Here is a 288,358-nt window from a genome sequence, read left to right on the forward strand (position 1 = left end):
AGGCGGTTTTGGTGTCGTGTTCGATGGCACCGCGCAGGCAATTTCCGGATGAATCTTCTTGAAAAATAAGGATGAGGCACGTGATAAAATTAGGTAACTACTATAAACAGACAATGTAAGCTACTGTTATTGCTTGAAAATTCCGAGGGCACGCTGAAAATAGGCGTTTTCGACGGGATATGACGTGTTTACGCCATTCACTATCCCCTAAGCTCCGCCATGATAGACTCTGCCACTAAAGGGGTCACTGGGGTGACCAGTTCGAATGAACCGGCGAAAGTCAGTCTTAGGATTGAAATAACGAAAATTTGGGTGCATGGGTGCTGGCCGAGACCTCCGGCCGGGATCGAATTAACCGGAACCAAATTAACGGAGGTCTACTAGCTGAACACTAAAAACCTCACTAACAGTGCTGCCGCTTTGAAGATCACGGGAAGATGGTGTGTGTCTACGAATGAAGTAGCATAGTTGAGCAACAAGTGTCTGCCGGACGACAACTCTATGTGGCAGCACTGCTGCCAAAGCTGCGTGCACGCGTTCGCACGTGCGGGCACTCTGCTCTTGTGTTACTGCGCCAAATAGTGCCGACGTTTTGCTGGCGGCGCAGAGTTTATCACTACGACACCTAGAGGGAAATCTGGCACCACCGTCTACGGGAGTCCCCGAAGGGGCGTTGTGCCGTCATGGGAATGACGGTATATGTGCCTGCAAGGTTTGTATTGGCTGGTGTTGTAAGCGGCGTCGTCTAAAACGTGGATATGGCTACGCGATCGAATAATGCATTCTTAAAGTAAAATCTTCACGAAAGGTTTTCATTCACCCATATTCCATCTTCCATTAAAGTTTACTCACCTACAGTGCATAACCAAATCAAGCAAAGCAAGAACAGACGACAAACTGCTCCAAAGCGAGTGTCAGTCTCGTCTCCGGTCCTCCAACTTCTGCGGCCCGCTGATACTTTTTACGTTTCATATAATTGCACATGCAATGACATGTTCTCATAGCTAAACAAAACATGTTTTTGTGTAATAATAAAGCTAAAACAGCTTTTTACCTGAGGTTTTAGTAGAAAATTATTCGTTGTGGCGTACGGAACTGTTTGCCAGGCACGTCTTCAAAATATCCTGGCTCTCTGACAACGATGCCAATCCTAAGTCACAATTTACTGGCAATCCCATGCATACCACAGCGCAGCAGCACCAGATTTCTTTCTAGGTAACATAGTGAGGTACTCTATGACTGGTGGTTTACGAGACCAGGAAAACCGTACATGGACACCAGAAAACTAGGAACAGCAAAAATAGAAATACCTATTCCTATTACGAAATAAATATTGAAAAAAGAAAATTTAAAATAACAATTGGTACATCTTGATTTAGCTATGTAGCTTCCAGTTGCCTGCATTCGTGGGCTACATGCAGACGTGCAGTAAAAAAAATGCGTGCTTTAGCTCTGTAGCGTTGGCTGCGCTGCCATTGAAAGTTGTCGCTGGGTACAGGCAATGCCTGGGTGGAAAGCCCAAGAAAAGGTGGCCAACCTGAACCAAGAAGTGTCATCCTTTTCTTTCGGTTTCACTCCGGAGTGAAAACAAATGGCAGTTTTCTGGTTCGAGTTCTATTTTCAGCAAAAATAACATTTTTGTTTTTCGTATTCGGTTTAGTTCCGATTCATACTATGGCCTCAACACATGCAAAGCATTGCCACAACAAATCAAACATGTGCTCCCACCACCTGGCAATACACAGGCACCGAGAGCCAAACAACCTTGCTGCCCTGCACACTTTGTTTTTCACATCTTTGCAGTAAAACACTCTGCTTATATTACCCACATTTGTTTACCAGAGGTCCAGTGAAAAGCATACGGCTGGGTGTGTGCGACACATTTCAACAATATTTTTTCGTCAATGTTTTTGCTGCTGATCCTGGCATGCACACTGGTGCAGACAGCGCATGCAGGCGATCAAATGTGACACAAGACAAACCGTGATTTCATACGAAAGCATCTACAAAGAAAACGTGCACCATCTGGCAATGTTATGCAGACATGCACATGGTTGTCTGCAATTTTTGCATTCAGATCTAGCTTTCTGAAAACTTCTAATATCTTCAAATATATAGTCTACTTACATTTGATCATTAATTTATACTGTCATATGTGAAAGCTTGTTATCCACCCGAACGCAAACTTCTCTCTTCGTGAACTTTCCTCCACCTCGTGGGCTTTCGCAGAACTGATTTGCCATAATGTCAAGTTATGCCTCTTAGCCCGATTATAATAATTTTTCAGGCTTGGTTTAATTAAATAGCGTGCTACCAACCTGCGCTGCTGCAGAGTGACCTCTTCACAGTGTCTCACCTGGGTATACTTCGCATTACCCAGTAACGCTGCAACCGACAGACTCATGAGTCTAGGGGTGCACAACACAAGGGAAGAAATCGCGGAGGCCCAACAGCTAGCGCAACACGAAAGATTGACAAAATCACGAGCTGGCAGGAACATATTACAGGCAATAGGTGCAGAACTGAATACATCAAGGAGCCCAATAGAGGCTGAAGTAGAATTAAGGACTGATGTTAGGAACAAGATCAGAACCAACCCTCTCCCCAGAAACATGCATCCAGAATATAATGTCGAAAGGAGAAAGGCAAGAGCTAAAGCACTCTTGCAGGAAATAGAACAGCAGAACCAATTGGCAGCTGTAGTTGATGCAGCCTAGGTGAAAGGTAAACAAACATATACGGCCATTGTCTCAAATTGCTAACCGTGACAGTCACAACCGAGCCGTTCACCATCAAGCCAGGGAATCTAGAGATCATTTAATAACATACAATGACATTACCAAACACTACTATTTAGGACGCAGACAATTCCCATTGCCACATTCAAAACTGAACAGTGCTCAGGCAGTCTCACTGCGCTTATTGCAGACAGGTACATATCCCACACCGTACACCATTAATAAAATATATCCAGAGAGGGAGATTAGGATGGACTGCAACGATTGTAATGGCATAATTGGAATCAGGCATATGCTGGCGGGGTGCCCCGCGGCTCTCCCCAACCTCGTTGAAGAATGGACACAGTGGGAGAAAAGGATTCAAAGCCCATTATTTCAGGACCAACTAAGGGCCGTCGAGAGGGCCCATGATGTCGCTGAAAGGCTTGGCCTGACAGTGCCAACGTGGGAGCGGCCCGCCTTGACTTAAGAAGTCGAGCCTCCGGACCTCATTCGAATAAATGTTTTCACACACACACACACAAACGACTCTGGTCGGCCACTGTAAATACACATGTGCAAGAAAAGAGATGCTACATAGGAATGCATGCCAAGCTGAAGCACCCACTCTAAACTGAAACAATGCTTTTTTATTCAAAGGGTCACATGGCCTGCGCATGTTTGCACACAGATCTAAGTGACCAGGTTACAATGTACTAGCCCGACAGTTTCCTGTAAAATACCAGAAATTGATAAACACAGTGCCTCGTTTGTGACCCTGCAATGTTACCGAGTTACATACCAAAATATTCTGACTTAAGTGGAAGCTATAGCTCGGGGCCAACTCCGATTTTCCTGTTGAAATACTTGTAAAGCGCAGAACTGTTTTTACGAGGCAACCAGTATACTTATTTGAATTACATTTATTGCATTTCAGAAAGAAGGTTAAGCTCTGGAAACTCTAGAAAGCAAAACTTTCATTTAAAGATACTGAATTGTTTATAAAAATGACGAAAAAGTGTAAGTAAAAAAAACAATGAAGAAGCGAGAAGTTTACAAATTTAGAGCACTTCAAGTGGACAAATTTTATGCGTTAATGTACAGCTTATGTGAAATCTTTATAATGCTGGTGAGGGGTTTATATATTACTGACAAATTAACGATATACTTCAGTGTTGTATATAGTGCACTAGCTTTGCTCGGTCAGATGTATTATGTGTAGTTTGCAAGATGGTAACATCATTTTTTATCGATAAGTTACAGTTGTAAACATGATACTAGAAGTTTTCTGCAATTTGCATAAAATTTTCTAAAATATATACGGTACAAACTGTAAGTACACTTTCTACAGTTTCCAGAGTTTAACTTGTACTTTTAGATGCGACAAACCTCATCAAAAGTGGAGCAGTGATTGCTGGGAAAAACAATTTCTGCATTCCCAGATATTTAGATAGTATTTACCAACCTAAAGTTTCTTATTGAGCAGAGAAAACGACGTATACTCTAGTAGCATGTTTAATACTCCGAAGTGAGTTCTCAGTAGTGGATAGGTTCAGCGAAAAAATTAATCATAAATCAGTTTTTATTTTTTTTTTAATTTGTAAAATACCTTACAAGGCCCCTTCTTGGGGATTGAGTAAGGGGGGCATACAATCAAGTACATACAATTAACAACAATAACAAGTGAAAACAGCAGCCAAGTGCACAGCCTAAAAGTCATGAAACATATTAGCTACATAAAGCTGCATATGATTACAATAAGAAGGAACAATATAAGTTAGTAACAACGTATAACACTGCAAGAAAAAGGCAAAGAAATAATACAGAGCAGTGAGTGTGATATTAATGGTTAACATGGGTTAAGCGAGTTCAGTGAGCTCTTGAATTTATCACGGTCAGTTTCCAAAACTATGTTGTCGGGGAGGTTGTTCCAGAGCCGAATGGCACGTGGAATTGCAGACGAGTTAAATGCTTCTGTTTTACCATAGATGCGCGTGAAGCTATGATGATTGTATAATCTGTGCGACGTGTGCGATGGCGTTTCTAGGTGTAAGGAATGTTTGTTAGTGTGGTGGGCGTATTTATGAAATAAATAAAGTTTCTTTAATAGTTCCTTTATAACAGAAATATTTCATTTATATTGTATAAATGTACTCTTCCAAGGCTAGAAATAGAGACGAAGAAATCATTCTAGTTTTCCTTGATGTCAGACTGATGGTGCATTACAGGATTAACAACTACTAATTTTCCATGCAAGAAAATACTACAGTGAAACACTCAAGTGTTGCCACAGACAAAATGACACACATACTGCTAGGACACCGAGTAAAGCAGCAAACACAGGACAGCCTAAATTATGTCCACATGCTACACGATTTACCATACCATGTCTCCGAGCAGTTGCTAATGGAAATGTCTTCCAGTTGCTAACAAAGCTCACTCAGCTGCATTCTGGTTACAGCAGCATTTGACCAATGTTCACAAAGAGGCGTTCTACAACTGTGGACAACATCTGGCAATGCTGTTTGTGGTAATAATGTATCACAGCATGTGCACAAGTGCACACATCTATTATCAATGAGTTACTGACATACCCAGGTACTGTACCTGCACATCACTGGGCAGTGTAAGCATGACATTGTTGTCCCCATCATATATTGATGACAGTAAACATTGTAATATATGATGTAATAAGGCCTCCAGGAGTTAAGTGGTTTTCAATTAGGTGCCCTTGCCTTGCGTCATTCAATCCAACCCAACCGCTGCAGCTTCCAGTCTTGCCATGCCGTCTTCCAGTCCCCTGTGCTGCCCTTGAATGTCTTTCGTTTCTCTTCGCAACTGCTTCTTCACCACCTGCTCTGCGTGATTATATGACTTGCTCAATTGCACTATACTGTGCCGAGGGTATTGTATTGTACTATGCTATACCACAGCGACTACACTGACCTGGTAAACTGTACTGTATGTGTTTCAATGGCAATAAACTTTCAGTCGTGAGCCACACTCTTGTGATATCCTTTCCATGTACTGCCTATTTTGTTCATGCTGAAGCTAAAAATGCAACTGTACCGACTCGCCCAACCAGCAACAAATCTCAACTGCAACATTGGCTCTCTAATCCATGCTGTTGTCTCCTCTTATGGGTTGGAATATACTATAGGATGTTTTTTTTAGCTGCATCAAATTCGTTAAAATTGCCTGTGGCAAATAGCATAGTTCTAATCCTTAATGTGAATTGCTCGATGAGGTGGTCATTACTTCAATGAGAAATCAAAATGAACGGAATAATGAACATAATTACACTAATTAATGACATAATTAATTACTTTACAGCACATATTTCAATGTACAAATTGTAGCTGGTGGGTTTGCAAGACATATCGACTTGGAACAAATTCTGAGGACGGCATTGGTTTCGAGATATGCGGCATCAAACTCGCGGTAAAAATGCTGCTGTTCCAGTCACTTTTTAAAGGCAACACCGGTTTATGCCCTGAAGCACAACAGTAACTGAACTGCCAATGCATTTCGTCGAATACTTTCAAAATTAATATCTCGAAATTGGTGGAGTCCCGAGAATTCGTTCTAGATGGATATGTGTCGCAAACTCACCGGCTACAATTTATAGATTTAAATATGTGCCTTAAACTAATTATTAAAACAGTTAATTAGCATACTTACGTTACTGATTCAATTAAGCATTTTGATTTCTCATAGAAGTAATGGTCGACCTATCGAGTAATTTAGATCAAGGGTTAGAATTGTGCTAACTGCAACAGGCATAAAAAAAAAAAATTGGTGCAGCTAAAACAAAATACACTGTACAAACCACACATAAGAGACGAAATAACACTCATTTCAAACACAGGTTCATTAGCTTTGAAAACTGATATCACAGCCAACAGCGCTATATTAACACAACATCTAGCTGCATACCCAAGGAGGATATTATGCCATCCACACATGACTGCAACTGTGAGTAAGAGTATGGAGCAAGGCACTTCACTACCAGGTGTCACTTGACAATCTGCCGCAGCACTTACTTAAGGAGTCAATCATATAGAGGGATGCTAGGGTATCGCCCACTAGCAGGTCACAGGAGCAGTTTGCTGGCTATATATTTGAAGCACTTGCAAGAAGCCAACTCTTTTCTAAATGCAAGCCAGAAAGCGTAGTCAGCTAGAACTTCTATTTGAGAGTGTAACACCAGCTGGTCAGATGTCCTCACATTCTGCGGAAGTTTCCTACAGAGGGCCCTAGCATCTATGGGAGCTCCAAGTATGGCGGTTTGACAAATGGGAACGATGGTTCGTAGTTCATTGATTTGCCTTTTATGCATGTGCATGTGTGCAGAGACCTTTTGCCTTCATGCATATTTAGAAATCTGATAGCTTGGATATCAGGAAAGAAAACTCAGTGCCCTTCCACTCCGTGAAGTGGGATGACCAGCGAAGCTGTGCGCATGTGGGCTCCTCAATGGCGAAGTGCACTCATAGCGCCGAGGGGTGCCAACAAGCCAGCCGTGGAAGAAGACGATGGTGCTGGAGGCAATACTGATGATGATAGTTTTGTGTTAACACGATCTTGGGGGAAGGGGCTCTGAACAGCTTCAAAAACGTTACAAGTAACACCCTCAAGAACGTTCAAAGCCAGGAGCACAAAGGATAGACAAATCAATGAACTAGTTATCAGTAGAGCGGCAAGTTGGGCTAGTCGGTGGAAGTTCATCTTGTGATAAGGGAGTTACTGTGCTATAAACACAGGAAAATTCACTTGCGAGTCTGCGCGCATCTTGTCCACTTCTTCTGTTGTCCGTGTGTTTACAGTGCAGTAACTCCCTTATTATGAGATGTACTAGTTATCATTCTCATGGTAGCTGTGTGATAACAGTGACAGAGTTCGCTCTGGGAATTCTAGCAGGGTGATCTATGCACTGGCGTCTACAATGCAGAGCTCAGTGTGGCCAGACAATTTTGCAGTACTAAAGCTTCCAGCAACTCAGAAAATCCCTGCTATATGGTGCAGCCTGTAGAGTTCTTTGGGCTAGCTAGTGTGCCACTTCAAAAGCATTCAGGACATGGTGCAACTAACGCAGTGGCACCATATCCACCAAGAATGGGGCAAATACACCATGCTGTGTGTCCTGTTCTTCCTCTCTGTTTACGTACTATACCCGAGGACGACATTTTGCAGCTGTCAACCCCACATTGTGGGGCCCCAGCTACCACACTTGTATCACTGTGCAAGTAGACCACACTAGATGTCGCTCTGTGGCACCTTCTTTTTCCTTGGAGTGGTGCAGTCTGCACTCGAGCAGAGCGCACCTGAGGGGTGCTTGCCGTAGGAGGAGTGAAGTTTACTGTCATGTTAGAATAAGGATGCCATTCTATTACTCACTGGAAAATGAGTGTATAGTTTATTTAATGCTTAACGCTCTTCAAGGTTTCAAGTTATAATGTCCTGACTTATTTATTTAAACATGGGACTGTATCTTGCAGTGGCTGCCACGCGTGTGATCCGGCTCTGTAGCCTTGTCTGCTAGCCACAAAATGTTGTCCAAGACCATAGTTGTGCTACATTGAATGCCTTCAGGATAGCAGCAGGAATGTGCCATTCTTACCCAAGCAAGCCTGTTCATTCCCTGCCTAGCATGAACTAAGTCATATTCGTCATCATCATCAGCCTTACGTCAACTGCAGGATCAGAGGCCCGTTCTACAGATTTGAAATGACCAATTTAATTAGTGCCAAGCGAGTCTTACCCCTTTTCTGCAAATTACCTCTCTCATCACAAGCACATCTACCACAGTGTTAGTATTAGGTTGCCTTAATATTTATTTTGAGAAGCGAGAGGGGGGTGAGGAGTGAATATACATATCTGTTAAAGATCCCTTGTAACAGCTCAGTTCCACCACAACAGCAATAATAATACGTGGTGAGGTTTGCTACTTGCATTACAAGTTGCAGTGTTAGTGAGCTAATTATCAAAGTTATTTAATTTTATAAATTAGTTTAGAGCAACTTGCTAAAACTATGAAACTGCGGCCCAGCAGCAGCGAAATCAGGTCAATTTATTTAAAAAATCCTTAGAATAGTACCAGTCTTGAGATAACTATTGCCGTCATATAATAATATACATTGGTTCTCCGTCTGGTTTTGTAATACGGTGCTCATGAAGAGGTCACTGTGAATAAACAATAAAATAGAAATTTTAGATTATCGAGTTTACCATTTTAAAGCAACCGACCTACTAAGGTAGATGCCCTAGTGTGTGGCTGTGGATTAATTTTGACCACCAAAGGTCCTTTAACATGCATACACGCATATAAATCCAATTAATGAGCATTTTAGCATTCTGCCCATGCATGTACGTACACATTATGAAAAAGAAAGTAACAAACTACAATTACAATGACTTTATTTAAAAATGTAACTGATTACAGTGACCAATTACTGGCCCACACAGCTAATTAAAGAATTACTAATATTTAATCAATTACGTCTATGTTAGTTTCCGCCTGAGCTTTGTTAACGATGCACAAATGCAGTAAATAAATTAGCCAGCCCTGTGAAGGACTGCAAAGGGTTGTGCATCCACGAGGCTGCCGTAGGCCATGACTTTTGGTGTTCTGCTCCGGTTCCCGGCAAATTCAAGTGCTCAAAGCTGCGTCATCTGTTACAGCTTGTCTCGACAATGGCTACCTGCAATTGGTTACTGAAACTAGTACAGTGAGCGTTACAGAAGAAGAAGAAAGTAATCAATAAATTATAATCAAACTACCAAAAATGTAACTGATTACAAGCAAATAATTTAATGTAGTTAATTACGTACAAGTCCGATCCTGCACTTATCAGAACCATGGCTGACAGTTGAACATGCGACCTCATTCACAGCAGCTGAGTGCCATAAAATGTCAGAGGCTGTATGTAGTACTTACTGTCCCCACATTTGCTTCGTTCCCGTGCATCTGATGGCACCTGTGCTGGATACAACAGCAGGTGTGACGTGCTCCAGGGTAAGTGCAAAGGTGTTACGGTTCCAGGACTTACATTTGCAAACGTGGTGCTTTGCTTGAAGTCAGGGGTACAATCAGGACTCGATGTGAACCGAAGATTAGTGGGTCGCCTCGCATTGGGCGCTCACGGGCAGACTACAAATGAAGCTGTGCAGGGTGATATGGGCTGGACAAGTTCTGAAGTGAGGGAAGCTCACAGTAAAATTGATTTTGAAGAACGACTGAGGAATATGAAACAAAGTAAATGGGTTGCCAGACCATTTAAGTATTTGTACTGGAAAACTACTGACCCACAGTGGAGCAAAAGAGCTAGGAAGCTTGCCAGCGAGTATGTGACCGACAAAGTAAGCAACATGGCAACAAAGAAAGTTAAATGCAATGTCAGAGAGGCCGAGACAACCTCCTGGGTGGTGGAAATGAAAAAAAAAACCTGTTAAGAGTAAAAGATACCGAAGAGAAAAAAAACTACGTAAGAGTATAAATGAGATCAGGAAAGAAACAATTTATGATAATTGAAAGCAAGATCAGGATGCCTTAGAGCGCATAGCTATAAAGCATGGTACACCAAGGAAGAAGAAGCATTTGTTTGTTGTGTTGAAGCTAGGGAAACAATGGAACATGTCTTATTAGAATGTGAAGATATCTACCGAGCTGTCGTTTTAGGCTCCTCTGGCCTCCTTGAAGCTCTTGGGTTTAGGAATAGCAGGGTAAAGTGGGACTCGAAAGCTTTCACCATGTATCGTTTGCGTCTGTTGTCTCCGGAAAAACGGATGCACCTAACCCCTTGGTTACCACGACGTGAACAGACCACGTTGTACCGTCTGTGGTTCGGTGTTGCATTTACGAACTCGCATGCTTTCCTTATTGGAATGGCCAACAGCCCCACATGCGCCACATGCAACATCGATGAGACGCTCGCACATGTTATCTGTGTCTGCCCGCCGCGATATAGAGCTCAGAGACAAGTGCTGTGCAGAGTACTGGACCAGTTGGACAATCGTCCACTATCAGAACTGAAAGCTTTAGGCCAGTACTCCAACAGAACATCCCCGCTAAAGGCCTTACTTGCATTATGAAGGTTCCTGCGGTCTGCGGGGCTTCATGATAGACTGTAAGAACACCGTCCCCTACCACTCTGTAGTGTACGCGGTTATAAAAAAAAATTAAATTATGGGGTTTTATGTGCCAAAACCACTTTCTGATTATGAGGCACGCTGTAGTGGAGGACTCCGGAAATTTCGGCCACCTGGGGTTCTTTAATGTGCACCTAAATCTAAGTACACGGGTGTTTTTGTATTTCGCCCCCATCGAAATGCGGTCGCCATGGCAGGGATTCCATCCCGCGACCTCGTGCTCAGCAGCCCAACACCATAGCCACTGAGCAACCACGGTGGGTTGTACTCAGTTTGGTCGTGCTCGTCTCTATTCCTTTCTATCCCCCCCTTCCGCTCTCTTTCTCTTTTTATCCCCCTGAACCCTTCCTCTCGTGCAGGGTAGCCAACCGGAACTGCCTCTGGTTAACCTCCCTGCCTTTCTATGCATCCTTTTCTCTCTCACAGCTGCACAAAGTGCAACTGCCATCTTCTTTGTGCCCTTTAGAGCATTGGAGCTAGCAACTCTGCATACGGTATCCCATCATTGCCAAGACCTCGTCCATTGTCGCAATCCCAAGACAGACCACCAGAGTGAATCGGTAATGCAAAGCCAGACAATTTCAGAAAGAAACATGGCGGCCTTCTTGACTAGACGAACTCTCAGTGCAGCATGAAGGGACAAGCGCATAGGACACGCAAGCACCCCAGGTCAAGCCAAGGCAACTGGGACCGAGCAAACTGAGAAAATATGACTACACAAACTGAAATTGTGCAGTGCAGTTTATCGCACACACACGTACAACAGCACGAACACAGGGTGCACAGTGCAACAAATTTTAGAAGTCTCTTTTGAGAATGCACACTCACATTTCATTCCCAGTTTTATTTTTCTTCGGCAAACTTTACCCTGCACATCTCGCAATCTAGCACAGGCTGTATAGGCTTAGCAGTTGTCTCCATAAGCACCCTCTCGCAGTGTCAATGTCAGGGACACACGTGACAGTCACGACGTATATCGAGTGGGCATTTCCATTTTATTGGCAATGTGCCGTCACAGCTTACGAGGCCGTTGCACAGCTGGTCACTTCCGACCACTCTGAGCCGCTGCTGCAGCAGCCTGCTGGGCTGCTTTCTTGGTCTTCACGAGTTCCACAAGGTCCTGCGCAGGTGACAAAGAAAGAGGTTTTTTTTTTTTAAAGTATTACACGTCTTGGAGTAGCACGAAGCTACAAAGGAAACCAAACAAGCTTCTGAAAAATTTGTTCTAATAAAGGGATAAAACCTGGGCCTAAGGCCTTGGTGGTGCAGTCTCTCTACCATATGATCTAACTAGGAGGCTAGCAGAATGTATGGCGAGGTCAAATCAATCGACAACACAATGAACAGAGCACTCTGCATTGTGTCGTGCAAAACTGGTTTTCAAAAATCAGTTTTGTCAAAATCTCCAATGGCTAGATCATATGGCAGAGACTGCCCCAGAAAGGTGCTGGTTCCAGGTATGATCGCTGGACCAGAGCAAATGTTAGGTATGTCCTTAGGTACGGTCCCTAGAAACTCTCAGGTATGGTCCCTAGAATATTGGCTAGTCCGCTGTCCGCTGATGGGAGCGAGGACTATTTTGAACGTTGCTGGTGGTGGCACGACTTTGTGGTTCTGATGCTACTGCATGGCGCTCGGCCACCTGGCTGCTTGTTGGCCAAGCATACGCATGGTCGGTGTAGTTTCGCCATTCCTTTTTTTAATGATTTTCCGCCGCCGCGTACTTGTGCTGCATTAGAGAAGTATTTGTTATGGGGGTGATGAGAGGTTTTAGCTGCGCAAAATGATATTTGTTCGTAAAGAACTTTTTTTGCTGAGCTGTATGAAGCATGCATGTGGAGTGGCGATGTTTTATCATGGCCTGAAATAGATTGTAAGTGTACCAACACGTGTCACGACAGCTATGCAGTCCACTCTTGACCTTGCGTATATAAAAAAATATTTTCGAAAATTACAAGGTTAGTATCACAGATGGTATTGCCAATCACAAGCTTGTACACATCAACCTTTGAATTGATAGCAAGGACCAGAAACATTCAGTTCAAACCTTTCATGATTTCACTAATGCATATGATGAATCTGTTGATGCCACGTGCATCTGTTTATGTGATGCAATTGCATAAACACAAGTAAACACAAATAAACACAGAACTACAGCAAAAACTTGTTGCATCAAAACGTTGCATGGCGAAAAGAGGCAGAGACTTCTGACTCTACACGATGAGCGAGTTCAATGCTTCTTACAAGGTCGAAACTTGCCAAGCCACCATCAGAGACACTGGCTGTAGTCATGGATACTGTGCACGTTAGGCGTGACTGCAGGGAAATGCGGATGGAACGTGCACGGTGTTGGAGGTAGCTCTGTCTCATAATTCAGTGCATTGCCTCGTTGGTGCTGCTACATAGGCCTCCAGCTAGTGAAGAAGCCCGGCGAACTTCGGGAGTCCGAACGATACAGAAGAACGCCCAGTGGTTGTAGCCATGGAAGGGGTCAGAGAAAGCAACGAAGTAGTGGCAACGGAGCTGAGAGCGATGGTGTTGTCAGGACTTGTATGGAGCAGTGGGTCTTGAATGATGGCTGCTTTTAGGCGGCCAACAGTCAGCAGAATCGTGGCGACTGCGCAAATCAAACATATAGAACTTGTCATTGTGCTTGATGATGATGTGATAAGGGCCATCGTATGGGCGCTGCAAAGGCTTGCAGACTGCATCGCGACGAACAAACACACATGTCGCCGTCTCCAAATCAGGAGAGATGTAGGGAAAATCAAGGTATTGAGGGCAAAGATGTGGGGCATAAAACTGCGAAGAGCGGAGCGCAACTGCACTACATACTCGGGCAGGTCGGGGCAAGGTGAGGTGAATGTAGGGTCGAACAGTTCTCTGGGAAGGCGGAGTGATGAACCATAGATTAGATCAGTAGCTGTAAACTTGATGTTTTGCTTTAAAGTTGCCCTAAGGTTAAGCAACACAGGAGGTAGGGAAACTGTCCAGCTGACCATGTTGGGTTGCGCCCTCAAGGATGCCTTCAGTGTCCGGTGGAAACGTTTCTACCATGCCATTTATGATGGGGTGGTATGCCGTGGTGCAAATCTGCGAACTTCCTAGCAAGGACATCAGCTTTTTGAAAAGGCAAGATTCGAACTGTCCACCTCGATCGGTGGTGATGGTAGATGGAATGCTGAAATGTGACACCCATCCCGAAAGGAAAGTTTTAGCGATGGTTTCACTTTTGATGTTGGGAATGGGAAACGCCTCTGGCCACCGAGTAAAGCGGTCAATGCTTGTCAGCAGGTAGTTCTTTCCATCTGATGGAGGCCATTGTACTAGAAATTCAACATGTACCTTGTCGAAATGCTCTGAAGGTGGTGAGAAGGAACTGTACGGAGACAAGGTGTGACAATGGACCTTAGATTGCTGGCAATGCAAGCAACTGCAAGTCCACCCACGGATGTCCTTGTTGATGCCCAGCCAGACAAAATGCCGGGTGATAAGGTGTTGCATGGTACAGATGCCAGGATGCGTGAGGCCGTGCAGAGAGTCGAAAACAGCACGATGGAAACCATTCAGAACAAGAGGTCTAGGACTACCAGCAGACATGTCGTGGACAATGGAAACAGTGGAGGACGGAAGGGTAATTTCACAAAACTCGATCGTTCCAGGGGCCAGGCAAAGCTGAGCGATCTCTGCATCTCATGCTTGCACTGCAGCCAGGGCAATAAAATTGACAGTTGTTGGGAAGTGGCATAAGATACGGACAGTGTTAGGCATGAGAGTGCATCGGCGGCAGCATTCGCAGATCCTTGCATGTGCTGGATATCAGTCGTGAATTCTGCAATATAAGCGAGGTGATGACTTTCACGGGGTGAAACTTGCTGCTGGCAGATCTGATGGCAAACGTCAACGGCTTGTGGTCCGTGGAGATGAATAAACTTTGAGCTTCTAGGAAATGCCTGAAGTGATGCACTGCCATGTAGCAGGAGTTCACAGCTGAAAGTGCTGTAATTGCTTTTGGTGCACCCCTCAAGAGAGCTTGCCTGAAAAGAACGTGAGCGGTTGCCATGATCCGTCAATGCATTGTTGTAAAGTGGCTCCAACTGCCACGTCTGACGCGTCTGTCATGAGACAAAGTGAGCCTCAGGTATTGGGTGAACAAAAAGGGTGACATCTGCAAGCTGTGTCTTAATAGCTTTGAAAGAGCTGGACATATTCTCAGACCATGTAATGGGAGTAGAGTCCTTGTTTCCATGGAGTAGACCAGCAAGTGCACAAATTAGGTGAAAACGGCGGGGGATGAAACATTGCTAGAAATTGATCAGTCCCAGAAACTCGTATATTTTAGGCATCGAAGTGGGCTGAGGAAAGTCGCGAATGACTTGCGCTTTGTTAGAGAAGCGGCCGGATGCCATGACGATCAACGTGTTGTCCAAGAAAGTCAAGATTAGGCATGCCGAACGTACACTTGGCTTTGTTGATGATTAGGCTGTACTTGGCAAGGCATTGGAAAAGCTGCCAAAGGTGTAAGAGGTGGTCGTCTGCATCGCAGCTAAAGATGAGGAGGTCATCTACGTAGGCAAAGCACAATGAAAGACCTCATGTGACTATGTCCACGAAACGCTGGAAAGTTTGAGGGGCATTGCGGAGACCAATGGGCATTCGCAGGTATTCAAAGAGGCCAAAAGGTGTTACGACGGCAGTCTTGGAAATGTCCGAGGGTTTGACAGGTATCTGATGATACGCCTTGATGAGGTCTATCTTTGAAAAGATGGTTGCTCCATGTAGTGGTGCTATAAAATCCACAATGTTAGGCTGAGGGTAGCGATCGGGAACAGTAACATTGTTCAATGCGCGGCAGTCACTGCAGGGCTGCCGATCACCTGACGGCTTCTTGGACACCATTTGTAGAGGAGATGCCCAAGGACTTGAGGATGGTTGCACAATGCCAAGCTTGAGCATATGGTCGAATTCGATCTGGCTATCTTGAGTCGAATCAGGTGTGATGCATCCTGAACGACTGTGCACAGCTGGCCCTGTGGTGATAATATGGTGGGTGATATTGTGCTTTGTAGGATGCATGAAACTGGACGAGCTAAGCAAATCTGGAAACTCGTCGAATAAGTGCTCACAGACTAATGAAGGTGACTTGTTGGCAACAGTGCTGACGCCGGCTGTTGACGCTATGCCTTGCACCGTTAGGTGCGTTGTAGCATCTACAAGATGCTTGTGGGCCATGTCCACAAGCAGGTAAAACCGACGAAGAAAGCCTGCACCAAGAATTGAGTAAGCCACTCCCGCTACGACAAAAACCCATCAAAAAAGATGCTGGAGTCCAATGTTCAGTGTAAGGGCGTGTTCACAATGTTAAGTTGCAATATCAGTCTTATTGACAACTTGCAGCATAACTGCAAATTGGCGATTATTTGGAAATGCAGGTGAGGGTGGAACAACGCTAACTTTGGCTCCCGTGTCCACTAGAAAACAGAGCCCAGACGCCTTGTAAACGAAGAATAAGCAGCTCCTTGCCGGACTGCCACCACTCGCCGCTTCTAGTGGTGAGCCGGAGAGTTTCCAGAGGAAGTGCAGGGAGACGTGCACTTTTGGGCGGCCATGCCGAGTGTGCACTGATACCAGCACTCGCTGGGACACAGCGATCAAGGTGAGGAGCGCCGGCGTGACGAGGAGCAATGCATGATAAGGAGCGGTGGCATGACGAGGAAAGAGAGGGTGCAGATAGGGTGGCAATCTGTGCAGATAGATGGTCTATCTGGCTGTGAAAGTCGTCGCGAAGTGCCTGCAGATCAGGTGGCGAGAGATGAAATGACTCATTTGCTGCAGAAGCCGTCACGATCGAAGAAATGGGCGGGAAGGCTATGTCCATCACAGTGTTAGTAAGCTGTGTGAGATTCGCCAGAGATAAACCAGTTTAGCAGCAGCGGCAAGCACCATGCGAACAGTGGAAGGCAGGTGCTGCAAGAAAAGTTCTTGGAGCAAGTCTTCATAGAAGGAGGCAGCTTTATTACCAAGGAGCTGCTGCAGACAGTGAAAAAGCTGCGAAGGCTTGCGGTCGCCTATTTCTTCAGCTGAGAAAATCTGCTTGAGTTGTTGCTGTTGCATCTTGCGTTTCAAAACGTGTTGACCGCTGATACCACTCCCTGCTTAACATTGTGTGCTGCGCTGTGTTCCCTGCTGAAACAATCTCAGTCTATGTTTGGTCCCTGTTGAAGGAAACACTCTCTTTTCTCGGTTACCAAAAGGTGAAACAGGAGGTAGAAAAGGAGTGCTTCCTCTGACGGGGACCAAATGTAGACTGAGTTTATTTTAGCAGGGGGAAAGGAAACACGGCGCAGCACACAATGTTGGACGCAAAGTGGCGCTAGCGGTCAACATGCTTCGAAACCGAAACACAAGATGTAACAGTTGCCTTTCCAACTACAACGCACGCTTAAGGAACTCCGCCGACAAAATGTGATAGGGGTTTGTCTCGGGCAGAGTAAGAATAAGGACTTGTATTTCCCCAGCAATCCTGAAGGAAGCGCAGACACGTGGTGAAATTTTGAAGTCTGTGATATCATTCGTGCCATCATGAACTGGCTGCTGACTTGTGCTAGCCAGAGGGAGGGAGCAGCTGGCCAGAATTTCGGAAGGTGGAATGAAAAACCGGAGACTGCTCGAGACACTGCGGGGTCAGAGGAGGCTTGTGTAGAGTCAACATTCTCACTGTAGTCAGCAAATAGTCGCAAGGTTTTGAAAGTCCATCGTCACCAATATTGTAGATGTCACATGCACGTGTTTAGTGATGCAATTGCGTGAACGCAAGTAAATGCAAATACAGTAGAACCTCGTTCAAGCTCTTTGGAAAAATACCATGACAAAAACGTACTAACCAGGAAACTTACGATCCTAAGTAGCTAAACAAATTTGACAGACTCGATTATTGTTGACGTCTACCTAATGCGAAGCATCGCGCAGATCGTTGTGGCATGAGACGCCAACGCGCATGGAGCTGGTGGTGCTCCGGCGGCCCGAGACGCATTTTGATGTTTTCTTATTGTGTGGTGTTTTAAGAGGGCGACGGGAAACCGAAACGAAATCGGGCTGACAAACGACGACACATGCCGCCAGGAACAGCGGCACGTTCGGATTATTGTCTATTAAAAGCGTGCAGTATGCTAGCAATGGCACTACACATCTTCTTGCTAAGTCCTCATCGGCATATTGGTGTCCAAACCCAAACACAGCCGCCGAGCTGGTACTCGACATAGTGTCGTCGAAGGTTGTAGTGTTGGCTGTCGGTCCTCTGCTGGTCCTTGATCCGCAGGTGGGCGAGCTGTCGGGCTTCTTCGGCCCGCTGGAGATAGGTGGCGACGTCAAGATTCTCTTTGTCGGTGACGTACAGCAGCGTGGCGTCGAGTGTCTTTGTCGGGTTCCTGCCGTACACCATCTTAAACAGCCTGATCTGTGTTGTTTCTTGCACCACTGTGTTGTAAGCGAACGTTATGTACGGCAGGATGGAATACCAGGTCTTGTGTTTGACGCCGACATACATTGCTAGCATGTCGGCAACGGTCTTATTCAGGCCCTCCATAAGACCATTCCTCTGCGGGTGTTAGGCAGTTGCCCTCCTGTGGCTTGTCTCGCTGCATTGCAGAATGGCTTGGTCGAGCTCTGCCGTAAAGGCCGTTCCTCTGTCAGTGATGAGGACTTCTGGGGCACCATGTTGCAGCAGGATGTTCTCGACGAAAAATTTCGCCACTTTGACTGCACTACCTTTCAGCAGAGCTTTTGTTTCAACGAAGCGGGTGAGGTAGTCCGTCCCCACGATGATCCACTTATTTGCGGATGTTGATGTTGGGAAGAGTCCCAATAAGTCCATACCGATCTGCTGAAATCGTCGGCAAGGAGGCTTGATCGGCTGTAGTAATCCTGCTGGCCTTGTCGGTGGTGTCTTGCTTTACTGACAGTCTCGGCATGTATTGACGTAACGGGCGGCGTCAGCGGTCAGGTGCAGCCAGCAGTACTTTTCCTGTATCTTTGATAGCGTCCGGGAGAATCCGAGGTGCCCAGCAGTCGGATCGTCATGTAAGGCGTGCAGTACTTCTGGACGCAGCGCAGAGGGAACAACAAAGTAGTTGGCGCAAACTGGTGAGAAGTTCTTAACGAGTAGGTTGTTTTGAAGCAAGAACGATTAAAATCCTTTCTTAAGTGCCCTAGGGACAACGTCGGTGTTCCCTTCCAAATACTTTACAAAACTTTTTAGCTCCAGGTCTGCGCGTTGCACTTCGACAAAGTCTTCTGCATTTATTATTGCAAGAAAGGCACCGCCATCCTCGTAATCTTGCAGCTGCGAGTCAATAAGGGCGCGTGATAGGTAGTCAGGCAGTCAGCATCAGAGTGTTTTCGTCCGGACTTGTAAATTACAGTGATGTCACATTCTTGCAGTATTAGGCTCCACCGCACCAGCCGTCCTGAAGGCTCCTTTAAATTCACTAGCCAACACAACGCGTGATGGTCACTGACGACGTTGAATGGCCTGCCATATAGGTGAGGGTGGAACTTTGCTGTAGCTCAAATGATGGTGAGGCATTCCTTTTCAGTCATAGAATAATTGCGTTCCACTTTTGACAGAGATCAGCTAGCATAAGATATCACCCGTTGAAGTCTGTCTTTCCCTGGACTAGGATGGCACCAAGACCTAGGCTACTGGTGTCAGGGTGAATTTTGGTATCAGCGTCATTTGAGTTCTTGAAATGCGTCGGCCTGCGGCGCTTCCCACTTGAACTTGATATCACATTTAGTTAGATGTGTCAGCGACTCAGCAATGCGTGAAAAGTCCTTGACAAAATGCCTGTAGTAGGCACACATGCCAAAGAATCTACGCACCGCTTTCTTGTTGATGGGCTGCGGGAACTTTGCGATGGCAGCTGTCTTCTGCGGGTCGGGGCGGACTCCAGATTTGCTGACGATGTGGCCTAGGTACGGCACCTCATCGTAGGTGAAACAGCACTTTTCTGGCTGGAGAGTAAGCCCTGATGACCTGATGGCCTCTAGTACTGTTGCAAGCCGCCTAAAGTGATCGTCAAAATTTCCGGCGAAGACGACGACGTCATCCAAGTAAGCAAGACAGGTTTGCGACTTCAATGCTGCCAAAACCATGTCCATTATGCGCTAGAATGTTGTAGGCGCTGAGAACAGTCCAAATGGCATGACCTTGAACTCATAGAGGCCGTCTGACATGATGAAGGCGGTCTTTTTGTGATCTCTCTCGTCGACTTCTATTTGCCAGTAGCCAGACTTGAGGTCCATTGACGAGAAGTATTTAGCATTGCACAGCCGGTACAATGCATCGTCTATCCATGAGAGGGGGTATATGTCCTTTGTGATCTTGTTCAGGCGACGATAACGCAGAAACGTAGCGTTCCGTCCTTTTGCTTGACCAAGACAACAGGGGATTTTCACGTGCTTTTCGACGGCAGGATGATGTCGTCGCACAGCATTTTGACGACTTGTTGTCTTATAGCTTCACGTTCTTGCATCGAAACTTGGTAAAGGCTGTGGCGAAGTGGTCGAGCGCACTCTTCAGTTATTATGCAATGCTTTGCAACTGGTTTTTGTCGAATCCTCAATGACGTCAAAAAGCAGTCTTTGTATCGTCGGAGAAGACCTCTGAGCTGTTGCTGCTTACTCAGGGGGAGACTTGGATTTATGTCGAAATCTGGTTCGAAAACTATGGTTGTCGGGGTAGATGCAGCAGAATCCGAGAGGACAAATGCATTGCTGCTTTCTACAATTTCCTCGATGTATGCGATCGTCGTGCTCTTGTTGATGTGCTTGAACCCCTGGCTAAAATTAGTCAGAATCACTTTCGCTTTCCCTCCATGCAGTTGAGCGATCCCTCTTGTGGCGCAAATGTCACGGTCGAGCAGTGGACATTGGTCGCCCTCGATGACGCCTTCTATGTCTGTGGGCGTTTCGCTGCCCACGAAAATGACGATGGTGGAGCGAGGCAGGATGCTGACTTGGTCCTCAAGTACACTTAAGGCACGCTGATTGGAAGGCCTCTCAGTCGATATCACCTGGCTTGTGAAGAGTGTTATCGACTTCGACCTCAGGCCAATGATGGCGCCTTGTTGGTTCAGGAAGTCCACGCCGAGAATTACGTCTCGCGAGCACTGTTATATGACAACGAGTGTTGCAGGGTAGGTCCGGTCATGAACTGTGATTTTTGCCATGTGGATTCCCGTCGGCGTTGTGAAGTGTCCTCCAGCTGTCCGAATTTGAGGGCTGTCCCATGCAATCTTGACTTTCTTCAGCTTGGCGGCGAACAATCCACTGATGACAGTGTAACAAGCATGTGATGCCCTCTCGGGCATAATCTTCGTTGGCCTGCCAGGCTCGGTAGGCAACATTGGTCACTGCACCAATAAACACGGGCAAGCACAGCTGCTCAGCGGTCAGTCATCGTTCATCACCACCATGCTGCGGAGCGTCTGTATGGCCTCTTGAGATGTTGCAGTGGGCATGCACAGTAAGCCATGGGTGATGCCAAATCTTACAAGACTACAAATTAAGACGTAGTAGTTCTGCGGAAACCCGCAAGGTGGAGAGAAGTAATGAATAAAGGGAAAATGAGACATCCACCCGTTCGTAGCAATTGCTACAAAGGAAACCCATACGGGTTCTTCGAAAGAAAAGCCTCATAGTTGAAGAAAAATTCGTCCTGGTCCGGGACTCGAACCCGGGACCACCACCTTTCCGGGGCAGCCGCTCTACCATCTGAGCTAACCAGGCGGCTAGCAGATGGCAGAGCGAAGTCGAATTTGTCGACAACACGAAGCAAATTCGACAAATTGTCGACAAATTCGACTTCGCTCTGCCATCTGCTAGCCGCCTGGTTAGCTCACATGGTAGAGCGGCTGCCCCGGAAATTTTTGCAATTTTTGCAATTTCACACTGTGAAAATTGCAAAAAAGATCGATTTTAGGAAACCAATTGTTCCTGCAACTGCAACGCCTAATATATACACTGTATCAAAATAATTTAGCTGAACATGCACTGTAAGTGCCTGAAAAAAAAATATTTTGTCAGTGAGGACAGTGATAAAGGAGCTCAATATAGCTCAAAGTTTGTGTAGTCGCCTGTCGTCTTTTCTGCCACCAAGCGCTGCCACCAAGCGCCTCTTTGCTTGCAATAACCACATAGGAGAAGGCATCAAAAGTCACAAGCCAGTCTAACAAAGTTCATGATTCACGCGACCCTCTATTGGGTCAGCATGCCAGCACGTTGAGAGGCCTTTACGATTGGGTGTTGCTATGGCAATGCGCACCAACACTACCAGCGAGTGCTCACATGCTAGGCCTGCTTCGAAAACATTGTTTATTCGCCGTTTCTTTGTTGATAACAGCAGATCGAACGGTGATCACGTATGGTGAATTGATGCTCGGTAATAAAATAGAAAGTTCTAAACCAGAGAGAGAGAGAGAGGTGCAAATGAGAGAAAGGCAAGAAGGCTAACCAGAGTTTAAACCTCCGGTTTGCTACCCTGCACTACAGGAAAGGAAAGGGGAAGTAAAGACGGAAAGAAGAGCGGTGACAAAAATAAAAGCGTGAAAAAATAAATAAAAAGGGACAGGATGGGATCATTACAGTCTTTCTAATAGGCCACTGCCACGTAAAAAGGTCAACAAAGCCTTGACCGACTTTCGGTGCAACGAGAGTTTATGTCGGCATTCCAAGACTAGCTGTTCTGAAAGTGGCCTGTCGTCAAGGCGTGCCAACACGGTCGCTAGTGACAGCCGGTGCGCGCTGTATTGAGGACAGTGGTAAAGTACATGTTCTATGGTCTCCTTACTGCCACAGTGACTGCAAGCCGCGCTCGCGTCTATATTGACTCGGAAGGCGAAATATCTTGCGTAACTGACACCAAGCCACAGTCGGCAAAGTACTGCTGTCTTGAGTCGAGAGAGTCCAGATGGGGGTCGAAGTCAAAGGGCCGGGTCCAGTCGGGGTAGACGTGTGTGCTTCAAGCTTGGTGTGTTCCATAAAGTTCTGATTGTTCATTTGCAAGCACATGAATTTTCATTGCAGCGTTTGTTCTTGAGAATGGAATTGAGTCTTGCAAGCCCTCCTCATGAGCAGATCATGCTGCTGTGTCGGCATGTTCATTGCCCATTATGCCACAGTGGCTTGGAATCCACTGTAACGTGATGTTGTGTCCTTGCTCGACAAGGTGGTGAAGCAGCAGTCTGATTTCTAGACCTAGTTGTTCGTGGGGTCCGTGACATAAGGCAGAAACCAAACAATGAAGAGCAGCCTTCGAGTCACTGAACAAGCTCCATTTATTGGGTAATACATCAGAAATTACACGAAGTGCACAGCAGATAGCAGTGAGCTCCGCGGCAGTCGATGTAGTCTGGTCATCATCATCATCATCATCATCATCATCATCATCAGCAGCAGCAGCAGCAGCAGCCTAGTTACGCCTACTGCAAGGCAAAGGCCTCTCCCATACTTCTCCAACAACCCCGGTCACGTACTAATCGTGGCCATGTCGTCCCTGCAAACTTCTTAATCTCATCCGCCCACCTAACTTTCCGCCGCCCCCTGCTACGCTTCCCTTCCCTTGGAATCCAGTCCGCAACCCTTAATGACCATCGGTTATCTTCCCTCCTCATTATATGTCCTGTCCATGCCCATTTCTTTTTCTTGATTTCAACTAAAACGTCATTAACCCGCGTTTGTAACCTCACCCAATCTGCTCTTTTCTTATCCCTTAACGTTACACCCATCATTCTTCTTTCCATAGCTCGTTGCGTCGTCCTCAATTTAAGTACAATCCTTTTCGTAAGCCTCCAGGTTTCTGCCCCATAGATGAGTACTGGTAAGACAAAGTTATTATATACTTTTCTCTTGAGGGATAATGGCAACTTGCTGGTCATGATCTGAGAATGCCTAAATGCACCCCAGCCCATTCTTATTCTTCTGATGATTTCAGTCTCGTGATCCGGATCCACCATCACTACCTGCCCTAAGTAGATGTATTGCCTTACCACTTCCAGTGCCTCGCTACCTATTGTAAATTGCTGTTCTCTTCCGAGACTGTTTAACACGACTTTAGTTTGCTGCAGATTAATTTTTAGACCCACCCTTCTGCTTTGCCTCTCCAGGTCAGTGAGCATGCATTGCAGTTGGTCCCCTGAGTTACTAAGCAAGGCAATATCATCAGGGAATCGCAAGTTACTAAGGTATTCTCCATTAACTCTTATCCCCAATTCTTCCCAATCCAGGTCTCTGAATATCTCCTGTAAACACGCTGTGAACAGCATTGGAGAGATCGTATCTCCCTGCCTGACGCCTTTCTTTATTGGGATTTTGTTGCCTTCTTTATGGAGGACTATGGTGGCTGTGCAGCCGCTATAGTTATCTTTCAGTATTTTTACATACAGCTCGTCTACACCCTGATTCCGTAATGCCTCCATGACTGCTGAGGTTTCGACAGAATCAAACGCTTTCTCGTAATCAATGAAAGCTATATATAAGGGTTGGTTATATTCCGCACATTTCTCTATCACCTGATTGATAGTGTGAATATGGTCTATTGTTTAGTAAGTAGCCTTTATGGAATCCCGCCTGGTCCTTTGCTTGACAGAAGTCTAAGGTGGAGGTGAAGTCTAAGATCTTATGGTGGAAGTTTTTGCAGGAAAGATCACCAATCCTGCAGACCCATTCACCGCCTACCCACAGTTTTAATTCCTACCCGCGGTTTCTAAGCGCAGGTGGGAACTGTGGAATCACGACCCAGGTTGGCCAATAAAATCAGGTCAGGGCCGGAACCCGGCTCCGCAACTTAGAGAGCCATCTAAACCAGAGCTGCCTACACAGATCAAAGTGCAACCATCCTCTCCTCATTATTTATTTACGTAATTATTCATACAGTCGAGTCCCGCTACAACGAAATTGATGGTGCACGAGAAAATTGTAGAAGCGAAAATTTCATTGTGAAATTCCCAAAAATATGGCTAACCTCAACTGGTAAACCACGAACTTTTATTTCCAAAAGTCAAGTAGTGTCGATTGCTTCCCTTTTCTTCCCAGGAGCATCATGAGGCGATGTTCACATTCGGCGAGTAGCTGCACCGTGAGGTCATCATGCACAGCCACGCAGTTGCTGACGACATCGAACACATCCAGTACGCGAGATGTGGCCAAGGGCTTTTGATGGCAGCATCTCATAAAACAGGCCTGTCTCGTCAGCGTTGTAAATGTCACACATGGCATAATCTTTCAACAACGCCGAAACGTTTGTGGAGATCCAGGCGGATGCGCTGCCTGTGTCTGCCAATGCCGACTTGCCAAAAAGCGACTTGCCGACAATGTCATGGCGGGCCTTGAATCTGCTGAGCCAGCCTGTGCTCGCCTTAAAATCGTCAATTCTCAGCAGGCAAGCATAATTCAGGGCCTTCTGCTGAACGGCGTTTCCACTGATGGGTATGTTTTTCGCCCTCGTCTCGACAAACCAAGTGTACATAGACTTGTCGAGGTCTTCGTGAGCCGACGGCGTCTGCTCTTCTGCTTGGCTGATGTCCCCAATGCAAGAGCTTACGCTATTGCCTCTTTGGACTTCAAAATGGTGGACAGCAAACTGGGAGAAATCCCAAACTTTTCCACAACGTCGCCTTTCTTCTGCCCACTTGCGACTTCGGCCAGGATCCGAGCTTTATACTCCAAGGATAAAAACTTTCGACATGGCGGCGCCATATCGAAAAGCACGCTTAAAACAGAATGGCTTCTCTGAGCAAATCGAACACCGCTACACGTGCACAATACGAAGTGCCAATTGCACTAGCACTAACTACGCACCGACGGCGCCGAGATGCAGCATGGACTGACGAGACGACTGAGCTTCGGCTTTCGATTGTCTGCGGCTAAAAAGTTTCAAGCCAATCCCAAAGGTAGGCCAGTCTCATCGCCGTCGCCATCGAGCAATGGCGGCACTGGCGGCCCCCATGCTTGGTCATCAGCGGCAGTTTCTTGTTGTGCCAACACGCGGTGATAACTTTGTAGACGCATTTTTATGTGCAAAACATTCGAAATTGCGTTTCCTGCACGGCAACTTAAATTTCGAGCCTGGAATTACTTTGTCAGATTTTGTTGAAGCGGAACGGCATAAGAAAAAATGTTCGTTGTGGTGACGATATTTATGCATTGACTCCTATGGGCAGCTGACGGGGAACCAAGAATTATTTGTTGTACCGGAAAGTTCGCCGAAGCGGCGTTCATTGTAGCGGGGTTCGACTGTGCCTCAAATACCCCATTTGGGGTTCTACGTGAGGGTGGGCATATTTAGCTCATGTTTTCAATGAATGCCTTAAACGATGAATGACTGGAGTGGTGCACCACTTCAGCAGGTAGATGATTCCAGTCTTTCGGTGTTTGAATGAAGAAAGAGTTAAGATGAGCGGTGGTGTGAGCTGGAGGGGGATAAACAGCCTTTGAATGGCTATGACAAGATTAAGTGTGATGCGCGGGCATGATGTCGGTCTGGTGAAGCAGCGAGTGATAAAATTTGTAAAAGACACACAGTCTTGCTGTTTTGCCGCGGTTCTCAAGGGTTGGAAGGTTCAGAGATGACTTAAGTTTGGGGGGACGCAGGTTTTATAGCGTGAAAAATGGCAAAAAAAAAGATTTTTTTTTTAAATCACATTTTCAGTTTCTATAACTCTTTTTCTATACGACTCCGAAACATCATCCATATAAAACACATAGAAGTGCTCTAAAAAATTTGTCTTATCAGCCAAGGTGGCGAAGAATTTCACAGAAATCAATAAAGAACAGCGTTTTTCACGCCACAATATCTCCGGAACAGCGCGCCCGAGCGCCGCCATCTTGGTCTCGTTGGAAAGCGCATTCCTCAGTCTTCGAATCTGCCGCTTCAGCGATCTCCTCCATACAGTAACAAGCGCACAAACAGCAAGCGATTGAAGGTCGTGCCGGAGTCTGCGATTGGCCGCGCCCGCCGCGTGACTCCAGCATGATTTGCCATTGGTCCGGCGCTCGCGTCGTCTGCTTGGCTATTTGTACCTCGCGAGTCTGAACGTCTCCACTCGCCGTTTACCTCGACGTGTCAATACGGGCGCTATGCGGACATCGCAGTAGTGTGGCCGATTCCTACGCTTGTGGATGTTTCAGACTCGCGGCTAAGCATTCCGAGCATCGGCGACGCGGACTTTGCGACCAAGATTCACGCGCGGAATCCTCGGATGTGCGGTTGAGCCTTTCACCACTCGGTGTTTCGGAATTTGTGATGAAGCACATCGCACACGCAGTCCTCGGACACCCGGCTAAACATTTTGCGCATAGGGAGTCTCCAACTCGGCGATCATGCACATTGCGTGCGGACTTTTCGGACCCTCACCTAATCATTTTGTGCATCGGCACCTCCGATTGCGTAAACAAGAGCATCGAGTGTCGACTCCTCGAGCCCGCGTCTAGGCATTTCACGCGTCTGCACCTCGGACTGCGCGGTTAGGCATCTGGCACGTCTGCACCAACAATATCTATCATACCCCCCCCCCCCCCCCCATAAAGAGAACCTCATCATGAGCTCTGTTCACTAGGTCCCTTGGGCTGGCACAACATCTGGCTGCAGAAGTGATCGAGGCATCATACAAAAGTACAATTCTGGAAAGCACCTAGCAGCTGCATATCTATAACTGGCCTTCTGATGCTAAGTTCCAAAGCCATTGTTAGGTGAAGGTGACTTGGAAGGCAGTTACTTACACTCAGAACCTTCATTCAGTAACATGGTCAATTCTACATAATAAAAAAAAAAAAATTGCCTCACTGATTGTTTTGGAGACTGCTATCAATCAGGCAGCCTGCAGGTACAACACTGGAACTATATTCATGCCCACACAGAGTTCTGCACCTCGGTATGAAACCCAGGCACCACGCTCTTGTAGAGAATGGTGCCTAATAAAGTTTCTTGTGCTAGTTCAGTGGCCAGTGTGCTATTATTTTGACAGTGTGCAGTCACACATTCAGTATGGCCATTCTAACAAAATATAGAGCTTCAAAACGGTGCCATTTGTATGGCTGTAGATTCACTTCAGCAAAAGCTACATATGTTTGAAACTTCAAATGCGTTTATTTCAGTTCGATGTTTTTGCACACCGTACTCAGCCTTACAGGTGTTTTTTCTGGGTTGTATTTGGCCAAAAATGACAAAGATGGTATCATCTTATTCGTAGTAAAATGATCTGGGGGGTGATGCTATTTTTATTACTTTTGCACTGTCATGAAAATTACATTTAAGTATATAGTACTCACTGCTAATTTGAAAAAAAAAATGTTCATGATAAATGCAAAATTGTTTTGTTGTCCGCAAAATGCTTCCAAATGAATAAAAATAGCATCACCTCCTACAGTAGGTTTTTAGCAATGGTATCATGCATTTAGTTTTTGGTTTAGCAAGACTGAATCATCAAAAAGCCCCGTAACGAGTTTGAAATTAGTTTGACTTCAGACCACAATATTTTTTGAACTGATACAGCCATCGAAAATCTAATTACAGATCTGAAATCAGCATGAAAAATTACCCCAGACAGTGGAGTTTGTTAAAGATTCACCCAAAAATAAGAAAAAAATTTTTAGGACCCATGTCCCCCCTTAAGTTTAGTGACGCTAGTGTGAGTAGTCAGAATGAATGAGCCTTGCTGCACGATTCTGTATGGATTCCAGTGCTGTTGCCAGGTTAGATTGGTGTGGGTCCCACACTGAGCATGCGTATTCCAGTTTGGGTTGAACGATTGTTAAATATGCGAGTAGTTTTAATGAGGGGGGAACAAGATGTAGATTCAGCACAGGTAGCATAGTACATGGTTGGCATCATTGCTAACGCTGCAAATGTGTGAGGACCAACCAACAGTGAGAAGAGGAGGAGGTTATTGCAAGGTTCAGATGGGCAAGGGAAAAGATTGCGCTGGGCCGACCAAACAAGTCGTCAGCGTGTTGTGCAATGCTGTACCGTGCCCATAATGAAGTGACAGCAAAGCAAACCCCTGGCCTCTAATGTCAAGCCAACTCGCGGGTGTAGTCTTACTTTGGAGACTGTACATGATGCACTGATGCCTGTACCCATGACTCTTTGCACAGAGATGGGTTCATGTTTGTTCGTGCATTCTAGATCCTATTTTAATACTACGTGCACTAATGTCACCCCTAGCAGAGACGGCGCACTCGTCCCTCTTAAACAAAAGCGAACAATGTAAAACAGTGTCTGCGGCATAGCTTGCTTGAAAGTGATATCGGTTACGACAAGAGCACAAAGTCAGTTTTGTGGTGTGAGTACAGTTTTCCCCATATGAATATTAATGCTATCATGTAAGCTGCTGCTACAGATGACCGCGAAGCTTTGCCAAACCAACACGATGCTATTAGGATGCCTGGCAACACATTTCAAATCCGCAAGAACATGATGCAACTGCCTAGCGTGTCCTATGTTGTCATATAGCCTTGTGCTTTTGCCCTTGGTAGAGCTGACCAAAAGCATCTGTATGAATTAGAAAGACACTAAAGCCCCACCAAATGAGAAACGGAGCCCCAAAAGTTCGCTCACTGGCACATACGGTGAGTATTATAATTCTGGTATACTTTTGTGTGAATGAACTGTTTCCAAAACTTTGTGGCCCAATTCTTGAAAAGTGCTTTTTGTGTTTGCTACCTTGCTTGCAGAAAGCATGGCATGGTAACGGCAGGACAAGTTTTTATTCCGTTTGTTTTATTGTAATAACCAAGATGCAGTGCTTCAGGGCAAGACCATTTCAGTTTCTTAATCTAGACTTTGTTTTTATTATTATTTCATTGTTTCGTAACCACATTGTGTTGCTACATTGCTGTATGAATGCGATGTTGAATATAAGAATTGTAAAGTCATTTAAAAAAATTATAGCACTGTCTTGCCCCAATGTCCTGGATTGCACATCTGTGCAAGCACTAAGACTGAATCAAACACTCTTGCTTGTTTCACTTCAATGCTAAACTTTTCAAAAGCAGGCAATATGTAATTTCTCATAAACAAAGTCTGCTTACATAATTTATTTGTATATTTGCATTTAGAGTGTTAATACAATTTTCAATGTGCTATATACAAAATTGCAGCGTTCTGCACCAAAAAATAACAATGTTGTTCTCAATCTCCTTACCCCCCTTCACTGTGTATTAAAAAAAAAAAAGCAAACTCTGTTCTGTAGGTGCGCTGTGAACAGGCACTCTGCTCATAGTAAAAGTGATCTGCACCAGAGACAAACGGATGCTAATGGAGATTTTTACAAAATGTTTGTGACGTGATGGCAAAAACTTCAGTTGCCACACATGTATCAAGAGGTATGTTTCCCGCCACACGTAATTCACACGCCCGTATACACACGTATTCGAACAAAGAGGACAAGAGAGGCCTCCTCTCCAGTTGTGCCCGCACCTTGTAGCGGCGCATACACTCCTTCTTGGAACGGGTGGGCACACACTCGGCGATGCGGTCCCAACGGTCGGGCGTGCTCGCCGGGTACGTCTTCAGGGCCTGTTCGAGGAGGCGCTGCTCTTCTGCCTGCCACACACTGCTGCCTGCACCGTCGCCTGCAGGACCACACCACAAATGCACAAAATCGTCATCACTCCATTCATGCTAACGGCAGGTTGAAGCTTAAGTGGTGACGGAAAAAGATGGCCACGCCACATAAGCCATGACAACCCGGGCACTACTGACCACCTTAATTTACCAAGAAAGGATGGCAGGGTTAGATAGTGTTTCGTAGAAAGCAATTGCAGTTGCACTTCAGCATAAGAAAATGTGGATGTAACAAATTATCAGATATAATGATGTAAATAGAAAATTTTTCTTGCTGGTATTCGTATTTAATGAATGCATGTTTATAACAAATACAGCATATATCACAGTTGTTTTAGTGTCGGTGGTGCCTTTGTTATGACGCTCAGCTGCATATACAACTGTTTACATGGTAGCCCATTGGCTATGGCAAGGCACTGTGGAGCTTGTGGTTGGAGGTTTGACCACGGTCGGGACGACCACATTTCGAAGAGGGCAAAATGAAAAAAAGAAAGCCACTCGTGTACTTAAATTTAGGTGCACATTAAAGAGCGCCAGGTGGACAAAATTAATCAGGAGTCCCCCACTGCGATGTGCTTTATAATCTTGTACAATAAAAAGCGGCATTCTTCAAAAATGGGAGGTGGTGCTTGGTTGGGTTGGAGCACTCACTCAGTGCTATAATAATAATAATATTTGGGGTTTTACGTGCCAAAACCACTTTCTGATTATGAGGCACGCCGTAGTGGAGGACTCCGGAAATTTTGACCACCTGGGGTTCTTTAACGTGCACCTAAATCTAAGCACACGGGTGTTTTCGCATTTCGCCCCCATCGAAATGCGGCCGCCGTGGCCGGGATTCGATCCCGCGACCTCGTGCTCAGCAGCCCAACACCATAGCCACTGAGCAACCACGGCGGGTACTCAGTGCTATATGATAGAAATGTGCGAATGATAAATTTTCAAATATTTGATTGAATATTATGCTATTCGATATTCGCTCTGGCTCAAATTTCAGTATTTGAAGTTTTTGAAGTATTTGAAACCAACAAATATACTTATCTTTCCACAAATAAGCACCACCCCCATCAATTACATTGTGGGAAGAAAAAAGAAAATTGCGCATATAACCCACAAACATAACTGCATACAATGCCTGAATCTTTGTAAAAACAGTTTTTATTCACGGGTACATAAATCGTCCACGTCATATTTTCAGCAAGCTGCTCTGTTCCCACCTCCTTAGCAACTTTGATGGTGGAAAACTGCCCCAAAAGGTGGCTTCACGGCGACAGGACCTGCACTGCCATGAAGCAGCACCTGTAGTCGAAATTTGCGTGTAACCCGCACCTCGACTTTACTGTTACACTTTAAAATCTTGTTCATCGTGCACGTGCTGAATGTAAAGGATGTAGATGATGTAGATGGATGATGTAGATGGAAAGCACCAAGGTGAATTTGCGCAACACAGCAAAAACTGCTGGTGTCGCAGAGCCAAGGTCACACTTCACAGCCTTGCAACAAAGCACGACAGGCAAACTTGAAAGCCTCCCAATGCCTCCAGCACCACAATATTTTAAGCAGGGCTGCGGGAATACTAAACAGACTTTCATCTAATTCAATTTCGGTTAATACGATCCCGACTGAAGGTTCCGAAGGGTACCCATACATTTCAATGGGACCAAACCTTCATTACTTCGATCAAAAACTTGGTTTTCGTTGGATCACTTGAATTTGTCTGGTCAGCATCGTCGCAATTATGCCATGTTGGCTGAAAAGGCGCCACTAGGAAAGGTACCACTGTCATGGGACAGTGGTACAGCCAATTATACAGGTGCACATGTGGCGTCTCCAGTCACAGACCTGGATAAGCATACTGGCAGCCGTTCAGAGCTGTTCCAGAGCTGTGGCAATTTCAGCCCTTGTTTCATCACCATGCATGTCTCGTAAAGGAAACCGTTAACGGGACCTAGTACACATTTCTTAATTATACACATACGCACGCGCCGTGTACCAAGAAGCAGGGACAAAACATGTGTTTTCAAAAGCTAGCGAAAAGGGAGGCGGTAAGATGAAAAAGCCAGCGGATCCCACGCACTGTGGGAATCAATGTTATGCGAAGTAGTGTTTAGGGAGCCTACCAAGTTAACGAAACGACCATGAGAGCACAAAGACGTAGGTGGCTGTTTCAAGACCTATATGACACGCATCTCAGGACATTCATGTCAGGACCTATCATTTATATTCGTCATGCACTCATCATACTATGCCAATTTCGGTAGATACCACGATGTAAGCGGCTGTTTCTGACCTCTATGACACACATGTCAGGACATTCATGTCATGACCTATCATTTATATTCGTCATGCACTCGTCATACTACACCAATTTAGGTACATACCAAGATGTTAAAAAAAATTAAATTATGGGGTTTTACGTGCCAAAACCACTTTTTGATTATGAGGCATGCCGTAGTGGGGGACTCCGGAAATTTCGACCACCTGGGGTTCTTTAACGTGCACTTAAATCTAAGTACACGCGTGTTTTCGCATTTCGCCCCCATCGAAATGTGGCCGCCGTGGCCGGGATTCGATCCCGCGACCTCGTGCTCAGCAGCCCAACACCATAGCCACTGAGCAACCACGGTGGGTAGGTAAATTAGAGTCCAGTACCTGATAAAATACAGAGCATCAGTGTTGGGCCGTTCGAATTGCCGCCGACTGCCATATAATAATAATAATAATAATAATAATAATAATAATAATAATAATAATAATAATAATAATAATAATAATAATAATAATAATAATAATAATAATAATAACAACAACATAGCCACTGAGCAACCAAGATGTAAGCGGCTGTTTCTGACCTCTATGACACACGTCAGGGCATTCATGTCATGACCTACCATTTATATTCGTCAGGCACTCACCATACTATGCCAATTTTGGTACATACCATGATGTAAGCGGCTGTTTCTGACCTACATGACATGCATGTCAGGACATTCATGTCATGACTTATCATTTATATTGGTCATACACTCTTGTCATACTATGCCAGTTTTGGTACATACCAAGTTAATGAAACGACCATGAGAGCACCAAGACGTAGGCGGCTGTTTCATAACCTACATGACACACGTCATGATATTCATGTCATGACCGATGATTTATGCTCGTCATACATTCTTGTCACACTATGCCAATTTTGGGCATACCAAAATGTAGGCGACTGTTTCATGACCTACATGACATGCAAGTCACAAAATTTTTATGTTATAACCTATCATTTATGTTCGTCATACACTCTTGTCATACTATGCTATTTGTGGTACACATCAAGTTAATGAAATGACCATGAGAGCACTGCTTCAATGCGCGTAATCTACTCACGAGAAGAAAAAAATTTCATTCAGCTTGCTCTGCCGGCCGCCATTTTTGTTTTGGTGTCCCGCACTGTTACAGCGGCTATGGCAGGTTCTGGCGTCTTTTCTGCTTTTTGTTTAATTTGCTCCATTGGATAGTTCGACCAGTTTTGTCTGTCCCATCAGGATCGAATTAACAGAAGTTGACTGCAGCAAATTTCCAATCAAGTATCGAACTGAACCAAGAAAAAAGTCAAATATCAAATCGAATATCAGATATCACAAAACGTTTCACAGAATTTTGGGCATGAAAATGCTTCACCTGTCTGAGACTCTGCTAGCATTGCATGTCGCAAGCTATCAGTATCATAGGCACATAAAAATCAAGATATACAATACGATCTACACTTAATAAAGGGGACACTAAATTAGTATGCCAGCAATGATTATAGCTAAGTTCTAGTATGCCAAGGTCTGCAAAATATTTTCTTTATCAATAGAATTTATGTTTAATAGAATCAAGTGCTTTTTCCCCTCTGAAAGTAATGAATTAGAGATGTTCTGTTGCACCGAATACTAACGAAGCTCTCAATTTATTAGTGGACCTGTGTTTTGTGGCAACCTGTTATTGCATAGCAAGTTTTGCTTTGCAGTTCTTCTCCAAAAAAAAAAAAGGGCTGGCTATCGCAACTGTGCAGCAGGTGGGTTTCGCAAGGCCAATCTGCGTGACAGACGAAAGGGCTGCACATCACGTGAATTGCATAGCCGGCGGAAACAATAAAGAGCAGGTGCTGTCCACACCTGCTCTTTACCACCGTTTCATTGTCAGGTTCAGCTTGATCTGCCACCTGTCAAAGATTCTAAAATCTCCAGGGTCACGCAAGTTAGTGCAACACTCCACCATACCCCAGCCTCTCGTTCATCTGCCATCCGTGTCAATGCAAGCAACCGTGTACTGACAATTTCACGCCTGCCATATAAATCCAAAGCTAGTCTTGTAGCGGGTCGCTTGAAGCTACAAAAAGACTGATATGTAAATATGAATCGCATCGGTAACGAGAGACTGCCGTAGGGTGTGTTGCAAACATGGCGGCTGTGAACACGTTGCCATCCCTTGTCGTTGTTGCTAACAACCTTAAGTTGCTAACAACCGATGAAGCAGTGCCAATTAGGCCTAATGGCCTAGGCAGTACATGTGGCCGTGACGAAAATTCACTGCTGGCCTATGTGGTATTGGGCCGCAAGCCCAGCTCCACAATACCATTGCAGCTAGTATGCTTCTACGGGTGGCTCACCACATGAGCCCAAATTCAAACGTGCAGGTTAGACTGACAGCTGTTCAAGCGGCATGAAGTTTGTTGCCACGTATCCAACACTATCTGCGTGCCTATCGGTGGCTAACTGGCCAGATCTTCACACTTTACGATACACGCTGCTATTGTTGCTGTTTCCCCTGTCCTTCTTCACCTACCTTGTACTGCTACCTACGCCTGTAAAGGATCCGGTCACAAGCTTTTTAACAAGCTTAAATTGCTTACTGTTAAACAACTTTTTAAGCTGAAGCTCGCCTTGTATATTCGCAAGAAAATTGGAAATGAATTGAGTAGTTATATGGCTCACTGCCACCCTACTAATGTGCCCTATGATCTCCGACACGAGCGATTTAGACTACAGTTATTCAGAACCATTTACGGTAATCAAACATTGCTCTACCTTATACCTAACCTTCTCCGCAACAATAGTTATATCCACGAACTTATTGAAAAATGTACTTCTATCCACACTTTAAAGAAAAATGTTACAATGTACTTACTATCTGATACTGTGTCCTAAATAAGTTCTTGAGTTTAAAGAAAAAAAAAACCTTTTTATTGTTCTATAACCTCTGTGTTCTGCTGCATTTTCTAACAGTTATGCATTGCTAGGAATGATTATGTTACATTTTGTATAACGCTTGCACAAAGTTTGTACTCTTTAATATGTTGCCATTTATGTACGCGTTTGTTCTTGTTATGGGTTACTGTTGTTGCATTATTGTGTGATTCCGTTAATCAACTTAAGATGCCTAATCGCGAAGTTACTTCTGTTCATGATAACTTTTTTTGTGGTGCTTTAATGTACAAAGCCATTGTTTTTCTTTTTTATTCTCACGGCTTCTGAGCAAATGTATGGGTGGAGGGACCTTAGTTAGGCAGAGTTCATCTGCCTTTAGTCCTTTCAACCCAGGCAATGTATGTCTGAATAAACAAACTGAAACATCCACGTCTTCCCTGCTTTATCTACACCCTAAGCATCTTGTGGACAAGGCATGTATGGCGCCCTTGATGCCCCCTTTTGTACTGAAAACGAAGTGAAACACGCGCTTGGACAGCAACGAGCACGAGGAGCTCTGTGGTGCATGCGACATGTGGCACTGTTCGGGGGACCTACACCAAATATGGTGAATATTTGAAAAACCAAATAGTAGATATTCAATTTACGAGTCAAATTATTTGAACGTTCTTTATTTATTTCGGTGCTATTCGATATTTGCACAGCCCTAATTTTACGTAGACTGAAGCACCGCAGTAAGCAAGAGCCTGTGAACAGATTTTCTGTGTAGCTGGAGTTGTAAGAAATATTGAACTTGCATTTTTGCATGAAAATACCTGAATAATGACACTTTAAATATAAACTGACTCCGGAGATGAGCTTGCTTCCTTTTTAACAAATATAGAACCAACCTTCTTGGATTTGTTAACATATGGCTCTTATGTCAAGTATTTATGAAAATTCTACAACCATTTGAGTTATTTGCTTTGAAATTGTTCGGCACTAATTACTATTCACTTCGACTTCAGTTTGAACCAAAAAATTGATATTCACACAAGCGTACTATGCATAAAACATGCCACTATGCAAACAAGCACTTCGCATACAACAAGTGCTGCTGAGTTTCCAGAAGGTTAATCTAACAGCCTAGATTGCATGGCTGCAGTTGTGTATTCTTCAAGCCCCTCGCCACCATTTTTTATGATTTCTTTTAGTAATGCTGTCCGGTTGTTCCTTAACGCTTCTACCAGACAGCAGTTTATCCTCAATGTGGGTCGGGCTTTGCCTGAGAAAGAGGCACCCACCGTCAAAGCGCTGTGACGGGGTGGGCTCATCCTTGAAAGCCACCTCGGCCTTGGCGCCCAAGGACTTCTGGTGCTGTTCATATGCTTTGCGGTTGGCCTCCTCCTTCAACTGGGGGTCTGAAACAAGTACAGACAGTGACAACAGGCGCATAGTTAAAATGTGCGACAATGCTTGCTGCACGCGTGTGCATGTGTGTGACAGTTCACGGTCATTCAGCAGGTTAATTGTGAATGAGGAAGAGGAAGTGTGTGCAACTAAGGAATAAAACCCAGTGTTCCCATTGGCGTTCCAGTTACTTTATTAAGAAAACATTGTTTTATGTATTGAAAGGCACACTAAGGCAAATACCAAGTCGACGTGCACTGTTTAAATACCATTCCAGAAACCTCACGATGCTTGTTTGGTGCCAAGAAAAGACTTCGTTTACAAAAAAATTGTATCTGAAAAGTCCGAATACCCTATTCGTAATTCATACCACCCGAATACCTGAATGCCATATTCTGGGGAGTGGTGAGGTTGCATAAGCCACCACCACCCTTTGTTGTCGTCGGTGAGTAAAACGGCATCCCACATATGGTGGTACCAAGCCAAGACAGAGTGGTGCATTCGCCGCTGAAGCTGCTTTTCAGTGAAGTGGCGTAGACCGCTCGCGCATCCCGGGACATCACATGAAGTTGAGTTCTCTGCTACTTGCAGTTTGTGCGAGTTTCACGAGCCAGCAAAACCAGCATAGCATTACGCGATAATGAAACTACTGAAACGCAATAGCGTGGGCGGCACGGAGGCGAGTGAAAACGAAACCTTTCGACCGCCCGTGTCATTGTCAAGGGTAATTTCAATGGGTTCCTTTTTCTAAATGTGACATAGAACTGGACAAACAGCATTTTGTTTCGTCTTATAATACAATACAAGGATGTTTTTGGAACGAGTGGTTTAGTACTAGTGACAGAATTTAACTGAGGAGTGCTTTCATCATTGGGCAAGTACTTGCAAGTACTGGGGAAGTATCCAATAATGTCCTGCATTTACCTCAATATCCTGATTACTAACGTTCTGTTTGCAATAATATTGATGCCTCAGAGATTCTCGAGCACTAAACTAACCTATCACTTTAGCTTGACTTACTATTTACCTTTAGTGTCCCTTGAAGCACAAAAGTAACTGGAACACCAATGCATGTGTCTGCGAAGTTTGGCAATGACTATCTTTAAACTGGTGTCATCCTGAGAAATCGCTCCAAGTGGATCTGCCTTGAGAACTCCACAGCTAGAATTAGTAAAATGCATAATTAGTTAAAAACTTAATTCGTGACTTTTTGTTAAACAGTAGATCATGCATTGGTCATTTTTTGTGCAAGTAACGTGCGCCTCTTCGAGTAGACTGGCTCTCGAACTAGAATCCGCCTTCTTCATTCTCCTGTGCTGCCCTCTGCCGCATGCCACTGGAAAGGTTTTGGAAGGGGCCCGGGGCTTTCGTCGCGCGATTTGTGTATACTTGCGCCCACGTTGAGTGTTTGTCAGTTGTGCTTTTCGTGGATCGTGAATCATTATTAATGGCTTCTCCGGGGCAGAATGTCGTTCCTGGAAGCCATGAAGCACTCAATGACTACTGGGTGAGCAGGCCTAAGTGCGTTGTCATGCAAGCAGTGCAGCCGATAAAGGCACGCTAAGTACCCTTTGCCGACACGGCTGCCTTGGAGATTGTTGTAGCCGTTTTCTGCACTTGGACCTCACTTTTTGTATTCTTTTTAAACATTATCTAGACATTTCAGCTTTTTAATTTTGGAATTCCATGCCACTTTGCATCAAGATTCAACATCCATATTTAAAAAACATCGGAAGAATTTTCTTCTAACAGAAAATATTTAACTTTAACTTTTTTCCTTTCAGCCCTATTACTTCAAATATTCTGCTGTTTTGGAACCTTTTCTTTTTTATTAGGGGTCATGTATTTTTTGAAGTTTTGTTGTAGTTTGTATTGTTAAACAATGGGTGAAATTTTTTGTATTATTTTTTTTCTGTCCGTTACTGTCAATTTTGTTTAGTTCATTTAGTTTTATTACACAAATTTGCTTCTTGCGATTGTATAATTTCCAGCATTAGATTTATTGTAACTCCCAAATGCACAAGTATATCATGTTTTGTATGCTCCACTACTTACTTTCTTCCATGTTTCCTTGTATATGATTTTAATGTGGTGCTCCTTGTTGCTTTAGAAAAAACATATTTATAAATAACAGTAGGTCCCGATACAGTCATCGACTATGGGACCTCCTTTTTTATGTTATTGTTCCTTATAACCTGTAATCTATTAGGAATAAATCAATTTAAATTTTGCATATTGACATGTGTACTTGTTTATCTTTATTGGGCGGCACGTTTCACTGCCTAACAAATGTTATCGCACAGCGCAGGATGCAGCTGCATGTATCGGAAGTTTCTGGAATGTTATCGATGGTTCCATCTGCTGTCTGTCACCGAACCTTGTGTAATCTGAGTGCATGTATGCGCAACGCGAATTGTGTAGGACTTTGTGGAAGGCACGTGGGCCCCAGCGATTAGTCTGGAACATTCGACGATTGATTTATAAAAGCCGACGCGCTTGCCCCGTTGATCAGATTTTCGACGATCGCCGACTGTGTTAGCCGCTGTCGCCGTTCTTTGAGCGTAGCCTGTTTTTGAGGGCACAAGTTCGCGCAATAAAACGCTAGTTTCGTCTTTCCCAGTTTGGCTGCTTTCTTCACCGTCACTGCTACGTGACAATATTCAAGAAGCCTTCGAGCGCAGCCTTCTGCACCAGACTTATCAAAGTGGTGCACTTGTTTACATCGATATCTACAGACACAGATCGTTGTTAGCGCTAAACATTGTGGAAAAGGTTCAGTGCTGATATGACATAATGTGAAACCGTAGCAAAACAGACATATCCACATATGTGCCATGTTGTTCCACCCTGAGATGAGTCAATATGAGCTACTGAACCACTTAAACAACGGCAACTGTGATCCAGATAACGTATTACGGGCTGCTACAGTTTGCGCATGCCATAAAACATTATTAGAGAAAACTGTGCTGGCATAACTTAGGTGCTCATTTGTAGGTCGTGTTGTTCTTTCGTGAAAACACGGATACCATCACTGATACCGTTGGTATAACTGAGCGAGACGGTTGTTCATGCTGCTGCATACCGAATGCACCGTGTCTTGTTTCCTGTTTGACGCAGAGGTAAACAGTACATCTCTGGAATTGAGAAATGTGTCAGGATAACGACACGTAAAGACCCACCCATCTACGTAGTGAATGCAACTGGTAGCCTACCGGTATGGCGACATACAGTTGTTAGCACAGCGTTGTGTCGCTGCTTGCCGCTTATTGTGTACATGCCGTGCGAAGTGAAGTGTAGTTGATTTCAAATCGCTAAAGACAGAACTGAACTGTAAAAACAGTTTCCTTCGTCCTAACTGCTTACATTTCAGTTCAAGTCCGTTGGTAGCGGGTGCACGAACACGATGGCACCAGGCTTAACCTTCGCCTCACACGATCAACATTGGCTTAAACTTCGTGTGCACGGCTTTAGAGGGTTGAAGCTTGTGCATTTCAATTTCGTAGGCATGTTCTGACTCACTTTGAGCGCGATTAATTATATATACAAGCGAAGGTACTACTGTTGCTATCGCGTTGTCACTTTGATGGTCGATCGCACAGGGTTCGGCCGAATGACGGTCAGCACACCGATTTTGTTGGTGCCGTTGACAAAAAAGCCCGCCGCATCGCACAAGTGCTTGTTGGCACAGTTGTACTGAATAGTCGGTCAATCGGAGACGTGAGTATGTGGTTGCTCACGTATCGACATAGTGTTATCACGCCTTAAGAGACTACCTTCGCATTGCATTTGGACGCGGAGTCATTTCGAGACTTTTGCCGCAGCAGGCACGTGCCTCATCACGTGGCACATAAAGTAAACCCTAGTTATAACGAAGCTGCTTTACTGAAATTATGCAGTTAAACCTCGACATAACGAAGTAGGTAAAATCGGCAATTTGCTTCGTTATATAGAAATTTCGTTGTATTAAATTTCAACCTTTTATTCAAATAAGTACAGTCGACGATCAATTTTTTTTCATCACATTTTTTTTACGTGGAAAGGGGCTGCAGAATAGACAATCGAAAAAAAAAAGCAAATTTGAATGAGAAAAAAAATTTATTTTGATGAATCTGTGAGTCGGCGACAAATGATACGGTTTCATGCCACGTTGGCGATATCTTCACATAGGTGGTATGAACTAAGCGAAGTCAGCCACATTTTGGCGTGCCCTCCGCCCCCATGGCTGATAGCATCGCCTGCCCTGGGCTATCATGAAAAGTACCCACAGCAGGGAGCGAATGCTTCATCTGCCTCTCGCTCCAATGGGTCACCAAAACTCGAGATTATGGAACCTTCAATACTAAATGCGCGGAAGACAGCTTACATGATGCCACGTTGTCCTGGCATGCCCACTCTTTGCACACGCGGCAGGTTACCTCTAAAGTAGGGTGCACGGCTGCATATGCGCTCAGCCGCGCTAACAGCCATGCGCAGCCACGGCCAATGTGCGCGCCAGGAATCAAGACGCCCGTCAACTTGCCCTCCCCGCCCCTCACGTGCACCTGATCGTGTTACCGCGAGCTCACTCCCCTCCCTCTCTCTGCCTTTGCTCGCGTGGGGAGGTGCAACTCATACATGAAGCCACAATCTTTCTGTTTCTCGCACACTTTCACTTGCATCTAAAACACAAAGTGCACAGGGTGCACTAGGATGTTATCGAACTTGAGCTTTATACTGAACATGATGCGGCTTCACTTCTGCAGTTGCCCTTGTCGTGCCGCTTGCGATTTGAGAGGTGCGTTTGCAAGCAGCCACTTGTAATTCAATCATTTGACCATCTGCATCCGCGGAAGTTTCCATTTATTGTCTCGGAATTCCTTTTCTGCAGAAGCAAAATTTCGTTATATTGAAATCGCATACAAGCACACTTTGTTATATCGAGGTTTAATTACATGGTGTTCTATGGAAAAGAGGGTATGGAAAGTTAAATACTTCATTATATTATAAAGGAGATTTATTGGGGTTCATAGCGACCACCGGTTCTAGGATGCACCGAGCAGCTCACGAGCTCGAGCCTCTCCTGCGCACTTGATGCTGCCGATGCTGCTGACTCTGTGCGCATGTTCATTATCTTCCTTACAATGGCCCCGCGGAAATAAAGGAGCCATCCTGGCGACTTAGTTTTCTGGAAGGACGGTAGAATGGTGGTGCGGCTTGAGGTAATTAACGGGTGATGTTCGCTCGAGAATGCGGTATGGGCCGTTGTACTTCGGAAGGAGTTTTGAAGCGAGCCCAGGCGTGCGGTGTGGCACTAACAACCAGACGAGAGTGCCCGGGAGAAAAGTGGTAGTCGAGTTCTGGGCATCGTGAACGGCTTTTTGACGGTTCTGATCATCCGAGGTGAATCGGCGGGCCAGCTGGCGACATTCCTCGGCGTGTCTGGCAGCTTCTGGGATCGGCAGGCATTCGGATGGGTCCGGCTGGTAGGGCAGAATGGCGCCAATTGTGTGCAAAGGATGACGGCCATAAAGAAGGCAAAAGGGTGAGAATCCGGTAGTGACCCGAGTCGCGATGTTGTAGGCGTAGGTGACAAACGGAAGAACTAGGTCCCAAATAGGGTGATCAGGTGAGACATACATAGTGAGCATGTCACCAAGGGTTCGATTAAAGCGTTCCATGGTACCGTTAGTCTGTGGGTGATAAGCAGTGCATTTACGATGAACAATAGCGCATTCAGCAAGCAGGTTTTCGATGACTTCAGATAAGAAGGCGCGGCCTCTGTCGCTTAAAAGTTCACGTGGACCTCCATGACGAAGGAGAAAATGGCAAAGTAAGAAAGTAGCGACCTCCTGCGCTGTAGCATTTGGTAGAGCAGCAGTCTCCGCATAACGGGTTAAGTGGTCTACCGCAACTATTATCCACCTGTTGCCGGCAGGAGTCAACGGAAGTGACCCGTAGAGATCTATACCCACGCGATCAAAGGGTCGGGATGGGCATCGTAAAGGCTGGAGTTCACCGGCGGAGTTGTGCGGTGGCACTTTGCGGCGTTGGCACTCATGACAAGAGCGGACAAACTTTCGAACGAAATTGCACATTCTCCGCTAGTAACAGCAGTGCCGAAGTCTTTCGTAGGTCTTGAAGACTCCCGCGTGGCCACAATGAAGGTCGACGTAGAACGAGGAGCAGAGCTCTGATCGCACGATTCTCGGAATAACGAGTAACCAGGTGCGTCCCTCTGGGGCATAGTTGCGTCGATATAGTAGCTGGTCTCGAATTGCAAAATGAGGAACTTGGCGCCGAAGTGTATGTGACGCCGGAACTTTCGACGTATCCGAGAGAAGGTCGAGAAGAGATGCAGTCCAGGGATCATTACGCTGTGCAGCAGCGATAGTGTCAATGTCCAGAGAGGATAATGTGCCCTCGCAGGAGGAGTCGTGACTGGCCTTTGGGGGAAGCAGCGATCGGGATAGCACGTCAGCGTCGGAGTGCTTTTGCCCGGAACGGTAAATCACACGGATGTCATATTCTTGGATTCGCAATGCCCAGCGGGCAAGGCAGCCCGATGGATCTTTGAGCGTCGACAGCCAACATAGTGCGTGGTGGTCGGTCACTACGTCAAACAATCGGCCGTATAAATATGGGCGAAACTTGCCAAGCACCCACACAATGGCCAAACACTCCTTTTCTGTAACGCTGTAATTGGTCTCTGCATTGGTTAACGTGCGACTCGCGTATGCGATGACGTATTCTGTGTGGCCAGGTTGACGCTGTGCCAACACAGCGCCAAGGCCAACACCGCTTGTATCGGTATGGATTTCGGTTGGCGCTTGAGGGTCAAAATGGCGAAAAATGGGTGGCGTCGCGAGAAGACGGCGCAAGGTTGTGAAGGCGTCATCACACTCTGGAGACCATGATGAGAGATCTCTAGCGCCACCAAGGAGCTGCGTGAGAGGCGATATAATTGACGCAAAGTTTTGAATGAATCGCCACAAGTAAGAGCAGAGGCCGATAAAACTGCGTAGCTCTTTCATAGTGGTAGGTTTTGGGAACGCAGTAACAGCACATAGTTTCTCGGGATCCGGGCAAATGCCCTCCTTTGACACAACATGGCCCAAAATTGTGAGCTGACGAACAGCAAATCGACACTTGTTCAGGTTAATTTGCAACCCGGTGTTGGTCAAGCAAGTGAGTACGTGCTGGAGGCGGAGCAGGTGCGTTGCGAAATCAGGGGTGAACACCACAATGTCGTCAAGATAGCAAAGACAGATTTTCCATTTGAGGCCACGCAGAACATTATCCATCATTCTTTCGAACGTAGCAGGTGCGCTGCAAAGTCCGAAAGGTATGATGGTGAATTCATACAAGCCATCTCGTGTAACAAAGGCAGTTTTTGGGCGATCGGCCTCTGCCATCAGAACCTGCCAATAGCCTGATCGCAAATCCAGTGAAGAAAAGAACTCGGCTCCCTGCAAACAGTCCAGAGCATTATCGATGCGTGATCTCGTTCAGCATGATCTCGTTCAACCGTCGAAAATCAACACAGAACTGGATGGAACCGTCCTTCTTTGTGACGAGGACCACGGGAGAGGCCCATGGGCTTTGGGAAGGTTGAATGACGCCTTGACGGAGCATGTCATCGACCTGGTCTGCAATGACGCAACATTCCGTAGTGGACACGCGATATGGTCTTTGTCGCAGCGGTGAGTGAGAGCCAATGTCGATGTAATGCTCTATCGTCGATGCACGGCCAAGAGATGTTTGCACAATGTCGAAAGAATGGCGGAAGTGCTGAAGGATTGTGAGATTTGAGATCGCTGTGAATGCGTCAGATCTTCGGCGATGAATGGGCTGAACACACCAGTCCATGTTGAGTCGGGTACAGAGAAGGCACTCAGTTCATGGATGGCAGTAGAAGGCACTTCGTCGAGGACGGAGACAATTCGTGTTGAATCGGCTGACTCGATGTAACCAAGGCATTCGCGGCGGAGCAGTGATAGCGGTGATGAGAGATGATTGTAAATGGGCATCGTGCTGACACTGGCGGCAAGGTCAAGACCTGCAAAAGGGCAAAGGAAGCGCTTTTCGGTTAACAAAGTGATGAGAGGGCATGAAGAAGACCGTCCCGTCGGATATGGTACTACAGAAGACTGGTAGGAATGCTGAAGAGCACGGGGGAATGCAGGCGTCTCCTTTCACGACAATTTTAGCGGCAGGATGAGCATCGACGGAGGCCAGGTCACTAAGGTGGAAAAGTTCAATCTCAGTCCGAGCGCAATTGATGATGGCATTGTGGCGTGAGAGAAAATCTCATCCGTGGGAGCACGATGAAAGAACTATGAATTCAATCGTGTACAAAACGTCCTGTATGGCTACGCGGGCAGTACAAGCAGCGGTAGGGCAAATGGGTTGAGCACTCACCGTTCGAAGCGACAATCCAGACAGAGACGTCACTTTACGAAGTGAACGGCAAAACCTGGCATCCATAACTGAAATAGCGGCACCGGTATTGACGAGGGCGACTGTAGCGACATCTTCGATAAACACATCAATGACATTGGAAGTAAAGGAGGAGGAGGCATGTCGACACTTGTGCAGTTCTTGCCTCAGGAACTGCATCGTCTAGTTTCCCTCTTTGTTAGAGACGGGTCATCAACGCATAGGGGAAAGCGATCGGCGACGTGGGGACGGTGATCGGAGGCGTTCGAAGCGAGGAAGGCGATCAGTCTGGGAGCGAGCTGTTGATGGGTCGAAGGGTCCGTAAGGCGCATTTGAATCAGGCGGCACATAAGGCACTCACCGATTGGCGACGGCAGAACCTTGCGACATGACCGGGATACCTACATGCGAACTATATAGGGTGACTGTCCGGCGTATGCCACAGGTTAGCGACGGCAGTGGTGGTCCAGGGGACCGGAGGGGGAGGGCGGTGCACAGGCTGCTGGAAGCGACGCACGGGCACAGCGCGAGGAGCCATTGCAGCAACTGTAGCATAAGTGACTGGTGTAGTCACAACATCCTGCTGGTGAACAGCCGGCAGCGCTTCCGCGACCTCTTCATGGATCACGTTACGGAGATGAGACGGCAAACTGCTGGCAAGACTCCTGAGTGACGGACACCAGAGATAGCTGTCGTGCGACTTCTTCGCGGACGAAATCCTTGATTTGGGTCATCAGGGAGGCTTGTTCTGGGCCGGTGGTCAGGCTGCAGAGTGACGCCGCATTTGGTGTGGGATGTCGCCTTGTCAGAGCTCGCTGCTTACGTAATTCATCATAGCTCTGGCTCAAGCTGATGACGTCGCCAACAGTGTGCGGGTCCTTGGCCAGAAGCATCTAGAATGCGTCATTATCAATTCCCTTCATGACGTGCTTGATCTTTTCCGCTTCCATCATGGCAGCGTTCACGTGCCTGCACAATACGAGAACGTCTTCTACATAGCTGGTGAATGTCTCCCCCGTGTCCTGTGCGCGCGTACGCAAACGCTGCTCGGCTCGGAGTTTCCTGACGGCGGGTTGGTCAAATACTATTGTAATCGATGTCTTGAACACCGACCACATTCGGATGTCCCTCTCGTGATTTCTGAACCAGAGACTGGGCACGCCGGTGAGGTAGAATGATACGTAAGCCAGTTTGTCCGAGTCATTCCATTTGTTGTGCACGCAAACCCATTCGTAGGACGACAGCCACTCTTCAACGTCATTGTCGTCGGTTCCGCTGAAGATGGGAGGCTCCCGCTGGCGAACGGTGCCAGCGCAAGGGACGGGAGGCAATAGAAGAGTCTGCTGGTCAGTGTCCGGCATGGCGGAGGGTAGCATCCGAGAACGGTGTTCCAGGATGGTAGAACGGAATGTTACCCCGTACCTCCCCCACTTATAAAGGAGATTTATTGGGGTTCGTAGCGACCGATGGTTCTAGGATGCACCGAGCAGTCACGAGCTCGAGCCTCTGCTGCATGCTTGATGCTGCCGATGCTGCTGACTCTGTGCGCATGTTCGTTATCTTCCTTACAATATCGAGAATTTTGTTATATTGAAGTTTGTTATATCGAGGTTTAACTGTAGTTTTATTCCAAATTTCTCCCAGTCCCGACACGAACGCATGCATTTTAAACAAAATTACTCGAGAGAGAGAGAGAGAGAGAGAGAGAGAGAGAGAGAGAGGCAAAGAAAAGATAGGGAGGTTAACCAGAGATTATCTCCGGTTGGCTACCCTGTACTGGACAAGGGGAAAGGGGATGATATAGGTGAGAGAGAAAACAATAAAAAATAATTAACACAAGGAACTATACTCACACAAACGCACACATGTACACATGAACTGTTTCTGTGAGCACTGTCACGCAGCCCGCAAAGGCATTCCTAGTGTTATGCAGTGTCACCGTACAATCCTACGTCACACAATGTATAGTAACAATTTGTCAGAAAGTCCCATGTCTTTTAAGTACTGCAGCAGCGCCTTCATAGAGCATCGCACTGATGTTCGTGTAGGCCAGTTTCCAAGGATGTTGTCTTCTGTTATTGGGCGCTTGTTCAGTTTGTCTAGGGTGGCTGAGAGGACTGCTCTTTACGGGTGGAAACGAGGGCACGCACAAAGAAGGTTCGTGATTGTTTCATTGCACCTGCAGAAGTCACAAAGTGGGCCGTTGACCATTCTGGTAAGAAAGGAGTACACATTTGAAAATGCGACTCCAAGCCATATATGACTAGAAGGGTGCAGTTACGTTGTGGAAGGTCGGGGCACAATACAGAGCTCTAAATTAGGGTCCAGGGTATGAAGGCGTGCACTTGTAAACTCAGATGAAATCCATTGAGCTAATGTTAGGTCACGCGCAAGCGCAGAAATTGTTTTCACTGCGTCGACTCTTGAAAGAGGAATGGTAATGCAGTTGATGCCGTCATGGGCAGATCAGGCAGCTGATCATTGCCACGCCACAGTTAGTAGGCAACCACTGATATATTATATGGCGCCCTTCGTCAACTATGCAATGGTGGACTTCCCTGATCTCTGCGACGAGCTGCTCATGTGATCCATGGCGCAGTGCTGAGAGTACACTCTGTAGCGCTGCTTTGGTATCACAGAAGATTGACCATGCATTGGGTGGTTCCTTCTTAATGAAATGAAGAGCCGCACGCCGGGTTACCAGTTCAGCAGCTGTCGTTGATGATACATGTGAGGTTTTTAGCTGTATTTTGACAGATCTTGTTGGTATCACCACAGCTGCATCTGAATTTGCAGGTGTGACTGAGCCATTGATGCAAACGTGTATGCAGCCACTGTGCACCTCATGCAAAATACCTAATATAGCCTGCTTCCGGGCAAACGACGGCATATTAGCTTTCTTCGTGATTCCTGGGATGGTGAGGCGTATTTCAGATTTGTGCAGGGACCATAAAGGTGAGGATGGTCTTGCTGCAGGCATGTAGTTCTATGGTAACGAGGTATTATTGGCAACAATTATACGACTGAAAGTTGTGTGTGGCCTTTCTGTGGGTAAAGCGGCGAGATGGTGAGAAGGTAGTCAGGCAACATGCCGAATATGCACCCTGAGAGCGTCGGTTACCAAGTACGTTGATATTGCGTGATCTCGAGCTATGAGATCTATGCCGCTATCTATGAACTATGCCGCTGTAGACAAACTTCGGAAGACACGTCCTTAAGGCTTGAGCTTGTAGTTCCTGGAGTACACGCAGGCTTGTTTTGCTGGTGTTACCAAGCGCAGGGAGGCTGCTGTATCTTGTGAAACCGAAGAACAAAGGCATTATAAAGCTGCAGCATTGACCGCACTGATCTGCTCCATGACTTTCCGCCAAGAAATTTGAGGAGATGTATTATTGTCATTAACCTCTTCTTTAGGTATGAAATGTGCGGGCTCCATAATAGGTTGTGGTCGATAATTACCCCTAAAAAGCGGTGTTTCCGTGCATTTGCAACTGCCTGCCCATTGACACATACAGGATAACGCTTCATTGCCTTCCGAGTGAATGTAATGAGGCAGCATTTCTCTGAAGACAGCTCTAAGTTCGGCTTTCACAAGTACATTGATGTTAAGGTAGCTGCCTTTTGTAACCGTGCTCGTACCTGCAGTCATGTTACAGCAGACGCCCAAATGCAGATGTCGTTGCCATAGATTGATACTTGAACTGTGTTGGGCAAGCATCGGACTAGGCCAATGAGCACCAGGTTGAATAGCGTCGGGCTCAACACTCCGCCTTGTGGTACTCCACGGCACGTTTGGTGTTGAGTCGTGGTGCCAACTTCGGTCATCACGAAGAAATGCCTGGCAGTCAAATAACTGCACAGCCACTGAAAAGTGTGACCAGCGATTTCGGCTTCAATCAGAACCTCTATAATGGCATAATGTGCTATATTATCACAGGCGCCTTTTATATCAAGGAATAATGCCACAGTGAGTCGTTTCAGACGTTTTTGATGTTGAAGAAACGTGATCAAATCAATGACATTATCTATGGATGAGCGCCCGCACCGGAAGCCAGCCATAGCATCTGGGTACACATTGTAATTTTCCAAGGACCATTCCAGGCGCGTCAAAATCATTCTTTCCATTATTTTCCCTATGCAACTGGCCAGTGCGATGGGGCAGTATGATGACAAATCTAACGGTGATTTACCAGGCTTGAGAAGTGGAACCGAGTGGCTGCATTTCCATTCACGTGGAAGCAAACCGTTACGTCAAGACACACTGTAATGGTTTAGCAGCATGAGTCTTGCTTTCTGCCCAAGATTGGCAAGCGATGTGTAGCTAACGCCATTCGGCCCAGGTGACGAAGAGCGCCTGCAAGTCGCCAGTGCGGCTTCAAGCTCCTCCACCGAAAACATTACATCCATGCGGAAATCCCGTGGCACAGGAGTGGCACATGGTGTAAGTGCGTGTTGGAGCTGCAAGCTGGCAAGTCTTGAGCGAAATTCTTCAGCAATGTCAATGTCTCTGCGACCTTGGTGTAAAGCGAGGGACTTGAAAGGAACACACTGCGGTGATACGCGAAGTCCACGCATGGTTCTCCATATCTGGGATAATTGCTGACGTGGATCCAACGACTCACAGAAACGTTTCTATCTTTGAGACTGTAGCGCATCAATGCGGAGTTGAATCTTCTTTTGAATCCGTATTGCCTCTCTGAGATCATGGATGGATTTAGCGCTTCTGTATCTTCTTTCAGCCCGCTGGCGAATTGCTCGTAGTCGCTGCAGTTCGGCTTCAAATTCTTGATATTTTGGGAAAGGCTGAAGACCGTGTGTAGCTTCTTGCATGGATTTTTGAATTTCGTGTTCCAGATTTGAATGGTTCCCTTGCAGACATACTTCCTCCATGCGCGACCGAAACGCGAACCAGTCAATTCGCCGGAGAGTCATGGTGGAGCATTTATATAGTCCCTTGATCTTTAGGTGATGGGGATATGGTTGCTTCCATGTGATTCGATGTCTGAAACCATTGTACGTTTCTTTTAAGATGCCGAGAAACCAGGGTCAAGTCTAGGCAGCTGCTGTATGTAAGCCCGTGTAAATATGTCAGACTACCATCGTTGAGGCAATAAAGGTCATGCTGTGTGGCAAAGGATGCTAGTCTCCTTCCCCTGGAGTCCATCTTCAATCTCCCCCAAAGCGGACGGTGAGCATTAAAATCTCCGGTGAAAATCGTAAGGCTGGGTGTCGCCGATAGCAAGTTGTGCAGTTGTTTAGAATCGAAGCCACTTGAAGGAGCAATGTAAACAGCGACGAGTGTGAACGTAAGCTTCTTCGTTTTTACAATTAAATAGACGTACTGGTTGTCATCGTGAGGTGGGACTGCGTGCAACACATATGTCAGATCACATCTAATATATATAATGACCTCACATCACCACAGGTAGAGGACATGAATGCCTTATAGCCAGAAATGCATATGACATTCTGCACGTTCGGTTCGCAAATTACCAGGATGGGAAAATCGTTTTCGAAGACAAAGTGTCTAAAATCTGAAATTCTCGATTTCAGACCACAGGCATTCCACTGCAGTAGAGATGCTTTCTTGACTTGTGGAAGGGCAGCGAGGGGCGGGCCATGGTGCTATGCGACGCTTCCAAGTACTGGAGTCAGCGCGTCCAGTACTTGCAGTGTGCTAGGAGCAGCCGGAGTGCCCATGTTTGTCAGTAGTGTGCGCATGACATTCGTGAGCGACTTGAGCATAGCAATCACTTGTGAATCCTTGTCTCACATGTGGTTTACTGAAGTGACATTTGACTTGTGGCGTGTCATGTGCTGTAGCTCTGGCGCGTGGCATGTCTTCGGCAGTGCTGGCCACACCTCACTTGATGAAGCATGAAGAGCCTGGCTGCTTGTTCCGTTGACATTCGTGCTCTCACTGGAGACAATAAGCTTTTCCGCTCAGAGCGAACCAGCAAGGGGTGTGTGAACAGTCACGGTGGTGACGAGCGCAAGCTTTCCATGCTGGGTGGACGAGCTACCCTGTCTGTCACCAGCTACATCACAGCACCTCCATGCTGCACCTGCATGTTATCAGCTGCGACCGTGTGCGCACTCCCGGTGACGCTTGGTGCCTTTCGTGCCGTTTGCACAAGTGACGCTTAGTTTCTTTGTCGCGCACCGTTTTTCTCAATGCTGGGCTCGTGCATTATCATTGGCAAGCGACGCTGCTGTGGCACCGCGGCCATAGCACTGTGGAAGTAATGCACAAAACCTACAACAGAATAGACAAGTGTTACTCCGTGCAGCCTTCTGTGTGCCCCGCGTGCCCATAGTGACCCGAACCAAGGTGCACTACTTCCTCTGTGATTGCATGCGTGCATGCATTGGCAGGTGCAGGCTTTGCGAATGTGTGGTTTCAATCAAAAATGTTTTATATCGACCTGGCTAGACTGCGATTGAAAATGTGCCGCGTGATGTGGGTATTAGACTTTCATGGAGTTGTGCTATTCCAGCTTTGCTTTCTTAGCTTTTAAGGGCACATTTCCATTCTGTCAACGGCACAGACATGCGAGAGCTGCACCACCTTGGCCCGATGCTAGTGCACGTGTGCGAGTTGGGAGAGAGAAATTTGGGGACTGCGCCTAGGTACAACGGAGGCATGCAAGCTTTGCTCGGTTTGTCCTAAGCCGATGGCAATGCACACTATGCGAGAACTGGTGCTTGACTTCCGTTCAAACAGGATCACAGTGGCCAATACAAAATCTGTAAAGGGGAAGTACACAAAACAACAAGTTCGCCGTATGAATGCATTGTTATTCATTGGTCTGCAGCCACTAAAGCGTCATGCCCCTAAGCTCCAACCCTGCAATTTGTGCCAGGTCCCTTCGCTCCTATTGGCAGGAACCATTCATGCCAGGCCTGGTAGTGAATCATAGGTAAAAAACAATTAGGGTACACTAGAAGTGAAAGCAGGAAATGATACAATACAGATTTTTTTTAAGAAAGGAGAGGGGGAAAAAAAAAAAAGAATGATAGAACAACAAATTCTGGCTACAGGCCTCCCAAACACCAGTGCATTGTTGTAACCACTACGCTATGAAAGACGAATGGAGGGAGAGCTTATTCCGGAGCATTTTTCTGCATCTGCGTAGTCCAGATCGGCTAGGGATAAACAGGTGAAAATGTGTTCATGTTCGTAGTACTTAGGTGCAGTCCCCATATTGTTCTCTTGCATGCAGGTCAGGAAAACATGCCGTATCTCTCGCATGTGTAAGCTGTTGAGAAAACCGAAACACACCTTTTAAGAAGTAGTTGCTTTTTATGAATTTACCGTTATATCCAATTTTTTTGCCACCCCATTTACTTCATTATAATGAGCGTTTACTGTATTTGTTGCAGTATGTTCTTGACCTTAAGCAGCCAGCTAGTGTCACAGCAAGGCATTGTCCTTTCCGTTATCATACAGGTTTTCCCTCCAGATTTCTTTGTATTTGTATTTATAAAACTGCATGTTTTTTTCTTTTGTTTCCATCCTTTGCATCCAGCAGGCAGATGCTTAGCATTACCTACTAGAAGGGGGATGCACTCTTGACATATCACAGCAAAAGAAAGGCAATGCAGATTTGCGACTACCGTTAACAAAGCATACAGAGCTATGCTTTTAACTGTGTTGGAAAAAACTAAAAGAAAGGCAGCACAAAAAAGACTTAGCATTACAATATGCACAACAAACCTACACTGTGTAGTCATTCAGCCATCAGGATGGACTGCAGCTTCTGGCAGTATAGCCTGGTTGAGGGATGGTACTGCTACTAAGTGGCACGTACGGTGGGATGCTTTTCACACACTGCAATTTTTGTGCCTCACTTCATTCATTACTTTTCCAGTTTTTCTGGTGCAAAGCCCATTTATACCTGTGCTAAGAAAAATAAATTTCAGTTGTTAGTTCAGCACTGTGTGTGTCCATTCTGCATGTCCAATATGCTGGGAAAACATCAATTACGCAGCACCAGCTAAACCAACGCTCAACCTTGATGAAAGCTTCTTGTTTGGAAGACGACTGATACTACAGTGAGGTTCAACCGCACTTGGGTAAGCCTCGTATCAATGCAGAAGCTTACCTAGCTTTTGCAAGCTCTTGGCTTTTGCGAGTACCTCCTTGGCTGTTCGATCAGAGGTGGCTCCATGCTGGTTCAGAAAGGCCGCCACCACTTCCCACCTGCTCCAACAAACAGCAAAGCAGGAAGTCAAAGCAGTGCCTGCTTTGCGTGGATGAACATTTCAACTCCTGGGCCCCTTGCTGCATGCAGCCATCTCCACAGGTGTCGCCACCATCACAATCATCCGCTTTTTGCGAAATAAAGGCTGTGTTCCAACACTGAAAGAAAGCAAACTAGACAGCAAAATGGGCAACGCACATGTTATGTCTTGTTCTCATTCTGGCAAAGAAGACAGATTTGCAAAGACAACATCGAAATCAGACTGATGCTGGCTACATTAATGCCCGAACAAAATGGCAGTTGAGCAGTGTGCCTGGTAGCTGACAGAAACATGTGCCTGCCAAAGCGGAAGCCGAGACAGGTTTTCTTTTGCACTTGAAGTAGGCCACGTTGTGTTTTCCTGTGTGCAAACCACACACAAAGTGTTAAAACATGGAGCTGACATTTGCTTTTCTCAGCCTTATTTATTTTTATTTATTTAATTTCTGTTGACACGAGGTGGTGTCAAGTCGCAGAAATATGTTCCAATTGCATTCTAATACCTGGATTTAAAGCTGCCAAAAATTCCAGCAGTTAATCACTGTTTGTGTAAATTTTTTCCTGCCTTCTACCAGTCCTCAGTTGTGCAGCATTCTGTGCAAATGAAGAGTGAAAATTTAGCTTTTTGACATTTCTTTGAGCTTCATGTAGTGTCACAGTAAATCAAAGCTCGCAAGACACTGTTGTTGGCAAATAGGTAGGTGCAGCCTTTGAGACGGTGAATAAATATTACAATGGTCAAATTCCTGCCTTGCAACTTTCCAACGCCCACCTTCTGTGAGAAATGTGCTGCAACATTATACAGCTGGTAGTTAAGAAAGGTGACTTGGGTCTACAGAATATTTCCCATCAGGAAGGTCACTTTTTGACGTCTTTATTCTGTAAAGAACTCGAGAACAACAAATACAAGTGTGTTATTAGTAAGCAATTCTGAGTAGTGAATAGATACTGCTATATATGCACTATATTATTATTCGGTGGCAATCCCTTTTCGTGACTTATGACATTTTATCCCTTTCACGCAAGACATACTTTAATTATTAGAAATTTAATGAACATTGTTGCCACTTCAATAATCTAATTTCAATTTTTAGTTTCAATTCAAGTTCAATTCTTCTTGATAACAAGGAGGGAGCAGCTGCATAAAGGCAACACCGAGCAGTTTGACGAAGGTGGCAGTCCCATTCTTTGGCAGCAATGTACAGCTTAACACCAAACATGCTTCAGACAGGCATCTAATAAACAAAAGACAGGCGAGATATATTACCTCACCAATTCGAGCATGCTGCCATTATCAAGTCAAAATCAGTCAATAATTGTGGCCTAATTTCATTTTATCCAACAGCCTTAGAAAGCATTGGTAAAAGAAATCAATGTAAAATTTCGATTCTAGACTGAAATATTATTGCTAATATTGAAGTAGTTATTATGCTCTAAAATACCTCGCACACATGATACATGTTACCTAACATGGAGGATGTACAACCAGTTTAATGTTTGGCCAGGTGAAGGCAAAAAGAACAAAGCAGGAAGCATGAAAATAAATGTGACACTACATAAGAATCCAATGCGACATGAGATAAACATTCTAATAAATCAATGCAGGAACAAATATAATAAAGCTGGCGCAAGGACTACAGGCAGTCATAAAAATATAATGTGCAAGTGTTTAAAACAAGTGCAAGCAATATAGTAATGGTTGGCAACAGTCATTGTTATGTGAGAATGGGACAGGTTTATCTAATCAGACTGTATGCATAAATCAACAAGGTATTACATTCTTGAATTTACTCAAGCATCACTGGCTGCCTAGGAATTTAAGGTGACATGCATGTTGATACTTAATGGACATAAAAAGAGTGCCATTCTATTCGGCAACTACTAACTATGTTAGCCAGTATCACTGTGACAGAGATGCTGCTTTGCTTTTTCTGGGCAACTTTACCACAAAACTGTTTGATATGTTTGATTTGTTTGAAATTTATAATCATAATCCCTACAGCCAGTGATCACCTTTCCACTTTTGCTATCTCATAATTATATCTATGTTGGTATCTTAAATTCTGAATTCTTTTTCTTTTCCAAATAGCCTTCAAGCAGTTTTCACAGGAGTGTGTGTGCGATTGCCAAGTGGACTTGAGGCAAAACAGGCCTCACTTTTCAACCAAATTGCGTATTAGTAGGTCAAACATATGGCCAGACAGAATAACCATACTACTGCCTAAAAGGTTTCAAAGATTCAAAGCTTAACAGGCTTAGCGCTGTTGCTACTTTACATTCTATTCAAAATTCCTATTAGTAAGCACATAATTACATATGAAAAACAAAATCTTGCTTTAGATTGGTGCAGTTGTGGTGAGCTACTAATCACCTTGCATCCCACGGTTTATCACGAACAGCTTAATCACGAGTATTACTTACACGACATAACTACATCACTTGCACAAACACTGGCTTAGCAGAAAATACACAAAGTGAGCAAAGCCGGAAATCAGTCGACACATACCTGTTGGCTGTGCCAGCAGGAAAGAGGTTGACAGCCTTGACGAGCAGCTGCACGTCATCTGGAGTCCAGGATGAACCGGAGGAGGCGGAGCCTTTATCCCCTCCCCCTTGGCTCCGCCCACTCTGAGTACCACCCAGCTGCTCTGCCTTCTCACGCTCCAGACGCTCTTCGAGGGCCTTGGCCTATCACACACGTACACACAGTGGGTGAGATGCAAAAGATGCAGTGCTTGCAATCACCAATCCATCTTCAACATCAGCCTACTTTTTGTTTCCGCTGCATGATGAAGGCCTCTCCCAGCGATCTCCAATTACCCCTTTTCTGCCCCAGCTGACCCCATCCTTAAGCCTGCAATTTCCCTAATTTCATCACACCACCTAGTTCTTTGCCATTCTCCGATTGCACTTTACTTCTGTTGGCATCCATTCTATAACTCTAATAGACCCCTGGGTATATATGCTACCCATAACCTAGCCAGCCAAGTTTCGCTTCTGCCCCTTAATGCCAGCTAGAGCACTGGCTAGCCGTTTTCTCTTTAATCCACACCGCTGCATGTCTTCATGTCTCTCAACATTAAGCCTAACGTTTTTGGTTATATTGCTCGTTGTGCAGCCCTTGACTTCTTCTCAAGCTTCGTTGTTAAACTCCCAAGTTTCTGCCGCATATATAAGCACCCCTAGAATGCGATGACTGTACACTTTTCAAAGATGACAGTAAGCTGCCAGTCATGATTTGGTAATGCCTGCCACATGATCGCCAATCTCAAAGGGACTTATACCCTAGTCAGACTGGCGAGCTTTAGTGTCATTCTGAATATGGCACATCAGTTCTGCAGAAGTCTGCAAGGTGGAGGAAAGGGCTTCGTGCTACAATTTGGGTGGATGCCAATTTTCCCATTTCATGTACGTGACTTATAATCACAACGCACTACATGATGCACACAAAGTTCCAGCAACTAAAAGTTTTCAATGCCAAATAACTCCTACAATCTCAATGTGGCACATGACCTGCAGATTTACAATATTTTATGGTGTTCCACCTGGAAAAGCCTTAAGACGTGCAGGGCCCTTAAATTCTAAAGCATCTGCAAAGTTTTTCTTTGTGGCATCAAAGGAGAACCTTTAGAAATAGAATAGAAAGGGCATACTTTTTCAAGAAACAATGTCTTCCTCTCAACCACGTTGGAGGCCGCTTCCAAAGCTTGATTGAGCTGCTGCAGCCTACATAGGAAGAGGGATTTCGTTGCAGTCCATTATACAGATGCATGCACATACAAACAACACTATTAATGGACAAGAAGTAAATGTAAGTGCCTGCCCGTGCCATGTATCGAGCCCAGTCTACAGTGGGGAGAATAAAATGCTGGGTTTCCATAGCTGTACACATGAGAACAGGTGCAGCAGACTTTTGTAGGGGAACGTTCTTATGAAACCTACGCTTTTGCTTAGTACAGCACCCTATTTCCTGGTACGTAGTACAGTCGAAACCCGTGATAACAAAATCCGGCAAAAAAAATTCTCGCGAGAACGAAAAATTTTCGTATCCCTGGCGAACGCTCATAGGATTCAATGCATTTCGTATCTCTCGGCAACAAAATGTCGCTGTATTGCAATCCCGCATCAATGAAATTTGCCTAACTCCGCATATTTCCATATTTACTCGATTCTAATGCGCCCTCGATTGTAACGTGCAATCGTTTTCCGTGACCAAAAAATGGAAAGTCCTTTACAGTACCGCGCACCTTAGTCTTTCATACAAAAATACAACTTTCTCTCATTTGGAAAAAAAGATTTACTCCCAATGCACTAAAGTTGTTATAAATAAAAAATAAGTTGCAGTTTCGCTCGAAAGGCGAAGCATTGATTACGACAGCAAATTAGTAGAAAGTAAGGATAGTAGTTTTATTGACTGTATAAACTTTTAAACATTCACTTACTCACTAAATTAGCAAGCATGGTGTCATGCATGCACAAGCAAACATGAACACGTCTCACTCAATGATGCAGAAACACTTTAAATGCTGGAGTGAGGAAGTGCGATAGCAGGAACGAGGGAATTGACTTTTGTGCAGCCTCTCGCTTCGACGCAAACGAAGCGATGAGAACACAGCATGGTGCGCCTAGATGCGTAGACTGTCGTCTCCGTCGCAGATCGCTTTCAACATAGGGACCGCATGGCCGTGCCGTACGTAGCAGCCGCCAGTGTAGAACGCCCTTCCTGTTTGAGCCAGTCTCGAATGCAAGTTTTGGGAACTCCGAATGCCCGTGATGCGGCCCAATTTCCGTCCATATCCACACACGTGATTGCTTTCCTTTTAATTGCGGCATCATGATGAACTCAGTATGTCTTTGCAGTTGGCACTTCCATGCTGATGGAGCAAACGCAGTACATGGGAAGACAGACGGTGCCCTAACCTAGACCAAAGGAAGCATTGCCTAAGCACACATACTACAACACATGGAGAAAGCTACGGCAACTAGGCTCGAAGTGCGTACGAGACGTCCATTTTGAAATACCGATGGCGATATGGTAACACAGATTTATGGTCGTACTCGATTCTAACACGCACACAATTTTAGGACCCATTTTATCGGAAGAAAGTGTGCGCTGGATTCATGTAAATATGGTACCTACTTGCGTAAGGTTAGCAGGCTCCAAAATGTGCTCAAATGTAATTGTTTTGCACTAAAATTGAGTAAAATAGTACTGCCATATTACACTTGTGTGGGCACCGCCATTTTTGTTCACAAAAACCAAGCGCCAAAAGCGATCAATGCGCTGGAAACATGTCATAGCCGCCATCTTGTTTGTTGATCGCCCGTTTGAAGCTGCACCATAAGCGGCACGCATGTTGCTACGAACATGTGATGACAGTTTTTGCAAGCCCACTGGCGATATCGTAGATTGCGGTTCGAAACGTGCGTTCAGCTTGCATTCCCCGCGGCTGACGACTTGGCGAGGCCTATAGACCAATCACGTGAGGCGAAACTGAACGCAAGCTGAAAGCGTGTTTCGAACAACAATTGCCAATTGTGGCAGTGGACAGCGCAATGTGCACCTCGGTGAGAAAAATGCAGCAAAAACAAGGAAATCCATGTCCCACCGACATGGAATTGTTTATGGTGCTTGAGATGGCGGTCGCAGCATATGGAGTGTTCCGCATCGGGTCATGATTGAACGATCGTCCAGGAATATGCATCCTTTTCTTCAAGAACGCTGGTTATGGTGCCACCCGACAGGCATTGCGTGTGGATTTGGCGCCAGATGCAGACTTGTGCAAAAGGACCATCTCGATTGTGTGCCTTTGGGTACACGAGACACGATCACTTTTGTGCTTGGCACCGGACGTGTTGGCACCTATGGGCAACCGCGTGCACTGGAGAAATGCTGCTGCATGCGCTGTTGCTCTGTGTCCAGTGCAGAGTTACACAACATCTTGCAAAAGCGATTGCATCTCCGAAAGCAATTGACCGAGAATACTGCGCCACGGAAGTACTGCCACTGCTGGTCGACACGCCACACTTTGTACTGTTGACAATGCGGTTCTATATCCTCGAGCAAAGCTTGCAAAGTAGGCTAACGGAATTGTGACAGTAAAGTTTTGTTCTGTGATGCATTACCTATCTGTGCTGTCTCTTTTGCAACAACAAAATTCTCGCGAAAGCAAATCTTTTCGCATTCCCCGCCGATTTCATTATTGCGAGGTTCAACTGCATCCTTAAATTTGCGGGAAGATTAAAGGGATTCAAGGGGCTCAATTTATTTGTTGGTCACAACCATTTGAAGACACAAACAATGAAGCCTGGAAAAGCATAAGGGAATTTTTTGTAAAAATGATAGGTTAAAAGGAAATGAAAGTCTACGAAAAGAACTTCTGTCAAAATTAGAAGCTTAACCCAAATCTTATGCATTACGCGTGCAGTGCTTTACCAGTTCATCTACCATCCTCTTGTGCACTTCCTCGGGCGTTTGTGCACATGTACAAGATTAGCCCTGGAATTGTTAGCTGGTCACAGCCCAGGCTTCATTGTCTGTTTCCGTCATATGTACACAGATAATTCCATAAATTCGAGCCACCGAGATTCGTGCTGCCAAAGAAAGAGGCACTCACTCTTCCAGGCTGAGCAGCTGGCAGAGCCGGTGAAGCTGCTCCAGACGCACGACGTGCTCCTCCGCATCGGCTGCGTAGTGCCCATCCTCCGTGCATACCGCCTCTAGGGCCTTGCGCTCTTTCTTGAGCTGCTTGCGAAGGTTCTCCTTCTCCCGACGCTCTTTCTCTCTCTGCACAGACAGATCACGGAAAAGACCGGCACACACACTTTGCAGCATCCGGTGGTCAAACACAAGGCAAGAGAGGCACTGCACAGGGTGCCGTCAAGTTCTTTTTCCACGTACAAAGGCATTTCCACATTGATTCACTCCTGCTATTCATATGAATATTCCCACATTAACTCTGTAACTCTGTATGCATGTCATATTTAGGATTGAAAAGCATGCAGGTCATGCAGGCTTGAGTTACTGAAACAAACTGCCACTAGCCAAGACCTTCATGGCAGATTGAATTAAGCAAAATATCAAGTTAACCAAAGTTAATTTGGTGGACGTTCAATCTATTTGGCCTCTCAATTTTAATGCAATACTTTACATTCCTTTTGTATTTTGGGGAGTAGACGTTTCACACCATGGATAATTATTCCTCACCAAACAGGCTTTTACTGAATGCTTGTCCTGAAGATGCCCATTTACTATACTTAATCTTCTTTCTCGTCAGCACTCATAAAATTTTTTTTTGTAAGTTCATGATATATTTGGGGCCAATTTGCTCAACAGTTTCGAAATGTTTCAGCCTGGAAAGGTGGTACTCAGCATGTGGTTGTTATCACGTGGTTCACGAGCTTCGCAAGTTCCTTTGTGGTTTCACTTTTGGATGGTTGCTTGTGCTCTCACTTCATCGAGCACTGTGAGACAAAGGATTTTTAATCTTTGGAGCTATCAACAATGTCCTGGCAAAGTCCAATGCAGGAGTGTCTGCTGTGGCTGTCTGCCAGAAGATTCCAAGTTGTTTAAAAGCAATCCTCACGAAAAACTATGATGAAAGCATTTCACAGAGAGCCCAGAACGATGTGGTCAGTGTGCACATATAAAAATTGGCTGAAGGCTTAGCTTGGTTAAGCCTGGAAGATTGTGAAAGCAATACCCTTGGCTGCGCCTTGGTTTGGCTGATGGTGTGAACATGGTTGCCCTTTGTTAAACTTATGGCTATACATCATCCGACATAGCGCAAGGCAGCGCGCCGACCACTGCGAGGAGCCGAGCTGCAGCCCCATTTATCCTCCTAGCATGACGTCACACCAGCGAGCGCCCTCTCTCGGTAGCGCCGCAGCAGCGGCGGGCAAGGCTTCGCCTCCACCATCGATGCCGCGAGCTGGGGCCCCGTCTCTCGGTCTGGCGTGACGTCACACGGTCATGTGACGCGCAGCTGTGTAAGGAGGCGCCACGACCCCCGATGGGCCGAAAGTGCGAGCAGTATTGCTTTCGCAATAAAAATGAGTGCCCAATACCAGCCAAGATGGCAACCAGTTGAAGCTCACCTGCTGTCTGGCATCCTCCTCCTGCCGTTCCCGCTCCAGACGTTGTGCTTCCTCACGTTCCTGCCGTTCCTGGAATTGTTACAACAATGCCACATCTCATATCACAGGTGCCAGATGCACAATTTGAATCAAATTGGACATCCTCATGATCTGTTGGTAATCAAGAGAAGCCTCAGGATGGTGCCAGAACATCAAGCAAGCGGGCTTGTCATCAGGGAATGCTTTCCTACACAGTGTTCATAAACCGCGTGTTGCGTAAGTAGGAGTACCTAAGTAGGAGTACCTAAGTAGGAGTGCCAGATGTGCTATATGACATTTCCAGTTAAACTGCTCTCTCATTCACTTAAATTTCTTATGAAGGTAACATCATCCAGTCTGTTTGGTTCAATACCACATTTTCATGCATTGCTTGCTAGTCTCACCACAATAATTTCGAAATGAATGTAATCTGCAGTGACACCTCTGAAAACGTCGATTCCACTGCAATGGAATGGTAGTGCCATCTATCACAACTATGGTGAACACCACGCTTTCACCGTAGCAATGACAGATGGTGCCACCCATTGTTCTGTCACAGCAAAACAGAACATCTTGGAGTGGCATCACTGCAAGCAACACATACTCCAGATTTAGTGCAGACAAAACTGGCAAACAATGCCTGAAAGCATGGTAGCACACCAAGCTCACTGCAAAATGCTAACGCTGTGTGAAATTTGAGACTGAACCTGCCAGTGGTTTAGCAGGATGACTCATGGATACCTGGCACTCCTAGCTGGCAAGAAAAGCAGCAGCTGCTTTGATGAAGACAAGTCCTACAGTCAATCTGTTGGATTCTGACTTGCTGTTGATCATATTAAGGAACAGAAGCCATCTCACAGCCTCCATAATCGATGCTAGCGGGTTCAAGGGTGTTGTTCCTGTTTGGTTCAGGCAATATTATTTTGTTGTATCTTGTATTATGTGAGCAGCTGCTGTATTTTTATACTTCGTATTTATCTTTTAGACGTAGGTGAATATCAGCTTTTTCTAATGTGAAGCAAATATGAAGAGTAAGTATGAAATATCGATTTGAAAGTCAAATGGTGAAATGCAGGCACGTGTATTTACTGCAGGAATAACTATTTTCGTATAATTAGGCACCACACCTGTACTGACTAGTGCAAAAAGAACAGCTATCAGGAACAAATGATTAGCTTTAAACACAAGATCACCTGGTGTCATTAGGAAAAAAAAAAGGAGAGCCAACAGCAGTTCACAGGACAGCTTCCCCAGTGCAATGGTATACCATGTGGTTTGTTGTTTAGACTGCACTAACCTTCGGGTCGGCCCACATTTTTTAATGAATGAATGAATCGACTTTATTTCTCGTCCGAGCGAGGGGAGACTGGGACTAAAGGCACGAAGGCTTGACAGATCTGTGAGGACTGTGAGGTCCCGGGCCCCCACAGTTACAACAGCGGTCACAATCAGTGCAAATGAATCCATATAAAATGTACACACATTTCGCACAAGAGAACAGAATTTCAGTAACGAAAATGATTACAACATTTGTTCATTGGAATGAGGAAGTCGCATAAACATCAGCACAAATGCTATCTTTATGCGCTCTTTGTTAGGTCATACAAGCATACATACAGATGCAATAAAAAGAAAATATAAATAATTTAAGTTAGCGAAAGCAAATGTTGTCGGCGTGTAATAATGCACTAACCTTTTTTTTGAAGGAGCCTTCTGAAACGCTAAAATTTAACAGTTCTCCTACCCTGTTTAATATTTGTATCAACCGATATATGAATGTTTGTTTTCCATAATTTGTTCTTTTTTTCGGTAAGTGTCTGGTATTCCGGGGTAGTGAATAACGAGATATTTCATCAATGTCTATTTTGGTGAATAATTTTCATTTACGTATGATCATCAGAAGCTTCTTATAATATATTCTGTCTGCTCGAAGAAGGGAGTGGTGTTAAAGTAATGGAACTGTTTCAAAGTCTACAAAACAGCCATGGCAATTGCCGTATATACGAAGGATTCGTTTCTGTAAAAGAATGACCTTTGTGTAGTTTGTTTTTGAAGTTGTTCGCCAAACCAGGACCCTGTAGAAGAGTTTAGTGTAAAGGAGAGCACCGTATAATTGTTGTTTGAGCCGAAGCGGAATGCACTGGGTTATCCTCTTAATGATACCGACAGATTAAGAAGGTAAGTGCATAGCATCCTTATATGCGATCCACAAAATAAATGTTCATCAAACCATATGGCTAAGAATTTCTGTTCCTGGACATGGTGAATTGCCATACCATTGAAATAAACGTTAACGTCATTGCGTATGTCCCTGTTACGAGCCCTGAATAAAATGTATGTTGTTTTTGCAGGATTTAATTCAAGACTATTTCTCTCAGCCAAACTGACAAGCAATTTAGATACGCATGAACGCCAACAGAAATTCAGAAGTGTCATTGGATGTAAAAAACGTGTTGGTATCATCAGCATACATTACCAAGTCAGGTGAGTCAGGTTTTCATACAATATAATTTACATAAATTAGGAACAACAGTGGGCCCAGTTTTGAGCCTTGAGGTACACCCTGTTTTACAGGCAAAATGTCAGAGGTAATAGAATTTATCTGAACAAATTGGTTTCGATTTGTTAAATAACTTAATAAATCATTAGCGACGACGCATATTCCATAGAGTTCTAGTTTATGTAACAATAGTTTATGATCGATCGAGTCAAAAGCCTTCCACAAATCTAAAAAAGGTTAAGTGTAGCCTTCTGTTTTTTGATGTTCTCAATTATTTTATCCTCGATACCTAGAAGGGCTTGCTCTGCTGACTTATTCTTTTGGAAACTATATTGGTACTTTGAGATTACATATTGTTTAGTCAAGGAAGACCACAGCCTGTCAACCACGACACTTTCGAAAAGCTTTGAAGATATATTTAAGACCGATATTGGCCTGTAATTTGAGAGTTTTGCACTACCTTTATGGGTTGGTATTACGCGAGCGGTTTTTAGTGCATCTGGAAAAATTCCTGATAATATTGACAAATTAACAATATAAGCTAGAACGGCACTTATTTCGCTTCAGACATATCTGATCGGCTCTGGTTGAATTCCGTCGGGTCCTGCCTAAGCTGTGCTCTTTATTTTGTCTATCAGATTCTGTATCTCAACGGCATCTGTGGGTTGCAGAAAAATGGAGCTGGTCACCAGTGGGATGTCGATTGCACGAACCACTCTTCTTTCGCCTCCTCTCGAGGTACATGAACCAGCATGAACAAAATGTTTGTTCATGTCCGTCATTTGACTTTTGTTCAATGAATTTTTAGAATGCACTACCTGCAGGATCGGCCCATATTTTTGTTTGAGTAAAGTCGCACTTCTAGTTCTGGTTTCAGGAGTGCGCAGTTTGAACAAGCGCATCTGGGTTTCATTTTGTCCTTTTTGGACTAATTATGCATTATTACTGCTTCTGTCATAATTCTAAGCTAACTTGGTACGTCTTTTTCCTTCCAAGCTTCATTGTAATGGCTTTTTGTTGTCCTAGAAGGCCACTAGAAGTTACTACTAAAAGTAATTACTAGAAGTCACAAGAACTGTTACTAGTTGTTACTAGAAGGCACCAAATTATCTAGTCTGATGAGATAGAAGTGGCCAGGTACATGTTTCTAACGAAACCCAAATCCATTTGAAGTCGCCAATGAAAACCTTTGTCTTCAAAACAGCCTCTTAACAACATAGACACTGGTTGCAAACAAACTCTCCAAGGGAGAATGGCTGCTGTATGACTGAATTTCCAAAATCCTTAAGCAAATGGTTGCTGAAAAAAAAATTAAAGGCTCCAGGATAAAAGGTGTTGAAGCACTTGGGCGCAGAAAGAAAGTTAATGTGGAAATGTTTCCTTCTCATGCTTTTTCATCAAGTGACTACAGCTGTGACATAAGAAGCCAACAAACACTGACAACAAGGACAACATAGGGGAAATTACTTGCACTTGCTAAATGAATTAAAGAAATCATAAATTAATCGAAATGAAAGTGAATGAAAAAAAAAAACTTGCTGCAGGTGGGGAGCGATCCCGCGTCTTCGCTTACGCGTGCGATGCTCCACCAACTGAGCTACCGTGGAGCCGTTTTTCCATCTACTTTCTTGGGTATTTATGTGTCCTAGTAAAACCCTGGGAGGGTTAGCCAGCGCCACCCCTCACAAACCTTGGCAGCGGATGTGGAACATCCTTTCTGCCACAGGTGTCATGAGTACGTGATCTTTTTGGGTGAAGGCAACTGGTCAATAAACCCACGCATGCTACCTGAAGGCATCTATGTTGCCGGATTCGAGACCCTCGGTATGTAATAAACGAGAAGAAAGGCGGTTAACCGAGGGGCCCGATTTTTACTAGTGGTATCATAAGAAGCCAACAAACACTGACACCAAGGACAACATAGGGGAAATTACTTGTACCTAATAAATGAACTAAAGAAATGATAAATTAATGGAAATGAAAGTAGATGAAAAAACAATCTGCCGCAGGTGGGGAACAATCCCATGTCTTCATATTACGCGTGCGATGCTCTACCAATTCCCCCCAAAAGATCACATACTCGTGACGTGTGCGGCAGAAAGGATGTTCCACATCCGCCACCAAGGTTTGTGAGTGATGGTGCTGGCTAACACTCCCAGAGTTCTAGTAGGAAACATAAATACCCAAGAAAGTGGATGGGAAAATGGGGCCACGGCAGCTCAATTGGTAAAGCATCGCATGCGTAACGTGTTCGAAAATGTGTTCAGAAAATGCCATTTTCTTTATTGCACATCTGACAAGAAATTTTTTGTAGATACGAAATATATATGACATGGGGGTGGTAAATTCACAACTCGTGTTTGAAAATGCACAAATTTAGGCGCTGGCATAGGGTTCCGTCAATCTTACTTCATTTATTATCAGGCCATATCAGAATGATCATTGTAGCTGGCGATATCAGAGTCACGGGATGTGTCTATAGCACAGAAAACACTGTCATCACTGCCAATGCTTTCATGTAGAAGCAAATAATCTTTTGAGCGTGATCACCCATTCAAATGAAAGTTACGTTTTCATGATGAGCACGGCAACAAGCCACTGGCAGATGCCATTTTTTAAATCTGTGCCAGAGCAACCTCGAAGAACAAAGCATGTAGGTCCCCTAGCTGGCAAGAATGAACTCGCCAGAATGTCAAAATGTATTGGACCAGCCCGGCCTGTCACTTCGAAAGAGTGCACAAACAGGTGGATGAGACAGACTCATCCTTAGCAGTGGTGGCAAGAACAATTATACCGGAGTAAGAATTGCCCACAGCACTTAGAGGGTTAATATTGTCTCTGTAACAAATCATAATTTGCTCTGGAAATTTTTGAGCCACATTGATGCGTCCACAGCTGATGCTGAGCATCCTCTGTGGACGTGGGGGCAGATCTAATATATTGAATCAATTAATAAATGTTGCTGGGGTAAGCCCACAGATCACTGCCTGATTCAACACACAATTATGAGAAAAGCACAAGTCTGCAGTGCCCCAGGTGTACCTTTTCTTCAAGTTCCTGTCGTGCCCTGGCAGCTTCCTGTCGGGCTCGCTTCTGAGCCAGCTTGCGCTCACGCTCTTCCTCTTTAAAGCGTTGCACTCGGGGGTCACAGGCATATGCCGTGTCTGCAAAACACAAAATGGATCTTGTCAAATGAGCCAGTGCATATTTACTGCCTTATTAAGTTCTTTAATTCAGCTCCCAGGGTCAAATTTTATCAAACATTAAAATTCTTCCGCATGACTTCAAGAAGAAGGTTAGGACTTTTTTTATGTGACATTAAAGCAACAAATATTTTATATGTACACAACATGCATAACTTATTAAATATCCCCTACAGTTACAGTGTACACATTTGTTCACACAGCTTCATTTTGCCAATTCTGTTTAGTGGTAGCAAGGAAAGAAAGCCACAGACATTAAAGACTAACTGCAACGAAATTTCACGTTTAGAGATGAGCAGTATGCACTACTGAGAATGAATCCTGGTAAAGTTGCAGGACAGGTAATTGTCTTACTTTGTTACCAGCAGCCTTTAAGTTGACCCTTAGCAGACAATGTGTGAACACTGTGGTTCGTGGTAGAGAACTGCACGGGCCCGAGCGGGTCAGGTAAGCTATCTTTATTGCTGGCCCGGGCCGGGCTTGGGCCAAGGAGCTTCGGGGTCATGCCCTGGCCTCAGACAGGCCCGTAATAGGTCCGGGTCTCCACGAGGCCTGTAATAGGCTGGGTATGCTATCGGTGACTTTTGAAAACTGCCTACTAGGAAAACCTTTATTTCATCAGCGTTAGGCGGGGTGATTAGGCGTGGCTTCTTCAGGCTGGCCAGATGGTCGTCAATCGATGTTTGATGGCGACCTCTTCAGCTCGTTCTATGGCCTGGAGTTGGATGTCCAGCCTAGTACTGCGCAGCATTGCCTCCCATGCTTCAGGTGAGAAAGAGGCCATCAGCTTAGGAGGAGGCTTGTCCTCCTCGCAGTCCCATATTATGTGATTCAGTGTTGCTAGTTCCTCACAGCACCTACGGTGGCTTCAGCTGTGTGAACAGCGATGTACAGCCTGTACTACGGCCAAGGAGGAGAAACGCGCTTACCTCTTTCCCCCCCGCCCTGCCACTCTAGCTATCTCTTGATCACGTGACCTCAACATCGGACATGTTGGTGGACGGCACAAATATTTGGCCAATGTAGCCCAGGCTTTGATGTCGCATGTTAACGCACGAGTATAATGGGTTTACTGGGTTTAAGAACTGCACCGAGACTCGCATTGCCGGCATCAGTATGAATTTCAGTGTGAGCGTCTTCGTCGAAATGAGCAAGTATTGGGGCCGCTTGTAAACGCTTGCACAATTCATTGAACGACTGCTGCTGCTTGTCCGCCCGAATTAAAGGCACATCATCACGTGTAAGCCGTGTCAGAGGCTTAGGAATTCTGGAGAATCCCTCAACGAAGCGCCTATAATATGCGCACAAACTAAGGAAGCATTGGACAGCCTTCTTGTCTGTGGGTGGTGGAAACTCGGTGATGGCAGCTAAGTTGTTGGGGTCTGGTCGGACGCCTATAGGACCAACGACATGGTCAAGAAATTTGAGCTCTTGCAACCCGAAGTAGCATTTTTCAGGCTTGATGGTGAGGCCGGCAATACGGATCACCGCGAGGACACTCTCAAGTTGTGCGAGATGTTCGTCAAATGTGCTCAAGAACACAACGACGTCGTCCAAGTATACGAGGCAGGTTTGCCATTTGAGTTCAGTAAGCACGGCATCCATCATCCGCTGAAAGGTGGCAGGTGCTGAACAGAGACCGAGGGGGAGAACTTAGAACTCATTAGCCCGTCAGATGTCACAAACGTCGTTTTTTTCACAATCCTGTTCATCAACTTCGATTTGCCAGTACCCTAATTTAAGATCCAATGAAGAAAGAAACTTGGAAGGTTGTAGATGATCCAATGCGTCGTCGATGCGTGGCAATGGATAAACATGGCACTTGGTGACACAGTTCAACTTTCTGTAATCTACACAGAATCGTAGTGTGTTGTCTTTCTTTCTGACTAACACTACAGGGGAAACCCACGGGCTTGTGGATGGCTGGATCATGTCGGCTTGGAGCATCTCTTTCACGCGATGCTTGATCGCTTCCCTTTCCACTGGAGATACTCTGTAAGGATACTGACAAACAGGACGTGCAGACTCGTCCATAATAATGCGGTGCTTTGTGATGGACGTGCACATACTTTGGATGACATTGAAAAACAGTCCGCACATTCATTCACGAGACTCAGTAGACGGTCTTTCTGATGGTCTGGCAGAGCAGCATTAATATGAATCCGTTCTTTTAGGCAGGGTAACTTGCTGAGACGATGCCATTTCCAATGTGGCAATGTCAGTAACACCAATGATTTTGCGAAGAAATGCGATTGTTGTTCCTCGCCGTACATGCCGGTACTCGTTGATAAAGTTCGTTAGCAAAACGGCTGAACATTTGTTTCGCACCTGAAGAAGACCTCTGGCTATGCAAATGTGGCGCTCAAGAAGCAGGGGGACGTTTGCCTCAGCAATTCCTTCGGCATCGTCCTCCATGTCACATCGGACAAGGGTAAGCACGCTGCTCTTGGGTGGAAACGTGACATGATCATCAGCTATGCGAAGCGCAATGTCACAGTCGTCATTACTGTTCGCTATGGCTTGCATAACAGTGAAGCTGACTCTAGACTCTTGCAGGTCGATGATGGCACCGTTCGCCTGAAGGAAATCCATGCCGAGTATAAGGTCCTTTGAACATTCAGAAAGAATGACGAAGTTGCCAATGTACGTGAAGCCCAGAATGTTGACTCGTGCTATGCGCAGGCCCAGTGTAGTTATGAGGTGGCCTCCTGCAGTACGAATCTGAGTCCTGGTCCATTGCGTCGAAACTTTGTTCAGTATACGCGCAAGATTCTGGCTCATAACAGACGTGTCCGCACCCGTGTCAATTAACACCGTGACTTCGTGGTCATCTATGGTAACTGGTATATCGCAGGATACTGACACCGAACTACACTGCTTTCTCTGCGTCTCAGTTACGTCATATCGCGGTCGTCGTAGTGGAGGATCTTCAGCTTTCGCCACGTCAGCGACCTCACCTACGCAGGTCGCTGGACTCAGTTTTCCTGGGAGGCAGGGCTGGGTGAGCGATGCCTTGTTGCGCATGGCGTGAAGAGGGGGCTGGAGAACCTGTTTCATATGGGTGATAATGACCAGGGGTCATGGAATCGTGCGGCAAACGATGTCCTGGCGTCTGTGAGGTAGGCTTCAATCACCAGGGGTCGTTCGCCATTGCATGGGCACGGCGCATTCAGTGAAAATCCACGAAGCGCAACTCGGCGGTAAGGTCATGCCCTGTAGAGGTGATCGGCTTCACTGCAATGAAAACACAGTCAGGTCTGCAGTGCGCCATACGTCGATCTTGCGGAGTGGTCGTGTTTCAGCCATGAATGGCATGCAGTGAGGCCTGAAGTCGCCAGTAGCTTGTTCAATGGCGCGCACACCATGAAAGTCTGGGATGTCGCTCACATCATGAAAAATCGGGGACGACGAACTTCGCGCAGCTTCCACATGCGACATGCGAGGTTGTGGCTGCTGTACCTCGTGCTGTGGTGTCTCGCTTCGCTCTGGGACTTGGACTGCCGGCCTGATCTCCTCCCGGACGACCTCAGCCAGAGCAAGTCACGGTACCGATACCGGAGCCACCTGAAGCTTTTGGAGCTCTTCTCGAACAACAAGCCTAATGAGCTCTCGCAAGGCGTCGGCATTGTCCAAGGGTATAGCGAGAGGGTCACACGATAGGGTCGACACGTCGCGGTTGTACTTCCTTGTTTGCTGCTGCAGTGGCTTTTCCATTGATATGGCTTCCGCGAGAAACTCTGCAATGGTCTTTGGTGGGTTGCGTATTAGGGGAACCAAATAACCCTTGCTTGACACCGCGCATCAAGTTCCTGAGCTTCTTTTCTTCCGGCATGGATGAATCTGCGCGTCAGAAAAGTTGGCACATATCTTCGACACACATTGCAATGCTTTCGTTCGGCCACTGTACTCTCGCCTGAATTGCAGATTCAGCTTGCTCCTTGCGATCGAGGCTGGCGTATGTGCTGATTAGCTGCTGGCGGAATTCGTCCCATGTCGATAGGGCTGCCTCACGGTTCTCAAAACATGTCCGCGCATAGTCCTCGAGGGCAAAGTGGGCGCTGCGTAGCTTGCGCTCTGGAGTCCAGCCGCTGAATTCTGCGACACACTCAAAGTGATCGAGCCAGGCCTCTACATCCTCGAAGGTGTCCCTATGGAAGGACGTGGGCATTCGTGGCTGGTTAAGGATGACCTTGGTCCGTGCAGTTAGGAAGAAGACAGAACCGATGTACTCATCCTTCTGACTCGATTGGGTAGAGCCTCGTGCTCAGGTAGCAGTCCTTGAAGTTGACAGCTTGTCCATATGTGAACAAGAGTCAGCTCGACCGGTCTTCGTATTGGGCTTGTAGACGGTGTTCGATCTGGGAGTGGTCGCATGTACCCCACATCTCCACCAGAAAAATGTAACATAGATTGAAGACGGGGTCTTGCAAAATAGACACGTTTAATTAATGTGGGCCAGAAGAAGAGCATGCAGCTTACGCGCTTCGTCGTCTTTCATGGTGCTGACCTTTGCGTGCGTCATCCCGCGGTGCAGGAGCCCTACATCATTGTGTCAATATGCTGTCTTTCCATTTTACCTGTTCATTTTTCAGCAACAACACCATACGAAGTCCTGAAACAGTCAAAACTATCTCTAAAAAACGTCATGTGCCGCGGATGGTATCTTCACAATTATTGAGAATTGCACCATGCTTCGGCTCAAAGGCTCACGGGCCAAAGCGGAATCTTTTGGGCCCAGGTCAGGTACAGGTCAGGTTTGAAACTACCGAGTCTGGCTCAGGCGGACCACCGCATAGCACTTTCGGGCTCAGGCTGGGCCCGGGCCAAAAAGAAACGGCCTGTGCAGTGCTCTAGTTGGCAGCTATAACGCAGGTCCCAGCAAGTCACATATCAGCAAATCAAAGATCAAGTTAAGGAGCCATGTTTTTCTTAATCCTGCATCACCCCTGGTGAGCAATAAAGTTTTCAAAACATGAAGTGCCAATGGTAACGGAACCCAATAAATGTGTTCAGTTTGGAAGGCTCGCCCGTGCACTCACTGGCCTAAACCCCTCATGGTTGTGACTCCTGATGAACTGTGTGTCACAACTCCGACTGTTAGGGCTCCGATAAAAGCAATAGCAAGCAAATGCTGTCGTACTGGCCCTGTGTGATCCAAAGAAGAGTGAAATCACAGAAGCAGATTTCAGTAAAACACCTATGCACACTGCTTAGGAGTTTCAGCAGCCCAATGTGTCCATGCTGCTTCAACCTGGCCATGCCATTTCTCTGTTGCAGCAGAGGCTGCCTCCTTTTTGGGCACGGCTGCCTTCTTGCGAGGGTGATGAATTCGCAACTTGACTGGAGCAGCCCAGAAAGTGAAAAGGATGATGCAGCACAGTCATGGAGCTGATGTAATCACTTGCCTCACATCCCCACCACTGACCCACTTTTTGTTGACTGATGACCTATTTTCGTCCTCTTCGCCTGCTAGTGCTTCCCACCCTTTCCCATATGTTGGCGATTCGCCTGCTAGTGCTTCCCACCCTTTCCCATATGTTGGCGATTACAACTAAGGTTGTGTGTTTTTGCAGTTTATCTAGAGGCAAAACGGGGGGTGCATTTCAGAGTTAGTCATTAACTAAAGCTTTCTTTTATGACAATAAAATTCTCGAGTTTTTAAAACCTTTTTAGGTTTATTCCCTACTGTATTGTACGCTAGTATTGTTACGAGTGGTTGTCATTTTTGATACGCTGACAATTCAGTGGTTGGCGCTTGGGCGATGACCACGAGACAGTGTGGCTATCTGCTGTGCATGGGCTAGCCCTACCGCTGCTGCAGCATTGTGTGCCTTGTCTTGCAAATACATCTGTAGATTATTATCTTTTCAGTCTATTATAATAATGGGCATTATTTACCCGCACCTTGAAAAGTGACTTTGATCACAAGAAAAAAAAATAATAAAATGCAGTATAACGCCAGTAAAAATTTTTTTTATTTACAGATTATACATACATACTTGCCAATGTTTAATAGGTCAGTGCAGTGTGCTGTTTTCAATTTAGATTCAAACATTGAAAACATCCTTTCAATGAATGCGCTGAATACAGGAAAAAGCTGTCCAGAGCAGCATGTGAAAGCACTGACCAGTCTGGCACATGCATCATTGTGATGTGTGGTGCGCGACACGGTGCGGTGATCGGGACGGTCAGGAGCAGACGACACTGAGTGCACGCGCGCCGAGGTGGAAGAAGGAAAACAACGACGCCGAAGAGCGTCCGGCACGAGAACGCGCGGCGCATGAAAAACAACAAAAACAAGAAAAGCAACCAATTAGAAAAGACCAATTAGAAGCAACCAATTAGAAAAGGCGCGGGCGCCGGGCCCGCGCCCGCGCGATTCTCGACCGCATCGACGCGGATCGTGAAGCCACCGCATTTGTGGACGCGGCCCAGTACGGCAGCACATCCTCTTTCGCTATAGCAGTCGTGGACGGCAACGGAACGCTACGATCATCCGCATCGGTTAAAACGAGCAACGGCGCTAAAGCAGAACAAATAGCCGTAGCCATCGCCATGGCAGACCCCACATTTACTTACGTCTTCACAGACTCGCGTGCCGCAATTCGGGCCTACGAATGCGGCAACGTATCTAAAGAAGCAGCGCGTATACTACTAGCGAGCTCAAAAGAGGGCAAACGATGCCTCTCCTGGTTCCCCGCTCACATGGGGAAAGACATTCACCCGCAAAAAGCTAACCTCAATGAAACGGCCCACGACCGTGCGCGAGAACTTGCCCGCCGCGACGGTCCCACGGCGTCTGAGGGGCTGGACATTCAGTTTAATGACCCGCTGCTCACTTACCAAGAAATCACTTCCCACTATCGGAAACGCAGAACCAAATTCCCGCTCCCACAGGCCAAACTCGAACGCGCGCAGGCGGCCGCGTTTCGAATGCTACAAACGGACTCGTATCCGTCACGAGGCCTACTAAGCCACTACAACTCAGAAATCCCGGCAAATTGCCCAGACTGCCCAGAACTTTATTGCTCACTCTCGCACATGCTATGGCACTGTACCGCGTTACCAAAGGGCCCTCTCTCCAGTGAGGCCGAATGGGAAGAAGCCCTCAAAAGCCCGGATCTCAAATGCCAACTCAAGGCCGTCCAGAGGGCCCAAGAACTGGCGGAGCGTCACCACGTTCCCGACTTGGGCGTCGCCTACGGTTTCGGCCGGAGGAGTTCCCCGCCTGGGATCTTCAACGGCTTGAAACTCCTCAGGACTTCAATAAAGTTCTTGACTGACTGACTGACTTAGAAAAGACCACGGGGCGTCAGGCAGCCAATCCAAGAATGCCAAATCGGCCAGACCAGAAGAAAAAGCGTGGTGCGCTGGCAGAAAGGGAGGACACGCAGGGAGACGCCGGGGAGACATCAGGAGAGTCCCAGGAAGCGACGGCAGGAGGAGGTCAACCACCGGAGCGGGCGTTGAAGACGGGCTGTCGGGTTACGGACCCGAGCCCACCAGGACTTCACCCGACCGGGGCCTCCTGCCAACCTGTTCCTGTGCGTCGCCCGTCTACCCGAGCGTGCCGCCAGCTGCCCGGCCAGAACGCCACCCCCGTCTGTCGTGCCGCCTGCTGCCGAGGCCGGCGTTCGAGCTTCTGCGCCCGTGGGCAGCACGAGAACAGTCGGGCTACGGGCCTGAGTTCTACGCCAGCTGTCCGGCCAGAATGCCGACACCGTCTACTCGCGCCACCAAGCCGCCTGCTTTTTCTCGCCAAGCCAGGGCGGGCGCACTCTGGTCGCCCGGTCGGTCAGCTTACACCGCGACCCATGGTGAGACCGGCACCACTCCTTTCGCCTGCTTGTCGCCGCGTCGCCACGTCGAGACTGTGACGCGTCCCCGCCCTCGTGGCAAGCCCGGACTCGCGCACCCGTTAACCTCATGCAAGCCCTATGTGTGTTTTTTTTGCCGCAATGTCTTCTTGAGTGTTTATTTTAGACATGCTTTCCATTTCCTTCTATTTGCTTTATGCCTCTTTTTAGTTTGATTAAAAGTCTTTGTGTGTGTGTTCAAACCAACGGCTTTGTCCTCAATTGGGTTCTCGGAGGCTCCGCCTAAGAGAACCAACCGAACCAATGAGTACACGAACCTTTGCCCCATATTAGGGTCATCACAATCATCCAGAAAACTAGGGGCTCCATGATTTTTTCAATGGCATAAATTTACACCTTATATTCAGAACTCTCTTGCCAGCCAGGTGGTGTTATGCTCTGATGGTAAAACGTCAGGAAACAACTGCTCCTATGTATCGAATACGACTGGCAGTTCCTTCTTCACGTTTGGATTCACAACTTGAGCACTGTACTAGAATGACTCGCTGGTGCAGCAGAAGTTGCAAGGGATGCTTTCCTGCATGGCATGGCTACATTTTTCTAGAAAGCTAGAGCACAAGTCTTGGAAGCTATAAATAATGACCTCACAATGATTCTCTATAGTCTATAACTTCAAGCATGTAGTCAATTTCCGCCCCAGTGATGTTGAAGATGCATCATACCATTGACTTAGAAGCAGATCCAGGCACACAGCAAAGACACAGTACACATGATGCAAAAGAGTAGATTCAGCTTCTAGTTCCTTAATAACTAAGAGCACCTCTGACTTTTTCACTGGGAACCTGAGCTTGAGCATTTTGCTGTCATGGTGAACACCTTCTGCTTCTCATACTTTTTCTGGAAATGTAGTCACAGCATAGTGACACTGAACACAACTGAGGGCCCCAACATTTGTAGGTTCTTGGATAACTCCAAATAGTAAATGTACTTACTGGTAAGTGTTTGTCGAATTAATTCGAAAATGCAGAACACTGATCATAATCCAGAATGCTAAGCTACGTCGAACGAATGCTAAATGCTATTACATGAAAAGCATTCCCAACATCAATGGAAAACAATATACAATGCTAAGCTCCCTTGATTATATGTTAAATGCTATTACAATAGGAAAATTGACAAAATCGGATTGAAAGAAAACACAATAGCAATGTGCATTAAAACCAAGTGAAGAACCCATAAAAACAGTATGGCAGATGAAAACATAAATACCACGCACCGACAAGCTGGCGGATGCGTTGCATCTCCTCCCGCTTGCGCTTCTGCCGCGCTGCCCGGTTCTGCTTCTCAATCCAGCGGCGCTCTTCACGGCTGAACAAAGGAAGTGCGTGCTCACACTATGCCGCTATTCTGGCATGAAATTTTTAAAAGTATTAGGAATAGATGCGAGACATTAATTACAACATGTTGAAAACCACATATCATATGTAGATTTACTTGCATTTAAATTAAGATGTGCTTCTAAGCTCCCTTTAGTTAAAATAAAGCACCACTCTATAACAAGGTGATGCGCAATGTACCTTTTTACATTGTTGTAAACTCTTCAGTGACATTTTATTCCTTAATTTTTTCTTTATAAATGGCTTAATGTATGGAGATCGAAGTGCCTCCCCCCGTGCCTCGTTCCCCAGCTCGCGCGTTGTGCTTAGCTCGATTTCCGGGAACCGCCGCCATAACGGCAACATGGCGGACATGGCTAGTGCACCGGAGCTAATTTCTCGCACAAACCATGCTTCTCTTTCCCCGGCTCGAATCACTGTGCAAGCGTCACCGGAATGCGCGCTGATTGGCCTCCCGAGTGGCAGCCCCCGGGTGCTCTCTCCACCCGAGCTCTCATTTGCTGAGCGCTTCATCGCCACGGCAGATGCTCACAGCATATGCTCAGGGGTAGCACACTCTCAAGTTCAACAAATGGCCACAGAGGATGAACAAATTTATTGCGCGCCACTGCTAATAAAACTTTCATAGTAGAAACCCTTAGGGATGCCTGCATTAGTTCCAATATCTCCCACTAGAGGTGCCGTAATAAGTGAAATTTCATCTTACAAACTTTGTCCCACAATTATCCAAGCATTCTTATGACAAAATATTAGATATTGTACTATTTATTAGTAAGTTTATTGTTTTTTGTCATTATAAACATAAATAGTGTTCAACATCATCAATCTTCCACATAACCTCTGGCCTGGATTTCAAATTTTGAGCGGCATTTTCGAGTGCGTAGTGGCACGGATGCATTCGTTTGTACATTCAGACTGGTTGCTTCTTTGTTGCTAAAACTATTTTATTGCACTTCAATGTCTTGCATTATTTAACTTGGGGTGAAGTGACTTGTTCGCAAGAGGACATGTAAGCCCGAAAGCTAGGTTTCGGTCATGAGCCATTCGGAACAAGTCTTCATCGAAACGGGAGCTAGATTCTGCTGCAGCTGACAACGGCAATAATGGTGAGTCGTTTAACATTGCTGCTTGAATCGTTATATAATATTTGTCTCATTAACTTACAGGAGGAGACAAGCTAACAAACTAGATTCCACATTACATATGGGCAGCCAGGACCGTCCGTTGCTGTTTCCTAAATAAACCTTTAGTTGCGAGGTCATCGTTTAACAAACACAATCAGGAAAGAAAGAGAGAGCGATATTGCAACGCGCATCAGATTTTTCACCTTATTGTAGCCGTGGTCACAGGTGACTGAGTAGCCCTATCAACATATATGTATAAAACTTTTCTTTGAGTGCGCTGGCAACTTCTTTCGTCCACAAAACCGAACAATCATTTTCTAAAATGAAGTGAAAGTGCATAATTTAATGTATTAAGCACTTGGCAAGCATTATAATTATTCACCCATAATTCGTATTTGTTGGTTCCAAATGTTCTTGCTGTTCAGTTTGGTTTACCTCAGGGCATTTATTCTTGCAGTAGTGAAGTGGTGCACCATGTTTGTGCAGAAAAATAATGCATCAGTTCTAATAGCTTCATGACTTTCATGCATTTGCTTGTGGAACCAGCAGTGTGATCTCTTCTAGTGTATAAATGAACGCACAAATGTTCTCATTTGTGATCTTAATAATACTTAAGCTGTTGACATGCATTGTAGTTAGGCAGACATCAATTTTATGGACAGTAGCAATATTTATTTAACATGCTGCTTAAGCACCCTAGAACAGGCAGTGTACATTTTCATGTATTCTGTAGTTGCAAACCATTGCAATATATATGTCACACCTTTTTGCAATGTCACACCTTCTTGCATTTCATATTGCAAAATTGTGCTTTTTCAATTTCTTCAAAATTTCTGTTCCAGACATGCAGCAATGAGGATGGCATCAGTACAAAGCAACGCACTCCACACACTAAACAGAAGCTGCTGCCTCCTACAACAAGGCCATTGTGTGGACTTTGGCTGCTACTACAAGGTAAACAACACCTGGTTCAGAAATAAATATGCTTGATATATGCTGCATTGGCTTGCTAGTCTTGAGATACATGTCATTTGTTTGCAGCAGATATGAATGTTTGTTCATATTTATGGTTCATTATAATTGGTTCAAACATAAAAGAAAACACTACATGAGTTTGGATAATCTCTGCTGTATCTCATGTGTCACCGTTCTGCCCCAACAGAGTCCATGCCAAGCATATCTTGGTCATCACAGGAGCTCCTATCCACACCAACAGAAAGGGGCTGGAGCCGAATTTGCAAGGATTTTACACAACAAACAAAGAAGCGCATGCATAAGAATTTTCATGAGATATCAAGTCTACGAACGACTGTTTCAAGAGTAAAAGAGCCTCCGCCATCATTCCACCAGTACGGATATTGGCCGAGTCATCCAGGTACCTCAACAACAAAAATTCTGTGTCTTCAGATGTACCTACAACCTCTGAACAAGCACAGACGACGCTGGCCAGAAGAGTTCTGTCAGCTTGCCCTTCCTTAATGAGCTTCCTGGCCTTGCCAAATTCCATTTGTGCCAAGTATAATTTTTTTTTCCAATGAATGCAAGCTTTTTCATCCCACATTCTTGTTAGAGATCATTCCTCTTTCTCATCCAAACATTAAAGGTCAACTGATTCCTTGCTCATACTTAATACCAGTCATTGTCTAGTAGCATAACATCCATAGCAGTATTTTCTAATGTACGTTGCCATGTGCAATTCCTCTCCTGAAATAGCTGACGTGGCATTCGTGCATGTCTTGCATTAACCTTTACACTGTGTGATATGTAGCATTTAACTTTTCTTAATGTTTTTGCTTTCAGTGCTTGCCAGGTATAGTGGGTTCCTTCTTGAATGCAAGCTTTCTCATTCCCATATTGAATTCCTAGTCTGGTTCAGAATTGCTATTCTTGCACGACAGCCTGTGTTCTTGGAAGGGGCAACCGGAAGGGGCTGAGCCGAATTTGCAAGGCTTTTACACCACGAACAAAGAAGCGGAAGAACAAGAATTTGGATGAGATATCAAGCCTGTAGAGGACTGTGTAAAGACTGGAAAGAGCTTAAGTTACTATTCCACCAGCATGGACATTTGGCCGAGTCATCCAGGAAACTCAAAAAGGACTTTCTAGAAATTCTTCGTGTTCAGATACACCTGCAACTTCTGACCAAGCACGGACGACGCTGGCCCAAAGAGTTGCATCAGTTTGCCCTTAATCAGCTTCTTGGCCATGTCAATTCCATTTGTGCCGAGTGTAATATTTTTTTCTACAAATGCAAGCTTTTTCATTGCCCATTCTCATTAGAGATCATTCATCCCCATCCAAACATAAAGGTCAACCAATTCTTCGCTCATACTTAATACCAGTCATTGTCTAGTAGTGTAACATATCTGTAGCAGTATCTTCTAGTGTATGTGGTCATGCACAATTACTCTCCTGAAATAGCTGATGCAGCATCGGCATGTGTCTTGCATTAACCTAAGCACCGTGTGCGATGCACCATTTTACTTTTTTTTACGTTTTTAGCCTTCAATGCTTGCAGAGCAGAGTGGCTTCTCTCTTGAATGCAAGCTTTCTCATTTTCCACATTCCTAGTCTCGTTGATGATTGCTCTTCTTCCTCAATAGCCTGGGTCTTTGCGCAAGCTACACTGAAGTGATTGATTGCAGAATCTGGTTTTGATGCCCCACTTGGTTGTGGTCGCCGTGTTGCACTGGAAAGCAGTCTCTCGAAGTAAGCATTTGCTCCTGCGGTTCGCACAGCGACATAGACTCCCAGTACTGTATACACGCACCGTAACTGGTGCTCCCCAGTCGTTCTTTCCTGCTGCAGTCATGGGCAAATTGTGCTTGTGGCCTTCGTCGGCCGTGATTTGCCGAGAACGGAGACCAGCGTATGTGCTTACATGGTTCGAAGTGTACGAAGTTGACAGCCACATGCATGAAAAGGCCTGCAAAAGTGGCTGCTAAAGGTGATGTCCATGGAACCGATTTGTCCATATTGAGACAAAATGGGGCAACAAGTGCAAGCCATACGTTAGTGGCCCCCCAAAGAAAAGAAACGTGCAGGTTGGAAAGGAGTTAATGCTGAAATACCGGGTGTCCATGTCGCTGTGTTGGTTGCGGCAGCAGATGCCTGCGTCACCTGATTGCTTCGCAATGGAAGTTTCTCATCTTCAACGGCAACTGTCAGTTCAAACAGGTATGACGCTCTGTCCAATCTGTTGGCACTGCTGGTTGTCGCTTGTTGCCAGACCACCACGTGCGACGAAGGCAAGCACTATGCCTGTAAGTCGGCGGCTGAATGTATCCTAAGAGACCCGTGTATGTGAATGCCCACTGCTGCCATATGGCTCAAAGTCAATGTATAATGTATTATGTGAACCTCATGCGGTGATTGATTGCTATTTAATTTCGCTATTATGTCACTTGGTTACGGTTGCCTTGTTATCTTTCTCGAATATGGCAGCCTGGTCAGTTGCATTGGGAAGCAGTCTCTCTAAGTAAGCATTTGCTCCTGCAGTCTGCATAGCAAGATAGACTCCGAATTTACACACACCATGATTCGTGCTCCCCGTTCACCCTTTCCTGCTGCAGCCATGGGCAAATTGTGCCTGTGGCCTTTCTCGGTCCCGATTAAGCATGCACGGAGACCAGCAAACGTGCTTACATGGTGCGATGTGTATGAAGTTGATAGCCCCATGGGTAGAAAGCCCCGCAAAAGTGGCTGAAGAAGGTTATTATGCCCACGGAAGCGACTTGTCCATATCGAGACAAAGTGGGACGCCAAGTGTGAGTCACATATTACCGGCAGGTACAACAACACACATCATGCTTTCCTTTTTCTTTTTGTACAAGGCTAAGGAATTTGTTGATGGGTAAACAACAGTCAAGGCTACATATGGACTATGAGAGACATTGTGCAGAGCAATGAACTAATTCCGGCCACCGTAGGCAAAACATTTGTGTATTTATGGTCAGATGCAAATCCTAGCTGGTCAAAAATAATGAGCCGCCACCCACAAAAGCATTTCCAATAATCTACCATGCAGCTCAAGGATCTCTCAGTTATTCACAGTATTCTTCAGAGAAATCACAAATATCAAGAGCCTAGAATGTCGAACCTCCACTATTGCCACCGAGACCTCTCCACATTCTAGGTGCAAATACTCTACCGTGATACTTTTGCAAGCCCCTCAGCATGCCGCTGTTAGAAGACTGTTGGCAAAGTCTCGTGCATCATGTGACAGTGCAGCACGTCTCTTGTGCATGCGCATGAGACAGCGCTCGGGCACTTAGTCTAATCGGAAGTCATAGTGTGTCTGCCGATCACTGGGACCATGAGAGAGGAGTCTTCAGTGAAGAGATGCTGTTGTCTGCAGAAGGATCTATTGAACTCCACTTGCCATTTGTGCAATACAGTGAAACCCCATTTATAATGAATGAATGTTTGATGTTTAAAGGTGCAAGGGCCAGGTACGGCCAAAGAGCACCATGCTAGTGTTAATGAGTTCGCAGTGGACTGATGGGTTCTGTGAAGTTATGTGGCGTGGCTGTAAAGGGACCAAAAAGAATTGGCGTAAATTGCATAAAATGTACATGTAATAAAATTATGGCAATCACTAATGACGTGTACTATGAACATTAAAATGCATTGTGAAGGAATGATGCAATATACAAAATATGAGATGCTAAAATTGGCTAGAGCACAATTGCCTCACCAGAGCCCTTGAAACACAAGGGCCTAGAGACATGTGCTATATGGTTCTTCACCAAGAAACATAGCCGGACGTAGAGGGATGCAATAGCGATATGCAAAAGGAAAATGTTTCCTCCTGTCTCTTTTGGCTTCCCGACACTCCACAAAGATGTGGAGGACGGTCAGCCTTTCACCACATCTATCACAGCTTGGAGGTTCGTTACCAGTCAAAAGAAAGTTATGTGTGCCAAATGTGTGGCAAATGTGTGTCCTATTTTTAGTCTGGTGAATAGGACATCTGTTCTTCATGTTTTCGCAGTCGGGTGCCAGAAACGTAACTTCGGCTTAACTATGTGAAGCTTACTACTAGTTTCAGCGTCTCACAAACGTTCCCAGTGGCTTCGCAGTTTGTTTCGTAGGAAAGGCTTCATGTCTGTGGCAGGGACAGCAGCAGAACGAATAACCTGTGATGCTACTGAATTGATGATCTCGTCAGCAAGCACATTACCCTCGATTCCTCTATGGTCAGCAACCCAGCATATTACTACATGTCTATGCAATAAATAGATGTTGCATAAGAGTGAGTAGAGTTCATTGAAGACAGGATTTGTGTGCTTTTACAAGACTTAACGAGTCTGAGAATATGATTGCTCTGTCAAGTTTTAATTTCTTTACATGTTTTACTGCAGACAGTACTGCATAGGCTTCTGCAGTGAAGATACTTGTTAGGGGGTTCAACACATTTTTGGCACCAACGTTCAGTACAGTGCCAAACTGTGACCGTATGATCAATTCCGGCAGCTAGATACCATGTAAACAAGAAAATTCACGAGACAGACACGATCGGCAACAGTATATAGATCTCTGCCGTGAAAGCTTCACCGCAATACTCGCCCGCCTGTCTCACGTGAAAACACCAGTGCGCACTCAGTTTCTCATTTCGGTACCAACAAATCTTCTCCGGGGTCGTCGCACGCGGTGTTCACAGGTATCACAGGCGCAGGTGCCGTTTTCGCACCATGAAAATGAATGCTGTGGCATACGAGCAAAGAATTGGCCAATATTTATATAAGAAAAGAAAACAAATGGAGGTGCCTTATGTTTCTCTGAACCGATCCCAATAAATTTGGTTTCATTGCGATAAACATCTTTGCCTATCTGTTTCACAGCGCATGGTGCCGTTGGAAGCGTAGCACATGCTTTTAACAGGCAATAACTGAAACACGACGCCGTTCCCTGCTTCAGACTGCGATCATATACATTTTCCGGCCGCTGGATCCCACGTGAATAAGAAAAAGTGCAAGGTGCAGGCGATCTAGAACAGTGTATAACTGCCCGTCTCATGCAAAAACGACGGTGCGCACAGTTTTTTATTTCGGTACTGGCAAATTTCCAGCTGGGTCGTTGCATGCCGCATTTACGGCTATCACAGCCAAACCTGTTGCGTATCGCTTTGGCGGCATCCAGCGTCACCCACCAGCTCGATTTCGTTTCACTTCCTCATCACCCTCTTAAAACACCATGCAATAGGAAAACAACAAAAGATGTCTCGGGCTGCCGCAGCACCACCAGCTCCACGTGCATTGGCATCTCGTGCCGCAATGATCTGCACGACGCTTCGCATTAGGTATATGTCGACAATAGTTGAGCCTGTCGAATTTTTTTTAGTTACTTCGGATCGTACGTTTTCCCGGTTAGTACGTCCTTTCTCGCGTTTTTTTCGAAGACGTATGGATGAGGTCCTACTGTACATAAAAGTGCAATTGTGAACTTGCTCTGCAGTCTGTTTCTAACGATGGAGTAGTCCAAGTGTACAATTTGAATCATGAATTAAGCCCCTTTTGAGAATGCAGTTGAACCTAGAAATGAAACAAGGCGGTGCAGTAATTCCAAAATTGTTCGCATTTAAGTTTCTGAACACTGTACAGAAACATGATGGCGATTTGCACGTTGTATCAACAATTTTCACCCGCCAATACAGGCAGTCAAGCGTTGCGCAATAGCGAGTGTGCGCACAGAATGCCTGTGGCATCCGTTTGGAGTGTACTCTAGTCCACCTTCGGCTTGCACCAGTGCTGCCATGCGTGCACTGTGGGCCCTATATGAAGCTCTACTATAGTGTTACACAGAAGTTTCATGACCAGATGAAAAGTATTGAAGGAACCTGTTTCCACCTTTTCATTCCTATCCTTCTCGCCTATGATGACCGCATAGAAACAGCAAAAACAAGTCAGACGATGCTCTGATGAAGTTCACGATGTAAGTGGCCCTGCTATTCGCTCAAAGTGCCAGCATGCTGAGGGGTGCCTTACAATGGGCTGTTGCTATGGCAATGGTGCACTGACACGGCAGGTGGCGTGCTTGCCTGCTATGCTTGCTTCAAAGTTGATTCGCCATTCTATTGGCGTGCTTGCCTGCTATGCTTGCTTCAAAGTTGATTCGCCATTCTATTGTTGATCCTACCGTTATCACAAGCAGTGGTTATGACACTTGTTTTAAGAAGATTAAAACTAGACTCGCATATGGAAAGCAAAGTGTAATCATTATCTGATGATGTGGCAAGAAAGGGGAAGTACTTGTTGCAATGATCAGAGCTGGCATGCGAGACGGCGATCTGATTGCGCCTGTGTCACACAATCCCACACTGCGTTGGCAGTTTAGCAAAGCCCTACGTTGTGGAGTCTTGAACCATGTGATGATGCAGACGTTGTGCATGTCATTTTATTTAGCAAACCATACCGGACAATAGACGGTGCGCCGGAATTTGTTCGCACGACTCTCCACGCACTGTCAGTTCTTGCACTCTAGATTCCGTTTTGAGACTAGGTACGCCTATGATGTCCTTATTAGCAGAGACAGCATACTCGCTTAGAAATTTAGATACGTTAATGATGTGGGACTGTGTCCACGGGTTACAATTAGTGTTGAACACGATGTGGAAGTGTGTATGCATGGTCAACCGTGGCAAGTTTTATGGCGCAGGTGCCGTTTTCGCACCATGAAAATGAATGCTGTGGCATACGAGCAAAGAATTGGCCAATATTTATATAAGAAAAGAAAACAAATGGAGGTGCCTTATGTTTCTCTGAACCGATCCCAATAAATTTGGTTTCATTGTGTTTACCAGAAGCTCAGCTTCATTCTAAAGCTTTTCTTTTGCTCACAGGTTCAAAAACATTTGCAAAACATTGAACATGATTTTCTCAGCTTTTCTTTTTTATGTGAAGTGCCTCAGGCGTTTCCATGTGCACATTTAAACAAACTTGGTATCATCCTTTTCAGTAATAACTCAACCACAGGCTAAAGCTTTCCCTTCTTTTCTTTTATAACCTTGATACAATTGTACCGTAAAACAAACCGTATCCGTTTAAACACTAGTTTTGTTTTAAAGGAGTAAAGTCAAATCCCCGACTCAGAGGCCATTGACCATAATGTGTTTTGTATTCGCATAAACCGTACCAGCTTATTCCGTGCATATCGGTTAATAAGTAATGTTTCCACTTTTCGTCGCACAAACGCGGCGGTGCATCGTTTCTATCGGGTCGCCCGGCCGAACAACAAGCCTCAGAGATCGGAACCATGGATTTATTTAAGGTACCTTACAGGCCTGTCAGGCATTGTGTAAAGGGGGGCAAAAAATCCGAACAATGCATACACAACCAGATGAACATGAAGAAAGTACAATACATGGTAAATAAAAATTTGTGCATATAATAGCAGTAAAGAAGAGGAGGCTAAGCAATGCGGAAATATCGAGAAGAAATATGGTACAGAATGCACACGACAACATAAAAAGCGCATGGCGCATGAATAAGTGCACAATTCATCAAGCATGTTATAGCAAATGTAAAAAAAGGGGGGGGGGAACGAATGGATCAGAACAACAGCCTCCAAGCGCCCTGTGTGTTTGCGTGTGAAGCCACATCAACATCATTTCGGCGCCGAGCCAGAGAGTGTTTTGGCGTCGTGCAAACAAGGACTCGCCTCATGCCAAAGCTCGGAAGAAAAAGAAGCCAGATGCTCAGCATAGAAGAAAAATTAGACATTGTCCGTACTATCGAATGTGACATGAATAAGTCGGCGCTGGCACGTGACAGGGATCAGCTGTTGACTACGGTGTGTGGCATTTGGAATGTAAAAAAGTTGTTCGGCAGTGCTGCTGCGACCGCGAAGAAATGTCGGCTACGAGGTTAGACTTTTTGCCATTGTTGCCTCTGCTGTAGCCGAAGTGTCGCCTAGCGACAGTGATGAGCATGGCAAGGAAAGGGACAGCACGGGCGATCCAGGCCCGACAGTGGCTGAAGCTGCGCGTTACGTCAGCCTTGTGAATGCAATCGTCACGACGAGAACAGCACCCCGCAATGAAAAAGGCGCCCGTGACATCCGCAGCGCTACCACACCAGTGCACGGAGAATATGAAATGCCAACGAGGAATTTGCCATGCAAGTGTTTGCCGGGAAGAGGGGGCTGGGGGGGCTGAAAAGCTGGCTCGCAGCTTAAGTTTGAGGCCACAGTTGTCACTGTTAGGCCGCTGCGGCATCAAAGGAAAATAACACTTTTGCCATGCGAAGTGAATAAATACTGCATGTTTTTTCCCCTTTCATTGCGCTCTCTCAGAGTTTCGTTTTTGACAGGTAAGTGGGCGATCTTTGGTTAAGCAGTACTACTGTTCAGTATGTACTTTTTCCGAGCTCAGGCCAACTACGGTATAACGAGGTTTCACTGTAGTTAGGTGATATGTAAGCTAGGTAATTTTTCATCTCCAAGTTCAAAATTATTTTTGGTAACTAAAATAGGTCTATAAAAACTCTGTGAACTTTAGCCTGTGTGGTGGGCCTTTCAGAATAAGTACATTATTTCTGAAAAATAGCTATTCGAATAATAAATTACTATAACGACCCGTAATAAACTACCTAATAGTAATATGACACTGTCATACCTTCCTTTCTAGATGAGATATTTGAAATCTGTTTGCACATTTGAAATCTCCATTCAATGAGGCCCCCGTATGCCAAATTCATTAAGGTAAGTTGACAAATTAAAATAAAAATTTTAGGTCTGTCGTCTCCTCATTGAGGCTCCTCGCAACTCTTTCACATGGAACTTTGTACTGTAGAACCTCGTTGATACACTCCCGTTATGTACGTTTTCTCGGCGCGAGCGTTCGCAATCGAGAATGCCAAAAATGACCCAGTAGAGTTACGCAAATTTTTTTTACGGGCCCACGCGTTCCTGGAAAGCATGATTTTTCAGCAGCAATGTTCAATACGTTGCTAAACTGCGATCGTATGATACGTTTTCGGGCCGCTAGATTCCATGTAAACAAGAAAATGCGTGAGCGGTCGAGAACAATATATGGTTGCCCGCCGCAGCAGCTTCACCGCAATACTCGCCCGCCCGTCTCACATGAAAACACCGGTGTGCAATGTTTCTTATTTCGGTACCAGCAGATCTTCTCCGAGGTAGTCGCATGCGGCATTCAAAGCTATTACCGCCAATCCTATTGTGATAAGCATCTTCGCCCATATGTTTCACAGCGCATGGTGCCATCGGAAGCATAGCGCAAGCTGTTAACAGGCGGTAACAGAAACGCGCCGCCATTCCCTACTGCAGATTGCGATTGTATATGTTTTCTAGATGCTAGATACCACGGGAACAAGAAAAGGCATGACTGAGAACGGTATATAGCCGCCCGTCTCACGTGAAAATGCCAGCGCACCATTCTGGTACCAGCAAATCTCCGCCTGGGTCATCGCACGCCACATTTACAGCTATCGCCACCAAACCTATTGCGATAAGCATCTTCACCTATCTGTTTTACAATGCGTGGCGCGTAGTGTCATTGGTAGCGTGCTGCATGCTTTCAGTAGGCGATCATCCACATGAGCTGCCGTTCAATGCTGCAGGCGTCGCGATGTGGGCATCACGTTTCGCTCTGGTGGCATCCGGCGTTGCCTAACAGCTCGATTTCGTTTTGGTTTCCTGTCACCCTCTTAAAACACCACACAACAGGAAAACAACAAAACATGTCTCGGGCTGCCATAGCACCACCAGCTCCACGCACGTCGGCGTCTCGTGCCACAACGATCTGCGCGATGCTCTGGATTTAGTTAGTACGTCATTTTTCGAGCTTTCTTTTTTTTTCTAAAAACATATGAACGTATCTACTGTATTACAGACAAATGTTTTGCTGCTTGAGTAACAGGACATTTTTGCATGCTCCCAAGAAAGTCGAATAATCGGGATTCCACTGTAGTGCTTGACCCTTAGTTTATGGGCAAAAGTTAACCCACAATAAACCAATTCTTACACTGTCCGTCTCTGGTGGCTACTACAATATGTGAGCACGAGGACGAGCAATGGAGTGAGCCTGCTTACTTCTCGCCTTTCTCTTTCTCCTCTTCATCCAGGTACGAGTACTCGCGCCAGGAGTCAAAGCTGTACCTGCGCACGAGCAAATGACGTAGCGATGATTCGCACCACAGCTCAGAATGGCCTCCATTTTGTTAAACAGCAGCTATAAACAGCACAACACAGGACACAGCAAAATAAACACACAGCAATATAACCACAGTGTTCAAATGCTCACAGAAGTGATTTTTTTCTCTCTTTATATGCATGTACAGAAGTGAATGAAAAGGTTTAATTACTGCTCCAAGAATTCTTTGTATTCTTTGCAACTTCAGGCACTTTGACTCTCTCTCTCTGTCTGTCTGTGTCTGTCTGTCTGTCTGTGTCTGCCTGCCTGCCTGCCTGCCTGTCTGTCTGTCTAGCCTCCCACACTGCCATTATGGCAGTGCCTACCAACTTGAGCCGCTGGGTATAGGCATGCGTTGGCAATGCCGTCGTGGTAGCAGCATCGTCGTCATTAGAACTTCGTCATCTGACCCTCACCCCTGATGCTCGCGTACTACCTGCACTCCAGCGATGTGGTGCACATAAAAAGATCCGGGCACCTCGGCTGTAGAACATCGGGTGGTGGTTGCCACCGCATGAACTGCGATTCAAAAGCAAATTTCCCGCAAGCGTTGATTTCCGATCACCGGACAGCAACGTGCCGCCTCCTCATTCCTCTCCAAGCTCACGCGGGACTTTCAAGGCCTTTCTCATATTTATCGGGCCATTTAATCAAGCAACGAGGTCTGCTCCTTTGTGCTGCACATAAAGTCTTGGTACAACAACACTGTGCCAAACTCCAGCGCGGCAGCATCATTACAGCGAGTTGCGTTGATGAACCTGATTTTTGACGATAACAAGGAAGCACTTTGAAGGTTACAGCTTCATTGAAAAGAGCATCAACTTGAACTCTGCTTTCCTCAGGGACTCGAGGATGGCGTACTACTGGGTGCAAAGGAAGAGGAACGTGTTTGCAATGATCGAGAAGCTAGGCAGGCCTACGCCCTTTCTAGCCCTCAACATGTCCAGCTCAACAAGGAGTGCCAGCTCAAAGTCGCCGAAAGAGTCAGAGAGCTGGTCAAAGCGCACCGTCACACAGGGTTGACGCCATAGCCATCCTACCTGCAAAATGCTTCGCATAACTTCTGATTTTCCCAGTACGTGGGATTTGCATAACTTCACTTAGGTACAGTCAATAAGTACTAGTACTTATTTAAGAAAAGAAGGCAAAAAACAAGCAAATTTTTTTTCCCTCTGAGGGCTTGTTGTCACTTCATGCTACCTTTTGCTGCCAGAGGTAGAACTTACGTGCATATATACAACTTCAAGCTGAGAACTTGCTGAGAACTAAAAAATTTCTTTTTGTTACCCTGCACTGATGAGCTGTCGTACACGAGTCAAAAGCCTGCATGATGTGGGCTTTTCTTTTTCTTTATTTGTGGCACTGGGGCACTTTCTGGGAAAATTTATGGCTGTGTCTGTACAATTAGGAGGATTGGTCAGAATTTGGGAGTCACCCGGACAAATACGGAGAGTTAGCAGGTCTGCCATTGCATCCATTGTGCCCAATCATGAACAGTGAACCGTATCGTGTAGACTGTGGGAGGCTCTTTGTATCCATCTCTTCCAAAATTTTTTGCTTGTTCTGGAATACAGTCAAACCTCAACAAAACGAACCTCGATGTAACGAAATTTGCAACTGTTAACGAAGTATTTTCATTTCCCGATCTTAGTTGCATTGAAAACTGCATACTTGTTGCTATTTAATAAAGTAGTTTCATCACATGGTTTTGACTTAACGAAGTTTTCGGCCATTTTGAGCATGTACTTGGAGCCTGTATGACTTCAGCAAAAATTTATGAAAATGTTGGCTGAAGCAAAAGTTACTTCAAGTGCCCTTCTACACGAAAAGTTTGAGTGGCAATACCGATTTGAAAGCGCACGCGCTAGTACGTGGTAGGTAGGAAACACTGCAGCGCCATCTGTCATGTTTGTAAACAACTTGTGGAGGCTGCAGGGCATGCAGCAGCTTGTAGTGCTCGGAGAAACACGAGTGCTGACAATTCCTTCTGCGCAAGGGAGATGGGGAGGGAGTGCGTGCATGGCGACGAGATCGAGCACGTACTGGGCGACGAGAAAGGGGGGCTTCTCCTCCTGGTGCATGCGTCTCCCCCTCTTGTGCGTCCGTGCGTGGGCCACATGCCGAAATGGTTGGTGCCTTCATGCGCATTTTCTTGTTCTCATCCATCTAGTGTTCAAGGTCATGCAGTCTCAAGTTTCCGAGACACGGTGTAAAAGCGCTCCCTCATGTTGAGACTGAGTTTGTGGTCATCGAGTGAGATCTGTTAACGTTTGCCTGAGCGCGCATGACTCCAATAAAACTACCACCCTTACTTCGTGTAGTTCTCTCTTTGCTATCGCCACCAATGCTCCATTTGCTATTGCCATCAATGATCCACCTTTCTGACTAGACTGTCACTTACCTCTTAGTTTGCCCCCCATTTTTTTTTGCTGGGGACGAATAACTGTATTTTTTTTACACCTTTGTCTTTAATTTGTGGGTACTGGCTGCAGGCACTAAGTGCAGTCAGCTATGGTGTTTGAGATTGACGTCGACGCGCGACGCAACACACACAAATCTGGGGCGCCGTGAACCACGTCGATGCATTGCTCTCAATACGCGCTGGCACTCATATCTGTACTGTTATGGCGTAGCGTTCTTAGAAATTGATTATAAGTGCTTACTAAAAAAATACTATCCACCAGGAATGCTCTGGGAATTTGTGAAGTTGTTTGTTTTGCAGAAACTTTAAAACCTCGATTTTATGAAATTCACGATTTAATGAAGTTTTTCACTGCAAGATCAACCTCATGATTTCAAGGTTCCATTTTATTAATCTCACTTCCCCAAGGGGATTGCACTTTGAAATTCAAATGCTACTGTAGTTGTAGAGGTACAGAAGAGCCTATTAGCTCAATGTGCGATCTCTCAAGTTGCGAGATCCGACAGTGGCCCTCCAGTTTTCTCTCATGACCTCACAAACGTTGCCGAAAGCTATGGTGACCCTCATGACCACTTCACTGGAGAAACACTTTACTCAGTCAAATTAATAGTCTGAAACAATGGTCCAAACAGTGAAGGATCTGCTTGGAAAAGCAAGCAAGCAAGCAACCTTCATTTGGCACTACTTAGCTATAGAGGCATCCCAGATGTGAAAGGTTTCACACCCACATAGCTCCAGGAAATGGAAAGACGACTCAGAACTCGAGTTCCAATGAGGGAATCGGTGCTGCAACTCGCATGGCTTACCTGTGACATCGTGGTCATGAGTGCACACATTAAGCTAATGGAACATAATCATAATCAGTGCCATTGCACTGTATAGAAGCTCGAAAACAAGTGCGGGTTTTATGACAGAGGAAAAGCCACAAACCCATTGTTATGCTGTAGAGACAGATTACGCAGTCCTGCAGTATAACTGCCATAACCTGATCTCACAGTGCAAGCTTAAGGTGGACCCATCATTGCCAACAGCCTCAGCACAGGGTACATCCACTGCCCCCCTCCCCCCTCAGGCAACTGCATAGGACACACCTTTTGCTCGGAAAACTGCACCAACCACAGAAATGGGTGGAGGTTCTGACTTAAAAGACAACAGTGTAGCATAAACTCAGAGCAGTTTGTATGCTCCATAGGCATAAGTAAGCCACTAAGACATGCGGTTCCTCCCAGACAAAATCTTCCATCTGGCAAAATGTTCAAACCAGCTGTTTTGGCATACTTTTAACACTGTTGCTGCTCTATGCCTCAGCAAAAAGGGGAAAAAAATAGCAATAAGAATGAATGAAATTGAAGTGTCAGCATGTTACAAATGCATACAATCCAAGCGCACGCGATGCAGTCAATGGCTGAGCATCACCTGCTTTTGGAACAGAAGCTTCTGCTAGCTACGAGTACTTATTTCGAGTGCTACAGGAATGAGTTCCTACAACATGTTATCTGTGTTGCAGCATGCAGTGAAAATACAAAACTCTTTAGCTTCATTAATCAGAAAAAGTCAGTAATGAGGATAAAAAAAAAACTAGCTTTTGAGTGGTGGTGCACACTTACAGACTCGACACTGAAGTACTGACATCTAAAACTGGTTAAATTTTCTTCCCTAGCTAAGGGAAGGTCCAAGCCCTCTAAACACTAGAAAAACTATTTGTAAGTGCCATAGAGCTTTAAAGCTAATATTTCAACTATAATACCTGTTTCTACAGCCAGTTTTGATTTCAGTACCCAGGAGATGAATACGTCATGACATCACGATACCCTTGCTTGCTCTGTTTCAGCGACGAATGCAGCTGCTGCACATATGCTTAGCCAAAAGAAATGTGCGCAGCACTAATTTTCTCATAGACAGTGTAATGTGCAAATAAAATTTAAAAAAAATAACAATGCAACCCCTGAAAACGTGCCCATTTTCTGAAGCCAGGGACACAGTTAGAACCAGACTCACCAAAAGTGGTAGAAACGATCCACTTCGTCACGGCTGGCATTCTCGTCACCTAGCGGAGGCACATCACGCTTGGTTGACCACCTGCAGAGGGCCAACACAGCTTCTTAAATACCTGTTGCAAGTAAGAGTGTGCTACACAATTACCATTGTTTTATGACATTCTCGTATCTTAAAGGGCCCCTCACCAAGCTCCATAGCAAATTTTGGATATAAGCTAGATGTTGTTACGTGTCCTCTAGGGTGCATTCTGCTGCAAAAAATGTTCAAATCGGCTCATTAATAGCTCAGATAAAAACACAGTCAGTACCCGCGATAACGAAATACTGCAACAATGAAATTCTCGCGACAATGAAACATTTTCGTATCCCCGGTGAACGCCCATAGGATTCAATGCGTTTCGCACCCCTCGGCAACGAAATGTCGCTGTACTGCAATTTCAAATCGACGAAATTTGCCGGTGCGTAGCTCCGCATATTGTGTAAGGCTAGCAGGCTCCAAAACGTGCTCAGATGTGATTGTTCTGCACTAAAATTGAGTAAAATACTGCCACATTGCACTTATGTTGGCGCCGCCATTTTTGTTCACAAAAACAACCAAGCGGTGGAAGCGATCTGTGCGCTGGAAACACGTCACGGCCGCCATCTTGTTTGTTGATTGCCCGTTTGAAGCGGCACCATGAGCGGCACGCACGTTGCCACCGACATGTGACGACGGTGTTCGCACGCCTACAAGGCAAGATCGTAGATCGTTGTTCAAGATGCGCATTCAGTTTGTGTTCCCTGCGGCTGACGACTTGGCGAGGCCTAGGCCAATTGCGTGAGGCAAAATTTAACACAAACTGGACGAGTGCTTCGAAGAACAATCCCCGATCATGGCAGTGCATTACGTAATGTGCGCCTCGGTGAGAAAAATGCAGCAAAAACAAAGAAATGCACGTCCCACCTACATGGAATTGTTTATGGCGTTTGAGATGGAAGTGCCGGCATATAGAGTGTCACGCATCGAGCCATGATTGAGCGATCATCCGGGGATACGCATACCCTGCTTCAAGAACGCTGGTTTTGGTGCCACCCGACAGGCATCGTGTGCGGATTCGGCACCGGGCGTAGATTTGCGCAACAGGGCCGCTATTTCGATTGCTTGCCTTTGCGTACACAAGATACGATCACTTTTGCAATCGGCACCAGACTCGTCGGCACCTACAGGCAACAGCGTACACTGGAGAAATGCTGCTGCATGCACTGTTGCTCTGTGTCCGGTGCCAATTACGCAAAATCTCGCAAAGTGATCGCATCTCTGAAAGCAGTTGACCAAGAATACTGCGCTACGGCAGTACTGCCACTGCTGGTCGACACATGCGGCACACTTTGTACTGTTGGCAATGTGGTTCTATATCCTCAAGCAAAGCTTGCCAAAGGAGCTAACGAATTTGGACAGTAAAGTTTTGTTCTGCAATGTATTACCTATTTGTGCTGTCTCTTTTCACAACAACGAAATTCTCGTGAAAGTGAATTTTTTCGCATTCCCTGCTGATTTCGTTATTGTGAGGTTCAACTGTATTTCAGTACTGCAAACCTATCATTTCAGGAGGCAAGCTCTACTGCCAAGCGAGACACTCCCTCCACTTGCCCCGTCTAGCCTCCACGAGTGAAGTTCCTTCCCTGCGTTCTCCCATACTGGACCTCGAGGATCGTGTAACGCATACGTCATGCCTTCATTTTCTTTCTCCTCGCTTTTCTGTGGCGTGGTGCACTGCCGCTGACGCCGTCGCGAGCAAGCTGTTGTGAGTGTCTTGTTTCATGCAGTGCATGATATTGCGCGCTGTGCATGAGGACACCTGACTAGCGGTATAAGCCAGTGCTACAAGAGTACTGAGGCAGACGCAAGCGGATCACAGAGCATGATCGCGTGCTGGAACACGGTAGAAAATGGCACAGTTTCAGTACCTGCATATGCGACTGCACGACCGTGGGAACAAGCAGACGAAACAGAAGTAGATTTCTCTTGCTGAGGTGCAAAGTAAAACGAAAACATTTGGTTTGTGTGTTTTATTATTTTTCTAAGGTTTAATTCATCTATTCAAGCAAGATATTGTCGCAATGCAGAACAGGACGTGCAAGCAAGAGATAAAGGTCAGGTGGTGGCTTCAGCATTTGCCTTGCATAGACAACAGCGGTAGCTGTGTGAGGCCTGACATGATGATCAACAGCCAAAGTGCCACAATGACCAATCGCCCACCTCCGGTGCCGCAGACTCTGGCTTCTGTCGTGTTGTCCCAGCCGAGAGATCGAGGGACCTTTAATGGCATCGATGGTACAGACGTTGAAGACTGGATTTCCTGGTATTAGCGTGTAAGTGAAAATAATCGGTGGGACCCAATGCTAATGCTAGCAAATGTGATATTTTACCTCCGAAACACAGTGCTGGCATGGTAGGAGACTAATGAACACGACATAATGAGTTGGGACATCTGCAAGCAAAAGCTTCTAGACCTCTTTGGAAAGCCCTCTGGTCGTCAGTTGGCAGCGAAGAAGGAGCTGTCGACCCATGTTCAAACATCCACAGAATCTTACGTGGCATATATTCAACATGTCCTCGCACTCTGTAGTAAAGCTGACAAAGACATGACCGAAACCGACAAGATAAGCCAAACCTTAAAGGGCATAGCAGACGACGCATTCAACCTGCTTATATGCAAGAACTATGACTCGGTGGATGCAATCATCAAAGAGTGCCACAATTTCAAACCGATAAAGGTAATGCAGCAGTTGAACAGGCTACCAATTGCAGCTTCGACGTCTTCGTGTAAAGAGCAGCCACGTGGACTTCCTCTGTCTGGAGAAGAAAATTTGATGCGATTAATTCGTTGCGAGCTCGAAGCCATGTTTCCCACCGTTCCTCGTCTGCATTGCCCAGACAACGCATGTTCTGTATCGCTTATGCAGGCCGTCGTCAGACAACAGATAGCAAATTTAGGCCTCTCGTCTCTCTGCCCCATTAGTGATGCCGCTGTCAGCCAGGACCGGCACTGCTCAACCACTGCTTCGCTGTTTTCAGCGGTTTTAACTCACCATTGTAACTCGGCCGAATGGAGAACACCGGACGATAGGCTGATTTGTCTCAACTGCTTGCGTGTTGGACATCTCACTCATCACTGCTGCAGTCGTTGGTCATCGCCTCCTACGTGGAGCTTACCGTCTGACCGTCCAGATCAAGGTGCTCCCCATTTCTCTGTGTGTCCTTCATCTACGAATACCGACAGCGTACCTACGACCTTCCGAACTAGCTGGTCACCATCGCCCCTAAGTCGTTGGTCTCGCTTGCTGCACGCCCACCGCCCCCGCGTTCGTGCCACAGGAAAACAAGTCGGTGCAGCTCCTGGAGGTGACGCTGTATCAATGACCTGGCCTGCAAATTCTCTGATCACATTGCCTACCCTTGGAAGTGTATTAGACATAGAAGTGGATGGCGTCCCAGTCAAGTACCTCGTCGGCACCGGTGCACAGATGTCTGTAATGATTGCCACCTTTTGCAAAAGACTCAGAAAGATCTTCACACCTGCTGTACCGCGCACAGTACGCGTTGCCGACAGCAGTACGCTGCCAGTTGTCAGCATGTGTACAGAGTAACGATCAAACCACCATCTTATTTATTGTGTTAGAGCGCTGTCCAGATGACCTTATTTTGGGGCTAGACTTTCTTTCAAGCTTTTCAAGTCCATTGACGAAAAGTAGCATGCGTTTTGCAACCTATCCAAGGAATTATCAATACATGGCAGTGGATAAACGTCTTTCTTTGTGACCTGATTGAGCTTCCGATAGTCGACGCAAAAGTGCAGGCTATCGCCCTTTTTTTTTTCACTAAAATTACAGGTGATGCCCAGATGGTCGAATAACACCATCTTCCAGCATAGTCTTCACTTGTTTTTGTACTGCTTTGCGTTACTTTAGGGCCACACGATAAGGGTTTTGTCGAATGGGTCTGGCGTCGACATCAGTAATGATGCGGTGTTTGGTAAGTGGCGTTTAACCATCTCTTGACACATATGAGAAACAGCCCTGGTACTGATTGACGAGTTCAAGAAGATGCTTTCGCTCAACGGCCGGTAATGTTGGATTAACATGTACAATAGGCGCAGCTGTGTGGATTGTAGAGGCCAGCTCCTGCATTAAGTGGCAGTCTTGTATTTGTGTTACTGCGTCAAAATAAGTGACAGCAGTGCCTCTAATGATGTGTCAACGCTCCTTACTAAAATTCATCAGCAAGAGCGCAGCGCTTCCGTCGATTACATTGATAAGTGCTCTGGCAATGGAGACGCCGCAATTCAGTGCTAGCGCATTGGTGTGTTCGGCGACTCCAGTCCCATTCTGCAGGCTGTCACAGTGCACAGGTACGAGAGAGCAACTCTGTGGCAAAAGTATGACGTCATCCGCAGCAATACGTAAGCAAGGTTGTTGTTGCTTCTCATGGGTGACATTGTCGGAGCTTGTGGCAAACGTGACATTTCTGTCACGGATGTTAATCCCGGCACCGTACTCACGCAGGTAATTCATTCCCAATATAAGTTCTTTACAACACTCAGTAAAAATGACAAGGGTGGCGACGAAGGTTGAACTGGCAATTAAGAGTTGGGCTGTGCATTTCCTGACAGGTGTCACAACTGACCTCTGGCGGTTCTTATGTTGGGCCCGTGCCATGGTGTCTTCACCTTCCCTAGTTTGTCGGGGAGCGGTAAGCTTACGACTGAAAAATGGGAGACATTGTCAACAAGAGCGGCCTACTTGGAGGCAGTCAATGCAAACGATGAGGTCGGCGCTGACGATGTCAGTTACGTCTTTCATGGTTGTATTCGTCGTATTCGGCGTTGTATTCAGCATCTTCTTCGTCATCAGAGTCTTCATTTCGTTGTTTGTCGATAATGGGGGATGTGGAGAAGTTAGAGTACTGGCAACCTCACCCCCGGAGGCCGCTGCGGCTAATTTCCCCGTCGAGGGCTACAGGATCTGCCCCTAGTGATGTTGGTAAAACTGTGATGAGACGGCGAATTTTAGCGTGCAAGAGATGGAGAAGGAGAATGTGGTCGTGGCATCGTCGTATTTTGCGGCTGAATGTTCACAGGAGTGTCATTGTAGGTGCGTCGACCGTCATGCAGAGAATGGGCATAGTTGGCAGGAAAGCTTGGGTACTGAGTGGCGCGATAGTTGTTCCATTTGTGGCAAATTTGATAGACGTGTCCAGCTTTGCCACAATGGTAGCACACTGGTCGATGGTCGACGATGTGCCACAAATCGTTTTTCCGAAGCTGATAGTTCGGCGGCAATTCTCCATGGAGCCAAGGAGTGGCGTGCGCATCTCAAAGATACGGCATTGCTTGTGCTGGCATGATCGGCGGGGTCAGTAGAGCTGACGAGGGTGACAATGTCGACTCAGTTTGTAGCATAGGTGATGTTCTAGTTGTGGGTGTCAACGGCGTCAAAATTGTGTTGATTGGACGGTAAACAGCCTCTGCATAAGTAAGGTGCCGCAGCACATTACCACAGCCTGGAAACGAAAAAGTTTGCCGGACTTCTTACCGGATCACATTAGCTGCAAAACATAACGCTGGCGCCGGTTCCACAGGCGCAACAACAAATCCGAGCTGCCGAAGCACTTCTTGCACAACCTGTCGGACAACTTCACACAGAGGCCTGTCGTTACTCACTCACAGCCAGTACGGAAGTGTTCGCTGCCAAGTTACTCAGGTCATACTGGCAGTATTGTACTGTAAGGCCCGTTCAATGGCTGTAGCCTCTTTTGTGAACTCCGCCACTGTTGTGAGTGGGTTTCTCACAAGGTCAGCAAAGAGTTGCTCTTTCACTCTCCACAAGAGATACCACAGCTTTCTTTCCTCTGACCCCATGTCGGGGTCTGCCCTACGGAAAAGATGGGCCATGTCTTCTGAGGACATAGCAATGCTCTCATTGGGGTTTTGAATGCGGATTTTAAGGAGACGCTGTGCATTTTCCCTCCTGTCGATGCTTGTAAAGGTATCCAGCAGCTGTGCACGGAAGTCGTCCCACGTGGCAAAGCTCCTCTCCCAGTTGGCAAACCATGTACGAGCATTGTTCTTCAGATCTTGGACGCGTTTGAACTGGTCTAGCCAATCTTGGACGTCTTCAAAGGCATCACCATAAAAGCTCTCCAGAACCATAGGATTCTGCAGTGTTACTTGCGATAAGGCTACAGTGGGCATGACAGTTGTAGGAGGCAAACAATTCCTTAAGGTTTCTTGCAGGGGACTGGACTCGGGAGCTAGGCTTAGCAGGCGACAAGTGGACCAACCGACGTTTCGATGCGCGATGGCGATTCCAGGCTTGATCGTCGGCTCTGCGAAGGGGTGCTAAGCATGAAGAATACGTCGCACCTCCACCAGTGTAACGACATGGGATCGACGAGAATGCAGAGCAGCACCACCAAGAAATACACTTTATCAGTCATCAAAGAAAATCAATGAGTTCTTCAATGCGTACTATCAATTGGTGGAGTGTGCAGGTTCCCTTTTTCCATCTGGAACTTCGTATCCGGACTTCACCCCCCGTCTTGGCCAAGCCTGCCAATGTGCCTCAGCAAGGTGTTACCGCACCACCAGTGGTCGCCTGCGCCAAAGTACCAAGACAGTGAGACCCTGTCATTTTCAACGGCACCGATGAGCACAACGTCGAGGACTGGTTCACTTCGTATGAGCGGGCGAAGGCCCACAATAAATGGGATGATGGTGACAGACTCAGCAACGTCAACTTTTACCTGGCGGGCGAGGCACAGCTGTGGTTCCACAACTATGAAGCTAATATTGCCAACTGGTAGTCCTTTAAAAAGACCTTCGCGGAAGTCTTCGGCTGACCTGCTGTTCGCAAGCTCAGCGCAGAACAGCACCTATGCGGTTGCACCCATCAATCCGGCGAAAAATTTATGTCCTACATTGAGGATATTGTCAACCTCTGCCATCGCATCAACACTGATATGTCCAAATCCGATAAAATTTGGCACATCATGAAGGGGATTGAGGACGACGCCTTCCAAATGCTCATTGCCAAAAATCCCCAAACTGTCACAGACATTCAGTACTACCAGAGCTATGACGAGTTGCGGAAACAGTGCACTTCTACACGCCTCCAGAGCTCTGACACGGCCAACATCTCAGCATTAACTGTTGGTGCTGCTGCTATTGACACCTAAATGTTAATGCAGCAAATTCAGCAGTTTGTCCGGGAAGAAGTGGCACGACAATTGTCCCTTGTTCCCCACGTCTTAGACTCCGCACAGGTGCTTGCTCCCGCATTTCGACAAGCCATAGAGGAGCAAATTTCTGAGGCAATACCAACTTCCTACCTGTTTCTGCTCCTCTGACTTTCAAGTTCCAAGTTTTATTGCTTCATTCATTAGTGGTATACATATGCAGTAGAAGTTATACAGAAAGAGGACCCACAGTTATAAACTGCAGCGGGACCTCTTGTTTTTAGTTATATAATAATATATAAATAAAGAGGCGTCAGTTGCGGTTATAAACAAAGAATGGATTACACAATTTCTACCAGTGTTAAAGTAATAAAACCTATGGCAACACATCACAACATAAAAGAAATTACATAATAAGCAACATAAACATACTTCAAAGAATAGATGCAGTTTACAGGGTATTAATATAAGCTCTCAGTGAATGTTGGTATGACGATAATGTAGGTGAGGATTTCACGTGAGTAGGTAAGTTATTCCACATTTTCACACTAGCAAAACCAACAGTTAGTTTGCCATAGTTGCTGCGTGATTTTGGAAGTAAAAGGTTATTTTGTAAAGAGAACCTGGTAGTGTTAGGATTAGCAAGACTATTCCTGCCAATGACATAATGTAATTGTGGGTTTTTAAGAAGGCGGTGAATAACGATGCTGTGGTTGTACCAGATAATTTTATTTATTGTGAGGATACTTAACTCAGTGAAGATGGGGGTAACATGAGCGTTATAAGGAGCTGAAGCGATGATACGGACAGTGTTATTTTGGATGTGCTGCAAGGGAGCTAGCTATATGACAGCGATATGCAAGACCCCAAGAACTGATATAGTAATTTAAATGGCTATAAATGAAGGCATAATACAATGTCAGGAGAGCGTGCTTTTGAAAGTACTGTCTGGCCTTTAAAAGCACCCTGATACCATAGGCAGCTTTCTTTTTTATGAAGCTGACATGCAAATTAAACTTTAGAAAGGAGTCTAATTGAACACCTAAAAATGAGCACTCATTAGATGGTAATATTGGGTGTGAAGCTATGTACAGTGGTGGAAGGTTATGTTGAGGTTTACTGTGTGAACTAAATACCACAAACTTTGTTTTCTGAGGGTTAATTAGCAATTTATTTTTTTTTGCACCAACCACTGACATTATTTAGTTCATCATTTAAAAGCTCAGTTAGCGTAAAGATGTCGTTATGTGAGGCGTAAATAGTGGTGTCGTCCGCGTACAAAAGACATTCTGTAGAAGTTAGGCAGTTTGGGAAATCATTAATGAAGATTAAAAATAAAAGGGGACCGAGTATGGACCCCTGTGGAACGCCAGTGTTAATTATTTTTGTGTCAGACAGCACTCCTGAAATGCAAACCTGTTGCTGTCTGTTGTATAAATAGCTTCGCAGTAGTTCCAAAGATGGACCTGTTATGCCATATGCGCTGAGTTTAGTAAAGAGAATGTTGTGATTAATGGAATCCAATGCTTTCGAGTAATCGATAAATACAGATCCTACGAATCTGCCCCCATCAATCTCCGCTTTGATCTTGTCAGTGAGGGTGATTAAAGCTAGGTTAGTAGAATATCCAGCACGAAAACCAAACTGTCTTGGTGTTAATAATTGGAACTTGTCCAAGTAATTAGATAGGCGGTGTGCTAATAGTTTTTCTATTACTTTACTGAAACACGGCAAGATGGATATGGGCCTGTAGTTTGCTAGTAAGGTGACGTCTCCTTTTTTTGTGCACAGGAAATTATTTTTGACCTTTTCAAGTCACTAGGAAAAACGGCAGTTTTAAAGATTAAATTGACAATGCGACTGCAAGCTTCACATATGCTTGAAAGAGCGTAGGTTAGGGCGTGTTGATGCTGTCAACAATTTCTTTGATATGATACGAGCATATGGAATCTAAACCAGGACTGCAATTTTTAAGCTGAAGTCGCACGCAGGCAGTCACCAGCAACGCTGCTCGGCATGAATCCTGGTCGACCTGCAAATGACTTCTACGCTGCGCCTGCCCGCCCAAACCCAGCACCCTTTGGCCGTCCCGTACCACCGTTCACTAATCCTTGGTGCACCTCGGCTAACAGGCCTATCTGCTACTTCTGTTGCCTAACTGGCCATGTCGCTCGTTTCTGTCATCGTTGTGACTTCCGTACTAGTGTGGGCGAAGAAAATCGGGGCTCCTTAAATCCTGAGCCACCGTACCTGATCTCCTCCCACACAACGATGGACACCTGCTCACCGAATCGACGTGGCTATGGCACATCCTCACAACGTCCCCGTTCAGTTTCCCCTATGCTTCTTCGCCCCCCACCCGTTCAAGCGGAAAACTAGCCATCGCTGTTCTGGAGGCAAGAACTGTGCTCGTGTCGACAACTTCAAGGCCTCGATTTCTACCTGCGAACGAAACAACCGTGAATATTGAAGGTGTTTCCGTGCAAGCACTCGTTGATAATGGAGCCGCTGTTGTCTGTTAGTGGAGAAATGTGCCGCAAGTTAAAAAAGATCACGGTTCCGCTTTCCGACATCTCCCTGCACACTGCAACCGCGCACCACCTTCAACCTTCAGTGGCATGTACAGCTCGCCTTGTCATTCAGGACAAATTTGACGCAGTCAAATTTGTCGTTTTTTTTTCACCATGTTCGAACAACGTTATTTTGGGTTGGGACTTTCTTGCTACTAACCATGCTGTTGTTGACTGTGCGCGTGCCGAACTTGAGTTGTTGCCGATGTGCGACGCCTCCTCTGACAAGCCACCTTTTTCTCGAGTGGTCGTCGCCGCGGACACTGACGTACCTCCTTTGTCTTGTGTTCTTGTACCACTTTCTTGCAGCTATGCTCCCTCTTCCACCGTCCTGTTTGCGCCCTCCAAAGCCTTCACATCTTGCAAAAACTTCCTCCTCCCTTTTGCAGTTTTCACAGTTGAAAGCTCTTGCAGCGCCATTTATGTCACGAATTGCTTTTCTTCTACAGCCACCTTATTCAGTGGCAAATGTATAGGTCGGCTTGACGATATTGATTCCGGCTACTCTATTCAACTTCCTGACGATACGTTAAGTCTTCTTGTCAACAGCCTGTGACCAGAGCCGATTCGTCCTCGTTAGAAGCCTTCCTTCCGTTAATTAACTCTGAACTCCTGGCTGCCCAGCGTACCCAACTCTTGGAGTTGCTCGGCCGCTTTCGGATGTCATTCGATCATAAGCAATGTTCCTTGGGCCGCACATCCGCCATCGTTCACCACATGGACACCGGCACTCATGCACTTCTATGCCAACGTCCATACTGAGTTTCTTACGCTGAACGCCGTGTCATTGATGAACAAGTTAACGACATGCTTCATCATGGCGTTATTCAGCCCTCACACAGCCCTTCGGCCTCCCCAGTTGTGCTGGTGAAGAAAGAGGATGGTAGCGTCAGATTTTGCATTGATTATAGGTGCCTTAACAAGATCAAGCAAAAAGATGTCTATCCACTGCCCAGAATTGACAACGCTATCGACTGCTTGCAAGGAGCAGAGTTCTTTCTCTTTTTGGACCTTCGATCTGGGTACTGGCAGGCCCCTATGAATGAAGCTGACGATGCCAAGACTGCGTTTGTAACCCCAGACGGCCTATATGACTTTAATGTGACGCTGTTCGGCCTTTTAATGCACCTGCCACCTTCAAACGTTTCATGGACAACATACTTAGAGGCCTCAAATGGCACACGTGTCTTTGCTACCTGGACAACGTTGTAGTCTTTTCGAAGGACTTTGGCTTCCATCTGACTTGCAAGCGTCCTGACTTGCCTTTCACACACTGGACTGCAGCTTAATTTGAAGAAGTGCCACTTTGCCGCCTGCCGGCTTACCATCTTAGGCCATGTTGTCAGCAAGGATGGCGTCCTTCTAGACCCTGCAAAGCTTCGCACCGTTACCGAGTTCCCCAGGCTGTCTATGCTGAAAGAACATCTAGCATTATAGGCCTGTGCTTGTACTTCTGCCAATTCGTGCGTAACTTCACTTCCATAATCGCCCCCTCAACGCAGCTGCTTGCCAACTGTCAAGGCATCTCCACATGGTCTACCGCTTGTGAAGACACGTTCGCCACATTATGGCATCTTTTGATATCTCTGCCTATTCTACAACATTTAGACCCGAATGCTCCTACCGAAATCCACACGAGCGCAAGTGGAGTAGGCCTCGGCGCTATTCTTGACCAGCGTAAGTCTGGCTTCGAAGAGTACATAGTCTCTTACACCAGCCGCACTCTCACCAAAGCAGAAAGAAACTATTCGGTCACTGAAAAAGAAAGTCTTGCAATTGTTTGGGCAATCACAAAATTTTGACCTTACATATATGGCCGTCCATTTGACATTGTGACCAATCACCATGCCCTGTGCTGGTTGTTGTCATTAAAAGGCCCATCTGGCCGCCTAGCTCATTGGGCACTTCGTCTACAGGACTATGACATCCGTGTTGTCTACCAGTCAGGCCATAAGCATTCGAATGCTGACGCTCTTTCGCGCTCACTACTGCCCGATGAGCATGGTACTCCATCTGTCTCCAGCTACGATTCTTCATCTCTTACATTCGCTGGCATGCCAGCAGAGCAATGCAGGGATCGTTGGATAGCCTCTCTTCTGGAGAATTTATCTCAACCGTCACCTCGCACCACTGACCACTCGCTTCGTCGCACTACTCGCTACTTTGCCATCCGCGAAGGGCTCCTGTACCGCCACAACTACCTACCCGATACCCATAAATGGTTGCTAGTGATTCCTCGCCATTTACGTTCCGACGTCTGTGCCTCTTCTTATGTGGATCCACAATGCGCCCATGCTGGTGTACTAAAGACGTATGCACGCCTAGAGCTTCAATACTACTGGCGAGGAATGTACCGCTTCGTTCAGTAGTACGTCCACTTGTGCTCCAAGTGCCAATGCCGCAAGAGCCACAAAATAACAGAACCGCTCCAACCATTGCCTTGTCCCTCCCGACCTTTCGACCGTATCGGCACTGATTTGTACAGCCCTCTACCGTACGCCCCAGATGGCAACTGCTAGGTTATTGTTGCCGTGAACCACCTCACGCGCTACGCCGAAACTTCATCACTCCCGGCGGCCACAGCATGTGAAGTTGGCTTGTTCAAACTTTGCAACCTTGTTCTTCGAGTTCTTCGACATGGCGTGCCTCGCGAGCTACTGAGTGATCGTGGTTGTTCATTTCTATCCAAAGCTGTAGAAACCCTCCTTTGCGATTGCAACGTTGCCCATAGAACTACAACTGCCTACTATCCACAAACCAATGGTACGATTGAACGCTTCAATCATACTCTCTGCGACATGCTTGCCATGTACGTCTCCGCTGACCACACTAACTCAGACCGCATCCTTCCCTTTGTTACGTATGCTTACAATAGCGCCACTCAGTCTACTACGAGATTGTCTCCCTTCTTTTTTCTTTATGGTCGCGAACCTTCCACATTTACGGACACAATTCTTCTGTATCGCCCTGACGCTTCCGAATCTACGACTCTATCTGAAGCCGCCATTTATGCCGAAGAATGTCGCGAGATCGCTCGCTCACTTACCGCGCAAGATCAAACCAACCAGAAATATGGCTGTGACGCAAGCTTGATTTTTGCATCATATTCACCTGGGACGCTGGCATGGCTTCTTGTTCCTTTCTCTACTCCTGGCCTTCCTACAAAGTTGAGCTCAAAGTATGACAGCCCTTATCGGGTTCTACAACAGACGTCCCCAGTCAACTACATCATTGAGCCTATTCAGCCATCTGCGGACCAACGGCATCACAGACGCGAAACTGTTCATGTCGACTGACTGAAGCTGCACTACGATCCACCAGTGCTGCCTGTTCCATAGGTCGCCAGGATGGCTCCTTTTTTGCCGGGGAGTGATTGTAGTGAGAAATACGGACGCCAGAAGAAGATGAAGACACAGAAGACGGTGTCTGTTGTTGCTGCTCGCGCTCGCCCCGCTCGGCCGTTGTCTCTTTCTGTGCATTCATATAAAACGCTGAGCACGTCTAGCCTTAAACGCATACTATCATGAGAGTTTTACTTCAAGTATACATTTAAGAAGTGACACAATGTTTGATGCGGATGATGCGATCACACACAAGACAATTCATCATGGAAAAAAAAAGGAAAGCAAGAAAAGAACCTTGCATGAAAATTTCTTGCAATGACTACTGATACAGTGAAACCTCGTTAAACCGTAGTTGGCCGGAGCTCGGAAAAAGTATGTACTAAACGATAGTACTGTTTAACCGAAATAGCATGAGATCGACCATTTACCTGTCAAAAAAGAAACTCAGAGAAAGTGCGATGAAAGGGAAAAAAAACATGCAGTATTTATTCACTTTGGGCAACGAAAGTGTTATTTTCATTTGATGCCACCACGGCCTAGCAGCGACAACAGCGGCCTCAAATCTGCGAGCCAGCTTTTCAGCCCGCCACCCCTCTTTTCGGCAAACACTCGCGTGGCAAATTCCTTGTTGGCATTACGTATTCTCAGTGCACGCATGCGGTAGCGCTGCAGAAGTCGCGGGGTGCTGTTCTTGTCGCGACGATTGCGTTCATGAGGCTGAGGTAACGCGCAGTTTCTGCCACTGTTGGGTCTGCCACTGTCGGGCCTGAATCGCCCGTGCTGTCGCTTTCCGTGTCGTCCTCATCACTGTCGCTAGCCGGCACTTCGGCAACAACAGAGGCAACGATGGCGAAAAGTCAAACCTCGTAGCCAACATCCCTTCGCGGTCACAGCAGCGCTGCCGAGCAACTTCTTCACATTTCAAATGCCACACACCGTAGTTAACAACAGATCCCTGTCACATGCCAGTAGCGACTTCTTCATGTCACATTTGATAGCCCGAACAATGTCTAATTTTTCTTCTATGCTGAGCATCTGGCGTCCATTTTATCCGAGTTTCGGCCTGACGCAAGTCCTTGCATGCACAGCCACAACGCTTTCTAGCACGCCACCGAAATGATGTTGATGTTGATGTGGCTTCGCTCCCAAATGCACAGGGTGCTTGGAGGCCGTTGTTCTGATCTCTGAGGCTTGTTGTTCTGCCAGGCCGCCCGATGGAGACGGCGCACTGCTGTGTTTGCGTGACGAAAAGTGGAAACACTACGTGTAAACCGATACATATGCAATAAGCTGGTATGGTTTATTGCGGATACAAAACACGTTATGCTCATTGACCGCTGAGTCGGGGATTTCACTTTTACTTTTAAAACGAAACTACTGTTTAAGTGGGGACGGTTTAACGAGGTTTTACTGTATACTCGTCAGCAGTTAATGCACATCAAAAATTGGGTACACACGACTCCTTTCATTATTCTTGTATTGAAATGTGGCTTCCGTGGTCAGGAATTGAACATCACGCTCAGCAGCCACCCCAGAACGTAGCATGCACAAGCCACCTTTGACAGCAAGCTGTGCTGTCTCACCTTGCATTTGCATCAAAGACTGGCCGAAATGTGGCAAAGAAATTGTTCCGTGATTCTGCACAATTGGTTGGGATGTCATCGTCAAATTCAGGGTCCACGCTGTCGTAGGAACGTCGCCGCACGGGGTTGCCCAGTATTTCGTATGCTGCAAGAGAGCAAGAAGAATCAGGAACTCTGGTAGGCTGGCAAAGTGAAGCAATTTTTTAGGGATGTTGACAGATGTGTGCAGGGATGGCATAGGGCGAGTTAACCATTTTCAATTCCACTGAGGCTTATTTCATTAAATCCTTGTTAACTCTAAGCTGTAAAAACAGCAAAAATTTTTAGATAAGCAGAGTACTGAGATAAGTGAATTCACGAAAATATAAGCCTCTGGCTGTCGACAGACTACATAGAATTTTTCAAAATAGGTGCCAGTAGCTGCTAACTTTCACCCAAAAGTTCAACCTACCAGGAGCAATATTTTTGGCAGATCACTTTGCGAGATATGGTGCGACTTGGCCCCCAACACGTTAAGTATCTACGGACGTTAGCAATCCTTGCACAGAGCCAAGCAAACGCTGTTACACAAAGACACCGACGTGTCCAAAGCCTAGTCACATATATCGTGAAAGCTGCTCTAATGTCAGTGATTTGCACTGCTTATACAATGTCATGCTCGCGCCTTTCTTGCAGGAGTATTCACTAAATCCACAGTCAAGCATCACAACTAACGTGGCCTAGCGAGCAGATCCACAAACATACAAATGCACACGTGAGCATGCACATTGCGGAATGAATGAATGTTTGATGTCTTATGGCGCAAGGGCCAAGTATGGCCAAAAAGCGCCATGTCCGTGGTAATGACTTCGCAGTGTAATCATGAGTTCGATGAAGTTGGTGTGACGTGGCTGTAGAGGGGCCTTAAAAATGGTAGCGCTAAAATGCGTAAAATCTGCATAATAAGATTATGGCGATGACTTATGACGTGTACTATGAAAATTAAGATCCATTTAAAAAGAATGAATGATACGATGTGTAAAAATATATAAGGTTATAAGATATGCTAGAGCCCTACTGCTTCCTTAGAGCCCTTGAGACACAAGGGCCTGGAGACATGTGCTATATAAAACATCTATCACAGCGGCATCCTCTGTAGAGAGGATGCGCTACGAAACCTTTGGGCTATTAACATGCAAAACCACCTCTTTCAAAAAACCTAGGGCAGCTTTGGTGGTAAAAAGGGGTTCTTTACCAATAAACAGAGCAGGATGGAGAGGGAGACAATAGCGGTATGCTAGAGGAAAGTGTTCCCTTCTTTCTCTTTCGGCTTCCCGACACTCCACGAGGACGTGGAGGACGGTGAGCCGCTCACCACATCTACCACAGGTTGGAGGTTCATTGCCAGTCAACAGAAAATTGTGAGTACCATATGTGTGTCCTATTCTGAGTCAGCAGAATAGGATGTCAACTCTTCATGATTTAGTAACGGAGGGCCAGAAACCTAACTTTGGCTTAATCAGATGGAGCTTATTATTTGTTTCGCTGTCCCACGAGCGTTGCCAGTGTCTTCGCAGTTTGGTTCGCAAAAATGCTTGAGGTCTGTGGCAGGAATAGTTGTGGTGGTATTACCAGCTTGAGGTGTGACTATGTGGCCATTTGGTCGGCCAGCACATTACCTTCGATGCATCTATGGTCAGGAACCCAACATATTATTACATGTCTATGAGCTGAATAAATATTGCACAAATACGAGTAAAGCTGAATAAGAACAGGATTTTTGTGTTTTCTTAACGACATGAGCACTTTTACGACACTTAACGAGTCCGTAAATATAATTGCTTTTTCTAGTCCTAATTTCTTTATGTGTTTAACCGCACACAGTACTGCATAGGCTTCTGCGGTAAATATACTGGTATGGGGGTTCAATACACCTGATTCAGAAAAAGGGGAGCCACCAGCCGCGTGAGACACGCCAACATGCGATTTTGATGCATCAGTGACAGGACAAGAATACTTCGATTGGAGTTCATGGAAATGCATCCGAAGTTCGAGTTCTGGTGCATGTTTTGTAAGCCTTACAAAAAATATATCGCATTCAATCTCCTGCCACTCCCACGGAGGTAGATACTTCGCTGGAGGCATCAAGCGGTGTTCGAAGAGCGGGACATTCATTTCCACACTAAGCTCCCTCACGCGCAGTGAAAAAGGCCTTCTCATTGAGGGTCGATTGTGGTAAAGGGCAGTGTACGTCAAATCACTAATGGTTTCAGAACACGGATGATCAAGATTACAGTACATTTTAAGAAAATATGTAAAGCTGGTGCAAGATCTCTGCATATGGAGTGACCACTCACTCAATTCTACATATAAGCTTTCGATCGGGCTAGTTCTGAATGCGCCTGTCGCCAGATGGATACCGAGGTGGTGGACGGGATCCAGAATCTTTAGTGCGCTCGGGGTGGCAGAGTTGTATACTATGGCACCGTAGTCTAGCCGTGATTGAATGAGGCTCTTGTAGATATTCATTAGACATTTCCTGTCGCTACCCCATGTTGTGTAAGATAGCATTTTCAGCAAGTTCATTGTTTTTAGACATTTAGTTTTGAGATATTTTATGTGCGAGATGAAAGTAAGCTTACAAAGTATTAAACCTAGAAATTTGTGCTCTTTCTTGACAGGTATTTGCTCTCCACATAGTTCCATGCTCGGGTCTGGAACCAGGCTACTCTTTCTTGTAAAAAGAACACAAGAACTTTTGTGGGGGTTGATTTTAAACCCATTTTCATCTGCCCACTTAGATATCTTGCTCAATCTCTGCTGTACTTGTCTTTCGCACACTGCAAGGTTACAGGATTTAAAACCTATTTGTATGTCGTCTACGTAGACGGAATAAAATATAGCTGGTGGTAATGAAGCGCGGAGTGTGTTCATCTTAACTATAAAGAGGGTGCAGCTGAGCACACCTCCTTGGGGAACACCAGTTTCCTGTATAAATGGACGTGAAAGTACACTCCCGACTTTCATGCGGAATGTACGGTTGGACAAATAGCTTTCTATTAGGGTGAGCATATTGCCACGGATGCCCATTCCAGACAAGTCTCTCAAGATTCCGTAGCGCCATGTTGTGTCGTACGCCTTCTCCATATCGAGGAACACGGATAGGAAATATTGTTTATGTAGAAAGGCATCGCAAATGTATCCCTCAATGCGCACAAGGCGATCGGTTGTGTACAGCCCTTCTCTGAAGCCACACTGAAAGGGATCAAGCATTTGGTTTAATTTCAGGAAATGTATGAGTCACCGCTTAATCATTTTCTCAAACAGCTTACAAATGCAACTTGTGAGGGCTATCGGGCGGTAACTTGACGCCAACGAAGGATCTTTACCTTGCTTCAGAATGGCAATCACAATCGCTTCTCTCCATGCAAGTGGAAGATATCCAGCAGCCCAGATAGTGTTGAAAAGTGCAAGTAAAGTCAGTTATGTATCAATGTGTACGTTCTTAATTATGTCGTACATAATTCTATCAGATCCCGGTGCAGAGCTCTTGCATGCGCTCAAGGCAGCTCTCAACTCTGCAATACTAAAGGGGCGGTTGAACGGTTCATTCTGCCGACACTTTCTTATGAGTGGCTTGCGTTCTTCTATTTGTTTATATTTGAGAAAGGGTTTTGAATAATTGTTGGAACTTGACACGCTCTGGAAGTGCTCCCCAAGTGAGTCTGCTTGCTCAAGCAGGGTATCGCCTTGTGTGTTTACCAGGGGGAGTGAATAAGTTTGTCGTCCTTTTATCCTGTTAACCCTGTTCCAGACTTTCGCCTCCTCTGTATAAGAGTTGATACCCGATAAAAACTTCTGCCAACTCTTTCTCCTGGCCTGTCGGCGCGTTCTCCTGGCTTGAGACTCTGCTTTTTTGAAGTTAATAAGACTCTCTGCAGTGGGAGAGGCGCGTGACGATCCCCACGCTTTGTTCTGTTTCCTACGGGCGATTGCAAATTCGTTGTTCCACCAAGGTACACGTCGTTTGCATGCCGAACCACTTACTTCAGATATGCATTTTGATGCGGCATCTATTATGAACGCTGTAAAATACTCCACAGCAGCATCAATTTCTAAAGAAGACATGTCATTCCGTGAGATACTAGTGAGAGTTCGGAATTTCTCCCAGTCAGTTGTGTCGATCTTCCACCTAGGAGCCTGTGGTAGATATTCGTTTTCTTTATATGTTCTCAGAAGTATGGGGAAGTGGTCGCTCCCGTAAGGATTGTTTATAACTTCCCATTTGAGTTCATGCAGTATAGACGGGGAGACTATGCTGAGATCAATTGAGGAAAAAGTTCTGTTTGCAAGACAGCAATATGTGGATTCCTTCTCATTCAGAAGGCACGCACCAGAAGAAAAAAGGAACTGTTCAAGAAGACGACCTCGCGCATCTATACAACAGTCGCCCTACAGGGAGCTGTGCGCATTGAAATCGCCAAGAACAACTTAAGGTTCTGGCAATTGATCTATAAAGGATTGGAATGCATGCTTTGTTAATTTGTAATATTGGGGTATGGGGTATATGGAAGTTGTTTGTTTAGGAGAACAGCTCGAACCGCCACTGCTTCAAGAGGTGTTTGTAGCTGTAAAAGTTGACACGCAATGCTCTTATGGATAACAATAGCGACACCGCCCAATGATGCAATAGCATCATCGCGATCTTGGCGAAAAGTTATATACTGTCGGAGAAAGTTTGTGTGTTTGTATTTTAAGTGTGTTTCCTGTAAACACACCACTTTTGGATTGTGTTTTTGGATGAGTTCCTGCACATCATCAAGGTTTCTAAGAAGACCTCTGACGTTCCATTGAATTATTTGTGTATCCATATTGGAAGCCAATAGGTGCTGTGTGTACGGGAACGGAAGTTATGCCTTAGATTACAGAGCCCTTTCGAGGCCCTGTAATCGGGGTTTTGCCCTTTCTGGAGCGTTCGAGGGAGCCTCGCCGCTCCTTAGGCGCTTGGCGCGCCGTGAGGACAGGTGTAGTGTCCATTGCCTCTTGCGAGGCGCCGGACACGTGCTCTTGCAAGCGAGAAGTTACCAGCGAGGGTCCCGACTTGGAGGGCAAGACCCCTGCGTCCGCCAGCCCGGAGGTCGATGGGGCTCCCTGGGGGATTTGGCTGCACCGGCTGTTGCCAGCGCTGGAAGGGGCCGGGGAGGTTGGGGCAGCCTCGGCTGCGCCCACCTTCGGGGTCGGTGGCCCCGTCTGCTGGGTTGACGGAGCAGCGCTAGCTGCAACCGCCGCGGGGGCAGATGGCGTAACTGCCGACTCGCTGGTTGTGGGTCGGACAGCCGCCGGTGGCTGTTGTGCCGCTGCCCCCTGACGCGTCACATCGGCAAAACTTTTCTTGGGCAGGCATGAAACCCGCCTGTGTGCCTCCTTGAATGAGATATTCTCTTTTACTTTGATAGTTACGATTTCTTTTTCTTTCTTCCGGATGGACACGACCACAAGTTCGCGGCGTGCTCCCCATCACAATTTACACAGTGGAGAGAATTCTCACAAGCTTCAGAGGAGTGTTCATGTACGCTGCATTTCGTACAAGTTTGGCGGCCTCGGCAGCTCTGCAAACTGTGGCCAAAACGCTGGCACTTGAAACATCGGAGGGGATTTTGCACATACGGTCTTACACGGAGCTTGATGTACCCGGCCTCGATTGACTTGGGCAGGACACTTGAATTGAAGGTGAGTATTAGGTGTTTGGTCGCAATTTCTTTACCATCTCGCCTCATCTTAATTCTTTTGACATTTATAACATTCTGTTCACTGAAGCCCTCCAAGAGCTCAGCCTCAGTGAGCTCCAGCAAATCATCGTCTGAGACAACGCCGTGGGAGGTATTCATCGTGCGGTGCGGGGTTACTACTACTTGGGTCTCCCCAAATGATACTAGTTTAGGCAGTTTCTCAAATTGCTTCTGATCGCGGAGCTCCAAGAGGAGGTCACCGCTAGCCATCCTCGACGCCTTATATCCTGGACCAAAAACTTCGGTAAGAGACTTCGATACAAGGAATGATGAGATTGTTCGCACTTGTTTCGCTGGTTTTTCTGAGTCGATCATGCGAAAACGAAGAAAATTGTGGACTTGGCGTCCGAAAAACTGAAAGACCTCTTCGGTGCACCCTTGTTTCTGAGGGCGATCAGGGAGTTTAGAGAAAGCGTTTTCCATAAGTATAGTTGGGTTTTCGGCCGCGATGCCGACCACCCACCATGGAGCCCAACAGGGGGACGTGACAGAAGTTCCTGCTAGAGAAACCGTGCCAACGCCAGCCGTACATCACTGCTATAACCAAATACAGCATAACCAAGGCTGGCTAGCCACATAAGGTTAACCCTCGCGCCGGGAAACTAGGAAGTGAGGAGAAGTGATGAGAAGACAGGAAAGATAAAAAAGGCTAGAGAGAAAGACAAAGATTGGAGAGGAGGACAGGAAAAAACGACTGCCGATATCCCCCGAGTGGGTCAGTCTGGGGGTGCAGTCTACGTGAAGCAGAGGCCAAAGAGGTGTGTTGCCTCCGCCGGGGGGCCTTAAAGGTCCGAACACCCGGCATCGGCTCAACCCCCAGGATCCTCCTTTCCCCAGACACGGCTAAGGCGCACACGGCTACACGCGGGAGGGTCCAACCCTCGTGTGCTCGGGTACATGGTGTTGCAACACACCAAACGCCTACTTACACAGACGCCCCTGCGGGGTGCACATTGCGGAAGTCGCATGTACTTTCCTTTTAGCAGTAGTTGCTAGGGGTTGCCCTCTCTCACATGACCTTGGTTGGCATACCAGCCAATGCCATGTGAACCAATTTGCTACAAACTTGCGGTTCTGACATTTTTAGCCGATATTTCAGTGGCCACAAAGTATGGATTCTTTTGGGTACTAACTTTTTCCTGACAATTTCACAGTCGAGATTTCATGAAAATTGAAAGTGCGGTGCAAGAGTATTTCGAGACAAGAAGTGAAAAATACATGGAGTTGACACTGAACCAGGAAAAGGCTTTGACTTGACAGATATTTTGACACATTAGTGCTTTCATTAATGTGCGTTTACTGTATGTCCAGATTGAAGAAAGGCACAAAGGAGGAATAAAAGTTGGCGCTTCACTATCAGGATGAAGCAAACTGAAAGCCATCACTGGACAGGTTAATGTGGTGAGGTTAATAAAACAGCATGTAAGAACATTTACAAAGAATAAGAATTCAGTTCCTGGGTACACTCAGTATGACACGATGCAGGCTTGTCTTAATTCCATGTTGTTTTTCCTCTCTTATGGTCAAGCTTTTCTCCCTCTCGAGATCAACAAGGGTAGAGGAGCATCGGGATGCAGTGCTGGAAAACTGGCTTCGAAACCAACCGTCAGGCCAACATGGGTCACTGGTTATGGGGCGCTGAGTGTGTGCTGCTCTTCAATCACAAGAAAAACGAAAGGATTCTTTAATATTTCTCCAGAGCTGAGTGGAATTGAATCTAGATCATATATATTCAGACATGTGCTACGCACAGACTTCAGAGTGTGGTCACTAGACAGCACAGTGCATCTATAGAAAAGCGCAGAAGACGAACCCAATTGGCACAAATGCCTTATACATGACGTGCTTTGGAGGAAGCAATGTGGTGTATCACTTCATTGAATGCTCATCACATTAACGAAAGTCAGGCTGAGGTCATTCCTTTGCTTTCTCTCTCTGTCCTCGTGGTTTAAGATGATGACACAACTTGCACCCGTTGCTTATGACTGGGAAGAGGAGGGTTGTAAGAGCACTGTGTCACCAGTTGCCTGCTTACCGCCCACCCCCTTAGCAATCGATTTACAACATTCTTTGAACGAGTGGAAGCTCCATGTTGCCTTGAGGTGCCCCTCCAATATTATGAGGGCACCAATATCCTTCCCAAAGGTTCACAACCTTGAATATATGGCAAAGTCACTTCAACCCATCTTTGCAACTTTGTGCTTTAATTGGCTGCGATGTATGCTGACTTCATGTTCAATGGAATGATGGATGGATGGGCTAGTTGGGATGGCATTATGCACAGCGCAGCACAAGCAAAAAACACAGCTGTGTCCCCGTCTTTCTGTTGCCCTGTGTGCCTGCCTTGCGCTGCGCTACAGTAGAGCTTCATTGTTACGATCCCCATTACATACCATTTTTCGGCACCAACGTTCGCAATCGAGAACACAAAAAGTGACCAGTTACGTGAATGCAGTGAATACAGTTAAAAGTTATTAAAAGTTTTTAAAAGTCAAAAGTTATGTGAAAAGTGAATACAGTTACGCTTATTTTTTAGCAGTTTATGCTCCAGGGGAACACAATCTTTCGGCACTAACATTCAGTACCTCACCAAACTGCAATCGTACCATACGTTTTCCGGCCGCAAGATCCCAGGTAAACAAGGAAAAGCACGTGGCACATGCAGTAGCAAACAGCAGCTGCCCTTCACAACAGCGTCTCTGCAATATTCGCCTGCCTGTCTCACAAGAAAATGCCAGCACACAAACAATTTTCTCCCTCCCGGGTCGTCGCATGCCATATTCACAGCCATCGCTGCCAACGATAAACATCCTCCCCTGTCTGGGTCACAGGGTGTGGGCCGTAGTGCTGTTGAAAACTTACTGCCCGCTTTCAATAGGCGATAACTCAGATGTGTCGCTGTTAGCATTATGTTTCACTCTGGTAGCATTACGTATCGTATTCTGACTCTACTGTCTTAAATAGGAAAATGACAATGTGCGTGTTGGTTCGTTCTGGCCCCTCCATCTCGACAAGTGTCGATGTCTCGTGCCACAATTCACGCTGAGTGGGCACGCCAAGATGAAATTGGACGATTTAATCAAGAGGCAAAAAAAAAAAAAGAGGAACACACAGCCGTAACAATTCACAGTATTCACGGCCAATTGTGACACGCCCCGGAATCAAACATGCACCCCGTCTTTGTGGGTGCAAAGTAGAAAACTAACCTAGAAATGACATTAGAGCTTTTACACGAAGTACATAGAAATCAAATGCACACCTGTTTTCTTTGCTAGAAAAACACATGTACGCTTCAGATTCTGACAAATAAATAAGGCACGACCAGCAAGCTTTACCTTCATGGAATGGGAATTTACTTAATTTACATCTCTCTCAGACAATACTTTATGGCTGGCTCTGAAGAACCACAACATGTCATCCTCCGTATGATCCACAGGGTATTTGATATTCTGCATTTATTGTACGACTGTGCGAAAATTCCAAATGGGATTGAGGCCCTCGCCTACGCTAACCATTTCACTAGTCCGTCCTGCGACGCATGCGCTTCTTCGGCCAAGAACAAGTGATTCGACTTGGTACCACTGGCTTAACATGTAAAATAACTTTTCGCAATCAAACTGCAAACGGTGCACTGTTGTCGTCATGCTATGTGAGAACTCGTTTCGTCACCATGCATGGTCACGACCTTGCGATAACAATGGTGATGACACTGGCTAGGTTAGCTCCCCCTGTTATGAATGGCATGAATGCGCTTTTGCTTTCGTATCAGATTGCAATGCCTAAGCAACTTCTGGGCAAATTTTCTTGGAAAAAAGTGCACATTCGGATCGGGTAAACACTGAAATCATTCATTTTGAGCTACCATTCTCGCTTTAAAATCTAACGGAAGTCGGCAAGGGGACTCGTCCTAGCCCCCCCACCAAAGACAAGCCCTTGTGCCGAAATATTGGCCCCAAGCCGAAGCACCCTATGTCCAACCACTGTTGATCAATTTAAAGTGCAGCCCCTGTAATACATTTTCCACGGAACCGCGAGAGAATAAACTTAATATCTGGGAAACGTACTGCCCAAACATGCTGTTAAAATCACACGAACGTGCTGCAAGATCTTAAAACAACACTAAGCACGGCTCAACCTCCAAATGGAGAGCGCCTAAATATCGGATTCAGCAGAGCATGAGTGATTAATCTAAAAGTGACCAAACACAATGTGTCGCATTCTCAGATGGTTGCTTCCGGGCATAACTTATTTTTGACAAGGCTAACGCTAGATGCATCGGCATCTACAAGGGAAGTTCATATTTAAAACAGCGCCAAAAAACACGGACAAGGGAGGACACAGGACGAGTGCTCGTCCTGTGTCCTCCCTTGTCCGCATTTTTGGCGTTGTTTTAAATATGAATGATCCGTACCATCTAGCTCGCACCCAAACCCTTCTGAGTCATCATTTATTATCTGCGAGCAGTGTTTCTTTTTGTGTTTTCTCTGAACAGCGCTCGTCCTGTGTCCTCCCTTGTCCGTGTTTTTTGGCGCTGTTTTAAATATGAATGATCCGTACCAACTAGCTCGCACCCAAACCCTTCTGAGTCATCATTTATTGTCTGCGAGCAGTGTTTCTTTTTGTGTTTTCTCTGACAGCGCTCGTCCTGTGTCCTCCCTTGTCCGTGTTTTTTGGCGCTGTTTTAAGTATGAATGATCCGTACCAACTAGCTCGCACCCAAACCCTTCCGAGTCATTATTTATCGTCTGCGAGCAGTGTTTATTTTTGTGTTTTCTCTGAACAGCGCTCGTCCTGTGTCCTCCTTTGTCCGTGTTTTTTGGCGCTGTTTTAAATATGAATGATCCGTACCAACTAGCTCGCACCCAAACCCTTCTGAGTCATCATTTATTGTCTGCGAGCAGTGTTTCTTTTTGTGTTTTCTCTGAACAGCGCTCGTCCTGTGTCCTCCTTTGTCCATGTTTTTTGGCGCTGTTTTAAATATGAATGATCCGTACCAACTAGCTCGCACCCAAACCCTTCTGAGTCATCATTTATTGTCTGCGAGCAGTTTCTTTTTGTGTTTTCTCTGACAGCGCTCGTCCTGTGTCCTCCCTTGTCCGTGTTTTTTGGCGCTGCTTTAAATATGAATGATCCGTACCAACTAGCTCGCACCCAAACCCTTCTGAGTCATTATTTATCGTCTGCGAGCAGTGTTTATTTTTGTGTTTTCTCTGAACAGCGCTCGTCCTGTGTCCTCTTTTGTCCGTGTTTTTTGGCGCTGTTTTAAATATGAATGATCCGTACCAACTAGCTCGCACCCAAACCCTTCTGAGTCATCATTTATCGTCTGCGAGCAGTGTTTCTTTTCGTGTTTTCTCTGAACAGCGCTCGTCCTGTGTCCTCCTTTGTCCATGTTTTTTGGCGCTGTTTTAAATATGAATGATCCGTACCAACTAGCTCGCACCCAAACCCTTCTGAGTCATTATTTATCGTCTGCGAGCAGTGTTTATTTTTGTGTTTTCTCTGACAGCGCTCGTTCTGTGTCCTCCCTTGTCCGTGTTTTTTGGCGCTGTTTTAAATATGAATGATCCGTACCAACTAGCTCGCACCCAAACCCTTCCGAGTCATCATTTATTGTCTGCGAGCAGTGTTTATTTTTGTGTTTTCTCTGAACAGCGCTCGTCCTGTGTTCTCCTTTGTCCGTGTTTTTTGGCGCTGTTTTAAATATGAATGATCCGTACCAACTAGCTCGCACCCAAACCCTTCTGAGTCATCATTTATTCTCTGCGAGCAGTTTCTTTTTGTGTTTTCCCTGACAGCGCTCGTCCTGTGTCCTCCCTTGTCCGTGTTTTTTGGCGCTGCTTTATATATGAATGATCCGTACCAACTAGCTCGCACCCAAACCCTTCTGAGTCATTATTTATCGTCTGCGAGCAGTGTTTCTTTTTGTGTTTTCTCTGACAGCGCTCGTCCTGTGTCCTCCCTTGTCCGTGTTTTTTGGCGCTGTTTTAAGTATGAATGATCCGTACCAACTATCTCGCACCCAAACCCTTCCGAGTCATTATTTATCGTCTGCGAGCAGTGTTTATTTTTGTGTTTTCTCTGAACAGCGCTCGTCCTGTGTTCTCCTTTGTCCGTGTTTTTTGGCGCTGTTTTAAATATGAATGATCCGTACCAACTAGCTCGCACCCAAACCCTTCTGAGTCATCATTTATTGTCTGCGAGCAGTTTCTTTTTGTGTTTTCTCTGACAGCGCTCGTCCTGTGTCCTCCCTTGTCCGTGTTTTTTGGCGCTGCTTTAAATATGAATGATCCGTACCAACTAGCTCGCACCCAAACCCTTCTGAGTCATCATTTATTGTCTGCGAGCAGTGTTTCTTTTTGTGTTTTCTCTGACAGCGCTCGTCCTGTGTCCTCCCTTGTCAGTGTTTTTTGGCGCTGCTTTATATATGAATGATCCGTACCAACTAGCTCGCACCCAAACCCTTCTGAGTCATCATTTATTGTTTGCGAGCAGTTTCTTTTTGTGTTTTCTCTGACAGCGCTCGTCCTGTGTCCTCCCTTGTCAGTGTTTTTTGGCGCTGCTTTAAATATGAATGATCCGTACCAACTAGCTCGCACCCAAACCCTTCTGAGTCATCATTTATCGTCTGCGAGCAGTGTTTATTTTTGTGTTTTCTCTGAACAGCGCTCGTCCTGTGTCCTCCTTTGTCCGTGTTTTTTGGCGCCGTTTTAAATATGAATGATCCGTACCAACTAGCTCGCACCCAAACCCTTCTGAGTCATCATTTATTGTCTGCGAGCAGTTTCTTTTTGTGTTTTCTCTCACAGCGCTCGTCCTGTGTCCTCCCTTGTCCGTGTTTTATGGCGCTGTTTTAAGTATGAATGATCCGTACCAACTAGCTCGCACCCAAACCCTTCCGAGTCAATATTTATCGTCTGCGAGCAGTGTTTATTTTTGTGTTTTCTCTGAACAGTGCTCGTCCTGTGTCCTCCCTTGTCTGTGTTTTTTGGCGCCGTTTTAAATATGAATGATCCGTACCAACTAGCTCGCACCCAAACCCTTCTGATTCATCATTTATTGTCTGCGAGCAGTTTCTTTTTGTGTTTTCTCTGACAGCGCTCGTCCTGTGTCCTCCCTTGTCCGTGTTTTTTGGCGCTGCATTAAATATGAATGATCCGTACCAACTAGCTCGCACCCAAACCCTTCTGAGTCATCATTTATTGTCTGCGAGCAGTGTTTCTTTTTGTGTTTTCTCTGACAGCGCTCGTTCTGTGTCCTCCCTTGTCCGTGTTTTTTGGCGCCGTTTTAAATATGAATGATCCGTACCAACTAGCTCGCACCCAAACCCTTCTGAGTCATCATTTATTGTCTGCGAGCAGTTTCTTTTTGTGTTTTCTCTGACAGCGCTCGTCCTGTGTCCTCCCTTGTCCGTGTTTTTTGGCGCTGCTTTAATTATGAATGATCCGTACCAACTAGCTCGCACCCAAACCCTTCTGAGTCATCATTTATCGTCTGCGAGCAGTGTTTATTTTTGTGTTTTCTCTGAACAGCGCTCCTCCTGTGTCCTCCTTTGTCCGTGTTTTTTGGCGCTGTTTTAAATATGAATGATCCGTACCAACTAGCTTGCACCCAAACCCTTCTGAGTCTACAAGGGAAGGCTTTCTTGGTACAATGCCAAGCACGCTGTCTTATCACACTCCCAGGATCCCTTATTCCAGGCCACTTGTTCTAAAAATGGCCAAAAACAGGGTGTTGCATTCTTGGATCGCCACTTTCGGGCATACATTATTTTTCATAAGACTAACACTACAAGCATCGGCATCTACAAGGGAAGACTTTTTTGTCTTATCACCTTGCCACGATCACTGTCCCCCATCGACGGTGGTGGTGGTGCTGCAGCAGGCAGGGTTATCTACAAAACTGACCGTATCATCTTCGGTCTGAGAATATGACCCAAGCTTTCCAATGCTTTACTGCAAGCAACTACCGCTTGCCCACAAGGCCTACAAAGTGCAAACCCAATGAAAGCAAAGCAGCAAGGCAACTCGGACTTGCACCATCGTGCACGACAAGGACACAACAACCTCTGATTGGCTGTACGAGCAAGCGCTGCGGGCAGGCCAGGATCATTTATTGCAGGGGCGGGGGGTGTCGCCGACTCTCTCGATGCGGTGCAGTCATGACAGGGAGAGCCGGTAAATGGAGCCCCGCCGTTGGGCTAAACCCCTTTTGAGACGTGTCAATTGGTGTCCCTGCTGCTGCGAAGGAACACCATCTCCTGGGGGCACTTTTGCGCCGCTTGATGTACGATATATTGGGAGTGGCTATTTTTGTTTGGTGTAAGCGCAACTTTTGCTATATAAACTCATTGTAAGTATGCATACTATGTTGATAAATTGTTCAATATACAGGATAATTCGATGTAAACAGGTTCGAGAGAGTCAGGTTAGTATATAGTAGTACTAAACTTATGCTTAAAGAAAAACGACACATGTGAAAATAGCTATTTCAAACACTTTTGCAACAGAGACAAGAGGGACACGGGGCGATAATTTTTTATGTTGCTCATGATGCCACTATCATGAACTGGCACAACAATGGCATTCTTCCAACAAGAAGGAAAGGCAGCAGTACGCAAAGCTACATTAAAGATGTGCGTAAGGAGAGGAACAAAAACAAAACAGCCTTTGATAACAAAACTTGGTATGTGGTTGCAAGCAAGAGAATGCGAAATGGTCACTGAAGCTATATAGTGCCAGTCACCAGTGCTGGGAGAGCATGTGCTGTATTCAGGAAAACCGAGGAAAAATGTTCAGCAAATGCATTGGTGATACAGTGAAACCTCATTACTATGAACTTCCCATACTTTTCACAAACTTTTCAGATTAACAAACTTTTCCAAAATCCCCTGCTGACTTCTTACGGTTTGAATGTAAGAATATTTCAGTACTACGAACTTCAGAATACCAAACATTTCAGAATAACGATCGTTAATCAGATTTCGTGTAGTGTTAACAATGGCTCAGTACCACTAACATTCCGAAATCTGGGGATTTTTAGACTTCTGTGCATCCTTCACGACAGCTGAAACAGTAGGCTAGCAGAAGACAAGGTGCACAATGCAGACGCCTCAGCAGACTGGTTCTGAAAACCTGAGACTGCGCTCAATTAAAAAAAATGCGGGAGGGATTTCTTTTTTTTAATCTATTGTGGAGGCAACGACGCATCAGGTTTTATCAGTGCACACTCTGCCCAGGAAAGTGTTGTCTCTCAATGGAGGCGCATCTCTTTTTTCTTTCATCCTTCTTTCTGCGGCTGAAGTAGCGCGTGGAGAAATGTAACCTCAGTATTCGTGGGGATGCCACACGGTCACACTTTGCAGTCTCCGGTCGGTGTTGTTTATGAGCACTTGTGCTTTGGAACCGTTCAGGTGTTCTCAAGTGAGACAATTGCAGTGTCAATGGCAAGGAATGTGAAAAACAAACAAACAAGAAACATTGCACTTAGGAGGTGACATGGAGCTTCTTTTTTGCCAGTAGTTTTCTCAGTGTCAGCTTTGTGCATGTCACTTGTTTTATACGGTGATGCGTGGTGGCAGAACCTAAGGAAAATGGCAACAGCGCAGGCTGAGAGCCAAGAGTGATTTTTTCGTGGGTAGCTTAAATGGTGACAACATATGAACTGATAGATTGATGGGTGGAATGATTAATTTTGGGGCTTTCACTATAACGCCCTTTCAGAATAAAGAATGATTTTCGGCGGTCCAACATGATTCATTATATAGAGGTTTGACTGAGTTGTCACAGTTTCTAAGAATGCCAGGAAATGGATGATTTATGACATTAATCTCAGCCCACTCAAAACTGTAATCTTTTAAATAGGTCCAGAAACATTTGGGACCACATTTTACATGCCCTTCGACAAATTTAATGTACCGTATTTTCATGATTGCAAGTCGACTCGAATGTAAAAAAATGCAACAGGAAAAAAAAAAAGAACATACCCGATGGTGCATTCTATAACGCAAATTTATTGGTAGCTGGCATGGTCACTGGACTACTCGCCTTCAAATGTGCCATCGTCCTCACTAGTGCCGCCATCGTCATCGCTGCTACGGTCCCACAGCGCGTCGTCGTCCAGTGAAATTCCACATTTGGCAAACAACCGCACCATGACATCTTGTGGAACAGCAGCCCACACAGAATGCACCCAACTACACGCAGCCATCAGGGAGGCTCTCTTGACAGGTCCGGCTGGCATAAGTTCGTGGTCTTCTTCCACCAGCCACTCATACTCACGGCAAAAGATCAAACTTGCGGCCCACTACGCAGTTATTTGTTTCTTCAGCGTAAACGATGGCATCCCTCTTGAACGCTGCTGTGAACGAGCGCCGAATGTTTAGTGGACTCTGAGCACTCATGACGACTGAGGAAGCATGGAAGTAGCATGTGGCACAGTTAACTTGAACGCATAAAACTAAAGAGGTACAGGGAGAAAGAAACATATGAGTGGTGTCTGCTCTCCTATGAACTATCGATACGCCCCACAAACGCCGCCGTTCTGAGGGTGCCGCTGCGAATGGAACAGCAGCACTTCCATCAACTATCGACACCTCCCCCCCCATGCGTGTTGTGTGCACTGTAAAACTCTAAAAAATGTTGAAAAACCCTTCCGAAAAGTGAACAAAGGTGCGGGATAGCGAAAAGCTACAGGTAGGGCCATAGAGCAAACATAACATTGTAACTATGTTTTATCTCCCCTGATATCTCATTGATCTCGCTTTTTTGGCGGTGCCATGTTTTGGTTTTGATTGTAAGTCGACCCCTTCACTTCAGATTTTCAAATTAAAAAAAAGATAGGTCGACCTTCAATTGTGTAAATACGGTATGCATCACTGTCTCTACGCATTATGTGTTTCACCTGGCTTTGCAAGAGACAAAATTTTTCGTACCGCTCTGATTATTCTATGTCCTTGAACTTCCCACCTTAGCTTTTTACAAAGAAAACCACGCAATTCCTTAGAAAACCATGTAGGATAGCGAGCAGGATGAAACTCTTTGCAAGCAATGAAGGCTTCCAGAGCACATTTTACATTACAGTGAAATCTCGATATAACAAATCGCACGGGTCTTCTGAAAATCGTTCGTTATTTTGAAATATCATTGAAATGAAAAACTTGCAGAGCCAGTGGACAAACCTAGGAATGAAAATGACGTACCTTGGTGGTCGACGCATGTGCAAACAAGCCTACTCTCAAATAAAAATGTTTTCTTTTGGCGCGTGCAGTAAAAATGACCGATTAGGAATGCGTCAACATTTTCGAGTTTGTACAATACCTCATCGGGTACGTCACTGCACCGGGTGACGTAAGTGCGGACTTTTTTCATGTGCAGAAAAACATCTACGTTCGACACGATCTCATCTTCTGTGTTCGGTGACCCACAGTTGTCTTCCTTCGGGTCGTCATCGTCACTGGAGACGTCGCGAACACAGTTTAACAATCCCTTCAGTTGTAAGGACCGCTGCCTTTAGTGCTGCGCTGTCGCTCTCCACGTAGTCGTCGAAGGAAGGGATGGTGGGCAGCAGTTCCCCAACCTCGATCCACAGGTCTCCTGGGTTGTTGTCTGTCACCTCCAGGCCATCTTCAAGCTGCACAGGCACTTTGACAAGCCCTGCTTTTCACCAGCAGTTGCTAATGGTGGACGCCTTCAAGTTCCAGCAAGCTCCTGTGAGCATTTCCACTGCCTGACGAATATTGACTGCAGTCAGCTGCTTTAGGCAGAGGTTCATAATCAACCACTGCACAAGGCACTTATGAAACTCTGCTTTCACACTCTTTATAAGGCCCTGGTCTAGGGGTTGCAGCAAGGACGTTTGTTTGGTGGCAGAAACTTCAAGCGAACGTGCATCAAGCGAACATTCACAATGTGAACAGAGCAGCTGTTGACAACCAGTAGAATGCTTCGGTCATCCCTCCTCATTTGGTCGTCAAGTTTGATGAGCCACCCGGAAAAGAGTTCTCTGGTCATCCAGGCTTGTTTGTTGGCGTGGTAGTCGTACTGTAACAACATGATGTTTTTCATGCAGCGAGGCTTCGCACATTTGCCGATGACGAGCGGTTTAATCTTCTTCGTGCCTGTTGCATTACAGCAAAGCAGGACTGTCACGCGAAGATGTTACTTCTTGCCTCCTTTGCACTGCTGCCCTTAGAAGTGCATCGTCCAGTCTGGCAGGAGCTGATAAAAACGTGCGGTCTCATCCGCATTGAAAATATTGTTACATGTGGCTGATGCACAATTTATTTACAGGGGAGCTCACGGAGGCCAAAATGGTGACACTACATCAAACGGGCACACACGTCGTCTTTCTTCTTCATCAGTGCAGCCACACCGTGGTGGCTGTTCTGTATCATCACCCCCGGTAGTAGAAGCACCATCCCGGTGCTTAAAGGGACACTAAAGGTTACTATTAAGTCAACGTGGACTGTTGAAATACCATCACAGAAACCTCGAAACGCTTGTTTCGTGCCAAGGAGAGACTTATTTTAAGAGAAAATGCGTTCTGAAGCGTCCGCGTACCTCTAGCGCAGTTCAAATCGCCCGCCCTCCGATCGAGGAGTACTGACATCATGGTCTCATAGTGACGTTGCGCCATCGGTGAGTAGAACGGCGTCGGCAGACGGCGCTACGGCTTTTCTGCGCAAAACGCGAACGCGCGGTCAGAAACAGAGCCAAGGCAGAGCCGACAGCAGAGCGAAAGCGGGAGTATGGTGGCTAGCGGAAGGAGAAACGAATTACTTCCCACATTACGTCCCATGGCACACGGAGAGTCCGTTTTCGTTAAACTATAGGCTGCGGCGAGCTCGCAGCGTGGTCGGCGTGGTCTATGAGAAGCGACGAGCCTTTTCGCACTTGCAACAGGGCATAAAAATGTGCGAATCGACGCAAAACTCGGCCTAGAAACGTGCTTCGACACAGCCAGGGCTCAATACGACCCAAGCTGGCACGACCCAGATGTCGTTTCCCGCACCGCCACCAGGCGCCGCTACTATACCTCAAACTCCAGCGCAAGACGCCCATAAGCTGGTACTTCATTCTATGACGCTAACTTCGACGCTCGTCGCAATAGACCCTGACACCGACAGATTGGCTCGCGATGGTGGGCTCAACTTCAGCGATTTAAGCACCGACGAGCGCGACCTGCTGCTGAGGGCTCGCACTGCCGGCGTCGTTGCGTACTACGACGGCGGCCTCGACACCGGCTCTCCGGAGCAGGAAAGCAACGAGGGCTTCCCACGACATCACATGGACGTGGCATTCTCGCTGCTTGTTCCAAATGAAAGTTTCGCGAGCCAGCAGAACCCTCACAGCACGACGCGATAACGAAACTACTGAAACTCCAAAGCGTGCGCGGCGCAGAGTCGAGCGCGCAGAGTCGAGCGAAAACGAAACCTTTCGAACACCCATATTACTGAAGGGTAACGTCAAAATGTTTTTTTTTTCTTAGAATCGAATAGACGTAGACAAGCAGCATTTTTTTCCGTCTTATAATCGAATGAAATGATATTTTTAATACGAGTAGTTGAGTATTAGTAACACAAATTATGAGGAGTCCTTTCGTCATCGGGCTAGTACCGGAATGTCGCTGGGGGGTCTCAAATCGTGTCATGCATTTACCTCAATTTCTCGGTTACTAAAGCTCTGCTCGCGATTATATTGACGCCTTAGACGTTCTAGAACATTGATCTACCACTTTAACTTGAGTTTCTGGTAACCTCTAGTGTCCCTTTAATCTACACATCCTCGGTGAAAGGTGCATGGTATGGCTTTAGTCTCGCCACGTGAACGATGTCACTTGCAGTTGACGATGACGCTGAGAGGTCGGCGGGGATGATTTCATACGTGACATCGGTCACTTGTCGCACCACACGGCGTGGGCCAGTGTAGCGCGACAGCAGCTTTTCGGAAAGGCCCACACGTCGAATGGGCGACCAGAGAAGCACCAGAGAATCCGGAGAAAAGTGCACGTCGCGATGGTGGCAATCATAGAGGCGTCTCTGATGCTCCTGTGAGGCCTTGAGACGGGTGCGGGCGAGTTGGCGCGCGTGGTTGGCATGTGTGATCCCGTCACGGGCGTATTCAGTGGCTGAACGTGTGGCCGAGGGCACCAAAGTGTCCAAAGGCAATGCGGGCTCTCAGCCATATAGGAGATAGAATGGTGAATAGCCGGTGGTGTCATGACGTGATGAATTACACGCAAACGTCACATATGGTAATTGAAGATCCCAGTCGTGGTGCTCGTTCACAACGTACTTCGAAAGCATGTCGGTGATGGTCCGGTTGAGGCGCTCCGTGAGGCCGTTGGTCTGTGGGTGGTAGGATGTGCTGAACTTGTGCTGTGTCGAGCAGGAGCGGAGGATGTCCTCGACAATTGCCGAGAGAAAGCTGCGGCCACGGTCAGTGAGTAATTGGCACAGAGCACCGTGCACTAAAATGATGTCATAGAGAAGAAAGTCAGCAACGTCAGTAGCACAACTTGTCGGGAGGGCTCTGGTGATTTTGTACCACGTAGCATAATCAGTAGCGATGGCGAGCCATTTATTTCCGGAGCCCGATAGAAGAAATTGTCCAAGAAGGTCCAGGCCAACACGGAAAAAGGGTTCGGGTCGTATGTCGATCGGCTGGAGACATCCAGTTGGAGGTGTGGAGGGCTTCTTCTGGCGCCGACAGGGCTCACAAGCAGCAACGTAGCGCCGCACGGAGCGGGCGATACCCGACCAAAAGAATCGACGGGCACAGACAGTTGTATGTGCACGAGACCCCCAAGTGTCCAGCCAAGGGAGCGTCGTGAAGTTGGTGGAGGACAGTCGAACGCAAGTGTGATAGAATGACGAGCAGAAGGTCAGGGCCGTGTGGATCGAAATTGCGGTGGTATAATGTCCCCTCCTTGAAGAGAAACATCCGGAGAGAGGCATCGCCAGGCGTTGACTCCAGACGGTCAATGAGGGCTCGTAATGAAGGATTGCGGCATTGCTCGTTGCCGATTTGAAGCAACTGGGACACAGAGAAAACGCAAGCGATGGCGTCCGCATCAGCCGGTTTGTCGACAAGGTAGCGGGACATACAATCGGCATCCTGGTGCAAGCGTCTCGTCTTATACACCACAGAGAAGGTATATTCTTGCAGGTGTAAAGCCCAGCGAGCGAGTCGTCCCGTGGGGTACTTGAGCGAGGATAGCCATCAGAGAGCGTGGTGATCAGTGAGGACACAGAAGGGGCGTCCGTACAAGTATGGACGAAACTTTTCAACAGCCCACACAAGAGCAAGGCACTCGCGCTCAGTGATTGAATAGCTGCGCTCGGCGGGTGATAGAAGTCGGCTGGCATAGGCTGACCATGTCCCATGTCCACGCTGGCGTTGTACTAATACTGCACCTATGCCGTGACCACTGGCAGCAGTTTGAACTTCCGTTGAGGCAGACGGGTCAAAGTAGGCCAGAATTGGAGGCGTAGTAAGGAGAGTAGTGAGCTGCGAAAAAGATGCAGCATGGTCAGGTCCCCAAGAAAATAGGGCGTCTTTCTTCAAGAGGTCGGTAAGGGGACGGGCGATGGTCGCAAAATCCTTCACAAAGCGTCGGAAATAAGAGCACAGCCCTACGAAACTACGAACGTCCTTGGCAGACTTCGGAACAGGAAAGTTTGTAACGGCGCGAATTTTGTCCGGATCAGGTCGCACGCCTCTGGCATCCACGAGGTGCCCAAGGACGGTGATTTGGCGGTGAGAGAAGTGACATTCATACACATCAAGAAAACGATCAGTGCGGAAGGAATCCGTGCCTTCCCTGTCAGCGGCCTTTTTCTCGCCCAAGACTACCTGCAAAGTTATCCTGTTCCTTTGGCAGAAACGGAAAAGCCAACCCGCACTGGCGTCGAACCCAGTTATTTCAAGTGCATCGGCAAATTCGCTGTCTTTTTCTTGGAGCATTAGGCCAGACACGGGAACGTTTTGCAGTCTGGCATCTTTGAACTATGTGAGAACAGCTTGGTCCACATTTTGAACGTTTCCCAGTTACAGCCGTTTCCTCGTAGGGGTGAGTTGTGATTCCTGGTGAAGCTTGACAATCTTGTCTGTCTTTCAAAATGGTCGTCACGGTCGATGGGGCAATGCCACGCTGTCTGCTCATGTTGATTTGCTTTTTCCCTGCGTCGATTTCCTGCAATAAGTCCAATTTGTCCTGCAGCGAAAACTGCTTTCGCTTCTTCTTGGCGCCGTCACCAGCTGCATACATAGTTGGATCTCGGGCCTTTGTCGTCATCCAACCTTTGTCGTGATCTCACCTTTGTTGTGAACACGGTGGTAGAATAGGAGAGGTGGCCAAATGAGCGCCGCAAGCGCGTCGCCGCACCTCTGGAGTTTCTGCAGCAGTCACCAGGTGGCGAAATGGGTTTATGGGCCCAAAGACATGCATCACAAGCTTTCACTGTGCTGTAAAAGGTCAGTTATTATCGAAATTTTTCTGGCTTTAAAACGCTGATTATAATTTTAGTAATTTGTAGAGTCTGTCTGTTGGCCTTGTCTACAAAAAAAAAAGTATGTCAAGCTCTCTGGAGCTTAAAAATTTCTAATCGGCGTGGGTAATCTCGACAAGACTGATACGGAATGCCGATCACAAGGGGCGCGCATGTATTTTTCTGGAAGTGTGAAAATCCTTACCGGCGCGTGTACAACGTAAAAAAAAAAAAAATTTGGTTTTCATGTCATTGGCTCATGGACGTAGTTGATTTATGGTCGTCTGGCTGTAACTAAATGTTACTGTGCGCTCACCAATTGCCTAATTATTGTTCAGCTCCCTAAGAACAGAAAAAAAAATGTCCAAATAAAGGTAACAAAATATTTTATTGGCATTTAACTTGGGAATACAATTACGCTATGCTAGAAACTGAATACTTTTTCAAGGTTGCAGTGTATACAATTAAATAAATGCACCGTGACAGCACAATTGAGCGCAGAAAAGTATGTTAACACGATATGTATCTCCCACGCCTTTAACTTTGTTGCGAAGCACTACATACTAAAAAATGTTTACAACCTTTGGGTTGTATTTTGTCCCCAGATAATAATCGTCATCTGTCTTGCCCACATTTCTTTTCTTTAATGCTGCGAGCCCGGCACTTCCTAGTCACGAACGGCTTGTGCGCTATCAGCTTGACACAGCATTCTCAACAGGAAAGTAGCGAGCGCCGAGTTTTCATGAGAGGAAACGCAAGCAAGGTAGATGACGATTATTGTTTGGGGACAAGATAAGCCCCAAAGGGTGTAAATTTTTTTAGAGTGTAGTTCAAACCAGTTTTGATAGCTTCCTTAGTTTTTTAGTCTTGTCTTGTGCTTTTGGATTTTTTTTCTTTTGCATACTGGAGTATGCCCATTGATACATAGTAATGCAGCAAATGATCCAAAATCGTTTCCTTGTGAGCAGAGCATGCTTGCAAATGCAAATGTTTTGATATATGCATATATACACATATTGGTTAACACGACAACAGTACTTTGGGGAACATAGTAAATACTCTTTCCGCATAGTCGTACATGCTAATAAAGAATTCTTTATTAATATTGTAATCAGGAAGAAGAAACAGATGTACTTATTGATCGTGAACATATAAAAAAGATATTTGTTTCAAACATTATTAGTTTGACAATGACACATTAGTCATCGCATGTTCTCAGAACCAATCTGTTTCCAGCAAACTAAAGAGAAAAAAACAAAAACAACCCAATAAACAAGGAATAAATGACGCGTCTGAAGTCACACGTAAATCAGTGCAAAAAGTCTGTTTTAAGCGACCATAACTATTCAGTGTGATTGAAGACGCGTCTGGTGCGATGCGGCGCTCTTTCTCAAACATCAGAGGCTTAAAAATACAGTGAGCGCCCGCAGGCTACGTACTTCCAAGTACATCGGAGCGGAGAAATGGGCCCAGACTACCCCTGCTGCCATCTGATGCAAAGCGGCGGCAACTCGAGAGCCATCGCATATTGCGCGATGCATTGGCGAGGCGGTGCCGCTTGGCCATCTCTCCTATTCTACCACCGTGGTCGCGAAGTTTGTGGTGAAGCAGTTGGCACTCGACATGGTGATGATGATAGCTACAGCACTCGTGGTTTCTGTTTTACGCGAGAGTTGCGGCATTGTTACTTTTAGCCAAAATTTGTAATGCTGAAAATAAACAATGTGCGTTATTCGGAAATATGCGCTGTATTGGAATTCGTAGTTCTGAAATATCTTTAGATTGGAAATATAGGCAATCTGGTGGGGATTTTTTAAATATTCATAAATTTGAGAAATTTGTTAATGTGGGGTCCGTAGTAACGAGGATTTGACTGTATCAAAAAGGATGCCAACTGCTTTGTTGATATTGTGATGTGGTAGTGACTGTGACGAACACAGTAGCAAAACTATAAATGGCGAAACTAAATCTTTATTGGGCGAACTTGTGCCCTAAAAAGCAAGTTACACTTAAAGCACAACAATAGTGGCGAACACAGTCGGCAATCGTAGAAAATCTGATCGGTGGGCCAAGCGCGTCGGCTTTTATACATCAGACGTCGAATGTTCAAGAGTAATTGGTGGGACCCGCGTGCCTTCCACAAAGTTGTACACTATTCGTGGCGCGCACACATGCAATCAGATTACACAAGGTTCCGTGACAGGCACTGCATAGAATGATCGATAACATTCCAGAAACTTCCGATACAAGCAGGTGTGTCGTGCGCTGTGCAATAACATTTGTTAGGCGTTGAAACGTGGTTGCCCAATAAATATAAACGAGTACACATGTCAACATCTGTGGCATAGTAAAATCCAGACCAGTCGTCATCATTCAAATAGTGGTAAAAGGCTAGATAGTCACCGTTCGTAAAAACAAGTAAGCGAACAGGCTCGCTCAACACATGAATTGCCTCTAGAAAAATTGCGAATTCGAGCGGAACACACCAATGGTCAACAGGAACCAAACCGCTAACAGCAATGGAAAACTCAGCAATGCAGAAATTAGCCAGCAACAGAGTTTTATGTCGCAAAATATGATAATTATTACATAAATGTATCACAGACCTGGACTTACTTATCCCTGAACGAGTGAAGTGGCACGTTTCTAATAACCAGTGGCCACAAAGAACACTTGCTTGGTGTTTGCAGAGCTGCCTGCTAAGTATGAAGAAAAGTGTGAGGGTGCCCAGCTGTGATTCGGTCGCTCACCCCTAGTGATGCAGGAGAAGTAGTCACGGTCCAGGTCCCTGACCTGCTCGCCCTCCGTTCGCCGCTTGTCGGGGTGGTGCAGCAACACCTTGCGCCGGTCTGCAGTGACCAAATCAAACCATTATCATGACTCAAAGGTAGATCAAGATGGCCAAAACTTCAGCCCCTTTTAAAAATCCATATGTTCTAGAAGGGTTTCGGTGCAACTAGTTGGTATGGGTCATTCATTTTAAACAGCGGAAAAAAAAAAAAAACAACAACAACGGGCAAGGAAGAGCACAGGACAATGCTGGCCCTGTGCTCTTGCATGTCTTTTTTTTTTTTGGGGCGCTGTTTAAAATGATTGATCCATGTATCACTTACTGTGCAAAGCACTTAATGGCACAGCATTGAGAATATGATGACAGTGAAAACATCTCAACAATGACAATAGCAATGATGGTGGCGTGGTGACATTCAATACATTTTTGACTGTCATCTAAGACAGCCATGAGCTAGCGGTGTTCATGAGAGGAACGTTAAGAGTGAGTCCTGTGCCGAAGGCTGTGCTGGCTCTGGCAACATATAAAATTGCAAGCTGTCAGAACTGTAGCTGTGAATTGCACAAGGATATGCTGGAACGATATGAAAGACAGTTGTTGCACTTAAATGAGTGAGCACAATTCTAGTGACTGGTGAAGGAATATTTACTGAGTGCATTCAATCAAAAAAAGAAAATTAAAATCAACCGCAAGTGAAAAATCAAACAAATATAATGTAAGCATAAAGCTTATAAACTGCAATTTCACATACGGTTGACATCAAATTCAACAACTATTATGTTATGCTTTCGTTTCATCTTACACTTCATCATCTTTCAGTTCAATACACCCGCACTTCATCTCAACACCTTCAATACTAGGTCTACAAACTGTAAGAGCCAATATTATTCAACAAGAAGGCCCAATTAAAACAACCACTTTTCTTTACAGTCATATAGTTGCTATAAAGTCACATGCAGTCATTTTTTGTTTTGTTTTTTCATAACGACTATGCACACAGACACCAGAAATTGAGAGAAAGAGCAATCAAGGAGCTGTTCTTGTCGGCTCTAATGTTTTGTAAACGAGATCAATACCAACTTGCCAAACAACAGGCACTGTAATTGTTCAATAGTAGCACGTTCATCGTCTTGCAGTAAACATTCACACACACAAAAAAAAAAAGAAACCCACAAAGCTATATGTTTTCTTTCCAATTTACAGCGTGCAATCACCATAATAAATGGTCAGCAGCAGTTCTCACGGGCTTTCTTGATGTCATGGTCGGTGGCAGCATATCGTTTTCCCTGCAGGCCGAGCACTCGGTAGTGGTCTTGGGACTGCACAGACGGAGAGGCACTTTTTGAACAGTGCCACAAAGCTAAGCACAAACCCTTGCAACAGCAGGCAGTTGCAACAGTCTGGTAACAAATAAAAAAGCACAACAGGTTGAGGCAAATCCAAACCAGGCAGAAATTTTTCGCGTGCTTTGTGTGTTGGCACAATTGCATGAACACACCCTGGAAAGCAACAGCATTGGAGCAGTCCACAGAAAACAAACAAAGCAATAAGTGAATGACTTGAAGGTATCCAATAAAAGTGTGCAATAAACACAAGCAACAGGTGACATGATGTCAACACGACTGACAGAATGCTAGCTGCAATCTTTTTGTTCCCTTTACACTGGCTGTCTTCAAGTGCCACTTTGCAAAACGTCATTATATAATTCAAGCCACAAATAGCTCAGTTGCAAAGCCAGCTTAGCGTGTCTTGTAAATAACAGCTGGAAGTCTATGCTGCACCTTGTGGCTTTTGGTACATTTGACTTTCATTACTCTGTTAGGATCAATGACTGTATCATGCCTGCTGTACTTACGATCACCCTTTATTGCCTACTGCCCACCGAGATGGCTCCTCTCGTTCTTGATTGGTTTTCTCACACCAAGCGCCATCTGTAGACTATCTGCATAACCACTGCTCACTGGCACTGTTGTCCTGTTCTCACAGCTCCTCCTTTCTTTAAAATGTAAAATAACTTTCTTGAAGACAGGTCCATGCCTGGCTATGGGTCATTGCAGAGTGCCAGCATTTCCGCATGTGCAAATGCACCCCATCATCCGGTCATGGGGTTATACCAATGTAATGTCATTTATTTCCAAACACTGGGCCACAAAATATGGTCCATGGTGCAAGTTTGGCTGAAACACCCTTAGCCGCATCACATGAGGAGAGTGGCTGTCAAGAAGCATGAGGTTACCTTCATTGATGGTCGTGAGCTGCTCACGATGTATGTTGACTTTTGCATCTGCAATTGTTCTGATTGATGATCCTTGGTGCAATTTAGTGCCTCAGAGAGGCCCTTTGTGATGCCTGCCATAAAGGCTTTGTGCACTGCTGCTGGGGCTCTGTGTCATCCTTGCTCCCAGCATGCTCCTACAGGGTGTGCAATGCCTGACACTAGCATAGGAAAGGCAGCACATATCCAGTTATTACACTTTCTGTAGTGCACATGGCATAAACAATCTCTGGTATATGCTGGCCTAAATCCCTACAGTTGAAGCAGTAAGTTCATAGGCACTCCTTGTGGGGCATTGTGGGTTACATAATGGGTGCCAAAAAAGAGAAGCACAGTCGCGGACGGCAGAAGACTAGGCGGGGTGATGAAACTAAGAGATTCACAGGTGCTAGCTGGAATCAGTTGGCACAGCACAGGGATAATTGGAGATTACAGGGAGGGGCCTTCGTCCTGCAGTGGACATAAAATAGGCTGATGATGATGATGATGATGTGGGGCTCCAACATCTACAGGTATATGCATGAATCGTAGTAGAGTGTTTTTGGAGAGCAGTTACAATTGTTTTGTCCAAGGAATGATGCTAGTATAGTTGGAGGCCCTCTAGCTTTATTTTCATTATCAGGTACCTTGATCATTTATTTGGACTCCAGAGCTTATCAGATACTTTCTTTTACTTGAACTCAGTCACTGGAACAGAGGAGCATTTCTCAAGAAATCTCTCAGTGCATGTGCATGAATAGAGGGGGAACATTACAGAAGAGCCAAGGTGCAGTGCCGGCCTTTGTCACCAAAGGTCGAAGCAGCGCCTAAAATAGAGGAACTGAAGTGAATTATGGCCTCATTCAGGAAAGCACTATCGTTTCATGCAGATGCTGCGATTTGTTTTGCTGATTACAGTTATATAAATAACACTTTCTTTAACATGTTAAGATCTTGTTAGAGCAGCCATTATGCAATTCTTGATCGCCAGCTCCTTCGTGTTGTGCTAGCCACTCTTGCACCAGAAACGTTTCCTTAGCAAGTCCAACCCAAGTTGCACCTCTGAGGAGCACCTTGGAGTACCAAAAAATATTCAGCGTAGAAAACCTTGTTCTGCTCTCTTTTGGCTGAGTGTCTCATGTCTATAAAGTCAGGATGCAAACAAGGAAAAAGCATTTGTGTGCACAGACATTCTCAACAGGAATGTCGTAAGCAGGAAAAGAAGGGGAGCACCTTCCACTCTTTGGGGTCGAGGCTGAGCAGGTACTGCGTCTCAGCAGGGTCCTCTGCAACGCTTCCACCTTCACCCTCGTCTGATGACTCGGAACCAATTGATGCTGCTGACGAGACGTGGCGGGTGTGAGCATTCTGGTACACCGCCTCAAACCATCGGCCCACAGGTTCCACTTCCACCTGACTGAGCTCTGCAAATGTTGACAGGAAAGTGCCCAAACTGAGATAAGATGCTTGACCTGCGCATTTCGGACTCTGCTGTTTTCAAGCTGTTTGTTACATGGAGGTGAAAAACAGAAAGGCAAGTGAAATGAAAATAATGAAAAGTGGAGTACTCTGGCCATAGCTCAAGGTTCAGCATGTGATGCCACCAACCTATCGCAGTGCTGCAGCCTGGGTATATACCTTACTGTCACCAGAGAGGAATGTTTTATTTGCATGCTGTCATTTGGCAAATGTATGTTGTGCTTACAGCCGAGATGCTTCCAATGGACTGGAAGTAATTGCTGATTTTCAAGAACCTAGACACTCATTCAATTCTAGACGACCTTTTTGTTAGATTATGAATAGCATTTATGTTAGGTTTTCCACATATATTATTGATAGTGTATTGCTGCATGGGCATCACCCATGACGTGCTCCAAAGGTACCTTACTTCCTTGCCAGATAGCTGAAGATGGCTAATGCAGTGCTCCACTAATACACACTCAACACACTTGTAAAAGCCTGCTGTAAATAAGAAAGAATGATAGCTTTCTTGGTTATGATAGAATGAACAAATGTGTACAGTGAAGCAATGGCGTTTTTTGACCTTGGATTGTACTGCCTTACAAAATGCAGTAGCGAGTGGTACATTAACCAGTCTTCGTTTAAATAATTAAATTCTGGGGTTTTACGTGCTAAAACCACAATCTTATTATGAGGCATGCCGTAGTGGGGTTCTCCGGTTAAATTTGAACTACCTGGGGTTCTTTTGTATGCGCCTAATTGTAAGTACACAAGCGTTCACTGCATTTCGCCACCATCAAAATGTGGCCGCCGCAGCCAGGGCCAAACCTGTGGCTTTCAACTCAGCAGTGCAATGCTATAGCCCCTGGGAGTCATCGTTTCAGCTACCTGACAAGGAGGCACCTTGAAAGCACATTATGTGTGATGCGTATGTAGCAGAAGACAATGAATATTGCATGTCTCCCCAAGGAACGGTTGTGATCAGAGTGCATCATATTACCTGTCATGCCTATTTTGCTGCTTTGTATCTGGTCAAAGTCCTTTTGACATCTTGTTAAGATATCAGCAGATCTTACCATTAGAACTTTCATGTGAGACTGAGCCCATGCCCTGTCCACTTCTTTTTGTTTGTTCACCCTGTGCTGAGCTTCCCACTTCACAAAATGAACACCCACTAGCTAGCCCACCTGTCAATTCAATTTCAGAGGTACTGTCATAACTTTCTTTTTCTCAGAAGCAAACTTTTGAGAGGTTTGTTAGCTTAGACACAATGGTACCACCAATGTGTCATTGTTACAGTACTTCCGCTTTAACATGTTCAGCAAGGTACCGCAACAATCTTCGGATGCAGCAACGAGTTTTATGACTATACCTGGGCAGCGTGACGGAACAGATGAAACATGACAAAGAGATTAATAAAATAGACAGGATGTGGCACTAAAGGCTCTTCTTTTGGTTGTATTTTATTGTGCTACCCGGGTATAGCTATGAGTCTGGACCAACTTCCTTACCTTTCAGTCGTTCTACAACAAAAATAACTCTTAGTTGGGCTAGATAATAAGTGTGAAAGGATGGCGGGGAGGCACCTTTCTTGGACGTTTGTGTGCAACTGAGTGTGTTTTCTTGTGCTTTTCAGCTGTTATTAAAATTATGCAACATGTTTTACTTCGCATTGAACATTCCGAAAGGCCTTCACCAACTACAGCTAACAAAGTTTTACTACGAGAGGTCTCGCGCAGCTGTGATGCATCTTGTTTGCTCGTACTATCAACACGCTCTGATGACAGGTGCTAGTCTTCTGTGACGGCTTAGGCTAGGAATGGCATTTACACATCAGTAGTACCATTTAAGAGAGATACAGAATCTCCAGGCTGAGCTGTGCGATGTGACTGCAACTGTGGACCTTACGCTCTGTTTGCTCTACACGATGGACAGACGCTGGCTGTTGCTCTTGCCCATCTCGACACTCTGCCGTTATGTGAACACTTATACTTGGCGAGAGTGTTAATTTAGTATCCGGGACATCCAGACCTTACATTATTTTTTTATAAGGAACACGAACTTGCAGTGTAGGCTACGTCTAGACCCGCTGGTCGTCTGCTTAACCTTCTTCACTGTGCCCTCATTGTTATCTATTACGCTCGTATTTACTTAATTTCCTTCAGCACAGACTACGAATGCATCTGAGGCCGACTCTTTTGCCCGAGTCACACGAAATGCCTCACGAAATACCTGCCAGATAAACAAAACTTTCTCCAAGACAACGTGGAAATGCAATTTCTTTGGTACGACCTACGTCATTCCCCGACCAGTATTAAGGAGCGAAGGATTAAGACCAGGATTAACGGCTGCTAACTCTTACAAACTAGATGAAATTCCTGCAGAGCTGTTTTTCTCACCGGTGAGCTTGCCGAAGGCGACAGCACCAGACTGGCCGGGAGGCGCCGGCGGGAGCACCAGAAGCTGCACCATGACGCTGTCACCTAACTTTGACTTCAACACACAGTGAATTAGTGAAGCGGGGGCGGCTGTCAGTGGTACTGCGGCGCCGTAGTCTCCTTAGACTTCGGCTGTTCAGAACAGCTATGGATCACAGAATGCCGCGCGTCTTTACCGAAGCTAGCCTGTTAGTTATGCATCATGTCACAACAGCGATCATAACACGCTCCACTACATCACAAACTTGAAAACGCGACCACACAGACCACGCTTTCTCAAACACGCTTGCCAGACAGTCTGGCCGGTCTGGCCATGGTCTGGCTGCCCACGATTTAAGAACTGGATCGAGTTGCCTTCGAACGGCACAAATTTGTACAATAAATAGTCATTATTTTTCACAAAAAATTATCTTCGGTATGTTTTTATACTTTTACGGTATATTATTTTAGTATTCCTAATTATTTCTTAGTTAACAAGTGCTTTGTTAGTTTTACATTGCCGCATTGCAGTCTAAACGAATCCAAGACGAACACGATATACGACATCGTCTGCCTGTTCCTGCGTGCATGCGACGTTCGCATCTCGAATGAAAACACGCAGGCAGGATTTGACAGCTTGCGTGGAAAGCTGAGAACGTGCCGTGTGGTGCTTGACTTAAACGTAATGGACGTTTCAGTAACGCGTCGCGCCACAGAGATTGCTAGCTGCCGCACAGCCTCCGCGCACTGATCTGACCACGCGCATCGGCGGCGTTGAGCCGGGAGAGCCGAAACCATGAAGAGTCGCTTCAGCACCGTCGACATCCTCGCCATGGTCGCCGAGCTGCAGAAGAGCGTCGTCGGCATGCGAGTCGTACAGGTGTACGACGTCGACACTAAGACGTACTTGTTTAAACTGAGTCGACAGGAAGAGAAAGCCGTTCTGCTCATCGAGTCCGGCGTGCGACTGCACACCACGGAGTTCGCCTGGCCCAAAAACCAGAGCCCGTCGGGATTCGCCATGAAGCTGCGGAAGCACCTAAAGAACAAGCGCATCGAGCGGCTGGCACAGCTGGGAGCCGACCGCGTCGTCGACCTTCAGTTCGGCACGGGCGAAGCGGCCTACCACGTCATTCTCGAGCTGTACGACCGGGGCAACGTGGTGCTCACCGACGGCGACTACCTCATCCTGAACATCCTGAGGCCCCGTGCCCTGGGCAAGGACGAAGACGTCAAGCTCGTGGTGCGCGAGCGGTACCCAGTGGACGGCGCGCTCGCCGAGCCGCCCTCGCTCGACGCCGAGCTGCTGTCGGCGATGCTGGCGCAGGCGGCCCCGGGAGACACGCTTCGCAAGCTGCTCACGCCGAGGTACGGGCCTCCGAAGCGAGCGCGCGCCCGGCGGCAGTCTCGGAGAGCTTAGCGAGAAGGCCCGTTCCTATACGCACTAGCGGCACTGATCGGATTAGCGCTGCAAATGACGTAAGAGAATGGTGAGCAGCGCAAAAAGCTGTGGTAGTCGCACACGATAGCGGAGTAGTGGTGCTACGTAAGGAGCAAAATAAAAGGAGCGCAGTCGAAGAAAGCTTTCCCTAGCTATTACGTTCCGCAAGAGGTGGCAGATAGGATTTACGTGCCACGTACGGCTGTCAAGTGTCGTGCGCAGCGGGCAGCAGTGTGCATGTACGCATCACCGCATTACTCTGTCCATGCACAGCATCGAGTAGTTACAAGGGTAACGCACAGTGTTAAAAAAATCTGCATAGACAGTGGCTGCAGTTGCTATTCCACAATGCTTGTAAAACTGTTTGTAAAGAGTGCAGCTTATCCTCTTGTTTTAGTGTCTTGGCATGTGCACAAGGAAATTCAATTACCACAAAGTGGGACGTGAGTGTGAACACGTAAAGTTGGGTGATGTGCTTCACGGTCATGTTGGTGGGTGTGGCACGACTCGACAGCGATAGGCAGGAAGACGACACACTTGTATTGGCTCATAGCTGTAGTGTTTAGGATGAATGCTTGAAAGCATGCTCATGTGACAACCAAAACAAATGCTTATGTACATGGAAAGCTTACAAAGATAAGCCTTCGCAGATACGCCTTCGTATGCCAGTCTGAGCAACTGATGCATCATCGACATCTAAGCTGTATAAGCAACTGAAATGTATTTAACTGAGCTCGTTGGTTCATAGCTCAGACAAGTTCTGAACAGCTGAACTGAACAAAACAAAAAGGACTAAGCAACGCAGACAAGGATGTTGCTGTACTAGCAACTGAATTTATTTTGCACTTGCAGCTACATAGTGCACGCGCATTAACGAAAATACGGATACAAAGTGTCGGCGCTGCATATCAGCCGCATAGAGGGAGACAATAGGCGATTGCATGTCGCCTGACAAGATATATGTTTTCTTTAGTCGTCAAAGGTGTTGAGGGCTTGCTTATGCATATGCTTCCCTCCTTAGATATCTCAGTGGCCTGAAGAATTTCCCTTTCTTCTTGCATGGCACTTTTTGTTGAAATGATAACTTGATTAAGATTGTCTTGGCATGCTAATATTCTGCAACGGACTGCCAGGTTTCCACAGGTTGCGGTTGTCTAGAGTGAGGCTGCATGTTCTCTGGTCCACTCATTGAGGCATCATGCCCGATACAGGCACGGCCATATGATAAGGGGATGCAATACACGACAGCTTGCTGGCACTGTGCATATCTTGTGTTTCTTTTTTTTTGTTTTTCAGATTTCTACTTTCTTGTTGGCATTCACACGTCTGCACATGGTTAATGACATGTTTGGAGCTGAAAATACAGTTTTGAAGTCCCGTCTGTTAGCAATCTTTTTAAGCCCTTGACTCGCTTCATAAATATACGGAACGACGGCAGGTGGCCTTCTTGCTTCGTCTTCATCTGTCAAGTCTTGATGGGGTTCTTGTGTTTCAGCATCTAGAGCATCGTCTCACAGATGGCAACTAAAATCTCGTGGAGCATGATCTTCTTGCAGTCAATGATAAAACTGCAAAAGCATAGGAGGAGGGGAGCATGTGCATAAGCGTGCCCTCAGTAGTTTTGACTAAAGAAAAAGATTTCTTGATGGCAGGTGACTAGAATCACTACCGTCTCCTGTTACATTGCTGATACGAGGCATGGACACTATGTATTTATCTTTTGCTTTTTGCACTTGCACTACTATATATGCAGCCACAAGCATGAAAATTAATTCAGTTGTTAGTACAGTGATGTTCTCACCTGTCTTCATTAGTCCTTTGTTTTTTCAGTTCAGCTGTTCAAAACTCGGCATGTAAGCGAGTTCTCAATCCCTCAGGCAGTACTAGGGGTCTATTTGCTGGCTGTCCTTGGTGGTGATTCATCACTGACTGCTGCTTCGAGGCTCCCATGCAGACGGTGTTGCTGGCTGCTCTCTACCACCGCCGCAGCTGTGCAAACTTCTAGATGACCCCCAACATGGTGCCTGTTGCCTGTTGCAACATGGTGCCATGGTGCCAGACACGAGTCTAAAAAAATTATGGATGATTGGCTGAAAGAATTGCACAGTGAAGCTGTTATCTATTCGTGTGAGGTGTACATGAGGTAACCTTTATTTTATAGTCATTGATAATTATGTTCCAGTGCAGAAGTTCGACTCTGATGCATGTTGCATTGCTTATCTATACCAAGCATGGTGCCACATGCCAGCCTTCACAACATGAAAACAGTTGTGAAACTCCTCTTAACAGCTTTGCTGTGAAACTAACAGCAAATTTATTGTAGTTACTGGAGCACTTGCATTTCAAGAGAGATATGCTGAGACCTTGCCATAAATAGCACTGTGCATTTAATCAGCGCATACAAGACGGTGTCTTACTTTAAGAGCCTTTGAACAGAATGCCTAGAAAGCTTGTGTTGCACACTGAATGTTGTAAAGTCCCATCCTAGACGTGCGCTGCTGCAGGGATTTTTCAAAAAGAGTTTATAGATGGGCAAATTGAATGTTGCAAGGCAAAGGTGCAAAGAGCTGAAGTACTCTCCCTGGCGTAGGGGTTCCCTTTTATTGCCTTATGCTGAAGGCCGATGTGCCCAAGCATTGAAATTAGACCAAATTGCCATTCCTAATAAAGTGTTAAATCTCTCTTTCATTTTCTTGACCAGCAGCCACAAGCGACACCCCTCCTCTACCTTGTTCTATGTTAGAGCCAGAAGAACAGCTTATGTTGCTGGTCCCACCTTCGTGTAAAGCTTCCGCTCATTTTTTGTGGTCGGAGGTTGGACTCTGTGCCGACGCACGGGGCAGATGCACGCGCCTGCCCAAGTTGCAGTGTGTATTTGTTACCAAATGCAAACTGCTGTAGCTCTTGGAGATGCCCTTGCTGTCCACTTACCACTACGCTTCAGGTGTATTTGTTAACAGCTCCGTTCTCTACAGAACAACACAATGAAACAAGCTATGCCTAAATATTTGCACTCAAAAAATGTACACCGTTCAGTGTGCCATTTCTTTAATTAAGCAAATGGTGTCTTGGAGGGCTTGGCTATTTGCTTACATTGGCAATCATTGTCAATGGTGTCTGCACAAGTTTTTTCTTTTATTCTTTCTTTTTTTTTCGTCTCTTTTTTTCTTTCTTGTGCGGTGTACTCCTGGCAATGGTTTTGTGTGCTGTGCATTTTTCATAAATCGCCACGTTGCTTCTGGCTACTCGTGTGATCTCTCATGTGGTAGGCGACACTTGTGAGATTGTTTTTTTGCAGGCACACAGGGGCTGCCTGCTCTGAGACTAAGGGCACATGGGCTTTCGTTAGAATTTTTAACCGCTCTTGCGTTGTACATTCGCCTGGCCTTATCACGTCCTTATCAAATGATCTATGTGTTGGGCTTGTTTGTTTGCAATAGCCAAAACTTGTGAACGACTGTTTTAGCCGTTTACTCCGTTGAGTGTATGTTCTCATCAGTTTCTTCTCTTTGAATAGAGTTAAACCTCATGAATTTTGGAGAATGATGATGCATCATTATTGAAATGGCCACATTTATGGGGAAAGAAAGCATAGCAGTTGCCAGTAAATTCACGACGTCCTAGTCCTCCCGTGATAGACAGTGTCAGTAAGGATGTGTATGCTACTGGTGCAGCTTTAAGAAGTAATTGTGAGGAAATGACGTATGAGTTGTGAGTCTGCACATTTTTATTGTCAGTGAAATCTTCAGTTACTAGAAATTGAATTCATAGTGGAGGCAACAATGCAGCTGGTGCACAGGAAATTCTAATACGACAAAAGTAGAAGACTTATGACAGACTCTCTGCCCTTCAGCGTCACTTTCAGCCCTCGTCTTGTCGCCTGTGGTTCTTGTTTCTTTGGACAGCAGAAAATGTTTCCAAGAGACTGAGTTCCCCGAATGTTGTTGGTGGAAGCAATAAAGAAACGGTGTAATATTGGCTCATGCTCATAGTTCAGGCAGACTTTTCCCATTAAAATACGGAATTTCATAAATCTGTTTATGAATGCAACAATACAAAAAAAATTTTTTTGTGGACAGATGAACCATCATTTGTAAGCCTATATAGAATAATTGTCCGAACATAGTATCTTTGAGTTGGCCATTAGTTTTTCAATTGCTCTCATAAATACAAATAGGCAATCGTACATCAAGGCACAAAATCTGAAGATTACTGCTAGCAAAGGCTGTGTAAGCGGTACTGAATATTTCACAAATAAAAGCAGCAGGCACACATGACAATTCTGGCGTAATCTGCGGCTCTTTTGCCTCAAGATCTTACGATGTGGCATTTCATGCCAGTCGCAGTTAATATCGTGCTTGAACACATTACTTGCTTCTTTTATCCAGCCTAACGAGACAACAACAGAGAATAAATACAGAATTATGAAACAGTGGCACTATCTGTTAAGGCAAAACACTGCACACACTTTATTTTGCCGTTTGGACCACTGTGATGTAATACACTCTGCGGTAGGAATACATTTTGGAAGGCAGAAAAATTACGGGGAAAGGAAGGGACCACGTGCCTGTGTCCCAACGGCGAAGCAATTTTTGGGCTAAAAGGACGGAGTGGTGGACTGAACGGAGGGCATCGGGCGAGCTTTTGCTGCTGCGTTAGAGTGCACTTTTGCCCGATAGGTCACTGTACTGGTCGTGACCATGTCCTTGCACTAAGTGTTAAATGCACGATGAATGGGCATCACCTGTGACAATTGTGGGTGTCTGCAAATTTGTGGCATCATGGAAACTCTTGTGTTGCTGTTGGGAGTCAGTGCAGATGTTGATCGCAATAGGCTGCTCAGCATATTGGCAGCTTTGATTGCATCATGCACTACCTGCAGCTCAAGTAGTAAGGTCTCTGGATTATTTGTTATGAATTGCTAATGACAGGCTGGCCTTCATCGCTATTGGGCATGCAGTGCAATTATAGTTATAATAAACTAACCACATTATTCTTTACAAACTCCAGGGCAGCAGTAGTTCACAGGGTCCCATGCTGTGCCTACATATTCTTTCGTTTTGTTATGGTTTTTATGGAATGAGGGCAACAGAAATGTTGTGGCATATGTAGGATGACATGTGGTTAGCGTTATTAACAATCTATTCATTGTTGCTCGTCTAATTGATGTTACATGCAATTTGAAGACTGAAGTAGTTAGGAAGAGTGACAAGTACCAAAACAGGCTAAATGTTTGCATCAAGTTCCAAAACAGGCTAAATGTTCGTATTTCAGGAAACGTGCACAACCTTGGCCTTGCTTCCATTTGGCTCCATTAATCGTTGTTTAGATCAAGATACATCAGTAGTGTTAGGCTTAAGAGTGCTAAGCTCATCATTGTTATTGTTTTCGAAAAATATTATGCAATCACCAGCAAATAGAAACCTAGGAAGAAACTCGTTGACATGTATCAGGAACAAGATGGTCTTAAGGTGGACCCCCTGTTGAGCACCGGAAATGTGCATTAGCAAGGGTTAGAAATCGCAACTGTCAGCAATAGTAAATTGCTTATGCTTAACATTCCATCCACCTTAATGGGCTCAGGTTATGGCAACTTAGTTTATGGAACAGCAGCCTGTGCCTTTCATATCCCCATTGTTTCCTTTAGACGTTAAGCCCTGTGAATCAAGTAGACACCTATGACACACCTTGTTAGGCACTTCCGAAAGATCTAAAAATATGTAGTCTGCGCAGTATAATTAATTATGCAGTGTAACGAGTGAAAGAAAAGGGTTATACATATCATGCAGAAGCCACCGTCATGCTTTGCTGATGTGAAAAAAAAGAACTACCTTCTAAGAAGGCAATTAAATTCATGACAATGAAATGTGTTAGTAAGGATAATAGGGCAGTAATTTACAACATTTATTACGTGATTTACGCAGTGAAATTGGAAAGAAGGCCAGATGTGGCAAGGGATTCGTGGAAAAGTTTAGTTATCATGGAACTATAAGCAGAAGTGCTTCTTGCTAATTTAGTATTTATAGAATCATAATCAAAAGAGTTTCTATATTCCAGTGAATTACTTTTCAACGCCTTTCAGATGGCACTTCAAGCACAGTGCACCAAAGTTGCATTATGGACTCAACACCTTCTTTTTTGTGGCCACTTACAGGTTTCTGTGAGATTCTCTAGCTTTCTAATACGCAACTTTCAGGTTGTTTTCATTTTCTGTGTGTTCTTCATTGCACACCATTCTTCAGAAACCATTATCTCATTTCATTCCTTTTTTTTCTCCCAGGAATCTGTATGGTCCAGCCCTTCTTGAACATGTGTTGTTGGGCCATGGCCTCTCTTGTGGGGCCAAGATCAGCACACTTCCAGCTGAAGGTCTCGCTGAAAAAGTCCTGGAATGCTTGCATGATGCAGATGCCATCATGGCACGGGCAAAGGCCGAGTCATGCAAGGGTTACATTGTTCAGCGGATCGAGCAACGAATCCAGCCAGCTGAGGATGGAAGCACTGAAATCGCGACTTACCAGGAGTTCCACCCATTCCTCTGGCGCCAGCATGACGGCTCTGCTGGAATGGGCACCACTTCCACGATTGAGCTACCATCGTTCAGCACTGCAGTCGACCAGTTCTTCTCCAGCGTCGAAATGCAGAAGATCACCCTCCGCGCCCACCAACGTGAAAAAGAGGCGCTTAAAAAACTGGAGAACATCCGCACGGACCACGAAAAGAGAATTCAGGCCCTTCAAGAGGTGCAACAAGTGGACGTGCGGAAGGCTGAGCTAATTGAGGTGAACCTGGACCTGGTGGAACGTGCCCTGTGTGTTGTGCGCAGTGCTCTCGCTAACCAGATTGGCTGGGCAGAGATCACAGAGTTGCTCAAAGAAGGCCAGGAGCAAGGTGACCCTATGGCTCGTTCCATCCGTAAGCTCAAGCTTGAGACAAACCACTTTGAGATGCTTCTTAGGGACCCGTACGATGAAGCCGAGGAAGCCTTGGTCGACATTGACATCGACCTGTCTGCATACGCAAATGCACGCAAGTACTATGATCAAAAAAAGCACGCAGCGGGCAAGCAGCAGAAGACAATAGAGTCGTCCGCAAAGGCTTACAAGTCGGCTGAAAAGAAGACACGCGAGGCACTCAAGCAAGTAGCACTGACCACCAACATTGCGAAAGCACGAAAGGCATTCTGGTTTGAGAAGTTGTTCTGGTTCGTCAGCTCGGGGGACTACTTGGTCGTTGGAGGTCGTGATGCACAGCAGAATGAGGCCATTGTGAAAAAGTATTTGCGCCCTGGTGACATTTATGTGCACGCAGACCTCCATGGTGCTAGCAGCATCGTCATCAAGAATCCAACAGGGGCGCCTGTGCCACCCAAGACCTTGAATGAGGCTGGAACCATGGCCATCTGCTACAGTGCAGCCTGGGATGCCAAGGTGGTCACTAGTGCGTGGTGGGTACATCACCACCAGGTGTCTAAGACAGCACCGACAGGGCAGTACTTGACTCCAGGAGCCTTCATGATTCGTGGCAAGAAGAACTATCTGCCACCTTCCTATCTCATCATGGGCTTTGGCTTTTTGTACAAGCTGGATGAAGAGAGTATCGAGCGGCACCGGGGAGAGCGCAAGGTGCGCGTGGCTGAGGACGAGACCGAGGCCAGCACAGAACCACCAGAAGAAGGACCCGAGTTGGAAATGTCCGAAGAGTCAGACTCTGAGAAGGGCAGTGTCAAGGGTGACGGCGATGCAGACAGTACAAAAGGTGATGCGGAACTGTTCCCTGACACAGTGGTCAAGCTTCCTCACGAGTTGGAAGCAGCAACGAATGAGCACGACGACCAAGATACAGCTGAGGAGATTGTATATTCACAGCCAGTGAAAGGGTTACATGTCAGTCGCAAACCACAAGCCAAGCCAAAGCCTGAGCCACCTCCAAAAGAAGTGCCACCTGCTACAAACACTGAAAAGGTGGTAAAGCCTAAGAGAGGAACACATGGAAAGTTGAAGAAGATCAAAGAAAAGTACAAGGACCAGGACGAGGATGAGCGTCGTCTGCGCATGGAGATCCTGGCATCTGCAGGTGCTCCAAAAGAGACGAAGAGTCGCAAGCAAAAAAAAGGCAAGAAGGAACCTGGGCAGGCAGCCCCCAGCAAGGGGAAGCAGCCAAAGCCCAAGCCATTGGCAAAGCTAGAACAAATACCTGGTGCGGTAGAAACAAATGAGGCCGATGAGGTAGCGGCAGATAATGAGCAAGGGTCAAAACAGGAAGAGATCAAACAGAAAGTGGGCAGCAACAAAGTTGCACCACCAGTAGAGGACGAGGACTTGCAGGCTGATCCAGAAGAGGATGAAGACGAAGGCAACATTGGTGATGAGCAGCAGAGGCTTCTAGCTTCACTGACAGGTTGCCCAGTGGCTGAAGATGGTCTCTTGTTTGCCGTGCCTGTGTGCGCGCCCTATGCAGCCATTCAGAACTACAAGCACAAAGTGAAAGTGACGCCTGGCACGGGGCGGAGGGGAAAGGCAGCCAAGACAGCACTGTCGGTCTTCCTGCTGGACAAGAACACCAGTCCACGGGAGCGGGACCTTCTGCGCGTGACCAAGGACCAAGACATTTCTCGAAACATCCCTGGCAAAGTCAAACTCTCAGCACCTCACTTGCAGAAACGAAAGTGACCTTGTGTTTAGCTGCAGAAATGCTTGACAGCGCCACCTGTGTACAGATGCAAAAGTGGATCGTCTTCTTCATTGCCAAGCTTGTTGTTTAGGACAATTGTGCAGAGTGAGGTGTGGAACGGAACACCAGGACGAAACAGCGGCTTTGTGTTCAGAATAAACATGTTAAGTTAAACCAACCTGGTAGTATATCACCTTTATGATTGTGGAAATGTTCTTTAGAGTTGCTGTTTCAGCAAAGGAAAAGCACTCCTTACAGACCTTGTGTTGCCAGTAGCACTGAACTGGCTGTACAGTGGCAACATTGGCTTCTGTTCTAATCTGCCCAGTTTATATATTTGTGCAATTCCGCACAAATATATAATGTCTGCATTTCATGACTTTTTTTGTGTGTTGTCCATAGCTCTTGCAGAGTAGTTTGCACTAAGACCTCAGAAGATGCATTAGGGGTAATGCTAGCAGTGCTTCTGATGTTGCTGTGCCCAGCATGAAAGCTATTGCCATGTTGAGGTTGTGTGAAGAAGTTACATTGTAGGATGTAAAAATACACACAGCATGCTTACCAGTTGTAATAACACACAAAATCTGTTTTAGCAGTGTGTGTTTCATTGCAGCATTATAAACCATCGTCATACTGAATGCTTGGGATTTTTTGCACGAGCAGTTTAAACAGCATGGTTCGTGGATCAGAAACAACTTGCTTATTTTTAAAAATGCCACTCAAGGCATTCCTGGTCATTGCACCTTTCTTCTGGAATGTTATCTCAGTCACTGCCAAATACATTATTCTATCTTGAAAGGTAAAAATCAATAAACATATGAACAACCAGTTCTCTATTGTTCTCAGCTTACTGCTGTGCAAAAAAAAAAAAATATTTACAGGAGAAAGATGATATTGTTCATGTGTTGTTAATTATCCACTAGTCTGTGTGCACCTGCATTACCACCTGTCCCAGTTTTCAGCTGGTGAACAATTTCTAGCAGATGCTGCTGCTTCAACTCCCTTACTGGCTTGCATTTGCTGGTTTTGTAGTCTGGCATTGATGAACTATTGAGAAAAACCACATTGCAAACAATTATCACTTGAGTGAAGTGAAAGGCAAAGTAAAATTATTCAATTTTTTAAAACAAGAAATGCTTTTAGCTCCCATTGTGAGCGACATTCAAGTGACCTTAAGTCAAAAGCCAGAACCATTATCCGGGCTCTCAAACGAGATCATCCGGGAACCAGTCAAGACTGCATTACGTACGCTAGTTACTTCCCAAATGAGTTACAAAAATATTGCTTCTAAGTTCTTTTTAATGTTTGTTTACGATATCAATGATGCTGTAACTTCCAGTGTGCTGAAGTTTTATTTGTCATTTCCAATAGCAACTGTAGAACGATTGACATTTGGGTGCGTTGGTACATGTTCAACATCTTGAAGGGGCAGGGCAATATGACGAAGACAGAAGGCAGGAACACACAGGACAGTGCTGATGAACATCTTGAAGGGGCAGCGCAATATGACAAAGAACACACAGGACAGCGCTGTCCTGTGTGTTCCTGCCTTCTGTCTTTGTCATATTGCGCTGCCCCTTCAAGATGTTCATCCAATGGCAACGTTCAAAAGGCAGACACAGGGCACAGTACACTTGATTGCCATGTTTTGTGCTGAGTGCTCTTTTCAGTGCCAGCGGTGTACGAGTTCTGTGGTGCGTCTGGCACACCGGCAGTGTCCGGCACGCCGTGAATGACCATTTGACTGAGACGAAACTTGCGATGAACTCCTGTATGTGACAGCAAACTCTTGCGTCCATATGGACCAATGCACAGTGTGGCATGGTGCAGTGTGATGTGGTGGACTGTGCTGTTGCGAATGTGGCACTACACCCATTTTAAAATTGTGGCTAGTTACTACTCCATCCAATCTGCTTTGCCGGTAGCCATTTAATGCTTACATTTACTGTCGAATGCAGGTTAGCCAGCAATTATTTATTAACAATATTTTACTGCTTTCTTATTTTTTAGCATCCTCAATTGCTGTGTATGTATGTTGCATGTAGTCGTATACTCTACTTTTAAGATAGTTTTTTTTTTGTCTTCAGTATGTGTTTAAAATATTTTTTCAAATCAAATACAGTGACTCTCCCAACACCCCCACCAATTTCTAGCCGAGTGTTGGTTTCCATTGCAGCAAAGGTGGCAACCCGAGTATTGTCATGTTGAACCCTGTAAACCATGTAAAAAAGCTACTATTGCGATGGAATAGGACATCCTCCAAAGTGCACCTATGTCAGTGCATGGTCCCAGCATTGAGGCAGGTTGTCATATACATTCTGTGCACTGTGGTGTACACTTTATTGTAATACCATCACACGCGAATGAAGTGGCAACTGAATGATATCACTATAATCCACATGCTAAGATTTATATGCCAGTTATGTGCAAATATTGCTAAGACAAGAAATTTGCATTGGCAATACAGTAGTGCTAGTTATTTCACACTTGGAAGTGGCTGCTTATGTTAGAGCTCGGAGCTTGACGAGCGTGGTGGCAGTGCTTGCTGACTGTTGAGACTGCATGCGTGACAGCAGTTGCAGCACAGGCGTACGAGTGGCCAGACGGCATACGTCATATGTTGGAGCCAAGGTTTCGACAGTGTGACTTGCCCCGACAAATTTCCTTGTTGGCTCCAGTGACATCCTGCGTTCAGCTGCTCTTAAAGGACCAGGAAAGGCAAACGCTAAGTAAAGCTAAAGTGATAGATTAGTGCTCGAGAATCTCTAAGGTGTCAATGTTATCGCGAACAGAGCCTTCATAATCGAGAAACTGAGGTCAATGCAAGACGTGATTAGAGACTTCAACATTCAAGCACTTGCCCAATGACGAAAGCACTCCTCAGTTAAATTCTGTCATTAGTACTTAACAACTCGTTGCAAAAAACATCCTCGTATTATAAGATCAAATAGAATGCTACTTGTCCAGTTCCATTTCATGGTTAGAAAAAAGAACTCATTGAAATTACCATTAACAATGACGCGTGCGGCCGAAATGTTTCGTTTTCACTCGACTCTGCACGACCCACGCTTATGCGTTAAGAGTAGGGAGGAGGGAAGAGAAAAGTAGAAGGCAGGGAGGTTAACCAGAATAACGTCCGGTTGGCTACCCTACACCGGGGGAATGGGAAAGGGGAAAACAAAGATCACAGGGAGAGAGAGGAGGGAAGGAAAGAAGGAAATTGCGGCGAGTTCACTGACACGTGAGGTCTTACAGAAATTGCATATGCGTTAAGAGTACTTTCCTGATTGTGTAGTGCTGCCATGGTTCTGCTGGCTCGCGAAACTCTCATAAACTGCAAGTAGCAGAGAATTCAACTTCCATGTAATATCTTGGGATGCCTGAACGGTCTGAGCCACTTGACCAAGAAGCAGCTGCAGTGGTGAATCCGACGCTCTGTCTTGGCTCGGTGCCACTGTTTGTCGGACGCCGTTTTATTCACCGACGGCAGCAAACGGCGGTGATGGCTTATGCAACGTCACCACACCCCAGGTTGGGTGGTGGGAGATTTGAATTTCGAAAAAGGTATCCAGGCCCTTTAGGTACAATTTTCCTATAAACGAAATCTTTTCTTGGCATGACAGAAGCGTTGCGAGGTTTCTGGAAAGGTTTTTAAACAGTCCATGTTGACTTAGTATTTGCCTTTAGTGACCCTTCAATTACTTTGTCTCCATTTTCTTGTGACACCTCGTTTTTGTTCGCAGCACAGAGTTACGTGAGCTTCAGCACTGTAATGTTTTAAAACAACACTGTCTTTGCGAACCCTGCCAGACTTTGTTGACCGTAGCTGCTGCTTTGCTGAATAGAGCAAGTGCGCGTGAGAGTGCCTGCATACAAAAGCACGTGCTGGTATCCATTTTTCCAAAGACACAGGAATGAAACGGGTGAATAGTACTCAGTCTTACAGTCTTTCACATCATACTGTTCTCTTGCATACACCTCTCCTCACCAATCTTAAGAAACATTAAACACCACCTTCATCCTTGTGACATCGCTGCATTAATGTTTGGCAGCGTGCACTCTCGTGAACTGCTGTTTACATTTTGGCATGGCTTCTGAACAGTGTAGTACATAAACAAAACATTGCACAACTTGAATAACATTTTTGTCGCAAGCGGACGAGGGTAGAAGGGAGGTGCTGAAAACACAATGTGCTAACTTCAAGTTATACACAGAAAAAAACACCCTTATACACCCTGCACAGTAGCGTCCCACCTGATCCATACGTGAACTGAGCTTTCCAAAAAGGATGTTTATCTAGCACGTCTAAGAATCTAACAGCTTTGACCACTCCGATTGATAGCCTGTACCTCACCGATTTCACGCACATCTTTATTTCTGTGCCTGGCCAGAACCACACGATCACCAAGCAAAGGAATGCCGCCGCATTCGTGGCAGTGAACAGACAGATGACCGTCATGGTAACTTTTCACGTTTAAACAATAGTGCTCTCTCAAGTGGTCATTTAAGACACCGTCCTGTCCATCCTTTTCTTGCCACAGGACAGCGGCAACTCGTACACCACTGCCTCGTCACAATCCAGAAAAGGAGTTCGACGTCTCTTGGAACACCCAAGCTCAGATTTTCGGCATCGGTCTCTCAGCCGACACATACTCCTAAGTTTTTCTGGAGCTGAAAAAACAACTGTGTTGACACGGTAGGGTGCAACCATTACCTTTCGCTACAAACCAAAGGTAGCAGTTGTGCTCTACCTATGCAGGATGGTACACTGTATTTAAAAAATTGCTTAGTCGCATCAGCGCATACTCGTATATTCATACACATGCATTACATGTATAATATTTCATATGTATAATATTTCATACATATGTAACATAGTCTAACAATGTATACATGATTTATAGATACATTACATATATACATGTTTTACATATACATTTTACCTTTGCATATTTCTTGTTGATTGTTTCTGATCAGTACATACCGCGTGTACAAGGTATTTGAGAATATTATGACGACTTCATGAATAGCAACAATATTCTTGACAAGAATCAAAGTTATTCACAACAAAATTATTGCGCCGTCTCTTCTAGCATTGCTTTCTAGGCCTGTTGAATAATATTATCTTCAGCATCACTTATTTACTGTTCAGCTGCAATAATGGCGGCATACTCAGATCAGTTAGTGCATGTTGATGTTGAGCAGTGGGTTGACAAAGTAGCCCTTAGGAAGTTTTCAACATGATGTGGTTGTTTATTAGCCTCTACATATCAGTTGTGCTACCCATACGTGGCAGCACAGCAGATTTATCTTACAAAGTAGGACACCCAATTGAGAGTGGTGGGGTCGCAGAAGTTAACAGCCATGCACTGTTGGATCATGCAGGTCTTGTCGGAGCAAGCTGATTTATTGCTCAGAGTGGTGCTGAACAACATTGTGCAAAGAAAGCTTAGCTCTTGACTGTGCCACTTGAAGTGTCCGTTGCCTGGGTGGCTATTCTACCAGTTGGACATGCTCATTTCATCTGCTGCTGATCTCTGTTTCGTCTGCTGCTGAAGTGCTAATTGGCTGGGGGCGCCTGCCTCCTTCCAACGCATACCCAAGCCCAGACAATCAGAACTACTGCAGCAGACAAAATGGATATGTCCACTATGTGAACACTTGTAGAATACTCTCCCCCCGCCACTTGTTGTTGCCCCAGCCAAAAAAGAAACAATTTGGCAACGGCCTGGAAGATGGCTGTCTCCATGTTGCCATGGTCGGCATGTAAGGCAACTACGACAGTGTGTGGCTACACATGCTGCGTCATGCTGAAAGTTGCTATCCTGTAATAAATGTGATAGATAGACGACAGAGGTTTGATGTTGCCAAAGTTAAGTGCCTAGCCATACAGAATGAGAATTTCAATATTTATGGCAATGCGAAGCCATGTCCTAAAATAACTCTCACACACAGCACCATTTCTGTTTTACTGTACTAACCTGTACAGTATTTAATACTTGTAGCACCAAAGGGCATGGGAGGTTGCATTGATTACATGATCAGTGTTACATCATCATAGTTACTATGAGAACACAGGTGTGACGCAGCAAAGGTCCTTGGGAAGGAATTTTACTGACAAATGTGCGTACTTATGCGACAAGAGGAAAATATAGGCAGCAAACAAAAATTATATTTTTATGTTGCAACATTAATTATATCTTACTACAGTAATTACTTCAACATCATTAGTTGTCTGTCATGATAAACATAAGCTCATGTGAAGCATCATCATCAGCCTATTTATGTCCACTGCAGGATGAAGGCCTCTCCCTGTGATCTCCAATTACCCCTGTCCTGCACCAACCGATTCCAACTAGCACCAGCAAATTTCCTAATTTCATCGCACCACCTAGTCTTCTGCCGTCCTCCACTGCGCTTCCCTTCTCTTGGTACCCATTCTGTCACCATAATGGTCCAACAATTATCTAATCTGCGCATTACATGACCTGGCCCAGTGCCATCTTTTTTCTCTTGTTGTCTAATAGAATACTGTCTATGCCCTTTGCTCTCTGATTCAAACCGCTCTCTTTCTGTCTCTTAAAGTTATGCCTGGCATTCTTTGTTCCATTGCTCTTTGCACGGTCCTTAACTTGTCCTCATGCTTCTTTGTCAGTCTCCGAGTCTCTGCCCCATATGTCAGCACCGGTGAAATGCGCTGATTGTATACTTTCATTTTCAATGATAACGGTAAGCTCCCAGTCAGGAGCTCACAATGTCTGCCGTATGCGATCCAACCCATTTTTATTCTTCTCTGAATTTCCTTCTCATGGTCAGGGTTCCCTGTGATTAGTTGACGAAGGTAAACATACTCCTCCACAGACTCTAGAGGCTGACTTGCGATCTTGAACTCTACTCTTGTTCCCTTGCCCGGTTATTTATCATTATCTTTGTTGTTCTGCATATTAATCTTCAACCCCACTCTTACACTCTCCCTGTTAAGGTCCTCAGTCAATTTTAGTTTACGTTGACATCCAGCTGATGCTGCTCAGAGTGGTCTATAAAGCACACTTCTGATTGCCAGTTGTACTAGTTTAGGCATGTCCCAGAAGCATCAGATGACTACAAAATTATACATCACTGATAAACATTCTTGGTACTCGCAGAATGAACAAGAAAGGCAAGAGCTAACAAATTTAATTCATTCTATAATACCTTCTACGACGTACGGGACACATGAAATACCTCTTACTTCTAGCGCTTGTTTTGGTAGCATGTTAAACCAATCAGTGGTGTGAGAATAGGATAGGATAGGAATAAACTTTATTTGTCCAACGGTTGTTGATGTTGGTGCCCGGGGCTAGGCTGCCAGAGTTCCATCGCCCGAGGAAAATCTTTCGAGATCCTCGGCAACGGCCCTGGCCCGCTGGACGGCCCACTCCTGGTCTTCGGGTGCCTCGCTGAGGAGGGCGGCTTGCCATCTCTCGTTAAAATTAATTAAATGTTAAATACGGCAGTAATTAAATACAGCAGTAGTATGTTCTGAATTTATCTTTTTTATATGACAAGTAGTAAGGTTGTTTTACCTAAATGTCTTTGTCAATGCTTGTTTAGTTGTGTGGTAGATATATAACAAGAACTTTGAAGTGTAACATCTTTCTATAGGATGTTAGTACGTACTTCATCATCAACTGTCCAAGATTTGGGAGGACCTTCTAATGCTGTTGCTGTAATTCTATGTGAAGAAACCTCCCAGCATGCTTTTCAACCACAATTTATCACTGCATATCCGCAGGCGACTTCCATATTAGTAACGGTTTAACATTATAGAGGAAGACCTATTAGGCTTAAAATTTTAGTTTAGGTTGACATCCAGCCGATGCTGGTCAGAGTGGTCTATAAGGCACACTTCTGATTGCATCTTGTACTAGTTTAGGCACGTCCCAGCTACAAATTGTGCCAGTTGAGACTGGCTTAGCTATTCCAGTAGAGTCTGCTTCCTGGTCTCACAAAATGCAATGATCAGATTGACTGATTCCAGTTGCTGACTGAAGCAAGTGCATTTCGGGGGCAAAACAACAGACCACGTCCCCAGCACGTTCGGTGCACCCCAAGCAAGAACATCCTTACAGGCACAAGTTAAACAGAACTGTGGTTTTGTCAGGAGCACTTGTAAGCCACTGGTTCAAGCTGGGAATCAAGCGTAGCCACTAAATAAACATCCTTCTCGATGGGTGTGACCAGCTAGGTTTCATTGGCTGCCATCCAAGAACAAATGGCCAGATGATTTACAGCTGCATCGTCAGAGTTAACATTTTACTAGGCCACCTGTAGTTGCTATGAACACTATTTGTCCTAGATAAGCTTATGCGTATACAGAGCAACCAGCATACGCATTGAGCTTGCGCATTCCAATGTAGTCCCTGATTTGATTGTGCCTTATGTCCTCTCGCAAATGGCTCATCATTCATGTAATCCAGCAGTCTCCCCCATAAATTTTATTTTGTGTGCTGACGTGCAGGTATCTGTACACAAAATCTAACATCAACAAATTTGAATGCTCCAGAAAAGGCAGTAACTTTTGTATTGAACTCCTTGTCATATTTGAACTATTCATCTGGGAATGTATTCTCAGACTATCACTTTCAGCGAATTACTATCCCTTTCGCTTGATGTAGTGCTCATTTCAGTCCATTCAGTTTTGGCTCAACCAGCCAAGTGTGCAGTGAAAGTGACATTTCTGAAAGTGGTCGTCCGGGAATACGTCCCCTGATTAGACGAAGCTGCCCACAGAAATTGTGCTTCCCAATTTAACATTTCTACCAGATAGTAGGGAAGCTTGCACAATATTTGACGATATGCTGTTTGATGTAACAATTCATTGCAGCAGTTTTTTCCAAGGACAGCAATAACCAACTCTATATGAAGTTACCATGACAATGTAAGAATGCCTGCAATAAAATAATGTACCAGCCGTCATGTATTTATTTGCATCTGCGCTTTGACACAATTTAAATTTCATCAAGTGATATGTTGAGGTACCCTCAGCAACATAAATATCTCTAAATTAACAGGAGTTATTTTGTTGAAGCATGTACTGCACTGCTGCCAGTAGAATCCCCACCCATTCTTCAAAAATTATTCCACAATACTTTTCTTGTGCGGTGTGCCTCATTTCAAATGCGCGAAAAAAACTTCGTGGGAGGAGTTTTTTCATTGAATGTTTCCCAAAGTTGAGTAGGTATATTATTATTCATTGCTATGACGTGAAATATGATCAAAACCCGGCAGCTTTTCTAAAGTGTTCGCTGGTTTCATGGGTAGAGTGGCCCAGAACAATGCCTAGAATATCATAGGTGCAAACGCTTGCATAGCCTGAGCGAGTATATTTGCGTGAGGTGTTGAAGGGAATCGAGGTGAACATTCGAGCGACCTTAGCATAGCTCCTTCGGCAACGAATAGAACCTCTGTGATCGAACATAGTTATTCGTAGTCGTTACACGGCGCAGATATCGAGGTGTATGATCGTAATATTACTGCTCATATGTACGTACGTCCAGATGCGCACAAAATACCGAATGTACGGGAAACACACATTGAAATCTGACATAGCTGCACTTCTATAAAGGTTAAAAGCTTCGTTGAGCTAGTATTTTCCATAGGCTAGACATAGACATCCCAGCATATAGTACGAGCGTACTATATGCTGGGATGTAGAATATCGATCGATCGAAGCCACGTACACGTAGTACGTGTGCAGTTGCGAAGTCGAAATTCTTACGGCTCCTCAGCGCAAGAACTGCGAACGGGTTCTTGTATGTACACCCGGTTCGTGTCTTTCAATGAGGTTTCGTCGTCAGCCCTGGAGCATGCCTGAAAAGTGTGCAGTGCGAGTCCGGTTAACACGAGCGCAGCATTTCATGCCACACGACAAATGCACCAGTTGAATACGCCCTGTTTAAGTCATAAGTATCATTCTTCGTGATACGTTTTCGTCGTGCCCCTGTGGCCTAATGGATAAGGCATCGGTCTCCTAAACCGGGGATTGCGGGTTCGAGTCCCGCCAGGGGTAGTCTTTTTTTTTTTTTCTTCGGTTTTGTACATTTTTCTCTCAGCCAGCGCCAATGCTCGCTTTCCACGATAACGGCGTTTGGCGCGTGGGAACCGGTCCAGAAATAAAGAGGCCGGGAGAGTTGCCAACACCACGGCGGCGCGAACGGCGCTAGCTGCCTTCAGGACAAGGCGTCGGAAAGCAGGGAGGAGAGAACCGGTAGAACATTGCAACGTAAGCCGACAGCGGCGCACAGGGCGTGAACGTCGGACGTAGGCAAGGGACTGCAGGCGAGCCAGCAGACGAGTGCCGCTCAGCGGCTCTGGCTGGCTGGACGTATTCAGCAAGCTTGCCCTGGTAAGGTGCCGAGTGTCTCCTGCGGTCGTCCCTCGCATTAGCGTTTGGTCTCACGCATCTACTGCAGACTTACGAAGTGCTGTTCATCTGCGAAAAATATTAGTGGGCGATTAGGATTATTAGGGTACTTCGCGCACTTACCCGCGGGGCTATCTATCAGGCGCGCATAGCCAGGATTTTCCGCGGGTTGGGGGCTGACGTTCCATTATTCCCTGTTAAGTATCCCATGCTTGGTGCATAATATAGAAGTATTACCCTGCGCAAGCCCTTGGTCTGCCTGAAGGCCAGTGGCGTAGCCAAAGGGGGCGGGGGTGGGGGAGCTATCGCGCTTCAGCCCACCCCGAAAATTTTTCCGCCGCGGCGCCCTGCTCCCTTTCGTGCCTGGCACGTCGCCTATGAACAAAGGCGCGTATACTTTGAACGCCCGCCCGACGGTACGTTCGATTTCTGACGGTACCTCACGAAGACCTGGCGGTACGTTCGATTCGCCTGTACCACTTGAACGAGTTCACGAGGTGCTGCACCCTGCCATTCGTTAAAGTGGTGCAGCAATGGTGCCCGCTAACCCACGCCGTTCGTTTCAACATGTAAGCCCTTTCGATGCCCATTACCGCTGGGAGGTTGCTTGGGCTAGTTGGTAATCCATGATAAAAGCGACCTACAGCACGAAGGACAAGGACTACGAGACGACCATACACTGCGCTGTCTTCAAACAATATCTTATTGCGTTGCCACATCATGTGTATATATACAAGAGGGGCATGCGCAGAAAATGAAAGTCAGTAACAAGGGGTGTTCTAACAGCAAGTCATTGTACTAAGGACATGATAACTTGAAAAGAACAAACATTACTATTTCTATCTGTTGAGATACATGCCTTCACTAGGGGTCGGTGCGATAGAGGGGGCACTAACGCACACACTACCCAGTTTTCTGATGAAATCAGCTTCTATAATTTCCCGCGCTAGCTGTGAGCTCTGTCTCGCTAAAACTTCCGTATCTTCAAAGAAGGGCACGCAGCCGCAGTCCCGGAAATGGCGCATGCCCAAGTGGCCTTGAACAGCACGTGTTATGGACGTTGTTATAGTGCTCTCTTGAACGATCGTTTAAGCACCTTCCTGGTATTCAAGGCCACCTAGACGCGTCTCCTGTTGTTAAAGTGTGCAGGTTTGTGGTCGACTACCTGGTATTTATTGATTGCACTGGTCACGCTATGCTGCTTCGGGAGTCTTGGAGATCTTTAAGAAAGAGCTGCAGCCTGTAGAACTTACGCATGAGGTCCCCATTTATAGTTCCTTGCCCTTTCTAGATCTCAGGCTGTGCCTTGCCAACAAACATTTGTGCTGGTGCTTCCAACCGAGAAGTATGAAGCCACTCTTGCCCACTCAAAGCTCGTTAAATGAGCTATTATACAGTTATGCCTCGCTAACAGCCTCAATAAATATTGCTCACACAAGATGCAACATAGGTTGATCGCCTTTCTTGGGCTGGCTACCCGTTGGCCTTAATTTCAGCCACGGAGATTTCAGCCATAGCGGAACAGCTTCTGAGCCGCACAAAGCGTGATGAGCCCGCTCAGTCAAGGAACCAGCCGGTTGAAAGACGCAGGTTTGCAGTACTACCATAGTACCACAGAGAATGGTACTACCGTATGTGCGTGATGTCTCGCATAGGCTAAAAAAAAGATTGTGCAGTAATCGCAGTCGTTTTCTCAACCCCGGAAAAGCTGGCAAGGCTCTGTAAAAGTGTACATGCGCCTAAATCACGTCAGAGTTGTTCCTCTGTCGAGCACAGGCAACGTTTTGTGACATGCGCAACGAATGTGGCTTACCAGATTCCCCTGTTTTGCGGCAGTAAATATGTTGGACAAAGAGCACTATAACAACGTCCATAACACGTACTGTTCAAGGCGACTTGGGCTTCCGCCATTGCCCTGACTGCGGCTGCGTGCCCCTCTTTGAATATACAGAAGTTTTAGGAAGACAGAGCTCACAGCTAGCGCGGGAAATTATAGAAGCTGATTTCATCAGAAAACTGGGTAGTGTGTGCGTTAGTGCCACCTCTATCGCACTGACCCCTAGTGAAGTCATGTATCTCAACAGATAGAACTAGTAATGTTCGTTTTTTTTCAAGTGATCATGTTCTTAGTACAATGACTTGCTGTTAGAACATCCTTTGTGCTTGTCTTTCATTTTCTACGCATGCCCCCTCTTTATATATACACACATGATGTAGGCAACGCAATAAAATATTGTTGGAAGTCAGCGCAGTGTATATCGTCTCTCGCAGCCCTTGTCCTTCGCGCTGCACGTCGCTTTTATCATACCACTACCGCCTTGTCCGAACACCGCATGCCTTGTATACGGTGCTTGTACTAAATGCAGGACTAAAAATGTATTCCCAAGCTGTCCAAACGATAAATTAAATCAAGGTCAGTGTCGTTTGCTTTTCATTCTTTATTCGGTAAACACTTTGAAGGAGAGTTGTGTAATGTTTCTGACTTTAGTAACGTTTCAAGGCACATTCCTTTTGCTTAATCGCTTGCGGGAGGCTCAGTTGCAATAGATTTGTACTTGATGCGCACAATGCTTGGAACGTGGATGTTCTGCAAGACGTGTTATCGCTATTAAAAAGTCGGATACAACTTAAGTCTGCGGTGAAGCTCCGCCCACGCGCTCATAACCGCCAGCCACTGTTCCTCCGCGAGGTTGCAAATATTTCGTATTGAAACTTCCTCTGTTACCCAAATAAAGCGGAAGCCACAAAAATAAAATTATAAGTGCGTAATTTAATACAGTCTCCCTCGTCTTTTATAGTGGAACGGTGAAAGCCTAATCCGCCTCATTGATGTTCCTGTGCTGCCCTCTGACGCATGTCACTGGAAACGTTTTGGAAGGGTGCCGGGGATTTCGCCGGTTGATTTGTGTACCAGCTTCCATGTTGAGTGTGCGTCGGTTGTGCGTTTCGTGGATCACGATTAAGGATTAATGGTTTCTCCGGGTTCACCCATCGATTGTACTGGGTGAATAGGCCCGAGTGCGCTGCTTTGGTAACAGCGCGGCCTAAAGGGCCCGATGAGTTCCGTCTACCGACGCGGCTGCCTTGGAGTTCGCTGTCGCTGATGTCTGTGCTTGCACATCGCTTTTTGTATTCCCTGCTGAAGTGAATGTAGAGAAGGAATACTGTGTCAGCTTTGTGGATGTGGCCACGAGGCACAAGTAAGTGCATTGCTTCCAAATTGGAAAAGGTTTTAAATTTTGTTTTTTTGAAGAACCAAATGGCTATTTAAGTATGTTTAATATTTAGTATGTTTAAGTATGTTAAGTGCAGCGGTGGCGTAGAGGTAGAACACCCGCCTCGCGTGCAAGAGGTCCGTGGTTCGAATCCCGGTGCCGGCAATTTTCCACCGGATTAAAAAAAATCCGCGTGTTGATAAAATTGCACAAACAGGCCTGGAGTGTGGCCTGATCCCGGTGACCAGAACCGGTAACGCACTCCCTCACCAGAGCAGGATTAGCCACCCTGGTGCAGTACTTGGCCACAACCTCCTATATGAACACAACAATCAAACCCCGGCCCTCAGTCCCCAGCAGCTGCGAAGCAACTGACCACAGCGGCGGTCAGACCTGCGACGCAGCAGAGGGTGCTAAGAATCACTGGCTCCAGACAGGCCGCCATTGGAATATGAACCTGGCAACGTTCAACGCTAGAACGTTATCTAGTGAGGCGAGTCTAGCAGTGCTATTGGAGGAATTAGAGGGCAGTAAATGGGATATAATACGGCTCAGTGAAGTTACGAGGCCAAAAGAAGCATATACAGTGCTAAAAAGCGGGCACGTCCTGTGCTACCGGGGCTTAGCGGAGAGAAGAGAACTAGGAGTCGGATTCCTGATTAATAAGAATATAGCTGGTAACATACAGGAACTCTATAGCATTAACGAAAGGGTGGCAGGTCTTGTTGTGAAACTTAATAAGAGATACAAGATGAAGTTTGTACAGGTCTACGCCCCTACATCCAGTCATGATGACCAGGAAGTCGAAAGCTTCTATGAAGACGCGGAATCGGCGATAGGTAGAGTGAAAACTAAATACACTATACTAATGGGCGACTTTAATGCCAAGGTAGGCAAGAAGCAGGCTGGAGACAAGGCAGTGGGGGAATATGGCATAGGCACTAGCAATAGCAGGGGAGAGGTATTAGTAGAGTTTGCGGAACAGAATAATATGAGGATAATGAATACCTTCTTCCGCAAGCGGGATAGCCGAAAGTGGACGTGGAGGAGCCCGAACGGCGAGACTAGAAATGAAATAGACCTCATACTCTGCGCTAACCCTGGCATCATACAAGATGTGGACGTGCTCAGCAAGGTGCGCTGCAGTGACCACATGATGGTAAGAAGTCGAATTAGCCTAGTCCCGAGGAGGGAACGTAAGAAACTGGTACATAAGAAGCCGATCAGTGAGTTAGCGGTAAGAGGGAAAATAGAGGAATTCCAGATCAAGCTGCAGAACAGGTATTCGGCTTTAACTCAGGAAGAGGACCTTAGTGTTGAAGCAATGAACGACAATCTTGTGGGCATTATTAAGGAGTGTGCAATGGAAGTCGGTGGTAACTCCGTTAGGCAGGATACCAGTAAACTATTGCAGGAGACGAAAGGTCTGATCAAGGAACGCCAATGTATGAAAGCCTCTAACCCTACAGCTAGAATAGAACTGGCAGAATTTTCGAAGTTAATCAACAAGCATAAGACAGCTGACATAAGGAGGTATAATATGGATAGAATTGAACATGCTCTTAGGAACGGAGGAAGCCTAAAAACAGTGAAGAAGAAACTAGGAATTGGCAAGAATCAGATGTATGCGTTAAGAGACAAAGCCGGCAATATCATTACTAATATGGATGAGATAGTTCAAGTGGCTGAGGAATTCTATAGAGATATATACAGTACCAGTGGCACCCACGACGATAATGGAAGAGAAAATAGTCTAGAGGAATTCGAAATCCCAAAGGTAACGCCGGAAGAAGTACGGAAAGCCTTGGGAGATATGCAAAGGGGGAAGCCAGCTGGGGAGGATCAGGTAACAGCAGATTTGTTGAAGGATGGGGGGGGGGGGGCAGATTGTTCTAGAAAAACTGGCCACCCTGTATACGCAATGGCTCATGACCTCGAGCTTACCGGAATCTTGGAAGAACGCTAACATAATCCTAATCCATAAGAAAGGGGACGCCAAAGACTTGAAAAATTATAGACCAATCAGCTTACTGTCCGTTGCCTACAAACTATTTGCTAAGGTTATCGCAAATAGAATCAGCAATACCTTAGACTTCTGTCAAGCAAAGGACCAGGCAGTATTCCGTAAAGGCTACTCAACAATAGATCATAGTCACACTATCAATCAGGTGATAGAGAAATGTGCGGAATATAACCAACCCTTATATATAGCTTTCATTGATTACGAGAAAGCGTTTGATTCTGTCGAAACCTCAGCAGTCATGGAGGCATTACGGAATCAGGGTGTAGACGAGCCGTATGTAAAAATACTGAAAGATATCTATAGCGGCACCACGGCCACCGTAGTCCTCCATAAAGAAAGCAACAAAATCCCAATAAAGAAAGGCGTCAGGCAGGGAGATACGATGTCTCCAATGCTATTCACAGCGTGTTTACAGGAGGTATTCAGAGACCTGGATTGGGAAGAATTGGGGATAAAAGTTAATGGAGAATACCTTAGTAACTTGCGATTCGCTGATGATATTGCCTTGCTTAGTAACTCAGGGGGCCAATTGCAATACATGCTCACTGACCTGGAGAGGCAAAGCAGAAGAGTGGGTCTAAAAATTATTCTGCGGAAGACTAAAGTAATGTTTAACAGTCTCGGAAGAGAACAGCAGTTTACGATAAGTAATGAGATCGACACTGGAAGTCATAAGGGAATACTTAGGACAGGTAGTGACTGCGGATCCGGATCATGAGACTGAAATAATCAGAAGAATAAGAATGGGCTGGGGTGCGTTTGGCAGGCATTCTCAGATCATGAACAGCAGGTTTCCATTATCCCTCAAGAGAAGAGTTTATAACAGCTGTGTCTTACCAGTACTCACGTACGGGGCGGAAACATGGAGGCTTACGAAAAGGGTTCTACTCAAATTGAGGACGACGCAACGAGCTATGGAAAGAAGAATGATAGGTGTAACGTTAAAGGATAAGAAAAGAGCAGATTGGGTGAGGGAACAAACGCGAGTTAATGACATCTTAGTTGAAATCAAGAAAAGAAATGGGCATGGGCAGGACATGTAATGAGGAGGGAAGATAATCGATGGTCATTAAGGGTTACGGACTGGATCCCAAGGGAAGGGAAGCGTAGCAGGGGGCGGCAGAAAGTTAGGTGGGCGGATGAGATTAAGAAGTTTGCAGGGACGGCATGGCCACAATTAGTGCATGACCGGGGTTGTTGGAGAAGTATGGGAGAGGCCTTTGCCCTGCAGTGGGCGTAACCAGGCTGATGATGATGATGATGAAGAAGAAATATTTTGCATATTCAAGTTGCCTTCGAGCGCAGCCTGCCACGTCGGATTAGCCAAAGCGGTGCATTCGTTTACATCTACATCTACAGCTTCAGATCGCTGTTAGCTTCGGATATTATAGAAACGGCGCATCACTGATATGAAATAATCTCAAAAGGTAGCAAAACATACATATCTGCACATATGAGCCGCGTTGTTCTTCCCTGATACGAGTCAATATGAGCGGCCGAGCCACTTTAACAACTAGAACTGTGATCCAGACATATATATTATGGGCTGTTACTACTGATTCTCGCTTTTCTTTAATTTCATCATACGTACAGTTTGCACGTACCATAAAGTATTATTAGAGAAAACTGTGTTCGGTATAAGCCCCCGCTTATAGGCTGTGTAGTTCTCTCGCGAACTGTTCCAGCTCAGCCAGCTCCTTATAGAATTTGTCGAGGGATCAAATACATCAATGATAACTGCACTGCCATTGCCAAAGACGCTGCAAACAATTTCTTGAGCGCTACACACTGTCGAGGCATGTAAAATATGTATTTCTTAAAAGAATATATTCGTATATCCCAATAAACTGTGCCAGAAATAACTGGTATCAATGCTTTAAGCTTTTTTTGTCTGTTTAAAATAAAATATCACATGAACTTTAGAAATATATCAGTTCGAAACCAGCAAAGGAGTGCAAGCCGCTGATATGAAAAGCGTGAAGGCCATGAAATGAACAAGTTGAGAATAAATACTTCAATGAAGCTTTGTAATTCAAGAACCTTCCTTACATTTTTGCACATATGCAACGGCCAGGAAAAAATATCAATGACGCTGACCTTCATTCCAATGTATTGCACAGGAGCAGCTGTGACCGCTCGTGTATCGCGAATAATTGCACAAAAATTATAGTCGTAGCAGAGAGAACATATAGAAAGCAGGAGTTCTGCAACACATACATTAGAAATGCGAAGATACAATGGAATGTGCAAATGCGAAGATACAGATTGATAACGGGCAAAAAAGTGTCACTGGAAACAAAGTTCACTGCATGTATACACAAAAGCTCGCAACAAGATATTTAAATATACATACAAGTCTCCAATAAATCTACGTACCTAAACAAAAGTCACTGCATATAATGCGTCAAACAAGGCAAATAAACATGTTGCGCAATCACGGATTCACAGGTCACAGAATCCTAAGGCCCGCCCCCCTCCCTTCCTCCACTATCCCCGATGTATCGCGCGTGACGGAAGGCGGCGCGCTTCCTCCCCACTTTTCTCCCTTGCGCACACAAGACTGATCCACCATCGTCGGCTCACCTATCCCCCTCCCCGCGACGCTTTCACTCGCACGTACAGCATGCGGAGCGCGGTGACGACGTTATCGCCCTTGAAGTTTGATGATTAAGCGCGAGAAGATGCACCGACTAAGATAGCTGAAAATTTAATGACGTTTCAGCTCCCCCTATGGTAGCTTTGTTCGCAATAAAACCCATAACAGAGATACAACGTATTTAAGTGTACGTTTCAATACGTGACTCAAGCAGCGAGTGTACGCCGTCGCAAGTGCCCCGTCATGCCTATTTAGCGTTGAAGGCCCCTCGCCTTCGCTCAGGGGGTCCGCGAGCCGCGACCAGCACGACGAAGGGCCAAAGGCGCAAGGAACAAAAACCGCTTTAATTTACAATAGAATGTAACGCTCAAACAATTACCGCGGCCTCGCGGCCAATAGCAGAAAAGAACAAGGCAAAGAAGCAAAGCAGCAAAAAGCAGCAAAAGCAAAGAAGCAAGCAGCAAAACAGCGAGGCAACCAAATATACGAGCCAAAGAGAGCGACGAAAGAACGGCCGTTACAGACCATCAACCAACACAATCTTTCGGTCGATAACAGAATGCATAAAGCGCAGAAAGCAAGCAAGCACCGAACCAGGCGCGCAGACACAGTTCCAAAAGCGAACAACAAGAGCACTCTTTCCGCGGACACAAAACGCTTATCCCCCTGCTCTGCAGCACGCTCGGAAAGAAACCTAGACGAGCCACGCCCCACCAGCGCTTCCCTAGGCCCGCGCACCGGAGAAGAAAAAAAACCGAGTGCCGTCTCCGCTGCCTTCTTATCGGGCAGCCGCCTTCCCGGCGTTCCCCGCGCGAGTTCTCACGATACGCGATCGGTGCGCATGCTGCATGCGACGAGTGCCGTTGTGGCGCGCGTTTCAAAGGCTTCCCCCGTGCGCGCTGCAGAGAGGGCCCAAGGGCCCGACAGCGTGTAGGCCGTGGTCTGTATGTGCAAGGATTCTAGATTCAGGCGTGACGCAAGCTTCTTTTCCTTGGCCAGGATACAGTCAGTATTGTGACCTGTAGATTCAACATGTTCAGTAAGGGCATTCGAGGCCACGTGCGGTTTCTTGACGTTATACCCATGCTGTTTCACACGTTTCTTGAAGTCACCTGTCTCTCCGATATACTTGTAATCACAGTTCTCGCACGTTATGGCATAGACTACACCGGGGAAATTTTCCTGTGGCAATTTGTCTTTTACGCTTACTAAAACGTTTCTTAGTTTTCGGGTTGGCACATGCGCAATTTGGCGTCGTACCTGCGCATGATACGAGCGATGGCCTTTAAAAAAATAAATTATGGGGTTTTACGTGCCAAAACCACTTTCTGATTATGAGGCACGCCGTAGTGGAGGACTCCGGAAATTACGACCACCTGGGGTTCTTTAACGTGCGCGTAAATCTAAGTACACGGGTGTTTTCGCATTTCGCCTGAGCGATGGTCTTACTTGTGCCAGACACATATGGAATGGCAGTTCACTTCTTCAGAAGCGACGTAGAACGCTTTCTGGGAGTGACACTTCTTTCCTTACTGAGGACAAAAAGGATGGAGGGTAGGCACAGGTTCCTAAATCTTTTGCTCCCAATATCATGCGCGCAGTCACGCTGCCTCGTGCAAACGGCTTTTGCTCGCTGGAACAGCGTAGCACGATCAGACCTTTTGTGTGAAAGCGGATGTATAGAGTTAAAATGCAGGTACCGGCCTGTATGTGTGGGCTTCCTGTAGACGTTGAAAGAAAGGCCAGAGTCACCACGCTTGACAATAACATCAAGAAACGGTATAGACAACCGGATGCTTCTTGCTCCACAGTAAACTGAATCGCCTGTTCCACGCTATTAAGACGAGCAGTGATGGCAGCGAAAGCATCCATGTGAATTATGCAGAAGCAATCAGATACATATTCCAGGAAAACCTTTGGAGAAGGGGTAAAAGATACAAACGCCTGACGTTCGACGTCCTCCATGACCAGATTCGCAGCAGAAACTGATATAGATACACCCATAGCCGTAGCATGCGTTTGCAGGTAAAAATTCTGTTGGAAGACGAAGTATGTATTTGAGAAATAGAACTTACGAGATGAGACAGGTCTTAAATGGAAATCGGAGAATCATCGGGCAGCAACCCGTCAGCTTCGAGGGCAGCGGTGAAAACCTTTACAGCCAGTTCTACTGGAGCACTTATGAATAGTGACTTAACATCAAATGAGGCCATGACGTCATCATGAGCAGGAAGAACGTGCCGTATCTTTTCAATAAAGTCGCCAGAATTGGGTACGTGAGTGCTGCTTTTTCCAACGAGTGGCGAAATGATCCGGTGTAAGAAACCGGAAAGTTTGTGAAGAGGTGAACGAGCGTAGTTGACAATGGGCCGCATAGGAACACTTTGCTTGTGTATCTTTGGTAGGCCATAAAGTGCAGTAGCTGATCCGTTGCGACAAAGTAGTCGGTAATAGAGTGATTTATGCTGGGGTGGGACCAAATGGAAGTCGTAAGCTAGAAGCCTCTGGGAGTCTGTTTGCAGCTTTTCTGTGGGATCACGGTTCCGGCGAGTATAGGTATTCTCGTCACTAACCAGTGCCAGCATCTTTTTGGTGTAGTCGCCACTATCCAGCAAAACAGTTGCGTTTCCTTTGTCAGCCGGAAGAATGATGATGTCTGGATTGCTTCAAAGCCGGCCGGTAGCCTCACGTTCCTCTAGCGACAGCGCGGAGTTTTAAGAAGGGTTTTGAAGCCTAGAAAGCACGTTAATAACACGCTTGCGACCTTCGTCACGTCTAGTAGCATCGACTTGGCTTACCAGCCTTTTCAACAGCACAAATCAGCTACTTCGTATCTCGTGTGGGCCCTGTGCTAAAGTTTGGACCAAGTATCAGGACCGAGAGTTCCACTTTGTCAGGTTTATAGGAAGAAAGAATGCGTACAGCCTCTTTTGGTAAACTTCGGGACGTACCGTTTCAGGATGGTCGTAGTCTTTGCAGCTTGGCATGGTGCGCGACGTCGTTATTTCGTGTTCTCACGCTTGCTTGAAAGTAAGCGTGCAACTGTACTGAAGCAAAATCGGCAGGACACAGGAGCTCTAGTCGGCGGCGGGCATAGAAGGTATCATTTTCCAGCATACGGACCTTAGCCTTGCACTCCGATATTATTGCTTGTAGTAGTAGTTGTTCAGCCCTTGAAATCACGCACTCTTTTCGCGTTTATTCAACATGCATTTTTCCGGCCAGACGGGCTGCCGTCTAACTTTCGATTTCAGCTCTTGGAGTTTACACTGAAGGTGAGGGCGAAGGCAGGAATGCGCCTGAAGTGTCCATATAATGGCTATCGCAATAATATAATAAGAGTATCAGAGTCCCGTGGCCCTTCACTTTCCGTAAACGAAGTAACAAAATCGAACTTTCACCATGCGACAATTCGCTGCGCCGCGACAATGCCTTTCTTTCGTGGGGCGGGGTTACCGAAATGAAAAAAAATTGCGAAGGAAAAAGCATGTTGGCCACAATCGAATGCCTGCACCTAATGTGGCCACCGAAGGAACATCGAAGAAAACGTGAGACGCTTGGTCCACAGAGAACCTGCACACTGCTCAGTATCCAACACCGGCGAGACAAAATACTTTCCGGAGAGGTTGCAATAACATCAACCGAGGTGATGCACTCAAGCGGGGGCGTTGCAATCCATCGAGTCCCCACAGAGATGGCGGCGAGCGACTATTGTTTCTTTTTGTAGTCTGCTAACCAGAAAGGATCCAAAACTTTGGCAGGCCAAAATCCGCGCGGCCAGAGAAAAATGAACGCGCACCAAAGTGCGCCGCGCGGTGGTCGGTGCACCACAAGAAAAATGCGTGTGCTTTGGCTGGCTCTGGCAGCCCGCGAGTAGCGAGGACAAAAAAATTGAAGAGGCTGAATGTGTACTCGCGAATAAAATTCAAAGTAGAAAAAATAAATAAATAGGAACATAGCCACCTTTGCAGGCTTTGCTATCCTGACATCAAGCTTTGGCGGAGCCGAAAAAATGTTGATGTTCTTTTCTGCGACGTGACTGCGTAAACGAACCACCACAACGTTTCGTCTGATAGGACCTCGCTGCGTGCTTTGCCAACTTGTTTGATAGTGTGTAGATTTGGCCTGTCTCGTTGTATGGTCCGATGTACGACTTTAGAAAAGTCAATGCACCTTTGGTATCAAATGTTTATAAGAACATTAAACCCACAAAGTTCCTAAATTTAATATCTAAAGCACGACTTTGGAAATGTCAATGCACCTTTCGCATCAAAAGTTTATGATAATTTTATGCCCATAAAGTTTCGGAATTGAAATCCATGCGCTATGTAGATTCCGCGGCCTCCGCGAGATATTGCGACGAGCCCGTTCGCCATCATCAAAACGCCCTTGAAACTTGGCGCTTGGATGGGGCTCCTTGCGTTATGTGACTCCTGGTGCATGGGAGTTGCCACGAAATGCAGCCCGAGTTCGCAATGTTCGCGCCGAAATATCTTTTCGAGCGTGAGAAAGACATTCTAGTACAAAATCCTGAATGATTTCCGGCGCCAGGGTTGTTTTGGTCGGAGGTGCATGACAGCACGAAAAAATTTCGGGGGGGGGGGGAGCTTCAGCCCCCTCGCCCTTTGCTACGCCCCTGGCTGCCACCACCAGCAAGAGTGGGCCGACGCTGCAAGAAGACTGCGTCAGCAACGTGTTTATGAAGCGTCGCCCAAGTGTAACGTAGGGGTTTATTGATAAACGTGACGGCCGTCAATGCAAGGCGGCAACTACGTGGTTCACGGCGCAGTCCTGACGAAGCCCTTTTCTATATTGAAGTGGAGTCGCAGTCTTACGCTACGCACGCTTTCGGCACCGCACCTGCGTCGAGCTACCAGCAGAGTTTCAACGCAGTGCATGGCACAGGTGTTCGCTGCAGTGAGCGTCCGTGCGCTTGTCTATTTTTTTTTTCGGGGGTACCTTCCCCCGATATGTGGCCGCGTGGCCGCGCGTGCGTCCCTTCCAAAACGTTTCGCGACTGATCCGCTAGGGCAGGGCGCATGCGCCGTCGCACGGTGAGAAAGACGGATTTCTTATTGAACTGAATTAAAACGCTTGTTTCGCTGCAACTATTTAGGGTCAAGTTTCGCTTGAGTTGGCATTGAAGTTTTATGAGTAAAACGGACTCAGCAGTGAAATGGACTTTACCGTGGATGTTTGACGAGCGAAATGCTCGGACTCCATACACTGTGTCCCTGTCTATTGCACACCTCATCGCTTCTGCCGATGACAAGACTCTTCAAGGGCAGCAGACGCTCCGGAGGAATCAAGTACGATGCCATTTTGAACACGTCGTATGACGACATGTATGACGACGACTTAGTTTGCTTCTGTTATTGGCTAGCGGAGTAACACAACTCCTCGCGGTTCGTGTGCCTTGGTTGCCAACTGCAGTTTTTCTTTAAGAGGAAGCTTTATCTCTGTCCCAACTTCGACGCGGCATATTGAAATACATGTAAAACGCAAAAACGCTTTTTTCAGATAACCCTTGGACCGATTTTGATTAAATTTTTGCATTTGAGAGATAAAAGTGAATTCTAGCGACTGCTGGAAGCGGGATTTCGATTTGGGGCATGAATTTAATTACAAGAATTCTAAAAAATTCGAAAGTTTGAAATAGAAATAGAAGCACACTGTTTACAAACTCGTAGCTCTGCATCAAGAACAGATATCGCAGTTCTGTAAACGGCATCCTTTAGATCTCTCCATGAGGACAAATTTGATATTTCAATTTGTATCTTACGTGAATTTGTTGCGTTGTGTACAGGGGTTCTGCAAAAGCTGTATTTCCATATTGCTGAATTTTTGCTGAATTATTGCTGAATATTGCTGAATTCCATATTGCTGCTCCATATTGCTGAATTCAGATTCGTTTTCTGAAAATTTTCGATTTTTGCCAATATTTAATAAAAAATTTACAACCTGAATCGAAAATTCGAAACCAACATTCACTAGATCTTATGTTTTTTTTAAAATGCAACAAACCTCGTCAAATTTGGTGCAGTGGCTGCTGAGAAAAACGAGTTATCCTTTTACATGTATTTAGATACGAGCACCCGAGATAAAGCTTCCTCTTAAGTTGTCGCTTACCCCCTGTGGACCGTCACGAAACGTTCAGCTTCAAACATTCGCGTGTAGTTGGTCTAGTCGCCATGACAAATGCTTCGGCGCATTCATTGAAGTGTGGGCCCATTTTGTTATTCTTGATACGTTGGCGATAGAGTAGGCGTAAGTTTGCGTGCGAGTTGGGATGTGCCTAGGTAAGGTGCGGTAAACTTACTATGCCAGGATGGGGCACTACTTCCGTCGTCACTGTGTAGCAATCGGTACTCGTACACATCCATGCATGCCGACGTTCCGGGGCTGAAGTCCCATCTTTGGAGGTTAGCGATACAAGGCTGGCGGAAGAGTTAATTTTTATTATCCTTGAGGAAAGCTGCGCATCGCGAAAGGCTGCCAACACACGCAGTCCTTATGCAGTCGTATGTGAACTGCGAAGAGCTGCGCTCTAAAATAACTTTCTACATAAAACCTGAACATATAGCGTCGGCTCACAGGCATTCCTAATCCCATGGATCTGTCAGTAGAATAGTAAATTATATAAAACGGTTTCCTAGATTTACTTAATTTTTTTTTATTTAGCCAATCTGTATGTGCCACTCGGAGTGTGCCTGCCCTTGGCCAATCCTCTAGAGTGGGTATGTCCCAAACGTGACACAGATGGTACAGAATCCGCTTTAATTGTGTGTTTGCGCTTTAATTGTTCAATTAAATTTTAATAGCTATTTTGTCGTTTCACGGTGTTGCTTACCTGCGTGACTTCTAATTGAAAACAGTTCAGATATCAATTAGGTCGAATTGAAAAACCAATTGGATCACGTTCCATCAAAACTAAATGGCATTTAGGCTACTTGGGACCTGTTGCTAATTGTAGATTCAAACACAAAACTCTTGAATAACCACTTGGTCATCATGATACTTCAAATATATGTCCAAATAGAACATCCAATGAGGATCAATTGGAACTGTTTATACCAACTGAGCACGCAACGATGACCAATCGGAACTGTCTTAATACCAACTGGTCCTATACTCATCATCGTAATAATAATCATATTTTTGTCTACTGCAGGACGACGGCATCTCCCAGTGATCTCCAATTAACACCCTTTTGCACTAGCTGATTCGAACTTGCGCCTGCAAATTTCCTAATTTCATCACTCCCACCTAATCTGCCGTACTCGACTGCGCTTCCCTTCCCTTGACACTCATTCTGTAACACTAATGGTATACCGGTTATCCGCGCTACGCATTTCATGGTCTGCCCAGCACCATTTTAAAGCGAAGCTTTTTTTTTTGCCTCTTCCTTTGACTCTCCCACTTCTGCTGCTGCCTGGCACACCGCGTCAGAGGGTGGTTCAGAGCGTGTGTGTACATGACAGCAGCGCGGCAGAGAGAAAAGGTGACGCGAAAAACTCGTTTGGACATTTGCACTGCGTCGAATGTGCACAGTGCCCTCTGGAGCTTCCTCGGTGTCGGCACATTAGCCTCTTGCCAGCTGTAATTATCCGAGAGCCCCTGCAAAAGCATTGCCGAAATTGCAGCTCTTAACTTTCCACTTAAGTGCAAGTCAAGAGGGAAGCTAGCTAGAGTGGTAGATATGAGGGGGAGAGGAGGCAGAGAATGGGTAGAACTGACGCAGTCGTGAAAAGAGTGAATGAAAGCATTGCCACTCTTCGCTCGCAGTTCTCATACAAGGGTGAGAAGAGGGGTATACGAAAATGCTGACGTGAGAAGACAAGGAAACTACTACTATAGACACAACAGCGGTTACGGGCAGACGGCATAAATTCAAGTTCAAGGTATGTGTGATATCCTGCGTCAGCTGTCGACGCCATCTTGGCGTTGCGTCGAGACGCGCTGGACATACGAGCTGTCGAAGACTTGAAGTTCCTTGTCAACTTGCTCCACGCTTCGTCCGATTTCTTCGGCTTTCTTGAGCGTGAAGGACGATCCTTCGTAGAGTAACCTCTCTCGTATTCTTGCTGATGCGACGCCTTGCAAGATTCGGTCACGAAGAGACTCGTCGTGCCAAGCGTCGAACGCACAAGCAGGTGCTAGCCTTTGTAATGCGGTGACGAAGTCCTGAAAGGTTTCCACGGGTTGTTGCTTTCTGTCCTTGAAGATAATACGATGCATCAGGGGACTGGTGCTTTCTTCGTAATGTCGGTCGAAGAGGCGAAGAACGTCTTCGAAAGTTGCAGTTGTCAGGTCCGTTTGCGACGCCAGGTCGTAGCAGAGACGCTGCCCCTCGAAGCCTAAATTACTGAGTAAAATGGCTTTCTTCCTCTCGTTTTGTAGTGCCACGCATCCGGTCGCCTGAATAACGTGCAAAAGGAATGTTTCCCCGTGGCCACGGTACCGAAGGAATACCGGGTAACGCAAGGAAAGGCGGCATGGGGGGTGCGAACGCCATGCCGGGCACCAAGCACCAAGGCGGGAAAGTTGAAGTGGACGGAGAAGCAGATGTAACATGCCGGAAGCAAGAATAGAATGGTAGAGGCAAGTAGTACGCAGAAGAACGGTTTACCTCGTCGCCACTTTGTAGTAGCTTCGACGGGGCGACCAGTCGCGGGACCTACGGCATGAGGCCTAACGGATATGGAGAGCGAGTGGCCCATTTTTCTCTCAAGGGAGAGGTGACGTGATATCCTGTATCGGCTTCCAGCTTCGCTTTCGAATCGTTACGTCAGGGCACCACTCAGCGCCAAACGCTGTAAGTTTCCCCTCGCTGGAATAAAGGCATTCTTTGTTTGGTACCCGACTCGAGCAGACCGCCTCTTCCTTGCGGCGCTTCGCGCCCCGGCCGTTAGGCCTCATGCCGTAGGTCCCGTGTCCAGCCGCCCCGTCAAAGCTAATACCGTATGGTACGGCACGTTTCTGCTATTTCTGAAAAATAAACACCATCTAAATTTGTCAAGCATACAACTTACGGGCGTACAGGAGCATGCAGAGCCGCATTAAAGCGCACCGTAGGGTCTATAGGCTGCACTATACGGAAGCGGTCACACGTCAAATCAACACTTCTGTGCCCGCCACGGCAGCTTTGCGGCTATGACATTGCCCGAGGTCACGGGTTTGATCGCGACAGCGGCAGCCGCATTTCGATGGGGGCGAAATAATAAAAAAAACGCTCGTACACTTAGAGTTGGGGATACGTGAAAGAACACTATGGGCGTGCCTGTGATCCCATTGTAGTTTTGGCTCGTGCAGCCCCATATTTCAATTGAAGTTCGATACTTCTTCCACGATGCGATGTGCCATGTGAGGCAACGAATATGCTTAGCCATCTCGGAGGTTGTGAATTATTGCGCTCAACAACGCCTCAAGCAAACACCTCCCCCTGTGTGTTCTGTGTACTACGCAGACAAACATCAGTAGTGCACGGAAGGTAACGTTTAACATTAACTCACCACTCTCGTGTTGGACTAAACGCTGAAGAAATTAAACATTCACCCTCAACGTCACCGCTTATTATCGTCAATCAAAGCAAACAGCATAGAAAGCTTCGCTTACATCGATTCCCACAGTGGGTGAGACCCGCGTAATTTTTTCTTTTAATGTGAACTAGAATATCAGATAGCCTCGTTTGCGATCTCATCCACACCGCTCTATTCCTGTCTCTTTATGTTACGCCTAACATTTTTCGTTCCAAATGGAAAGGGATGTCCAAACATTCCAATTGGAAGAGCAATGTTCCAATGGGTCGATCCCAATTGGAAATGTGCTACCAATTGGACTGCCAAACATTCCAATTGGAATAACACACATTGCAGTTGGAATTCCAATTGCAAAAGCGCTGTTGTGATGTGCGCAACCAACTGGACTAAGAAGCACTCCCATTTGGAGACCAATTGGAAAATGCTGCACCGATTGGCATGGCGATATGGAACTGTCAATTCCAATTGAACTATCCGCCAGTCAAGTGTAACGCTCCAATTGATTTCCAATTGTCATTCGGGTCTACTCACATATTGTATGCCAGTCACTGTTGAAGCTTGGGCAAGTTGGTGTGACATTCTTTTTTCACCAACGCAAAGGCCAAGAACGAGACGAGTGCACATACACAGCGCTGTGTATGTGCGCTCGTCTCGTACTTGTCTTTTGCGCTGTTGAAAAAGATTGTATGACCGGTTAGGCCCATTAACTTTTTCTGACCGGGGTGTACTTAGAGGACACTTGGGTGCACTGAAAAGGCATCTTATGGCGCCGCAGAGCAGTCAGAGCTGGTAGCGCCATCTCTTTGTGCTCCTCAAACTAACGACTGTGAATGGTCTATAGAAAGCCAGAATTAGAGTTTGCGGCACTTTATCGTTGTTTTTCACCTTTCAATTTAGCACGTACACCATTGATTGTGAAAAAGGATGTTTAGCCGAAATAATACTTTGTATTTGCAGTCAACATTTACAATAGCAGCAAGGATTATCGCCGCTACACTTTACTGTAATATATATTGTTACGGCGCAATCAAGTGTGGCGCCAAAGTCAGAAGAAGACGATCTGGACTTGTCGAGGTGAAATCGGTCTCGACAGCCATATGAATTTCGCCGACACCGCTCGTCCACTTACCGGCTTACTTCAGAAGGCAGTTACTTTCCCATGGAGCCTAGCTCAAAGCAAAGCCTTCTCCGTCCTCACCTCGCACACTTGCTAACGGCTTCCCCATGGCTAGCTCATTATGACCCATATGCCGCCACTGAAATTCACACGGATTCCAGTGGCCGTGGAATTGGGGGCTGTACTCGTTCAATAGCAGCGTAACGCTGAGCGTGTAATTGCATACGCGAGATGCCTCCACTTCAACACAATCAACTGGAAGTCTAGTTGAGAACCTGGTGAGCAGTGTCCAATGTTTCTGTAAGATCGAGTTCCAGGAGCTCCAGAAACGACTTCTCAACGGTACAGCGGCGGCAGCGTTGTTCGAGCGTCGATCATCTACGGACTTGCCCTCCTGTTACCTGTGCACCTGAGGTGGCTGGCCGGTTTCACTGTGGTGAGCTTTGAAGCAGTTCCAACGCGGCTGCCCCTGCCGGGGCCATAGCTGCCTTGGCGTGTTTTCTACACCATGAACCAAGAGCGCCAAGCGACCAGCTCTTCCGAGGCCCATGTTCTAAACGGGCGTGCAAAGGGCCTTCGGCCAATTCACCGCTCTGTTTCGATGGAGCATTTATCTACCGCAACGTCATTTTCCAACGAGCAGAAGATGCAATCGGCGACGGAGAACGCCGCCGCGCGTTCCTTAACAACAACGAAGACGCCCGAGGTGGATACCGCGGGAGTGGCCGCCGATCCCATCGTCGCCAATTTTCCCTCCCAACAGCGAGAGGTGGACACTCCGACCGGGGAAAGGATGGAGGAAGATGCTGCCCCGAACATTTACGACGACAAAACTGACGATGACACAGGTAGCTGTTGGAAGACAGTCATACATAAGCGACGCATCCGTCAAATACGCGCTAAGACGTAGCCCTCCGAGAACATCTTGGGCATTCCGGACGCCTCCCAGCCTACCGTACGCAAGCGCATTCGGAATCAGAACCTGTCTCAACTTCCTTTGCACGATGAAAAGATAATTCTGCGGCCTCACGGAGGACTTTGTCTCGGTAAGTGGACGCGCCCAGAACTCGCCAGTGCTCTATGGAGTGCAGCCGGCTTGACCACCGAGGATCGTCAGGACATCATATTCCGACTGCGACCTCAGCAGAACTTGGCAATCATCAGCACACCCCAGTCGCACGTAGCCGACGCATTGTACAAGGTGAGGGAGCTGAACCTTGGTCAGCGGGTCTATCCCATCACGACATATTTTGCGGCCCCAGACAACTCATGCAAGGGAATTGTTCCTGGCCTTTTGCCCGGTACACCGTCTTCCAAGCTAGTGGATGAGCTTGTGGCTCCTGGAACTCAAATACTTCAAGCACGAATGATGGGTCAAACCAACGTTCCGTTGCTAACATTTGAAGGACTTAAAAGTGCCTCGCTACGTGTGTTTCTATGGTGCTGAACTCCGCTGCTACCCCCATCGACCCCGCCAACTGGTTTGCAAGATATGTCACAAGCTCGGCCATTGGGCTGATTACTGTCCTACGCCGCACGTGGTCATTTGCGCGACGTGCGGTACTGACAACCCCACGCCGTCACATCCGTGCACCCCACACTGCAGATCCTGTGACGGCACCCACCCTATAGCGGATCCAAACTGCCCGCGACGTGCTAGGCAGACACTGAACAAAGCATGGGTGCGGAAAGCTCTCGAGAAAGAGCAGCGTGAACTCCAACCCCCCAGCGACCCGACCACTGCCACAGATACGGCGGAGACCCGAACGTCGCGCGCCCCAACGAAGGAAACCAGAAAAGTTCGGTCGGACACCCGTTCGAGATCCCGTTGCAAGTTCAAGTCTCGGTCCCGATCCCGCGAGGCATCGGTGCGCCTCCCAGAGAAGCGCCCTCCTTCCCCATCTTCCCAACAACCCTACAAGAAGGCCCTTCAGACCAACGCCCCAGCCAAGGTGACCCTGGTCCCTTCAGGGATGCAGCGGACCCCGGAGAAGAAAACAGCAATGGAGGCGCCTCGGGAGGTAGGTCGGGCGGAGGGTCTCCCACAGCTTGCTCCGCCCCGTAAATCTCTCCCTACCCCTTCCCCTATTACCAATTCGTTACCAAATCCCGATCCTCTAATAGAAATAGCCCGCCTACGTCGTGACATGGAGGCGCGCTGTGAGCGCCTCCAAGAGCAAATGGACGCGCTGGTGGCAGACATGAGCACTAGTATGCAGGCGGCTCTGGACAGGATAGAACGCCAAATGGAGGCCCTTCAAATAGGGATTACGGAGCAAGTGAAATCATGTATAAAGTGCACTTTCGCACGCATGCAAGTTCCTGAGCTTAGCGGTAACAACGAAAGCGCGCTTTCCGACCAAGGCTCTCGGCCGCAACCTTCAAATGTGGGCACCCGGCGCCCGCATCCCTATGCACGACCGCCTGCTTCCTCTCGCGATGATGATGGCGCCGCGTAACGCGGAGCAACTAGTGGTGTGGCAGTGGAATTGTAGGGGATTCCGCCGAAAGCGAGGTTCCCTGTAACAGTACATCGCCACATCCACGAACCCTCCCGATGTCATCCTCTTACAGGAAGTCAATTGCACCCCTTCTTTATCCGACTACAGCACGCTCTCGGGTGTCTTTCCTCTTGTGGGAGCCTTAGTTTCGAAACACGTTACATGTCGCATGCATACCACTAACATTGACATTCCTCACCAAATATTGGAAATAATTACGCAAGGTAAACGCAGCGAGAGTCTGTTTATACTCAATGCATACAGTTCCCCCCGTTCGCGAACGCAGTGTTTTCAGCACCTACTAACAGAATTTGGCAGGTTTGGACGGGTTTGTGTGGTGGCCGGCGACTTTAACGCTCCGCATACTGCACGGGGTTACGTTAAATCGCAGACTAAAGGGACCCGCTTATAGAATGCCATCTGTAACAGGAGATACACAGTGCTTACCGACCCAGAGCACCTCACTCGGATGGGCAACAGCGTATCTCGTGACACCTGCCCTGACCTTACCTTCGTGCGCAATACTGGCCCAGTCGTTGCGCATGGGCCTTTAGAGGAGCACCTTGGTAGTGACCCCTACATTGTAGCGACCACCTTGTCATTACGGGGTGCCCGCAGGCCCGAGCGAAATGTGCGTATAACGGATTGGGCGAAATTCAGGGAACGTCGCCAGGACCCACCTGAGCGCCAAGGGTACGAACGCTGGCTTGACTCTCTCGCACAAGATCTAGAGGCAACCACGAGCACACTGCGCACCACAACCGAGACGCCAGACATAGACCCGCATTTACTTCATCTTTGGAACGCCCGCAGAGGGTTGACACGACGATGGAAACGACAACGCCTCAATCGCAAACTTAGGAAACGTATAGATCAAATTACACGGGAATCTCAGGAGTATGCAGAGATCCTTACGAGGAATAACTGGAGAGGATTTTGCGATCGCCTCTCAGGTGCATTGAGCACAGCAAAAACGTGGTCGATTCTTCGCTCACTCACAGATCCCACCACAGCAAAGGGAAAAACATTTCAACAGCTGCACATCCTAATGCACGAGTACAGGGACGATGTCTCGACACTCCTCAGAGAGCTAGAGAAGCATTTCATACCCACAGGCCCGCCGCCGCAGTACCCTGACTATCCTTATGTAGGCGAGGCGAACGAATTGCTCGATGCAGACATCACATCTGACGAGGTGCGGGTGGTCCTACAAGACCTACGCCGCAACACGGCACCGGGAGCCGACCACATCCGATTCGCCACCCTTCGTAACCTCAGTGACGCGGATATTAACCACCTCACCCATATCTTCAATGATTGCTGGCGCAAGGGCATGCTTCCCGAAGCATGGCGACACGCCGAGATCACACTGATCCCCAAACCGGGCAAGCCTGTTAAGGTTGAAAACTTACGACCCATCTCCCTAACATCCTGCATTGGTAAGCTCATGGAGCATGTACTCTTGCGGCGTCTGCAGGCCTTCCTCGAAGAAAAATCATTCTTTTCTAACTCTCAATTCGGATATCGGGCTCATCTGTCTGCCAAAGCTGTGCTTTTACAATTGCGAGAGGAAGTCATAGGACCTCCGTCGTCCGCCCAAACGAGAGCACTCATCGCCTTAGACCTTAAAGGGGTATTCGATAATGTTGAACATGACCTCATCCTTCGCAATGTTGCACATTCACACTGTGGAATTCGTATGTACAACTATATCCGCGAATTTCTTCGAGATCGCACAGCCACCGTAGGAATGGGACCGCATCGATCCGGTACGATTCGCCTTGTAGGACGTGGGACACCCCAGGGCTCAGTTCTTTCCCCTACTCTATTCAATATCGCGCTCGCAGGGCTCCCCCGGCTACTCGACCAGATCCCTGATGTCGCCCACGCTATTTATGCGGAAGACATTACTATCTGGTCGACACGGGGTTCCCGACGGAGCCATCCAGGACCGACTGCAGCAAGCAGTCGATACAGTTTCCGAGTACGCGAAAAAATCCGGCTTAAGATGTGCTCTGGAAAAGTCGGAGCTCATAATCATTCGCCCCCGGAGCCGTTCCTCTACTCCCCCTATCACTGTGCACGTGGATGGCGCACCGATACCACAGGTTAATCGTGCTCGTATCCTCGGCCTACACGTCCAAGCGGATGACAGGTCAAACTACACTGTTTCCCTTCTATCCAGACCAGATTGAGCAAATTCTGGCCATGATCCGGAGGGTCTCCAACACGCGCTCGGGCCTTCCAGAAGAGGGCCTGCTGAGCTTGGTGGAGGCATGCGTGATCAGCCGCCTTACATACCATCTCCCATTTCAGCGGTTGACCCAAGCGCAACACCTTCACATAGACGCAATGATTCGTAAAGCGACGAAGCTGGCCCATGGCCTCCCGAACTATACTTCCACACACCGTCTCCTTAACTTAGGGACACATAACACACTAGGCGAGCTGCTAGAGGCACATTGGGTCAGCCATCGCCAGCGCCTCCTACTCACTCCTACTGGCCGCCATCTTCTCACACGGCTAGGATACTCGGTCCCACCCCTTGAGTCTGAAACCCGTCCAACGATCTTGTCGTCAGCGATACGCCAAGCACTAAGTATTCATCCATTGCCACGTAATATGCACCCAGAGCATGACAAAGGGCGGCGCAAAGCCCGTGTACGATACATTGGCCGCATGCTTGCAAACATCCCGGAAACACATACTTTATACACGGACACATTACGCACTCAAGAGGGCTATACCTCGGTAGTTTTGGATGGCACCGAATCCCTGAGAGACTCTGCTGCAATGCGTGGAACAAATGCCGCTTACGGAGAAATTCTCGGTGTTGCTCTTGCAATTCGATACGCCATCCGTGTTCCTGAGGAAGTGTACATATTGCTACGGGATAGTATTTCCAATGACGAAGAGCCGAGCAGTAAGAAGACGACGACGACGATTGGAAGCTAGCGCGGGCTGTTGCCTCTTGGCCAACTGCGGCGTATTGCCTTGTAAATATACTTGTAAATAGCTTTTCGTCGGTGTCTTCCTACGTAACATATCTGGTGGAGGTGGACGTTCCCTATACCTCGTCACGGAGCTTCGCAGTGGACGGTACGTCGAGCCTTCCATCATGGCTCCCGGCGACGACAACTCGACGCCGCCGGCTCCGACACCTGCTGCCACTTCGACGACCTACATCACTCTCCCCGCTCCCCGTGATCCTGGCGTATTCTCGGCAAAAGATGGGGAAGACGTCGAGGACTGGATCAGCCTGTACGAACACGTCAGCCGCAATAACCGGTGAAACCCTACTATCATGCTCGCCAACGTAGTCTTTTACCTCAGTGGCACACCTCGAGTTTGGTATCGGACGCACGAAGATGAGCTCACCAGTTGGTAATCGCTTAAGCAAAAGCTCCGAGACTTGTTCGGCAACACCTACGGTCACCAACTTGCCGCGCAGAAGGCGCTTCCGGTCGTGTGCAGACGTCAACGGAGCCCTACGTCACGTACATTCAGGACGTCTTGGCTCTGTGCCGCAAAGTTGACGCATACATGACTGAGTCCGACAAGGTCTCCCACATCCTCAAAGGCATTGCCGATGACGCCTTCAACTTGCTCGTATTTAACAACGTGGCGACGGTGGATACAGTTATAGAATAGTGCCGCCGCCTGGAACTCGCTAAAACCCGACGTATCGACCAACAGTTTGCCCGTCTGCCCAACACCCCAGCGACATCTTCCTGTGCCGACGCTCCTCGTCCCAACAACACTGGCGATGTTACCAGGATTGTCCGGCGTGAGATCGAGGCCGCCTATCCGGCTGCCTTCGACCCCAGCCCCTCCAATGCACCTGCAGTCACTGTTTCCCTGATCCAGGCAGTTGTCCGCCAGGAGTTCACCAACATGGGTATTCACACCATCTGCTCGGCCGGTCGCCCTGATACCCACCCGGCTTCTTCGATACCGCCCCGTCCCGCACCTTCTTACCCACCACGTTTCCGCAACCCTTCTGAATGGCGCACTGCAGACGACAAGCCAATTTGTTTTCACTGTCATTGAATTGGGCACATTTCTCGGCACTGTCGCAGTCGCTGGAGTTCCCCGAACCAGTCTACATATACTGCCTACTCTCGCCCCCCCCCCCCAGGTGGCCTTTCTCGTCCCTATGCTGCCTGCTCAGATAATGCCGCCACCGATTCTCCTGCGCCGAACCGCCCCTATTCTCGTTCGCCTTCGCCCCAACGACGAGAATCTCGCTCCCCCAACCCCGCCGCTCCTATTCGCCGACTCCCTTCGGACGCCGCTCCCAGCCGGAAAACTAGACGATGCAGCGCCTCGAGGTGGCGCTGCATTGCTCCCTACGCCACCAAATCCTCCCCTGACGTTGCCCACTCATCTGAACCTTCTTGACGTGCAAGTCGACGGTGTTCCTGTATCTGCTCTCATAGACACTGGGGCGCATTTGTCGGTAATGAGCGCTGACCTTCGTAACCGGCTGAGGAAAATAACCACGCCCGCCACGACGCCTGTTGTCCGTGTCGCCGATGGCGGAACAGCCCCTGTAATTGGTATGTGTGCCGCCCGCGTCTCCTTCGCCGATCGCTCCACTACCGTGCTATTCACAGTCATCGCTCATTGTCCCCACGACATCATCCTCGGCTTAGACTTCGTCTCCGCACATTCTGCTCTCATCGATTGCTCCGCCAGTACTCTCCGCCTCGACCTGCCTGTTCTGGATCCCGCTGAACAACACCCTACTCGCCTCCGTCGACTTCGTTCGCTTGCCACCTTCGGCACTGACTTATGTTGATTTCGTGTCATCTCCACCAGCCCCCGATGGTCACTACATCGCGGCTCCTATACAAGACGTCCTCCTTACACACGGGATCACAGTACCTCATACAGTTTTATCTATTACGGCGAATTGCGTCTGCCTGCCAGTGGTCAATTTTGGCTTCACGACACAAGTGCTGCCCCGCGGGATGTTTCTGGCCCTACTTTGCTCATTCGAGGATCACTCTGTAGCATCGATTTCAGTAGACGACAATTCAGCCGATCCTCCTCTACCGTCGCAGTCGGCAACTTGTACCATCGCCAGCTTACAGAAAATGATTGCGCCCGACATGCCGTCCGAGCACGCTCGTGCGCTCTACCGCGTTCTGATTTCCTACCAAGATATTTTTGACTTTAACGATCGTCCCTTGGCCCAAACAACAGCTGTTAAACATCGCATTAAAGGGACCCTGAAACGCTTTTGACGATTTTCTACAAACGTACTGAGTCGTTAGAGTAGGTCCTTCTGATCATTAATTGACACATCTAAGTGCTCTGCGTAAAGCGTGTAATTTATTATAAGGTTTTAAAAATGCACATCGCTGCCGATCGCAGCGCACTGCTCGGCGGAATTTTAAGCCGCCCCTACCCATATGATCAAAATCACCCATATGACGTCAGTGGGGCGAGCTATCCCATTGGCTGACCAGGGCGCGTGATCGATAATTTTTCCAACTTTATGGTAAACAAATGATCTTTGTAATAGTTGGAATGTTAGTTAATTTGTTTTTATGATAAGAAAGTAGCATAAAGAGAATGCACAAGAACAATTTTTCAGTACATTAAGCACTTCCGGCACATAGCAAGTGTCGTCTGCTTGTGTTACAACGTACTCCGTTTTGACGAGAGCTCCGCGGTCACAGTTGGTCTCAGTCTTTTCGCGAGCACTATGATTCGACTTTGTTGCCTTGTGGACTGCAAACGTAGCGACTGGCAATATGTCGAGCTGCGACATCGTGTCCCTCTGAAAGGCAGCGTACGAGCGAACTGGCTGCTGCGCATCGGACTACCGTTATCCGATCGGCGCCAGGATTTGCGCGTTTGTGGCCGTCACTTTACACCGGAAGATTACTAACGCAACAGCCTTTCGCGAGTCCCGTACTAGGGCAAACGTAAGCGCAAGGGGACAGGGTCTGGCCGCTTGACTGTGCCGTAGCGGGATGAGCCGAGATGAGCAGAAGGGCAAATGTGAATGATCTGCACGGTGCAGCCACCTGGTGGCATAGACCGCAACCATACACAGTAGCAGCAACGAAGCGTATTCTTTGCTGCTGGTGCGTATTTTTCGCAGGAGTGTAATCATCGACACGTTGTTTTTATAAATGTTTAAAATGTTTTACACTTGGTTAGAGTAATATTAGCGCTTTGTTTGGCTGGTTAAGCGCTGCGCCAACAAGTGTCTGGACCGTGTAGACCGATCAGGCCGCTCACGTACGTCTACGCCAAAGTTCCTTCATCAGCTTGAGTTTATGCCTCCAGTGATTTGCCGAAATGACCAGCTTGCCTGTGGTTAACGAAATACCAGACACGTTCGGCGCTACGACAGAATGCTCGCAACGCACGCTGCTTCGATAGCTCTCGCTTGGGGTCGACAGCCAAGCGGCTAGCGGAGAGGTCTCGCGCGGGCGGGGGCGGGCACCAAAACAACCGGAAGTGGACGATGTGACGTCGCATCGTGACGCAGGACCAGTGAAGGCGGAGCGTAGCCCCGCTCGCTCGGCGAACGAGTTGAGGAGGAAAAGCGTAGATGGGGAGGAGGGTAACTTCTAATCGTTTGTAGCTCCATTAATACGTAACGCTTCACTCAAATTGTGGTGCAAATGTTCTACTTAATCTGTACCCTACGCGTCTACAAAATTTGTCCGAACCGTTTCAGGGGCCCTTTAATACCGGCGATGCCCCTCCTATCCATCGCCGCCCGTATCGAGTATCACCGGCTGAGCGTCAAGTTATTCACACCGAAGTTCGCAAAATGCTTGCCATGAACATTATTGAACCGTCATGTAGTCCATGGGCGTCACCTGTTGTGCTGGTAAAAAAGAAGGATGGCTCATGGCGCTTTTGCGTGGATTATCGGCACCTTAACAGGGTTACCAAAGAGGACGTGTATTCCCTACCTCGGATTGATGACGCCCTTGACTGCCTCCATGGTGCTCGATATTTCTCCTCTATCGATCTTCGCTCCGGCTATTGGCAGATTGCCGTGGACGATCTCGACCGCGAGAAGACTGCCTTTGTAACACCCGACGGTCTTTATCAATTTAAAGTGATGCCGTTCGGTCTATGTAACGCTCCTGCCACTTTTGAACGCATGATGGACTCCCTTCTTCACGGTTTCAAATGGTCCACGTGCCTGTGCTACTTGGACGACGTTATAGTATTCTCCCCAACATTCGCTACGCACCTCGAGCGCCTCTCAGCAGTCCTGGACGTTTTCCGGAGAGCCGGTCTGCAACTCAACGCATCGAAGTGCCAATTCGGCCGTCGCCAGATTACCGTCCTTGGACATCTCGTTGACGCGAACGGAGTGCAACCGGACCCAGGCAAGATCCATGCTGTTACGCACTTCCCTGTTCCAAAGTGTGTCAAGGATGTGCGCAGCTTCATCGGCCTTTGCTCGTACTTCCGCCGTTTCGTGGAAAATTTCGCGGCCATAGCAAGACCACTAACCGAGCTTTTGAAAAAAGACGCCCCTTTCCGGTGGGGCGATAACGAGGCCTCTGCATTCTCGCTTCTAATCGACCTTCTCACAACGCCTCCCGTTTTAGCCCATTTGGATCCTTCTGCGCCTACCGAAGTGCGTACTGATGCCAGCGGTCACGGAATCGGCGCAGTACTGGCACAACGCCAGCATGGCCACGACCGTGTTATCGCTTACGCCAGCAGGCTCCTCTCGCCCGCTGAGCGCAACTATTCCATCACTGAGCGTGAGTGTCTGGCCCTAGTTTGGGCGCTTGCGAAGTTCCGCCCATACTTATATGGCCGACCCTTTTCCGTTGTCACAGACCATCACACGCTTTGCTGGTTATGCACATTGAAAGACCCTACAGGAAGGCTTGGTCGCTGGGCCTTACGCCTCGAAGAATATTCGTCCTCTGTCACCTACAAATCTGGCCGACTACACAAGGACGCTGACTGCCTGTCTCGCTACCCGGTAGACGAGCCTGACGACGCCGACAGTAGTACCGCCGACGGCATTTTCTCTGTGTCTGCCTTCGCTAACATCGCCGTCGAGCAGTACCGAGACCTATCGCTACGAGTACTCATCGAGCGTCTGCGCTCTACACCTACCGACGCATCCGTTCGCAGATATGTCCTCCAGGGCGGCATTTTGTACCGAAGGAACTTCCTCCCTGATGGCCCTGATCTTCTTCTTGTCGTGCCAAAACATCTACGACAGACTGTGCTCTTTGAGATGCATGACGCACCCACTGCAGGACATCTTGGGGTAAACCGCACGTACGACCGCGTCCGCCGCCGCTTCTATTGGCCTGGTCTCGCTCGCTCCGTCCGACGCTATGTTGCTGCCTGTGATCCCTGCCAGCGTCGGAAAACACCTCAGGTGCTACCTTCCGGTCATCTGCAGCCGATCACCGTCCCTGCGGAGCCGTTCTTTCGTGTTGAATTAGACCTCCTCGGTCCCTTTCCCACGTCACCCTCTGGGAATAAATGGGTAGCCGTCGCAACTGGTTACGCCACCCGATGCGCTATCACGTGGGCTCTCCCTACCAGTTGCACCACTGACGTCGCGGACTTTCTCTTGCGTAACATTATCTTAGTGCATGGCGCCCCGCGACAGCTGCTTACTGACCGTGGTCGTAACTTCCTCTCGAAAGTTATCGCCGACATTGTGCGTTCCTGCTCTATTCAACACAAGCTGACTACCTCATACCATCCTCAAACCAATGGCCTGACAGAGCGGTTAAACCGTGCTCTTACCGACATGCTGTCCAAGTACGTTTTGAAGGACCACCACGACTGGAACGTTGCCCTTCCTTACGTCACATTTGCTTATAATCTTCCCGGCACGACACCGCCGGATTTTTTCCATTTTATCTGCTCTACGGTCGCGAACCGACCTTGCCCCTTGACACGGTACTTCCTCCTGCTGCGACCTCAACAACCGAGTATGCGCGCGACGGCATCGCCCTCGCCGACCATGCACGCCAGCTTGCCCGTGCTCGACTGACGGACTCGCAAACCACGCAGCAGCGTCAGTACAACGCCCGCCACCGTGACGTACAGTTTTCGCCTGGTGCACTCGTGCTCCTGTGGTCACCCTCTCGTCACGTCGGACTTTCCGAAAAGCTCCTTCCGCGATACACAGGGCCCTACCGCGTGCTGCGCCAGGTGACGCCTGTGACGTACGAAATTGCTCCTGTGAGCTCAACCTCGTCATCTACTCTGGCATCTAGTGATGTCGTGCACGTCAGTAGGCTCAAGACCTACTACACTGCTTCAGAGTCCGGCCTTTAGTCGCTCCGGGAGGTGCTTTTGCCGCCGGGGGTAGTGCTGCGGGATAGTATTTCCAATGACGAAGAGCCGAGCAGTAAGAAGACGACGACGACGATTGGAAGCTAGCGCGGGCTGTTGCCTCTTGGCCAACTGCGGCGTATTGCCTTGTAAGTATACTTGTAAATAGCTTTTCGTCTGTGTCTTCCTACGTAACAATATTGACGGACTCGCAAGAGGCATGCCGGGCGTTCCTACCAGGACATGGCATCCCGAGAGCGGCGCACCAAATTCTCAAACAGATCCCGCAAAATACACCAACCACACCTCGCCGAATTCACTTACTCTGGACCCCTGGTCATACCTCGCTGCCGGGTAACGAACGCGCACATGCGGTTGCCCGAGAAATTTCCCTCCGGGCGACTCGGCGTGGTGAGGCGACTAGTTCAGAGTGGGGGGATCCCTTGCTCGGTTACAAAGACATACTCCGTCATTATACACGCATTCGTCGCACCCACGCCGCACCACCGCCGTCCTTCTCGAGGGAGGAAGCAGTGGCACAGCATATAGAACTTTATTAAGGCCAATTCTTGAGTATGGTAGCATAGTGTGGAACCCGCACCAGAAAGGACTCTCACAGAAATTAGAAAGCATTCAAAATAAAGCGTTGCGATTTATTTACCATAAGTATTCTCGACACGAAAGCGTAAGTGCTCTTAGAAGCCAGGCAGCACTGTCTACCCTTGTTTGTCGGCGTCGTGTGGCTGCCATGAAATTTCTTTTTATACTATGTAATGACAAAATTAATATAGATAAGCGAGATTACGTGCAGCCACCACACCGACACTCCAATAGAACCTGTCATAATAAACACATCAGGCAATATCCGACACAGTGCGACACGTTCAGCTATTCATATTTCCCATGGGCAATTGAAATCTGGAATTCGTTACCAAAGGAAATTGTAGACTCAGATTCTGTGGATGGCTTTGTCGCAAAATTGGAGTCATATTTTGGCTGTTCATGAAAGTAGTTGAGCGCATAGTTTAAAGGTAATGCGTTGGTTGATTGACTGGACACTAGTGCACGTGTGATTGCATTTCAAATGTAAATATTGCAATGTGCTGAGTAGTGGTGTTATATAGATCCACAATAACTACAAGAATATTATACGACAAATATTGCAATTGTTTTGAGTACCTTTTCCCTGATTCATGTAAAACAAAAAAAGGGTGTCTTGCGTTGTATACCAGTGCTGTTGTATGGCATTTTTTTTTGCTTTATATATTTTTTTGTTTTTCTTTTTTCCTGTTTTTCCCATGCTCGTGTGTGTATATTGTACAATCCACTTCCTGTTTGGGCCTGTGCAAAGGCCTACAGTATTGTTAAATAAATAAATAAATAAATTACGCCAGTTACAAACCGCAACTTTTCCAAATCTTGTCTCTCTCAATAAATTCTACCCACACTGTTATGCAGATCGTTGCCCTGGCTGTGGCAGCTCGCCCACAATCTTCCACGTCACGATTGAGTGCACTGCAAACCTCTTTCCTCCCTTGCCAACTCTCCTTTACCCCCTACGCAACAAAGAGCTGTGGGACGATGCCCTCCGCGACGGACCTCCCGAGGTCCTCCGAGCTGTGATACAACGGGCTCGAAACATCGCCGGAATCATCTTAGGGACCCTGGACTGAGGGTTCCTCCCACACTGCTCTCGCCATTCAAATATTACTAATAAAGATGTTTTACTCTCTCTCTCTCTGTGGTGGCGCAGCATAGAGCGTGTGGCTGCACCTTCCGGCCACCTGCTGCTTGTGCTCTTCGGAACGATGCCGCGGAGGGACACCAGATGTCCGTCCGCGAATGGTTTAGGACCTGTCGGGCTTCTGCAAGGCCTCAATCACTCGAAGGCTGCACTACCTGGTCTGCCGCATCTTCACCAGGGGTACGTCCGGGAGCCAACCAGGTGTACGACCTTCGGGCTCCTGACAGACATTGGGGACTCGAACATTGGCTGTTCCACTGCATCCACGTTGGATGCAGCAGTCCGCAAGGTTTGACCTGCCGGCGCTTTGAGGCACCGCGGACCAGTGCCATCATCTTCGCAGAGGGAGGGACAGTATGGGAACTGCCGCCGTAATTCGCGACCTCGGGGTAAGAGGAGGACGTGGAACATCTAAGAATGGCGCGAGCCATGGCTGGCCGCTGCTGACCTGGAGATGTTTCATGCTGGACAACATTACAAGCACAGACTACAGCATCCGGAGTCGAAAGGGTACCTTCGAGATGATCATGAGTGATGTCCAGCTGAAAGTGTTGCCCACTTCACTCTTTTGCGTTTCAGCATGCTTCCGTTTTTGTGCTTATTGGTCACCGCGATTACTTGCTCCGCTAACGATGTCCTCATTAGTTGCATGTGTCCCAAGAACCTTGTTTTGCATGAGGCGGTGCTGGAAATGTTTTTTTCCCGAGATGGCCTCTATGTGCACTTGGTTGTGCTGCAGCGTGTGTTTGCCATCTACTTGGCACATCTTGTCGTTGACAGGCTGACTAGGCTCGTGGACCTTCGCCACCTGCTTGCCCTCTGACGGAAAATCCCCTTGCCATGCCGAGGCTGGCTCAGCTGCAGGAGGCAAGAGGCTCGATGGATGGTAGTGGACTTGATAGACTGATGGACGTGAATGACTAATGCTGGCCTCTGGAAGGCGAACGTTAGTCGCCTCTGGCCCAAAATCAGACGAGCAACGATGATGATGACGCGCCACACGTGAGACTATGGCGTTTGCCGAAGTGGTTTCGCATTCTCTTGACTACTCTCGAGGTGCGTGTTACCTAAATATGAGCGCAACGTGTCAGATTTGAAAGCGGCGGTCTGGACGTTGCCTGTCGGCATCCACTGGGGGGGGGGGGGGTGTCGTCATCACTGTCGGGGAACTGCAGGACTCTTGGGTGATGCTGGCTCGTCGTGAAAATTTGGCACGACGATGAAATTCGTCTCGCGGCAGACAGTACTGGCACCGGTGCCGTCGTGCTTGATGCGCTCCTAGTGCTCGCCTTTCTTACAAGCCAGGCAATCTTTGAGTGGGACGTCATTGGCTGCCTTATTCTCTCCGCTGTCTTCGTTCGGCTTTGGCCTTGCTTTGCGGTGGCATCGACGACAGCGCCGTGGCTGCTTATTGAACGAAATGCCACAGGAATTGCCGGAAGTCGTAGTCACCAGCTAACAGATGCGCTGCACATCCGTGCGCACTTCCCCACAGCCTCTGCTGGTTTGTATTCCAGACGTTCCCTGGTTTGCCATGAATGCTCACGTAGTTCTTAGAAATGGTTTGCTGTAGAGCTTCTGCTCTCTCACTAACGTCAACTGCAGCACGATGCAGTGCCTTCCTTGCCGTCAAGTCGCGAAGCATCTCTTCGAGCCTAGTTTGTGGCCGTCGGTCAAATTCTCCCAGTGCCTTTCTATGCACGCTCACCAGTTCGTCCTTCAGTTGCTCCATCGCGTCCTATCCCACCGCTTGCCACCAATTGTAATGGAGACTTTCGTGTGCGCATCGCGAACGCGTGGTCGGACTCTTCTTTCAAGAAGGAAGCGATCGAGCTTTCCATTCTTTCAGTGGCTTCTGTTTCGGTGAACCCGCACGGACTCCGAGCGGTGCGCGAGAGAAGTGAACTGCTCCCTCCTTTCGGTTCCTGAAAGTGACCCAGTGACGACGCTATGAGGTGTCGGGCGATGTTGCTTGGGCCTGGGGGACGACAACGGGGATGGAAACCGCGGTTCGAAAATGCGACATGGCCAAACTCTCCCCACCGAGGGAGGACCACTTTCTTACGGGTTGAAAAGCTGAACGTTTTGTGTGTTTTTAACTTGCTCTTTGACTTTCTCAGTGTAAATAAAGTTTGTTTTAAATGTTCAGCTGCGTTCGATCCGTTCTCTGGATGGATAGCGGACGCTTTGATCCCGTCAAGTGCGATCCGCGAGGACAGCATAGTAAAAAAAAAGTGAAGTCGACTGCCATCGGCCGTCAATTCAACGTCCGCCGCGCATGGCAAGACCTCCGGTTTGACCATGACAGTAGCCTACTGCATGGACATGGCGTGGCCCAGGAGTTGAGCAGCTGACGGTACACAGCGAAAAAAGCACGGGGTCCACTAACCCCACCGTGGGGTTAGTGGACCCGTTGTGGGCCCACTGTCGCAGAAAATCCGTGTCGGCGTATGCTATCGGTGGCGTTGTCCGTCAGAAAATAAGGAAATCACCCCGAACCACTACCAAGCAGGCCCTCCGAGTGGCGCAGAGGCGTTAGTGAACTAATTGAATCTCTCCAAGTAAAATGCGTCAGAAAATTCGTAATGTCTGACTTATACACAACCCACAGACATGATAGCGTCGTATTGTAATTTGAATATACGAGAAAACATGATTCTGTTACGCGAAAGCTCAAACACCCCCCCCCCCCTTTTTTTTTTGCTTACGGGGTTATGAACCATTGATGAGTCACTACTTGTAGCCTCTGTCGTATACGGGGCTATGAGCCATTGTTCTGCCCTGCACAACCACAGGGATCGGCCCACCATTGTTTTCTATCGGGCCCCGTGTCGCAGAGCATCCGTTGTCGGTGTCAACGGGGCCTGATTACGCTATCGCGTTCCACTATTGAAGGCAAAGCTCAAACGACCTCCAATTTTTTTCTTCACAACCTAGCTTCGCTTTGCGTCTTCACTGCAGAACGACATGCGATGCAGTGAATACGCAGTCTCGTTCGAGAAAATGGGGTGATCATCCGTTCGTCACAAGCGTCATGAGCCTCGGCACTATGACAGCATCGTTGAGGAATCGACGAGCGGACAGACATGTTCAGCCTACTGGCGTAACTCACGACTGCTCTTTGCAGTAACAGTTTTCAGCGTGCGATTGCGCAGAACATGAACCCGTCCCCGCAGTTTCACCCCTGTCTAGCTTTGTTAAATATATTTGGAAGTGTGCGCCAGCGGGTTTTGACGGACGCCTTAGTGAGGGACTTTGTAATAATTTTGACTACCAGTGGTTCCGTAATGTCCGTCCAATGCACGGCACACGAGGGTCTTTGATAGGAACGTGGCCGCCACATTCAAATCGAACCCTTGACCTCGTACTCAGCAGCACAATATAGGCCACCGCGTCGGGTAAAAATATACACATTAAATCGTGCTGACGGGTAGGCTAAGCTACAACATGGGTACTTTGATAAGTTGTATAACAAAGAGAGAGAGAGAGTGAGAATTGAACAACTAAAGATGAAGTTTGCGAAATTTCAAGCTTACGACCAGCGGCGACGCGGTGACGTCGCTGTCACCGCGTCGCCGCTGCCGCGCAGCCATCGTTGTCGTGCCGCCATCGCGCCGCCGCCGTAATTAATAAGAAAACAGAGCAGTAGACAGGGACGAGTCAGGAGACGAGACACAAGCACTGTCCACGAAAGACACGCACGTGCACGCGAATTAAGGCCCCATCGGAATCCGAAACTGGCTCCTCGTCGAAACGCGCTCTCCGATCCCAGCCACCGCGGCGCTGCGTCCGACAGTCGCATGCCGCCCTTTCTTCTCCGTGGAAGCCGGCACCGCTATTTGCGGCCCGGTGACGCACGGCGCGTGCGACGACGAGCCGCGAACGTTTATGTCGTTTGCTTTGTGCCCAGCGTTTCAAGACTCTCTTCCCTTTTTTTCCCTCTCCTTTCTGTTCTGCAGAGGCCGGCGTAGCGCCACGCGTCAGCGTCGCTCGGTCGGCCTGAGGGCTGCCGCTTGCACTGTAACGTACTGCGCGTGCATTTGAGGTCACATGGTTTCCCGGCCAACAGCTTAGTTATGCGCGTTGACGGGACGAGGGTTGCGTTATGGTCGAGCAGAGTTCATCAATACGGGGGGAAACGCCCCTCGAGAAGGAACGTGCACTGATCGTTGTGGATGTTTCGGTGGCGCATACCGGATTCTCGGCGGACCCATCACGGTGGGGAAATCGAACGGGGATTGGGGAACTCGAGATAGTAGAATACGTCTACATGAAATGCAAAATAAATTAAACGCCATATTAGAACAGGTGCCTTGAAAACAGAAGAACCAGAACTTGGCAAGAATACATTATTGAAAATGAAGGAAAAATCTGAACTAAGAAATGCAACACAAACCAAACTAAGTTTGGCCAAGAGATGAATATATTCGAGTTAGAGTTTAGAAATTAAATCGCATAGCAGCCAGAAGAAAGTCCTCAATAGCAGCGCAAACCTTCCAATCATTCTGCCCAGCAGTGTAGGCATTCAGGGATACTAAATTCCGAACAGCTATATCTAATACAAGAAGGTGGAACGGTGTTTCTTAAGGTGCTGCAAATTAGGAATGAGTTTATAAGGAATGAAAAAAAAAACACGCTACTGTATGGTCTCCTCCGCAAAAGAATAATTCGGTGAGGATTCCGACGATGTCATTCGACAACATACGTGTAGTCGTACAGAGTTCAAGTATTCCGTTTTTGACAGTGCTCCATGTTAGGAAGCCATAGATGCAGAAAATCAGCTGGTATTTCTTTTTCTCCTTCCTCTTCTTTCTGGCAATTCTCTTGCATTGGTTTGGAGCTGCTGTCGCGTGAACGATGTGCACTTTGAGGGAAACCTTCGAGAGGTGCAAACGATTCCCGCCTCTACGGACCTGATCAACTCCGCCTTTTCGGGTGCGCCTTTTAGTCCGCGTCGCCCAGCTTGGACTTTGGCAAATGCATCCAGATTGTCGAATTCCTCATCTTGTCTGCTGTGATTGGTTGAGACTGCTATGGCCTCTCCGACTGGCTCAAATTGCAGCAAACACTGAATTTGACAATATGGCGGAATCTGACTTTGTCGAGAACAGCATCCCCGGACGTGATGTCTGGCTAGTGTTTACGAGCTCATGAACTTTGCTGGAGGCTTCAGTTGTCTCGTGTTATGATCAGTACTATTACAGTTTTGCTTGGAAAGGTTGAATTTTGCAATCTTTATTCTCCGATTCCTACCTCCAGTTATTTGATCTACCGCGGTGGATCGATCTGTAGCTGCGACGCCTTGCTGTGTAGCAACCGCTGCAGCATCGGCCGCGTTGCGATGGGACGGCACGAAAGACTCTCGCGTGCCTGGATTTAAGTGCGTCTTAAGGAACCCCGGGTGGTTGAAATTTATTTGGAGCCCCCTGATATGGCGTATAAGCGCAGTTTTGTTGACGCATTGAAACCTGTAATGTAATTTGTAACCTCTAGCAATTAAGGAAAAAACGGAGAATCCGGTTGTACTAATATTCCGTGTTTTAAATATCTCGAACGCACTTTACAGCCAGTAGCCGCGATCACCACGTATAAAACTCGAGCAAAGCGACACGTCGACACCCGACAGTTCTGACACTAGGTAAATGTCCCACACAGCACCACTGTATAGCGTAGTAAAGGCACCACAAGCAGGGGGGACAACTGGGCCAGCTTGCAGATATTCACGGCTTATAGCGCAGACAAATCGCACGAGGAAGACGGAGACAGGACAGGCACTCGCTCTGTCCTGGTTTTTCTCGTCGCGTGTTTCGCTTTCACCTTAGGCCGTATCAGTAAAGCCACAAACTTGGCCTCGAGTCTTTCCATTAATGGCAGCAACCACCGTCTGTTCGAAATGGTCTTTGACAATACTGTATATCAAATAATCACCATCCACAGACGCCGTCACAAAATTTGTCTCTTCCGCACTCTGACAAGATACATTGTCACCGAACTGCGCCGCCAAATTATGACTCATCCCAGCCACGTGTGACAATTTTTACCAATGCCACGTTCTCCCAACTTTAGATATCAGCTCTGTCTCGACACATGCATACATACACATCTAAATTCATCCGAGTGTGCCAACAGCTCGCATGTTATACTCTAAACGCTTGGTGGCGCCACCCACCACCCCGTTCCAAAGGGAACGCTCGTTGCATCCATCCATCTACGCCCGAAATCCACATCGAAGACACATGCGATGTGTGGAATGGAAACGACCCCAGATCGACCCTGTCATGTCATGCACACAGAGCCGCTATTCGTTTCAATGAATTTACGCAAGGGACGATTTATTCGGACTCTCTCGGATTCCACCCTTTGTCTCCGTCACACTCAACGACTCAATTGCCGCTCGCCGGCATTTTGTATGCACTTGGCTCCACGCAACGTCGAAAAAAAAATAGAAAGAAAAGCAAAGTGACCTGCGCTCACCTGTTCGAATCGTCTGACTCCCAGATCAGGAAACGTATGCAGGGCATCGACAGTCCCAGCCTGCCTCTATAGGCCCTCATTCTCGGATGTGCAAAGACGGGCCCCACGGCCTTGCCTTCCCTCGAAAGAAACAGAAGAGCTCGGCGCAACTTTCCCATACTACCCCCACACGTCATCCACACAAGTCATCCATACGACACGAACATCCCCCCTCAATCCCAGTCCGCTGTGTCCTCCTCCCAACATTCGACGATTCCCCTCACTCATGGATGCGTCACCTTCTTTGCTTCCTCAATCGCAATCACCAGTCCTTACGTACCAGCTCTGGGCGGCTGAGTGCGACCATCGCATTTCAGGACAGACGGTGCCCGCCAGCGCACAGTGCTCAGCAGTTGAAACGCGGTGCTCCGAGCGCATAGCTGCCGGCGCTTTTTGCGCCGCCGGTGGACGCTAACAACACCAAGCTGGCGCATTTTTGTATCACATGAAAGTCAGAGCCTTTGTGTTGCATTGTGAATGCATTCTGCCCGTCAGCCCAGCGCTCACCGTTGGTGCTTAAAGCGCCGGGAGCCACGCAGTTCGAGTATCGCCTACATGTAGCGCGTATGCCCACCGCGGTGACTCACTGACTATTACGTTGTGCTGTCGATGACGACGTCGCGGGTCGTACTCCAACTAGCAGCAGGCGCATCCCGAAGGCGGTGGGATGCAAAAGCGCTCGTGATGCTTTGGCTGCACCTTAGAAAACCCGAGGTAGCCAAAATTATACCGGAGCCCTCCACTACGGTGCCCTTCATAAACAGCTGTATAGTTTCGGGACGTACAGTCAAACTCCCCAATTCTGTTTTTGTAAATGTACGTAGCGCATGAGAGACTAGCTGGCCGGAAGATCGCCGGACTCGCTATTATGCGAAATCCGCTATCACTTATCGAGCAATCACGAAGCAAGAAATTCCGAACCTACATTCAGGAAGGCACTCGTAAGAGGAAGCGCGTTCGTAAGACGAAATCGCCGGCAAGTGACAAACGTCTCCTAGAGAGAGGGAAAATGGCTTGAATTCAGGTCATCGACCTCGCTGTGCTACTGTTTTCGACAAAACTGGTGCCGAATTCGAGCTCTGTACGAAATTCGAGCTCACAGCAGCAGGCAGCTGCGGCCGCATTCCCTAAGCGTGTCCAGTAATTATGCAATGCTCACCCGTCTTGCGCTTCGTTGCACACAACCATATTGCGCAACAAACGCGAGTCAGCCCCCATGCCCGCCAAGCTCCTCTTTTTTCCATTCCTCCTCGCACCGGCGGCAACGGAGAAGGGTTCGGGCCCGGGCCAAGTTCGGCGAACGGCGCTCGCGCGGTTTTGGCGTCTGCCCGGGCGTCGTCTGCTGCCACGATCCCTCCCCGTCATCGGAGACTCATCGGCAGCACCGCAGCGCACGCAGAGGATATTGCTACGGTGTGAGCCGGCCGCATCCACAAAACGCATCGTGAGTTGTGCTGCATTTCCTTGTCCTCTATACCGGCCGTTAATGCCGTAGTCATGTGCGAGGAGACTGACGCTAGCCAGCGACGCCTGCACTCGCGGCAGACGAGAATTCTGCGCGCGCGGTCGTTGACAGTGCTATTCAGGGCTGCTGCCATGCCTGCGACTAAGCTGTCGTAAGGGCAGCGCGGCGGAGCTTCCGTGGTACTTGTGGAGATTTGAAGCGCTGAAGAGTAAGGAAGAGCTGTGGCTCTTCATAATTCGGCCTCCCGAGCACCAGCGTGTGCCACGAACAGGTCGTTCGAAGCGCTCCCAGGCTTATCGGTCTGCTTCATTGGCCTGCAAAGTTCTTGCACATTCCCCGGAACCGAAAACTATTTCATAAACGCCACTCACCCGCTAGCTGGCCGATATTGCTCGCGAGAATGGTTTGCTAAACAACGACTGACATGTCTCATTTAACCAAGGCATGTCTGTTGAAGTAACGTGAGAGACGCGTTGACAGACTAGCGGGGGAGAGCCCGCTCGGGCGTTCGCGAAGCGCTGCAGTTCGAATCTGCGTGAAAAACAATAAGAAATTCCTCTTGCGTGTGCGAAGTCGTTGTCGTCAAGAGTTGCTAGTTTTACCTTCTCTTATTGTAAAAGAGGGGGCAAATTATCTGCGAGATTATTTGCAACTCAGCGCTACCTACTAGGCTAGCTGCTTAATTAATACTTTGAAGTATTCAGCACGGAATACTACGTGGCAGAAGGAAAACCACTTGCTAGACTTACCTGTCATAGCAAATCTCTGGAGGCTTTTAGCAACCATAAAAGAAGAATATTGCTGGCTTTAGGTGTGGCCATTTGAGCTTGCCTAACGAGTTAATATCTCACTGAAATGAAGTGATAACAAAAAGGCGCTTTTCCCTTTCTGAATTTTCCAGCAAGTCTATGACATCACCGTAATCCATTCGGAGGCTTAGTTGAGCGGTTAGAGTGCATTTGCATAGTCCACGAAGCAATGAAATGCATCATCCTCTGCCGTAGACAAAAAGCGACGCGGAGTTCCGATTAGGTAAGTGGCGGTAGGAACGAGAACATCAAAATGTGTCTCTTTATTTTCGGGACCCGTGTAAAAATAGAGAGAAAGAGAGAGAAAAAAGAAATGTTAACAGAAGAAAATAGTAAGAAATAGTCGCGAAACAGAAAAAGCATTATTAACCTGCACAAGGTAGACAACTGGCGCTCATAGCTGCGCGTAATACCCGGAGGCGCCAGCGCTATTACAAAACAAGATGTTCTTTATTTCACTGCTTTATCCTGCAAAAAACAAAACCAAAGGAGAAAGGAAAAAAAAAACAGATAAATGACTGACGACAAATCTGTGCACGAACTCGACGCACCAACATAGCCGCAGCGCACACTCTTGCGTTGCCTACCATCGGCCACTCTCGTTTTGTCTTTGCCCGCAGTCGGGCTTCAATGGTTATGGTGGTGTTCCGCTGCTGAAGTCGAGGGTTCGACTCCCGGCATAGGCGCCCGTTCTACAATAGGAGCGAGACGAAAAAAAAATTTGCATATCCCGCGCACCGTGGGAATCAATATATATAAACGAAGCTTTCCGTGCTTTGATTGATGATAATTAGCGGTGATGTTAACCGCTAAAGCTTAATTTCTTCAACGTTTAGTCTAACATGAGAGTGGGGAGTTGATGTTAAACGTTACCTTGCGGGCACCACTGCTGTTTGTCTGCGTAGTACACAGATCACATAGTGAGAGGTATTTGCTTGAGGCGTTGTTGCGCGCCATATTCTATAAGCTCTGAGAGGGTTGAGCGTTGTCATTTCCTCACATGGCACATCGCATTGTGGCAGAAATATTAAACTTGGATGGTGGTGCTGTACGTGCCAAAACCACACTCGGATTATGAGGCACGCGGTAGTGTCGAACTCTGGATTAATTTTGACACCGTGATGTTCTTTAACGTGTCCCAATATATAAGTGCACGTGCATTTTCTATTTCGCCCCTGACGAAATGCGGCTGCCGCGATCGGGATCAAATCCACGACCTCTAGCAATGCCATAGCCGCAAATCACTGAGCACGTGCTGGTGGGCAAGTTGCTTATGCATGATTACAACGAAGGCGCCAAATAAAACAACGGACGAAAGAAGGCGACACGGGGCTATGTGCGTCATCCTTCGTCCGTTGTTTTATTTGTCGCCTTCGTTGTAATCACAGCGGCAAAGCTAACGCTCGACCGCTTCCGTAGTGTTTCCTGGACCCTGCGGCGCGCTTTAATTAATGCGGCTTTGCTTCTACACGCCCTGCGTAAGTTGCCCGCTTGACATATTTGCATGGCGTTTATTTTTCAGAAACAGCAGCAACGTACTGTACCGTACCTTGAACTTAAGCTTATCTTGTTTCCCCGCAATCGCTGTCGTATAGTCACCCTCTAGAGATTGCCTGTGGACTCGCACGTTAGTAGAAAGGGAAGCGCCGTGGTTTCTGCGATGCTTCTGAGGGGAGTCACGGATAATTACAGCTGTCAAGTGGCTGATGTGGCGACGGCCAGGGAGCTCCAGAGGGTATTGTGCACATTCGACGCGGTGGGGTGAAAACGAGTTTCTCCCGTCCCCTTTCCTCTTACTTGCGCCTGTCATCAATATATACGCTCTGAACCACCCTCTGACGCGGTGTGCCAGGCAGCAGCCCACAGCAGCAGCAGCAGTGGGCTGCTGTCGAGGGAATAGGCAAAGAAAGCTTCGCTTTAAAAGTTGTGCAGAAACTCCACTGGGGGTTGTCTGTTCAACTCTTATCACGCCCATTTCCTTAGTGTGTACTGGCAGAAGCAGGACCTCCATAATGTAAGGGTTCATTTCTATTGATTCTGTTGATATGACTGATCTTAATGATAACGTAGACCACCACATCGTCCATAGTCACCGCTGACCACCCACTGACGAACCAATGGTGAAGCGCGAAAAGAGAAAATAAGTATAGTGCAAGAATTTTTTGCACCATTCGAGCCCTAGCCTGTCCCAAACAACAATCGTAATCTATCTTGCCTACATTTCTTTAACACCGCGTGTTTACTACTTTGCTGTCAGAAACGCCATGTCACGCTGAGACGGGCATGCATTCGCAATCTGAAAGTACAGGGAGTGCAGCGCTAAAGAACGGGAAGGCATGCAAGATCACCACCACCACCACCACCACCACCATGTCCACTGCCAGGACGAAGGCCTCTTCCTGCGATCTCCAGATAGATGGTGATCATTTGTTTGGGGACGAAACATATACCAGCCTCAAATACCGCTAAAGTGTAGAATAGAGCGAGGATTGACAGAAGGGTTGTAGCTTGTGCGTGCTCAGAAGAAAATCGTGCTACTGCACGGGACAAGACAAGAAGGAGCGCATAGAAACGGCGCTAACAAACGTGCGCATTTATTGGCACGCCTTGCCTTTTATGCTCAGATCAAGAACAAGACTAGACACGTATGTGGCCGAAACAACACGCGAAATAAAAAAAAGCAATCCCAGCATTTTCATCACCGCTACATTTCATTGCTTACGCAGTCAATGCAAGAAACTGAATTTCTTTATCTGTGAGGTTAAATAGGGAAATAACTTACCCGCAAGCATGCTAAAGCGTAAAGCATACTAAATCTACGTTTCTTTATCACATACATAACATGACTATTTTACATGATAATCAAGATAAATATCTTGGTGTTAACCTAACTTCGACTCTTTCGCGGTGAACGCACACTGCATAGATATGCGCCAATGCTTCGAGATCATTAGGGTCAATAAGACGCAAGTTACATAATTCTACTAAAAACATTCGTAACCTAGCTCACTTAACACCTGTTCGACCTCAGCTTGGGTACGCTGCATCTGTCTGGTCTCCCCATCCGAAATACTTGATCGAAAAAGCTCGAATCTATTCAGAATAGGGCTGCGCGTTTCATTTCACGTTGTTATGACTATAAAAAAAACATAACGCAAATTAAACTCGACGTCTCACAACAGCCCTTGCATGATCGTCGTGATAAAGCCCTGCTATCATTATTTCATAAATACGTCCATAATGCAGCGCTATCAGTTCTGCCTTTTGAAACTCCCCATTACAGGCCACACCGTTTTACAATCAGTTAAATTTCATACGCATCTACCGAAAGACTAATTCATTTAACTACTCCGCCCTTCCATGAGCCATTCGCCTTTGGAACGATCTTCCTAAAGCCATCGTTTATGAGAGTGACCAAGAAAATTTCCGGCGTCTTCTAAAAACGCATTTTCAAACTCTACATAACCTAACGTGTTACTGTTTCTTGTCTTTCCCGTTAATAATGTGTTGCTATCATTTAAATACTGTTTTGTTGCAGCCAAATATGTCCCGCTCGCTCTGTCATTGTTTGGTAATATTCTACTTTGTGAAAGTTTCTTGTTCAGTGACTTCTCACGCCTCAAAAGCATTCGGTTTGTCCATTGTACAATTTTAACACCACATTACTGTATGTTAGTGCATTTCTTACACTGTATTTTTTGTATATGTATTCATATATGTATTCTAAATATTGTATATTATAATCTTTGAATGTACTTTCCCCTCTTACACAATGTCTTTAGGGGCCTGTAAGGTATCTTTAAGTAAATAAATAAATAAACAGTTGGCACAATCATATTTCGAGCGTTCAATCGCACAAGCTTTTATCTATCTAGTTGTTTTATCTATGTGCTTGAACAACGTTTTACGCTGAGGAAACGCAGGGCTAAATTTGCACTGACTACAATGTAAAGCATCCGTAGAATAGTATCGTTTCGTTATCCGAGGGCCAGGTTCCTCGCGCTGTCCCAAACGGAGGCTGAAGTCAGAGAGTAATCGACTCACAACAGGCACGTCGAAGCTTCGCTAGCGGTAGAATTCGCGCCAATACGCTCAAAATCATCAATCAGAAGCCCCCAACGAGATCAGTCAGGATCATCTGATCGCCAGCTCATCACGGCACTCCTGAAAATGAGGTCGCCAACCACGTGGCTCTAGATTCGACCCACCGAGCCAACGCCGAATAACCCGAATCGGAGCGCATGCACCCTATGGTCTCGTACCAACATATCACACAACGTTACAAGCCAATGTGCGAAACATACGCACCCCGCACCAGTCACTGCCTGGAGAGCAGAAGCTCCGAGCTGCACAAGTCAATACTAACGGCCCAGAAATCACCTCCCCTACACAGTTTTGTCCGCGATGCCGCTTGTGCACAGAACCCGTGTGCCTCAGGCTTGCAGACAGGCACCATCACATCCTCCGAACATATATCGAACCAACGAGCCGCGGGAGGAAGCCTTGACCAGCTCCGGCCTCGTGGGCCAGCAATGGCTGACTGCCAGGGCCCAGGACGACGGCCGAGCTCGAGGCATTCTGGAATGAGGACGCCTCTCCGAAGCTTCATTTATGTAATGGACACGTTTCTTCTCTCTCTTTGTCCTGCACCCAACTGTCAGCAGTGTGCGGTCGAAGCGAAGTGCACCGAAATGCTTGAGGTAACGTGTTCAGCTCCCACGTGGCACGCCCGGCGGCCAACGTCTCGTCGAGGCTGCTGCCGCGATTTTTTGGCTCGCGAGGCCTTTTCCGGCCGCCTCTGGCTGCTCCGAGCATGACTCGACGGCCACTCGCACCTATTCTCGCTTTGGTTTTCTCGGCTCCGCATACCCCTGTCTTGGCGCTTATTTTTACGCCTTAGGTGATGAATGTTTGACAATAGAGCAACGCTCGCGAACACACAGCGAAGACACACACATGGCGTTTACCGACACGGGTTGCAACCCTCGAGAGATAGATTCAGTCCCGCCGTGCCGCCGCGTAGAAATAAACGTACGGCAGTAGCAGTGGCGTAACCAGAAATTTCGATCGGGGGGCCTCACCTGGCAGCTCGGCCTCCTCCTTACAGAAATTGTTGGGGGATCAAATACATTAAACATTAATAATAACTGCGTTGCCATTGTCAAATATGCTGGAAACGAATTCTTGAACGCCACGCACCCTCAAGACAAGTAAAATATGTATTTTTTTCATAAAAGAGTGTACTCGTGTGTCTGAAAAATTGTGCCCGAAATAAATGATATCAGTATTTTCATGTTTTCTGTATATTCAATAAGTAAAGCAAATATCACACGAACTTTAGAACTACATCAGTTTGAAACCAGCAACGCAGTGCATGCCGCTGCTATGAAAAATGTAAAGGCCATGAAATGAACAAGTGGAGGACAAATATTTTAATAAAACTTTGTTAGCCTCGCTGCCTTTCTCTCATTTGCAGCTCTCTCTCTCTCTCTCTGCCATTCAAGAACCTTGTTTACATTTTTGTACATATGCAACGATCAGGGCAAAAAATTGGAGGATGCTTAAGCTTCGCCTTCAAGAGTGGAACGCGACAGCGTTCCCGTCGACCCGCCAAGGGGTGTAAGACAATCGGCTACGGCGCAGCGACTACGCGCCCCGCATCGGACGTGGTGAGCGTCGAGCAACCCAGCGTTCGGCGCGACAACGATATGTGCGCCTGAGCAAGCGACGCACGCCTGAGCCTTAGAAACAGCTCGTTTCTAAGGCAACACCGCGTTCACTAGAGGCGCTTTTGTACCGCTTTGAAGCATCGATTGTACAATTTGCAGGCGGGAGGAGACAATTGAACATGTTTTTCTGTATTGTTGGGATGCTGTTTTCCTCTGGGATGTGCTCCAGCGCACAATCAAAAAGATTTCCCCCTAGATGCGTATGGGATTCGCTACTTGCCAATAGAAAGTGATGATGGTACCCCATTTGATATGATCATGCTTATGGCCCTGCATAGTATTTGGAAATGTAGAATGGCGGTAAGGCACACCGATCTCGATGCAAGAGCGGCTCGCCAGTATTTTAAAGAAAGCATACGGAACTTTGCAGAGGAACAAAAGTTGCTGGAGTGCATCCCAGAGTGGTTGCCACGTGTGGAATTATTATTGGCGATAAGGGAGTTTTAGCACAAGCGCGGCCGCACAAGTTCTGCGGTCGTTTTTAACATATTGTGAGTGTGCCTTTTGATTATTTGTGAATGTGTATTTTTTATCCGGGCCAATGACCGGCACTAAAGAAAAAAAAAGAAGAAACTCGTGGCTCAGTGGTAACGTCTCCGTCTCACACTCCGGAGACCCTGGTTCGATTCCCACCCAGCCCATCTTGCAAGTTGTTTTTTTATTCATGAAGTGCCTGCTGGGATTTATCGCTCACGGCCAACGCCGCCGACACCGACACCGACGGCACCGGCTTTTCTGCGACACGAGCTCCTTAACGCTGTCGCGTTAAAATCTCAATGACGCTGTCCTTTGTCAGAATGTATTGCGCAGGAGCAGCTGTCACCGGTCGTGTATTGCGAGTAAGTGCTTCGAAATTACAGTCGCAACAGAGAGCACATATAAAAAGCAGGAGTTCTGCAAAATATACGAAGGCGAATCAAATGAAAGTGAGCCAATGTGAATATATGACAAACGGGCTACTTTATTTAAAAGTGGTCTCCACTGACTAACGAGTCGCGGGATTCGCGTTTCATAAGACTCCTTGGGTTGCTGCTTTAAAACGTCTGTAACTGACTCCTTCACGTCATTGTCCGAGACGAATCTGGTTCCCTTGAGCTGTTTTTTTTCAAATGCTCCAAAATGCGGAAGTCGCAAGGTGACAGGTCTGGGCTGTATGGCGGATGTTGCAGCGTTTCCCGCTTGAACTTCGCCAGTTTTGTATTATAACCACATCATCGACGTGGGGACGGGCATTGTCGTGGAGCAAGTTGACCCCATTCCTCAATTTTCCACGTCGTTTGTTCTTGATTGCGACACGCAGCTGATCCGAAGTTTCACAATATCGGAAACGATTGTACGTCTCTCCAGGTTTAGCAAGTTTGATCAATAATGGCCCCTGATGATCGAAAAAAAAAGTCAACAATGCCTTTCCAGCAAGAAATGACGGCGTCTGCTTTTCTTGGGGGTGGCAAATTCAAACGTTTCCACTGTAAGCTCTGCCGTCGTGTTTCAGGCTCGTAGTAGAGGCACCACGATTCGTCCCCGCTCACAATTGCAGACAAAAAGTCGTCACCCTCATCGCGATACCGGATTAGATGAGTCAAGGCAGCGCCGAACGTTTCCGTCTTCTGGCGGCTGTTCAAAATCTTGGGCATCCATTGCGCACGCAAGAGCCGATAACTGAATGATTTATGGTTCATGAATTATGGTGTGACACGAACCGTGACTGTTGTTCACACGCCCTGCCAATTCATCGATGATTATCCTCCGTTCTTGTCTAATCAGCCTTTGAAATTGTGTTGGGAGTGATTGCACGCTGGCTTTGGCCCGGTCTTGGATCGTATTTGCAACTTCCCCGTCCTTCTTTGAACCGTTTGCTCCAACTCTTCACAGTGGTCAATGAAGTGCAATGTTCAACGTACATGGCAGCCATACGGCGACTAATATCTTTTTGGGAAATATCTTCATCTGTCAAAAACCTCACGACAGCACGCTGTTAAACTTTTGGAGTGTCCGTTATGTCACACAATCACGTTCAACCCAATGTGTGAGAGCATTAAAGAACCTTGATCCTCACACATGCGTGTCACTTTTGTAAATAAGAGATGCCTCTGTGCCACGTGCATGCCTCGCAGATAATGAATCGAACCATTATTGCACAGGGTGGGTTGGCTCACTTTTATTTGACTCGCCTTCGTACATTAAAAATGCGAAGATACAATGGAATGTACAATTGAGAAGATACAGCTTGATAAAGGGAAAATAAGTGTCAATAGAAACAAAGTTCACTGCACGTATACACAAAACCTGGCAACAAGATATTTAAATATACACACAAGTCTCCAATAAATCTACGTACCTAAACAAAAGTCACTGCATATAATGCATCAAACAAGGAAAATAAACATGTTGCGCATCTACAGATTCACAGGTCACAGTCCCCCCTCCCTCCACTCCCCCGATGTATTGCGCGTGACGGAAGGCGGCGCGCTTCCTCCCCGCTTTTCTCCCTTGCGCACACAAGACTGACCCACAATCGTCGGCTCACCCATGCCCCGTCCCCCTTACGCTTTCACTCGCACATATAGCATGCGGCGCGCGGTCACGATGTTACCGCCCCTGGATTTTGTACAGAACATGAGAGCAACGGCGACGGCAGGAATGCGCCTGGAGTGTCCACATAACTGCTACCGCAATATATGAGTACTCGGCAACTGAAGCGTCTTGTGGCCATTACTTTCTGCAAAAGAAGTAATAAAATCGAACTTTCACCATGCGACAATGCGCTGCGCCACGACAGTCTTTTTTTTTCTTTTGTGGGGCGAGGGGCGCCGAAATGAAATAACGCAGAGGAAAGCATATTGGCTACAATCTAATGCCTACTTTGGGCACCTAGTATGGCTGCCGAAGGAATATCGAAGAAGACGTGAGAAAGTTGGTCCACAGAGAACCACACGCATACTACTCGGTATCCTACACCGGTGAGACAAACTTTTCCGGAGAGGTGGCGCTCAAGTGAACGCGTTGCAATCCGTCGAGTCCCCGTAGTGATGGTGGCGAGCGACTATGCATTGTTTCTTTGTCTCGTCCGCTTGCCAGAAAGTGTCAAAAACTCTGTCACGCGAAAATCCACTCGGCCAGAGAAAACGAACGCGCATCGAAGTGCGCCGCGCGGTGGTCGATGCAGCACGAGAAAAACGCATGCGCTCTGGCTGGTTCGGCAGCCCACGGGTAGCGAGAACAAAAAACAAGAGGCTCAATCTGTCCTCGCGAATCGCAGTCCAAGTAGGAAAATAAATAAGAACGTAGTTACCTTTGCTGGCTTTAGTGTCTTAACGTGGATGCTTTGGCGCAGATGAAAAAAAGATGTTGATATTCTTTTCTGTGACATGACGGCACAAATGAACCACTACAACGCTTCGTCTCATCGGACCTCGCTGCGTGTTTTTTCAACTTGTCAAATAGTATGCTGACTTGGCTTCTCTCGCTGTAGGGTCCGATGTACGATTTTAGAAAAGTCAATGCACCTTTGGCGTGAAATGTTTATAATAACATTAAACTCACGTAGTTTCGGCATTGAATATCTAAAGCACGACTTTGGAAATGTAATGCACCTTTCGCATCAAAAGTTTATGAGAACTTTATACCCATGAAGTTTCAGAATTGAAATCCAAACGCTCCCTAGATTCCGCGGCCTCCGCGAGATGCCGCGACAAGCCCGCTCGCCATCCAATGGCCTTTGAGACTTTGTCCTCGGATGGAGCTCCTTGCGTCACGGTATGTGACTCCCGGTGCGTGCGCGTTGCCACGAAATCCAGCCCGATTTCTCAATGTCTTTTCGAGCGTGAAAAGGACATTCTAGACAAAATCTAGCATGATTTCTGGCGCCGGCGGTTGTTTTGGTCGGCGGCGCATGACAGCACGAAAAAATTTCGGGGAGGGGCTGAAGCCCCATAAGGTCCCCCTTCCCCCTTCTCCCTTGCTACGCCCCTGGGCAGTACGGCCCGCTGTGCTGACCTCTGCAGGACAGAAATGTTTGGCTCGCCGCCAAACCAGGCTCCGTGCGGTAGTACACCATTACTAAATCTGTTTGATATGTTTACGGATGTGCCGCCGTCTTTTTGTCAAATGCGAGACTCAGCTTCCAGGCAGCCCTCTATCAATTATGACGTCAAGAAATCACTGCGATCCCTGTCCCCCATTTCTACGCCCCCCCACCCCGCCCCTTCTTACACGGTACTACGAGTATGCAGTTATTTCGCTATACTATTTATTTATTTATTTTTACCCTCAGAGTACACAATACATGCAGAGGGGTGGGACAATCCTACATGAATATATCATTCTGATAATAGGCAAGTAACATTTGAGGAAATAACATGGGTTAAACAATATAACAGCAATACATAAGCAAATAAGCACAGAATGACAATAATATATATATGTATATATTCACGCATATATACAATAAAGGTACTGGAGTTACACAATGTTTAAGGACCAGCTAATCAACTGTTGAAACAAGGTGTTTTTGAAACGTATGGGGTCGCGGATGCCCGTTATAGACCCGGAAAGCTGGTTCCAATCGCTTGCAGTCTTAGCCAAAAACGACAATGAATGGGTTACTGTGTTACTTTTGGGATTGTGAACCTTATGACAGTGGACGAGGTGCGCTGATATGAAAGGTGCGGCTGATATGAAAGTCAGTGGTGCTAGTTATTTTACGACAGATTACGCAATCACCTGCAAATAAACAAATTTGAGAGAGAATGTTAGTGGGCAAGTTATTTATGTAGTAGCAGTGGTCCGAGCATGGAGCCTTGTGGCCCGCCGCCACATAATACATTTGTCGCAGGTGACGCTCTCTCATTGACAAAAACGAACGCAACGCGGTTAGTACGGAAGGCCATTAGTTATAGCAGGGGTCCATATTAACTATTTGCAATTTATGTAAGAGGCGATACAGTGGTTTACTTTCTCAAAAGCTTTAGCAAAGTCAAGGAATACACAGTCAGTAAGAAAATCAGAATCAACATTGTTATGTAAAGCCTTAGTGAACAATGGAAGTCGAGTGTCGTACGAAAATGTCTTACGAAATCCGTGTTGAAATGGAGTAAAAAAATTATTGTTCTCAAGAAAGCGTGCAAGATGTCCGTATATGACATGTTCCATTATTCTGCATGGTACTGAGGTAAGTAATATTGGTCTGTAATTAAATTGCCTGGGTTACACGTATCACCGGATTTATGAATCGGTATGACTTTCCCTGATTTCCAATCCATTGGTAGTGATCCAGTTGTAAGTGATTGGGTGATTGGGTAAGTGATTGAATATGATAGAAGAGTATTGCTTAGTGTTCTTAACAAATTTGGAGTTAATTTCGTCAACACTACAGGAAGAGAGCGGTAATTTACTGATTATAGCACAAATGCTAGAACAGTTGTGTAATAGCTTCCATCGCAGAGTAGCTATATTGGCGGACCAGTGGATAATCATGAACCGATGCGCGTGAGAATGAATTTACGAATGTGTCATTTAGAATAGCTGCACCGTCATGATCAGGCACAGCAGTACCAGATGATGTAGTAAGCAATATTGTGTTGCTATCTTTTTCGCTTCACAATATTCGAGAAACATTTTGGGTTTGTTTTAAGTATATTAGGAAGAGTACTGTCAAGAAAGGTGAATAAGTTTGCTCTTTGCATGGATAGGTATTCTGCAGCAATTTCTTTATACGAGAACCAATGATCCAGCATGTTAATTTCTTTAGCGTTTCGTTATAGCTGCTTTTTCTTGTTATTTAGTCGATTAAGCTGAGTATTGAGCCAAGGAGCTCAGTTGCTACTGCACACACGTCGTAGGGGGATATAACGATTGATAGTTTCTCAAATCTTGCTTCTAAATATGGACCAGTTCAGATAGTTGAATAAGAAATTTTCATTGAAAGTTAGGAGCTCGGCGTCTGTCGCTGAGAAGTTGGCTTTTTACTTATCCCTATAGTTTTATAGGTTTTACGTTGGGATAGCCGTGTTGATGTTAGTGTGAAATGAAAGATGCCAAGATCACTTAAACCCGCTAAGTGTGTTATGGGTAAAGTGTTTAGAATAAATGACATTAGCAATCTAGATCAAGAAGTGATAAAGTATTATGCGTTACATGCGAACTGCCTGGAGGAAACCAAAGTCAGAACATAAGGCGATAAAATGTTCAGAGTGTGCACAAAAGGGCTGCAAAAATGCGGATGCGTTAATCCACTTCATTTGCGGGAAGTTGAAATCACCCATTAAAATATAATTTCTGCTCCAGGAAAACGAACTCTGACTTGATCCGAAGAATCACATAGGCTGCCGCAGAATGAACTTGGGCAAGCAGGAGAGCAATAACAGACACCGATAATGAGCTTCTTGCGGTTGATGATAACACAGCACCACAATAATTCTAAATCTGTATTTATAGGCACACAAAACGAATTTATGTTTTCACCTACTGGCAGCTCCACACCCCCGCCAGTTCTGTTTGTGCGGTTGTTGCGGTAGCCAATATATTTGTGATTTGAATAAATAAACTCCGAGTTAGATATTTTGTCTGTTAACCATGTTTCGGTTAGCGCTATTATTTTATTTATTTATGTCAGAATACTGCAGGCCAACAGTTATGGCCCATGCAGGAGGGGCTATACAAGGCATGTAAATACACTGTGACATAAAAGAGGAAAAAGAAAAAGAAAGAACGGCACTTTAACAGATTGCCGCTAATAGACAAGCAGAAAAATATATATACAACATGTACATATTCATTCATATATATACGCATACGCACATATACAGCACTCATTCACTCAAACAAATGCTCTTCTAGAGCTTTAACAAAATTAGGGGACTGGAAGATGGCCCCTGGAAGACAGTTCCAGTCGGAAACGGTCCTCGGGAAAAAACTGTGTTTGAATGTTTCAGTTCTTGCAAAAATTGGCTCCAGTAAATGACTTCCTGTGTGGTGTGTTCGTCTAGACAATAACTGTTTAAGTTCTGTGGGATGCGAAATGTTTAGTTTATGTGCTAAAATGTTATGCAGGAACAACAAACGGGACATTTTCCTACGTACTTGAAGTAGTTGGATGTTATTTGTTTTCATTAGTATCGTAGGTGAATCAAGCCTTCTATATTTGTTATAAATAAACCTAATCGCTTTCCTTTGCACCATCTCAAGCTGGTAAATGTCCTTCTTTATGAACGGGTCCCATAAGACCGACGCGTACTCTAATTTTGATCTGATGAATGTAAAGTATGCAAGACGTTTAAGCTTACTTGGAGCGCCTCTAAGCTTCCGCCTCAGAAAGCACAGTTTGGAAAATGATGAGGAACAAATGTCTGCAATATGCGCAGACCAGGTTAAATCGTTTGTTATTGTAACCCCTAAGTATTTATGATGTGTGACCTCCATAATAGAATGATTTAGAAGGCTGTAAGAGAAAGGAGAAACCTGTTTTTTGCGCGAAATTCGCAAGAGGACAGTTTTATCTAGGTTAAGTTGCATATTCCATTTAAGGCACCATTGATGAACAGCTAATAGTGAGTTTTGTAAGAGGTAATGATAATTACGCTCGTTTATGCTCTTGAAGAGAATGCAGTCATCTGCAAAAAGCTTGACAGAGATGATGTTTGCTAATTACGCTAATCGCTAATTACGCTACTTAGTTCATCTCTCTTTGGTATAATACTACGTATGTTGGCGTACAGTACCGAGATGGCTGATGGTGCAGGTGTGTGGCCAACGCCCCTCTCGTTCATCTATTTCTTTGCCACAGGGCGACCTGAGCGAAGTGAACGGCGTGAGAGACTTCGTTTTCTAACTGGGCTCGTTCACGGAAGAACTTCGTAAGCACTGGCATCGACCGGATTATATTGATAGCATTTCCCGTCGACAAGTAGCATATTATGCACTAGTTCAAATGGTTTTTTGAGGTCCTGGCCTAACTCGATTATTTCTTCCGTAAGTTGCGAGTCTTCGGGCAGAAATCTTCGCTAACGCCTATGTTGCTGTCTTTGAGCATGCGAGTCTTCGAAATAATCGGTTCATTTTACTATTGGTAAATTTCACTATTATTCGCCGGGATTTAGATGGGGCATTGCGTACGATTCTGTGTGCGCGGGATATGCTTCCGCCAACATTAGTTTTCAGGAGGTTGACTAATGTTTCCAATATCTTTCGCTCTGATTGCTGTGAGTTTTCTGTTGCCACATCAGATATGCCGCCGAACACGTGGTTGTCGCGACGAGCGCGGTCCTCCGCGTCGTCCAATCTCGAATGAAGCATGACCATTTCTTTTCTAGCACATTTGAGTGACCATTCTGTTTGCCATTGATCGAGCACAGCGGTTCTACTTTCCACCATCTCTAGCCTCTTGATGTTGGCTACAGCATCACTAACGTTGCGCTGCTCAGTCTTCGATTCTGAGATGGCTGAGGACATTGCCCGTTGCATGGATTCGATACGGATTGAACGTTCGTTAAGGTACTTGACTATTTTTAGAAGGTGCATCATCAGCAGAAAGTCCGTGATTTATCTCGACGTCACCGCAGAGCAATAACAGCAAAGAAGAAAATTTGTCAAACAGTGCTCCCGCACTTTAAACACGATAACACAGGGGTTACTTGATTTAAAACACTCATAAGGCAATTTAGTAAAATTGCTTGCCTGTATTACGAAGAAGAGGGTGCGTGAGTATCCCATCATGGCTGGTGCCTCCGAAGCGCACTGAAGAAATTTTGCGTTTAGCTTTATCAATGATGTCGATGATTCAGTCGAAGTCGTGCCTGCGTATGGAAGTAGGTCCGCTGGCCAACTGCGTTCGCCTTGAATGAAATGCACCGCTTGGCTGCATCGGCTGGCAGAGCTGCAGTCGTTTCTAGAGCGGGCGCTTGTCCCGTCGGTCCAGCTGGTCGAGCCATCCGTGTGACCCACCCGCACGGATAGGAACTGCAATGCGAAGAAGAGGGTGCGCGAGCATCCCACTCTCTTCCTGCCTCCGTGCGCACTATTTATTGTGTCGTCGCTGTGTGGGCGAAACTCAGCTTTTCTTGACCAGGGGACGTATGTCCACGGAATCTCGGGCAGGAATATTTCGACAAACAGCCACGAAGGCGACATTATGAAATGCAACATGACATCAGCGTGAAACACAGATTGTCGCGTAAATAATTTCACGGACTGCGTTTATTTTTCGAAAGACATGTAGAACTTAACCCCTATTACTTCACATACTGCTTCTCTGAGAGGTATCTCATAAAAGCAGCAAATGTTGTAAAAATGGCTCTATTACGGTTTGCTAAGCATTGCTACTGCACTGCTTTTCTATTGCCACCCTCAGTTTTTGTACAAGCTGGAAATGAATTGAAATTTAATTGTCTGAGGTCAGTCCTTTCAAGATTGTGCGTCCCCTCTCTTTACGAAAGTTTTGCTAAGCAAGTTAGGTTGAAGTCCGCGGAATGACGCAACCTTCAATGAGGGAAGGGCAACGTTTCTGTTCCCAAGGAACCACCACCAGGCATGAGAAAAATAACCGGCACGATTCCACGCATACATCGCCTGCGGCTGCAAGTTATGAAGTTACCGTAGCGTTGTCAGCACTTAGCGATCTAGCTAGAACTTCCCTAGCTGTACAAGACAACTTGAAAGGAACTAAGAAACAAATAAATATGTGTGGTGTGAAGCATAACGTGCCAGCAAGGAGGATGGGTGGGGGGATGATGGTGCTGTTTCTCTATTCCCATTACATGTGTAAATTTTATATTTCGCAGACTGAGCGATGTGTGAAAACGAGATTAAATAGCACCATAAATCACTGTGGACCGCAAGCTCTTCAAATTTGCCCCAACAGTTTCGCAGTTGCGGGTGTGCCCCTTTATTTAGTGAAGCACGTTTGTGGTGTGGTCAATTTACAAGAAAATTGACAGGTACTTCTTTTGTGAAGAAACATAGGGACTCGTTTACGAGCGTGCCGTCAATGGCGTACTATCGAGTGGGAGTTCCAGTTCTTGAACACGAGGCTTCGATCGTAATGGAAAGCATTATTTGCCCCATTCCAGGGATATTCGGTAGTTATATTTCTAGCCTCGTTTCGAACTTACGTGATCGAAATAAATTCGTGGTGGACAGTGGAATTGAACCTCTGTCTTCTAGCACAGCAGCTCAATCCTCTGCCACGGCCGCTTGATGAAAACTCACGGGATCGTTTTGATCAAGCGGCCGTGGCTCTACCCCCTAGGCCAGGATAGCAAGCACACTCCTCTTGAGTGAACGCTCTTCGAGACGTTCGGCGTCAGATGAACGTTTCTCGCATTATTCCCCCGTGGCAGCTCGCGCCTTGAGCAACTGTGTTTCACTGCACGCCCACCTTCGGGATTGGCCCCCACTTCCCAGTACTTTCCTTGTAGCAAACGCTACGTAGAAACTGTGCGACAGTGTACCGCCTTCATGATGAGCCCAGGTCCAACAAGTTTTAAGGTTTCATCGCCAGAGTGCAAATGCCGTCGTTGTTTTAACATAGGCCACAGAACGTAATCTTAGGTACGCGCAATCGTAGAACGCGGAATCACTGACGACGTCATAATCCATGTGCTTTTTTTTTGGCGCTGACGCTCGGCCAATACCTATGCATGGGAGCAAATGACCGGCATGTCGTAAGCCCGCGTTGAACGGCTGGCGTAGAAATTTTGCCGTCGCCATCGCACGGTCGTCGTCCCGGCCGTCTTGCTGCTGTCGCCGCCCCCACGCTCGCGTAGGACACATAGCTGCTCGTCTTACACACATAGGCTGGTCCACCCCCCTGGTAACGCTCTGCATAATCCTAAACGAAGCTCTGTAGCAAGCTACCAGTCAAGAGAGGGGGAGAGAGAGATATCAAAGAGAGAAAAGGCAGGGAGGTCGACCAGATGAGCGTCCGGTTTGCTACCCTACACTGGAGGTGAGAGAAAGGGGAATAGAAGAAAGAATAGAAGAAGTAAGTGATGACTGTGTGCAGTGAAGCACCGTGACACCAAAGTGGAGTTCCATAGCTGGTGATCTGCGTTGATGACATCTGGGACGACCAAAAGGCCAATGGTCCTTGCGCGAATAGGAGGCTGCGGGCAAGCTATGTGGCTTACTCCAGACTTGCAAGCACTGGATTAAGAGCATCGAGCACTTGCACTACACTTCGCCAGCCAAATGCTTGGCATAACATCGCTTCCCATAGTGCGTAGGATCTACTTCATGTTTTTGGGTCATGTTTGTTTTTGTTTTTCTGTCATACCTACGCCCATGCGTGATTTTAACGTGTAATGCTTACATATTCTTCGTCGGCTTCTAATAAATATTAGTGGCTAATTCAGAACCGTATTTCGCGGCCACTTTTCTCTGTGTTGTGTCCATGTTCTCTGACGTCGTTCGAACACGTTATATATCGGATCACCTTACCTTTTTTTATCCTCGAAACTTTGTAAAATTAATCGAGGCCTGTACTCTTGCTTGCTGATTCCTGCTGCACTTGCGTCAGTAGTGTACATCTGCGACGTTGGTGTACTTTATTATGTTCTGTGATATTGTCATTTGATTTACAATTAATGCTCGCGTCAATAGTACTCGGAATATTACAGTGAAAGGTAACAAAGTAACGTATAACCTTTTTTTAGGTATGCGGGTTTAGGCAAGAAAGTCAGTATTTCACGACAATTTGGAACAGGAAAATATACACAGGCTGAGAATTGTACCTAATCATCTTGCTCTCTAGAGAAGTCGCAGCATGTGTGCATCAAATGCACGACAAAGTAAATTGGCTCTCATTTGTACCAGGAATCAGTCAAAACTCAATAATCTTCATATTGCCTTGATAGGCGCATTGCTATCAAGATAAGAATGATGTAAAACTTGGCTTGCCTCCACACCGGCGAACTCACATAGCTGGGGGAGGCATTGAATGTTTACCTCGTTGCGACCAATGCTCGTTACACGAATCTTTTTAACTTTTGCTGCCGATTAAGGTTACAGACGAAAACTGCGTTTAAGTTTTAACTTTTGCTGCCGATTAAGGTTACAGACGAAAACTGCGTTTAAGAGATTGCGCAATTATGCCATAAAGTATTGCAACATATTTGTTTCATCATTGACCAAGGGTATCTGAAAGCGCGGTTTTGTTGGTACTTAATGAGCATTAACATTCCTCGTGGCAATATTAACTTTGCTGCCGTTTATTCATACCACACGCTACTGGAAGAGTTTGTTCACGTGCTCCGGTTTGCTATGCACGAAACAGACGAAACTGGACGACAAACACAAAAACACAGCAAACGCTCCCTCCCCCCCCCCCACAAACAGATACACACACGCACATACGCAAGCTCACGTACACACAGGCACACACATACACGTCTGCACGCTTACGTACACAGACGCACGCGCAGACAGACGCAGGCACGCATGTACATGCATGCACAGACAGGCACACGGACACACACATACAGACACACACACGTTCGATTGATCTCGGGGAGTATAGTGAACTAAGATTTACCGGGCATTGTAGTGCGAACCTAAAGACTCACGAAATTTTAGAAACTCAAGGCGAAGACAACCAATTAGGTTATGCAACCTTCCGGTAACGAGCGCCTGCACGGTGCGTAGGCAGAGTCCTCCAGGTGACGTCACACGCGAGACTATGCCACACGCAGGAGGACGCCGCTCAAGCATAATAAGTTGATGCTTACGCGCAAACATATTTCTAAAGATGTAAATATTTACATAAGGAGAAACTCTCATCCATACCGCCGACTCATTCGCTCAAGAAGAGCAGCCATGAACATTGGCACCTGCATTAAGAGTGACACCCAACCTCGACTTCATCAAGCATCCGGCCACAGTGAACTTTAAACTTTCGCATTTGGTTGAGGTCAAAGTTGAGGTTGAGCTCGGCGCGCGCGGGCAGCCGCTTTTCTTTTCTCGCCGGTACTGCAGCGGGACCGTAACACTCGCCGCTGTCCGCCCCCCGAGTGCCACAGGGGCTCACACGATCGGTCTCTCCGGGTGGAAACTCCCGTCGCCTCTCTTCTGGCAGCTTGAGACGACCGCGGGGGCGAGGGCATGGGGAGAAGCTCTCGGACAGCAACATGTACAGTGCGTACTGAATTCTGATTCACCCGGGGAGCCCTCTTGCTGGCCGCCGAAAGTCCCCGACCCGAGGCGAGTGCGGACCTGTTCGCTGCTTCTGTTCTGGGGGATATGCCAAATAGGCACGGCACACGTGCGTGGCCATATTACACCGGTCGCCCTCGGAGGCTATCGAGCTGAAGGAATATTACGGTGGTCGGGAGCCATCCTCCGAAGTAGCGGTGTGCTACTCGAGGCTTGGCTACCTTGGCTTGTGGTGTGCTCCGGCGTTTTCTTCTACTGTTGCGTTACCCTTGAATTGCCGGAGTTTAGGCTCGAGAGCGCTGCACGTGTTAGGCGTGATATACTTACACAACACCAAGATAGTTATATAATAAACGCCTTCCTCGTACTCTGGGCCTTCTTGCGGCGCTTTGTCTCACTCCCAGCGAAGATCGAGCTACAGCGTCCGCTTCGGTAACACGAAACGCATGCCACTAGGCTTATCGTCTCTTGTGGGCTCGCAAGGTGGTGTCGGCGACTCCTAGTGGAACACCGCGCGATAGAGGCCACAGTTTTTCCAGAAGCTGGGTGCACCAGTGTCTGTCTTCGAGTTCATTTAAAGGACGGCCCACGGTACGCAGAGATCTAGTTGAAAACAGGCAGCGCCACTCCCTTGCTCACACTGACTGTTCGATTCCGCGTGTGCAGGGCGCAAGCCTAGAACACGTGCAGCGCTAGCAGACAGAAGGAGGCATGGCGCGCAGCCTGGTTCCCTCGGCGTGGTTCCCCGGCCGCGACTGGTGGTCGGACACGTGGGACGCGCCCAGCAGCCGGCTGTTCGACCAGCACTTCGGCACCCCGCTGCTGGACGACGACCTGCGGGCGCTGAGGCCCACGCGGATCGGCATGCGAGCCCCATTCCGCAGACAGCTGTCCAGGGGAGCAGGAGGCGGCGGCGGAGTGTCCGAGCTACGAAACGAGCCGGACTCTTTCCAGGTGAGTGAACATGTGGTATAGGCCTAACGCACTGCTAGCGGGAACGAAGGTTGCACTAGAGAGCTGCATACAACCACGACCTGGACGGTAAAGTGGCGCTCTGACGCATACTGTCGTCCCATTAACTTTCTTGGGTGCACACACATGGACACGCACACGCCCGCACGCACGCACGCACGCACGCCCGCACGCACGCACGCACGCACGCACGCACGCACGCACGCACACAGACACACACACACACACACACACACACACACACACACACACACACACACACACACACACACACACACACACAATTTAGAAAATAAGAACGGCAGAACAGCCGCCACGGCAGACCTCCATATGTAAGGTAACTGTGGATTCAGCTGCCGTCTGCATCTTTTTGACCGCAGCAGTTAATTTGCCTAATGCTTTCTCTAACTTCTTTGTTTGTTTCCTCCAAGAAGCGGCCCGTTTGAATATATGGACTCACGCGGTGCAGGTGATGCTTGACGTGAGCCACTTCTCGCCGGAGGAGATCACGGTGAAGACGGTGGACCGGTGCATCAGCGTATCGGCACGTCACGAGGAGCGCATGGACGAGCACGGGTTTGTTTCTCGCGAGTTCACCCGGCGCTACGTGCTGCCCGAGGACACGCTGCCCGAGCAGGTGTCCTCCACGCTGTCTCCCGACGGCGTGCTCACCATCACGGCGCCCAAGAAGCCACCCGCCTCGGCGCCCAACGAGCGCATCGTGCCCATCGCCGTGCAGGGAGCCGCCGCGCTGCCCTTGCCCGTGCCCGTGCAACACGAGCCCTGAGACAGCGCCCAATAAAAGCCTCTTTGGCACCATACACGGCTCGAATGCCTCGAATGCGTTCAGGAACGATTGCTTGTCTGCCTGATTTGAGACTGAAATCGGTCAGCTGGGGAGGAAGACGAGGATGATGGTAAAACGTTTACTGACAATAAAGTCGCAGTTTCGCCCGAAAGGTGAAGCATCGATTGAGATAGCAAATTAATAGACAGCTATGCGAAGAAAGGATAGTAGTTTTGTCGGCTGTATAAACTTGGATACCTTCGCTTACTAACTGAATTAACAAGCACGGTGCCTGCGCGCACAGGCAAACAGGAACACATCTCACTCGATGACTGCGGACACTCGCTGTCAAAACGCTGGCGTGAGGAAGCGCGGCAGCAGCAGCGAGCGAAGCTACTTTCGTGCTGTATATCGCTTCAACGCAGACTGAGCGGCGAGAACCAAGCACGCCGTCTCAGATCGCTTACAAGGTGCGAAGCGCGCGACCGCGCTTCGGTGCGCAAACTAGGCATTGCTGGCGCACTAGAAGCCACCCCCCCAACTCCCTCCCGCGTTGCCTCCCCACCTTCCTTCATTTGGCGCGCGAGATTGAGCTGCGATCGTCGTTCCCCTTGCGCCTGGTCGCGGAATACTCACTTGCTGCTGTAGTATCCCCCTTCCCTCCCTCCCTCCTATCACCCCACGGCCTTTCGCGCGATGAAAGATGACGCGCTTGCTCTCCGCTTTCTTCCCCCGCGTGCGACAGACTGAGGCGCGATCGTCGAATCCCTCGCGTGCTAGCACTCGCACATACAGCATATGGTGCGCGGCGACAGTGTTATGCGCCTTGGGCTTTATATGAAACACCACTCAGACGCCGACGGCAAGAATGCGCCTGGGGTGTCCATATAATCGCTATCGCAATAAAATAATATAACGCGATGATACGGACTGTGCTGGCTGCCCGGCTCGCCACACCAGTCACGCGAGTCCGAGCTCTACAGCACCGCTTTTCACTATTCTGGGGTACGGTTTGGATAAAGGTCTGGGGAGGATATCTGAAGTGTTCGGACAAGTACAGGTGGCGGGATAGAGGGTAGCGAATCGGCACAGTGTGAATCACTGAGGGAGTGCAGATTTTTGGGCTAATTGGTTCATTGCATCAATTGAAGTCGTAGCGCTGGATTGACACGGACAAGAAAGGCGACAGGACGTGCGACAAGATTGCGCACGTCCTGTCGTCTTTTTTGTCCGTGTCAATCCAGCGCTATGATTTCAGTTGATGGTCTTAGGGATCACAGAAAGGTACAGTTGACATGGAAACACTCTAATTTATGTTGAATTCCAATGGCGGAGTCGGAGCAAGTTTTTCTGCTCGTTTCGGAGCAAGTTTGTTCCAATGGCAGAGTGAGGGCGGGAGTAAGGTGTTCCAATGAGAGAGTCGGAGGGGATTCAGAGAGGGAGTCATTCCGTGGAGCAGAAAGAGATGCTCCGCCAAAATCGGCGGAGTGGACCGCAACTCTGCGTGACGTATTTCCTTTACCACGTTTGTCTGCTGGGAGGCGCCACCGGTCACGACTCGCGAGGAAGCAAAAGCTGCTGCACGCTTGGCGAGATATCCATTCCGCACTTAAAAAAAAACAAAAAAAACGGGTGAACGGCGCTGAAGAGACAAGTGACCGGTGCGGCGGTGCCGGGAGCAAACAGCGGAAGGAAATGACAACACACAAGGTATCCTGGGTAACTCTGTGATAGAACTTCCGCTTCCGCCTTGCTCCAGCGGCGCAGGTTGCGTTCCACTCGCGGATCTGGAGACGTTGCTCTGCGCCTGAGTCGAGTGCTCGCTCGCGGAGTCCGTCGGCTGCTCCGACTCCGCCATTGGAATTCAACATTAGAACGGATAAAGAATTCACGGGAAGAAGAAGACGAAGTGACAAACAGTAGCCGACCAATGGTAAGCCACTTATTAGGCTACTGTTGATCGAAATTAGACCAATTAAAAACGCGCCAGCCAACTACGTCTACAATTTCAGCACAACGTTTCGAAATGACACCGACTTCTTCACCAGGGGCGATTTCGGCAAGCCGCACAAGCTATTTATTCATCCGGCGGGTGACCGTGGCGATCAGTGTCGCGAGAGACTACCTTGAGAATAGTGCCCTATGTTAAGCGAGTGGCAAAGATCCCAACAGGTGCTTCTGCATACGTTGGTATCGGTCTCAAAGGTGACACACACACACACACACACACACACACACACACACACACACACACACACACACACACACACACACACACACACACACACACACACACACACACACACACGCACACGCACACGCACGCACACGCACACGCACACGCACACACACACACGCATGCACACACACACACACAAACACACGAGAAGGAAGGTACCATTGAAAAGGAAGGTGTACAATCAGTGCATTTTACCAGTGCTGACATATGGGGCAGTGACTTGGAGACTGACAAAGAAGCTTGAGAACAAGTTAAGAACCGCGTAAAGAGCGATGGAACGAAGTTTGCTAGGCATAACGTTAAGATACAGAAAGAGAGCGGTTTGGATCAGAGCAAACGGGTATAGACGATATTCTAATTGGCACCAAGAGGAAAAAATGGAGCTGGGCAGGTCATGTAATGCGCCGGTTAGGTAACCATTGGACCATTAGGGTTACATAATGGGTACCAAGAGAAGGAAAATGCAATTGAGGACGACAAAAGACTAGGTGGAGCGATGAAATTAAAAAAATTCGCGGGCGCTCCTTGGAATCAGTTGGCGCAGGACAGGGGTAATTGGAGATCGCACGCACAAGCCTTCGTCCTGCAGTGGACATAAAACAGGCTGCTGCTGCTACTGATGATGATGATGATGATGTATATAAACAGGTGACATATGCAAGAGTAACGCACATATGCGACCAAATTGTCCCTTGGAACAAGGATATTTTATTGCTTTATTTAGCTTCATTCTCATCTCAACTTTTCAATCAGCAATAAAGGCATCCGTGTTTCGTAAAATGTGTGAATTTCGGATCTGTCTGCTTTTATTTCAACATGCGGGTTGTTAGCTCAGTGCATGCGCAGCGTATAGACACCGCCGCTTCTTGTTTTCTCCGTCAAGTTACGATGCCATACTTCTCCGTTCACGCTAACTTCCGGCGAACAACCGTATTGCCTGAAAGAACGAATACAAAGCAAGAAACACAAGGGCCAGGTTGTTCAAAAGATAATGCGCTCCGAAAATATCTGGCAAGGTTTTGCAGCATGCGCGCTAGTTTGGAGTGTTATTTAGGAATATACATTGAAAGTTGAATATACATTCAACTGCATTGTACTAATTACGCCAGAAACTACGGCACATTATTCAATTCTCTGGAACAAAAAATTAAATGAAAATTCGCAGTTTCGCCCGAAAGGTGAAGCATTGACAGCGATAGTGAAGTACTAGACAACTAGACGAACTAAAGTTGGTAGTTTTATTGGCCATAAGAATTGCCGTAAATAAAGGCTTAATAATTAAATTAACAAGCATTGTGCCACACGCTCACAGGCAAACACGAACGGATCTCACTCGTCGATCACGAACACCCGCTGTCCGAACGCTGGCGTAATGAAAAGCGCCAGCTGTGTAATACGTTGCCGAGAGAGCAGAGTGGGGGCAAAATTATGTGCCGCGTCCACAAAGAAAACGCTACATTCGGTGGGATTTAGCATGCACAACCCTGAACTGAGCGATGCACTACGATTGTCGTAGAGGTGGGGAGGGGGGCTGCATGTAATGTTGGCCCTTCTCAGTTACACGATGCATGCTAAGGTCACTGCGAAACCGCGCGTTCTCACTGTGGGAATAATCCAAGAACGTTTGTATCCGACTGCACACGGTCCAAACACTTTTATCTCATCGAGCAACATCAGGACAGAAGATCCTTTACACTATGCACCTTATGTAGGTCTATTTCACAGCTGAAGCAGCAACGTGGACCCTGACGTCTCGCTTGCGTCGCCTTCGAACGTACCGACTAAAGAAAACGGGAAGAGCGAAGGGTGCCCTTCTGCCACCACCATAAACGGTATACTCGTGAGGGAAATGACTTGTAGTTGAAGACGGGTGTGGGCGTTCACGCAGGTCTGTACCCTTGCAGTACAAGAGGGGGAAGCTATGCCGAGGTCGTAGCTATAGTGGAAACAGACTGCAAGGCTGTGCGTCACACAAGAAATCTAGCTCGCTGAAGGAGTGATGGAAGGCCGGCTGCGTCATTTTTTTATTATTGCGATGGCAATTATACGGACACTCCAAGCACATTTCTGCCATCGCCGTTAACTTGGCGTTCCGTATAAGGTCCAAACATAATAACATAATCGCCGCGCGTCATACGCTGTATGTTCGAATGAAAGCTTGTGAGGGTCAGCCGACGACCGTGGTTCAATCTCGCGTGCGCGAGGGAGGAAGGGCGCCGTCTTCTGTCGCACGCGAAGCACGATGGGGTTGGGTGAGGCGAGGGAGGAGGGAGATTGTGTTCTACTCTGGCAGCTGCTGCTTACGGCGCGGCCGCACGGCCACCGTATTTTGCAAGCGATCTTCGACCTGGACAAAATGCGCGCCCCCGCGGGCCTCATCTTCAAAGCGATCTGCGATGTGGACTAAGTACGCGCAGTGCCGGTAGCTTCGTATGCGCTGTGCCTGGGACATTTAGCTCGCTGCTTCTGCCGCGCTTCTTTACTCCGGCGTTTTGACAGCGCGTTTCTGGGGTCATCAAGTCAGGTGTGTTCATGTTTACCTGTGTTTGTTAATTTAGTTAATAAGCGAATGTTTGCAAGTTCACACGGCCGAAAAAACTAATATCGTCACTTCGTATCGCTGTCTACCAACTTGCTATCGCAATCGATGCTTCGCCTTTCGGGTTTCAATATACTTTCAATGCATATTGGCGTTACCGATAGGAGTGGGTGAGTCGCGTTATACAATATTAAAGACTGCTGTTGGAAAGTTTCGAGGTCTGGATTGCTGACAATAGAGGCGGGAAGAAGGTTCCATTCGGTGGGTATCATTGGCAGGAACGAATTAAGAAAAGGTTAATAGGGTAGCTCGGTGCATGAATTGCTTGTCCACGTGTGAAGAGAAGTAAGAAGCCGGGGTGAGCAGGTCTTGTTTCTGCTGAGAGGTTGTGAACTATATCTAATGGAAAAGATGTAGATGGGCAATTCGCCTTTAGTCTGACGATTCGGGTAGGCCAAGTCGAACGTTAATTTGAGATATACTTGCAGTGCGAGAATAACATGAAAGTATTGATCGCACAGAGCGATGCTGAATGCTTTCGGGTAAAGATGTCAGGTACGTTGTATATGGGGGTCCCACATTGATGAAGCATAATGCAGTTTTGTATCTTACGAGCAATATACATAAAGGGTGTCCCACGTAAATTGAGCCAAACTTTAAATGTATGCAAATACCACGCCGATCGACAGAACCACGGTAATGTTGCTTTCCGTCGCTTGGAGATACTCAGATTTTTTTTTCGCGTTCCACTTAACTGCATAATTAGTGTGAATTAATTCAATCCACTTATCAAATATTATAAATACATGAAACCTGTTAATGAGAAAACTGTAGAGAACATGAAAAACTCCCGATACAGATTTATGTTGCTCAATACGTGCTACACAATAGTGTTTTTCCAAGCACGAGAGAAGCCCGCGAATACACGCGAAATCGTCGCGCGACTGGCCACTCGAAGAACTTCGCGCGCATCTTCTTTCCTGAAAGTCTAAAAAGATGCAGTCTGTGAAAGAGCCTTTGTCAGAGGTAGAAAACAAGTCACTGGTGAGCATAAGTAGTTGCGTTTCCCACAAAAATGTTTTCTAAAGGCGTGCTGGTATTTGTCAAAGAAATTATTTCATTCGATACATTCTACCAGGTGGGAGGTGATCTGTTTGAACGCCTTGCAGCAAATACAGGCAGGTGCATTGGGTTTGTACTGGTCAGGAAAGGCAACATTGCCTTGTTTAGGAACAGGCACCAGCTTCGCCGCGTTTCAATAGTTGGGCAGCGCATCTCACTGCATAGTCTGTTCAAAAAGGTTAGATGATGGAAGAATAAGTTTCACTGCATTTCAAAATTTGTGCCGATATGCCATGAGGACCGGGCGACGACATTTTCAGTTTATCGATGAGCCTGCTTCTCCGACCTAGTCAATGATGATCGAATTCATAGGTGGAAACGAAGGGTTATCAATTACAGGCAAAACTGAACATATCTTAAGAAAATGAGAGCCTAAAGACGTTTAGGAGGGCAGCGCAGTTCATATCACATATAATTGCATTTACGATTTCGTCAAGTAGCAGAATGTTATCTTTTTTCGAGCCTCAAACAACATTACAAAATGTTATCTGCTTCCGTTTAAGCAGAAAAGGAAGAGCGACTGAGAAAAACTTGTCCGATTCAAGCTCACGCTAGCAATTATAAACGCGATGCGATAAACTGCCCACCGTTCTGCTTTATCGCTGTGTTGACACGCTCCTGTAAATCTGCTTCTTTTTGTTTGCGCATACGACTTAGCAACGGTGTAAACCCTGGAGAACGATATGAAGAGCAAATTTTACGCAAAGGCACCAAGTTTTGGATAAGCGATAAAATTCTGGTTTTAAATAAAGCCCAGTTGTCTTCGACACGGGGATGTGAAAAGCAACGCGTGTAGGGTGTCCCAGCTAACTTTACCAAGCTGTTTAACGAAGGAATACATTAAAAAAAACATCATGCAAGATACAATCATAAAAACTACGATCTTTGGTCGTCAGTAGTCTGACGACTAATAACCATGGGTCTTAAGATTGCAACCACTCGCCGTCGTATTCCAATCATGGTGAGCAGGTGCTCGTCAACCATGCTACCGGATCCGTCAGACAAGTTGGCGATCCCGCCCTCGTGTGCCGCGCCTGGAGCTTTTCTCTCCCCCCTGTGTGACGCTTCCCGAAAGTGCAACTGTAGGCCAGCACAGTTAGGGGTCGTTGACCCTCTAAGCACTGAAATGTCGTTCAAGGACGGCCCGTCCCCTCCAAATGAGCGTCTTCCCGGTGGGGAGGCAACGCTGGGTGGAGGCAGCCATCGGAGAATGGAGCCCAGGGAGTAATAGAGCCCATTGGATGAATATGACGTCACTTGCACGGGCCCGACGATTGGAGGAACATTACGATATCTGCACGGGCTCAAAGAATGGATGAACATGACGAGATCTGCACAGGCTCGACGATTGCCTGACGTGACCCCGACGAACTGAAGGGATTATAGGCCAGAGAACCATCGGTAAGAGAAAGACTTTCTTCTTGACGCGGGCTGCAGCATCCCATTTGCTGCCGGCCGTAGCGACGTGTTATTAGTGTTATTTTGCTCTGTTCTATTCCTGTACGTAATGCTAAGAAACCTCCATTTCTCTGAGCCCTCAACTTCGGCCAACTCACGCACTCAACGGCAAGATCAAATAACTGGTGGCAGCGATAGGGATAAGCCTTCGATCCAAGGAGTCCTGAGCAACTGAGAGCACCGATAAAAATGGGTCTTCAATACAAAGAATCCTGAGGAACTGGGAACAGCGAAGAAGAATAAGCCTTCGACCCAGGCAGTGCTGAGCAACTGGTAACAGCGTAGAGATGAACCAGATAGCGTCGGGCAGCATCCATGGATGCGTGCGTGGTTTTTTTACTTTTGATTTGCCAGACTTCGAATTGTGCGTGTTTATTGGGATTGTTCTGGGAATCGGACATCTGTAGCACATTTTGGGTTTGCACAACTTACTTATGGAAACAGTTCTAACCACCGGTTGGGGCAGCTGCAATTGATCTTAAAAGGTTGACGAGGTCAAACTTATGCGGCGATTTAAGAGTTGAGGCGGACGAGACAATGACAGGGCCAGCTATCAAAAAGGCAATTAAAGATAGTGGCAATGACGACGAGAGCATTGAGATTTCTTGGGATCTGGTACAGGAAACGTCGAAGCGCAAGCGAGAACGTCAAGAGCGATTGTGAACAAGAACGCAAAAGCAAGAAGTAATGGCAGCATTGAACAAAGAGATTGAAGCTTCGATCAACCAAAAAGAACGGCAGCCTGATAAATCTGTAGGTAGGACGCAGCGAATGTGGCAGGAAGTTGCCAACAGATTTTCCTCGAAGGCCGAACAGAGGTGTAGTAACTATAAGGTTAGCAGCACGTTAATAAGTGAACAGAAGGTGCTATCTGCTAACGATAGGTTAGTGACAACACAGGTCACCGAAGGCAGTAGTAAGAGCGACGAGGTGTTCGGCCAACTGAGCACTGTAGAGACAGCTAGGCAGCGCCGCGGTAGCTCAACTGGTAGAGCATCGCACGCGACAGCTAGGCCAGCTGTGAATGAATTGGCACTGTAACCGCGTGTGGGCATCTTGGGTATTACTAACGAGGACGTTAACGAAGAGTACTGCTGACCTGACAGACACGAGTACCCATGTAGAGCCAGAGCTATGTGACGATGCGTAGCGTGACCTGACAACGCAGTGGAGGGCAGTGCGCAGGAGTGCGAGTTGCGTAGCTCGAGTAAAGACAGCTGCATTGTTCCAGAATTAGGCTGTCCGCCAGCCGAGGCGATGAGAGAGATGATTTAGGTACAAATCACTCTGACTGCGCGGTTGAGACAGTGATCCGGACCGACGAGATATGTAACGGTCAGCACGATGCACGAGCAGCCGGCACAAAAGTGAGTACGAGGAGAAATTGCCGTGGAAAGAAGCATTGCCAAGATCGGAATGCGGCAGACAGTGTGACGCAGCCTAAGTGACAAGCGCCAAACAGCATAACGGGGCGGGGCGCAAATAAAGGCGCGATTGTCGTTGACCTTTTCGATTCAAGCGCGTTCGAGCCACCAGCTGAAAAGGGTTAAATAAGCATGTTTTACGCGAACGCGGACATAAGGCCCATGACGGTTATGGTCACAGTCGTTCCGTCGTTCTTTTCGTGGCGCATCATGCAGTGCGAAGGAGTGCAAGGTGGCCGGGCAAGACGAGGTGGCAGGGAGATACGACGCGGTCAGACGAGTTCGTTATGAAAGCATGTTATCATCATCATCAGCTTGGTTACGCCCACTGCAGGGCAAAGGCCTCCCCCATACTTCTCCAACCACCCCGGTCATGTACTGATTGTGGCCATGCTGTCCCTGCAAATTTCTTAATCTCATCCGCCCACCTAACTTTCTGCCGCCCCCTGCTACGCTTCCCTTCCCTTGGAATCCAGTCCCTAACCCTTAATGACCATCGGTTATCTTCCCTCCTCATTACATGTCCTGTCCATGCCCATTTCTTTTTCTTGATTTCAACTAAGATGCCATTAACTCACGTTTGTTCCCCCACCCAATCTGCTGTTTTCTTATCCCTTAACTTTACACCCATCATTCTTCTTTCCATAGCTCGTTGCGTCGTCAATTAACGTAGAACCCTTTTTGTAAGCCTCCAGGTTTCTGCCCCGTATGTGAGTACTGGTAAGACACAGCTGTTATACACTTTTCTCTCGAGGGATAGTGGCAACCTGCTTTTCATGATCTGAGAATGCCTGCCAAACGCACCCCAGCCCATTCGTATTCTTTTGATTATTTCAGTCTCATGATCCGGATCCGCGGTCACCACCTGTCCTAAGTAGATGTATTCCCTTACCACTTCCAGTGCCTCGTTACCTATCGTAAACTGCTTTTCTCTTCCGAGACTGTTAAACATTACTTTAGTTTTCTGCAGATTAATTTTTAGACCCACAGTAACATCTCCAGTAAACTCTCCAGTAACCTCTCGCTTTGCCTCTCCAGATAAGTGAGCATGCATTGCAGTTGGTCCCCTGAGTTACTAAGCTAGGCAATATCATCAGCGAATCGGAAGTTACTAAGGTATTCTCCATTAACTCTTATCCCCAATTCTTCCCAATCCAGGTCTCTGAATACCTCCTGTAAACACGCTGTGAATAGCATTGGAGAGATTGTATCTCCCTGCCTGACGCCTTTCTTTATTGGGATTTTAATGGGATTTTGATGGAATTGTTGTTCCCGGTTCAATAAAAAAGCTTTCAAACCGCGGCCCCCTCGAGTTAGGTTCAAAAATACTTTTTTTGTGAGATTATCGGAGCCACCGACAGAAAGACGGGTAGCGAAGAAACAGCAGTTTTGTTTTGTTTGTTTAGTTTGTGAGCATTTCAGAATTTTCACAATTCTAGACTGGAGTTTCTTCCGATAAGTTATGAGCTTTGTTTAAGTGTTCGTGTGAAAAGCCCTGAGGTTTGAAAGATGTGTATTGCGTAAAGCTTTAGTTTCGCGAGGTGATCGTTAATGAGTAATTAGGCTTTTTTATTTTGGTTTTGGTCGTCCTCAAATTGAGGACGACGCAACGAGCTATCGAAAGAAGAATGATAGGTGTAACGTTAAGGGATAAGAAAAGAGCAGATTGGGTGAGGGAACCAACGCGAGTTAATGACATCTTAGTTGAAATCAAGAAAAAGAAATGGGCATGGGCAGGACATGTAATGAGGAGGGAAGATAACCGATGGTCATTAAGGGTTACGGACTGGATCCCAAGGGAAGGGAAGCGTAGCAGGGGGCGGCAGAAAGTTAGGTGGGCGGATGAGATTAAGAAGTTTGCAGGCATGGCATGGCCACAATTAGTACATGACCGGGGTTGTTGGAGAAGTATGGGAGAGGCCTTTGCCCTGCAGTGGGCTTAACCAGGCTGATGATGATGATTATTATTTTGGTGGGAAGCGACTTGAAATGTCAAGGTCATTTTGATAAAAGCCTGTTTGTTGCCTATGGTCATTTTGTTAGAAGAGTCGAGCGCTGCCCTGTCTACTTCCTTTCTGTGTCCTCTTCTTAGGTGTTCTTCAATGTAACTCAAATATGAACGTCAACCAACTAGCCCGACTCGCCGTCTTATTGCCTATGGTAACGCGGGCGCGTATTAGTTAAATTTTTTAGAAGGGTTTTCGAAGTTTTCTTCTCAGGTTGAGTGCGTTGGTTTTCAGTAAGTGCACCATTTGCACTGAGAAGCATTGTTAGTTCCATTAGCGCGTGTCCTGTGCGGACGGAAGGAAACGAAGTGTGACTGGCTAACTCGTGTGTGTTGATGGCGGCAGTGTTCTGAGTTTTCGTTTAAGCATGCCAGGGAGTAGTTGCAGTAGAACACGTTGTGGGGCTAGTTGGATCATCTTTTTCAAAAGATGAAGTGCTAACAGGGACAGCACAATAATGCAAAACAACAATGACAGGCGAATGCGCCTTGTTCTGTCATTGTTGTTTCTTAATTCATTGGCGTGCTGTCTCTGTTGGCGCTTCACATTTTGAAAAAAATAAGGAGTATAGTTAATAGCAGGCGTGGTTATTTCAGCGAAGCTATTTATCGCTAGGTTCTGGCGGATTTCGTCTCCGTGGACATAGCCCAACAACTTTTCATACGTGGGCCGATCCTGAAGTTAGCGCCATGCCGGGCCGACCGCGAGGGAGGTGAAGCAGCCTGGGCCAATACCGAAGATAGTGCAACGCCGGGCGGACCCGCGGCTGAGGTGAAGCAGGCGTGGGCCGATCCCGGAGATAGTGCAACGCCTGGTCCATCCGCGATGGTGTTGAAGCAGGCGTTAAGCACTCTCCATACGTGGGCCCATCCCGAAGATAACGCAACGCCTGGCGGAGCCGCGGCGGAGGTGAAGCAGGCGTGGGCCGATCCCGCAGGTAGTGCAACGCCTGGTCCATCCGCCATGATGTTGAAGCAGGCGTTAAGCACTCTCCCTACGTGGGCCAATCCCGAAGTTAACGCAACGCCGGGCGGACCCGCGGCGGAGGTGAAGCAGGCTGGGCCAATTCCGAAGTTAGCGCAATGCCGGGCCGACCCGCGGGGAGGTGTAGCAGGCTTGGGCCGATCCCGGAGATAGTGCAACGCCTGGTCGACCCGTGATGGTGTTGAAGCAGGCGTTAAGAACTCTCCATACGTAGACCAATCCCGAAGATAGCGCAAGGCCAGGCCGACCCGCGGCGGAAGTGAAGCAGGCGCGGGCCGATCCCGAAGATAGTGCAACGCCTGGTCGACCCGCGGCGGTGTTGAAGCAAGCGTTAAGCACTCTCCATACGTGGGCCAATCCCGAAGATAGCGCAATTCCGGGCCTACCCGCGGCGGAGGGGAAGCTGGCGTTAGGCACTCCCCTTACGTGGGCTGATCCCGAAGATAGTGCAATACCGGGCCGACCCACAACGGAGGTGCAGTTCGCCCACACTCACAGCTTCACTGGTCATCCTTCTTCACAGAGTGGAACGGTAATGAATTTTTTAAAGGTTTTCAGTAGTGCGTAAGTTACGCAAGTTTAATTTTTCTGTTTATTAAAGGTGTGTCTTATATGAACAAAGGGAAGAAACGTTTTCGTGAGACGCAAGTATGCGTTGCGAATGGTAAGCGCCACATTGGCGCGATTTTGATTAGTTTCAAAAGATTTGACGAAGCCGTTCAGTGGTACCAGTACGTGCAATAAGTAGTTCACTTTGATGGAGTATGAATAGGCCTTTCATGAAGTTAGGTTGGCTAAGGTGTTTTGAAGCATTCGTTATATTGAGCCCGTTGTTTACTTAAATAGACGTGCTACCTTACTTCCTTCGAATAACGAGATATGTAGCTTCATTTTGGGCTGGAAGTCATCCTCACAGCTTGAAAGCTTTGCTTGTGTATGGTTATGGTATGATTAACGTCGGTTGTGTTTGTCTAACATCGGCAACAGCTTCGCTGTGCATCCACTTCCTCAGGGTGGAATAGAGGTAGATTATTTTTCTTTGTTGTTGAACAGTTCAGCTAACTTTAGATGGGACACCCTGTACATAAATTTCACAGAATGCCCACAGCTCACTGCTAATGACAGCATGTTCAGTTTTCACGTAGTCACTTATGTATTTGCTGTGCTGGGGAGCTCGTTCAGATTGGAAGTTATAATAGAAATGAAGAATGTCATGGTCTTTATACCAAGACAAGTAAGTGAATGCGCCTTGCATAGTTGCGAAAATCAAATTTAACACATTGGATGAAAAGGCGGTTGTTCGCATAGGTTTTTTCAGTAACTGAGCAAAGTTGAAATCGTAACAAAGGTTCACGAAAATTGTGCTGTGAGACGTGTGCGAAGAAGCTATTGCACTATATGTCTGGAAAATTAAAATCTCCCAAGAATAATATAGCAGAATCCGGGTACCTAAAAAGAAAACGCTCAGGGCGTCGTGCATAAAACCGCAAAAAGTAAAAGAGGACTGAGAGGGTTGGTACCAGGAGCAAAGAAAAAGATCTTTGTATCCAAACCAGAATCATGCGCATGCAGCCTATAATGAGGAGTCGATAGGAATTACCTGAGATTAATATTTCGTAGATATTGCGATCAGTACAACACCACTTGTCATTTCAATGCGATCAGGCTTGTGAAACATTATTTGTCGCCAACGTCGAACGTGGTGACAAACGTGGATATAGAGCTCTAAACAGGCCAGTTTTTCAGGTCTGGTACGAGCCCGAAAATACCATGCGTTGGCCCAACAGCGCCCGTTCAACCTGGTCGATCGCTGATCGACCACCTTGGGCTGGCGGCCAAGGCCAGTGGGGTTCTCGAGTAGGGCTCCCCCATGAGAATATCCTATGTCATCACTGAATAAAGTTTCTTCTTTCTCTCTCTCCCGGTTATGTGAAGATACTATCATGGGATCAATAAGCGCCGAGCGGCCTTCAGGCTGCATCAAAGCAGCCTTTTCCCTGCGTCCCCTCTTACTGGTCAACTAACTGTGACAGAAATAGCCATTATTTCACACGCAAAAAATAATATTCGATTGTTTGGTATGACAATATACAACGGACTTCACAAAATAAGGAGGGATCAGGCTGGCAAAAGCCACCGGGAGTGGCACAACGCCTGTTTACATTTAGAGAGCAAGTCATAGAAATGTACATCTTATTATAATCGTGCTTTAGATTGAATTAAAGTGCGATGTGAACGGCCGTAATACATTTTCTAAATAGTGCTGCTGCAATATACTATAGAGAAGGCATAGGTGAACAAACCCGTACGCACTTACCTCATTTTTGAATCTGGTATAATCATTGGCATGCAAAATGAGGGAATTCAAGAGAATAAATTTGATGCGAATGTATATGTATATTTGCTGGTCTATTGGCCTTGGGGAATATTTTAATACACGGGCGCTAGACGCTTTTTTACCATATCTGCAAAGCTACCGCTAATGTACAATCATATTTTCACACGGTACATATCATTTTTATTGCTGTATTCAGCTTCAATATAATGGTGACAGTCTTTCAGTCGACAAATGAGGCATTATTGTTTCGCAGTTTACGCAAATTTCGACTCTGCCAACTTTTGTTCAGTACAGTGCATGTACAACGTAGGCAGCGAACCTTGCCTCATATTGGATTGCGAACTGCTTGCTTGTTAACGAAAATTCGCAGGGAACACCCCTAGTGCTTGAAAAGCATATACAAGTCTGATGCAAGCACAATGGCGTGGAAGCACGAACTGAGAGGGCGCAAGAGCGGTCGCCACATTGATCTCGAGGGTCCCACGCCTGGTGTGCCACAGGGAAAGCTCCATAGCTACACACACATGAAAAGAAGGGACACCGCGAACATGCACACCGAGCACCACGGCGTCGAAGCACGAACTGAAAGGGCGCAAAAGCGGTCGCCACATTGATCTCGAGGGTTCGAGGCCTGGTGTGCCACAAGGAAAGCTCCATAGCTACACAAACATGAAAAGAAGGGACGCCGCGAACATGCACAGCGAGCACCACGGCGTCGAAGCACAAACTGAAAGGGCGCAAGAGCGGTCGCCACATTGATCTCGAAGCTCCGACGCCTGGTGTGCTACAGGCAAAGCTCCATAGCTACACAAACTTGAAAAGAAGGGACGCCGCGAACATGCACAGCGAGCGCCCCGGCGTCGAAGGACAAACTGAAAGGGCGCAAAAGCGCTCGCCACATTCACCTCGACGGTTCGACGCCTGGTGTGCCACAAGATAAGCTCCATAGCTACACAAACATGAAAAGAAGGGACGCCGCGAACATGCACAACGAGCACCCCGGCGTCGAAGCACAAACTGAAAGGGCGCAAAAGCGGTCGCCACATTCATCTCGACGGTCCGACGCCTGGTGTGCCATAGGATAAGCTCCATAGCTACACACACATGAAAAGAAGGGACGCCACGAACATGCACAACGAGCACCCGGCGTCGAAGCACAAACTGAAAGGGCGCAAGAGCGGTCGCCACATTGATCTCGAGGGTCCGACGCCTGGTGTGTCATAGGGAAAGCTCCAGAGATGCACCAACATGAAAAGAAGGGACGACGCGAACATGCCCTGCGAGCGCCCCGGCGTCGAAGCACAAACTGAAAGGGCGCAAAAGCGCTCGTCACATTCACCTCGACGGCTTGACGCCTGGTGTGCCACAAGATAAGCTCCATAGCTACACAAACATGAAAAGAAGGGACGCCGCGAACATGCACAACGAGCACCCCGGCGTCGAAGCACAAACTGAAAGGGCGCAAAAGCGGTCGCCACATTCATCTCGACGGTTCGACGCCTGGTGTGCCACAGGGAAAGCTCTATAGCTACACACACATGAAAAGAAGGGACGCCGCGAACATGCACAACGAGCACCCCGGCGTCGAAGCACAAACTGAAAGGGCGCAAAAGCGGTCGCCACATTCATCTCGACGGTTCGACGCCTGGTGTGCTACAGGCAAAGCTCCATAGCTACACACACATGAAAAGAAGGGACGCCGCGAACATGCACAGCGAGCGCCCCGGCGTCGAAGCACAAACTGAAAGGGCGCAAAAGCGCTCGCCACATTCATCTCGACGGTTCGACGCCTGGTGTGCCCAAGGATAAGCTCCATAGCTACACAAACATGAAAAGAAGGGACGCCGCGAACGTGCACAACGAGCACCACGGCGTCGAAGCACAAACTGAAAGGGCGCAAAAGCGGTCGCCACATTGATCTCGACGGTTCGACGCCTGGTGTGCTACAGGCAAAGCACCATAGCTACACACACATGAAAAGAAGGGACGCCGCGAACATGCACAACGAGCACCCCGGCGTCGAAGCACAAACTGAAAGGGCGCAAAAGCAGGTCGCCACATTCATCTCGACGGTCCGACGCCTGGTGTGCCACAGGATAAGCTGCATAGCTACACACATATGAAAAAAAGGGACGCCGCGAACATGCACAGCGAGCACCACGGCGTCGAAGCACAAAGTGAAAGGGCGCAAAAGCGGTCGCCACATTGATCTCGACGGTTCGACGCCTGGTGTGCTACAGGCAAAGCACCATAGCTACACACACATGAAAAGAAGGGACGCCGCGAACATGCACAACGAGCACCCCGGGCGTCGAAGCACAAACTGAAAGGGCGCAGAAGCGGTCGCCACATTCATCTCGACGGTCCGACGCCTGGTGTGCCACAGGATAAGCTCCATAGCTACACACACATGAAAAGAAGGGACGCCGCGAACGTGCACAACGAGCACCACAGCGTCGAAGCACAAACTAAAAGGGCGCAAAAGCGGTCGCCACATTGATCTCGACGGTTCGACGCCTGGTGTGCCACAAGATAAGCTCCATAGCTACACAAACATGAAAAGAAGGGACGCCGCGAACATGCACAACGAGCACCCCGGCGTCGAAGCACAAACTGAAAGGGTGCAAAAGCGGTCGCCACATTCATCTCGACGGTCCGACGCCTGGTGTGCCATAGGATAAGCTCCATAGCTACACACACATGAAAAGAAGGGACGCCGCGAACATGCACAGCGAGCACCACGGCGTCGAAGCACAAACTGAAAGGGCGCAAAAGCGCTAGCCACATTCATCTCGACGGTTCGACGCCTGGTGTGCCACAGGGAAAGCTCTATAGCTACACAAACATGAAAAGAAGGGATGCCGCGTACATGCACAGCGAGCACCACGGCGTCGAAGCACAAACAGAAAGGGCGTAAGAGCGGTCGCCACATTGATCTCGAGGCTCCGACGCCTGGTGTGCTACAGGCAAAGCTCCATAGCTACACACACATGAAAAGAAGGGACGCCGCGAACATGCACAGCGAGCACCACGGCGTCGAAGCACAAACTGAAAGGGCGCAAAAGCGGTCGCCACATTCATCTCGACGGTCCGACGCCTGGTGTGCTACAGGCAAAGCTCCATAGCTACACACACATGAAAAAAAGGGACGCCGCGAACATGCACGACGAGCACCCCGGTGTCGAAGCACAAACTGAAAGGGCGCAAAAGCGGTCGCCACATTCATCTCGACGGTCCGACGCCTGGTGTGCCACAGGATAAGCTCCACAGCTACACACACATGAAAAGAAGGGACGCCACGAACATGCACAGCGAGCAGCACGGCGTCGAAGCACAAACTGAAAGGGCGCAAAAGCGGTCGCCACATTCATCTCGACGGTTCGACGCCTGGTATGCCACATGGCAAGCTCCATAGCTACACAAACATGAAAAGAAGGGACGCCGTGAACATGCACAGCGAGCACCACGGCGTCGAAGCACAAACTGAAAGGGCGCAAAAGCGGTCGCCACATTCATCTCGACGGTCCGACGCCTGGTGTGCTACAGGCAAAGCTCCATAGCTACACACACATGAAAAAAAGGGACGCCACGAACATGCACAGCGAGCAGCACGGCGTCGAAGCATAAACTGAAAGGGCGCAAGAGCAGTCGCCACATTGGTCTCGAGGCTCCGACGCCTGGTGTACTACAGGCAAAGCTCCATAGCTACACACACATGAAAAGAAGGGACGCTGCGAGCATGCACAGCGAGCACCACGACGTCGAAGCACAAACTGAAAAGGCGCAAAAGCGGTCGCCACATTCATCTTGACGTTCCAACGCCTGGTATGCCACATGGCAAGCTCCATAGCTACACAAACATGAAAAGAAGGGACGCCGTGAACATGCACAGCGAGCACCACGGCGTCGAAGCACAAACTGAAAGGGCGCAAGAGCGTTCGCCACATTGATCTCGAGGCTCCGACGCCTGGTGTGCTACAGGCAAAGCACCATAGCTACACACACATGAAAAGAAGGGACGCCGCGAACATGCACAGCGAGCACCCCGGCGTCGAAGCACAAACTGAAAGGGCGCAAGAGCGGTCACCACATTGATCTCGAGGCTCCGACGCCTGGTGTGCTACAGGCAAAGCTCCATAGCTACACACACATGAAAAGAAGGGACGCCGCGAACATGCACAGCGAGCGCCCCGGCGTCGAAGCACAAACTGAAAGGGCGCAAAAGCGCTCGCCACATTCATCTCGACGGTTCGACGCCTGGTGTGCCCAAGGATAAGCTCCATAGCTACACAAACATGAAAAGAAGGGACGCCGCGAACGTGCACAACGAGCACCACGGCGTCGAAGCACAAACTGAAAGGGCGCAAAAGCGGTCGCCACATTGATCTCGACGGTTCGACGCCTGGTGCGCTTCAGGCAAAGCACCATAGCTACACACACATGAAAAGAAGGGACGCCGCGAACATGCACAACGAGCACCCCGGCGTCGAAGCACAAACTGAAAGGGCGCAAAAGCGGTCGCCACATTCATCTCGACGGTCCGACGCCTGGTGTGCCACAGGATAAGCTGCATAGCTACACACATATGAAAAAAAGGGACGCCGCGAACATGCACAGCGAGCACCACGGCGTCGAAGCACAAACTGAAAGGGCGCAAAAGCGGTCGCCACATTGATCTCGACGGTTCGACGCCTGGTGTGCTACAGGCAAAGCACCATAGCTACACAGACATGAAAAGAAGGGACGCCGCGAACATGCACAACGAGCACCCCGGCGTCGAAGCACAAACTGAAAGGGCGCAGAAGCGGTCGCCACATTCATCTCGACGGTCCGACGCCTGGTGTGGCACAGGATAAGCTGCATAGCTACACACATATGAAAAAAAGGGACGCCGCGAACATGCACAGCGAGCACCACGGCGTCGAAGCACAAACTGAAAGGGCGCAAAAGCGGTCGCCACATTGATCTCGACGGTTCGACGCCTGGTGTGCTACAGGCAAAGCACCATAGCTACACAGACATGAAAAGAAGGGACGCCGCGAACATGCACAACGAGCACCCCGGCGTCGAAGCACAAACTGAAAGGGCGCAGAAGCGGTCGCCACATTCATCTCGACGGTCCGACGCCTGGTGTGGCACAGGATAAGCTCCATAGCTACACACACATGAAAAGAAGGGACGCCGCGAACGTGCACAACGACCACCACGGCGTCGAAGCACAAACTGAAAGGGCGCAAAAGCGGTCGCCACATTGATCTCGACGGTTCGACGCCTGGTGTGCTACAGGCAAAGCACCATAGCTACACAAACATGAAAAGAAGGGACGCCGCGAACATGCACAGCGAGCGCCCCGGCGTCGAAGCACAAACTGAAAGGGCGCAAAAGCGCTCGCCACTTTCACCTCGACGGCTCAACGCCTGGTGTGCCACAAGATAAGCTCCATAGCTACACAAACATGAAAAGAAGGGACGCCGCGAACATGCACAACGAGCACCCCGGCGTCGAAGCACAAACTGTAAGGCGCAAAAGCGGTCGCCACATTCATCTCGACGGTCCGACGCCTGGTGTGCCATAGGATAAGCTCCATAGCTACACACACATGAAAAGAAGGGACGCCGCGAACATGCACAGCGAGCACCCCGGCGTCGAAGCACAAACTGAAAGGGCGCAAAAGCGCTCGCCACTTTCACCTCGACGGCTCGACGCCTGGTGTGCCACAAGATAAGCTCCATAGCTACACAAACATGAAAAGAAGGGACGCCGCGAACATGCACAGCGAGCACCAAGGCGTCGAAGCACAAACTGAAAGGGCGCAAGAGCGGTCGCCACATTGATCTCGATGCTCCGACGCCTGGTGTGCTACAGGCAAAGCTCCATAGCTACACACACATGAAAAGAAGGGACGCCGCGAACATGCCCAGCGAGCACCCCGGCGTCGAAGCACAAACTGAAAGGGCGCAAAAGCGCTAGCCACATTCATCTCGACGGTTCGACGCCTGGTGTGCCACAGGGAAAGCTCTATAGCTACACAAACATGAAAAGAAGGGATGCCGCGTACATGCACAGCGAGCACCACGGCGTCGAAGCACAAACTGAAAGGGCGTAAGAGCGGTCGCCACATTGATCTCGAGGCTCCGACGCCTGGTGTGCTATAGGCAAAGCTCCATAGCTACACACACATGAAAAGAATGGACGCCGCGAACATGCACAGCGAGCACCACGGCGTCGAAGCACAAACTGAAAGGGCGCAAAAGCGGTCGCCACATTCATCTCGACGGTCCGACGCCTGGTGTGCCACAGGATAAGCTGCATAGCTACACACACATGAAAAAAAGGGACGCCGCGAACATGCACAACGAGCACCCCGGTGTCGAAGCACAAACTGAAAGGGCGCAAAAGCGGTCGCCACATTCATCTCGACGGTCCGACGCCTGGTGTGCTACAAGCAAAGCTCCATAGCTACACAAACATAAAAAGAAGGGACGCCTCGAACATGCACAGCAAGCACCACGGCGTCGAAGGACAAACTGAAAGGGCGCAAAAGCGGTCGCCACATTCATCTCGACGGTCCGACGCCTGGTATGCCAGAGGGAAAGCTCCAAAGCTACACAAACATGAAAAGAAGGGACGCCGCGAACATGCACAGCGAGCACCACGGCGTCGAAGCACAAACTGAACGGGCGCAAGAGCGGTCGCCACATTGATCTCGGGGGTCCGACGCCTGGTGTGCCACAGGGAAAGCTCGATAGCTACACACACATGAAAAGAAGGGACGCCGCGAACATGCACAGCGAGCACCACGGCGTCGAAGCACAAACTGAAAGCGCTCAAGAGCGGTCGCCACATTGATCTAGAGGGTCCGACGCCTGGTGCGCCACAGGGAAAGCTCCATAGCTACACAAACATGAAAAGAAGGGACCCCGCGAACATGCACAGCGAGCGCCCCGGCGTCGAAGCACAAACTGAGAGGGCGCAAAAGCGCTCGCCACATTCATCTCGACGGTTCGACGCCTGGTGTGCCACAGGATAAGCTCCATAGCTACACAAACATGAAAAGAAGGGACGCCGCGAACATGCACAACGAGCACCCCGGTGTCGAAGCACAAACTGAAAGGGCGGAAAAGCGGTCGCCACATTCATCTGGACGGTCCGACGCCTGGTATGCCACAGGATAAGCTCCATAGCTACACACACACGAAAAGAAGGGACGCCGCGAACATGCACAGCGACCACCACGGCGTCGAAGGACAAACTGAAAGGGCGCAAAAGCGGTCGCCACATTCATCTCGACGGTTCGACGCCTGGTGTGCTACAGGCAAAGCTCCATAGCTACACACACATGAAAAGAAGGGACGCCGCAAACATGCACAGCGAGCACCACGGCGTCGAAGCATAAACTGAAAGGGCGCAAGAGTGGTCGCCACATTGATCTTGAGGCTCCGACGCCTGGTGTGCTACAGGCAAAGCTCCATAGCTGCACAAACTTTAAAAGAAGGGACGCCGCGAACATGCACAACGAGCACACAGGCGTCGAAGCACAAACTGAAAGGGCGCAAGTGTGATCACCACATTCATCTCGACGTTTTGACGCCTGGTATGCCACACGCCAAGCTCCATAGCTACACACACATGAAAAGAAGGGACGCAGCGAAGATGCTCAGCGAGCACCACGGCGTCGAAGCACAAACTGAAAGGGCTCAAGAACGGTCGCCACATTGATCTAGAGCGTCCGACGCCTGGTGCGCCACAGGGAAAGCTCCATAGCTACACAAACATGAAAAGAAGGGACCCCGCGAACATGCACAGCGAGCGCCCCGGCGTCGAAGCACAAACTGAGAGGGCGCAAAAGCGCTGGCCACATTCATCTCGACGGTTCGACGCCTGGTGTGCCACAGGATAAGCTCCATAGCTACACAAACATGAAAAGAAGGGACGCCGCGAACATGCACAGCGAGCACCACGGCGTCGAAGCACAAACTGAAAGGGCTCAAGAGCGGTCGCCACATTGATCTAGAGGGTCCGACGCCTGGTGTGCCACAGGATAAGCTCCACAGCTACACACACATGAAAAGAAGGGACGCCGCGAACATGGACAGCGAGCACCACGGCGTCGAAGCACAAACTGAAGGGCGCAAAAGCGGTCGCCACATTCATCTCGACGGTTCGACGCCTGGTGTGCTACAGGCAAAGCTCGATATCTACACAAACATGAAAAGAAGGGACGCCTCGAACATGCACAGCGAGCACCACGGCGTCGAAGGACAAACTGAAAGGGCGCAAAAGCGGTCGCCACATTCATCTCGACGGTCCGACGCCTGGTATGCCACAGGGAAAGCTCCAAAGCTACACAAACATGAAAAGAAGGGACGCCGCGAACATGCACAGCGAGCGCCCCGGCGTCGAAGCACAAACTGAAAGGGCGCAAAAGCGCTCGCCACATTCATCTCGACGTTTCGACGCCTGGTGTGCCACAGGGAAAGGTCCATAGCTACACAAACATGAAAAGAAGGGACGCCGCGAACATGCACAGCGAGCACCACGGCGTCGAAGCACAAACTGAAAGGGCGCAAGAGCGGTCGCCACATTGATCTCGGGGGTCCGACGCCTGGTGTGCCACAGGGAAAGCTCCATAGCTACACACACATGAAAAGAAGGGACGCCGCGAACATGCACAGCGAGCACCACGGCGTCGAAGCACAAACTGAAAGGGCTCAAGAGCGGTCGCCACATTGATCTAGAGGGTCCGACGCCTGGTGCGCCACAGGGAAAGCTCCATAGCTACACAAAAATGAAAAGAAGGGACCCCGCGAACATGCACAGCGAGCGCCCCGGCATCGAAGCACAAACTGAGAGGGCGCAAAAGCGCTCGCCACATTCATCTCGACGGTTCGACGCCTGGTGTGCCACAGGATAAGCTCCATAGCTACACAAACATGAAAAGAAGGGACGCCGCGAACATGCACAACGAGCACCCCGGCGTCGAAGCACAAACTGAAAGGGCGGAAAAGCGGTCGCCACATTCATCTGGACGGTCCGACGCCTGGTATGCCACAGGATAAGCTCCATAGCTACACACACACGAAAAGAAGGGACGCCGCGAACATGCACAGCGACCACCACGGCGTCGAAGGACAAACTGAAAGGGCGCAAAAGCGGTCGCCACATTCATCTCGACGGTTCGACGCCTGGTGTGCTACAGGCAAAGCTCCATAGCTACACACATGAAAAGAAGGGACGCCGCAAACATGCACAGCGAGCACCACGGCGTCGAAGCATAAACTGAAAGGGCGCAAGAGTGGTCGCCACATTGATCTTGAGGCTCCGACGCCTGGAGTGCTACAGGCAAAGCTCCATAGCTACACAAACTTGAAAAGAAGGGACGCCGCGAACATGCACAACGAGCACACCGGCGTCGAAGCACAAACTGAAAGGGCGCAAGTGTGATCACCACATTCATCTCGACGTTTTGACGCCTGGTATGCCACAGGCCAAGCTCCATAGCTACACACACATGAAAAGAAGGGACGCCGCAAACATGCTCAGCGAGCACCACGGCGTCGAAGCACAAACTGAAAGGGCTCAAGAACGGTCGCCACATTGATCTAGAGGGTCCGACGCCTGGTGCGCCACAGGGAAAGCTCCATAGCTACACAAACATGAAAAGAAGGGACCCCGTGAACATGCACAGCGAGCGCCCCGGCGTCGAAGCACAAACTCAAAGGGCGCAAAAGCGGTCGCCACATTCATCTCGACGGTTCGACGCCTGGTGTGCTACAGGCAAAGCTCCATAGCTACACAAACATGAAAAGAAGGGACGCCGTGAACATGCACAGCGAGCACCACGGCGTCGAAGCACAAACTGAAAGGGCGCAAGAGCGTTCGCCACATTGATCTCGAGGCTCCGACGCCTGGTGTGCTACAGGCAAAGCACCATAGCTACACACACATGAAAAGAAGGGACGCCGCGAACATGCACAGCGAGCACCCCGGCGTCGAAGCACAAACTGAAAGGGCGCAAGAGCGGTCACCACATTGATCTCGAGGCTCCGACGCCTGGTGTGCTACAGGCAAAGCTCCATAGCTACACACACATGAAAAGAAGGGACGCCGCGAACATGCACAGCGAGCGCCCCGGCGTCGAAGCACAAACTGAAAGGGCGCAAAAGCGCTCGCCACATTCATCTCGACGGTTCGACGCCTGGTGTGCCCAAGGATAAGCTCCATAGCTACACAAACATGAAAAGAAGGGACGCCGCGAACGTGCACAACGAGCACCACGGCGTCGAAGCACAAACTGAAAGGGCGCAAAAGCGGTCGCCACATTGATCTCGACGGTTCGACGCCTGGTGCGCTACAGGCAAAGCACCATAGCTACACACACATGAAAAGAAGGGACGCCGCGAACATGCACAACGAGCACCCCGGCGTCGAAGCACAAACTGAAAGGGCGCAAAAGCGGTCGCCACATTCATCTCGACGGTCCGACGCCTGGTGTGCCACAGGATAAGCTGCATAGCTACACACATATGAAAAAAAGGGACGCCGCGAACATGCACAGCGAGCACCACGGCGTCGAAGCACAAACTGAAAGGGCGCAAAAGCGGTCGCCACATTGATCTCGACGGTTCGACGCCTGGTGTGCTACAGGCAAAGCACCATAGCTACACAGACATGAAAAGAAGGGACGCCGCGAACATGCACAACGAGCACCCCGGCGTCGAAGCACAAACTGAAAGGGCGCAGAAGCGGTCGCCACATTCATCTCGACGGTCCGACGCCTGGTGTGGCACAGGATAAGCTCCATAGCTACACACACATGAAAAGAAGGGACGCCGCGAACGTGCAGAACGACCACCACGGCGTCGAAGCACAAACTGAAAGGGCGCAAAAGCGGTCGCCACATTCATCTCGACGGTCCGACGCCTGGTGTGCCATAGGATAAGCTCCATAGCTACACACACATGAAAAGAAGGGACGCCGCGAACATGCACAGCGAGCACCCCGGCGTCGAAGCACAAACTGAAAGGGCGCAAAAGCGCTCGCCACTTTCACCTCGACGGCTCGACGCCTGGTGTGCCACAAGATAAGCTCCATAGCTACACAAACATGAAAAGAAGGGACGCCGCGAACATGCACAGCGAGCACCAAGGCGTCGAAGCACAAACTGAAAGGGCGCAAGAGCGGTCGCCACATTGATCTCGATGCTCCGACGCCTGGTGTGCTACAGGCAAAGCTCCATAGCTACACACACATGAAAAGAAGGGACGCCGCGAACATGCACAGCGAGCACCCCGGCGTCGAAGCACAAACTGAAAGGGCGCAAAAGCGCTCGCCACTTTCACCTCGACGGCTCGACGCCTGGTGTGCCACAAGATAAGCTCCATAGCTACACAAACATGAAAAGAAGGGACGCCGCGAACATGCACAGCGAGCACCCCGGCGTCGAAGCACAAACTGAAAGGGCGCAAAAGCGCTAGCCACATTCATCTCGACGGTTCGACGCCTGGTGTGCCACAGGGAAAGCTCTATAGCTACACAAACATGAAAAGAAGGGATGCCGCGTACATGCACAGCGAGCACCACGGCGTCGAAGCACAAACTGAAAGGGCGTAAGAGCGGTCGCCACATTGATCTCGAGGCTCCGACGCCTGGTGTGCTACAGGCAAAGCTCCATAGCTACACACACATGAAAAGAATGGACGCCGCGAACATGCACAGCGAGCACCACGGCGTCGAAGCACAAACTGAAAGGGCGCAAAAGCGGCCGCCACATCCATCTCGACGGTCCGACGCCTGGTGTGCCACAGGATAAGCTGCATAGCTACACACACATGAAAAAAAGGGACGCCGCGAACATGCCCAACGAGCACCCCGGTGTCGAAGCACAAACTGAAAGGGCGCAAAAGCGGTCGCCACATTCATCTCGACGGTCCGACGCCTGGTGTGCTACAAGCAAAGCTCCATAGCTACACAAACATGAAAAGAAGGGACGCCTCGAACATGCACAGCAAGCACCACGGCGTCGAAGGACAAACTGAAAGGGCGCAAAAGCGGTCGCCACATTCATCTCGACGGTCCGACGCCTGGTATGCCAGAGGGAAAGCTCCAAAGCTACACAAACATGAAAAGAAGGGACGCCGCGAACATGCACAGCGAGCGCCCCGGCGTCGAAGCACAAACTGAAAGGGCGCAAAAGCGCTCGCCACATTCATCTCGACGTTTCGACGCCTGGTGTGCCACAGGGAAAGCTCCATAGCTACACAAACATGAAAAGAAGGGACGCCGCGAACATGCACAGCGAGCACCACGGCGTCGAAGCACAAACTGAACGGGCGCAAGAGCGGTCGCCACATTGATCTCGGGGGTCCGACGCCTGGTGTGCCACAAGGAAAGCTCGATAGCTACACACACATGAAAAGAAGGGACGCCGCGAACATGCACAGCGAGCACCACGGCGTCGAAGCACAAACTGAAAGCGCTCAAGAGCGGTCGCCACATTGATCTAGAGGGTCCGACGCCTGGTGCGCCACAGGGAAAGCTCCATAGCTACACAAACATGAAAAGAAGGGACCCGGCGAACATGCACAGCGAGCGCCCCGGCGTCGAAGCACAAACTGAGAGGGCGCAAAAGCGCTCGCCACATTCATCTCGACGGTTCGACGCCTGGTGTGCCACAGGATAAGCTCCATAGCTACACAAACATGAAAAGAAGGGACGCCGCGAACATGCACAACGAGCACCCCGGTGTCGAAGCACAAACTGAAAGGGCGGAAAAGCGGTCGCCACATTCATCTGGACGGTCCGACGCCTGGTATGCCACAGGATAAGCTCCATAGCTACACACACACGAAAAGAAGGGACGCCGCGAACATGCACAGCGACCACCACGGCGTCGAAGGACAAACTGAAAGGGCGCAAAAGCGGTCGCCACATTCATCTCGACGGTTCGACGCCTGGTGTGCTACAGGCAAAGCTCCATAGCTACACACACATGAAAAGAAGGGACGCCGCAAACATGCACAGCGAACACCACGGCGTCGAAGCATAAACTGAAAGGGCGCAAGAGTGGTCGCCACATTGATCTTGAGGCTCCGACGCCTGGTGTGCTACAGGCAAAGCTCCATAGCTGCACAAACTTTAAAAGAAGGGACGCCGCGAAAATGCACAACGAGCACACCGGCGTCGAAGCACAAACTGAAAGGGCGCAAGTGTGATCACCACATTCATCTCGACGTTTTGACGCCTGGTATGCCACAGGCCAAGCTCCATAGCTACACACACATGAAAAGAAGGGACGCAGCGAACATGCTCAGCGAGCACCACGGCGTCGAAGCACAAACTGAAAGGGCTCAAGAACGGTCGCCACATTGATCTAGAGGGTCCGACGCCTGGTGCGCCACAGGGAAAGCTCCATAGCTACACAAACATGAAAAGAAGGGACCCCGCGAACATGCACAGCGAGCGCCCCGGCGTCGAAGCACAAACTGAGAGGGCGCAAAAGCGCTGGCCACATTCATCTCGACGGTTCGACGCCTGGTGTGCCACAGGATAAGCTCCATAGCTACACAAACATGAAAAGAAGGGACGCCGCGAACATGCACAGCGAGCACCACGGCGTCGAAGCACAAACTGAAAGGGCTCAAGAGCGGTCGCCACATTGATCTAGAGGGTCCGACGCCTGGTGTGCCACAGGATAAGCTCCACAGCTACACACACATGAAAAGAAGGGACGCCGCGAACATGGACAGCGAGCACCACGGCGTCGAAGCACAAACTGAAGGGCGCAAAAGCGGTCGCCACATTCATCTCGACGGTTCGACGCCTGGTGTGCTACAGGCAAAGCTCGATATCTACACAAACATGAAAAGAAGGGACGCCTCGAACATGCACAGCGAGCACCACGGCGTCGAAGGACAAACTGAAAGGGCGCAAAAGCGGTCGCCACATTCATCTCGACGGTCCGACGCCTGGTATGCCACAGGGAAAGCTCCAAAGCTACACAAACATGAAAAGAAGGGACGCCGCGAACATGCACAGCGAGCGCCCCGGCGTCGAAGCACAAACTGAAAGGGCGCAAAAGCGCTCGCCACATTCATCTCGACCTTTCGACGCCTGGTGTGCCACAGGGAAAGGTCCATAGCTACACAAACATGAAAAGAAGGGACGCCGCGAACATGCACAGCGAGCACCACGGCGTCGAAGCACAAACTGAAAGGGCGCAAGAGCGGTCGCCACATTGATCTCGGGGGTCCGACGCCTGGTGTGCCACAGGGAAAGCTCCATAGCTACACACACATGAAAAGAAGGGACGCCGCGAACATGCACAGCGAGCACCACGGCGTCGAAGCACAAACTGAAAGGGCTCAAGAGCGGTCGCCACATTGATCTAGAGGGTCCGACGCCTGGTGCGCCACAGGGAAAGCTCCATAGCTACACAAAAATGAAAAGAAGGGACCCCGCGAACATGCACAGCGAGCGCCCCGGCATCGAAGCACAAACTGAGAGGGTGCAAAAGCGCTCGCCACATTCATCTCGACGGTTCGACGCCTGGTGTGCCACAGGATAAGCTCCATAGCTACACAAACATGAAAAGAAGGGACGCCGCGAACATGCACAACGAGCACCCCGGCGTCGAAGCACAAACTGAAAGGGCGGAAAAGCGGTCGCCACATTCATCTGGACGGTCCGACGCCTGGTATGCCACAGGATAACCTCCATAGCTACACACACACGAAAAGAAGGGACGCCGCGAACATGCACAGCGACCACCACGGCGTCGAAGGACAAACTGAAAGGGCGCAAAAGCGGTCGCCACATTCATCTCGACGGTTCGACGCCTGGTGTGCTACAGGCAAAGCTCCATAGCTACACACACATGAAAGGAAGGGACGCCGCAAACATGCACAGCGAGCACCACGGCGTCGAAGCATAAACTGAAAGGGCGCAAGAGTGGTCGCCACATTGATCTTGAGGCTCCGACGCCTGGAGTGCTACAGGCAAAGCTCCATAGCTACACAAACTTGAAAAGAAGGGACGCCGCGAACATGCACAACGAGCACACCGGCGTCGAAGCACAAACTGAAAGGGCGCAAGTGTGATCACCACATTCATCTCGACGTTTTGACGCCTGGTATGCCACAGGCCAAGCTCCATAGCTACACACACATGAAAAGAAGGGACGCCGCAAACATGCTCAGCGAGCACCACGGCGTCGAAGCACAAACTGAAAGGGCTCAAGAACGGTCGCTACATTGATCTAGAGGGTCCGACGCCTGGTGCGCCACAGGGAAAGCTCCATAGCTACACAAACATGAAAAGAAGGGACCCCGTGAACATGCACAGCGAGCGCCCCGGCGTCGAAGCACAAACTCAAAGGGCGCAAAAGCGGTCGCCACATTCATCTCGACGGTTCGATGCCTGGTGTGCCACAGGATAAGCTCCATAGCTACACAAACATGAAAAGAAGGGACGCCGCGAACATGCACAACAAGCACCCCGGTGTCGAAGCACAAACTGAAAGGGCGCAAAAGCGGTCGCCACATTCATCTCGACGGTCCGACGCCTGGTATGCCACAGGATAAGCTCCATAGCTACACACACTCGAAAAGAAGGGACGCCGCGAACATGCACAGCGACCACCACGGCGTCGAAAGACAAACTGAAAGGGCGAAAAAGCGGTCGCCACATTCATCTCGACGGTTCGACGCCTGGTGTGCTACAGGCAAAGCTCCATAGCTACACAAACTTGAAAAGAAGGGACGCCGCGAACATGCACAACGAGCACACCAGCGTCGAAGCACAAACTCAAAGGGCGCAAAAGCGGTCGCCACATTGATCTCGACGGTTCGACGCCTGGTGTGCCACAGGATAAGCTCCGTAGCTACACACACATGAAAACAAGGGACGCCGCGAACATGCACAGCGAGCACCACGGCGTCGACGCACAAACTGAAAGGGCGCACAAGCGGTCCCCACATTCATCTCGACGGTTCGACGCCTGGTGTGCTTCAGGCAAAGGTCCATAGCTACACATACATGAAAAGAAGGGACGCCGCGAACATGCACAACGAGCACCCCGGCGTCGAAGCACAAACTGAAAGGGCGCAAAAGCGGTCGCCACATTCATCTCGACGGTCCGACGCCAGGTGTGCTACAGGCAATGCTCCATAGCTAAACACACATTAAGAGAAGGGACGCCGCGAACATGCACAGCGAGCACCACGGCGTCGAAGCACAAACTGAAACTGCGCAAGAGTGATCACCACATTCATCTCGACGTTTCGACGCCTGGCATGCCACATGCCAAGCTCCAAAGCTACACAAACATGAAAAGAAGGGACGCCGCGAACATGCACAACGAGCACCCCGGCGTCGAAGCACAAACTGAAAGGGCGCAGAAGCGGTCGCCACATTCATCTCGACGGTCCGACGCCTGGTGTGCCACAGGATAAGCTCCATAGCTACACACACATGAAAAGAAGGGACGCCGCGAACATACACAGCGAGCACCACGGCGTCGAAGCACAAACTGAAAGGGCGCAAGAGCGGTCGCCACATTGATCTCGAGGCTCCCACGCCTGGTGTGCTACAAGCAAAGCTCCATAGCTACACACACATGAAAAGAAGGGACGCCGCGAACATGCACAGCGAGCACCACGGCGTCGAAGCACGAACTGAAAGGGCGCAAGAGCGGTCGCCCCATTGATCTCGAGGGTTCGACGCCTGGTGTGCCACAAGGAATGCTCCATAGCTACACAAACATGAAAAGAAGGGACGCCGCGAACATGCACAGCGAGCACCACGGCGTCGAAGCACAAACTGAAAGGGCGCAAGAGCAGTCGCCACATTGATCTCGAGGCTCCGACGCCTGGTGTGCTACAGGCAAAGCTCCATAGCTACACAAACTTGAAAAGAAGGGACGCCGTGAACATGCACAACGAGCACCCGGCGTCGAAGCACAAACTGAAAGGGCGCAAGAGCGGTCGCCACATTGATCTGGAGGGTCCGACGCCTGGTGTGCCATAGAGAAAGCTCCATAGCTACACAAACATGAAAAGAAGGGATGCCGCGAACATGCACAGCGAGCGCCCCGGCGTCGAAGCACAAACTGAAAGGGCGCAAAAACGCTCACCACATTCACCTCGACGGCTCGACGCCTGGTGTGCCACAAGATAAGCTCCATAGCTACACAAACATGAAAAGAAGGGACGCCGCGAACATGCACAACGAGCACCCCGGCGTAGAAGCACAAACTGAAAGGGTGCAAAAGCGGTCGCCACATTCATCTCGACGGTCCGACGCCTGGTGTGCCATAGGATAAGCTCCAGAGCTACACACACATGAAAAGAAGGGACGCCGCGAACATGCACAGCGAGCACCACGGCGTCGAAGCACAAACTGAAAGGGCGCAAGAGCGGTCGCCACATTATCTCGAGGCTCCGACGCCTGGTGTGCTACAGGCAAAGCTCCATAGCAACACACACATGAAAAGAAGGGACGCCGCGAACATGCACAGCGAGCACCCCGGCGTCGAAGCACAAACTGAAAGGGCGCAAAAGCGCTAGCCACATTCATCTCGACAGTTCGACGCCTGGTGTGCCACAGGGAAAGCTCTATAGCTACACAAACATGAAAAGAAGGGATGCCGCGTACATGCACAGCGAGCACCACGGCGTGGAAGCACAAACTGAAAGGGCGTAAGAGCGGTCGCCACATTGATCTCGAGGCTCCGACGCCTGGTGTGCTACAGGCAAAGCTCCATAGCTACACACACATGAAAAGAAGGGACGCCGCGAACATGCACAGCGAGCACCCCGACGTCGAAGCACAAACTGAAAGGGCGCAAAAGCGCTAGCCACATTCATCTCGACGGTTCGACGCCTGGTGTGCCACAGGGAAAGCTCTATAGCTACACAAACATGAAAAGAAGGGATGCCGCGTACATGCACAGCGAGCACCACGGCGTCGAAGCACAAACTGAAAGGGCACAAGAGCGGTCGCCACATTGATCTCGAGGCTCCGACGCCTGGTGTGCTACAGGCAAAGCTCCATAGCTACACACACATGAAAAGAAGGGACGCCGCGAACATGCACAGCGAGCACCACGGCGTCGAAGCACAAACTGAAAGGGCGCAAAAGCGGTCGCCACATACATCTCGACGGTCCGACGCCTGGTGTGCCACAGGATAAGCTCCATAGCTAAACACACATGAAAAAAAGGGACGCCGCGAACATGCACAACGAGCACCCCGGTGTCGAAGCACAAACTGAAAGGGCGCAAAAGCGATCGCCACATTCATCTCGACGGTCCGACGCCTGGTGTGCCCCAGGATAAGCTCCACAGCTACACACACATGAAAAGAAGGGACGCCACGAACATGCACAGCGAGCAGCACGGCGTCGAAGCACAAACTGAAAGGGCGCAAAAGCGGTCGCCACATTCATCTCGACGGTTCGACGCCTGGTGTGCTACAGGCAAAGCTCCATAGCTACAGACACATGAAAAGAAGGGACGCCGCGAACATGCACAGCGAGCACCACGGCGTCGAAGCATAAACTGAAAGGGCGCAAGAGCGGTCGCCACATTGGTCTCGAGGCTCCGACGCCTGGTGTGCTACAGGCAAAGCTCCATAGCTACACACACATGAAAAGAAGGGACGCCGCGAGCATGCACAGCGAGCACCACGATGTCGAAGCACAAACTGAAAAGGCGCAAAAGCGGTCGCCACATTCATCTTGACGTTCCAACGCCTGGTATGCCACAGGGCAAGCTCCATAGCTACACAAACATGAAAAGAAGGGACGCCGCGAACATGCACAGCGAGCACCACGGCCTCGAAGCACAAACTGAAAGGGCGCAAGAGCGTTAGCCACATTGATCTCGAGGCTCCGACGCCTGGTGTGCTACAGGCAAAGCTCCATAGCTACACACACATGAAAAGAAGGGACGCCGCGAACATGCACAGCGAGCACCCCGGCGTCGAAGCACAAACTGAAAGGGCGCAAGAGTGGTCGCCACATTGATCTCGAGGCTCCGACGCCTGGTGTGCTACAGGCAAAGCTCCATAGCTACACACACATGAAAAGAAGGGACGCCGCGAACATGCACAGCGAGCACCCCGGCGTCGAAGCACAAACTGAAAGGGCGCAAAAGCGCTAGCCACATTCATCTTGACGGTTCGACGCCTGGTGCGCCCCAGGATAAGCTCCATAGCTACACAAACATGAAAAGAAGGGACGCCGCGAACGTGCACAACGAGCACCACGGCGTCGAAGCACAAACTGAAAGGGCGCAAAAGCGGTCGCCACATTGATCTCGACGGTTCGACGCCTGGTGTGCTACAGGCAAAGCACCATAGCTACACACACATGAAAAGAAGGGACGCCGCGAACATGCACAACGAGCACCCCGGCGTCGAAGCACAAACTGAAAGGGCGCAAAAGCGGTCGCTACATTCATCTCGACGGTCCGACGCCTGGTGTGCCACAGGATAAGCTGCATAGCTACACACATATGAAAAAAGGGACGCCGCGAACATGCACAGCGAGCACCACGGCGTCGAAGCACAAACTGAAAGGGCGCAAAAGCGGTCGCCACATTGATCTGGACGGTTCGACGCCTGGTGTGCTACAGGCAAAGCACCATAGCTACACACACATGAAAAGAAGGGACGCCGCGAACATGCACAACGAGCACCCCGGCGTCGAAGCACAAACTGAAAGGGCGCAGAAGCGGTCGCCACATTCATCTCGACGGTCCGACGCCTGGTGTGCCACAGGATAAGCTCCATAGCTACGCACACATGAAAAGAAGGGACGCCGCGAACATACACAGCGAGCACCACGGCGTCGAAGCACAAACTGAAAGGGCCCAAGAGCGGTCGCCACATTGATCTCGAGGCTCCGACGCCTGGTGTGCTACAGGCAAAGCTCCATAGCTACACACAGATGAAAAGAAGGGACGCCGCGAACATACACAGTGAGCACCCCGGCGTCGAAGCACAAACTGAAAGGGCGCAAAAGCGCTAGCCACATTCATCTCGACGGTTCGACGCCTGGTGTGCCACAGGGAAAGCTCTATAGCTACACAAACATGAAAAGAAGGGATGCCGCGTACATGCACAGCGAGCACCACGGCGTCGAAGCACAAACTGAAAGGGCGCAAAAGCGCTCGCCACATTCATCTCGACGTTTCGACGCCTGGTGTGCCACAGGGAAAGGTCCATAGGTACACAAACATGAAAAGAAGGGACGCCGCGAACATGCACAGCGAGCACCCCGGCGTCGAAGTACAAACTTAAAGGGCGCAAAAGCGCTAGCCACATTCATCTCGACGGTTCGACGCCTGGTGTGCCACCGGGAAAGCTCTTTAGCTACACAAACATGAAAAGAAGGGATGCCGCGTACATGCACAGCGAGCACCACGGCGTCGAAGCACAAACTGAAAGGGCGCAAGAGCGGTCGCCACATTGATCTCGAGGCTCCGACGCCTGGTGTGCTACAGGCAAACCTTCATAGCTACACACACATGAAAAGAAGGGACGCCGCGAACATGCACAGCGAGCACCACGGCGTCGAAGCACAAACTGAAAGGGCGCAAAAGCGGTCGCCACATTCATCTCGACGGTCCGACGCCTGGTGTGCCACAGGATAAGCTGCATAGCTACACACACATGAAAAAAAGGGACGCCGCGAACATGCACAACGAGCACCCCGGTGTCGAAGCACAAACTGAAAGGGCGCAAAAGCGGTCGCCACATTCATCTCGACGGTCCGACGCCTGGTGTGCTACAGGCAAAGCTCCATAGCTACAGACACATGAAAAGAAGGGACGCCGCCAACATGCACAGCGAGCACCACGGCGTCGAAGCACAAACTGAAGGGCGCAAAAGCGGTCGCCACATTCATCTCGACGGTTCGACGCCTGGTGTGCTACAGGCAACGCTCCATAGCTACACAAACATGAAAAGAAGGGACGCCGCGAACATACACAGCGAGCACCACGGCGTCGAAGCACAAACTGAAAGGGCCCAAGAGCGGTCGCCACATTGATCTCGAGGCTCCGACGCCTGGTGTGCTACAGGCAAAGCTCCATAGCTACACACAGATGAAAAGAAGGGACGCCGCGAACATGCACAGTGAGCACCCCGGCGTCGAAGCACAAACTGAAAGGGCGCAAAAGCGCTAGCCACATTCATCTCGACGGTTCGACGCCTGGTGTGCCACAGGGAAAGCTCTATAGCTACACAAACATGAAAAGAAGGGATGCCGCGTACATGCACAGCGAGCACCACGGCGTCGAAGCACAAACTGAAAGGGCGCAAAAGCGCTCGCCACATTCATCTCGACGTTTCGACGCCTGGTGTGCCACAGGGAAAGGTCCATAGGTACACAAACATGAAAAGAAGGGACGCCGCGAACATGCACAGCGAGCACCCCGGCGTCGAAGTACAAACTTAAAGGGCGCAAAAGCGCTAGCCACATTCATCTCGACGGTTCGACGCCTGGTGTGCCACCGGGAAAGCTCTTTAGCTACACAAACATGAAAAGAAGGGATGCCGCGTACATGCACAGCGAGCACCACGTCGTCGAAGCACAAACTGAAAGGGCGCAAGAGCGGTCGCCACATTGATCTCGAGGCTCCGACGCCTGGTGTGCTACAGGCAAAGCTTCATAGCTACACACACATGAAAAGAAGGGACGCCGCGAACATGCACAGCGAGCACCACGGCGTCGAAGCACAAACTGAAAGGGCGCAAAAGCGGTCGCCACATTCATCTCGACGGTCCGACGCCTGGTGTGCCACAGGATAAGCTGCATAGCTACACACACATGAAAAAAAGGGACGCCGCGAACATGCACAACGAGCACCCCGGTGTCGAAGCACAAACTGAAAGGGCGCAAAAGCGGTCGCCACATTCATCTCGACGGTCCGACGCCTGGTGTGCTACAGGCAAAGCTCCATAGCTACAGACACATGAAAAGAAGGGACGCCGCCAACATGCACAGCGAGCACCACGGCGTCGAAGCATAAACTAAAAGGGCGCAAGAGCGGTCGCCACATTGGTCTCGAGGCTCCGACGCCGGGTGTGCTACAGGCAAAGCTCCATAGCTACACACACATGAAAAGAAGGGACGCCGCGAGCATGCACAGCGAGCACCACGACGTCGAAGCACAAACTGAAAAGGCGCAAAAGCGGTCGCCACATTCATCTTGACGTTCCAACGCCTGGTATGCCACAGGGCAAGCTCCATAGCTACACAAACATGAAAAGAAGGGACGCCGCGAACATGCACAGCGAGCACCCCGGCGTCGAAGCACAAATTGAAAGGGCGCAAAAGCGGTCGCCACATTCATCTCGACGGTTCGACGCCTGGTGTGCCACAGGGAAAGCTCTATAGCTACGCAAACATGAAAAGAAGGGATGCCGCGTACATGCACAGCGAGCACCACGGCGTCGAAGCACAAACTGAAAGGGCGCAAGAGCGGTCGCCACATTGATCTCGAGGCTCCGACGCCTGGTGTGCTACAGGCAAAGCTCCATAGCTACACACACATGAAAAGAAGGGACGCCGCGAACATGCACAGCGAGCACCACGGCGTCGAAGCACAAACTGAAAGGGCGCAAAAGCGGTCGCCACATTCATCTCGACGGTCCGACGCCTGGTGTGCCACAGGATAAGCTGCATAGCTACAAACACATGAAAAAAAGGGACGCCGCGAACATGCACAACGAGCACCCCGGTGTCGAAGCACAAACTGAAAGGGCGCAAAAGCGGTCGCCACATTCATCTCGACGGTCCGACGCCTGGTGTGCCACAGGATAAGCTCCACAGCTACACACACATGAAAAGAAGGGACGCCGCGAACATGCACAGCGAGCACCACGGCGTCGAAGCACAAACTGAAGGGCGCAAAAGCGGTCGCCACATTCATCTCGACGGTTCGACGCCTGGTGTGCTACAGGCAACGCTCCATAGCTACACAAACATGAAAAGAAGGGACGCCGCGAACATGCACAGCGAGCGCCCCGGCGTCGAAGCACAAACTGAAAGGGCGCAAAAGCGCTCGCCACATTAATCTCGACGTTTCGACGCCTGGTGTGCCACAGGGAAAGCTCCATAGCTACACAAACATGAAAAGAAGGGACGCCGCGAACATGCACAGCGAGCACCACGGCGTCGAAGCACAAACTGAAGGGCGCAAAAGCGGTCGCCACATTCATCTCGACGGTTCGACGCCTGGTGTGCTACAGGCAACGCTCCATAGCTACACAAACATGAAAAGAAGGGACGCCTCGAACATGCACAGCAAGCACCACGGCGTCGAAGGACAAACTGAAAGGGCGCAAAGCGGTCGCCACATTCATCTCGACGGTCCGACGCCTGGTATGCCACAGGGAAAGCTCCAAAGCTACACAAACATGAAAAGAAGGAACGCCGCGAACATGCACAGCGAGCGCCCCGGCGTCGAAGCACAAACTGAAAGGGCGCAAAAGCGCTCGCCACATTCATCTCGACGTTTCGACGCCTGGTGTGCCACAGGGAAAGCTCCATAGCTACACAAACATGAAAAGAAGGGACGCCGCGAACATGCACAGCGAGCACCACGGCGTCGAAGCACAAACTGAAAGGGCGCAAGAGCGGTCGCCACATTGATCTCGGGGGTCCGACGCCTGGTGTGCCACAGGGAAAGCTCCATAGCTACACACACATGAAAAGAAGGGACGCCGCGAACATGCACAGCGAGCACCACGGCGTCGAAGAACAAACTGAAAGGGCTCAAGAGCGGTCGCCACATTGATCTAGAGGGTCCGACGCCTGGTGCGCCACAGGGAAAGCTCCATAGCTACACAAACATGAAAAGAAGGGACCCCGCGAACATGCACAGCGAGCGCCCCGGCGTCGAAGCAGAAACTGAGAGGGCGCAAAAGCGCTGGCCACATTCATCTCGACGGTTCGATGCCTGGTGTGCCACAGGATAAGCTCCATAGCTACACAAACATGAAAAGAAGGGACACCGCGAACATGCACAGCGACCTCCACAGCGTCGAAGGACAAACTGAAAGGGCGCAAGAGCGGTCGCCACATTGATCTCGGGGGTCCGACGGCTGGTGTGCCACAGGGAAAGCTCCATAGCTACACACACATGAAAAGAAGGGACGCCGCGAACATGCACAGCGAGCACCACGGCGTCGAAGCACAAACTGAAAGGGCTCAAGAGCGGTCGCCACATTGATCTAGAGGGTCCGACGCCTGGTGTGCCACAGGATAAGCTCCACAGCTACACATATATGAAAAGAATGGACGCCGCGAACATGCAAAGCGAGCACCACGGCGTCGAAGCACAAACTGAAGGGCGCAAAAGCGGTCGCCACATTCATCTCGACGGTTCGACGCCTGGTGTGCTACAGGCAAAGCTCCATAGCTACACAAACATGAAAAGAAGGGACGCCTCGAACATGCACAGCGAGCACCACGGCGTCGAAGGACAAACTGAAAGGGCGCAAAAGCGGTCGCCACATTCATCTCGACGGTCCGACGCCTGGTATGCCACAGGGAAAGCTCCAAAGCTACACAAACATGAAAAGAAGGGACGCCGCGAACATGCACAGCGAGCGCCCCGGCGTCGAAGCACAAACTGAAAGGGCGCAAAAGCGCTCGCCACATTCATCTCGACGTTTCGACGCCTCGTGTGCCACAGGGAAAGCTCCATAGCTACACAAACATGAAAAGAAGGGACGCCGCGAACATGCACAGCGAGCACCACGGCGTCGAAGCACAAACTGAAAGGGCGCAAGAGCGGTCGCCACATTGATCTCGGGGGTCCGACGCCTGGTGTGCCACAGGGAAAGCTCCATAGCTACACACACATGAAAAGAAGGGACGCCGCGAACATGCACAGCGAGCACCACGGCGTCGAAGCACAAACTGAAAGGGCTCAAGAGCGGTCGCCACATTGATCTAGAGGGTCCGACGCCTGGTGCGCCACAGGGAAAGCTCCATAGCTACACAAACATGAAAAGAAGGGACCCCGCGAACATGCACAGCGAGCGCACCGGCGTCAAAGCACAAACTGAGAGGGCGCAAAAGCGCTCGCCACATTCATCTCGACGGTTCGACGCCTGGTGTGCCACAGGATAAGCTCCATAGCTACACAAACATGAAAAGAAGGGACGCCGCGAACATGCACAACGAGCACCCCGGTGTCGAAGCACAAACTGAAAGGGCGGAAAAGCGGTCGCCACATTCATCTGGACGGTCCGACGCCTGGTATGCCACAGGATAAGCTCCATAGCTACACACACACGAAAAGAAGGGACGCCGCGAACATGCACAGCGACCACCACGGCGTCGAAGGACAAACTGAAAGGGCGCAAAAGCGGTCGCCACATTCATCTCGACGGTTCGACGCCTGGTGTGCTACAGGCAAAGCTCCATAGCTACACACACATGAAAAGAAGGGACACCGCAAACATGCACCGCGAGCACCACGGCGTCGAAGCATAAACTGAAAGGGCGCAAGAGTGGTCGCCACATTGATCTTGAGGCTTCTACGCCTGGTGTGCTACAAGCAAAGCTCCATAGCTACACAAACTTGAAAAGAAGGGACGCCGCGAACATGCACAACGAGCACACCGGCGTCGAAGCACAAACTGAAAGGGCGCAAGTGTGATCACCACATTCATCTCGACGTTTTGACGCCCTGTATGCCACAGGCCAAGCTCCATAGCTACACACACATGAAAAGAAGGGACGCCGCGAACATGCTCAGCGAGCACCACGGCGTCGAAGCACAAACTGAAAGGGCTCAAGAACGGTCGCCACACTGATCTAGAGGGTCCGACGCCTGGTGCGCCACAGGGAAAGCTCCATAGCTACACAAACATGAAAAGAAGGGACCCCGCGAACATGCACAGCGAGCGCCCCGGCGTCGAAGCACAAACTGAGAGGGCGCAAAAGCGCTCGCCACATTCATCTCGACGGTTCGACGCCTGGTGTGCCACAGGATAAGCTCCATAGCTACACAAACATGAAAAGAAGGGACGCCGCGAACATGCACAACGAGCACCCCAGTGTCGAAGCACAAACTGAAAGGGCGGAAAAGCGGTCGCCACATTCATCTGGACGGTCCGACGCCTGGTATGGCACAGGATAAGCTCCATAGCTACACACACACGAAAAGAAGGGACGCCGCGAACATGCACAGCGACCACCACGGCGTCGAAGCACAAACTGAAAGGGCGCAAAAGCGGTCGCCACATTCATCTCGACGGTTCGACGCCTGGTGTGCTACAGGCAAAGCTCCATAGCTACACACACATGAAAAGAAGGGACGCCGCAAACATGCACAGCGAGCACCACGGCGTCGAAGCATAAACTGAAAGGGCGCAAGAGTGGTCGCCACATTGATCTTGAGGCTCCGACGCCTGGTGTGCTACAGGCAAAGCTCCATAGCTACACAAACTTGAAAAGAAGGGACGCCGCGAACATGCACAACGAGCACACCGGCGTCGAAGCACAAACTGAAAGGGCGCAAGTAGATCACCACATTCATCTCGACGTTTTGACGCCTGGTATGCCACAGGCCAAGCTCCATAGCTACACACACATGAAAAGAAGGGACGCCGCGAACATGCTCAGCGAGCACCACGATGTCGAAGCACAAACTGAAAGGGCTCAAGAACGGTCGCCACATTGATCTAGAGGGTCCGACGCCTGGTGCGCCACAGGGAAAGCTCCATAGCTACACAAACATGAAAAGAAGGGACCCCGCGAACATGCACAGCGAGCGCCCCGGCGTCGAAGCACAAACTGAGAGGGCGCAAAAGCGCTGGCCACATTCATCTCGACGGTTCGATGCCTGGTGTGCCACAGGATAAGCTCCATAGCCATACAAACATGAAAAGAAGGGACGCCACGAACATGCACAACGAGCACCCCGGTGTCGAAGCACAAACTGAAAGGGCGCAAAAGCGGTCGCCACATTCATCTCGACTGTCCGACGCCTGGTATGCCACAGGATAAGCTCCGTAGCTACACACACACGAAAAGAAGGGACGCCGCGAACATGCACAGCGACCACCACGGCGTCGAAGGACAAACTGAAAGGGCGCAAGAGCGGTCGCCACATTGATCTCGGGGGTCCGACGCCTGGTGTGCCACAGGGAAAGCTCCATAGCTACACACACATGAAAAGAAGGGACGCCGCGAACATGCACAGCGAGCACAACGGCGTCGAAGCACAAACTGAAAGGGCTCAAGAGCGGTCGCCACATTGATCTAGAGGGTCCGACGCCTGGTGTGCCACAGGATAAGCTCCACAGCTACACACACATGAAAAGAAGGGACCCCGCGAACATGCACAGCGAGCACCACGGCGTCGAAGCACAAACTGAAGGGCGCAAAAGCGGTCGCCACATTCATCTCGACGGTTCGACGCCTGGTGTGCTACAGGCAAAGCTCCATAGCTACACAAACATGAAAAGAAGGGACGCCTCGAACATGCACAGCGAGCACCACGGCGTCGAAGGACAAACTGAAAGGGCGCAAAAGCGGTCGCCACATTCATCTCGATGGTCCGACGCCTGGTATGCCACAGGGAAAGCTCCAAAGCTACACAAACATGAAAAGAAGGGACGCCGCGAACATGCACAGCGAGCGCCCCGGCGTCGAAGCACAAACTGAAAGGGCGCAAAAGCGCTCGCCACATTCATCTCGACGTTTCGACGCCTGGTGTGCCACAGGGAAAGCTCCATAGCTACACAAACATGAAAAGAAGGGACGCCGCGAACATGCACAGCGAGCACCACGGCGTCGAAGCACAAACTGAAAGGGCGCAAGAGCGGTCGCCACATTGATCTCGGGGGTCCGACGCCTGGTGTGCCACAGGGAAAGCTCCATAGCTACACACACATGAAAAGAAGGGACGCCGCGAACATGCACAGCGAGCACCACGGCGTCGAAGCACAAACTGAAAGGGCTCAAGAGCGGTCGCCACATTGATCTAGAGGGTCCGACGCCTGGTGCGACACAGGGAAAGCTCCATAGCTACACAAACATGAAAAGAAGCGACCCCGCGAACATGCACAGCGAGCGCCCCGCCGTCGAAGCACAAACTGAGAGGGCGCAAAAGCGCTCGTCACATTCATCTCGACGGTTCGACGCCTGGTGTGCCACAGGATAAGCTCCATAGCTACACAAACATGAAAAGAAGGGACGCCGCGAACATGCACAGCGGCCACCACGGCGTCGAAGGACAAACTGAATGGGCGCAAAAGCGGTCGCCACATTCATCTCGACGGTTCGACGCCTGGTGTGCTACAGGCAAAGCTCCATAGCTACACACACATGAAAAGAAGGGACGCCGCAAACATGCACAGCGAGCACCACGGCGTCGAAGCATAAACTGAAAGGGCGCAAGAGTGGTCGCCACATTGATCTTGAGGCTCCGACGCCTGGTGTGCTACACGCAAAGCTCCATAGCTACACAAACTTGAAAAGAAGGGACGCCGCGAACATGCACAACGAGCACACCGGCGTCGAAGCACAAACTGAAAGGGCGCAAGTGTGATCACCACATTCATCTCGACGTTTTGACGCCTGGTATGCCACAGGCCAAGCTCCATAGCTACACACACATGAAAAGAAGGGACGCCGCGAACATGCTCAGCGAGCACCACGGCGTCGAAGCACAAACTGAAAGGGCTCAAGAACGGTCGCCACATTGATCTAGAGGGTCCGACGCCTGGTGCGCCACAGGGAAAGCTCCACAGCTACACAAACATGAAAAGAAGGGACGCCTCGAACATGCACAGCGAGCGCCCCGGCGTCGAAGCACAAACTGAGAGGGCGCAAAAGCGCTGGCCACATTCATCTCGACGGTTCGATGCCTGGTGTGCCACAGGATAAGCTCCATAGCCATACAAACATGAAAAGAAGGGACGCCACGAACATGCACAACGAGCACCCCGGTGTCGAAGCACAAACTGAAAGGGCGCAAAAGCGGTCGCCACATTCATCTCGACTGTCCGACGCCTGGTATGCCACAGGATAAGCTCCGTAGCTACACACACACGAAAAGAAGGGACGCCGCGAACATGCACAGCGATCACCACGGCGTCGAAGGACAAACTGAAAGGGCGCAAGAGCGGTCGCCACATTGATCTCGGGGGTCCGACGCCTGGTGTGCCACAGGGAAAGCTCCATAGCTACACACACATGAAAAGAAGGGACGCCGCGAACATGCACAGCGAGCACAACGGCGTCGAAGCACAAACTGAAAGGGCTCAAGAGCGGTCGCCACATTGATCTAGAGGGTCCGACGCCTGGTGTGCCACAGGATAAGCTCCACAGCTACACACACATGAAAAGAAGGGACCCCGCGAACATGCACAGCGAGCACCACGGCGTCGAAGCACAAACTGAAGGGCGCAAAAGCGGTCGCCACATTCATCTCGACGGTTCGACGCCTGGTGTGCTACAGGCAAAGCTCCATAGCTACACAAACATGAAAAGAAGGGACGCCTCGAACATGCACAGCGAGCACCACGGCGTCGAAGGACAAACTGAAAGGGCGCAAAAGCGGTCGCCACATTCATCTCGATGGTCCGACGCCTGGTATGCCACAGGGAAAGCTCCAAAGCTACACAAACATGAAAAGAAGGGACGCCGCGAACATGCACAGCGAGCGCCCCGGCGTCGAAGCACAAACTGAAAGGGCGCAAAAGCGCTCGCCACATTCATCTCGACGTTTCGACGCCTGGTGTGCCACAGGGAAAGCTCCATAGCTACACAAACATGAAAAGAAGGGACGCCGCGAAGATGCACAGCGAGCACCACGGCGTCGAAGCACAAACTGAAAGGGCGCAAGAGCGGTCGCCACATTGATCTCGGGGGTCCGACGCCTGGTGTGCCACAGGGAAAGCTCCATAGCTACACACACATGAAAAGAAGGGACGCCGCGAACATGCACAGCGAGCACCACGGCGTCGAAGCACAAACTGAAAGGGCTCAAGAGCGGTCGCCACATTGATCTAGAGGGTCCGACGCCTGGTGCGACACAGGGAAAGCTCCATAGCTACACAAACATGAAAAGAAGCGACCCCGCGAACATGCACAGCGAGCGCCCCGCCGTCGAAGCACAAACTGAGAGGGCGCAAAAGCGCTCGTCACATTCATCTCGACGGTTCGACGCCTGGTGTGCCACAGGATAAGCTCCATAGCTACACAAACATGAAAAGAAGGGACGCCGCGAACATGCACAGCGGCCACCACGGCGTCGAAGGACAAACTGAATGGGCGCAAAAGCGGTCGCCACATTCATCTCGACGGTTCGACGCCTGGTGTGCTACAGGCAAAGCTCCATAGCTACACACACATGAAAAGAAGGGACGCCGCAAACATGCACAGCGAGCACCACGGCGTCGAAGCATAAACTGAAAGGGCGCAAGAGTGGTCGCCACATTGATCTTGAGGCTCCGACGCCTGGTGTGCTACACGCAAAGCTCCATAGCTACACAAACTTGAAAAGAAGGGACGCCGCGAACATGCACAACGAGCACACCGGCGTCGAAGCACAAACTGAAAGGGCGCAAGTGTGATCACCACATTCATCTCGACGTTTTGACGCCTGGTATGCCACAGGCCAAGCTCCATAGCTACACACACATGAAAAGAAGGGACGCCGCGAACATGCTCAGCGAGCACCACGGCGTCGAAGCACAAACTGAAAGGGCTCAAGAACGGTCGCCACATTGATCTAGAGGGTCCGACGCCTGGTGCGCCACAGGGAAAGCTCCACAGCTACACAAACATGAAAAGAAGGGACGCCTCGAACATGCACAGCGAGCACCACGGCGTCGAAGGACAAACTGAAAGGGCGCAAAAGCGGTCGCCACATTCATCTCCACGGTTCGATGCCTGGTGTGCCACAGGATAAGCTCCATAGCTACAAACATGAAAAGAAGGGACGCCGCGAACATGCACAACGAGCACCCCGGTGTCGAAGCACAAACTCAAAGGGCGCAAAAGCGGTCGCCACATTCATCTCGACGGTCCGACGCCTGGTATGCCACAGGATAAGCTCCATAGCTACACACACTAGAAAAGAAGGGACGCCGCGAACATGCACAGCGACCACCACGGCGTCGAAGGACAAACTGAAAGGGCGCAAAAGCGGTCGCCACATTCATCTCGACGGTTCGACGCCTGGTGTGCTACAGGCAAAGCTCCATAGCTACACACACATGAAAAGAAGGGACGCCGCAAACATGCACAGCGAGCACCACGGCGTCGAAGCATAAACTGAGAGGGCGCAAGAGTGGTCGCCACATTGATCTTGAGGCTCCGACGCCTGCTGTGCTAGAGGCAAAGCTCCATAGCTACACAAACTTGAAAAGAAGGGACGCCGCGAACATGCACAACGAGCACACCGGCGTCGAAGCACAAACTGAAAGGGCGCAAGTGTGATCACCACATTCATCTCGACGTTTTGACGCCTGGTATGCCACAGGCCAAGCTCCATAGCTACACACACATGAAAAGAAGGGATGCCGCGAACATGCACAGTGAGCACCACGGCGTCGAAGCACAAACTCAAAGGGCGCAAAAGCGGTCCCCACATTCATCTCGACGGTTCGACGCCTGGTATGCCACAGACCAAGCTCCGTAGCTACACACACATGAAAACAAGGGACGCCGCGAACATGCACAGCGAGCACCACGGCGTCGAAGCACAAACTGAAAGGGCGCACAAGCTTTCCCCACATTCATCTCGACGGTTCGATGCCTGGTGTGCTACAGGCAAAGCTCCATAGCTACACACACATGAAGAGAAGGGACGCCGCGAACATGCACAGCGAGCACCACGGCGTCGAAGCACAAACTGAAACTGAGCAAGAGTGATCACCACATTCATCTCGACGTTTCGACGCCTGGTATGCCACATGCCAATCTCCATAGCTAGACACACACATGAAAAGAAGGGACAACGCGAACATGCACAGCGAGCGCCCCGCCGTCGAAGCACAAACTGAGAGGGCGCAAAAGCGCTCGTCACATTCATCTCGACGGTTCGACGCCTGGTGTGCCACAGGATAAGCTCCATAGCTACACAAACATGAAAAGAAGGGACGCCGCGAACATGCACAGCGGCCACCACGGCGTCGAAGGACAAACTGAAAGGGCGCAAAAGCGGTCGCCACATTCATCTCGACGGTTCGACGCCTGGTGTGCTACAGGCAAAGCTCCATAGCTACACACACATGAAAAGAAGGGACGCCGCAAACATGCACAGCGAGCACCACGGCGTCGAAGCATAAACTGAAAGGGCGCAAGAGTGGTCGCCACATTGATCTTGAGGCTCCGACGCCTGGTGTGCTACACGCAAAGCTCCATAGCTACACAAACTTGAAAAGAAGGGACGCCGCGAACATGCACAACGAGCACACCGGCGTCGAAGCACAAACTGAAAGGGCGCAAGTGTGATCACCACATTCATCTCGACGTTTTGACGCCTGGTATGCCACAGGCCAAGCTCCATAGCTACACACACATGAAAAGAAGGGACGCCGCGAACATGCTCAGCGAGCACCACGGCGTCGAAGCACAAACTGAAAGGGCTCAAGAACGGTCGCCACATTGATCTAGAGGGTCCGCCGCCTGGTGCGCCACAGGGAAAGCTCCACAGCTACACAAACATGAAAAGAAGGGACGCCTCGAACATGCACAGCGAGCACCACGGCGTCGAAGGACAAACTGAAAGGGCGCAAAAGCGGTCGCCACATTCATCTCCACGGTTCGATGCCTGGTGTGCCACAGGATAAGCTCCATAGCTACAAACATGAAAAGAAGGGACGCCGCGAACATGCACAACGAGCACCCCGGTGTCGAAGCACAAACTCAAAGGGCGCAAAAGCGGTCGCCACATTCATCTCGACGGTCCGACGCCTGGTATGCCACAGGATAAGCTCCATAGCTACACAAACTAGAAAAGAAGGGACGCCGCGAACATGCACAGCGACCACCACGGCGTCGAAGGACAAACTGAAAGGGCGCAAAAGCGGTCGCCACATTCATCTCGACGGTTCGACGCCTGGTGTGCTACAGGCAAAGCTCCATAGCTACACACACAGGAAAAGAAGGGACGCCGCAAACATGCACAGCGAGCACCACGGCGTCGAAGCATAAACTGAGAGGGCGCAAGAGTGGTCGCCACATTGATCTTGAGGCTCCGACTCCTGCTGTGCTAGAGGCAAAGCTCCATAGCTACACAAACTTGAAAAGAAGGGACGCCGCGAACATGCACAACGAGCACACCGGCGTCGAAGCACAAACTGAAAGGGCGCAAGTGTGATCACCACATTCATCTCGACGTTTTGACGCCTGGTATGCCACAGGCCAAGCTCCATAGCTACACACACATGAAAAGAAGGGATGCCGCGAACATGCACAGTGAGCACCACGGCGTCGAAGCACAAACTCAAAGGGCGCAAAAGCGGTCCCCACATTCATCTCGACGGTTCGACGCCTGGTATGCCACAGACCAAGCTCCGTAGCTACACACACATGAAAACAAGGGACGCCGCGAACATGCACAGCGAGCACCACGGCGTCGAAGCACAAACTGAAAGGGCGCACAAGCTTTCCCCACATTCATCTCGACGGTTCGATGCCTGGTGTGCTACAGGCAAAGCTCCATAGCTACACACACATGAAGAGAAGGGACGCCGCGAACATGCACAGCGAGCACCACGGCGTCGAAGCACAAACTGAAACTGAGCAAGAGTGATCACCACATTCATCTCGACGTTTCGACGCCTGGTATGCCACATGCCAATCTCCATAGCTAGACACACACATGAAAAGAAGGGACAACGCGAACATGCACAGCGAGCACCACGGCGTCGAAGCACAAACTGAAAGGGCGCAAAAGCGGTCGCCACATTCATCTCGACGGTCCGACGCCTGGTATGCCACAGGCAAAGCTCCATAGCTACACATACATGAAAAGAAGGGATGCAGCGAACATGCAAAGCGAGCACCACGGCGTCGAAGCACAAACTGAAAGGGCGCACAAGCGGTCCCCACATTCATCTCGACGGTTCGACGCCTGGTGTGCTACAGGCAAAGCTCCATAGCTACAAAAACATGAAAAGAAGGGACGCCGCGAACATGCACAGCGAACACCACGACGTCGAAGCACAAACTGAAAGGGCGCAAAAGCGGTCGCCACATTCATCTCGACGGTCCGACACCTCGTATGCCACAGGATAAGCTCCATAGCTACACACACATGAAGAGAAGGGACGCCGCGAACATGCACAGCGAGCACCACGGCGTCGAAGCACAAACTGAAAGGGCGCAAAAGCGGTCGCCACATTCATCTCGACGGTTCGACGCCTGGTGTGCTACAGGCAAAGCTCCATAGCTACACACACATGAAAAAAAGGGACGCCGCGAACATGCACAGCCAGTACCACGGCGTCGAAGCACAAACTGAAACTGCGCAAGAGTGATCACCACATTCATCTCGACGTTTCGACGCCTGGTATGCGACATGCCAATCTCCATAGCTACACACACATGAAAAGAAGGGACGCCGCGAACATGCACAGCGAGCACCACGGCGTCGAAGCACAAACTGAAAGGGCGCAAAAGCGGTCGCCACATTCATCTCGACGGTCCGACGCCTGGTATGGCACAGGCAAAGCTCCATAGCTACACACGCATGAAAAGAAGGGACGCAGCGAACATGCACAGCGAGCACCACGGCGTCGAAGCACAAACTGAAAGCGCGCAAGAGTGATCACCACATTCATCTCGACGTTTCCACGCCTGGTATGCCACATGCCAAGCTCCATAGCTACACACACATGAAAAGAAGAGACGCTGCGAACATGCACAGCGAACACCACGCCGTCGAAGCTCTAACTGAAAGGGCGCAAAAGCGGTCGCCACATTCATCTCGACGGTCCGACGCCTGGAATGCCACAGGCAAAGCTCCCTAGCTACACACACATGAAAAGAAGGGACGCCGCGAACATGCAGAGCGAACACCACGACGTCGAAGCACAAACTGAAAGGGCGCAAAAGCGGGCGCCACATTCATCTCGACGGTCCGACACCTGGTATGCCACAGGCAAAGCTCCATAGCTACACACACATGAAAAGAAGGGACGCCGCGAACATGCACAGCGAGCACCACGGCGTCGAAGCACAAACTGAAAGGGCGCAAGAGCGGTCGCCACATTGATCTCGGGGGTCCGACGCCTGGTGTGCCACAGGGAAAGCTCCATAGCTACACACACATGAAAAGAAGGGACGCCGCGAACATGCACAGCGAGCACCACGGCGTCGAAGCACAAACTGAAAGGGCTCAAGAGCGGTCGCCACATTGATCTAGAGGGTCCGACGCCTGGTGCGACACAGGGAAAGCTCCATAGCTACACAAACATGAAAAGAAGCGACCCCGCGAACATGCACAGCGAGCGCCCCGCTGTCGAAGCACAAACTGAGAGGGCGCAAAAGCGCTCGTCACATTCATCTCGACGGTTCGACGCCTGGTGTGCCACAGGATAAGCTCCATAGCTACACAAACATGAAAAGAAGGGACGCCGCGAACATGCACAGCGGCCACCACGGCGTCGAAGGACAAACTGAAAGGGCGCAAAAGCGGTCGCCACATTCATCTCGACGGTTCGACGCCTGGTGTGCTACAGGCAAAGCTCCATAGCTACACACACATGAAAAGAAGGGACGCCGCAAACATGCACAGCGAGCACCACGGCGTCGAAGCATAAACTGAAAGGGCGCAAGAGTGGTCGCCACATTGATCTTGAGGCTCCGACGCCTGGTGTGCTACACGCAAAGCTCCATAGCTACACAAACTTGAAAAGAAGGGACGCCGCGAACATGCACAACGAGCACACCGGCGTCGAAGCACAAACTGAAAGGGCGCAAGTGTGATCACCACATTCATCTCGACGTTTTGACGCCTGGTATGCCACAGGCCAAGCTCCATAGCTACACACACATGAAAAGAAGGGACGCCGCGAACATGCTCAGCGAGCACCACGGCGTCGAAGCACAAACTGAAAGGGCTCAAGAACGGTCGCCACATTGATCTAGAGGGTCCGACGCCTGGTGCGCCACAGGGAAAGCTCCACAGCTACACAAACATGAAAAGAAGGGACGCCTCGAACATGCACAGCGAGCACCACGGCGTCGAAGGACAAACTGAAAGGGCGCAAAAGCGGTCGCCACATTCATCTCCACGGTTCGATGCCTGGTGTGCCACAGGATAAGCTCCATAGCTACAAACATGAAAAGAAGGGACGCCGCGAACATGCACAACGAGCACCCCGGTGTCGAAGCACAAACTCAAAGGGCGCAAAAGCGGTCGCCACATTCATCTCGACGGTCCGACGCCTGGTATGCCACAGGATAAGCTCCATAGCTACACACACTAGAAAAGAAGGGACGCCGCGAACATGCACAGCGACCACCACGGCGTCGAAGGACAAACTGAAAGGGCGCAAAAGCGGTCGCCACATTCATCTCGACGGTTCGACGCCTGGTGTGCTACAGGCAAAGCTCCATAGCTACACACACATGAAAAGAAGGGACGCCGCAAACATGCACAGCGAGCACCACGGCGTCGAAGCATAAACTGAGAGGGCGCAAGAGTGGTCGCCACATTGATCTTGAGGCTCCGACGCCTGCTGTGCTAGAGGCAAAGCTCCATAGCTACACAAACTTGAAAAGAAGGGACGCCGCGAACATGCACAACGAGCACACCGGCGTCGAAGCACAAACTGAAAGGGCGCAAGTGTGATCACCACATTCATCTCGACGTTTTGACGCCTGGTATGCCACAGGCCAAGCTCCATAGCTACACACACATGAAAAGAAGGGATGCCGCGAACATGCACAGTGAGCACCACGGCGTCGAAGCACAAACTCAAAGGGCGCAAAAGCGGTCCCCACATTCATCTCGACGGTTCGACGCCTGGTATGCCACAGACCAAGCTCCGTAGCTACACACACATGAAAACAAGGGACGCCGCGAACATGCACAGCGAGCACCACGGCGTCGAAGCACAAACTGAAAGGGCGCACAAGCTTTCCCCACATTCATCTCGACGGTTCGATGCCTGGTGTGCTACAGGCAAAGCTCCATAGCTACACACACATGAAGAGAAGGGACGCCGCGAACATGCACAGCGAGCACCACGGCGTCGAAGCACAAACTGAAACTGAGCAAGAGTGATCACCACATTCATCTCGACGTTTCGACGCCTGGTATGCCACATGCCAATCTCCATAGCTAGACACACACATGAAAAGAAGGGACAACGCGAACATGCACAGCGAGCGCCCCGCCGTCGAAGCACAAACTGAGAGGGCGCAAAAGCGCTCGTCACATTCATCTCGACGGTTCGACGCCTGGTGTGCCACAGGATAAGCTCCATAGCTACACAAACATGAAAAGAAGGGACGCCGCGAACATGCACAGCGGCCACCACGGCGTCGAAGGACAAACTGAAAGGGCGCAAAAGCGGTCGCCACATTCATCTCGACGGTTCGACGCCTGGTGTGCTACAGGCAAAGCTCCATAGCTACACACACATGAAAAGAAGGGACGCCGCAAACATGCACAGCGAGCACCACGGCGTCGAAGCATAAACTGAAAGGGCGCAAGAGTGGTCGCCACATTGATCTTGAGGCTCCGACGCCTGGTGTGCTACACGCAAAGCTCCATAGCTACACAAACTTGAAAAGAAGGGACGCCGCGAACATGCACAACGAGCACACCGGCGTCGAAGCACAAACTGAAAGGGCGCAAGTGTGATCACCACATTCATCTCGACGTTTTGACGCCTGGTATGCCACAGGCCAAGCTCCATAGCTACACACACATGAAAAGAAGGGACGCCGCGAACATGCTCAGCGAGCACCACGGCGTCGAAGCACAAACTGAAAGGGCTCAAGAACGGTCGCCACATTGATCTAGAGGGTCCGACGCCTGGTGCGCCACAGGGAAAGCTCCACAGCTACACAAACATGAAAAGAAGGGACGCCTCGAACATGCACAGCGAGCACCACGGCGTCGAAGGACAAACTGAAAGGGCGCAAAAGCGGTCGCCACATTCATCTCCACGGTTCGATGCCTGGTGTGCCACAGGATAAGCTCCATAGCTACAAACATGAAAAGAAGGGACGCCGCGAACATGCACAACGAGCACCCCGGTGTCGAAGCACAAACTCAAAGGGCGCAAAAGCGGTCGCCACATTCATCTCGACGGTCCGACGCCTGGTATGCCACAGGATAAGCTCCATAGCTACACACACTAGAAAAGAAGGGACGCCGCGAACATGCACAGCGACCACCACGGCGTCGAAGGACAAACTGAAAGGGCGCAAAAGCGGTCGCCACATTCATCTCGACGGTTCGACGCCTGGTGTGCTACAGGCAAAGCTCCATAGCTACACACACAGGAAAAGAAGGGACGCCGCAAACATGCACAGCGAGCACCACGGCGTCGAAGCATAAACTGAGAGGGCGCAAGAGTGGTCGCCACATTGATCTTGAGGCTCCGACGCCTGCTGTGCTAGAGGCAAAGCTCCATAGCTACACAAACTTGAAAAGAAGGGACGCCGCGAACATGCACAACGAGCACACCGGCGTCGAAGCACAAACTGAAAGGGCGCAAGTGTGATCACCACATTCATCTCGACGTTTTGACGCCTGGTATGCCACAGGCCAAGCTCCATAGCTACACACACATGAAAAGAAGGGATGCCGCGAACATGCACAGTGAGCACCACGGCGTCGAAGCACAAACTCAAAGGGCGCAAAAGCGGTCCCCACATTCATCTCGACGGTTCGACGCCTGGTATGCCACAGACCAAGCTCCGTAGCTACACACACATGAAAACAAGGGACGCCGCGAACATGCACAGCGAGCACCACGGCGTCGAAGCACAAACTGAAAGGGCGCACAAGCTTTCCCCACATTCATCTCGACGGTTCGATGCCTGGTGTGCTACAGGCAAAGCTCCATAGCTACACACACATGAAGAGAAGGGACGCCGCGAACATGCACAGCGAGCACCACGGCGTCGAAGCACAAACTGAAACTGAGCAAGAGTGATCACCACATTCATCTCGACGTTTCGACGCCTGGTATGCCACATGCCAATCTCCATAGCTAGACACACACATGAAAAGAAGGGACAACGCGAACATGCACAGCGAGCACCACGGCGTCGAAGCACAAACTGAAAGGGCGCAAAAGCGGTCGCCACATTCATCTCGACGGTCCGACGCCTGGTATGCCACAGGCAAAGCTCCATAGCTACACATACATGAAAAGAAGGGATGCAGCGAACATGCAAAGCGAGCACCACGGCGTCGAAGCACAAACTGAAAGGGCGCACAAGCGGTCCCCACATTCATCTCGACGGTTCGACGCCTGGTGTGCTACAGGCAAAGCTCCATAGCTACAAAAACATGAAAAGAAGGGACGCCGCGAACATGCACAGCGAACACCACGACGTCGAAGCACAAACTGAAAGGGCGCAAAAGCGGTCGCCACATTCATCTCGACGGTCCGACACCTCGTATGCCACAGGATAAGCTCCATAGCTACACACACATGAAGAGAAGGGACGCCGCGAACATGCACAGCGAGCACCACGGCGTCGAAGCACAAACTGAAAGGGCGCAAAAGCGGTCGCCACATTCATCTCGACGGTTCGACGCCTGGTGTGCTACAGGCAAAGCTCCATAGCTACACACACATGAAAAAAAGGGACGCCGCGAACATGCACAGCCAGTACCACGGCGTCGAAGCACAAACTGAAACTGCGCAAGAGTGATCACCACATTCATCTCGACGTTTCGACGCCTGGTATGCGACATGCCAATCTCCATAGCTACACACACATGAAAAGAAGGGACGCCGCGAACATGCACAGCGAGCACCACGGCGTCGAAGCACAAACTGAAAGGGCGCAAAAGCGGTCGCCACATTCATCTCGACGGTCCGACGCCTGGTATGCCACAGGCAAAGCTCCATAGCTACACACGCATGAAAAGAAGGGACGCAGCGAACATGCACAGCGAGCACCACGGCGTCGAAGCACAAACTGAAAGCGCGCAAGAGTGATCACCACATTCATCTCGACGTTTCCACGCCTGGTATGCCACATGCCAAGCTCCATAGCTACACACACATGAAAAGAAGAGACGCTGCGAACATGCACAGCGAACACCACGCCGTCGAAGCTCTAACTGAAAGGGCGCAAAAGCGGTCGCCACATTCATCTCGACGGTCCGACGCCTGGAATGCCACAGGCAAAGCTCCCTAGCTACACACACATGAAAAGAAGGGACGCCGCGAACATGCAGAGCGAACACCACGACGTCGAAGCACAAACTGAAAGGGCGCAAAAGCGGGCGCCACATTCATCTCGACGGTCCGACACCTGGTATGCCACAGGCAAAGCTCCATAGCTACACACACATGAAAAGAAGGGACGCCGCGAACATGCACAGCGAGCACCACGGCGTCGAAGCACAAACTGAAAGGGTGCAAGAGAGATGACCACATTCATCTCGACGTTTCGACGCCTGGTATGCCACATGCCAATCTCCATAGCTACACACACACATGAAAAGAAGGGACGCCGCGAACATGCACAGCGAGCACCACGGCGTCGAAGCACAAACTGAAAGGGCGCAAAAGCTGTCGCCACATTCATCTCGACGGTCCGACGCCTGGTATGCCACAGGCAAAGCTCCACAGCTACACACACATGAAAAGTAGGGACGCCGCGAAAATGCACAGCGAGCACCACGGCGTCGAAGCACAAACTGAAAGGGCGCAAAAGCGCTCGCCATATTCATCTCGACGGTTTGACGCCTGGTGTGCTACAGGCGAAGCTCAATAGCTACAGAAACATGAAAACAAGGGATGCCGCGAACATGCACAGCGAGCACCCCGCCGTCGAAGCAGAAACTGAAAGAGCGCAAAAGCGGTCGCCACATTCATCTCGACGGTCCGATGTCTGGTGTGCCACAGGGAAAGCTCCATAGCTTCACAAACATGAAAAAAGGGACGCGGGGAACATGGACAGCGAGCACCAGGGCGCCGACGCACGAACGGAAAGGGCGCAAACGCGGTCGCTACATTGATCTTGATGGAACGACGCTTGCTCTGCCACAGGTAAAGCGCCATTGCTGAGCACACATGCAAAGAAGAGACGCCGCGAATATGCACAGCGAGCACCACGGCGTCGAAGCACGAACAGGAAGGGTGAAAACGCGGTCGCCACATTAATCTCGACGGAGCGATGCGTGGTGTGCCACAGAGAAAGCGCTATTGCTAATCACACATGCAAAGAAGAGTAACCGCGAACATGCACAGCGAGCATGCCAAGGAACATACATGCGAAGGAATCTACGCACTGCCTTCTTGCGGATGGACCGCTGTAACCTTGCCATGGCAGCTGTCTTCTGCGGGCCCAGGCGGACTCCAGATTTGCGGATGATGTGGCGAGGAACAGAAGCTCACCATTAGGAAAGCGGCACTTTTGCGGCTGGAGAGTAATCCCTGATGACGTAATGGCCTATAGTACTGTCGAAAGCCACCTAAGATGATCGTCGAAGTTTCCGGCGTAGACGATGACGTCATTCAAGTTAACAAGACATGTGTGCCACTTCAATCCTGCTAACACCGTGCCCATGACGTACTGGAACGTTGCAGGTTCCGACCACAGTCCGAATGGCCTGACCTTGAACGCGTAGGGCCGTTTCGCCTGATGAAGGCGGTCTTATCGCGATCACCCTCGCCGGCTTTTATTTTCCAGTAGCCAGACTTGAGGTCCATCGACGAGAAGTATATAACGCTGCAGAGTCGATCTAATGAGTCGTCTATCCGTGAGATTGGGTTTACGTGCTTCTTCCTGATCTTGTTCAGTCGACAATAATCGACGGAGAAACGCAGGGTTTTGTCCTTTTTCTTCACCACGGCAACAGGAGATTCTCACTGGTTTTTTTGACGGCTTGATGATGTCGTTACACAGCATTACTTCGACTTGTCTTATAGCTTCACGTTCTCTCGTCGAAACTTGATAATGGCTCTGGCGGAGTGGTCTAGCGTACTCTTCGGTTATTATGCGATGCTTTGTGACTGGAGTTTGTTGAATCCTCGATGACATCGAAAAGCACTCTTTGTATCGTCGAAGCAGACTTCTGAGGTGTTGCTGCTTGCTCATGGGGAGACTTGGATTTATGTCGAAGTCTGGTTCGTGAACTACGGTCGTCGGGGCAGATGCGGCAGAATCCGAGTGGATAAATGCATTGCTGGTTTCCACAATTTCCTCGATGCAAGCGAATGTCGTGCCCTTGTTGATGTGCTTGAACTCCTGGCTGAAGTTGGTTAGCATCACTTCAACTTTCTCTCCGTGCTGTCGAGCGAACCGTCTTGCGACGCAGATTTCACGGTCGAGCAGTAGACGTTGGCCGCCCTCGATGGCGCTTACTATGTCTGGGGGTGCTTCGGTGCCAACGGTTATAACTAGGCTTGAGCGAGAGGGAATGCTCACTTGACTCGAGCACATTCAAGGCGTGGCGACCCCGAGAGCTCTCCGGCGATATCGCTTGATCTTCCGGCAGCGTTATCGATTTCGACTTCAGGTCGGTAATTGCGCCGTGTTGGTTCAAGAAGTCCATGCCGAGAATGACGTATCGTGAACACTGTTGGAAGATAACGAAGGTGGCAGGGTAAGACCGCTCATGAACGGTAATTCTTGCCGTGCAGATTCCAGTCCTCGTTATGAGGTGTCCTCCCGCGGTCCAAATTTGAGGACCTTCCCATGCAGCCCTAGCTTTCTTAGCTGGGCGACAAGGGGGTCCACTCATAACGGAGTAATCGGCTCCTGTGTCCAATAACGCGGTAACTGCGTGGCCATCGAGAAGCACGTCGAGGTCGGTGGTCCTTTGTCTTGCGTGTCAGTTAGGCCTTGTGGTCGGATCACTGCTGCGTCGCGTTGACCTGTGGCAGATACGTGACATCGTCATGTCGTCTTTCGTCGGCGTATTCTTTGCTTCCAGACTTCATCGGGATGGCGGCGTCTCGCTATGTCGTCGAGACACGTTTTCGGCGTCTTGGTTGGCGGCGGAGGATCTTCGTCGACCTTCAACCGCACCTCCATCGGTTGCTGTATTTAGTTTTCCAGATATGGGCTCGCAGACCGGCTTCGGGCTGAGCCAGTGTATGGTCGGCGTTGTGGCAACAGGTAGCGGCCTGGTGAGGGCGAACGGGACGGTCGTCGGGAACTCCAATGAATGGCGACGAGGTAGTCGGCGACGTCATGAGGGCGCTCCCCAAGCTGTGGACGCGCCATGTTCACGGCGAGCACTCTCAGTTCCAAGTCGCGGTATGGGCATCGGCGGTACACATGGCTGGCTTCTCTGCAGAGATGGCAGAGCGGGCGGTGGGTGTGGGCTTGCCGAATGTACGCCTTCCTCACGTAGCTGCGCTGGGCGATGGGTGGGCATGCTGGCGGGGGCGGTGGGGGTGTACGATGGAATTACGGCATTACAGGACCCTGGTGCGATCGCGGAGGACCTTGACGGCCGGCGACGGCAGCGTAGGTCATCGCTTTCGGCTGGGGCTCCGGTGAAAGTGGTTGCACCTCAGGAACTCGAAGCGATCGCTGAACCTCTTCTTTGACGATGTCGGCGATTGAGGCCATTTGAGGCTGCGACCTTGGAAGGAGCTTCTGCAGTTACTCGCGAACGACCGCTGTTATGTCTCCAGCAGATCGTCGCTGCCATGTGCCTGAACATCGGTGCAGTTTGCAGTCAGAGGTCAGCAGTTATATCGCCTTGTCCGCATATCGAGCGTACCCTCAATAGTTGTGGCTTCAGAAATAAATTCGGCAATGGTCTCAGGCGGGTTGCATATCAATCCGGCGAAAAGCTCTTGCTTCAAACCGCACACACGGAAGCGAAATTCTTTGTCTTGCGACATGTCTGAGTCTCGATTGCGAGAAAGCGTTTGATTAAGTCTAAACCTCAGCAGGGGAAGCTTATATCGCCTTTCCGTTTCTCTACCACGGTTGCGCTTTAAAACCGCGGCGCTGCAAGTTTGCTTTCCTTTCCTTCCCTCTTCTCCGCCCTTAAACTGGCTCTCTTAACTACACGCAGAGGCAAGAAACAGCGCGCGCTTTAGATCCTATAGATGAGTTGATTATTTACAATTATTATTAGGGTTATAATTATATTCGAGTGCTGATTGCCGTGTTATAGTTTGTTAACGAAACTACCCCTCAAGTCTAAATATTGTAAGGCAGTTTGTCGTGTGCGTATCATGGCCACGCATGCTTATATCGCCTTTCCGTTTCTCTACCACGGTTGCGCTTTAAAACCACGGCGCTGCAAGTTTGCTTTCCTTTCCTTCCCTCTTCTCCGCCCTTAAACTGGCTCTCTTAACTACTACACGCAGAGGCAAGAAACAGCGCGCGCTTTAGATCCTATAGATGAGATGAATATTTACAATTATTATTAGGGTTATAATTATATTCGAGTGCTGATTGCCGTGTTATAGTTTGTTAACGAAACTACCCCTCAAGTCTAAATATTGTAAGGCAGTTTGTCGTGTGCGTATCATGGCCACGCATGCTTATATCGCCTTTCCGTTTCTCTACCACGGTTGCGCTTTAAAACCACGGCGCTGCAAGTTTGCTTTCCTTTCATTCCCTGTTCTCCGCCCTTAAACTGGCTCTCTTAACTACTACACGCAGAGGCAAGAAACAGCGCGCGCTTTAGATCCTATAGATGAGATGAATATTTACAATTATTATTAGGGTTATAATTATATTCGAGTGCTGATTGCCGTGTTATAGTTTGTTAACGAAACTACCCCTCAAGTCTAAATATGTCGCGGACAACACCAGCCCCTTTCCACATAAGTATGAGGCTCGGAGCAGGAGCTATGGCGCTTGAAAGTAACCGCTGGCTTGACGAACCAACCGACTGAGCTACCTTTCCGGGCAACATTGAAGGATCGCGAGTTCAAATCACAAGTTATGTTCCTTTTTTTCCCCCTTTTTTTCTTTCTTTTTAATGTCTTTTCCTTCATTTTATCACTGTACGGAAACCCTCCTAAAAAAAAAAGGTTATATATCCTCAATTATGTGCGGCCACACATGTGCAGGTCATAAATACCAGGTTCTCTAGCCGAGTGCCATCCATGCGGTATAACCGAGCTGAGATTGGTCCACCTTGACTGATCAAATAGGGCACCACTGTAGGTTAAATGAGGCGTACAACTCCTGCGGGACCCGCCGTGGTTGCTCAGTGGTCATGGTGTTAGACTGCTGACCACGAGGTCGCGGGATCGGACCCCGGCCACGGCGGCCGCATTTCGATGGGGGCGAAATGCGAAAACACCCGTGTACTTAGAATTAGGTGCACGTTAAAGAACCCCAGGTGGTCGAAATTTTCGGAGTCCTCCACTACGGCGTGCATAATCAGAAAGTGGTTTTGTCACGCAAAACCCCATAATTCAATTTTTAATTTAACTCCCGCGGGGACGGTAGAGTATCCGTCTCCAGTGCAAGAGGACCCTGATTCAAATCCCGGTGCAGCGCAATTCTCCACCGGAAAATAAAAAAAAAAACGTGTGTTGAGAAAATTGCACAAACAGGCCTGGAGTGCGGCCTGATCCCGGTGACCAGAACCGGTAACGCACTCTCTCACCAGAGCAGGATTGGCCACCCTGGTGCAGTACTGGGCCACAACCTCCTATATGAATACAACAATCAAACCCCGGCCCTCAGTCCCCAGCAGCCGCGAAGCAACTGACCACGGCGGCGGTCAGATCTGTGACGCTGCAGAGGGTGCTAAGAATACCTGGCTCCGGTCAGGCCGCCATTGGAATCTGAACCTGGCAACGTTTAACGTTAGAACGCTATCTAGCGAGGCTAGTCTAGCAGTGTTATTGGAGGAATTAGAGGGTAGTAAATGGGATATAATAGGGCTCAGTGAGGTTAGGAGGACAGAAGAAGCATATATAGTGCTAAAAAGAGGGCATGTACTGTGTTACCGTGGCTTAGCAGAGAGACGAGAACTAGGAGTCGGATTCCTGATTAATAAGGAAATAGCTGGTAACATACAGGAATTCTATAGCATTAACGAGAGGGTGGCAGGTCTTGTTGTGAAGCTTAATAAGAGGTACAAATTGAAGGTGGTACAAGTCTATGCCCCTACATGCAGTCATGATGACCAGGAAGTCGAAAGCTTTTATGAAGACGTGGAATCGGTGATGCGTAAAGTCAAAACAAAATACACTATACTGATGGGCGACTTCAATGCCAGGGTAGGCAAGAAGGAGGCTGGAGACAAGTCAGTGGGGGAATATGGCATAGGCTCTAGGAATAGCAGAGGAGAATTATTAGTAGAGTTTGCAGAACAGAATAATATGCGGATAATGAACACCTTTTTCCGCAAGCGGGTTAGTCGAAAGTGGACGTGGAGGAGCCCGAATGGTGAGACTAGAAATGAAATCGACTTCATACTCTGCGCGAACCCTGGCATCATACAAGATGTAGACGTGCTCGGCAAGGTACGCTGCAGTGACCATAGAATGGTAAGAACTCGAATTAGCCTAGACTTGAGGAGGGAACGGAAGAAACTGGTACATAAGAAGCCAATCAATGAGTTAGCGGTAAGAGGGAAACTAGAGGAATTCCGGATCAAGCTACAGAACAGGTACTCGGCTTTAACTCAGGAAGAGGACCTTAGTGTTGCAGCAATGAACGACAATCTCATGGGCATCATTAAGGAGTGCGCAATAGAAGTCGGTGGTAACGGCGTTATACAGGAAACCAGTAAGCTATCGCAGGAGACGAAAGATCTGATCAAGAAACGCCAATGTATGAAAGCCTCTAACCCTACAGCTAGAATAGAACTGGCAGAACTTTCTAAGTTAATCAACAAGCGTAAGACAGCGGACATCAGAAACTATAATATGGATAGCATTGAACAGGCTCTCAGGAACGGAGGAAGCCTAAAAACAGTGAAGAAGAAACTAGGAATAGGCAAGAATCAGACGTGTGCGTTAAGAGACAAAGCCGGCAATATCGTTACTAATATGGATGAGATAGTTCAAGTGGCTGAGGAGTTCTATAGAGATTTATACAGTACCAGTGGTACCCACGACGGTAGTGGAAGAGAGAATAGCCTAGAGGAATTCGAAATCCCACAGGTAACGCCAGAAGAAGTAAAGAAAGCCTTAGGAGCTATGCAAAGGGGGAAGGCAGCTGGGGAGGATCAGGTAACAGCAGATTTGTTGAAGGATGGTGGTCAGATTGTTCTAGAGAAACTGGCCACCCTGTATACGCAATGCCTCATAACCTCGAGCGTACCGGAATCTTGGAAGAACGCTAACATAATCCTAATCCATAAGAAAGGGGACGCCAAAGACTTGAAAAATTATAGACCGATCAGGTTACTGTCCGTTGCCTACAAAGTATTTACTAAGGTAATCGCAAATAGAATCAGGAACACCTTAGACTTCTGTCAACCAAAGGACCAGGCAGGATTCCGTAAAGGCTACTCAACAATAGACCATATTCACACTGTCAATCAAGTGATAGAGAAATGTGCAGAATATAACCAACCCTTATAATATAGCGTTCATTGATTACGAGAAAGCGTTTGATTCAGTCGAAACCTCAGCAGTCATGGAGGCATTACGGAATCAGGGTGTAGATGAGCCATATGTAAAAATACTGAAAGATATCTATAGCGGCTCCACAGCCACCGTAGTCCTCCACAAAGAAAGTAACAAAATCCCTATAAAGAAAGGCGTCAGACAGGGAGATACGATATCTCCAATGCTATTCACAGCATGTTTACAGGAGGTATTCAGAGGCCTGGAGTGGGAAGAATTGGGGATAAAAGTTGATGGAGAATACCTTAGCAACTTGCGATTCGCTGATGATATTGCCTTGCTTAGTAACTCAGGAGACCAATTGCAATGCATGCTCACTGACCTGGAGAGGCAAAGCAGAAGGGTGGGTCTGAAAATTAATTTGCAGAAAACTAAAGTATTGTTTAACAGTCTCGGAAGAGAACAGCTGTTTACGATAGGTAGCGAAGCACTGGAAGTGGTAAGGGAATACATCTACTTAGGGCAGGTAGTGACCACGGATCCGGATCATGAGACTGAAATAACCAGAAGAATAAGAATGGGCTGGGGTGCGTTTGGCAGGCATTCTCAAATCATGAACAGCAGCTTGCCACTATCCCTCAAAAGGAAAGTGTATAACAGCTGTGTGTTACCAGTACTCACATATGGGGCAGAAACCTGGAGGCTTACGAAAAGGGTTCTGCTGAAATTGAGGACGACGCAACGAGCTATGGAAAGAAGAATGATGGGTGTAACGTTAAGGGATAAGAAAAGAGCACATTGGGTGAGGCAACAAACGCGGGTAAACGACATCTTAGTTGAAATCAAGAAAAAGAAATGGGCATGGGCAGGACATGTAATGAGGAGGGAAGATAACCGATGGTCATTAAGGGTTACGGACTGGATTCCAAGGGAAGGGAAGCGTAGCAGGGGGCGGCAGAAAGTTAGGTGGGTGGATGAAATTAAGACGTTTGCCGGGACAACATGGCCACAATTAGTACATGACCGGGGTAGTTGGAGAAGTATGGGAGAGGCCTATGCCCTGCAGTGGGCGTAACTAGGCTGATGATGATGATGATGCTGATGATGATGATGATGATGATGAAACCTCAGCAGTCATGCAGGCATTACGGAATCAGGGTGTAGAAGAGCCATATGTAAAAATACTGCAAGATATCTATAGCGGCTGCACTGCCACCGTAGTCCTCCATAAAGAAAGCAACAAAATCCCAATAAAGAAAAGCGTCAGGCAGAGAGATACGATCTCTCCAACGCTATTCACAGCGTGTTTACAGGAGGTACTTAGAGACCTGGATTGGAAAGAATTGGGGATAGGAGTTAATGGAGAATGCCTTAGTAACTTCCGATTCGCTGATGATATTACCTTGCTTAGTAACAGAGGGGACCAATTGCAATGCATGCTCACTGACTTGGAGAGGCAAAGCAGAAGGGTGGGTCTAAAATTAATCTGCAGAAAACGAAATTAATGTTCAAGAGTCTGGAAATAGAACGGCAGTTTACAATTGGTAGGGAGGCACTGCAAGTGGTAAGGGAATACATATACTTAGGGCAGGTAGTGACCGCGGATCCGGATCATGAGACTGAAATAATAAGAAAAATAAGAATGGGCTGGGGTGCGTTTGGCAGGCATTCTCAGATCATGAACAGCAGGTTGCCATTATCCTTCAAAAGAAAAGTGTAAAAGAAAAGTGTGTCTCTTACTAGTACTCCCCTACTGGGCTTACCTATGGAGGCTTACGAAAAAGGTTCTACTTAAATTCAGGACGACGCAACAAGCTATGGAAAGAAGAATGATAGGTGCAACTTTAAGGGATAAGAAAATAGCAGATTGGTTGAGGGAACAAACGAGAGTTAATGACATCTTAGTTGAAATCAAGAAAAAGAAATGGGGGGGGGGGGCATGGGCAGGACATTTAATGAGGAGGAAGGATAACCGACGGTCATTAAGTGTTACGGACTGGATTCCAAGAGAAGGGAAGCGTAGCAGGGGGCCGCAGAAAGTTAGGTGGGCGGATGAGATTAAGAAGCTTGCAGGGACGACATGGCCACAATGAGCACATGACCGGGGTAGTTGGAGAATTATCGGAGAGGCCTTTGCCCTGCAGTGGGCATAGCCAGGCTGATGATGATGATGATGATGATGATGTCTGGGTCGGCGTGCCTGAAGAGGCGAGTAATCTCCTCCGTAAAAACCTCGTTCGTCGGCTGTATGCTGGTTTCCAGTAGAGCTTGGGCTCGCTCTTTGTGCAGGACGCTGGTGAACTTCTGCAAGAAGCCGCTGCGGAACAGGTTCCATGTAGGCAGGATTGATTCTAGGTTGTCAAACCACGTCCTGGCGTCGTCTTCTAAGGTGAAGCACACATGTCGGAGCTTGTTGTCGGAGTCCCCGTTGTTGAATGCAGCGACCCTTTCATTTGTTCCCAGCGAGTTATCCGGATCTTCAAATGATGATCCACGGAAGGTCGGCGGCTCCCTGGGCTGTTGCAGCACGATGGGGGACGCTGGGGCTGCCATTGTGGTTGTCTTGGCTACGATGCTCCTTGTCGTCTTAGGCAAAAGTCCGTGTTTCGGGGGCAGTCCTTGCAGCTTGCGGCTACCTTGCTGGTTCTTGGCGACGTTGGCGTTATCTTCTGCGTTCCAGGTTGGGTCACTGCTTTGTGGGGGTGGGGGGTGGGGGGGGGGCGTCCGGTACATGAATACAAAGCACCTCTCTCCGATGTCACGTAGTAGTGACGTTAAAGAATGCAGCAGCAATACTGTGAAAGACGAAACTAACTTTTATTGCGCGAACCTGTGACTACAAAAACAGACTACATTTAAAGCACAATGACAGCGGCGAACACAGTCGGCGATCGTTGAAATGTGATCTGTCGGTCAAGTGCATCGACTTTTATACACGAGCCATCGCACGTTCTAGACTGATGGCTGGTGCCCACGTGTCTTCCAAAAAGTTCTACACCATTGACGTCGCGCATGCATGCAATCAGATTATACAAGGTTCGGGGACAACAGACAGCAGATAGAACCATCGATAACATTAGTGAAACTTCCGATACATACAGGCGCGTCCCGCGCTGAGCGATAACATTTGTTACACGGTGAAAAGCGCTCACCCGAAAAAGATGAACAAGTCCACGTGTCAATATTGATCTGGACGATGCGATGCCTAGTGTGCCGCAGGGTAAGCGCCATTTCTACGCACAGATGCAAATAAGAAACGTCGCGAACGTGCACAGCGAGCACCGCGGCGTCTGAGCAAAGCGCTATGCACGAAAGCGAGCTTTCTGGTAGAAATGACGCCTCTTTTGTGGGGCGATCTTTTAGTACTACTTCGCACTTTTAATATTGCAGGCTAATAATATTTAACACAAAAGGCCCGCGCTGCCGGCGTTTTGTTTCATGATGTTTGCTTGCGGTCTGTCATTCTCAAAATTCCGAGGGAAAACGTTGTAAAGATGCAAGACAAAGTGTGAGCAACTTTTGTGCCTTGTAGAATACTTCAAGCATCAGAAAAAAATAAATAACGTAACGATGAATGTAACTCATAGAGTTTCGTGCGATAACTACTACACGGTACTCCGGCGCTAGTGCCTACGGAAGCTGCAACAAGAACGGTTATACCAGCGTGGGAAGTACATGGATTTGCCTAAACTTCGTCCTTTTGGCTTCAAACGGCTTTGTGACTTTGTAACCGTGCGATTTTCAACTATGTGTTGCGTAATAAATGTTTAAACAAACATCATTGGAATTGTCCGACGCAGGATTCGAACACGAGAACTCTAGCACAGAAGCCTGATATTGCAACCATTACACCATGGATGCATGCATCGACAAGCGAATGAAACACCTTTATTAATTAGACGCTTGGCGCGTTTTGATTTGGCTACCTGGAAAAACTCAATCGTTGCAATTAATAGCAATTGTGCGCGTCCGCGGCGTCTTCTGCACTTCCAGTAGTATGGATTGCCTGAAACTAACGACAATAAGATTTATATCGCTTAATATACAAAGCCACAAGAACGTCTGAATCCACGGCGGCCGCATTTCGATGACGGCGAAATGCGAAAACACCCGTGGTACTTAGATTTAGCTGCACGTTAAAGAATCCCAGGTGGGCAAAATTCCCGGAGCCCTCCACTACAGCGTGCCTTATAATCAGAAAGTGGTTTTGGCGCGTAAAACTCCATAATATATGAACGTCTGAATCCGCAAGCACGAATATCAGACAAATCCACGCACGTCCCATCATTCCCATAGTGGCACAACGACTGCAGAGCCAGAGTTCCCTCTAGTAATTATTGTGTGGAACACTATGGTGCAATTGCTATTCCTGGAGCCGCCGTTATGTTCTAGAAGAGGTCGCGTACCCAATATGTATGCATGAAAAAGAAATTGGCTTGGGATTAGCTAAGCTCTAAGCCTGGCTATCTCGAAGCGAAAAGGTTCGGTGATGCTTCTGATTTAGCCTATGGTTATATATATGCTTGCGGTTTAGCTTATGTTTATGCTTTATGATTTAGCCTATGGATATGCTTACGGTTTAACTTATGGATATGCTTATGGTTTAAGTTATGGATATGCTTACGGTTTAGCTTATGGTTATGTTTTATGATTTAGCCTATGGTTATGCTTACGGTTTCACTTATGGATATGCTTTGGTTAGCTTATGGTTATGCCATATGGGTGCCTTGTGTAGTTATGCAACTTGCTTATCAATGATATATACCATAAGTTATGCAGGATTATTAAACCAGGGGGGGGGACACTCCGTATACATCCCATTGGCCGTTTTCGAGCAGACGCTCTTTCGACGCTAGCGCCAAGGTCCCCTTCAGTTACGGCCCTGACCAATGGGCGACGCATTAAGCAAAAGGGCGGCGCACATGATTGTTTACGTTGTCATGGCAACAGCAACAGCAGCCGCGCGGCACTTCCTCTCCCAAACGTCTTTCTTTCCTTTTTGTTTTTATTATGCCGACCCGCTCCACTCCCTTTCCCCCTTTCCCCCATGCCGCGCGCGCCGCTCACTTTGTTTTTACCCGTAAGCGGCGCGTTTTTTCTTTTTTATAGCGCGCTTGTTACCGCGCGCCACGCGCCAGCTCGCAAGCAATGCGCGCGCTACGCCGCGCATTGGCATTGCATGCGAGCTGGCGCGTGGTGCGCCGTGGGCTATGCGTTGGCACGCACGCAGTCTTGCCCATACTTATATTATACCAG

The 288,358-nt window shown here is 48.1% G+C and overlaps 3 protein-coding genes and 1 non-coding gene across 5 annotated transcripts; 3 read left to right on the forward strand and 1 right to left on the reverse strand.

Annotated features, from left to right (window-relative positions):
• Positions 1–11,841: 11,841 nt before the first annotated feature.
• Positions 11,842–139,699, reverse strand: LOC142584720 (dnaJ homolog subfamily C member 2). Its single transcript, XM_075694939.1, has 17 exons — positions 139,319–139,699; positions 136,692–136,882; positions 134,448–134,523; positions 133,164–133,262; positions 108,157–108,301; positions 93,445–93,525; positions 88,925–88,990; positions 76,628–76,719; positions 67,374–67,495; positions 61,814–61,882; positions 60,334–60,503; positions 57,370–57,442; positions 56,223–56,404; positions 53,579–53,676; positions 36,953–37,069; positions 30,340–30,494; positions 11,842–11,985 (listed from the first exon to the last, which is right to left on the reverse strand). The coding sequence occupies exons 1-17, from the start codon at positions 139,389–139,391 to the stop codon at positions 11,908–11,910; spliced, it is 1,887 nt and encodes a 628-aa protein (XP_075551054.1). The 5' UTR covers positions 139,392–139,699; the 3' UTR covers positions 11,842–11,907.
• A 199-nt stretch (positions 139,700–139,898) lies between these two features.
• On the forward strand, positions 139,899–149,628 carry Clbn (Nuclear export mediator factor NEMF homolog Clbn). Its single transcript, XM_075694938.1, has 2 exons — positions 139,899–140,704; positions 147,058–149,628. The coding sequence occupies exons 1-2, from the start codon at positions 140,133–140,135 to the stop codon at positions 149,447–149,449; spliced, it is 2,964 nt and encodes a 987-aa protein (XP_075551053.1). The 5' UTR covers positions 139,899–140,132; the 3' UTR covers positions 149,450–149,628.
• A 9,800-nt stretch (positions 149,629–159,428) lies between these two features.
• On the forward strand, positions 159,429–159,501 carry TRNAR-CCU (transfer RNA arginine (anticodon CCU)). The gene has a single exon. It is a non-coding gene; the product is annotated as a tRNA-Arg (tRNA).
• A 133-nt stretch (positions 159,502–159,634) lies between these two features.
• Positions 159,635–221,338, forward strand: LOC142584722 (heat shock protein beta-1-like). 2 transcript variants are annotated; one of them, XM_075694942.1, is made up of 3 exons: positions 159,635–159,837; positions 220,213–220,500; positions 220,988–221,338. In XM_075694942.1, the coding sequence occupies exons 2-3, from the start codon at positions 220,258–220,260 to the stop codon at positions 221,303–221,305; spliced, it is 561 nt and encodes a 186-aa protein (XP_075551057.1). In that variant the 5' UTR covers positions 159,635–159,837; positions 220,213–220,257; the 3' UTR covers positions 221,306–221,338. The 2 variants fall into 2 exon arrangements, with proteins under 2 accessions (XP_075551057.1, XP_075551056.1); XM_075694941.1 differs by lacking the exon at positions 159,635–159,837 and adding an exon at positions 199,656–199,844.
• The last annotated feature ends 67,020 nt before the right edge of the window (positions 221,339–288,358 follow it).

The sequence above is a fragment of the Dermacentor variabilis genome, chromosome 6, assembly GCF_050947875.1.
Source record: "Dermacentor variabilis isolate Ectoservices chromosome 6, ASM5094787v1, whole genome shotgun sequence".
Classification (NCBI taxonomy): domain Eukaryota; kingdom Metazoa; phylum Arthropoda; class Arachnida; order Ixodida; family Ixodidae; genus Dermacentor; species Dermacentor variabilis.

What these genes read in the sequence shown, in the direction of transcription:
- LOC142584720 (XM_075694939.1), bottom strand. Translation starts at nt 139,391, where the DNA reads ATGGTGCAGCTTCTGGTGCTCCCGCCGGCGCCTCCCGGCCAGTCTGGT. An exon ending in GATCGTTTCTACCACTTTTG is followed by an intron (nt 88,991 to 93,444) that starts GTGAGTCTGGTT and finishes GCTCGTGCGCAG; the next exon opens with GTACAGCTTTGACTCCTGGC. An exon ending in CCCGTCACAGCGCTTTGACG is followed by an intron (nt 30,495 to 36,952) that starts GTGGGTGCCTCT and finishes GTGGTCCTGCAG; the next exon opens with GCGACGGTGCAGGCAGCAGT.
- Clbn (XM_075694938.1), top strand. Translation starts at nt 140,133, where the DNA reads ATGAAGAGTCGCTTCAGCACCGTCGACATCCTCGCCATGGTCGCCGAG. An exon ending in CGCAAGCTGCTCACGCCGAG is followed by an intron (nt 140,705 to 147,057) that starts GTACGGGCCTCC and finishes TTTTTCTCCCAG; the next exon opens with GAATCTGTATGGTCCAGCCC.
- LOC142584722 (XM_075694942.1), top strand. Translation starts at nt 220,258, where the DNA reads ATGGCGCGCAGCCTGGTTCCCTCGGCGTGGTTCCCCGGCCGCGACTGG. An exon ending in ACGAGCCGGACTCTTTCCAG is followed by an intron (nt 220,501 to 220,987) that starts GTGAGTGAACAT and finishes CACGCGGTGCAG; the next exon opens with GTGATGCTTGACGTGAGCCA.